The sequence below is a fragment of the Triturus cristatus genome, chromosome 7 (assembly GCF_964204655.1).
Source record: "Triturus cristatus chromosome 7, aTriCri1.1, whole genome shotgun sequence".
Taxonomy (NCBI): Eukaryota; Metazoa; Chordata; class Amphibia; order Caudata; family Salamandridae; genus Triturus; species Triturus cristatus.
In genome coordinates this window covers 92,538,676-92,827,033 of record NC_140590.1, presented here as the reverse complement: position 1 = coordinate 92,827,033, position 288,358 = coordinate 92,538,676, and the positions used below count along the sequence as shown (strand labels likewise).

At 42.9% G+C, this 288,358-nt stretch overlaps 1 protein-coding gene across 1 annotated transcript; it reads right to left on the bottom strand.

Moving 5' to 3' along the window:
• Positions 1-64,733: 64,733 nt before the first annotated feature.
• LOC146808901 (uncharacterized) lies at positions 64,734-175,731 on the bottom strand. The gene is made up of 5 exons (XM_085615712.1): positions 175,563-175,731; positions 149,111-149,230; positions 146,830-146,982; positions 124,678-124,827; positions 64,734-67,656 (listed from the first exon to the last, which is right to left on the bottom strand). Exons 1-5 carry the CDS (start codon positions 175,729-175,731, stop codon positions 67,520-67,522), a joined length of 729 nt encoding a protein of 242 aa, XP_085471838.1. The 3' UTR covers positions 64,734-67,519.
• Between the last annotated feature and the right edge of the window lie 112,627 nt (positions 175,732-288,358).

The window sequence follows — 288,358 nt, the reverse complement described above, 5'->3', positions numbered from 1 at the left end:
AGAGACCAAGACTCTCCGGGGCATGAAATAAGGGCGGCCTGAACGCCAGGGGTCACCAGACCTTATTATAGGTGTCGTATTACAGGTGGCAGCAAAATACAGCCCTGAAATGATTCCCACCCTGAGTGGTAATAGGCCATTAACAACAGATTAGCTAGCTAGGGATCCATGTGATCCCTGGCATTGGTATATTATCAAGGGGGTTCTGAACATTCCGAAGCTTTCTGGCATTGCGCTTTAGATGGATTCCCGTTGCTTTCCACGGAGAGGTTGCTGATGACTTTGAAGTTACAACTAGTCTGTGTCATTATGTTTAATATATGCTGGTGTGCTGTGTCTTTTATCTGCTACTGTGTACATCGTGCTACGTATTACCAAGCACCTATACCTTGGCACGTTTGATACAGAAACTTTCTTTCTCCTTCTCTTGTTTTTTATCTCCCCTAGGTACTCCTTTGTTTTGGGGGTATCTATAGTCTAGATATTTACCACACTGTAGGGAACACAGTTTTGTGGATTGCCCAGATATACCTCTCACTCATATGGGTTAGCATCCTCACTTCGGAACTCCATTTTTACGTGCACTAAATCTACAATCTCAACTGTTAGGTCCTGAAGAAACGCCACTGATCACTAAGACATACTAGGCGTGAAACATGTCGACCTTGTAATAGTTACTCGGGCACATTAAGCCTTATAGTAACTCACTAACCTTTGTTTGTTTTAGTCTACCAGGGGTATCACGCTATTAAAAAAAAATTCTGTGGATACTCCTAGGCAGTTTGAAATTTGAGTATCTTGCACTGCACGCACTTCACCACTTCCACGCCCGGATCCACCCCACATACCCGCACTCATCTGACGGCTTTTCTCTAAAAAGATCTCCTCAAACGTGACCCTTCAGGGGACCCGTAGGGCATTGCAGCGCCGGCCCGAAGAGGAGCACAGGCCCGATGATGAAGCATGACATCCCTTGGGGTGTGTGAGGGCTACTAAGAGACAAGACTTGGCCCTCCCCTTTAGGATCAGATCCTTGATACTGGGGATGTACCTTTGGCTTTCTCTATTTCCTCTCCCTCTCACTATCTATGCTACTCTCAGTCTTTTCTTTTGATGAGTGGGTGACACTTTGCACACCTATCTCGGAACAGTGACCCTTGTGATTTGACGTTCACTTGAGGAGCACGGACACTGGACCTTAACAGGCTCCTGGTCACCCCTCTTTCTTTTTGACTTAGTTGGTGTTTTTGTTCAGGAGGTGACTGTGGTGCGTTCAGGGTGGGGTTAGTTGGTTGGGTTGGTGTATGTGCAGTGACAGGTGAAGTGGCAGTGGGTGCAGGTGGAAGGTCATACTGTCGAGAATGGGCCAGCGTAATGGCAGTGTTTGTTGTGGCATCCAGGGTCAATAGTGTAGTGCTTGGCGATGGTGTATCTGCGTGAGGTGGGAGAGCCATGAGTCATAGCGCTAGGCGTGGTCCAGGCATGGACTGATGCAGACAGGCTTGCCTTTAGCGTGCCAGCAGTGCAGTCACGCTGCGGCCTGCATTAAGTAGGTCCTGGGTGGACAGGGCTTCTGTTGGCGGGAAGAACGTTAGTTGGGGAAACCCAGTCAGGAGAGCCCCCGTGGGAGAACCTGGGCATCAGCGGTGTCACTGGATCAGTGTGGAACAAGCAGGAACTGTAGACCAGAGGCAAATGGCAAGCCAGATATAAGGTGCCTACTAATTGGTTTCACACAGCGGCCTGCATTAAGTAGGTCCTGGGTTGGACAGGACTTCTGTTGGCGGGAAGAACAGAGAGTGGGAAAACACAGTTAGGAAAACCACAGTGGGAAAACCCGGGCATCTGTGGTGTCACTGGATCAGTCAGGAACATGCAGGAACTTGAGGCCACAGTCAAGTGGCAAGCTAGATATAAGGTGCCTACTAATTGGTTTCACACACCGGCCTGCATTAAGTAGGTCCTGGGTTGGACAGGGCTTCTGTTGGTGGGAAGAACGTTAGTTGGGGAAACCCAGTCAGGAGAGCCCATGTGGGAAAACCCGGGCATCTGTGGTGTCACTGGATCAGGCAGGAACATGCAGGAACTTGAGGCCACAGTCAAGTGGCAAGCTAGGTTTCCAGGTGCCTAAAACGGATGTTCCTAAGTCATCACATGAAGAACAGTTCTAAATTGATGAATCAGTGCCCAAAGTGTCTCAGCTGGAGAGCCGGGTTTACCCTTGAAGAGCAGAACCCAGGCAGAGGAACACAGGTGAAAATAAGAGTCAAAGCAAACCCTACCTCAAGGGGAAGGAAAGCCAATTAATGATCTGGCCTGAATATGGCTTTTATATTCTGCTGGATCTCAAAACCCTGTGGTAGATCCTCGAATTCAGCAGTATATCCTGGAATCCTGACAAACTGTTGTAGATCTTCAAATACTGTTGTAGTGTATCACTCAAGGCATACCTTCACAGCTATTGGGGTGCCTGCATGAGGATAATATTGGCTGTGCTGGTGGGGTTCACAACTGACCAGCACATATTGACAGCCATGGTTTTGGCATTCGTGGCTCCTGTCATGCCCGGGAGGTTGACATTTTGCATGGCAATGCCATGAGCGATGAAAGGAATGGGCACTCAATAATGACTATACCAGAGGTGAATAGGAGTGGACATGAGCCACACTGAAAATAGATGCACTACTAGGAATAGCAATTCTTCACAATAGCATATCACTGTTGGAGGGTTGATTAATAAACCATAGCTTCAAGATGGGACCTGTGGCTAGATGCATCAATAAGTGTTAATCATAAATTGCATGCATTAATGCCTTTAGAGCAGGGGATGAGATGATAACATTGCCAATGCAGAGAAGGTGAATGTCTCATCCTTTGACAGAAGAGAGAGAAAATAACTCTGTGAGCAATAGCGGGATTTCATGTTTTTATTTTTAACTCCTCGAGCCTCAAGTGCAGATCTTCACTGCAGCATGAGATTTGTTTTGTATTACTGTGATGTACAGCACTCCTTATGTACAGTTTCACCGTTTGTGAATGTGAAGCAGCCATCGCTTTTAAGATGCAGCTGCTTTCATTATGATTGGTTCTTTCGGGCTTATCTGAGGCCATTGAACATCCCTCATAATGCAGGATGTTTTCTCTGAGAGAGATCCACCTACTAGCCACCAGGGCTGGCTTAAAGTGGAAAGCAGCCTCCAGACATGTCCAAACTCTCTCCCAACACTCACAACCACCAATCTTGGATCACTAGTTTTTCTGGTCTATTGAGAATGGTGAATTAGGGATATAAAAGGGTTTTTATCTTAGAGCCATATGTACAATCACATTTTTCAATATACACAGAATGGGTAAATCCTTTTGATACATCTGGCCCTGAGTCATTTAAAACAAGCATTTGCAATGCAATAGGTCTCGCATTTTCGCGAGTTTGAGCTATTGGCATTGTAAATGACAATGCCTTTTATTTATGTTTTGGTTTTTAAAACATAAATAAAAGGCATTGTCTATTACAATGCCAATAGCTTAAACTCGCGTGAATGCAAGACCTATTGCATTGCAAATGCTTGTTCTCTATGACATGGGTTAAGTGTTGACCGCATAGGTTCTAAAAGTAAATGAACAAAGAAAAGGTGTAATAAAGACACCAAAACCACTCTACTTGTCAAAGTGTTTTTTTTTAATGCATTAATCTAAAACGCACGCCCAAACAAATTTTCTGTTCCACCTGATCATATGTAGAAGCACTCTTACCAATGGTGTCTGTACATATGTTTATCATTTGCAGACGGCGCTTGCTATAATGACATCATTTAGAATTAGTCATTCATTACATCTTGCTGGCGTGCTTTACTGACGTTGATGATGATTAGTTCCCCCTTGCAAACCAACACAGGGATTATCACGATTTCTAATCTCTCTTCGTCCTGATTATGTCGACCCTTATATAACTAATTTTATGGGGTTGAAATGTCGACAAGATACATGATTCAGTGTTGTTCAACAGCAATTGTGTCCATATCAGTCACAAATTTTGTAGATATGTTTTTTGTATAGCACTTGCACACTTCAAATTCACCTATTTCACTTTCACTGTGAAGTGGTATATTTGGGAGCACCATATTACCATAAAGTGTATGGAAAGAAAACTTTAACTTTATTGTTTTTAAACTAACTGCATACATTTGATTTGATTATTGATTAAACCAATCTATTGATGGTTATGTATGGTGGCCAATGACGTTGAGGCTCACACTTCCTCCTAAGGGACCATTGATGTATTTATACACTGATCAATACAACAATTGCATCTCAAAATGAATGACGGGTCACAAACTAATCTCTGTAGAACAGTTTGTGACCTGTGCTAAGTGCATCAAGCCCACTGTTTTTGTCTAGGCAGGGGACAGTCGATTGGTTGCTTCCATATGTATATTCGAGATGGTATGACAGAATACAGACACCAAAAATATCATGCTATAAACATATCATAGCCAGAATATCGATTACCAAAATATCATGAAGGTAAGAAGATACAGGTAAGTATAGATTTCCTGGTTTTAATTTCACATCAAAGTACCTTGAAGGTATATGTATATTGTCTAGGTATCGATGTGGAGCTAAGTAACTCTATATTTACAATGTAAACTTACTTTCTCAATGTTTTTGTAGTTTATATTCAACCCTAATATTTTTATAGCCCGATATTTGGGACTCAATATTCTGGTAATATACCTTAGATGAAGGATGTCACACTCAGTTGGCCAGTCCGTTCACCACCCACTTCCCAAGGCACAGAAGATTTGAATGTTACTTCATGTCACATTATTTTGATTTGAAATGCCTGGAGCCAGAAGGAGCAGAACAGGCCTCTTTGACAATGTACAGACCGAAAGTACATGGCACTTCCTTCCTTGTAGAAGCCGTTTGTAGTTCATGCTTGGCCTGTGGCTTGCTAGAAGGCGCACAGCTATTGGCACTAGTTAATTCCTTCTGTATCAAGAGCCAGGGTACACTTACCGGACTGAAATGTAAGCAGTGGATGCATAAGTGCCCCCTGAGTTGGTAAGCATTTGCATGTGTGTTTATCACCGCAGCCTGTTCTCTATTGCTACTCTGCAAAAGGATATGTTTTTGCCTTTTATGGGAGAATATCATTTAGTTTTTTCCCAGGTTTGGAAATAATTTGTGAATACCAGCAAGCAAGGATGTTTGTGAGTGCTCCTATATGTTCATGGCATTCCCACCTTAGAAAGTCTACATGAGCACCTCTTTTAAGACTCAGACCACTCAAAATCTGCGTGTAAATCTTTTATAGGTGTAAATCCATGTGTTGTGAATAGCAAAATAAAAATTGTAAAAAAACAATGTTTAAAAAAAAGGCTACATGTGGTAGTAAGATGAAATCACTAGTGCAAACACCTTTGAGGAAACGCTCGATGAGGGAAATGTTTTGGAGTTAAATGTACTATTCACTGTAGGTGCCATAGGGTAACAGACTCTGCCCAAAAGCTAATGTTTCGTATTTCAAAGCAGTATTACCTGGCAAGTAATTACAGCACAAACTCGGCATTTGGAACTTCTCTGAAATGTGCAATCCTTTGTCACAAAGAAATGTGTTGAGTTATTTTATTTAGAAACCTGTCGTTGCTCATGCCTACCCGGTATGATGGCAGACGATCGGTTTTTTGGTCTGTTGTGCTGTTTCAGAGCCGTGGAGTAGTCACCCTGCAGTATATCGTGCTGAGTTAAAAGCTGCCACGACAAAACGCGTTAACACAAATACAGAACTCGATGCAAAAAACAAGCGGCCGCAAAAGTGAAAGTAATCGCGGAAAAAGCACGGCGCGCGCCCGCGCACATGCACTGTGGCTCTAGGCTGGCCTGGTAGCACTTTTTGGAACCCTCTCAATAAGTCTCGCCAGACCAGCGCAAGCGCTGGGTCAGGCGAGACCTAATTATCGAATGTGAATGTGATAGTCCCTCAAAAATCACTGGAGTGCACATAACAAAACACAATGGTAATACTAGGCAGGCACAGGGTGGAATGCAGGTATCAAAAGGGGTATTTAGAGGGTTATGAGGGTCAGGGGTGCCAGTAAGACGAAGGAATATATTCTAAACATTCATCATACCCTTCAAATGCATTGAAGTATTGAGGTCTTTTTTGTTTAAAAAGAGCTTGAGAACATATGTTAGTATGTGTGTAACATAGCTAAAGGAGGCGGAAAGTCGGATGTAGTGCTCTCTCTGCATCCTGCATGTCATAGATTAGAGTGGCAGTGAGATATTTGATGTGTTTTGATATGTTAAACTGCAGCATGTCATGTAAACTGAGACCTGCAGGCCATGGGCTCCCACCCCAATGAATTTAAAAGTAGGCTAAGTGTCCACTACTGTAATATGTTTGTAATGTGTTATTTACAAGCTTCAGAGCCAATAAGCTTCTTTGAAGGGTTCATGCACCTAATGGGCAAAGAAGGAGAGTGAGCTAGAGAATGTGATAAAGAGATTTCTGTGTGTGTGCATTTGTAATAAAGGGTATTTCAGGGAACATTTTAAACGATTGGGAATAGGAGGTGCAGTAGAAGGAACCATATTGTATGTGAAAGGGCCGTTTCTGGTCGTTTTGGAACTTTTTTAGAGCCACACTCCAATGGATCTTTTTAGCAGCATAGAAGTGTAAAGGGAACAAAAAGTTAAAGCCCAGTCAAATTAGAAACACTGATTCCAGATAAATAATAAACAAAGGGCAATTTAGGAAAGTTAGTTTGGTTTATTATAAAGTCAACAATAACTGAACATATTCACACCTTAAAACTAGGTAATAAAAATATAAAGGAAACAGCATAAAGGCGAAATGTGCACATAGTTAGTGCAACATAAGTAGAACTATTAATTCAAGAAGAAGGATACAGACATTCAAGAAGCAAGAGTCAAAATTTCCATGCATGGAGGGCTGATGTACAAAGAGCATTTAAATCTATCCCTGCGCTACTATGAAGGAAGTGGCCCTTGGGTACCAACGTCGTTACTTACAACCACCTGCTATGCCTTTCCAAGTAATGAAGAGTCGGCCAGACAGTAGAGAATACAAACAAGCTTTTATTAGCAATACTCTAGCAATACTCTACCGAGGCGTACATACTATCAGTGTCTCATGGTTGCCGTGCTGAGGCTCGCCGTCTCCTAACATGGGAGCAAAGTTACACACAATGATAGGAATGCAAGGGCATGTCCTATTCATTAGTAAGCAGAATCCAACCTTGAGCAGGGAAGTAAATTATAGCTGAATACAGTGTTCTGCTGAGGCAAGCAATATGAATAATGAGGTCTAGTTCAGACACAGCCTAATGGGGATAACGAAATACAAAATGGAGTCACACTTGTTAACTGAGGCTTGCGCTTTACAAGGATAACTCAGTGGGTTTCATAACGTGAATGCAAATGGAACATCATTTAGCCGCACACAGCTAACCTACTATGGGACCGAATTAGTATATAATAAGAATGGGGTTTTTCAAATGTAACAACCACTATAGTGAAATCCCTATGTTAATAAGTAACCATTTCAAATTACAGAGGAAAGGTGTTGGTTATGAAGTCTTCCTATTGCAAGAGGAAAAGCTTGCTCCGAGATGCTCCCTCTCCAAAGGCAAGGAAGATGTGGGCACTATCTCTAATTCCAACAACCAGTTATCCACAGGTAAAATTCCCATTGTGCACCTGTCGCACTTTCTCCGCAATGGGTACAGTCATGAGTGACTTTTCCAAGGTGTTCTCCATGTACATCCTTTGCAACAATTTGTCCTTGGTTCTCATGCCTTCTCTGGTACACATAAGATTCAAAACATTAATCCTAAAGGGAGAATTTGTCAGAGGTTTGCATTTCAGGCCTACAGCTACGGCTAACATAAGAACACATCATTTAATCATTATGAATTACATACTTATTCTTGTATTTTCATTACGAATTACATAATTATTCTTGTATTTTGATTAACACATTTACCTAATTATGGAAAATATTATTATTACTAAAACACATCTAATGCATGAGAAGTGTCAAACTTCACAACATGTTTTCTTCGTGTTTTCATTTTCTGCTAGTTACATTTATTTCCTACATAAAACCTTCATGTAACTTGTCAGTAAACCAAATATGTTAGCTAGATAAGTTCGCACAGCTCTAACACGCACAGTTACACAAGACACAATTATATGCGGGTGCCCACTACTCATGATTATGAAGCACCCCTACAAATGAGTAAAATGCAATTATGAAATTTCCACTCTATCAGTTACCCTTTCGATGATGTTGAGTCCCCATAATAATCTCCAAAATCCCCTGTAGAGTAGGTTGACCTAAACAGATGCAGTAACGAGTCTTCTTTGCCTGAACTCCTCCCATAGTAACTTTCCTGTAGTCTCTCCATCCTTCTTTCTCTTTCTCTTAAGGTGTTCTCCAACTGCCTCGCTCTATGCCATTTGTATGCCCTCATCATTCCAACTAAAACAATGACACAGATTATTATAATTAGTATTAGTTTCAGGATAAATCCAAAGATTCCACTTCCCAGATTTGTAAAACACATCCAAACTGCACCAAACTCTCTTTCAATCTTATCCCAAATCATGTATCTCCTGATGTTTTTAATATATCCCTTCAGATCTTTACTTTTGTCAGGGATATAGGTACACCACTGTTGGACCTTCAGAATCCAATAGACTCGCCCTTCTTTGTGAGAAATGCAAGTTTACTCTGCGTCACCATCACCCCTATCAAGACCATCTCCCCATTAATGAGTAGCAAAGACTTATCTGTGTTAACAGACAACCTATCCACTATAGTAGGCAAACTTCTAAGCTTGTCATCATTAAGCACTACTCCCAAACAACTTATTATTGCTCTGAAGATGTCCCCCACAACCTCTACAGGACTCAATCCACGTTTTTCCCTGCATCCTCAGCTTTGTGCCAGACTCTACAAGTCATCCATATGGTATATTTTCAGAAGCAGAGCTGTCAAATAACTAAGCCTGGGCGGAGTTTGCGGAGTTACGCTACACAGAACTCCACGAAGTGCAAAAACAACTCTGCGGCACTACATGGAGCTCTGTAAGCGGCAGTGTGGGTTAGAAAAAATGCTGTTCATGATAATTTTCAGTGACGTCTGTTTTTCCGCACTGTGAAATGTTTGCAAACGGCACCATGCACAGCGCAAGCGGGCACTGCTTCCTTTCTGACGCTTGAGTAGATTTTCTACCCGAGCGGCATCTTGTTCAATGCGAACAGACGGTTTCTCAATGCGAGCGGTCGCAAGCATACGCGGCCACACGCATTGAGAAATCCAGCTTTCCGGGTTGAGAAATCTTGCCTGGCAGTTGATTTCCCACGCTCGCGCTCACCAACTTGACGTTGAAAAGTGCAAATGAGGAAAAATCTCGCCGGAGATGGATATTCCTCGCTCGCAGTCGCCAACTTGATGTTGTAACATGGAGTGCTGAAAACTCAACAAACTCCTCGAGTGGAGCGAAGTTCACCGCCCAGACTTACGAATAACACTTACCATACCATTTGCTCGGTAAACATACATACGCATTCTTTCCACATACCAAATATGCGCCAGTTACCATGTGGACTGACTCCTGCAAAAACGTCTTCCATGGGCCATTGACCAAAAATATATGTCCTACAAAATAAAGAATTGTAATTAATCGCAGCCTGTCGTATGCAGAGCTTACCTCACTGTTGCCAATCAAGATCTATTTTACCAGAACTCCCTTTAGCCTTATGAGCTAATTCCTCCTTAATCCAATTGGAATCCTTATCCATGTTATCAACATTGTTAACTAATCCCTTATGTCTATCTTCTGCCTGGTCTGCACATTTATTTTGTCTATATCTTATTATGATATAATTGCCGCAAAATAACTTTCCATTCTTTCTATTCTCCTTTGGGTATCGTACTTATTCAGATGTTTATATACAGGTATTTCTGACAGTACCACATCATAATTGGGGAAGTAGTACTCATATTGACCCTTTCCATAGAACATACTAAGAAGTAAACTACAACTAATGCCATGAGTCAAAGGCAAGTGACGTCCGTGGTGTCTACATACTTTTTGCAAAATCATCATGTGCCCTGGGCACCCCCAACTTTTTTTGCTGACTGGTACTGGTGGTAACTGACTCTGACTGACCCTGGGTTCTGCCTAACCAGGCCCAGGGCCAGTGCTATGCTGAAAGAGAGACTTCGGACACATTGAAAACACGTACATATACTAGGGTACACTACAATTATTGGAATGACCTCCCCTATAAGGCCCTAGTACATAAAAGGACAGGGGGAATAAAACTTCCTTTAGGACCCTAGCATATAATTGGGCATGGCAGTTTAAAGGCCAGCAGCTTTTCTGTACTTGCTTGTGTGCACTGCTGAAGCCTGAAGTCAGTTTAAAAGCAGCCCTGTGTTGCAGGACTGGTTTTAAAATGCAAATTATGCTCAAATCTGACTTTGGTGTTTGGGGCACTTAAAAATTGATAAACTACAATATTTGGGCATATTAGGTAACCCCAGGGTCTGCCCTATGTGCCCCTGGGCTGGGGGCCGGATATTTATAAGAAGGACCCTTCTAAAATGAGTTTTACATGCCCTGGGTTAAGTGAAAATGTACTTTCGTGTAGGCCAGGGTGGTAAATTCTGTTCCGCTCGCAAAATTTGCGGAACTTGGGTAGTTTTGCGTTCCGCAGAAAGGGTGGAATTTCTCAAAATTCTTCGTTTCGCATAGAGCGGAATTTTTTGCTTGTTTGCGTTCTCAAAATGCGTGTTCATGAGGTATTTCCCCCTCGAGCACGCAAACAGCGTTCCTGAACAGGAAAAAATCATCGCGAACAAGCAATTCCGCGTGTTCATTGATTTTCTGCGTGCTCGCGGAGATTTCGTACTGTTTCGCGGAGCTTTGCATAGCGCGACTATGCAAATTCCGCCCACCGAGCAGAACCCCTAAAGTCTCCACTAGGTGTTCCAGGGGTGGGGGGGTCCTGTAAATATAGACAGGGTCCTTGTAAAACATGTTTTATAGGCCTTGGTGTTGAAAAATGCCCCAACTTATTTTTCCAATTGCAAACCCCCTGCCACCTAGGTTAACCTGGCATTAAGTAAAAATAATTAAGTAAAAAATTAAGTAAAAAATCATGAAGGCTTATAATAAAACTCAAAGAGTACAATACAGAAATAATATAATACAGATGTTGCAAGAATCTCATTGAATTACTTAGAAGTACTTTGCGATAAATGCATAAACATAAAATATTGAGCAAAATTAGATAAAAACAAAGGGGCTTATTTACAAGAAACTGATGCATCTGTATAGATGTGTCAGTTTCCCTTTGCCTGCATGCAAAACCCTTGCGCCAACATGGATGCGCTGTATTTATACTATGGCGCACCATGGCATAAGTATTGACACATAAGTCAGAATTTTTGACACATATGTCAATGCATAAGTCATCCATTGCTGGAGTTGTGTCGCAAGTATGATACAATTTCAGCAATGCATGGGCAGACCTCTTCCTAATACACTATAACACTCCTTAAGTCTGCTCCAAGCAGGCGTAGGGTTATGACGCAGTGGCGTCCTAGATGTGGCGCTGTAAAATTTTGTAGATTTCACTGCGTCACTTCAATGAGGTTTTCCCATCTGGGATCGCCCACCCTGCATACATTACACCTGAAGCAGGTGTAATGTGGCTCTGGGATTTACAAAGTGACGCCTCTCCCTAGATGCGTCACACTGTAAATGGCTGCAACGTGGCACATTGTTTACGCCGCCGCTGCATCACAAAGTGACGCAACAACGGCTCAAAAGTGTCACAAAGAGCTTGTAAATCTGCCCCTAAGTTTCAACAAAATCAGTAAGAAATCAGATGCATCCCAATACTCAGAAAGGGTCTCAAACACAGTTCTACTGGCTCATTCCAAAATTCAAGGGTTTATATACAGTTTTCTTGCATACATTTATTAAGTCTGTAAGTACATGGGTTGATCATTGCACTAATAAATAATAATATCTAATTCTAAATTGTCACACAGACCTATCACACAGACCTATATGTTTAGCATCATCCAACTACATGAATATTGGTTTTCCTGTTATGCCCTAACGTCATCCAGAGGCATGAGAACAAACTAGTTACATAAATAACAGAAAACCATACTGAATGAATGTACAAGCAAGTGCACAGGCCGAAAGGCCTTGAATTTTATTACAAAAGGCTTCCTTCAGATCGCCTCTATAGAATACTTTCATACAGAAATAAACAATTTTCATCTTGCTGCATGCAGTGTGAGGGAGAAATATAAACACACAATAAACATCATGATATGGGACAAGATGGCATTAAGCCAGAAAAATAACATTGCAGCAACTTTGTTTCAATCATGTGTGACTCATGAAGTAAAGGGACTAACATTGATGCATATTTTTGTTCAAATGCACAAAAGCTCCAATACTTACATTACAGCATTCATCAGTTTTGGTTTGTTGTGCCTTCATTCTTTCAACATCTCAAGTTGAGCATAGACCTGCTCTTTGGCTGCCTTAAACTCTTCAAAAGCTTTGACTTCACTAGAAATATTGGTAATGTTACTGACATGCATGAATAAGCTTACTGTTATCAGGGATGTAGGTGTAGCACTCTCGCACCTTCAAAACCTTGCAAACCCTACCCTCTCTCATGAGAAGAATGTGTCTTGCAAGTCAGTTCTTCATACTCATGGATCCCATTGCAACAAATTCTATATTTATCTGGGTTAATGCACAAGCAGTATTACAAGCAAGATGATCTACAAGTGTAGCTAATCTTTTAATTTGGCCACACAAATAGACAGAATCATAGCATCGAACATATTTAAAAATGTATTCAAATCCTTGTTTCACTCTCTTCAAACAAACAAAATCACTCATCTCGTTCATGGTAAACATGAGGGAATACCAAAGCCAGATATCAGCTCCCTACCCAATGACAGGGTAGGTTACAATAAGCAGTATTACCACACACATAATAAATTCCCCTTAAATATTTTCTCCTCATCATTCCGAGCCTCACTTTTAACAACATTACTTCATGCACACTCACTTTCTCCAAATAAATTCCATTGATCTAGTTCTTTGTGAATTTTTTCACACTATACATTATTCACCCTTTCTTTTGTTTTCAATTGTCTACCTTGGATGCAAATTTGGAGTGTTAAATTCCTCTTCAGCCTTAATTTGTTTTTTATTGTCACTAGCATTGCTCCAATCTCTCAAACGGTTCACTCTCCTCTCATTATATTCCACTCAAACTAAACATAAGCCATTTTTAGTCTTATAATATTTCAAATGATTTTGTGCATTATTAAAATATTTAGAAAAAGACATATCATTCCCAGGATCGTCAGTTACAGAAAGTTCTATCAGAGAAATTATGAAATCCAAAAGATATGCTTGACAAAAACTCGTACTTATGAAGTATTCTAACTAAATAGGAAAAATTACAGGACAGACTAAGTCAATGGCAATTGAAAGTAAGTTGCACCTTCACCTGCAAAGGAAGGAAAACATTTAAAAACAAAAAACCCTCTGTGCCCATAATCTCAAAATATATGTATTTAATAAATTTGCAAAAATATTATATTTACAACTGTTTACTAATCTGTGACTACATTTTAGTCTTTAAAAAAGAAGGGGGACTGATAGGGCTTGTTAACGGGGTCCAGCACACATGCCCAGTCAATATGTTACATGAAGAGTGTGCTGTTCCCCAAAGAAAAAGTGGACAACGTGTTCTAGAGGCTGGAGGAGGGGATCCTCCTTTTTGGAACTAGAGTCCTCACACACCCAGCAAGCTAGGTGTCATGCTTCATCATATGGACTTGCTCCTCGTCGGGTCGGCGCTGCTAAACCCGAAGGGTACCCTTAAAGGGGCTCTTTGGCAGACATCTTTTATTCCTTGCCGTATGATGCTGTGGATGTGAGGTCCCTAGAAGACAGTGTAGATGTGGAGTGGGTGAATGACGTTAAAAAAGGTTGGATGATCCAAATAAACTTGTTATTAGGGCGGTTATCCACCTTATAAAAAGAAAAGTGGAGTGCCTGCTCTCTGGCTTAATGGTCCAGTGGAGCGGAGCTCAACTCTAACAATATGGTCGACATGTTTCATGCATTGCGGTCAATATTGATCCAATGCATTTCATCAGGAGTGCAAAACTTTCTACATGTGGTGGTGGGTGGAAAGGTTCCTACCTACCACTCTTCATGGATGCGAGTACGTTGTCCCGCCAATCCTAGTTGTAACCTAAAGGGGGGTGACATGGAAGCAGTGTACAGTTACAAGATACATATATCTAGCAGATAGATCATATCATCCCAACAGCCTTATAACAGTTGTTCATCTAGTGAGTGCGCACGGGTTGTGAAATACATCCCTTATCTAAAAATACTTAGAGTTATTCAAAAAGGGGTGACTGGGTTAAAACAACAGCTAAAAGAGAGACCGGTAATGCAATTAAGAACAATCCCTAGATAGAGAGTCAGTAGTCCACAGTACAACTCACCTATCTGGAGGGTAAAACTCACTCCATTCGGTCATATCAGCTCCAGACACCAAAGTGGTGGTGTCCTGCAGAGTTGGAGATAAACTAAAAGTAACCCTCATTAACCATTCCAACAGTGTTGTGGAACCAGGCCCGGATGTGAATCCCAACCTGGGGGAAGTAGGAGACCCAACCGAACACCCCTCCCCTCTAGCTCAGAAGTCGTGAGGGCCAGTTGGCTTCCTGTGAAGCAAAAACGGTCTGTGGTGATGCTGGATGAACTACCTCCCACCCAGAGGACGGGGTAGCCCGTCCTGGTCTCCCTCCGTCCGTAAGTGCGCAAAAAGGAGTCAACCCATAACCCTGGCCACACAAGTATCTGTGCCCAGGGCCTGGGTGGTACCAAGGTAACCTAATCACCAACAGAATAGGAACCCACTCGGTCCGTAAGCCAGTGCCGTCAGTTACACGGCCGCTAGAGCTGCCAAGTCACTCACCTGTCCTAGGAGGACGTGTGCCGGTAAACTACCCAACGCCGATCCGAAAGACGGAAAATGTAAGGACTTCCACCCGGGTAGCGTTTATGTAACTTCCTCGTTTCCCACGGCACGTAGCGTACCTGGGCTGGCATCTCGTCACGCCACATCACGTGGTACAAGGAGCGTCTCAGTAGTCTGACCTGAGACGGCACCGGGAACAAGGAGGCCATCTTAGAGCGTAGGGACTAAACGCTTATTGCGGTGAATATTGCCAATAGCCAAATACTGCCCATGTACTGACTGCTCAATATGTAAGTATATTTTAAGGCAGCCAAAATGCACATGTCAGGACTCGGGAACAGGGGACTTGTACGCAAACAAAACCCAACCTCAATATGTAAGTATAGTTAGGGCAGCCCAAATGCTCTTGTGCACCTTGTCAGGACTACGGAGCAGGGGGTTATTAACACAATAAAAATATAGATATAACCCAACCTCACGTGTAGTACCCATTCGGCGCATGCATCCAGAAGCTTGTATGGTGCAGCGTGCTTATGAGTCTCGGAGGCGGGACCCATAAATTAGGGGGTATGTCAGGTAAGTGTATCTACAGACGTCTACTAGTAGTGGTCCACAACAAGGCAGCGGGGACGGGACAGGTGATCGGCCGCTAGAAGGCCGGGTCGGGGGAGGCTACGTCCCAGTCAGAGCGGCCCAGGTATGTCACTATTGAGACCAAGTGTGTTGGTAGACAGGTGGTGCACCCATCTCTGTTTGATCTGAAAAGGGCATGTTGTGTAATTCTGGGGTGTGCCTCAAGGACCACCCATTTGAGGGACTCCGCAGAGTGGTTAAGGTCTTTGCAGTGTGTGCACATTTTGGTAGTTACTCTCATACACCTCACATTGCTCTTATGCTCAGTGATGCGTACCTTAACAGGACTCATTGTTATCCCTACATATTTTCTGTTGCAAGCATATGTGATCAGGTATATACACTTAAGTGTATTGCAGTTGGTGTGCCGCTTGAGCCTTCAGTTAAACGTGTCAGTCAGCGTGATCTCTCTGACACAGCTAGTTTGTTTACATACTGAGCACATACCACAAGGGTGGAGACCGATCACAGGTGGTAGGTCCCAAAAGGTCCTCTGGACCCCCGAGTCCTTGATCTTTGGCCTAGTGTGCACTAAGATGTCTTTCAGGTTTTGTGTATGCTTGAAAGCAAACCTAGGTTTAGAGAGGTTCAGATCCCCTGTGTTCACTATTCCGCAGTGTTTGTTAATGACCCTCTTGATTAGTGTGGAGTGTAATGTGAAGGAAGTGACACATGTTAAGACTTCAGCCTGTTCTTTGGTAGTGGCGTGGAGTAGAGATTCACGTTGGTTATTCTTGCCCTCTTATAAGAGTTCCTGACCTGGCGTGCCGGGTATCCTCTCTCCCTAAGGCTTTGTTGTAGGTTTTGGGCCTCTGTTTTGAAGTCAGTCAAGATGCTACAGATCCTCCTAATACGGAGGAACTGTCCAAATGGTAGATTGTTCCTGAGGGACATTGGAGGGTGTCTATTATAAAGAAGGAGACTATTCCTATCTGTAGCTTTCCTATACAGTGTCGTGCTCAATCCTTCATTGGTAAGTCTTATCCTTAAATCTAGAAAGGGAATATTCGTGTCTGAGATGGTATGCGAGAATATGAGGAACGCATTTTGTGTGTTGGCCCATTGGCAATACGCCTCACAAGTTACGAAGTCACCCCTCCACAAAATGAGGATATCATCTATGAACCTCTTCCATAATGTCAAGTTCGCTCTGTAGGGGTTGTTCGGGTTCATGATGACTTCATCCTCAAATGTTGCCATGTAAAGACAGGCTACACTAGGGTTGAAAGAGCTCACCATGGAAGTACCCTGGGTCTGATGGAATAGTTGTTGCTCATATTCAAAGACATTTTCGGTGAGTGCTAGGGTAGCACACCCCATAATGAAGGAGACCGGGGTAGGTGAATCCCATTCTTCCTTCAATAGACTGACCTCCACGGCTTCCAGTGTTGCTTGTTGTAGAATGTTAGTGTATAATGCCTCCACGTCCAATGTCAATAGGAGATTAACTCCTCTGGCTCCCAGTGTTGTCAATGATGCGAAGAACGTCAGTGGTGTCCTGCATGAAGGAGGGTATCTTCCTCACCAAGGGCTGGAGGAAGTGGTCGCAGAACCTAGATAGTGGTTCCAACAATGACCCTATCCCAGACACTATCGGTCTCCCTGGGACCGGTGTAGTGTTTTTATGGATTTTGGGGAGGGTATAAAAGTACGATGTCTTGGGATTTTTGGTTATGAGGAAGTCAGCCTCCTTTTTTGTGATCCAGCCATTATTCTCAGACTCGAAGACCATGGCTGCTATTTCTGAGGCGAGTCTGGGTGTAGGGTCTATTGAGAGAGTTGTGTAATGTCTGGTATTCCCAAGCTGGCGTCTACACTCTCTATCGTAGTCTACAGTAGACTGGATTACAGTTGCCCCACCCTTGTCGGCCTGTTTGATGGTGATGCTGGTGTCTTTGGCCAATGTCATGGCTACATTTTAGTTTCATGGCTTTTAATTTGTTCTTTATTGTAGTTATTTCAGATTGTGAAGAAGAGACATATCTGACTGGAGAAAGTAGACACAACATCAGATCAATTAAAACTATTCATATCACTAACAGTGAAACTATACTAAACATTTTACAGCATCCTCTGTATGCCATCATCTACTGAGGAAAATAATAAATTAAAAGAGATAAAAATGTCAAGGGTCAAAAGTCATACTTAAGGACTTCAGGATCTTTCTCATTATTTTATTTTCAAGTTCAATACTTGTATTCAGCTCATGTAGATCCTTGTAAAGTTCAAGCTTTAGTATTTCAAAACCCATGAGGATTTAGCACACATCACGGTTGTCTTACTTCTTCTGGTTCATCTTCAAAGACGAATAGTCATTGAGCTGTTAGATTATTGATGAGCAAATCAGTCTTGAACCTGCTCTAATAGGATTGGTCCATTTTGTACTTCCAGGCCTGGTCCTCCCTGAACCGAGACACAAGCAACCCAACATTGGTTTCTTCCCAATTAGGGCTCCTTAGATTGGGTATATCTTGGGTATATCTTGGTTGCAGTGGCAGAGCATGCTCGGAACCCACTTTTGGGCATACCCGTCTAGTTAAGGCATCAACCTGAAGTAGACAAAAATATTATGGACGGAATGCTTTTAATCTAAGCTATGAGTAATTACTCAGGGACCACACCCCAGTCCATATTTTGTTTTGCACACCATGCCACATCAGTTAGCAATTAGTCATATGCATATCAGTCTCATTCTGCTTAAATAGGAACAATCTAGCCAAAACTGACAGGCCAGGTCCACACGTAACCAGAACACAAGAAACCAAGTATAGTTTCACCCTTATAAGGGCTAATCAGTTGGTTCCAGTGGTACAGTGTGCTTGGGACCCACGTTACAACATATCTGTCCAAACTATGGTGTTGCCCTAAAATATACAAAACAAATATTTGATGGAATGCTTGAACTAATCTCAGTCACTACTGTATTGCTTTGCTCTCCCAAATAATAGAAAATACCGCACTCCCACACGGAGGCACAAACACAGAGAAGCAATAAAAACACCTGGAAAGAGATTTCACTCTCATAAAATGAGGCACGTCAGAAGACAGTTTTCAGAATAAGGCATGGGGTTTTATTTGTGCAATACTTTCTAACAAAAAGGCTTTCCCATATGTCAAATGAACAACATTCAAATATATGTATATTGCCAGTAGGTAGTTATAGTTATAGTTAGGACCTTGTTTCTATTCAAAAAGCGTTTATTCTTTCACCAATTTCTTTGGGGCCGTTTAATGAATCTTCACAAATTTTCTTTAAACTAATGGTTCACTCAGGCCTGCTCCTGTCTTGAAAGTTTCAGGGTGATTAGTCGAGCGGGGGTCGACAAAAAAGGGGGTCCCAAAACATGTTTTCTCCATGTTCATTTCCATAGGAACTTTAGACAAAGCTACAGCCTGAAATGCTGAACGGAATTACACCAAATTTGGCAAAAGGATAGCTCATGGTTCAGAAAGCCACTTTTTTAAAAATTGTTGGAAACTGTTTAGTAGTTCCTGAAAAAATCAAAAAATAAAAATATCGATATCTGGTGGCCGAGGAGGATTTGCGAACCCTCCTGAGCATGAGCTTCATTTTGATTGGCTGTCAACACTCCAAACCAGGAAGTGTTAACAGCCATCTTGTGACTCGGTAAAATCAAGGCACAAAAAAACTGTAAAAAAAGGATAAAAAATAATTCAATTCAAACAACTTTATTCGGTTTTTGCATTTTAAAACCATAAAAGTTACCAATACATAGAAATCCATTAAAATTTGCACAATTCATCACATAATAATCCTAATACAAGTGAAAATCTATAAAATGCAGAGTTAAATGCACAATCCATTCAGCCCTTTAATCCAAACAAGACCTAGCCTTTACAGCAGATTTCAGGAAGCTGAGGATGAAAAAAATACATTCTTCATGCAACATTTGTAAATAAATAAGTGCTGGGCAAACCTGCTTAAAATGTGACCTCTTTAAAATAGAGATAATAAAAGATTTCCGGGGAATTTCATCAAATTTACAGAATATCAAAAAATGTAGCAAATCCTGTGGAGACTCATGATCGGAGCCACAGGGTGCTAACAACTGTCCTCCACGGCTCCAACAAAAGATGAAAAAAGCCCAGTCGAAACCTAGTCATTAAAAAACGTTTGTATCTACTAAAATACCCTAATGAATATGGCTCGGTCAATCATGTTGTTTTCAGCATTATACATTTCCACACACTAGGCTTCCTCAAATCCAACTCTTCCCTCTCTAGCCCCCGTAGGGTGGTAAAGGACACTCTTATCCACTGTAAATCCTTTTTGGTTATTGACTCGGATTGGTGTACAATTCCCCTCTTCCTAGACGTTCAAAACTACTCTTAACGTATCTGAGCCAAGGTATGCGGTAAGCGAGGTCCAGAGTCATACACTCTTTCAGTAATAGTCGATTCAAAGATAATCCTTCACTCAGCCAGATTTTCAACCAAAATGTTAAAGGGTGGAGGGACAGCATATCACTCAGGTAGGGCACCCCCATTTCCTCATGTGCCACCATGTTAGATGTACCACACCCAACAAGCGCTTCAGGAATGCGTTCTCGGCCACTTGTAGGATGTCTATGGTAACATGCCACCAATATTTCACTGCCATAGGAGACCGTTGTGACACACTTAGCCTGGTAAATTTTTAAAAGGACTGCGATCGGTCTCCTACCCAGTTTGGCGGAAAAGTTAAAAATGGCAGCATTCACCTGCACCTGGTCTCCCCTCTTTCTTTATTTGAGGGGCCCCCATTTTATCTGGTCATCCAATAACACCCCGATACGAGAAGGTGCGGGGAACTTTGGCGGATCCGACCTTGAATTGAAAGGATTTTTTCCATACGGGGGGCCACCTGCAGAACATAAGATTTGGAATCATTAATCTAGAGATCTTGGTTCACCATAAAGTTGGAAAAGGAGTCAAGCAACGTTTGTAGCCCCCTCATGGTCCTGGATAAAAACCAAGAAAAGGAGGCAGGGTAGAAACACCCTGACCACCTAGGCCTGCTCAGGGGGTCCCACAAAGACCCCCAGGGCCATAAAAAGCATTTTTTTAAAATATTTTTGGCCAAATTTGCACTGGGTGCACAAATCCAGCTAAAAAAAACCCAATGAACAGGCTCCCGCACTTCGTATCTTTGAGCCCCGGGTGGGCAGATCCTGGGGGCAATGAGGAAATTTTATGTGGGGGTCTGCAGGGGCCCCCACTGCCACTTGGACTGCCACCTAACCAGGGCTTTCTCATTGAAATACTTGGGGGGCTCCTTCCTCCATGAAGCCCCAGGGGCTGCCAGCTCCCCAGGGCTTCTAATTGAATAGGGCCTTGCAGGTCCCCAAGCCCCAGCGATCACCACCGTCTCAGGGCTTCAAAATATTACCAGTGGTGATGAGGATCCTGCCCCTCCCCACACTGCAACGGGGACCACCACCTCCCTTGGGCAGTAAGTATTGAAAAAAGGGGGTCCATTGTGGACCCCGGGGACTACCACCTCCCAGGGGTAGTTTCACGTTAGGAGGGAAGCAGCGCCGCCCCCCTCCTGGAGCCCTCTATGGCCCTAGGACCACCACCCCCAGTGCTGGCTCTGGCAATGTCCTGGGGTGCCCACTCCCAGGACATTGCAGTTTGCAATGGCAGGGCAGGAGCATGACTCCCGCCCTGTCATTGCAAACTCCTGCTTTGCCTCGTGGATTGGCGAGCAGGAAACCTGTTCTCGCTTCCTCAAAGCAAAGCAGATTGCTTTTGGAGAAGGGGAGCTTCATGTCAGCAGCTCCCCTTGACCAAAAGCAATGCCAGCTCCTGCAAAGGTGGGGAGCCGGCTGGAACCGCGGGGGCATTGGGGCTCCCACCACGGTCCCCAGCGTAGAGGGCTGGCCACGACGGGGGATGGGGTCCCCAGGGCCAGAAGTGGCCCAGGGCAGGGGGGCCATACGGCTCTCCTCCTGGTAAATTGAAAAAAAAATATTTAAAAAACAAGGCCAGGTCCTGGGGGATAGGGTCCCCGGGACCAGAAGTGGCCCAGGGAAGGGGCACCCCTCCCATATATATAAATTTTTTAAAAATGAGGCCAGGCCCCTGGTGATGGGGTCCCGGGGGCCAAAAGAGTCCAAGGGAAGGGGGCCATGAGGCCCCCCTCCCTGTATAAATGTAAAACCAAAAAAAATAATACAGAAGGCCATGCCCCGGGGCCAATATCGGCCTCAGGAGGGAGACCGCGCAGCCCCTTTCCCATTTTTCAATTTGAAAAAAAAGTCTCAGGCCCTGGGGTATGGGATCCCCAGGGCCCACCAAATATTAAGAGAAGGGGGGCCGCACAGCCCCCCTTCTAACAATCATTACAATAAAAATAAGAAGCTGGCATCTCACCAGAGGCCCCAAACCCTCCCTGCACCACTGCACCCTTCAATTCTAAGGGTCCTTAGGGGCCAACTAGACAACCAGGTACCTCCAGTAATCACCACACAGTGAGATTGCTGAGAGGAGGTCCGAGGCCACTCCCCTTTTTACACCACTCTGCAAACACGCCTCTTGGCACACTGCTGGTGCGGCGATGAGGTCCTCTTGTGTCCTGAGGACCTCATGACTAAAGTGGACTTCATCACCCAAGCAGCAGGGCATCAGGAGGTGTGTATGCAGAGTAATAGGTAGGCTAGTTGGCCACTAAGGACCCCCACAAGCGAAGGGGACTTAATCCCTCAACCAAGAGCGAGCCGTGAGGCGCGTTTGCAGACAGGTGGACAAAGGGGGCGTGACCTGCTATGAGAACTTAGCAATCCTTTTGTGTGGGACTTACTGGATGTCCTTGGGGGCCAACTACCCCTCCTGTTACCTCCAGTAAGTCCCACACAGTGGGATTGCTAAGATGTCTTTGGAGGCCATGCCTCCCTTTCTCCACCACTCTGCAAACGCACCTCTTGGCACACTACGGGTTGGGGGATGAAGTCCACTTTACTCCTGAGGGACTTTGGGGGCCAAGAAACCCTCCTGGTACCTCCTGTAAGTCCTATGCAGCGGATTTCCTGAGCACTGGTGGGAGGCCCAGCACCCTTTCTCCACCACTCTGCAAACATTTGCAATGTAATAGGTTAGTCAGAGCTCTTGGCATTGTAAATGTAAAGGTATTTTTCTAATGTTTTTTGGAGTAGAGTGGATGCATGTTGTGTGTAGTGGAATTATGTGGTATGTTTTGCAGTGAAATAATGTGGCTAGAACGTTTGTGGTATTTAGTGTATAGGAATTATGTAGCTTGGCATTATGTTTTATGGAGAGTAATTATGTGGTATGGTAGTCTGTGTGTTGGAGTGGTAACCTTATGGTTAAGTCTTCCTTATTTCCATAGAAGCTAAACTATGAACTCAATGAAACAAAAAAAGAAGAAATTACTGAGGAGCACTTCTGGACCTAGTCAGAGGTATGAGTGGGGTCAGTAGAATTATGCGACTGTTTGGCTGCACTGACTTTAGCACAATTATACATTTTCCGCATTAGCCACATAATCCATCATCTGCTGTCTAATATGCAGATTTGAACAAAAAAACGCCTTGTTTACAGATCAAACAGCTCAAATGTTACCAAAAATGCAGCGAAAAGTGTTACAGCGTGGTGGAAGGTCCTTTTTAAACTTAGAATGTTTACCTGTTACTTATTGCTAAATGTGGGTGTTAAATTGGTACTAATGGAGTGGAAGCCACTCTTGCTTCTTTCTGCGCCTCTTTCTGCATTTCTGTTGCTTCTTTTTCTTCACCTTTCTCTCTTTTTCCGTACTTCTCTTGCCTCTTCAGCACATCTCTTCTACTTTCTGCACCTCTTTTCCCTCTTTCTGCACCTCTGTTGCCTCTTTCTTTACCTCACTTGCTTCTTTGTGCACCCCTCTTGCCTCTTTCTGTGCCTCTCTTGTCTCTTTCTGCACCCCTGTACCCTCTTTCTGCTCCCCTCTAATGGAGTGGAAGCCTCTCTTGCTTCTTTCTGTGCCTCTTCAGCACATCTTTTCTACTTTCTGCATCTCTTTTGCCTCTTTCTGCACCTCTGTTGCCTCTTTTTTTACCTCACTTGCTTCTTTGTGAACCCCTTTTGCCTCATTCTGCACCACTCTTGCCTTTTTCTGCACCTCTGTTCCTTCTTTCTGCACATATTTTGTTTCTTTCTGCAACTCTCTTGCTTCTTTCTGTATTCCTCTTGCCTCTTTCTCCTTCCCACGTCCCCCTTTCTGCATCTCTGTAGCTTCTTTCTGCGCTTCTCTTGCTTCTTTCTGCATTTCTCTTACACATTTCTGCACCCCATGTTCCTCTGTGTAAACCTCTCTTGCACATTTCTGCATCCCTCTTGCCTCTTTCTGCACCTCTGTTGGTTCTTTATGTACCTCCCTTGCCTCTGTCTGCACCCAAGGTCCCTCTTTCTGCTCCTCTTTTGCATGTTTCTGTAATTCTCTTGCCTCTTTCTGCACTTTTCTTACCTTTAACTGCACCTCTGTTTTGTCCTTCTGCACTTGTCTTGCCTCTTTCTGCACCCCTCTTGCCTCTTTCTTCACCCTTCCTCCCTCTTTGTGCACCTCTCTTGCCTCTTTCTGCAACTCTCTTGCCTCTTTCTTCAGTTCTCTTGCCTCCTTCTGCACCTCTGTTGCTTCTTTCTGAACTCCTCTTGCCTCTTTCTGCACCCTTCTGGTCTGTTTCTGCACCTGTGTTGGTTCTTTCTGCACTGCTCTTGCTTTTTTCTGTATCTCTCATGCAAATTTTGGCACCCCTCTTGCCTCTTGGGGCACCCCTCTTGCCTCCTTCAGCATCTCTGGGGGTTCTTTCTGCACCCCTCTTACCTGTTTCTGCACCCCTCTTCCTCTTTCTGTACTTCTCTTACCTCTTTCTACAGTTCTCTTGCCCCTTTCTGCATCTCTGTTGCTTCTTTCTGAACTTCTATTGCTTCTTTCTACACTTCTCTTGCTTCTTTTTGCACACCTCCTGCCTTTTTGTGTACCCCTTTTCCCTCTTTCAGCACCTTTCCTGCCTCTTTCTGCACCTCTGTTCCTTCTTTCTGCACAAATTATTGGTCTTTCTGCATACATTATTGGTCTTGTCCAACACCCAAAAGGAACACAGCAAGATAGCTGCTTTCCTCTTCCTAAATAACTCCAACAGGGTATATCCAGTCATGGTGTGAGGTGTGTACCTATAATTCTTGACCCTATTCGAAATTTCAGTCATCCAACATGTCTGAATGGCTAACGCTCCCTGAATGGTTCCCTTCAGGACATGGTTGAACCTTTTAACCATTCCATTTGCTTTTGGATGAAAAAGTGCCGTCCTCCTATGTGTGATGCCACTCCCACTCAGTACTTTTCCATCTCCTTAGAGACAAATTGCACTCCATTATTGGAGGCAATATTTATTGGCAGGCCTTCCCGCTCAAAGATATTTTCCAGAACGTTTATCACGTCTTTTGTTTCAATAGAGTTTGTTATACCTATTTTGGCCACCTAGAATACATTTCCAGTAGGACAATAACATAATTATCCACACTTAAAATTCTAATGGGACCCAAAATATCAATGGCCACCTCTTCCCAGGTTTTTTGGGGCAACCGCCTTAAATTTATAGGTTGCACCCTGGATTTCAACATGTTGTCATACTTACAACACTCTACATACTCTCTGACACTTTACTCAATATAGATATCCATGCCTGGCCACCAGTATGCTTGTCTTAACATTTATTTTGCCTTCAAAAACTCTGCATGCCCATCATGAGCGAACTCAATCAAACGTTCTCTCAGACTGCTGGGTGGTACCAATACCGTACCACAAAGTAGTAACCCATCATGAACTGCAAGTTCAGACCCAATTTTCACAAAATGTTTTATTTGTTCATCACCTTTGACACATGTACACCAAACAAACGTCACTCCCTAGATCAGCTTTAACGTAGCATCACTTGCCACCTTGTGAAGCCATTCATCCTCTTTGATCACACCATCATTGATAAGACATATTACAATCTCATCTTCATCTGAATAGTCACAATCCTCCAAAGCTCATTAATTCGCCTAACGTTTGTCCACTAAGCTTACACAACAATTGGCCAAATTATTTCCCGGCACATATTCCACATGAAAGTCGAATTCTTGGAGAGCAACCAGCCATTTCCTTACCCTAGAGCTGATATTATCCAACCCTTTCTTTTCCAGAATTTCCTTGAGGGGCGTGTGATCAGTTTCAACTAAAAGCTTTCCTCCCCGCACAAACTTCGTCAACTTCCTGATAGCCCAGAATACAGCCAATGCCTCCTTTTCCACCACAGAATAATTACGTTTGGCTCCCTTAAGACACCTTGATATGAACAGGATGGTTTTCTTCAACCCTTCCTGCGTTTGTAAGAGCACAGCACCTAACCCTGTTGAACTTGCATCAGACATTATGATGGTATCCCGATCGGGTTCAAAGCTTTTCAAAGAGACTGCATGTTATAAGTGATATTTCAACATCTCAAACTCCTTCCCACATTCCTTACTCCAGTTGAAATTGGCACCTTTTTTTAACAACTGCCTCAAATTATAGTTTTTTTCCGCAAATTTAGGTATACATTAGCAGTAAAACTTGGATATATCCAGTAATTTCATGACCCTATTCTTATTTTACAGTGTAGGTATCCTGGTAATGGTATCAAAAATCTCTTTCTAGGTTCAATGCTAAAAGCTATGATTGTATGCCCCAAATAACCAATCAATGTCAGATTGAACTTACATTTCTTTGCCTTTACAAGAAGGCCAAATTCACTCAATGTCGCAGGACTTGCCTTACACATTCATTGTGTTCTTCTAAGTTCTCACCAAACACTAAAATGTGATCTTGGTAAATCCTCACACCATCCATACTTCCAAACATATTCTTCATCATCATCTGAACAACTGCCACGGCTGATATGAGTCCAAAGAACATCCTCAAAACTTGAAGGTCCCATAAGGGGTAATAATTATGTCAGGTCTTATGAATCTGGACCTAACCTAATGATAGGTAGGCCTGGGCGTAGTTCGCGAAGTAGCACTTCGCGAAGCTACGCAAAGTGAAGTTCGCACTACGCGAGCCACGCGTAGCACTTCGCGAACTGCGTAGTACCTTGTTCGCACTGTGCCAGATGTCGTTCTCAAATCCATACAAAGCCTGGCTTCACCATTGTCTTATGTGCCATGACCAACAGAGACCACCATTCCGTGGCCTCCACTTCTTTAATTATGCCACCAGATTTCAACTTCTCCATTTCCTCCAACATTTATTCCTACACCCTGATCGGAACCCCTCTGACTTTCTCAACCACCAGAACTGCATTATCCTTTAATATGATTTTATGTGCATACCCTTCCAGATATCCCAACCGTCCACTAAAAACTTCAGGAAACTCCAATTCATAATAAATAGCATGAGAAATGACTTGGCAAGAGAGTTTGCTATCACTGCCATAATTTTGACTGAAAAGACAAACCGCTGAAGTCTCATTGTGATCTAGAAATACACTAAGGTCGTTCTGATGCTTCCAACAGATTAAGGAGTCCCCTCTCTCAGGGACATACAATTTCCCACACACACACCTGTCCTTGCACTGTTTTTATGTTTAAATTATTTTATTGTTGCTGTAAAGACATGTCATTATGCAGTTTCTGACTCGGCGTCAACATTCCACCTCGTTAGTCTTAGGGCAACATTTTCGAATAACCAAAATCAAGCTAATACAAAGAAAACTAGACCCACCCACTATACCCAACTCCCACCTCCCTCTCCCTCCCCCCAGGAGCCTGCTTAACCTAGAATCGAAACCCACTAAGTATCTTCCTCGTCTTCCTCTGTGCTGTAGGTATCTGTTTTATGGGGGGCTCCGGTCAATCTTAGTACTCTAATGTATCGGGGGCATGTGAGTTCGGTGAATTCCTGTGAAAGAAGAGCAAGGAATGAACTCCAGATGTCCAGGCATGTGTCATCGTCTGAGCTTGCTACTGAGGAAAGGCAACTAGTAGGCCCCAGATCCTATGTAGCCAATTTAGCCAATTCTGTATCTTATTCGTGCCCCAAAATGCCAAAATAGCTTGATGCACTGCGTGAAGAGCTAACGTAATTTGTCTGCCTCGTCATGACCTAAGTGGGTATAGGAGTGAGTTTAGGAGTCCCAGAACAATGTATGAGGGGGATCTGGGTAACTGGGTAGAGAAATGCGTGTCGATTTCTGTAGGGATGCCCTCCCAAAATTGTGACAGCTTCGGACCGTCCCATAATATATGTGTAAGTGTGCCGTCCTCTGTGAGGCATTTCCAACATTTACCCTCTTATGCAGGTCTATTTGGTGCAAGCAGCTGGAGTTAAGTACCAGTAAGAGACTATTTTCTAACCCCGGTCAGAGCTAGCATAGTGAGACTACGCGGAGGTCCAAGTAGTTGGGGGAAATCTCCATGGAACTACGTTACGTTCCACCACCCGCCTCCACCACCCTATAATAAAAAACAGTTAAAGATGAATTCAAAATCTCTAAAGATGTACATCACGTAGGAGAGAGATGGCAAGGAGGAGGAGGGCAGCCCAGGGACACCGCAGGACAGGTAAATGTGTTTTTATTTAATTTAAATAGATTGTAACTGTATTTCACGGGGGAGGCCTGGCTAACTCCGCTGCGGAGTCAGAGTTTTGCCCTATACTCCGCATTCCCAGCGGAGCGCAGAGTGAGCAAATCTCCGCACACTCCACTGGTGGAGCGGAATATATGCCCAGGGTTAATATTTTCACTGCTTTTTTTGTGCTTGTGGAATTAGGGGTTGAACGTCTAGCCCTGTAATAGATGCCTCTCCATTCCTTCCAGGTGAACTCTCTACCAAGCTTCCTCTCCTATTGCAGTTGAGCCACCAATTTAATCCGCGTCTCTGGGCCTATTAACATTTTGCACGGATCCGATACCAGTCGTCTATCGGACATTCTGCTAAGAATCGACTTCTCATATGCAGTGAGGTGGCGCTGTTCGGCTTCTCTGTTTTCCTGACTTAAAACCCAGTGTTTGACTTGAGTGTATCAAAATCTTTCCTCTCCTGGTAGTATGCCTTCTGTTCTCAGAGAGCTAAACAGGATGGGCCATCTACATCGAACAAGCGGACTATTGATCTTCACCCCTCTCTCCTCCAGGCCTCGAATTGCCTTTGTTTCATTCCATGTGTAAAAGATGGATTACCCACTATATGAAGCAGGGGAGATTGATGTGATATGAGCCCTCTCTTTACCCCCACCGAGTCCCAGACCCTGAGAGTGGGAGCTGTAATGGGTAACAAATAAAGTCTAGGCACACAACGAGGTAGGTTTGTTTAAGAAGGGGAATTTCCACAGTGGGGAACCCGCTGGAGCCCAGTCCATAAATAACCATGTTTTCTCTGACTAGACTAGATATCTCAGCTGCGCTGCCTGAAAATAAGTGAATATAGATGGGATTCCCAGGCCTCCCTCTCCGGGGTCTCAGATACTAAGCTCCCTCCACATTCAATGTTTTTTATTTGCCCACGTGAAGGAGTGAAACGCTCGCTGTAGCTCCTGTAGCGCACCAGGTGGCGGCCAGAGTGGCAAGGTTAAGAATATATATAATATGTTTGGTAAGACGGTCATTTTCAAGGCTACGATTCGTCCCAACCATAAATGCGCGTACGGATGCCAACTGGCCAGATCAGCCTTTATACAGCTCACTAGAGCTTTAGAATTTGTCTTTATGGTTTTTTGTATAGTTGGAGCTAAACAAATCCCCAAATATGTCATATTCGGCTGCCATGTAATTGAAAGTGTTTGGGATAGATGAGTTTGTGTCTCTGGAGTAATTGATAAGCTCAGTGCGTGTGATTTTGAGATTTTTATACAAAAGTCGGACACCATACCAAACTGCTCGATTTCTGTTAAAAAAATAGAAGGGTCACCTTTGGGTTAACTAAAGAAGCAATAACGTAATCTGCTTATAGAGTGACACAATGGTCCTCCCCCCCAAAGCACACTCCTCTCACCTACGGGTTTTCTCGTACTCGCTGGGCAAATGGTTCCATAGACATTGCAAAAAGCTATAGGGAGATAGGACACCCCTGTCGTGTTCCTTTTTGAATTGGGAAGTTGCTAGATATCCTTCCCTTCACCCTAACCGAAGCTGTGGAAAGCTCATAGCCGCTTAGCACCCACGCGCAGAATCTATCCGCTAGCCCGACATATCCAAGCACTGCTTTTAGGTACGGCCAGTGCACTCTGTCAAAAGCCTTCTCGGCACCAATCGCTAGTAACATCAATTGCTGCTTCGTGCATGGAGCTTTATCGATCAGCTGGAGGAAGCATTTGGTATTGTCTGAACATTGCCTATTGGGGACAAAGCCCGACTGGTCTGCTGCAATTAGTCATGGCATAAGTGGGACTAAACGGCCACTAGTATCCTGGTGAGTATCTTAGCATCAACTTACAGGAGAGAAATGGGTCTATAGGAACCACAAGATGTTTTATCCTTGCCTGGCTTTGGTATAGCGGTGATGGAGGCCTGAAGCATTGAAGGTGGGAGTGTGGTCGCGCTTACTACTGTAATAAAGACTTTGGTCAAAAAAGGGACCAGGACTGTGCAATACTTCTTATAAAATAAGGCTGAGAACCCATCCAGGCCTGGGGACCTGTTGAGTTTCAGCTTCGATATTGCAGTTATTACCTCCTCAACATGTATAGGAAGATCTAGTGTAGTTGTTTGCTCAGCTGTTAATTTGTTTGTGGTAACAGTTTCCAAGAAGGAGTCCATCAATTGGGGAGGAATGTCTTGGGCTGTGTATAAATCCCTATGGAAGCTCCCAAATCTGTGTGTGATTTCCTCATCTTTAGTTATTTTCCCCTGCCTCAGTGCTTAGCTCTTCAACTGTGTTAGCTTGCGGTTGTCCCCTCAGTCTGGAAGCCAGCAGCCTCCCGCATTTGTTACCCCTAGGCAATGAGTGTGCCTGAGCCGCAAAAGCGAGTATTCTGCATAGTCTAAATCCAATCCTGCCAATTGCTTTCTTGCTACTTCTAATTATCTCCAGACCCGAGGCGCTGCCATGCGATGGTGGATGCACTCTAATTCCCGTACTCTGGTCTGCAGTTCATCGCGTTTCTCCCTCCTAACCTTATTATCCGCAGCCAAAATGGCTATCAGAACCCCTTTAATAACTGCCTTCAGGGCATCCCATGCCTTAGAAGGGGTCATCTCAGGGTGGTCATTAAACTCTAAGGCCCACATGCATCAAAACAAAAACTGGTCGCAAACGGGCAGATCCTCAGAATCTGCCCCTTTGCAACCGGTATTTTTGCATTTGGGATGCATCATCCCAAATGCAAAACTCACAATTTAAGTAATCTCTAAATTGCTATTACTTAAACTGCCATTGCATTTAAGGAATCGCAAATTGAGTAAAAAACTAGCGATTTCGTTAATAGGGGAAGCAAATTACCATTACCATAAAGTTGAACTGGTAATTTGCTAAATTTAACGTTTAGTGTTACAACCTGTAAGCTTAGTGGTTCTGTCATTATATGTACGTGTGTTGCAAAACATTTCAGGCCCTATCTGCTGGGCCTCCCCATTTTACTCCCCCCAATTCGGTAAGTATGGTCAGCCTACCATGGAGACATTGAAGTGTTTTAAGTTTTAACTTGCAGGCACCCAAAACTAAACCCATTACAAACCAAAGTCTCTGGGTTGGAAACAGCATCCAAATCACCTTCCCTTTCCAGCAGGAAAGCTAATGACTTGGAGGTGGTGTGGTACCTCTTGATATCCTCCCCTCCACCCCAGGCCTCCCCCGCCCGATTACCCTGTTTTCTATGTCGCCTAATGCTGGGTAGGTACTGCTTGCATCTTCAGTCAACTTGTCGAGGAGTGCCTTCTGTTCTGTTGCCATCGTTGCCGGGTCCGGGCCTGAACCACTGCTGCCCCCAATTACCTTCTCCCAACGCTCTCCGTTGTCGTGCCTCCGGGGATCAAGACGGGGCCCCGGTTGGGGACTGTCCTGCAGAGCGATTCAAAGAAAATCAGCTGCTTCAGTAAGGGAGCAAAGCTGCTGGAGTTAGCCTTGCCATTTAAAGATTAGACAGAAAGGATGGCCCCAGGAATAGAGCACCTTCTGGTCTCGCAAGAAGATAGTGATTGTCTGGAGCTCCCTCCGCTTCAGGAGTATTGAGGCTGCTAGGTCTTGGTACAAGTGAATAGTGTGCCCTTTAAATTGAATTTCAGTTTGCTCACGACCTTTTTCAGGATTGTTTCTTTAAGTTGAAAATTGTGTACACACTTGAGTATGTCCTAGGCTTGTGTTTTCTCTGAGTTCCAGCTCCCCACTCCATGAGTTCTGTTCAGTCTGATAGATGTTGCTAGGGCGCCCATCCAAAACATGAGTGAACAGTTTAATCACATATGACTCTATATCCTCTCCCTTTGCATTCCTAGGGGCTCCCCCGATTCCGATGTTATTCCTTCGGGAACAATTTTCTAAATCTTCCACGTGAGCTTGGAGGTCCAATTGTTGCTCTGAAAGTCTAATTACTTCTTGCTGTAATTGTTGGCTCTCCTCATCCCGCGAAGTGCCCTCTTCTTCTAGGTCATCTACTCTCTGGCCAATGTTGGTAACTTCCTTGCGGACTAGTTGTAGCTCACTGGTTTGATCCCGTCTAACTGATTTTAGATCTCCCCCGAGTCCCAAGAATAAGGCTTCTAGGTATGGTCGGGTGACAGGACCCTCCGAGTCCTCATGTGTTGGGAAGGTGGCTCTACTGTGCTCTCCTTTCATCTCACTTTCCTGTGGGCCTCCTGATTTGGCTAATAAGTCTTTTATGGAGCCTCCCTTTTTCCCTCTCCCAGTTGCCATCTTGCCCCCCTTCTGGGCTCTGCCTCGTGTCTTCCGGGTGGGCTAAGGTGAAATAATTTTGTACGGGAATCTCTACTGTTCCCCCCCGCTTCCCTTCACCCCGTTTAGTTCAGCTCCCCACACAGATCCTCATAGTGAAGCGTGGAAGATGGCTCTTCGGTTAAATAGTTGGTTTGGACCTCCCGTCAAGCTTCCCGCTTTAGGCCCCGTTGCTCATGCGTGGTCACCCTGTGAAGCAAACCGGCTCCAGCCGGGTCTCCAGCATCCGTCCACGTTTGCCGTCGGGGTCTTTGCTATGCATAATCGAACCCTCGGCTACCCCCGGTCCTGTCTACGATGCCAGCATTCCTGCCTGATAATGGCAGGTGTGGGCCTCTCCTGCTGCCTCAAGGCTCCAGCGCCAAATCAGTACGCTTACTGCAATCCAGGGCTTGAGACTGTGTTCCCCACTCCACAACTCAATCCTTACCAGCACCTCGGATGTTTCGCTTCACCCCGAGCGCAGTCATCCAATGGAGCGCTCCGTTGCTATCCCTGATCGGGGTCTGCCCCTCCCAGGATCAGGGCCTTCCATTACGCCCCGTCCCTAGTTTCATTTTGCGTGCATATGCTGGCAAAAGGCACATCGCTAGCCGCGATTTTTATGTCACTCGGTTGTGCTCCCCTTCCTGATCATCAGGCTTTATTGTGGTCAGGCTAAAGACCGGGTGGGAGGAAGATCTGGGCCCAGCGGGACGGAGCAGAGGAGAAAGGCGACTCACTGCATCGCCATCTTGGCCACACCCCCCCTTGCAATTTTTTTAAATACTTTTTATTTTTATGTAGCACATATTGCTGGGAGGTGCCTGGCTCCCTCAGTATAGCTTTTTCATTTGTTTTCCTTGTAGCACCTTGGTGTATCAACTCGGTGCCGGAGTTGCCTGGCTCCACTCTCTATACTTTACCTGCTGCATCACACTACCTGCCTCTGATTTCACCTGACAAGGAGTGCATGGCGTGGTGAGTCATCTCACTTCATGCCATGCTGCTTTGGATTGGCCTGTTCTGGCCACGACATCGGAGGCGATCTATTTCTCGATGCCTTCAGTGCGGACGCTCCGATTCGACTCCTCCGGTAGGAGCGCTATTTTGTTTATGTGCTCCCACTTCCCCCTGAGTGCGTTATCACTCAGGAAGAAGTGTTGTGGGTTTTTACTGCACTGTTTACTATACTTTTTATGTCCTTGTAGCACATAGGGCCAGATGTATCAAAGGGTTTTACCCATTCTGTGCCTATGGGAAAATGTGTTCATACATATGGCCCATATTGCTGGGAGGTGCCTGGCTCCCTCAGTTTAGATTTTGTATTTGTTTTCCTTGTAGCACCTTGGTGTATCACCTCGGTGCCACATCACGCTCTCCTCCTCTGCCTCTGATTTCACCTGACACCGAGTGCAGGAAACGGTGAGTCGTCTCGCTCCACACACCGGATTCCATTCCTCCGGTAGGAGTGCTGTTTTGTTTATGTGCTCCAGCTCTCCCCTGTTGAGTTATCACTCGGGAAGAAGTCCTGTGTTTTTTTTTTTTACAACAAATTTTATTGGGTTATGCAACGAGTAGATGGGCGAAAGCCCGACAATAACCTGCAGGAGGGACAGAAAGACGTTTATACAAATAACCACATTTCTGCCATTAATCGACACCTGCCAAACATGGCGAAACAAGAAAAACAAGAAAAACAATATGCAGACAGTTCTCGATCTCCAAACTAATACATAAGATCTTCTGAAATCAATATACATATACAGATGGAGCAATATAGCCTGGTCAGGTTGACGTATAGAGTAATGAATAGTCAAGTTCCAGGGGGCACCATTCAGGGGTCTGCATCTGGCAGGGGAAGTTCGATCCCTCAATATGTCGCCCATCAGGTCCAGATTTTCTAATGCTTTGCATAGCATCCCCGGGCAAGAAAAACAGCTATCTTGGCCCCCATGCACATATGCGAGCACCTCAGCCTTCCATTTACCCAAAGTCGGGGGAGATGTTGCTTTCCATATCTGTGCTATGTCCTTGTTGGCAATAGTTAGAGCCAGGAACAGTAAGTACTGCTTGTACCTATTCCTCTCAATGTTGTCAGTGCTGTGTAGGAGGAAGAGTCATGGGTCGAGTGGGAGCTCCCAACACAATACCTCGTTCAGGCCGGCCCAAATCCTGCGCCCAAAGGGATTGCAATGCTGTGCAGCTCCATACTGTGTAGGAAAGTACCCTCCTCCTGGTCACACCTCAGACATGTGGGCGACTGGATAACTCCCATTCACCACAGGCGAGTTCGGCTATAATATGCCTATTGTAGGTATTTGAAATGTATTAGATGGTATCACGTGGATACTGCCGAGCCCCTCAGGCTAGCGATAGCTTCAGGTCTGGGATGACGGCCTGCCACGCAAGTCGTGTCTTGTCTTGTCAAGAGTAGTTGGTGTGTGGGTCGTTAAGGTCTGATATATTTGCCTAATCTTGTGAAAGCCAAGGTCACCCATCAGCTGACGGCCCTCCAGGGGGTGGACTTCCGGGAGTGCCTCTAGTGTAAAGAGCCAGGGGGTGAGTGCATGTCAAAGTTGAAGAAATTTGTAGAGTTGTGTTCTATGGAGGTCGAAATCGGCCTGTAGTTGTTGAAAGGTTTTTAAGGTGGTGTCCCGCATCACATCCCCAAGGGACGAAATCCCCATGAGGTCCCACCCCTGGAACCAGTTCAGAGCGGTCACTGGGCGAAGGTACGTACCCTACCAGAGGGGGGGTTTCTGGGTGAGCTTCCCATTCCAACCCATCTGTCGGACCCTAGCCCTCTACAACTGTATCACCACTCTACCAGCAGGCGGCACATACTCCAGGTGTGTGGCACTGTAAAAAAAGATGAAGGAGAGGAACCCGCTCCATCACTGCGTGTTCTATCGCATATGCAGGATCTGTGGGGGAGTTATACCACCATTCATTCACCACGAGGATGTGAGATGGTACATAATATGAATAAATGTCCGTAGCTGCAATCCCCCCACATTATGTAGATTGCGCACAGGTGCGGAGAGCAACACTAACTGCACCGCCATTCCAGAGAAATGTGTTTAGTATGGGGTCGACTTGCGCAAACCAGCAGCGTGGAATAGGGTACGGAAAGTTTTGGAGGTGGTACCTGTTCCAAGGCAGTGACACCATCTTAAAAATGGCTGAGCACCCGTACAAGGATAGAGGAAGGGAAGACCATTGAGACTTTATAGCAGTGGGGTGATATTATGTGTCCAGGAGAATTTGAGGCACGGGGACACAAAAATGCAGAGATATTTGAATCCACCTGTTGCACAGGAGAGTTACAAGGCCCATGTCTCGCGACCCTGGTGACCGCACACCGAAAATAATATGGATTTGATGGGATTCGTGTGTAAGCCTGTAGTTCCACCAAACACTCTGAGGATTTCTAGTATGTGGGGCCCGGAGTACCAAGGATCCATGATAAAAAAGAGAACGCCATCCGCGTATTACACGATGCGGTCTGATCTTGACTGTGACCAGTCAAAACCCCGGAGCACCGGGTCACCTGGTCTCTTCTGACCCACACCGCTAAGGGCTCGATTGCAAGGGCAAATAATATTGGGGAGAGGGGCTAGCCCTGTTGAGTACCCCTCTGGATAGGGAAGGGTGGGAGCGATGCCCTGCGATGCGCACAGACACCATCAGGTCAGTGTATAACAGTCGTACATATGCCAAGAAGCGCGGCCCAAAGTTGATCGTCTCGAGTAATTGGAAAAGATACAACCAACTCAGCAAGTCAAACGCTTTGTCAATATTAGCAAGGAGCATGGCGGCCAGCCGACCTAGCACTGGGGCCGCCTCTATAGCATTATGTACTCTACGAATATTGTGGCGAGTGGCCCTTTATGGCATGAAACCCGACTGGTCGGGGTGAATCAGATCCGTGACACACTCCCGTAGGCGATCGGCAAGTTAATAAGGGAGATGGGGCGGTAGGAGGAGGGGTCCTCTGGAGGGCGGCCGGGCTTGGAAAATAACACACTTTCTGCGGGTCGCCAATCCCGCGGCAGAATGGCAAGTTCTGTGGCCTCTTGGATGTCCGCCAACAAATGGGGCCCCAGGAGGCATATGTTCGGCTGTAAGAATTCCATAGGGAATCCATTATGGCCAGGGGCACACCCGAGGTGAAGCGCGTTGAGGGCACCGGTCAATTCGTCCACTGTAATTGGGGCCTCCAATTGTTCCCGGAGAGGATCAGGGAGCCGCTGTGGCGAAATGTCAGTGAGGAAATCTGCTATGAGGTTGGCCGAAATCGCCTCACATCTCGCATAGAGAGCGGTGAAGTGTCTCGCAAATCACCACGCAACACCCTCCAGTGACATGTGTAAGGACCCGACAGCGCGCAAATAGTGGGTACGACTGCCGGGAAGTATCTGCTTGGCACAGCCTATGAAGCATTCTGCTGGACTTGTCGCCCCATTGATAAACCCGGTGTTGCGACGCCTCCCAGATCTCTTTGGCCTCACCCATGGGATATTGCCGCAGTTCCTGTTGCACCTGCATCAGGTTATGCCGTATAGTAGGGCTAGGGTCCAAGTTAAGCTGCAAAGCAAGGGTCATCTGGAGTGCTGTGTGTTTTTAGTGCACTGTTTTTAAATACTTTTTATTTCCCTGTAGCACATATTGCTGGGAGGTGCCTGGCTCCCTCAGTATAGCTTTTGTATTTGTTTTCCTTGTAGCACCTTGGTGCTAGAGTTGCCTGGCTCCACTCTCCATACTTTACCTGCAACATCATGCTCTCTGCCTCTAATTTCACCTGACACCTAGTGCAGGGCACAGCGAGTTGTCTTGCTAGATGCCCCGCTGCCTGGGATTGGCTTGTTCTGGCCACGTCCCCGGAGGTGGTCTATTTATTGTTGCCTGCGGTGCAGATTTGCCGCTAGTGCACTGAAGGCATGCCAAAGGAAAGCCTGTCCGTGCCCGTCCAGCCGAGGCCAGGATTAGAACCCCTGCCCATTTTACTAATGATCAGCCTCTTAGTTATTTGGCTGAACGACTAAAGGAGCTACCGCCGTCGACCCTGGAATCCTGCCGCCACACCCTGTCTGTTGAAACAGACCAGCTGCTATGTACCTACTGCCCATTCAATCAGACTCTGATGAAGGAATCTTCTGTAAAAAAGAACAAACTTAAGTTCCTCCTCAACAACTGTAGTTCTCTTAGCAAACATAAATATGAAATCTATGAATGCCTTGTCGACAAACAACCTGACGCCTTGTTTCTCACTGAAACTTGGCTGGATGAGTCCTCAGCCCCTGAGATCTTAGAAGCTCTGCCCCAAGATTATGGAATTCTAAGGCATGACTACCCTATTAAGTGTGGTGGAGGGATAGCTATCATTTACAGACTCTCTCTAAAATTCACCATTAATGTTGCTAAAAATGATAACTGTGAAGCTATCCTCTTCACCATTGCTTATCTAGACGATTATGCGCTAACCGGTTTCCGGATCTTTCAGCCCCCTAGCCCAGGGGCCAATTTCATTTCGATCCTCGTTGAGACTGTGGTTCAACTAGCATTATGCCACAACAACCTGATTTTAGGTGATCTCAATTTACACATCGACTCAGATACAAATATTGAAGTGCAGTCTTTATGTCGGAAATTAACCTCCTTGCAGTTAAAACTCAAAACCAATCTCTTCACACATCAGTTGGGTCATATATTACACCCTATCTTCTCCAACTGTCTGAGATCGTAGTAAAATCCCTGATTGTGGTTCCTTGGTCAGACCACCATTTGGTGGCTTTTTTCACCCCCTTGTTCATACTGTCGGAAGGCCGTTTTTGCAGGAAATGGTCTAGTTTTAATGCGGAGAGTTTCACTCAAATACTCCAGCAGAATCATCTCCAATTAGGCAGTTGAAAAGGGGTTCTTAGGAGTAATGGATACACTCACTCCTTGGACAACCAACACTTTTCAGAGGCGGACCAACTAGGCGCCTTTGTTCAACAAAAACCAGTTGATAGCCAAAAAACCCTGTAAGCGCCTGGAGTGCCAATAGAGAAAGGATTATTCTGAAATTAATCAAAGTGGCCATAAGAATGAGCTAAAATTGTATCATGCTCTTATTGGAAAAACCTATGCAGCTTAGTACACTGACAGAATAGAGCAAGCTGAAAACTCCTCCAAATAACTTTCCTCTATCTTTAAATCCCTATCCTCACTGGAGCGTGCTGTGGCCCTCTCTCCAAGCTCTCTGGAGTCCTGCAACAACATTGCTGACTTCTTTGCTACAAAAGTGGCAACAATTTATGACTCCTTTCCACGTGATGCTCGCAATGGCACTTGCTCCAACCTTTACACTAATACCCCGTTTGAGGGTAGTACCCTCTCGGAGTTCAAATCTACAGTTTTGGAGGACCTCAAAGGTCTGGTCTTGAGCATCAAATTGGCCTCCCTAGTGGACCCTGCCTCGCCTAAAGTTCTAAGAAAAGCTCTTGATGCTATCCTGCCCTATGTACAACAACTTCTCGATCTCTACATCCGCTGTGGCAAAGTCCCATTGAAATGGAAACAGGCTATTGTTCTTCCATTAAAGAAAAAAACCTTCTGCCAATCTGGGTCGGTTAGAAAATCTTCGCCCCATTTCACTCTTGCGTTATTTTTCCAAAATTGCATAGAAAGTGGTGAATTCTCAACTGGTCGCCCACATCAATTGAAACAACATATTTCACCCCTCACAATCAGGTTTTTGAGCTGCTCTTTCGACGGTGTCAGTGTTGCTTTTCGGAACTGAGACCTTGCGTAAGTGCACAGATGATGGTCAGATTGCTGCTCTGGTCCTATTGGACTTCAGCACAGCCTTTAATACTGCCTCCCACAATGTGCTCCTTCAGAGATTAAGGACCTGTGGGATCGAGAGCTCAGTCTCAAGATGGTTGACCTCCTTTCTTCATGATCCCAATTTCCAAGTTGTGCAGCTCCCGCATATTTACAAAAATATCCTACTTTCACAAGGAGTCCCACAGGGCTCAATATTGGGCCCAACTCTCTTTAACTTTTATGTTGGAGCCTTGGCGAGGATTGTTTCTTATGCGGATGACATGCAACTAACTGTCACCTTATCTCAAAACTCGGAGAAAGCAGCTAACCAGTTTTACTCCTGTTTGAGAGAACTTGCCACCTGGAAGACTAATAACTGCCTTAAATTGAACAGCAGGAAAAATTAGGTGCTCATCCGGTCCTCAGCATGGTGGCACCAGGTCCTGGCCCAACCCTGATCCCCAAGGAGGAAACAAAAAATCTTGGCGTCTGGACCCCAAACTCTCCCTCGAGACACATATTAAGAAGGTTGCTGGAAAATGCTTTGGAACCCTAAAAGACACACTTCTTTTATTGGTGAGAAAAACCCTGGTTCATGCCTCTGTGACATGTCAGCTGGACTATAGAAATATTCTCTATTTAGGAGTAGCACAAAAGTTGCTCAAAAAGTTGCAACGCATCCAAAATGCGGCTGCATGTCTGGTTCTCAATTTGCCCAGAAGAGGCTCTTCTGTTAGAGCTTTCAACACTCTCCACTGGTTGCCAGTACAAAAGAGTATACTCTATAAAGCCATGTGCTATTGTCATCATAGTTTTCAGGGAAAATGTCCCAGTTATCTCCAACATATACTAAATCCTCATTACCTTGCCCGGAATTTGAGATCAACAGGAGCTCATTTGGTTCAGATCCCTAAAGTTCAAAGAGCCAGAATGGGGGCATGCACTTTTGGCTAACTGGCAGCCAGAAATTGGAACTCCTTACCTTTCTCCATATTAGCCGAGTCCTTCGAAAATTCCTTATGGTATACTCTGTCCTGTCTAGGTTTCTCTTCATTTGGCTCCCTTCACGAGAATGGTTCCCAGCGTGGGGACACACCGTTGAGTGTAACAAGGCGCTCTATAAGTGTTGTTCTTCTTCTTATTATTATTATTATTATTATTAAATTGATGCAGCCTTCAAAATACCTAGCTAAATGTATTGGTTCTCCTCCATATTCCTTGGGCTGAATATCAGGCTTTTGCAACACAACTTTATTGGTTAAGCTTTCCAGATACACCTCATTAGGAATTAATGTGATCTTGGCTCCCAAATCAAATAGCATGCTCTTCCTTCAATAAGAAAAGATTCAATGGGACCATTTTCTCCAAGATCAGAAACCTGTATAATAATCATCTCCTCTGCATCATCTAGCACACCACACATGACTTCACAAAAGTTCTGCTTCACATCACCACTTCTACAACACTTGGATACATGACCTTTACTACCACACTTCTTACATTTGGCTTTCCAACCTATGCATTTTTCCAATCCAAAAAGCTTTATTCGACAAATAAATGTCATAAAAGCGAGGTACATCTAATAAAACCCATTTTTGTTACAAAAAGTTTCAGTGCAAATAGTTTAAAAATACAATAAAAAGATTAATAAACACACATCAATCTTACACTTGATAAAAATCTTATTAAACATCTAGAATAAAGCATTAGATAAAAAATTGGATTGTCCTAATTGAAATTACAATAGGTAATTAAACATACACAATGATTAAACAGAATAAGCTGCAGACATAGATGCCAAACATCTATTAATCAATTGGTTAAACGAGATTTTGATCTTATAGCCCACATCCAGCTTGGATACTTGTCTACAGCTGCTGCAATACATGGGAGAGTATCATTTCGCAATATCCTCATTGCAGTGCTACATGTTCTGGTAGACATCAATCTGCATAATGGAGCCAGCCACGCTTTGCGCGGAGCTGTGTATGCTGGGCACACAAAGAGAACATGAGCATAAGACTCTTCACACTTATCACAAAAGGGACATTTACTATTGCCCTCACTTGCCCAGTTAGCCATGAAGGTTCTCAAAGGCAAAGTCCCCACTCTAAACTGAAAGTACAACTTCCGATCATAAGGTTTGGATATAATATCCCAGTACATCTCCAATTTGGGTCGGGGTTTCACTATTAAGAACAACCCTGATTGCGTTGAGCTATCACATTTATTGTAGGTATTGTAATGGAGCATATTCCAGTATCTTTCTTTTACAATTTCTTTAGATGGAATTGGATTGTTCAAGGGGTTTTTCCATAAAGCTTTCTTGCCCATATTGATCAATAATGCTCTAATTTCACAAAGCCAGCGAATCTTATGAAAAGTGTCTGCCTTAATTATATCCCTAAGGCCTTCAGCATATGGTAGCAGTTCTGGTGTGCTCCACATTCTGCGCCAATACAAAATAGGGCGCAACCTGGCAAGATCAACCAGCGCTTTACGGCCAAGGTCTATCAACAAAGGCAGTGTCAGAGTGCTTTGTGGAAGAGCAGTTATATTCCGAAGAAAACGATTTTCAGCTACAGTGAGGTGTGGCATGTTCTCTAGACCCCAGAGTTCTGCCGCGTATAATACCGAGCTCACAACCTTCATTTTATATATTTCTAAAACTGGGGTAATTGGCTTGGTCAGAAAAACATTAAAGTATTTTTGTAAAATACCTGACAGCTGTCGGAGCTTTAGTGTAGCGGCATTAATTTGGCAGCTCCATCGCATATCTTTCTGCAGCAGCACACCCAAATAAGTAAATGCATTTACTTGCTCCAATAAACGATTTTCTTAAAGTATTCCTCCTTTAAAGGTTCTATGTGGTTTGAACGCCATGAACTTGGTTTTAGAATCGTTTATTTCCAAACTCCGAGTGGTGCAGAAGTTTTCAAAAAGATTTAATGCTTTCTGCAAACCACTTGGGGTCTTTTAAATTATCAACGTATTGTTGGCGAACATCAAAATGGGTATTTTGATACCTGCAAGGGTAGGGGCGTCAGTGGGGACAGATGATAGATGTTTGGCGACGACATTTATTAAAAGCGAGAATCATGTAGGAGCCGACACACAACCCTGTCGCGCACCCTTTGTGACAGGGAAGGGAGCGATAACATTTCCCTGCTTTCCCCAGCGTATTTGGGCAAAGTTTTCTTTGTGGAATCGAGATTTAAGGGATAACAGTCCAAGCGGCATCCTTTGTTCCTGAAGCACAGCCCAGAGTTTGCTCCGAGAGACCAGGTCAAAGGCTGACTTCAGGTCGACAAAGGCAGCATACATGCTGCCCTTTCCTAAGACCACAGTCCGCCAGTATATTAATCTAAACCTAAATACCTGGTCTATTGTGCTGACATGCTCTTGGGAGCCGGATTGCAAGGGCGTGAGGATGTCCTGATCCTTAATCCATTCCTGTTCTTTGCCTAACACCAGAAGTGCAATTACTTTCTGTATGGAGTCAATTAGGCTTATAGGCCTGTAGTTTCCTTGAAGGGTTTTGTCTCCTTTGTTATACACTGGAATGATCTCTGCCCCCTTCCAGGAATCTGGTAGAGGCGCTCCACGAGCAATGGCATTAGCAAGCAACAATACGTATTTATTCCATTTTGTCTTATCATGAAGAAAGATGTCGGCCGGAACGCCATCCAGCCCTGGCGCTTTACCCTTCAGTACTGCCTGAAAGACTACGTTGACATCAGTAGCAATAAAAGCGTCATTAGTAAAATAGGTGTGGGGTAGCACTGGAGAGCTCTCCTCTGCAGGGTCAACAGCGTATTGGCATTCAAAATGGCTCACACATTTTTGTCTTGTGCTACATAATTTTGTGGCTCTGCTCGAGGGCCCTCCCTGCCCCATGTCACCAGTGTCCAGAACCTTCGGGTGTTGTTGTTAGCACTTGCTATTCTTAGATAGCTTCCACCTTTTCTTATCCCATTCCTTTTTTGCTTTGGCTTGGACCTTCCTATACTTTACCCTAGCTATCCGGACACTACAAGGCTCTCTAGATGTAAATGCGTCCGCGACATCACTTCTGGCTTCTTTACACTCGCTGTTATACCAATGGCATAAATTTGATCAGGTGTATTTTTAGCCCTACTCTCTTTAATGAAGAGAGGTTGTAATTTAGAGAAGATTGTATTATGGGATGCAGTTACTTCCACAAGAGGAGCTTGGCAGGATTGCAGGAACTCTAGGTCAAAAATTGCACCCTTAATTTTAGTTGCAGTAGCGTCCAAAATATGTGGTTTCTCCAAAATAACTTCCCACTTAAGTCGCCTCTTATCATTGGTAGACAGCAAGTTGCGGGTGATTAGCTGTATATCACGGGAGCTGGTTGCCTGTGGGGTCAACAATTTAAAAACAGAGCACATTGAGTTAGGGTCACACTCCAGGCAATCACACACCTCCACATCTATGAGTGTGTGCCAAATCTTTAAACTGATTAGCATGTAATCGATGCAACTCATATATCGTCCATTATTAAAGGTATTGGCCCCATGCCTATCAGAGGGGGTTCTTCCGTTTGCCACCCTTAGACCTCTTCCTAAGCAGATAGATTTAATTTGAATCGCAACGTGAGTCCATCTTTTAATCTGAGTCAGCGCAAGATTGGGGATTCCCCATTGTTAGTCCTCCTCCATTGTCAGCTCATGATCATCATGCCCAAGTGGTTTAAAAGTTGAATTAAAGTCACCGCCACTATCACCTGGGTGTCTTTAGACAGATGGTCAAGGAGTTCGTCAAGAATAGTTATGGCTTTTGATCTCTTTCCCCCACTATGCATTTTTAGTAACTGGCTACATGACCGTATTCACTGCACCTGGAACGTGCCTGGAATTTTTTTTATCAGCCTTGTTCCCAGAAGTCCCCTTACATCATGAAGAAGTGCCTGAGCCCTTCTTTCTCTTCACCTCTTTAAAAGTCTGTACAACCTGCACCGACTCATCTTTGACAACTCCAGCATCACTGTTCTTTAGTTCATCAACACATTCTCAAGAATGTGTTATAACCATTGCAAAAGTAGCTTAATGCAACTCTTCACATCGCAGTCTATCACAGGAAAATAACTCCGTGTTAACGTGGTATTCTCAACATGGAGGCACCATGCGATAGTCACACGATAACGCATCAAATGAATGTGTTAAAAACAACGCAAAACCGCAAAAATGCGAAAGACCAACGCGGAAAAAGCGGCGATGACACCAATCGCGATACAAAAATGAGCAACAACCAGCCACAGGCAAGAAATTCCCATGCGCCATGTGGGAAAATGCACTATAAAAGCAACAAGAAAAACACACCAAAACCAAATCAAACTGCGTAGCACCATAGCTGCACCTGGACCGAGTGCAGAGGACTACCCGAACCCCACAAGCTCCACGGAGGACCAGCCAGGAACCCCGTGTTCGGGGAAGGGCAAGGAGAAGAGGCAGAGGAAGACGGGGTTCAGTCTTCAGGAAGACAGGATCATCGTCACAGAGGTGATGGAACACAACCAACAACTGTTTGTCACCTCCACTGCGTCATTGGCAACACAAACGGAAATATGGCAGTCCATCGTCAACAACGTGAATGCAGTCGGAGTATCGAGGAGGTCAATGGAGGAGGTCAAGAGGCGCTGGCATGAAGTGCACAGCCAAACCAAGGAGATACTCGCTGCCAACAGGAAGGCAGCAAAGGCGACTGGAGGTGGGAGTCTGGCGCCACAGGAGGCGCTGTATGAGCTGGAGGAAATGGTGGCTACAGTCATCAGTGTGGAGACGGTGCAAGGAGTTGGGGGTCTGGATACAGCTCGATATGACCTGACCCAACAGCAACAGGGTGAGTAGCGACCAGGGGGGATGGAGGGAGACTGGCACAACGGCACACATGCACAATCATGTGCAGCACACTGCACACCCAAAATGAGTGTGGAACATGTCCCTGATACCCTTGGCACACTGCAGCACACATAGAAACACCAAGTAGGCCCCCATACACAATGTGCACAAATGGGCCCCCCTCCATATCACCAATGCCACAACCCACCCATGCACATGTGCTGAATCCAGAAAAGCAGCGGCTCTGTGAGCCACACTGACAATGCAAGTGGCACTGCATGACAGATAGCATGGCTGCAGTCACAATACATGACAAGGTGCACAAGACGACATTGAGGTGGCTGAGTGTGGACCACATCCATAAAGGAGCAGGTCACACTCTGACACATCCATGTGCACCTACTTTTGCAGGGATTCTGCTTATGCGCAGAACTATGCGCAGGAACCCGGGCCCTCAGTGAATTGCGGTGTACCAATAACTCACCTCAGAACCCAGAACCCCCTATCCGGCCAGCATCAGTGTCCCATTCGTTATCCGAGGTTTAGCTTGGCGGTCCCAATGTATAGACAACCCAGAACAAGCGACTTAGTATATTTCTCAGGAATGGTGGGAATCAGAAACACCTTTTCGTAATTATTCTCGTACCAGTCCACAACAGAATAAACAGACACGGGAAAAGTTTAAAGAGTTTATTTTATAAACTTCGTGTCCTAATATGCAGCAGTTTGGCTAACATTAGCAGACAAATGATTAAAATCAAAACCATCAGCATAGTTACAATACCATAGAAAATGAAAGGAGCAATCATACTAAAATGACAGTGGCTCTAGGCCACCTTCCTTTCTCTAACACACTAATAGTATTATTAGACTAATAAAAGGTCTCTAGGCTTGAATGGGGAACCCCATACCGTATAGATCAGCTCAGAGAGTTCACATCACAGGATCAGCTATGCTCTGCTCCTAGGAACGCTCTTCTTCCGAATGTGTTGAAAACATGTAACACTGCAATATTAAAAGCATTCGACTTTCAGGTATTTGCAGCTGCGTGCGTGTTATGGCTAAACTAGTGGGCCGATCAACCTGAACTCAACAACATGCACCGTCTAGCGATCCAGACTGTTTCTGTTACACTGTGTACAGACCAAGGTCGCTATTCACTGTTCAAGATGTTAACAACAGACAGTTCTCATGTGAAGCAAAGTCGAGTAAGCATTTCTCAATTCTAATAACATGTGACTACAGTGCCGTGTGCAAAAGCAGCAAAAGCGGCAAGATGGCTTTCTAACATTTTAACGCGGTTATGCTAACTTAGCGTTGTACATAAGTAGATAACGATCATCACTACACCCCCCCATGATCGGACCACTAACCACTAGGGGCGCACTAGCAAGAACGCAGAGTTCAAGTTCGATAGAACGGAACCAAGGGCATGAACTAGAAGTCCACATAAGGGGAGTGAAAAAGTTCGAAAGAAAAAATCAATGGAAAAAGTTAAAACTTAAAAAAAAAAAAAATCGATGAAGGACTGAGGACCGAAAGGAAGTTCAAAAGTCAATCCATCAAAGTGTATGCACAATACGTTGCTACTGCTTCCAAGAGAAAATCATTGGAACGTTCCGCAAAGGTATCTGCCATCCAGTTCAGGACGGGGAAAGAACAGACATGTTCTTCAACCAGTGCTTAATTTGTAAAATATTAAGTCCAGGTGCTCAAATTTGTGTAAGAGGCCACTCCCACTTTCCCCGGCTCCACCCACTTCTCCACTGGCCCCACCCTCTTACTCTATCGGTTCCACCCACATCCTCAACTGGCACTGCTGAAAGGCAGATGTAATAACCAATCTGAATTTCAGCAAGGGAGCCTTCCTCAAATAAGGTTTTGATAGGAGGTTCCTTTAACCCATGGCCACTTTTGAAAATGATGAAAACAAAAGTGCATTTAAAGTACAATTTTGGAACAAATTGGCTAAAGTGACAATGACATCACTAAAGTGATAGGATTGTAAAAAATCCAAGCATCACACAAAGAGCAAGCATAGCAAATGAGCTTTGCAAATTCTAGCGGAGGTGGTGAGGGTGTGTAAGCAGTGGGGCATTTTGGAAACCACTGTTGCAAAAATATTACTAAAACATGCTGTGGCAGTGCTCTGTCAATTATTTATTTTCCATTCAAATTGCCAAAAAGTCCCACTGACATTGAGTTTTACTGATAAAACGATGTGCCATCCATACAATAATGAATGGAAATTGGACTTTAGAAAATATTTACAATTTGCACATCACCAAGTGAGGTGTCTTGATTAATGTTGCTCCTCTTAAAATCATTGTTTTCATCACACTTCAGAATTAAAAAATAATGTGCTTCACTTCTCGAAATGCTGATATACTTTTGAAATGTTTATGCAGTTCCTTTACAGATAGTTTGTTTTACAAAAGCCACTAACTTTACAATCACAAAAATAAAAGTAAACACTACTATCCATTTAAAAAGAATAAACAGCACTTTGACATAGCCTGCCATTTGACCTGTCTTTGAACGCACAGCAAATGTAACAAGATAAAAAGAGAACAACGTAAAGGCATTATATTGTCCATTCCCCTATTTGAACTCTACCCCGATTATTTTGGAGTTGCTGCAGCCTCCACACCCCTATTTCCAGTACCTATGGTCCAGGCCAGAAAGCATTGAAATGGCACACACTAAGTTCAGACAATGCAAACTTAGCAGGTTATACTCACCACCACCAGTATGCTCTGTCTGTGCCGCCCTCTACCCTCCGGGCCCGACGACACTGGAGAAAGTGCCACACAGTCTTGGTCCAAAACTAGAGGTCACTCTGCCTCAGATCAGAAGCGCCCAGGGAGCCCTGTGCACGTGTGCATGGCAAGGGGTAGCCAGCAAGGGATTATATATCGGAAGGGGGGGGCTCTAGCATATTGCAGAGATGAACTACTGGGGTCTCCAGATACGCATTTCCATATTATTTAAAGCTTATGCTCTGTGCGAGCATAAGCATGATACAATATGCAAATTCTTTCCATGGTGTCGGTGAGGGCAGAGGCCACGTGGACAAGGCAGAGCAACCATACTAGAGCAATTCAATTTGTAGCGCTTTCTCGCTACCCAATCGAATAACGCCCCATATGGATGGGGTGATGTTTATTTTAAAAAGGAAAAAAAGCAATGCAGGTTCATCACGTGTGAAGCGTCTGCACGCTGAGCCTGCACTCTACAATGTGCTTGCTGCTGGTGCCGGTCGGGAAGGAGAAAGGGAGGCTGGCAGCATCATATGCTTAGTGCAGACTACAGAGTACAGCCTGTCACAGTGGCCTTCTGATTTTGTCACTGTGGGCCGACTTTGCTAAAAAAAGTAACAAAGCCAGTTCCCTGTTTCAGAAATGGCCCCCGACCTTCCAGCCTCCTGGGGGTCTGCCCGGTACCCTGCATTCAAGTGTGATTGCTTGTCAGTCACAAGTTACAATGCCAGCAGCCTCACTAGACGTGCTCACTGCTGCAAGGCCTCTCAGGCGCATTCCCTCAGCTCTACTGGCTCCTTCCCACTGAACTCTGCATCCAGACATGGCACACTTTAAACAAATAACCTTCTTTATCAACAGTTTAACCAGGGGGCTGCTGGCTGAATATTCAGCCAGCAGGGGCCCCCTGCTGGCTGAATATTCACAGGGGCTGCACCACGACCCCTCACTTCTGCACTCAAAACATTTTTTAAGGCAGCAAAACAACCATTCAGTCACTTCAGAAAATTGCTGATCTTAAAGCTTGGGACACAACATCATAACGAGAATCTCTAGAGTCTGCTGGTTAGGCGTCATATAAATGTATGGATTAGTACGGAGGGAAACCAACATATTAATTCATACAGATTTAACTCTCGGTAGCAATTTACCTGCCTCCCACCCAATCACAAATTGGTCTCACTCTGATTCAATTTGAAGAGAAGCACATACAGAATTAAGTGAACTGTTTTGGAGGGGCACACAGTAGGAAAGAGTTGTCACTGTCGGAAGATGAAAACGTCATACAAATGTGTTGTTGTAAAAAGCATGCACATTAATCAACTCAGCTATCCACACTATATTAACATAACGTAAAGTTTAATGGCAATACTTGGTTTAGGGAACATCAGAAGCCAAAACAAGCATGCAGTAAAAAAATATTCCTAACTATAGCCCGGAAGTGAGGATCAGTTAGTGGGTCATCTCTAGGGCACGATATAACTAGTTGTCTCCAACGAAATCTCCCGTATTTCAGCTTAGCTGTTGCTATGAATGACGGGGCATTATTCCCAGGAGGAGCGACGTGGGTACAAATTATTTTCACTTCACCTGGCTGACATAAAACTCTAATGGCTGGCAAGCTCAAGTAAAAGCAGAATTACTTACTGCTTTTATTATTCTGATTCCGAGGCCTGGAGCCTGCTGCTGCACTGCACAACACGCTGCTGCCCTCTTCAACTGAACTGCCTGACTGACTGAATATATCCGGTGCGTCGTGCGTGTGTGCATCATGACAAAGAGGGAAGCGTTGAATTTTTAAAATGTTACGCTGCCGCACACAGGACCAAATCCTGCCCAGTCAGTGGCCCACCCAGCGCAACACTGACTGAATGCATGGATTTATTTTAGTTTGTGATACATCGACTGGCCCTTCACCGGAGGCTGCAATGAAGTGCCGATATTGTGTGACACACATATTATGTGAGCTGACCCTCAGGTATGTCTAGACCCGGCCCTGATAAAGAAGTGCGGGTGCTAAGCACCGGAAAGCACCGGCACAAATTAAGCACTGTCTTCAACCACCGGAGCCTCCAGCACCTGGCGAGGACAACCGGGGTGCACCTCAAGATAACTGTTCGTTAAGAAGTCAATCGCTGCAGCTCAAAAGTCCCAATCACCAAGAACTCCATGCGCTGCAGCATAGGCCATAATCCCGACACCGGAACAGTCTGACTCGTGGGTCACTAAGGGGCTCATAAGCTGATCATAATCCGGATCAGGAGACGCCGGGTTTGACAGACACAAATCCAGAGCCCATTGGAACGGACAATCTAGGCAATGAAACACAGGCTGCACACAAGTAAAGTAGGCAAACCGGAAGGACAATCCATAGGCTACGCTCAGAGTCGCCAGTGGCAAGGCGCCATAGTATTCAATCATCTGGTTACGAAGATGGTGCAGCCGGGACATGTTGTTGTGCCACGCAAGTTGTGCATCCATAGCGCAAGACACAGATCAACAATAGTATTCCAGCTACGAGGGCAAGAACTAAAGGTAGACCTCCGAAGACACTGGAAAAAATAGAATGAAAAAAGGCCGGGATCACTCCAAAAATAGTTTGAAAAGAGGTCACGAGGCCGGAGCCCGCGATTTAAAAAAAATGAGCCATGCCACTTGTAGAAGAGGCATTAAAGATAGTCTGTATCAAGGTCCCAAAATCAAGTGGGAGATCAGTATTCAAAAGCGCTTGCACCTCAGTGCGCGTGTTAGCTACGTGAAGGACAAATGTTTCCCGGGATGAAGTCAGAGCGACTTCTTTTTGAGACAAAAGAGCCCTTATTCTGCTCATCATATTGAACTCTGCTTTCAAGGTTGGAATCGAAGGCCATATGGAGACATCCAGCCTGCCATGCGGGGGTGGGAAAAGGACGTTATTACAGCAAACTACCCTCTGTGATACAGTCACGATGTAGGGAATTCCCACTAACATCCCACAGCAAGCCTCATTATTTAACAGCAAATAACTACCGTTAGCAAGCAGCGTAAAAGATGGAGTAATAACTGGCACTGGAATCCCTTTCAGGACGCAAGCTAAATTAGGGGCTTGGACATTAGATGCACCATGTAATTGAATGTGCCTACACACAACAGAGTGATCCGGTGCGGAAGTGCACTCTTCACCTTTCAAGTAAACCTCCTTGCCATCCCTCACACATCTATATGTGAAAGGGAGCGACCAGACTTCATGTAAGAAGGCAGTACCCAACTGTTCGTACCTGCCTAAAGCATAATGTTTCATGCACAAACTAAACTTAAACAAGGGAAACGGTAAAGTGATCAACCCATGTACTAGCCACACGGCAGAATTCAATTCAGCAAAAGAGAAAGACAAAGGTTCTAATTTTTCAATGTGTAGTAACGAATATGTAGCATCTTTCATGGACATGAATTGCTGTTTCGCAGTCAAATTAAAGGGAAGGAATAAAGATGAAGTATTCATGTAATCCCAAGGGACTTTCCCTGCCTTCAACATTTGCAATGTCCATGCAAACTGCATAATAGATTGCAATTGGTTTTGACCATGATACAATACAGATAAATCATCCTGCACAATGTCTACCACAGATGAAACAATATTATCTAACGTATAGGGCCCGATTCACAGAACAAACTTAAGACAAAATCCTAAACTTAGTACCATTTTGGTATTCACAGAATGCACTTACTACTTCTGGTATTCACAGAATGAACTTACTACTTTTGCGATTCACAAAATAAACTTACTACTTTTGCTATTCACAGAATGGATTTACGACTCCTAACTTTACGTCCGCACTCGGGCCGGAAATTCCGGCCCGGAGGCGGAGCTTCCGGCCCGGAGGCAGAGCTTCCGGCCTGGAGGCGGGGCTTCCGGGCCGGAGGCGGGGCTTCCGGGCCGGAGGTGGGGCTTCCGGGCCGGAGGCGGAGCTTCCGGCCCGGAGGTGGGGGATTCCGGCCAGTGGCCTAGAAGACAGTGTGTTAATGCTATTATCTATAACAGCCAATACTTTTTCCATATTGGCTTGATCAATAGCACGTAATCTGGAAGCAGCTTCAATTTGTGACAACTTCCAGACTTCGTTATAAACAGCATACACCCATTGCTTGGGTCTGCCGACTGCAGGACCCTTACCAAAATCATTCAAATCTATTTTGTCATTTAATCGCGCTAAATGGAGTTTAACAGACGCTAAAGTGGAATGTTGCAGCCAAGACCGGCATAACTTTCCTACTGAGTAGGTAGTTACAGTGTGAGAGGATTCCGAACTCGTTTGCCACACCAACCACCCCTTCGGATTCAATGTAGAAATATTGAAGGACGTGTTGGAAGCCTGTGTCAGCAACATTTCAAGGGATAGATCCGTATGATTACCCTAATTGGGATAAGCACCCAGATCCGGCATGGAGGGAGAATTTAATTTTTTAGACGTAGCCAATCCAAAACAGGTTGTCTGAAAAATCGAGGAATTTAAAAATAACATGGGATTCGGGATAAGACAGGCACGATGCAATGCCTCTGTCCCCTGTACTTGCCATCGTTTGGAGCCCCAAACCGATTTAAGATCGACTGTAGCTTTCCACAGATCATACCCGCCAATTGCCAACTCGTCCATAAAGGACTTGGAATACAATAATTTGGTGTGTGTCAGTCTAACTTTAGAAGCAGCCTCAGGCGCAACCTTGAAATAAAAGGACGCTGGATGGGCTACACTAAAATCAGAAAAATAAGTGAACTTTTCCACTAACGTGGTAGAGCTGCCCATCCTAGGGGCGGGGCAGTGTTCCCATTGTGTAAAATTTACAAAATTTCTAAACATATTTTCCTTGTGTAGGAAATGTGTGCCATAATGTTGATAACAAAATTGTTCATCATAATTAGCAGTATCTAAATACAAATCCTCAGCATCAAACGCAGCATAATATTTCCAATCAGAAAATAGTGCTTCTATGGCTTGAACATCCCAATCATCTGAGTGAATGTTCTGTTTAACAACATCACCCATAGAAACACAAAATACATTCGGCACATTAATCACTTCAGTGGGGCCGCCATGAATTTGAAATTTAACAGCATCCCAAGCGATCCCATCACGTACAGGCCAGGCAGTAATGTTCACAAAAGTCTGGTCCCTCTTCATTATGTGTGATGAGGAGTGGGGGGCCAAAGTTCCATTAATTAGTCGAATCGTTGAACGTTCATTCAGGTAGTGTCCATTGATAAGTCTAAAAAACACCACCACAAAGCCAATGGACATAAACAAAAAAACACATATGAGCCCCAGCCAAAGGGGGTTATTAAAAAATGTATCTTGAACCAAGCCACAAAAATTGAAACCTTGGACGGGGCAATGGAAGTCACTGAACGAGAATCAAAAGAGTCTTGAGAGAGGGCAACTGTGGGGGATTGCAAAACAGGCAAGGTAACATCCGCAGGATAAGCATACTCAACTTCTTCAAGCACGCCACTAGGTGTTTGCGGCAACAAGGGACCAGTAACGGCATGCATCTCGATGGCAACATCAGGCACTATGTCAGAAGCTCGGGCCACAACAGAATTTCTCAGCATCGAAGGGCATGAAACTGCCGGAGTCATACTAAGAAGAATCGGCCACTCGTTGTAGTTTGATATTGTCAATCGAAATGTACCTGTTATCCTTTCGACCAGGAAGAGGAGGTAAAATGACTGTTCTAGTACCCTGCACTCCAAGCACTGGAACCGGTGCACTATAAGAGGGGCCGAACTCCTTCTTGTTCTCCACCTTCTTACGGACCAGATCACCAACTCGGGGTAGCCAGCTGACTACCGGAATCTGAACTTCTGTTTCAGATGATGAGGGTACGTGTTCCTTCGCTAGACTGTTTCTGGCTTCTTGAAGAGTCTGCAATACAGCACAGTGTTCATCTACGTCAAAGGGTGCGGATGACGCCGCCATGTCTAGACCATCAAGGTCTGGAACAAACATTCGAACACCAAAGAGCATCATGTATGGGGTCTGCCCACCCAGAGACCTTCTAGGGAGATTATTAAGTGCATGTTGCACGTCATACAAGTGGGCAAGCCAGTTCCGGCCAGCACCCAAAACTCTGGCTGTCAAAGATTGCTTTAAGTCACGGTTCATTCGCTCCACTACACTATTGCCCTCAGGCCGGTATGGAGACGAAAATTTGACTTGGACCCCCAAATTTCTCATGGCCTCTTTGTACGCCTTAGAGGCGAACGCCGGGCTCTGATCAGAATGAAAGATACCACACGCAAAACTTCCAACAAAGACACGCAAATCCTTTATGACAGTGCGAGAATCAGCACTCCTTTGTGGCCATACCCACAGAAAACGTGTGCACGAATCCACTGCAACCAAGATGTATTTGAAAGCAGTATCAGAGGTAAAAGGACCGAAGTGATCTAAATAAACACAACCCAATGGTTTACTAGATATGTACAACTGAGTTTGTGGTGGGCGCGCCGCAGAAGAAGGTTTAATCTGCTGGCAAATGTCACAATTAAGAACATAAGCCCTGGCCTGTTTGTACAAACCGCACCACCAGTAACGTTGTTGTAACAAAGATACAGTAGCCGCAACGCCGGCATGCGCGGACGCCATGCCCTCGTGGGCTGCTAATATCAAAGAAGGTCTGCAGTCCGCGTTGGGAATCAATCTGTCACCAACGTCATTAATCCTCACTAATGGGACTTTATCAGGACTTAAGCGATAATGGTAACGAGCAGGGAAACCCTTCGGTGGCTTCGTGCCCTGCTCTGTAGCAGCAATAGCTGCCAAGATGTCATCATCGATTCTACTTTTGGATCTTGTAACTGCTGCTACTAAGTATGTTTCCACTGCTGTTTTCGCTGCCTAGTCAGCTAAGCTGTTGCCGACAGAATGGACACCAACGCGTTGGTGACCAAGAGTGTGAATTACATTCACGAGGGGCAGACGGTCTTTAAGATCTGCCACTCGAACCCAAAGCAGTTTATGCTTAACAGTGCTACCTTTGGAATCACGGTATTCATTCTGAGACCAAAAATGTAGATTGTCGTTGTAAGATTGAACATAATAAAAGGATTCACTCACTATAAGTGTAGTGACTCGGGGATCAGCAAACTCCAGTGCAAGCACCAGAGCACGAAGCTCCGCCAACTGAGCGGTACAATCACCCAATGACTGCGTGTGCACGACATCGGACAGGAATTCACCATTTACGAAAGTACCAACTACAATTGCGCAAGCCGCTGAATAGGCGTGCTTTGATCCAGTTGCGGGTTGCGCAGACCCGTCAGTGTATATGACACAATGGTAATCCTCGAGCGGGCGCAAGGACAGAGGAGCCGGATGAACGAATTCATACTGCAAAAACTCCTGAGTCTGAAGTGCCGCGTCAAATATAAAAATGACATCCGGCGAGGTCAAGGAAGTGGCCCATTGTATCCACCTTGGATGCAAAGCTTTAGAATTTGGTACACTCGCTTTCGTCACTGCCTCTAGAGCAGGATAGGGTGTAACCACCAACATGCGTTTCCCTTGCGACAGCGCTCGTTCTTTCAGGATCGCCATCTGCACTGCTGTCAGAACTTTCTCGACAGCGGAAAAGCGCAGTTCAGCTGAAGTGTACAAGTGAGATTTGTAAGCAATGGGGACGGTATCGCCCTCATTGAACGTCAAGTATGTCAAACCCACTGCACCGGGCAATATTCTTATGACCAGGTTAGTGTGGTTAACACGTGTCAGTAAGTAATTAGAAGCAAGAAGATCAGCTTGCAATAGCTGCAATATAGCTGAATGCTCAGGCAGCCAACAGGATTTGAAAAAAGTAGGTTGTACCAAGGCGTAAAGCGGCTTGATACGCTGGGCATAATCCGGGATATAAGTTTGACCGAAATTCAGAAAACCCAGCAGAGATTGTAATTTCTTCAGTGAAGTAGGAGCATGGAGGCATGCGCATTTTTCTAGAAAGTGCGGAGCCAATCCTCGACCTTCATTGTTGAGTTCGTACCCCAAGAACAACACTGTATACTCTGCTATGTGCGACTTCGCAAAATTGAATTTGTAACCGAAGTCTGCAAACAAAACAATAATGCGATCAACGGGCCTAAGATGCGGGTCTAACTCGTCATCCGTCAGATACATGTCATCCACGTACGAGTATGCATCCGGGTCTATACCCTCTAAGAGGGAGACCACTCGAGCTGCAAAGACTCCCGGGCTGTTCTTGTAGCCCATTGGTAATCTTTTGAATTGTTTTTGTTTGCCACCAGAGGTGAAAGCCGTCCACTCACTACTAAGAGAGGACAGGTTATGGCTGTAAAAGCCATTGGAAATGTTAAGTGTGGTTTTAAACCTTTTTCTCACGAGACTATCGACGAGTGCCGAACTGTGGGTGTTCTGTACTGCACAGGCCCGGCAATGAGAGTTAAGGTGCCGGTAATCCAAAACTAGGCGGTACGACCCGTCAGGCTTCGTCACAGTAAACAAGGGATTATTCATAGGTGACACACACGTTTCGATTACTCCCTGATATTCCAATTGTACAAGGATAGACGCTACGTGAGATCTAGCTCCACGACGCATGGGGTATTGGGGTTGTGGCTGGGGCGTAGTCCGCAACGGAATCTCATGGCCGGGGGAAAATTTATCCCAGCCCAAATGAGTCCGATATAACGCAGGCGCTTGCACCTGAGCCCATTCCCCAGCATACTTATCAGCTAGGACCTTAGGCACCGTGTGCGCAAAGGACGGGAGGATCACTTCCTCCCCTCTAGGAGCAGCCAAAACGAAAGCCGGGGGCCAATCTGCCTCTGCCAACAGAATATCATAGGTAGTGGTCAGATTATCCCCAAAAAAACCTTGAATTGTACGTTGTATGTCACCTTCAATGTGAAGGACTATATTATATAGTCTATCAGGGGGAGACACACGAGTGTCAGCAGTTTCAATATTCACGAATATATCAGTTGCTGTCGCCACCAGATATGGACGCAGTGCTTGTCGCACTACTGTAACTTCCGCCACGCTGTCCAGCAGCGTTAGCGCCCATGTTAGGTTCTGAAGCTGCGTCCGTACCATCTGAGGCATACCTCGCTGTCAGAGCAGCAACTTTCTTCTTCTGAAATGGGGGTCTTTGACGTGCAGAGTCTTCTTGCTTGCCTTTGCCGTCAGCCTGTCGGGATTGCTCACGTGCTTGCGGTGCACCCCGACTTTTCCCAGCGCCGCCGCCACCGGATTGTGATGCCGATGTTTCCTGTGAAGAACGAGGAGAGCGTTGTTCAGAAACCTGAAATCTATCAGGTGACTTAATAGTAGCATGATCGCGCAAATCATAAGTGCGTTCACTACTTGACTGAACGGGAGAGGCAGGACGGGACCCCTGTTTCTGTTGCTGTTTTTCCTGTTTTTTCACCCTCCAACTTTGTTTAGGAAAGTTAGGGCGCTCATCCTTACCAGACGAATTTGCCTTTGTCTGCTGAGAATCAGGATTTTTCACAGTTGGCTTAACACCTAAAGCGCTACAACCAACCTGTTTATAGGCCATCGCGATAATTTTTGCGAATTCCCTCGGCTTGTCGTCTTCGTCCACTGCGTCTAATTTATTAAGCACCTGGAACTGCATAGCATCCCCTTTGAGGTTGCCCAATATCATGGTAGCAACCACATCAAAGACACCGACAAGCCACATACGCAATTCAATAGCAGCCTCCGCACCATGATTCTCCTGAACATGTTTTATAACGGAGGGCAGTACCGACAGAGACGGAGTGCCATAGCACTTCGAGTATGTCGCTGCAAAGACCTTACCCCAGTTTTCACAATCTGCCATATCTGGGACTAAGTCTTTAGGCAAAGCAATGGTAAGGATACTGTGCTTCTCCACAGGAGATGTGCGCGGATAAAACGCTTCTATTTGATAAAATTTCTCAGCAAGCCAATAAGGGAAATCATCCCTATTCTGGGGTCGCTTGCCTACCACCGAATTGACCATAACAGGACTAATAACCACCGCGTGGTGGTCCGTCGGTTGTCCTGCAACAGCAGTAGCGACCACCTGCACGTTGCGTGACACGTACTGCACTAGAGCCCTATGTACTGTAATAAGGGCAGTGTGCAGAACGCGCAACTCAGCCACCGTTACCTGCAGGTAGCGGGGATAAGGCGTAAATCCGGCTAATACCGGCCACGTGGCCCCTGGGATTGACAAAGGGCCCATTCTCGCCGGTATAACCGCATGGGGAAGGGTGCCATTAAACCAATTGTTATGCTGCCAGGCAGAAATAGGAATTTCTTGAGTCCTATATGGCGTATAGTTGGCTGGAAGTACCATGGGAGTGTAATTATGGTAAGTATCATCCTCCTCACTTATGGCCGGCAAAGTAACCGAAGAATAGAACAATTCAAACGGGAACAACGCATCGGCAATTACTACAAAAATCACAGCCATACCATCGTCTGACACCCCATAGTTCGCCAGATGACGTTTCAGAGGTGCTCGGCTATGAGCCGCAATTTTGACCGCCATTAGCACTGCAACAGTAAATCTACAATATATCAGAAGCGCTAGGGTTCAGTTGAAATAACCTTTTTAATGATCAAGCTTGAAGAAACCTATTTAGTCGAAACACAGGTAGGTTAAACCGTCACTCCCGTTATCCGGAAACCAGAGTGAGGGTGATGTGGACTAATACAAGCACTACTAAGGCATCCCAAATCAATAGACCAAACGTTAGGTGCGCCATGTTGCAGGGATTCTGCTTATGCGCAGAACTATGCGCAGGAACCTGGGCCTTCAGTGAATTGCGGTGTACCAAAAACTCACCTCAGAACCCAGAACCCCCTATCCGGCCAGCATCAGTGTCCCATTCGTTATCCGAGGTTTAGCTCGGCGGTCCCAATGTATAGACAACCCAGAACAAGCGACTTAGTATATTTCTCAGGAATGGTGGGAATCAGAAACACCTTTTCGTAATTATTCTCGTACCAGTCCACAACAGAATAAACAGACACGGGAAAAGTTTAAAGAGTTTATTTTATAAACCTCATGTCCTAATATGCAGCAGTGTGGCTAACATTAGCAGACAAACGATTAAAATCAAAACCATCAGCATAGTTACAATACCATAGAAAATGAAAGGAGCAATCATACTAAAAAGACAGTGGCTCTAGGCCACCTTCCTTTCTCTAACACAATAATAGTATTATTAGACTAATAAAAGGTCTCTATATTTGAATGGGGAACCCCATACCGTATAGATCAGCTCAGAGAGTTCACATCACAGGATCAGCTATGCTCTGCTCCTAGGAACGCTCTTCTTCCGAATGTGTTGAAAACATGTAACACTGCAATATTAAAAGCATTCGACTTTCAGGTATTTGCAGCTGCGTGCGTGTTATGGCTAAACTAGTGGGCCGATCAACCTGAACTCAACAACATGCACCGTCTAGCGATCCAGACTGTTTCTGTTACACTGTGTACAGACCAAGGTCGCTATTCACTGTTCAAGATGTTAACAACAGACAGTTCTCCTGTGAAGCAAAGTCGAGTAAGCATTTCTCAATTCTAATAACATGTGACTACAGTGTCGTGTGCAAAAGCAGCAAAAGCGGCAAGATGGCTTTCTAACATTTTAACGCGGTTATGCTAACTTAGCGTTGTACATAGGTAGATAACGATCATCACTACACAACATTCCATGACGTCAAAAACACATCTGCAGACAAACAATGCACAAGAGTACAAAATATGTCCAAGAGCGCAAATGACCCAAGTCGTACACATCACAGCACCCGAAAAGCACACAAGTCAAAGGCACACCGACTCAAAGGGATAAGGGGCTACCAAATCAGAGCTGCAGGGGCGACTGACCAACAATACAGCAGACACACATAGCAAACACAGTACATCAACATTCACGATAATGTCATACAAAATGCAACCTTTACACCACAGGACAGAGGACACAACTGGTGCCACCCGTGCGTAGAAACTGGCCAATTACATCTGGCATTGCATGACACTGTGAGATGATAATGTACGAGTATAACCTCACATCCGTCATGTAGTAGAAATGTCCACTGTCTCCCATCAAATAGCCAGCTTCACCAAAACAGCCACAATGTACATTGTCATGCAGCCTGAATGTAAACATCTCCAATGTGTGAACATACATGGAACACACTGTTAACCTGCATCTCCCTGTTACATTGCAGAGGGACAATCAACACCTCCTGCAGAGCAGACCACAAGTCTCTACAGTGATGATGAAGAGGACACCCTGCACATTTGCCAAGACACCCTCCAACGGCTTGTGGACAGCCTCCGCACCCCACCCCCAGGAGCAGGGCAGCCCAACTGCATCGCGGTGACCCCACACCCTGCACAGACCACGCCGCAGGAAGCACACACCACTACGGCTGGCTCACAGGACACCCACGACCAACACATGGAATTCCAACGCCGTGTGATAGGGTGCCAGGAGGAGATGGCTGAGCAGCTGTGGGTGGGGTTCGACCTCGTGGCAGCCAAATTCGAAGCCATACGTGGGTGTTTGAGTCCCATCAGGGACCACTCACAGTCCCTAACAGACACCCACTGTCGCACCATGCTCACCAACAATCCTTGGCTGACCTCGCTGGGGCCATTACCCGGATACAAGAATTGTCTAGTCAGACAGGCTCCAGCGATGACAGCACAGAGTGTGCACAGATGTGGAGGACAAAGGAGACCATGGAGCCGATGCAGGCTGGAAGTAGGGCTGCCATGGCTGAACACTAGCGAGATGAATCTAGGATCTTCCATGCCTTGCAGATCCTCATCTTGCCATTGCTGCCACAGAGCCTGTCCCAGATAACTGCTGCTGGAACTTCGACATACTCATCTCCGCCCCCTGATGTGTCATTAGCACACAGAGATGCAGCCCTATCACCTTTGCAACCTGATGTGTCAGTGCCCTACAGTGATGCAGCCATAACATCACCACACACACCTCACACACCAGACACAGAAGACGTCTCAGAGGAGTAAGATGTAGAGGGTAATGACTGTGTGAGGAAGAAGGCAGTAGCATCCATACCCTCCACATGGCCTGTCCCTGCCTGGTTCAGCCCTATGCATCATTCCCTGGAACCACACCTCCCACTGTCCCCCGGAACACTCTGTGACATTCACCTGGACCCTGACATGGCCTGCCATATTTGCCCTTGTACTAATTACACAGCAATCCGGCTGCGGATGTAACTCTTCCTCTTCAGATTAACCTTGTATTCCCCCAAGGACTCTGGTTGTCCCACCACTGGGCAACCACGTTATTTGGGCTTGAACTGGCCATGTACCGCTCCAGCTCCGACACTCCCCAGAATGTGAATAAAACATTCCAAATCACACAGATGTGTCATATCTATGTTCATTCACGTATACAAGTATGGATGAATGTAGGCACATTGATTGCACAAAAAGGTGCACCCTGGTAAATGTCATCAATGCGCATGTTTGACCCTGACCCACATGGCCAATTAGCTGAATGTGAAGGTGTGAACTAGCTGTGACATCATTGCATATGAACAACAATCTCGCATCCCCCATCATAGCCCCACGTCCATGTATTATATAGGGCTGTGTGTAGAAATGTCAGAATCGGTAGCACGCCTGAAGTAGTGTCCCCCATCGCATGTGGTTACAGAACATCTCTTCCCATGACCTACTCACACACATCAGTGTGAACACAGCCTTTTTTAATGGATCACATTGATCCACATGGCAAGAAGCTGTATACCATACTCACATTGCTGAAGACACATAAGAGCTCAGGTCTACCAGCACCTATCCCAAACACAATGTCTGGCTCACAGAGGTGGAGCTGCCAATAGGGATTCACCACCAATGTACATGTGGCAGTCTGTCCCTCTCTGTGTACGGACAATGCTCATTGAGGCACACAATTTGTCACACTAATTAACACTCATCACAGTTGTACACTGGTGAAGTTGTGTTGACTTTATCAGCATGTACGTGTCAGTACGGGCAAGGAATGGGCCACAACAGGCAGACAAATGCTTAAGACACTTACAGGCAGGATGGGAATGTGTCAAGGTGCAAGAAATGGGGAGGCAAAAATGAGCACATATCCTTACATTTGGCAATGGTCTCAGCCCACCTTGCCTTGCTGAATGAGACATGTGATGTTTGGTGTCTGCTCATAGCCGAGTATGAGGGGACACGACTCACAGCTCATGGGATCTGCATGGAGCTGTACCACTGGACTGCGCCGACTGTGTGCTATGCTGACAGTGAGAAGGTGAAAGGGACAAACAAGGTCACATGTCGTGCTACCTTGCCATGTGTGTAGTCTCCCTCCAGCAGTATGTCAGATTTAGGAACTTTGCCAAACAACGCTGTGCAGCTCTGCCCATGGGGCTGCATCACCTTGCACAGGTGTGTGACAACACACGTAGGTGCACGCATATGCATTCTGAGTCCGGGCGAACGCAGACATGTCCACTGTTGTTCTGGCTTATGGGACCATTCCTCCACAATGCAACAAGGTGTTGGGACCTGTGCTCTGGGTGTCTATCGGTTGTGGCTGCAGAAAGGTAGTTACTCGTCCATGAATGCGAGCGCAGCTTCATAGACAATCAGTTCCAGAAGTACATCGTTCTTGATTTCAAGGAACACGGGGGAGAGCCAATCCATTAACTGGTCTGGACAGAAGTGCTCCTTCCACGCAGTTTCACCAATCCGCAACACAGCCCAATAGGGGAGCGGCCCAGTGTAGTCACTGCACATGATGACTTGTGCAATCTCCCATCCACTACTGCCAGCACATGCGCCACAGATCAGGGCATCCCATGCACGGGTATCCCGGTTGCACTACTGTTCGTGGGCCAACAGGGGGCGCATACACAAGTCATAATCCAGTTCAGCTACCGTTGTGTTGGATAGGCAGACCTCCATGGGCCACTCGAATGTGCATGATCGACAGTGGAACCAGGGCTGGATGCATGTGACGTACACAAGCCGGAAACTCAGATGGTAACTGATTCGCAAAACTGCCATTGCAGCATTTGTGCATGGTACAGTTCCAAGTGACAGGGGTTGTGCATGTGCCTGGGATTGCCTGGCATTGCGTTTGTTGGTCTCGTACCACAGGCACTCCTCAGACTGGTGGCAGTTCTGTGAACAATATATCACAGCTTGGAGCAATGAGTCGTATGTGTGTTCAACGTTTGGACGTATGGGTTCTTTTTACCAATGTGTTGGGGGCATGCCATGCAGGTGTACCTTGAGCAGGGACAAGCGTGTGTGGGGTGTGGACACGTTGGTCTTTCATTAGCACAGTTTGTGGTGTGGGAGTCGTCAGAGTCTGGTATGGTATCTCACTCAGGGGGTGCCGGGCGCATTGAAGACCAAGGTCGGAGGTTTGGATGTCCTTCCGCCTTGTGTATTGAGACAAAGGAGCTTTCATGCCTAATTTTAGTCTGACTACTGCTTTCGTTTCTAAATGTTATGTGGCCTTCGCACAGAAATTGTTGCCAGGCCTTAAATTTAGGGTGCACCAATTGCGAAACACACGCAACATGTATGAGCAAAGGACCTAATTGTCTCTCTGTCTCTCTTTCTCTCTCTCTCTGTCCTTTGAGGAGTGCCTGACACACCTTCTTATCTTGGATATTGTCTTACAGGCTGTCACTTACAGATTGTCCAGGGATGACCCACCATGACTCTTCCAAATAGTTGTTTGGCGAGAAATTTGATTGTGATATTTTATTTGGACTTTCAATGGTGAATGATTGATTCTGCTTTTTCTGTACTCACATGACTGTTAATTGTTGTGATTCTACGGCATCAGGCGAAGGATTTTGTTAATAATTTTGTGACGTTGATGTGCAATCTCGTGGTCCAAGGGAGGTGGGGGGTGCCCAGGGTAGGGCCCCAGGGTGTGGGGGGTTTTCTGGAGGTGGGTGGCGGTGGGTGTTGTGGCACTCTTGGGGCTCCAAGCTGCATGATTGTTGGCTCCATGGCATCTGTTGTACTTCAGGTGTGGCTCTGGGCTAGGCTACCTTTTCTTGTGCAGGTTGTAGTCCGACTTTTCACCAGGTCAGAGCAGGTGTTAACTTCCTGCTGCTAACGCGCCTTATCGCATGTTTTGTGTTCTTATCTCAGATCCGGCTGGCCGTTGAGAATGTTGTGGTGTGGTGTTGTCGCTGCTTTTTGCTCGGGAATGCCTACTCTGCATCTCATTAGCGATAGTTGCCGGGGTCATCCCTGGCAATGTTTTTTCCGGCTGTTATCGCAGGTAAACTGGTGGTATCGGCTGTTTCAACCAGCTTGTGAATGGGGCGATGAATTTATCATGACTTTGGCTGAGATAAAGTGCCGATAACTCGGCGATAGATCCTTGAGAATATGCCCCGGGGAGTAGACCTGATGTGAGGTAGTCAGCAGTTTCCTGGGCTAATAAACCAGATATATTATTGCTTATGCTTAATGCTGATAAGCATTTATTGGTTTTTTTGTTGTTGTTAATATTTTTGGTGCTGTGTTTAGGAGCCTGGATTTTTCATGGTGTAAAGAGCTCACACCTCACTCACTCAGGCCTTTCGTGATTACATTCTCTGTACAGTCAGCATGGAGCCAAGAGTTACATCAACATTTGCTTGCGATCTCCGTCATTCCACTTAAGAGACACAGACTCAGATGGTTTTACAATGAGCTTTATTCATCTACACAGCTCCAGCACAGGCAATGCAATCAGGCTTTCATTGACCTGCATAGCACAGCTCTCAAGAAAGATTTAAAGGATTTGAGACTCCCAGCATATTGGTCATGATTAAATGCTGTAGTCAACATGCCTAAGTAATTCAACATGACAATGGAAGCATGGAAGACCGAGGGTCATGGGTTGCACATGGCAGATTGAGTTCTAGATGATGTGGAAGAAGAGGACAGAACATCTAAGTCAGTCACAAAATAGTGTCATAATAAATGCCTTATGGAAGCATCTAGGTGGTTGGCATTGCCTCCAGAATGGAACCTATGCTTGATCATTGTGAATTAGGGGACTTTTTACAATGTTATGTTTATGCTTATGCGAGGTGGCACTAACTGTGCCCCAGCCCTAACAGATATTTGGAGGAACCAAAATGGAATACATCCCTTCATTACAGTAGTTGCTGACTTTCTCTGTGTGGGTATATAGGACGCAAGGAGTCTGTGGTGGAGGAGCAGGTGCAGTCCATACATACTTCCATGACTCTTCTCTCATTAGACAGCATGTTGAAGGATGCAGATACAAGTAAAAACAAGAACTGTCTGTCTCAAACACGAACATCTCTCCCTACCCATCACCACCCAATAAGTGTATGTTGCTGACTCAACAAAATTCTTCTTTCAAGACCATAATGTTTGACACTGTGTACACTACAACATCTTCTTTCAGGTTACTGTGTCAATTCAGCATTGGTTTGTGACTGAAAGACTCCACTTATGAAAACATGTTTCTAACAGTTAAGTAAATGAGTCAATGTTAAAGTTGTAAACCAAACCTCAGTTTGAGCATTCTTCGATATACCCAGTAGCTGATAGTAGTTGAACGGCCATGGATAGCCTACTGCAGAGAGTCCACAGACGATGTCGGATAGCATGATGGTGATTCCAAATGGCCCAGTAGAGATGTCATATGGCCCATTGAAGTGCCTTTTGTTATCCTGATATTGTTAGATGGCTGACTGGAAATTCCAAACAGCCTTTAAAGGGTATCTAAAGGCCTATAGGAGATGTACCGACAATTTGCAGCTTAACATATTTCATACCCAATACATCGGTAGGAACGACTGTTTTCAACCCTAACCTACAGGAGCTGTTAGATGGCACCCCAGAGGTCTCAGGTGGTTTACTGGAGATATCAGATGAGATGCCTTGCTGGAGATGCCTGATGCCTATTGAGCAAGTTGGCTGTATCAGCTGCTGGCCAGACAGATGAGATGGGAGAGCCAGACATACCGAAGATATCAAATGGCCTACTGGAAATGATACATGTTTCACGGAACATGTGCAATCGTCCACTAGTAATTCTAGATAGTTCTGCCACGTGTTCATATGTGCAAACTGAGAGATCAGATGGCCTTGGGATGAAATCAGACCACATGATATGTCAGTGGCTCTAGTGTTCTAGCTGGTGGCATCAGGTGATGCCTCAAGCCGACCTTATAAAAGTGAGTATGTGAGATGCTTGCAGAGGAATAGCTGCCCACCATGTAGTCAAGTTGTTTGGTTAGTGTGATAAGAGAGATCAAATTCCTTAAAGACTGTATTCTCCTTGACTCTGGACATAGAGTACACAATTGAATTTGCTCAGTCTGCTCAATCTGCAGATGCTAGCTGCACTATGGATCTGGCTGGTACAGTATGTTGATCACTCTGATGATAGTATCAAGGAACTCTACTCTGAGCCATTGTTCCATTCAGAACCCAGCTCAAAACTAGTTGCTTGCAAAACAAAGGCGGAGCCCTTGCTGCCGGTGGATGCCATGGGCCTCCACCATTTATAGAGCCTTTTTGATACCCTGTACGATAAAACTGGGCAAATGAGCAAGACACTGCAAGGAATGCAAAGCTGCAATAATATGCCCACTCTCTGTGAGGCATATGGGCAGTGTGTACTCTGAGCATCTTTAAGGTACCACCTCCATGGTGGATAAATGAAGCCTATGGGGCAGCAAGATATTTATTGATGTCTCACTTTATGCGTGATTAAGCCAGCCATTTGGCAAGTCAGTAGAATATATATGAGCAGAGACACCAGGCAGCTGGAATTTGAGTTTCTGTATGGAATATCAGCACATATATTCACCTATTATGAATACATCCTCACAGAACAGCGACTAATGGTGCTGACAAAACTTTATCAAGTGGAATTCTAAACAATGTCTTGAGATGTAGCCCCTATTCTGAGCAGGTACTAATTGTGTGTGAGGTGACAAGTTCGGAAGGTGTCAAAGGAGAAAGTTACATGCATTACTTGGTTGTCTCCTGCCATTGTAGACAGGGTGTGGGGGCCAATGACCCAGGCCTTGCTGCACAGCAACCCTCTCTCAATGTGATTTTACTGCTGTATTTCCAGCCTGGTAAAATCCGGTGCAGTTGTCCCGCGCCATGAAACAGGTGTGGGACATCAGTGCCCCTATGATGAGCAGAGCGTAATTGGTGCCTCCAGGCATAGAGCAGGACTGTACCATCCCCTTGGTGGGTGTGCTTTCCACTTGTTGTGGATAGAGGCATAAAACAACATGTAACTTGCTATGGTGCGGAAGCAGATTGGAAGCTATGCAGACCTCTTAAGTAAGAGATGTGTTACCTCTAGTCCATTCCATAAAACTCAATTTTAATAATCGAAGATGCGGGTTCAGCGTGCTTGGTTCCTATTAGCTACAGCACTCCAGCAGGTGGCTCAGGTGGCTCAGTGCTGGGGTGGGGTGAGTCTGCTCAGTGGGCTTCAGAGCCTGGCTTGGAATCACAGTGAGATGCAGATGTGTCTACGACTGTTCCAGGAAGGAGATGCAAGATAGAACAAAAACCGGGAGTGGAACATCCTGCAGAGGAATAGGACACCATTTCAGATCCTGCAAACAAGAACAGAAATACATTTACTCACACTTGAGTGTAAAACAACACTTTATTTACTGCGTAACCTACAGTTCTTGCAATGTGACTCTGGAATGGCTCATTTCATCAGAACCGCAGCATCAACATTGGGTTAATACTGGTAGTAGAGAACAATGGAGACTGTAAATAGAAAAGGTGCAGGCAGATCTCCACAGCTGGCACTGAAATGGACAAATATTCAGTTACAAAATATGGGCCAGATCTAGAGCTTGGATAGAAGAAATACAGACTCCAGGGGCCTCACACAGAATGCACCCACCATGCTGGCCAAGGAATATTTACCACCTGTCCAGTTTGAGTGCCTGCCAGTGCCAGAGTGACCGATGCGAAGGTAGGAAAGTTCGACAAGTACGAATTAGCATACTTCTTTTTTCAAATCATTTGCAATAGGCTATCCCCATCTGGGCACCCAGAATCAGGAACGTCATCCCTAGCATCGGCCAGGAGCACCCGGACTCTTCTTCAGTTTAGGGAAGAGCTAAAGACACCCCTCTTTACAGAACACCACTAAGCAAACACAGTAGTCAGTCAGTCGGTCAGAAAATATGGGTATTGGGGCCATGGTCAGCGAAATGATTGCAAAACATCTTAGAACCGTTATGACATTTTATTTCATGACATAAAGCATAAAGTTCTGCAGGAACTAACATTATTGCAAGTAAAATGCAGTAAGAAGCTCATATAGGGCCCGATTCACAGAACGAACTTAAGACAAAATCCTAAACTTACTACCATTTTGGTATTCACAGAAGGCACTTACTCATTTTGGTATTCACACAAGGCACTTACTCATTTCGGTATTCACAGAAGTTAGGAGTCCTAACTTTAGGACTCCTAAATGCCTTCTGCGAATACCGAAAGCCTTAAAATTAGGATTGTTCTCAATTTAGAAGTAGTAAAGTTAGGACTCCTAACTTTAGGACTCCTAAATGCCTTCTGTGAATACCGAAAGCCTTAAAATTAGGATTTTTCTCAGTTTAGTAGTAGTAAAGTTAGGAGTCCTAACTTTAGGACTCCTAAACTGAGAAAAATTCTAATTTTAAGACTTTCGGTATTCACAGAAGACATTTAGGAGTCCTAAAGTTAGGACTCCTAACTTCTGTGAATACCGAATTGAGTAAGTGTCTTCTGTGAATACCAAAATGAGTAAGTGCCTTCTGTGAATACGAAAATGGTAGTAAGTTTAGGATTTTGTCATAAGTTAGTTCTGTGAATCGGGCCCATTATATTTGATCTGATAAATAAAAAACTAGATTCGGAAAATCCTTATGGAACATTTTAGATCTATATTTACAAAAGATTAAACCTCCATAGGGATTTATACAAATATTTATGTACCTTCCAATATGGAATCTCCCAAATCTTTGTCTCCCTCCTCCACTCCCGTGTACCCAATTGCTCTTCTCTCCCCACCTCCATCTTTTTCTCTTCTGTGTAATAGCCTCTTTTCCTGTCTTTTCTTTTTTCTTTCTTATATACTGCTCTTACTTCAAAGCCCTTTCTTTGTACTTGATTAATTCTTTTTGGAATCTATTATGCATCCATGAAATAATTCTACTAATTGTGTCACAATTTATTCTATAATAAAATCTTTATATTTTTAGGTTTAGAATGATACTTACCCCCTTTTTTTTGGCACCATATATTTATTGCATATTTGAGAAGAATGTACATTGCTTTCTATCCACTGTGTTATATATCATTAAAAACAAATTAAATATTCTGTCTTGTTGCCAACTGTTAGAAAAAGATCAATGTGATAACGTTGTTTCTCCACAAGTTTAAAGGGAGGGGTCTTGAACTGGGGCCAAATACACTGTTAATTGGATTTAAAGCAATATTTAAATGACAGATATCACTAATTATCCATTCAATCTCATCCATCACATTTTTTCAACAATGGTGCAATAGAATAACATATGTTTCAGTTTTGCTGCTTTTCTGGGGAGTCAAAAAGACCCAGTGTATAAAGTCTTTCAAGGAGCCTCTAGCATTTATATTTGCCCAATGTTTACATTGATGTCCGAGGGGAGAAATCTTGTATTCAGGACAGGGTTTCCAGATATGGTTCCATTCCATTTTGGTTGGTAGTATTATGGTTAACGTATTAAAATATTTTTCCTGTTTTCTGACAAAGTCATTACTTATTCTGCAGTTTTTAGCTGCCAGGTTGGACAAGGTGTCCCCACCGCTCCTACTACTGTAAATGCAGTGAGTGTGGGCCAGAGAGAAGGATGCAAAGTGTAGTTGACGGGTGGGTTGGTGGAAGCTCACCCAGTGGTTGAGGTATGCTGGTCCTGTGTTGTGTAGGGCCCTGTAGGATGGGTGAGCATTTTGAACTGGCACCATTTGCTGACTGAGAAACTGTGAAGAGATTTGAAGTGTGGGGTGTGGGTCCATCTTGGGAGGTCAAGGATGACCTTGGCTGCTGCTTTCTGAATGGTCTGTAGTCTGTTCAGTAGTTGTGAGGTGTTGCTATGGGGAGGGCGTTGTTGTAGTCCAGGTAATGGAAACATTTGAGATCTGTATAGTGTTTTGATTGCTGATAGCTGTATAATTTCTCTTTATAAATCTCAGCATTTGGAAGTTTGTGTTTAAATTGTAACGCAACAAAGGAGGAAGGATTGTTGTCAGCCTTTTACAAATCCTTTAGTGTATTAATCCCATTTGTAGCCTAGTCTTCCCACATTAACATTTTCACATATATTTTTTATTTACATTTAGCGTTTAGTGACGTTAAATTTAAACCTCTGACTTTGAGTTGAAATCTACACTCAAGGATTGTGGTTGGATGGGTTGAAGAAGCCTCATCATGTACAAAGACCAAGGACACTGAGATAGGAGTAGTCTGTAGGTATAGGGGCTATCAAAATAAACCATCAAGTACCAGCACAGTCTGACACAGAGTACAATGGTTCTGACGCTTTGCCTGCAGAAACTATGATGAACAAAGCTCCTACCCAGCCACAGTTGATTTGCTACTTGAATCTACATTTGTACGGCTAGTGGACAACAAAAGTGGTCCTTAACACATGTGTTCCTGGGTGTCATAACCATACCTCAATACTCCTGTTGGTCCATGGGCCATGCCGGTGGAAACATGTGCACCCAATGCCCACCACTGTTGAATGTAGACCCAATGGTGGAGACATAAAATGCAATTCCTACATAAACCTGTACCTACTGTGTGTTAGATGCTTTGAGCAATATTACTGGATTTATTTCGGGTACGTTTTGATTGGCTGGAGTAAGGCACCTTAATAATCTCCACCAACCAGGGTGTTGGAAATGTGGAAACAGCTGTTTTCACTGTGAAGTAGTGTAAATGTCCCCACTTGCTTCCACTTTCATAGTGGGTGTTATTGACATTAATGCCCCAAAATAAATTTTCCTTGAATAAACAGTAGACAAGAGGCATTTGGCAAAACAATAACAGTTGGTTTAATTAAACTCTTCGGCTGTTGTTAGCATAACATGGAACACAGTGCTGCTGAAAAAAGTTCCTACCAAGTTCAATTAAGATTGGAGTGATATTGTTTGTATTTGCAGTAATGCAGCTACGTATATGAACAAGTTGTATAATGGCCTGTCAAAATCGATACCTGAGCTGAAGTGCTTCCCTGTAAGAGATCCTTGTCTCTTGCTAGATTGTATGCTGAAAGCATCTTTCAATTTTCAGAGTTAATAAAGAATGCTATTGACTTAGTAGTTCATTCTGGTGCAGTAAAAATGTATTTGGTCCTCATATACCCTGTGCACACACTACCTATACACATGCACTATCAGTACAGAAAGCAAGCAATAATTAAAATGAAATTAAAATTCCATAAACACCGGAAAAACACTGTTTATGTTGTTTTTAATGGCGCAAAAATGTGTAACCACTGATAACCACTGTTTTTTAAGGTATTGAAAAAACTGAAAAAACCCCACCAGAATTTACCAAAAATAGAAACTGAAAACAGGAAAGCCTAATTATACTTTATGGGTTTGTGGCAGAAGAAAAAACGATCAACTCCGAGCGGCTCCGGGCGTTTGTCAACTACATTACCCGACACGCTCCGCTTTCCGCTACTAAGTTCCTCCTAATGCTGCAACTCTCATATCACGTGTTGGTGGTCGGATACGCAATTGGTTCATGTGACTCTTCGAGGCTTCAAGGGTCGCGTTCACACGGTTCCGGCTACCACTCGGCACATCCAGGAAGGAGGTCCGGGGTAGCGACGGACAGGTAGGCGAACCATGAAGCACCCTGTATTTGCGTAGCCCCTTATCTGCATTTGTTGTATGGACATGCATGTTGTCCAATTTTGCGCAGAGAGCGCTTAGATTTGATTTTTGGACTCGCTGTTTGTCTGTTTGTAGTATTCGGGTTAACCGAGTGACCTAGTGTTAAGCTATGTTGTTTACTCCACCGGTCCAGCAGCATAAGGACATTTGGAGTATAGGTTATCGACTCAGGCTACACGTTGAATCGTGGCGCCGTTTCAATACTCTAGCTCCAGTCTAGAGGTTTTGAGGTCCTAATCGGGCATGATTGCAGGGTTGGGGCGGGTAAATATTTGGACCCGCAACAATTCTTTTTATTTACTGTTTTCTGTGGTGATTCAATACTAGCCAAAGTGTCCATTTTTGCTAGGTACCGATACCCGTGTTTCTCTCATATGTACCTCAGGGAGGAACCGGGCATTCTACTTTTTAGTCACTGCATGGCCCAACAGTTAGACCTTTTGCTAGGGGCCTTGATAAGCTCTGATTCACAGTCAGTTTACTAGTAGCTTCGCAATGTTTGAGTTCGTACAGCTAACCCCTGTTAACGCCGACATCAGTGAGCAGATTATACCTTGCCGTATCTGTTCCTTTTGTCTCTTAGAGCGCTGCCTCATGCCCTGAGTTGTGACCAGGAGTGTGGGACGTTCCCCGATCTCTTGACGGATAAGGAGGTATTTTGATTCCCTTCTAGACAGACGTTTACTTTTGGAACGTGTGCAATAGATCTACCTTCATTTGCTATTTGATCCAGCTCTCAACATTTTGTATGTTTGTCCCAGGTCAAAGTTGATTTTATCCAAATAGAAATAATTTTGTCTTTCTCAACAGGTGACCTGAATACTTCCTGATGGTGCCTTATATCAATTGATAAGCAGGTACCATTGTTCGTTGTATCGTTCCTTTTATGTCCCTGTGCACACTTTATCACTTTGCAGTAGTGTTTTATTATGGTCCTGAAGAAAGCCACGGTCATCTCTTCGAGACGCTAGTTGGCTGAAACATGTAGACCTACACCTAGAGTACGTGTTCCTTATTGTTTGGTGTACACGTTTTACTCTACCATTTCTGCGTCTTTTACTGTTGCTATCACTGGATATTGAATAAAGTATTTTTCCAGTGCTAATCAATTTTAATATCACGTTTTCACACACTGCACCTTACTTCACTACACTATAGGCAGCTTCCTCCTATTTTGGGAGTGATTCCCTCCAAGTTTATTAGCTAAAACATCCTTGAGCTCCTCCTTTTTATAGTAACTTAAGGAGTAGTAGCTCTTTAACCGCACCAGGTGCGGTTAAGGGAGGTCCCAGATGATGAAGCATGCCACTTCGGTGGGTGATGGGACTTGGTCCTTTTTGAAAGGATCCCCTGATCTAGGTTTGTAAGCTGGCATCTCCTTCCTAAAGGTCAGCAAATTAGAAGTGCTACGTAGAGCCAATGGCAAAGCATTCCAAAGCTGCGATGCCTTCAGCTTGAAGGAGCGAAATCAATTTACCTTGAAAAAACAAGAGGTCTTTGGCAAAACAGGAACAGTTGGTTCAATGTAACTCTTCGGCAAGGAGAACCGTTACAGATTTGGCGGTCTTAGGTCTGTCTCAAAGTCGAATCGATCTGAGAGCCATTATATACCTTTCTTGGAGCATCATAAAAGAAATTGGAGTTCTTTTTTAGGGAAAGGAATGCCGGTCTAGTCTTGGAGTCATAAATTAGCTCATGAACACTGCTGCCCTGTGTGTTTTAGCTTCATGTGGAATCTAACTTTATGGTGTTTTGAGAACGCATACACCCCTCCGGCCATGTGAGTTTTATTGGGGGCAATCTCCCATGACCATTGTAGTCTCACTGCACCTATATGTAGGATCGATCTGAGTTTACTGTTTGCGTGTTTGTCTGCAGGCTATGTGTCAACCCACCTGTGATCTATCAGTCAGTACTCTCAGGCCCAGGTCACTGGGCCTGCCTTACCATATATTTCTGAATCGGGGTTGATGGAGAAGTCTTATGGGGTCAATTCGACAGCAGTTATACAATTTCATTTCTATATACACACGTATCGTTGTGTACATCAACATCAACTTTTTCATTTATTAACATTATTTATAAATGCTATTCATTTATACCCTGCAGCCGATTTGGTATATACGTGTGAGAATTAAAATTAACTAATGTCATGTAGTCTACCCTGAGTGAAAACCAAAAAATTGTATGTAGTGAGGTTTTATGGTTCTTGATGCAAGCCTGGAAGAATGAAACTGTTGACATAGAACATCCCTGGGATGAATAACTTTATAAAAAGTCACCCGAGGGTTTCATTCTTTAGAGGACAGAATGTCAGGAGTGTGACACCTCAAGAGAGCCACTTGGATACATCAGAGTTTTGAAAACTTTCTAGAAAATCGAAAAATGTGTTTTACCCATCCTCATATTCTACTTTTTCTTGGGGGTAGCAATATGAATTCATGTAGGGGTTCCATATACAATTTCAAAAGCCTGAAACTTTCTGAAGAGGAAAACTCTAGGATTGCTTGGCTGGATGTAGGACATCTGTTTGTTCAATGTGTATGTACCACAGGTGATAGATGCATCTTTCTTCCCTAAACTTATTGATTTGGTGCCCCACTGCTTGACACTCCTGCAATATGGCAAATTAACTTTAATTGTGATGATGGGGATCTGAGATATGTCTTGTCTTAGCTGGGCAAGGAGGATAGTCTCATGATGCAACTCACCCACATAGGGCCTGATTCGCAATGGTAAACTTACATTTGTGTATACATTTACTATTTTTTCGGTATTCTCAAACTAAGATTTAATAATAACTTTACCACTGTAAAGGCTCCGCCGTCATGGCAGAGAACTCTACACATAGAAAGATAGGACAGGCATACTAGTAACTATAGAAGCAACTATAACTCATGCCCTAGTCATGGACTGCTTATGAACTCGGATAGTTGATCACTGATGACATTTTCCATGGCATCACTGATGACATCTGAAATGACACCATTAATGAGACGGATGCATGGTGAGGTGTGAGTTATAGTTACTTCAGTTAACTATAATTGGAGAATGATTCTCAAAAACGCTCTCTGACTAAAAAAGTGGATTTTAATCAAGACTGAAAGTGGTTTAAGAAAGTGTCTTCAGTTTCCCTTTGTCAAATCAAATCTATTTGCTGTATTATATCTGCTTCTTCTTTCTTGCTTACAGAGCATTTTAGTGATATAAGAAATTTGTCTTAGACATACAAGAACGTATTTGAGGTATTTTTATTGTGTTTTAATTAATCTTTTCAAACAAAGAAAATTTCTTTATAGCTGGATTTCGGGTATCAGATCAGATACCAGCGCTATATGTTAGATGTATGTACTCATTTTCGTTGTGTCATTTTCAAGGTTTAGGCTAGCAGTCACCATGCAGAATTGTACTCCTCCACCATCCTTCTTGCCTTTTTCTGGTTAACCTACCCTTAAATGGTATGAATGGAAGAAAGATTTTTGCAATTATGTGGTCCTAATTTAACTGCAGAAAAAAGTCTACGCTAATACATTGCTTAAAATCAGAAGGACAAGAGGTTTTTGATAATCTGCTGGATCACACAGATGAGGAGGATGAAAGTGCCTCTAAGAGCATGAATGAGTTTGGAAGGTGTACTTAGAAACTGTAGGAAACAACGTGGACAAACCCACAAATAAGTGTTACCAATTATGTTGAATCAGTATGATGTCATAGAGTACAGACATCCATTGGATTTGTAAGAAGACCCCTCACCCACCAACCAAGCTGGTGGCATGCTTCATCATTGGGGTCCCAGCTGGGCTGCCAAATGCAACCCAGCTGTGCTACATCGCCTGATTACAGCGCATCGGGTTTTGTGATTTTGTGAGATGGGTGCTTAGAGAGTGGTGAGGCTTAAGTCTCTAAGAAATACCCAGATGAAACTTTAATTAAAGGGTCTTAGGACATGGTTAAAAATGAAGCCGGGATTTAGTGAAGATAAAAATTTTACTTCAATATCCCTTAGGGGTAGGTCAACATGTTTCAGCCTTTTACGTTAGTCGTAAGGTTTTCTTCAGGAACACGGTGTTAAAAAATGGTGAGGTGGCTACAAAAGTGGAGGTAACCATGTGAGTGATATATCAGCACACACGCTAAGGTGTGCTGTGTATGTAGAGGAAGCACCGTACTTACGGACCCACTTAATGGTTGAAATCTGTAATAGAAAACACACAAAATAAAGGACATATAGACATATAAAACAAATGCATCGAACACGTGACTGTCCTTACTTGCATGCTGCGACCGTTGCTGTGCTCTGATGCATCTGGTGAGTAAAAACCTGTTGTGATAATTACCCTAAAAAGGGTGTTGCATGCAATTGCATGGCTATACCTTTGTAGAGAACGTCATGCATGGGAAAGAATATAGCATGCATAAATGATGGCCATACGAATACCATGCGTTGTCACAAGTATGCGCAAGACAATGCGTTGTCACAAGTAGATCTATCACAGTGAGCGCAGGAAAATTAATGCACCTATGCCGGCTAAGCAGGCATGATGTTGCTGGCTGATTAATGCGCGGGACATGTCGAGTCCATGGCGGAAAGTGTGAACATATTGATGCGCATATGCCTGCAAGAAAATACGCATAATGATGCTAAAAAGAACATGGATGATTAGGTCCAGGGACCACCCATGTAGGGAGGAAGAAAATGGAAAAGAATCTTACTTCAACCAGATTTAAATGGATCAGGAGGATCCTTTAAGTGGGAGCCTCCTGTAGTCAAACACCGCGGGTGATAGAGATGAAGCAAGTAGATATAAAAAAATCGGGCAGGGTGACAGGTGTCGGCCTTGCAGCGATGTCGCTAGGAAGTTTGACATGGAAACTACTTCAAGGATGGTCTCCCAACATTCAAACCTGTTCCGTGCTTAGCAGGAACCCCCCCGGTAAAAGTGCCAGTGTTTGCCCAGCACAGATAGCAGTTCTTGCACGGGGCGTGGCTACGACAGGTGATGTATGCCACGTGAACAGTGGAAATAAACTAGAGTGCTGACCCTGTTAACGTAGGAGACCACCGCACAGAAGGAGGGGCGCTTAATTTCCTGGTCACATGTGAAATGTGACCAGGGTGGAAAAACTTGTATTTTGGTGATACCAATAAAGTTTTGAGAGTTTGAACACTAAAGTAATGTAATGTACAGACACATGGGGGCAACAACCATAAGGCCATGAATTAATGGCAGTGGGAGGAGGCGTCGCCAAAATGTCTTATTGGTGATGCCAAAAGAGGAATGGCTAAAATAGATGCATTATCGGAGGTGAATCAACCGGGTTGATGCAGTATATTGACATGTTTATAAGTGGGCAAACTGTGTGAATCAGCCCTGCTGGTGCATGTTGGTCAAGGCACGTGAAATTATTAAACTGAGGAAAGTCTACAGGGGTAAATGTAGAAAATGTTGAAGGCATACATCTGTGTGTGAATGTGCGTGTGTCAATAAACCACACCCCACTGGTGTGTGTTAATCACGGAGTGGCTAACACATACGTTGAAAGACGTTCATGAGTGTATATACATGTGGATAGATGTGGCATCCAAAGCCTTATTGTGTCAGGCAAAAGGTCTATGTGCCATCAAACAGGACTATGATGATGGAACCTAAATGCATCACTGCTCCAATCATGGAATAGTCGCATTGTTAGTGCATGTATATAGTTGAGATGCCCACTGTTCGGATGTTGTTACAAATGTATAAAGTACTAAGAATGCAGAAGTCCCAAGTGGTGTCACTTAAACTCTTTGGACTGAGTTCCATACCAAGGGATAGAGAGCCCCTTGTCATGGCAGAAGCAATCCACTTGTTCTGTGAAAGCTTACCTCATTGTTACTCCACACACTCACCCAGAGCAGGAGAGGTGCCAATTTGATGGTGTCTAAAATATATTCTAAAGTCAATTAAGAGTGCAAAATGAAATTATCACTAGATGGCGAGAGATTTATCAACCGCTTACATATATTGTTTTCTTCTGTCTGTATGGCATTAGCATTATGGTGTCCCCATACTACTGCTACGTTTGTTGCTCTAGGGAGAGATAGTGGAAATACCATCCTTCTTGGCTATATTAAAATGGGACCCTGCCGCTCTTACAAGTGTCAGACGTACTGTGTTTACTTGTGGCTGCCAGGAATTACGTGAGTCAAACACCATGCCCAAATAGCAAAAGTTCTGTACTGCACTGTGGTGTTGTTCATTCAGTTTTAAGGCTGTCAGGACTTTTCTACCGTGGCAACACGCCATTGTATGGGATTTCCTAAAATAAGTTTTCATGCCAATGCCTGCTTATGAATAGCACAAAAGAATCTAGTAAGATACGCAGTGCACCGGATGTTCTAGCCAACAAAAGTGCGTCCTGGCATATAATAATGCCCAGACAGGATAGGTGAAATTTTTCTGTATGTCCCCACTTGAACTTGATAGATGAGAATTCAGATCAATAATATACAGAATAAAAAGCAGGGGTGCCATCTTGGACCGCTGGTGTACCTTACTAGCTAGTGGAAAGAGAGTTCCCCTGACTGCCCATATCATACCCTAACACCTAGTTGCTCATGGAGACTGGGTAAAACGTTGACTAAAGAAGCTTCTACCCCTAATTTGATTCACATCAACCAAAATTTACTCCCATTTACACAATCAAAAGCAGTTGACAAGTCCATAAAGGACATGTACAGTGGACAGCACTTAGGAATAGTGTATGTAGGTATAAATTCGAACACTGCTCCACTGTACCTAGCCCCGGATAAGAACCATACTGGCACGCGGATAGGATTTTATTGTAGGTGGCCCATGACTGCAGTTGAATGAAGATAACACTTCCCAGAACTTTCACAGAGCTGTCAACCAGGGAGATCAATCTATACCATTTAGGCAACCCTCTATTACCCATCTTGAAGACGTAGAGAGGGATCAGGACTCTGGAATATTACTACACAGAAAATGATTGAATACATTTGTGAGTAGGGGTCTCATAGATCCAAATTACATTAAAAAGATCCATGGGGATCGCATCTGGGCCCAGCACCTACCACCTGCACTTGATCAAATTGCATCCTCTAATTCCTTTACAGTAAACTTAGAGGGGGTGTGGAGTAGGTAAGATGCTGTTCCAATATACATTCACACTCTATCTTTCTCTAATTGGTATACATGGGTAAAATGATTAACCCATTTCTGGCCTGAGATATTGCAGATTAAAAGTTGATTAGGGGGAGCATCTCGCTACTGAAGCTTATTAACTATGTTCCGAAATACCTTGCTACAATTTGGGCAGCGGCTGATTCAATTGTTTCCCAATCTTTTCAATACAAAGAAAACTTCCTCTGCTTGATGGTCAATTTATAATTAATCACTTTGACATCCCTGGGAATACCAGCCAGCTTCTTTCTCAGGTGACAATTAGCAGTGGGTACAACTATTGTGGGTGCTCTAAAATAGATTTGAGGGGTTTCGAGAAATAATTCTTAAAGGCGTCATATAGTTGTTGGTATCAAGAGAATAACACCTCCCCTGATCCAATGCCCAGGCACAAACCAAAAAGAGTCAAGTTCTTTTTGAGAAGACAGCTCAGCACTGCAGTATGATCTTTTAGGTGCCACACTACCCGTATGCCATCTTTGGGATGCTTGTTGATACCATTATAGATTAGCAGTGTTTGTCCTTACCAAGTGGGTAGTCACCTTCAACTAATAAGGCATTATGATTGCTCAATTGGTTTGTTATCGCGGCACCATTCAGGCACCACTGCAGGAAATATTTGAAAGCAAATATATAAACAATAGTTCACGCTTAATGCCTCCTCCATATGTTGGCTTATTTGGACAGGAACCCTGAAAATATTTAACTATATACACAAGATCCAGTCGGGCACTAGAGTCCCTTAGCTTCAACCCCTGGCATTCCATAAGGCAGTATCACAACCGGAGCTCAGAGAATCAAGCTCTGAAATCCCCACATATTAAGATTTATGGTTGTGATGTTTTGCCCTTCAACAGAGTTTTCGGGCCTATATTAAATGTAAATAACTCATCAAATAAATGACAATGAGAGTTGGAAAAACCATTGTTGTAAAAATTAACCAAATGAGCTAAAACAATTAAGAATATGCAGAGCCTGGTATGCTGTACTGGCAGTATTTACAACATAGACTTTAATTCTGAGGTTAAGTTTAAACCAGATAGAGAGACCCCCCTTGTCTCTTCCATTGGATGAGGCAGGATGGGAGTAACACAGAAATCCCTTACACAAAACGTGTGATACTGTCCAAGACTCTTGAAAATCATATTTATCAAAGAAAGACAGCAACTCAGGATTAATGTTGCTGAGCCCAGCTATGCTCCAACTTATTATTGTAGAATAATTACTGCCAGTCCCCCACCTGACATTGTGTCCCCTGTCTTAAGCTTCTCCCTGGTCGGCACCTTCAACAAGCAAAGTAACACTGGATCAAGGTAGGTGGGTACAAATAGCCATATGAGCCTTGGTTGAAGGAGCACAAAAATGGAGCTGTGACAAGTGACCATACATCCCCTGCACATAAAATTCAGATCCTGGGGACCAATAAACTGTCAATCCTGACCATTAAGGTCCATTAGGTGTGCAAAACTTTGTAACATCTAATATTATAACTGCCATGAGCTCATGGCACCTGAGGCAGGGCTGGGTGTCATTGAAGATGAGGGGGCCTATAGAAAAGGCCAAGAGGGGAATGCTATCATTTCCATTCCTAGCATACGGCTGATAATACTGGGGCAGAATTTTGCTTGCAATCACTGGATACCTTGTTCACAATGATACAGTCCCCTTGAAAAGATTTAACGGAGGTGCCAATCCAAGCCACACGATGTACCAACAAAATATCTTTATAGTCCTGTACCTTGAAGTTAGAATGATTGACCAGCCAATGGCACACCTTGTTCTGGAGCTGATTGGTTGACTCCTGATTATAGTATGAAATGAGGGGACACCAACCAGAACAACAACATATGGATGGCTGGCAGGGAGAAAATGTATCATGGGTAACTGAGTAGACTGAGGTACAGGATGGGTCTCTCACACGGTAGAGCAAGGTATAGCGAGGGCATAGAGGAACTAGTTGGGCCTGTTGCATGGGCTGGGGCATCTGGAAAAGCATCAGACCGGAAAGTGTGCCCGGACAGCTGAGGGGTAGTAGGTCTGGTGGATGTGTAAGTGCTAGTTATATAAGAGGCTGTGGAATGTAGAGGACAGCGTGTTCATAACAGCCATCTGTTGTTGCCACAAATTATTTTTCAGCTGCTATCTCCAAATTGTCCAGCTTCTCCCTCAGATGGCTCAAACACTCTTTGAGTGGCAACGTAAATGTTTGTATAACAGAGGCCCAGACAGAATCCTCAGTGACCCGCCCATAAGATTTCAATTTGGATCTACCACGCCAGATGGTGTTGATGGTGTTAACAAATTGTATCCAGTCCTCTGGGTCTTTCGCATGCGCTTGGTGGGTGACAGTGGTGTGGGCGACATAGAAACATAAAACTCCTTGCTGGGCTTGGGGACGATAGTACATGAAGAGGTCACCATCTGATCCAATTAAAAAATTGAGCTATCCAGATTAGGTGGTTCAAATACCAGCTCCGCAATATCAATTATGTCCAGTGTGGAAAGAGGAGATATTCCAGCACATCCTAAGGTTTGAGGCCTCTCGGCTAAGTCAAAGTCAATTTCCTTTGACACAACACTGATGGCTCCAGCCAGAAATAAATCTATTGTGGTTGGATTACCCCCTGGTATGGACTTATTATGTGTTTTCATTTTGCCAATAATGTCAGGTATCGCATACTAATGCCAGCAGAGTAAATCTCATATAGTAGGCCATGGAATATTCTCACAGACTTTGCCAAAGGACAGGATGGTGCGAGCAAAACAGGGGGGGGGGTCTATAAAACCACATTTAAATTGAAGGCAGTGGCAGAACACAAATCCCCAAAAACGGGCCCCAGCCATGGACAGACGGGCCCGCCCTTGTTCCAAGCTTTACCCGGGCACGGCTCGGGCACACCTTTGCATGTCCCGCACTGCTGAAGTCCCTGGATGCTTTAGTAGTGTCAGCTGTCAGGGCCCTCCTGTGACTAGCAGGATGGATGTTGGGTTACTGAGCCCCACCCCAGCAGGCCCATCTCAAAGATTTCAGGCAGCGCACCATTGTGGGCCTCTGGCAGTCCTTAATTAGTCTCTTGTGTTGTGGGAGTCCCTTTAGTAGCATCAATTGTTATGCCCCTCCTGTGACTGGCTGGGTGAATAGTGTGGGACTGAGTCCCATCGCAGACGGGCCTCAGTAAAGTTTGCAGGCAGAGCAGCATTGTGGACCTCTGACAGCCGTAGTAATTTTGGTAGCTAAACAGTTTGAGCATTCACTAGCAAGCGTAGCTGAGTTACGCAAAGAGAAGACACAAAATGTGAGTGTGAATGCAATATGAACCAAACTTAATGAGCCATGTCCCATAGACAAAATTTGAAGGTCAAAGGTGTTTGCTATTGTTGCGGTATTCAAGGTCATTTGGTTAATGGAAGAGAATGCCTTTCTTTTACCAAACATTTGGAAGAAGGAGGCATATGTCCAAATGTTGCAGAGGAACAAAATGAGTTGCTATCGGTAATGCAATCACAACAGATTTGGATGAGTCTGTACCATAAATGAGAATTGATGTTAATAGTATAGTTGATAAATATTTCCCTTATCCAATAGGAATTGGAAGCATCAATGGTATACATGTGAACATGATGATGGATCGGGGGCAAAGCAGACTGCAATAGCAGATACAATTGTTAATATTGAAAAAGACGATGACAATTTGAATAACGATGCATTCATGTTTATAATTAAATAATTCACCTTTAATGAATTCTCCGTCAAACCCAACTCAGAAATATGTGGTCAGGCAGACCCTGAGACCTAGGACTGAGGTTACTGATTGAGTGGCATGCAGCTGACAGAGAAACACGTAAACAGGAATCCCATGTGAATCCCACAGATAAACGACACTACAATGGTCCAGAGAGATTTGCGTTAATTAAGTACATATGGCCAAAGGGGTACGCGTGTTCCCAAAATACCATAAAGTGAGACGCCACATGAAGTTTGGAAAGCATAGCCAATCATGACACAGCACACACAGTACATGCAGTGATCACATGCCCCCATGCCTGGCATCTAGACACATTACCCACTGGGCGCATTATGTCCACGTAAGGTCGAGTCCCACCTGTAATCCTCATCCAAAGCTTTATTTATGCCTCAAAAGACAGCGGTTCACACTCCTCACCAAAATAGGATCACCGGAACTATTTTATGATACTCAACAAACTATTTAAAATTAATCCTAGACCGATTGTACATTGAGACAGTCCTTAGACACCATTTCTGTTTCCTGACCAAAGCGTTTTTATTAAATAATCAGTTCCTGTTTTGCCAAAAGCCTCTTGTGTTTTTCAAGGTAATTCATATTCGAGCAGCAAAATGCATGATGAGATTTTGATGAGCTATTGTGTCTCTCAAGCAACCATATGTAAGACCATACAGTTATGGTATAATCCTATTGAGGTGAGAGGCTATTTTGATGATCATTGCAATTGAATGTCATAGATTGGAAGGCATATGTCTCTGTGGTGGGGGACACTGTGCTGAGCTGCCCATGCCAGAAGTTGCTTGACATCAGTTTGAATCCCAATGCAAATCCACAAGTACAGGATACTTGTGTGAGTGATCTAGCAAGCAACATTGTGTGTTCTTTTCTCAAACTATTTTCTGAAAAATTGGTTGTCTACAAGGATACACTCATTGTATTAAAGAAAAAGAAACCATAACCAGTAAAGTAGGGAGTATCTCCATTAGTACCAGAGAAGCTCTGAAAAGAGAAATTGAGAAACTCAAACCTGAAGGAATCATTGAGCAAGTAGAATCTATCAAATTAAAAAAAACAGTTATAGGAAAAAGATTTCCTTTACCTCATACTACTAATATGGTTAGTATGTTGATTGGTGTGAAATATTTTACCATGTTAGATTTAACCTCAGCATACAATAAGGTCAGACTTTGTGAGTAATCTAAAGACTTGAAAGCATATGTAATACCTTTTAGAACCATTTGTTTTAATTGCATGCCATTTGGGTTATGTTTTGCTGTACAGTTTCCCAAAGGAGTATGACTTATTGACTGGAGGTCCTAGAGAGACCCGTCCTGGGGCCAAAAGCATTTTTTTAAAATGTTACTGCACATTCCAAAGGGAGTGAGGCCATGCGGTTGTTCTCAGAGATATTTATGGCTCTTGGGACCCCATCCCATGGTGCAGGCAGGGAAACCTGTATTTGGGAAACCTGTATTTGCTCTTGCTTGGCTCCCGCTGCACAACAGCAAACACTTAGTCCACTCCCAGGTGGAGTGAGCATAAAACATGGTCCTGCCTGCTGGCTTGGACGTATCATCTGTTTCCCTGCATGCAGTGAAGCAGGTTTGGAAACAGGTGAAAAAATTGCTCCCACATACAGGCAGCACATTTTCTGCTGCTCCTTGCATGCGGGAGCAATGACGGCTCCCGCTGGAGCTGGGAAACTTGCTGGGACTGCAGAGGTATTGGGGTCCCTCCGTGGCCCTTATCAAAGACACACTGAAGGCCTTCGGTGGGGCCAGGACATCCACTATTGACTGACCTGGCCTTGGGCGGATGGGGTCCCTGGATCCAAAATCAGCCCAAGGAGAAGGGCTGCGGGCCGCCTTCCCTTTCAGGAAAAGCATGGACCTAGTGAATGGGGTCCCTGGTGCACAAACTGGCCCCTCCCCTATTTTTATTGGCCAGGCCCTGAAAGATGGGGTCCCCCGGCCCATATTAGCCCAGGGAGGGACCCGCATGCCCCCTCCCCATTTAAAAAGGTAAAGGGCCCCAGTGCATAGGGACAAATGTCCTCTTTTTTACAGCTGAGTCACAGGTAATGGGGTCCTCGGGGCCAAAATTAGCCCAGAGAGCTGAGCTGTATGCTCTCTCCCATTTATAATATGGCAGTGCCCTGGGGATGGAGTACCTCGGGCCAAACTCGACCCAGGAAGGGACGTTGCGTACCACCTCCTTACTAAATTAATATGTATGGGAACCAGGAGATGGGGTTTATGGTGCCGAAACCGGACCGGTAATGAAGCTACATACCCCTCTCCTGGGTTGTCTGCATGTGGGGGGTTACAGTGCCGCAGGTTACAGGTACGCTATAGTTAGGTTAAGATTTTACATGCAGATAACCATACAAATTATGCATTTATAGTTATACTTATCAAAATAAACTATAACTTGTGCCATAAAGTAACTTTGTGCCACACAATATAGTTTTTTATATATATCTATATATATATTCACTGAAAAAACCATAGGTTTCACACATGTTATAGTTAGCTGGACATTTTACTCATAAAAAACCAATGAAATTCCCCTGATATAATTAGTGCAGGCAACTATAACTCACGCGACCGCAATCCTCTGCTGATGCTAATACTGTATTTAGACACTTATTTGCCCATGTCTTCTTCCATTAAATTTTAGCTATACATATATTACAAATATTTTTTTTTCATAAAGACACATATGTCATCAGCAGAGGATTGCGGTCGCGTGAGTTATAGTTGCCTGCACTAACTATAACGGGGGAATTTCATTGGTTTTTTATGAGTAAAATGTCCAGCTAACTATAACATGTGTGAAACCTATGGTTTTTTCAGTGAATTTGCAAGGTTTTTTAAATGCTAATTCCTAACTATAACGTGTGTGAAACCTATGGTTTTTTCAGTGAATTTGTACGTTTTTTTAAATGCTAAGTTACTTTACACCGTTCGTGGCGTGTGCGCCCACTTAACGCAGTTTGTTCCGTGCGCGCACGGTGCGCTTCGCGCACCGCGCGCCCACTTTACGCAGTTAGTGCCGTGTACGCACGGTGGGCACGTGGTGCGCTATGCGCACCGTGTGCCCACGTTACGCTGGATGGGCCATGTACGCACGATGCGCTTCGCACACCGTTCGCACACGGAGGACATATTATGCGCTTCGTTGTGAAAGGTAGTCTGTTAAATGTTCCATTGAAATATATGCCATGAACAAAAGGTGCACTGCGGGCACCTTTTGCACACGGGGGGGGGGAAATGTGAATAATTTTTTTTTTTATTAATTTTAACCAAGGCTAGGTGGTTAGGAGCTGTCTAGCCTGCCCCTTTACATGTTATCAAACTTTGTTTTTCCTCCCCCCCTCAGAGTGCGAGAGAGAAAATGGCGGCCGCCACTTCCTGGTTTCGACCGATTCGAATGTTTACTAAGATCTAACAGCCAATCAGAATCGCGCTCGCGCACGGCACCGTACACGTACGGTAAGCTTACCATAAGCGCACGGTAAGCGCACGGAGCGCTGTCACAGATATATATATTGATTTAAATGCTATTTTCTCAGGAACTACTGAACAGATTTACACCAGACCTACAAAAGGCACTTCCTTGACCTGTAGACTACCTCTCTGCCAAATTTCATGTAACTCTGTTCAGCCGTTCGGGCTGTAGCTGTGTCTAAAGGTCCTATGGAAAAATGCATGGGGAAAACGCGTTTTGGGACCCCCCTTTTTTCTCAGCCCCCGCTTGACGAATCCCCCCGAGACTTTCAGGGTAGGAGCGGAGCGTAGCGCCCCATTAGTTTTGAAAATTTCGCGAGGATTCGTCGACCGGCGCCAAAGTTATTCCAAATAGAATGTTGCGGATTTCCTATGGAAACAGGGTCCTAACTATAACTACCTACTGGCGACCGCAAGTAGGTAATATATGTATATATATGTTTATATATTTTTTTTTCTAGAACAACGTTGCTAAGACGCCGCCACCAGCCTCACAGTGCCGGTGCCGTTGATGGAAGCAACAACCATCAATACATAAAGCCAAGTGTCATCCAACCTGTGAAATGATCAGACGGCACACCAAGTGTCTTTGCACTAAAATTTATGTGCAAAAGGAACGACGCATTTTAGCAATAAGCCTTTGTCAAGTATATGTATAGTCACTGAAAAAAACATAGTTTCAGCGACGTTATAGTTAGGAAATAGCATTTAAAAATCCTTAGAAATTCATTGGAAAAAAAAAAGTTTCAGTGACCTTACAGTTAGTTGGGCATTTCACTTGCATAAAGCCAGAGAAATTTGGCTCTTATAGTTGGTAGAGCTAATTATATCTCGCCCCCCCGCAATGCACTGCTGATGATGTCACATATTACATCACTCATGACATGGTCAGTGACATCACTGATGACATCATCCATGTGATCATCTGATGCACCTCCTCACACCCTAATAAAATCATTCATACACCCACTCTAAAATACAGACTACCAATATCAAAACCATAGACAGACCAAAAGCAGTTAGTACATATTCGCTCTGTGATTCATACATCTACACACACATCTACTCAGTAACCTATACAGTCACACATACACGGAGTCATTCATCAATACAGCCACTGATATATCCACTCATACACCCATATAGACACTCACACACTGCCACTCACCCAAAGAGCTACTAAAAAACCTAGTCAGTCATCATATTGGATAAGGGAAATATTTATCACCTATACAGTTATACACACTACGTCACTTATTAATACAGATACGTACTGTCTTCAACAATTACTGACATAAGCTCACACTTATCTATGCAGCCACTGTCACAATCAATCACTATCACATATACTACAACACCTACAAGTACTGCCTTTTACATACGTAGTTACTAACACATATACGACCAACATATCCATTCACTCACCAACCCAGCTATATGTACAATCACTCACCCATACACTCCCTAACACATGCACACATAAGCGCATACACCCAGTGAATCACCCACTCACACATCCATGCCGGGAGTCAAACACCCCCCACCAACACAGACACTCAGGCACCCATTTAGGTTCTCAGACAACCAATCATTCTTCAATATACATTGGCATATATAGATATAACATTTTTGAACTTTTTAGAAACACTCAGTCACTGGATGATGGCATCAGTGATGTCATCATTGATGTCATTTGAGATGTCATCAGCGATGTCACTGAGCATGTTATGAGTGATCTAATATGTGATGTCATCAGTAGTGCATTGCAGGGGCGCGAGTTATAGATTGCTCTACTAACTATAACAGCCGACTTTCTCTGGTTTTATACAAGCAAAATGCCCAACTAACTATAAAGTCCCTGAAACCTATGTTTTTTTCAGTTAATATATATATATATATATTTATATTTATATGTGTGTATATATATATGTATGTGTATGTAAATATATATATATTCACTGAAAATAACATAGGTTTCGGGGACATTATAGTTAGAAATTAGCATTTAAAAAACCTTAGAAATCAATGAAAAAAAAACACAGTTTTCAGGGATGTTATAGTTAGTTGGACATTTCACTCATACACAACCAGAGAAATTTGGCTGTTATAGTTAGTTGAGTTAATTATAACTCGCGCCCCCGCAATGCACTGCTGATGACATGGCATATTACATCACTCACGACCTGGGCAGTGACATCACTGATGACATCTCAAATGACATCACTGATGACATCATCCAATGGCCATGTGTTTCTGTAAACTTTAAATATGTTTTATTTATATCTATATATCTATATATGTATATATCTATATATATATGTATATATATATATATATATATATATATATATATATATATATATATATATATATATATATATATATATATATTCAGTGAAAAAACCATAGCTCACGCGACCGCAATCCTCTGCTGATGCTAATACTATATTTAGACAATTATTTGCCCATGTCTTCTTCCATTAAATTTTAGCTATACATATATTACAAATATTTTTTTTTCATAAAGACACATATGTCATCAGCAGAGGATTGCGGTCGCGTGAGTTATAGTTGCCTGCACTAACTATAACGGGGGAATTTCATTGGTTTTTTATCAGTAAAATGTCCAGCTAACTATAACATGTGTGAAACCTATGGTTTTTTCACTGAATTTGCAAGGTTTTTTAAATGCTAATTCCTAACTATAACGTGTGTGAAACCTATGGTTTTTTCAGTGAATTTGTACGTTTTTTTAAATGCTAAGTTACTTTACGCCATTCGTGGCGTGCGCGCCCACTGAACGCAGCTCGCCCACTTTACGTAGTTAGTGCCGTGGATGGGCCATGTACGAACGATGCGCTTCGCGCACCGTGCGCACATGGAGGACATATTATGCGCTTCGTTGTGAAAGGTAAGCATTTAAATTTTCCACATACAAGATATGCCATGCACAAATGATGCCCTTCGGGCACCGTTTGCCCACGGGGTGGGGATAGTGTGGATAATTTTTTTTTTAAATTTTTTTTACCGTACGCGTACGGTAAGCGTAATCGGCGATTTTTCATTAAAAAAAAATGAATTTTTGGCCTTGGGGGTTCTTTGGGGACACATTCATCAAGGCTAGGTGGTTAGGAGCTGTCTAAACAGTTCCTTTATATGTTTTTTGCATTTGTTTTTCCTCCCCCCCTCAGAGTGCGAGAGAGAAAATGGCGGCCGCTGCTTCCTGGTTTCGAACGATTCGAATGTTTACTAAGATCTAACAGCCAATCAGAAACGTGCTCGCGCACGGCACCGTACGCGTACGGTAAGCTTACCGTAAGCGCACGGTAAGCGCACCGTAAGCTGGGTCAGATATATATATTGATTTAAATGCTATTTTCTCAGGAACTACTGAACAGATTTACACCAGACCTACAAAAGGCACTTCCTTGACCTGAGGACTACCTCTCTGCCAAATTTCAAGTAACTCTGTTCAGCCGTTCGGGCTGTAGCTGTGTCTAAAGGTCCTATGGAAAAATGCATGGGAAAAACGCATTTTGGGACCCCCCTTTTATCTCAGCCCCCGCTTGACGAATCCCCCCGAGACTTTCAGGGTAGGAGCGGAGCGGAGCGCCCCACCTATTTTGAAAATTTCGCGAGGATTCGTCGACCGGCGCCAAAGTTATTCCAAATAGAATGTTGCGGATTTCCTATGGAAACAGGGTCCTAACTATAACTATCTACTGGCGACCGCCAGTAGATAATATATATATATATAAATCCAAGGTGTATTGAAGAATGAGTGAGTGTATTACTATCTGAATCACTGTTTCAGTAGGTGTGTGACTGACTGTATAAGTGAGTGATTAAACACGTCTTTCTAATACATGGGTGACTGACTAACCTGTATGACTGTCTGTATCAGTGTGTGAGATGGTGTGTAAGTGGTTGCTTAGTTTGGTGAGTAGCTATATATGAGTCTCTATATCAGTTTTTGGTTGGTTGTCTAAGTACCTAAATGGGGGCCTGTGTGGGTGAGTGGGGGTGTGTGACTCTCTGCATGGATGTATGAGTGGGTGATTCACTGGGTGTAAGGGTTCAAAGAGTGTGTATGTGAGGGGCTGTATGGGTGGGTGAGTGTGTGCACGGGTGTGTTGGTGACTGAATGGATGTCTCAGTGGTACATATGTGAGTAACTACATATGTGAAAGGCAGTAAATGTGAGTGTTAGAGTATATAAATCACTATATGTGAGAGTGAGTGATGGTGAGAGTGGCCTTATGGATGAGTGTGTGCTTGTGTCAGTGATTATATAAAAGAGTAAATATGTGTTAGTATCTGTATAAATACGTGAGGTGGTTTGTGTATAACTGTGTAGGTGAGAAAATAGGAGTGTGATTGATTCTTTGCATGACTGACTAGTTGTGTAAGTAACTCTATGGGTGAGTGGCGGTGTAAGAGTTTTATGGGTGTATCAGTGCATATGATAGTGGCAGAATTAAACACTGACTGTATGTATGAATGACTGTATGGCTGAGGGAGTGGATGTGTCTGTAGACATAGGAATCAGTGAGAGGGTATGTAGTAACTGGTATTGGTGTGTCTATGAATTCGATAATTGCAAGCAAAACAACTTAGGATCAATGATTATAGTAGAGTGGACCTAAAGAGCAAACAAAGAAATGCGTAAATGTACTGATAGGTAAAAAAATATAATTTTCTTTATTTTATAACGTTTTGTATTTTATATATAAAGATTACATATCATATTCACATATCTTCATGTATCCAAAACAAATCAAGAAGAGAAATAATAACCCACATGATTAGCAAATGTTTAAACACATGATTTCATAAACTTTGTCAAAAAGCCACACATGGGCAATAATTCTAAACATGAAGAGCATTTAGATTCTAACTTCCATCTCTGTTCAATTTATAGAAAGCAATATATTTGTGTAGGCATGGCTCTGCAAGTGTTGAATCCTATGCGTGTTTCGGCTTGAAGCCTTCATCAGGACGCCATATATATGTGTTTCAATTAACCTACACAGAATACATGTAAACAAAAATGAATATCAATGTTGCAAGTAGGTCCTATTTGAAGAAATATTCCCCTAAACTAGGAGAGGTTTAGCTAAATAGCTAATTATTATATATAGCAATTCATACAGAATTTGAAAGAACATTAGTCCATCATTTACATAGATACTAAAAAGAATGATGTAGTTTACACATCTTTACTACTAAATACCTTATAAACCTCAACCCATGTGTGATTCCATAGAAAAAGTAAAGAATAGAAAATAGGTAGTTTATCGACATAACTCTGGATTGACAGATGCCATAAAACATGTGAGGTGTACCTTTTGGAACAAGTTCAGAGCTTGGAACTTCTGAATGCGGAAGATGTTAGCAGAGTAGTGGTGTATCAAGGATACTACTTAAATAATAAGAAAATAGAGAATACAATTGGGCAAACTAGTAAAAATTTGGGAGAAGTCCTGGATATTATCCATGGAATAGCCTATATATTACCTTGGATAAATATCGGAATCAGAAAAAAGATATATCGATTGAATATATCAGTGGATGTGGTGTCATCCCCAATAGTGTGGTCTGATCTAGGTAGATGTGATCCCTGTAGAAACAGAACGATGTATTAATACACTAAAAATGCCGAAGGAAGCACTTTATTGATTGCACAAAAGTACCGATGCAATGATCCAATACTAGAATATAAAGATCATATGCCTTAGATTCATGTTGCAATAAAGGTAAAGAAGCATGTATAGCCAACCCTAAAACTTACTTGTTGCAACAAGATGTAAGCCGTCACGAGGAGGAGAACCGAGTGGAGGAGAGCCGAGAATTCGTCTGGATATCGTATCACCTTGTTTGGACCAGCGATGAAAACTCAAAAACGCGGTTCTATTTATGCTGCGTGATGAAAACAGATATCGTGCCTAATGTGCCGGAAGCAATCTGTGTAATCCAGAAGTAAAGATGCTTCTTTCTGCACCTCTGTTCCTTCTTTCAAATCTTTTTTGTTTCTTTCGACACGTCTCTTGCTTCTTTCTGTACTTCTCTCGCCTCTTTCTGTACTCATATGGGAATTGCAAACTGTCAAGTTTAAAGGTCTGTGTGCTCTTGTGACTAAGGTATATGTCTACTTGTATATGTATTCTCACATGTTGTATGCATCTGAAGATGGTAGCTTAAAAAGTGGGTAGCTTCTTCAATAGGTGGTTAAATGTTCTCTGTTCTGCTCTGGCATTCAGGTGCACAGGCAGACATGTCCCTGTATTATGAGCAGAAAGAAATACATACAACTTTTTGTACACATATTTACATATTTTTATTTGAAACACAGGTATTCAAGTATTTCAGTTTTTTTAAATGCTAATTATTTACTATAACGTGCCTTGAAACCTATGGTTTTTTCAGTGAATTTCTATGGTATTTTAAATGCTAATTTCTAACTATAACGTGCCTGAAACCTATGGTTTTTCCAGTGAATTTCAAACGTTTTTTAAATGAAAAATTGTAAGTTTAATGTGCCTCAATGCTAGGTTTTTTAAAATTTTATATATATATATATATATATATATATATATATATATATATATATATATATATATATATATATATTCATATATATATATATTAAAAAAAATTGTGAATAATTTTTAGTAAGGAAAAATATATGCTTTATTTTTTTAAAAAAATATTATGCAGAAGTTGCGCACACTTCGTGCACCCTACAAGATGGCTGCATGCATTCCGGTAGCCATTTTGAAAAGTTTTCCTTAAAGTGTTTGTCTAAATATATTAATAAAAGTATTTTTAAAGTATTATTTTCAATATAATTTCGACCAAAAAGTATTCGATTATTATTGGATTTGGAGGTTAGGAGGGATGGCCATTTTGCTCGATCTGTTTTGCAAGATTTTTTTGTCTAGTCAGGTGGACACCCTACTCCGGGTGAGGTACGTCTTGAGGATTCTATTCAAAAGGTGAGGAATCAACAGGCAGACGTATCCATCAGAAGAGCAAGTTACTTACCTCCGGTAACGCTTTTTCTGGTGGATACAGTATCTGCCTGTGGATTCCTCCCTGTTGTCCACCTGTTTCTACCAAAAAGATGCTTTTACTGTTTGGCATGAATGTTTTTAATATGTCTTAATCATGCTTATGTTTTAATAGTGAGAAATGCTTGATCTGTTGCTATTTCCTTATGCCTTTCTTGGTTATGCATTTGTGTATATACATTATCTACTGGCGGTCGCTAGTAGATAGTTATAGTTAGGACTGTGTTTCCATAGGAAATCTGAAAATTCTATTTTGAACAGCTTTTGTGCCGGTTAACGAATCCTTGCGAAATTTTCAAAACGAATGGGGCGCTCCGCTCAGCTCCTACCCTGAAAGTCTCGGGGGGATTCGTCAAGTGGGGACCGAGAAAAAAGGGGGGTCCCAAAACGCATTTTCCCCATGCATTTTCCCATAGGACCTTTAGTCGAAGGTACAGCCCGAACGGCTGAACAGAATTACTTGAAATTTGGCAAAGAGGTAGTCCTCAGGTCAGGGATGTGCCTTTTGCATATATGGAGTCAATCTGTTCAGTAGTTCCTGAGAAAATTGCAGTTAAAGTACATAAATATCTATAGCCGCGCACCGTGCGCGAGCGTAATTCTGATTGGTGGATTCATGACAGTCAACATTCGAATCGGTCGAAATCAGGAAGAGTCGGCCGCCATTTTGTGTGTTGTGTGTGTGACAGGGAAAAAGAAAGGTGGAGAACGTGAAAAGGGGGCAGGGTAGAGAGTTCCTGACCCCCTAGCCTTTCTTAGGGGGTCCCTGAAGGACCCCGAAGGGTGAAAAAAACATTATTTTTTTTTCAAAAAATCACGGGGTGCGCGCACGGTGCGCACACCCCCAGCCGCCATTTTGAGTTTTAGAGGCAGAAGAGAGCTAAAAACACAAGTGGAGAACGTGGAAAGGGGGCAGGGTAGAGAGTCCCTGACCCCCTAGGCCTTCTCAGGGGGACCATGAAAGACCCCTTAGGTCTAAAAAAAAAAAGAAAAAAAAAATATATCGCGGGGTGCGCGCACGGTGCGCGTACTGTGCGCGCACAGCGGCAAAAAAACCATAAAAAAATAGAATTAAAAATCAAGTTTAAGTGTTTAGATGTTGGTTGGCTCTAAAAAGAGCCGTTGTGTTCATTGAGTGTTTTTTTGTACCTGCAAGGAAGTAACGATGCAGAGTCTAAAGTTCAAGAGGAATACTCTGTTGCCTTCATCTGTGAAATGAACACTGTCTCCTCTATAAATGCCTTGCATGTTGTAACGCAAGTTGTTGTGGTATATAGAACCCATACCATAGTCTCTGAGGAAAGCAGAAACAGACTTATTGACGTGCTTTCTTCCTTTCTCAATCTGCGGACAATATTGGTTGGACCAGTTCCACTTTTGCCTTAGGCATATATTAGAATATACAAAGGTAGTTTGTGGAAAAAGTGACATCAATTGCACAAAGGTGTCCATAAAAAGCATTTCCAGACCTACCCCAGTTAAAGTGCCTATGTCATTTCCACCACAGTGCACAATTATAAGGTCAGGCTGTGGGAGATGTAGAAAGGATTTCACCAAAGGCATTAATTGGTGCTACTTTAACCCTCTCTGACCAATCCATTTAATGTCTACATTTGGCAAAGCAAGGTCTTTCAAAATACCTCTTTTTTCTGCATACTTTTCACTCCAGAAGACATAGCTATGACCTACAATCCACCCCGTGAACATCTTTCAAGGAGATCTGGATGCACTCAGAAGGTGTCTTTCAGTAGAATGGCAATATGAAAAGAAAGAGAGTTGTAAAATGGAGGCTTACATACTTTTTTTAAATGAAAAGAACTCATTGGCTGTTTCAGACCATTCAACACTAAAAACTAGGCTGTATGTTTAAATTATTAAAAGCATGTTTTGTATTGGTTCAGAAAAATGTGTTCCCACAGAACATTACTTTGGATTTGCTGTTAGGTTTGAAAAGTCAAGCACCCTTGCTCTTTGGATTAGAAACATTGTGTGCTGAACTTCTGACCTCTCTGCTCACACCAGTGTTCCATGGCCTGTTGCTATGGTAGCAGGCAGAAGTCATGTTGGGGGTAGGGATCATTTAGAAAGGGTTGAAATTTGCAACCAATAGAAATGTGTGTTTCCATTTGAAAAAATGTGGGAAGCACTGTGATTTGAAGTTAACATGTATATAAGTGAAAAAAGGGAGGGAAACATTGCCATTTACTGGTTCTGCTGACAGGTGTACAGTTCAGAGATTCTGGCTCTGATAATCTGCTGTGTGAGTGCCACATTTCTTTCTCAACTAACTACTTTTAAAGGTGAGTTATGAATTTGAGAGGGGATGTATGTGGTGCATTTTGATGTAAAAAATATAAATGTGATTCTTCTTTTAAAGTTGTGTTTTACATTTTATGTTTTGTAAGATATTTAACTGCCTTGAACTTGTAAGATATTATGGAGTATGTCTTCACCATAAGTTAAGGTGTACTGATATCACCCAGGAATACTGTTTTATGCCTAGAATCACACCATGAGTCTGTGTGCACAAAGGAATTGTTGTCAGAGATTTAATTTGTGTTGGTCTGGTTCTGTTAGACTTGCATTCGTAGGAAAGGGGCAGCTGGTTTTCTTGAAGTGTGATGGCTAGCATTCAGCACAAATCAATATCACACAAATGAGAGGCAAATGCTAACACATTTGAAATCAACAGGGTAGATTTTCCTTCCACTCCTGCAATGGGTGAGGTAGTTCCTTCATGTTACAAACTCCAATTAAAACTTACCCCACATGTACTCTTGCATACATCTGTGCAGTCTTCATGCAGTTGTGCGAGTGTCCATGCAGATCTCTCTTGCACCTGACAATACACAGTCTCCAGAAGCACGCTCTTAGCCCACAGGCAGCTGCTTCTCCTGCACTCCCATGCTAAGTATTCAGCACTGTGTGGTATTTTAGATAGTAGTGTGTAACGCTACCACATTCAACATCACCAAGGCTCATTTCCTTTGCTCTAGTCTAATCACTCACCCAGGTTCTACATGCTCATGCTCTCAAGTAGCTGTTAGGACATGTGCTCTTTTCTGCCTCTCTAAACTATAAGGAAAATGTGTCAGGCTGTTACAGTAATTATCACTTGCAAAACCACAGTGGTAAATGTGCTTTGAAATTGCCAATCAAAAATTGTTTTCTGCCTAGAATCACACCATGAGTCTGTGTGCACACAGGAATTGTTGTCAGAGATTTAATTCATGTTGGTCTGGTTCTGTAAGACTTGCATTCGTAGGAAAGGGGAAGCTTGTTTTCTTGAACTGTGATGGCTAGCATTCAGTACAAATCAATATCTCACAAATGAGAGGCAAATGCTAACACATTTGAAAACAACAGGGTAGATTTTCCTTATACTCCTGCAATGGGTGAGGTAGATCCTACATGTTCAAAACTCCAATAGTCTAATCACTCACCCAGGTTACACATGCTCATGCTCTCAAGTAGCTGTTACATACATCTGTGCAGTCTTCATGCAATTGTGCAAGCGTCCATGCAGATCTCTCTTGCACCTGACAATACACAGTCTCCAGAAACACACTCTTAGCACACTTATTGGCAATTTCAAAGTACATTTACTACTGTGATAGAGCAAGTGATAATTACTGTAACAGCCTGACACATTTTCCTTGAGACTATGAGCATGTGTAACCTGGGTGAGTGATTAGACTACAGCAAAGGAAATGAGCCTTAGTGATATTGATTGTGTTAGCATTACTCACTGCTATCTGAAATACCACACATTGCTGAATAGTAAGCATGAGAGTGCAGGAGAAGCAGCTGGCTGTGTGCTAAGAGCATACTTCTGGAGACTGTGTATTGTCCAAATGACAAAATGTACTATCATCTCTAATGAAAGACCAAATATTACTTGTATTTGTTGCCGGAGAAGCCATTATAAAACTCAAACAAGGAATGCTGATCTCTATAAAAAAAGTGAAAAAGAAAATAAAAATAGTGAAAAAGAAAATAATTCTAAGTGGAAGGATTTTGCTACATATTTGTTTCTGGAAAATTGTTTTGATTTGGGTGAAGATCAGCGTATTTGTAAATACTGTTATAACAAGTTAGAAGAAAATAAAATGCCAGCTAGAGCTGTACATAATAATTTAGAATTGGTTGATATTCCTGCAGACAGAACTTAGTGATTTAAATACGTATGAGTCTATACTCATTCAATGTGTCCATCCGTTTCAGACTATAGTTCGTATGGAGCCCAAAACAGGTAAATCACCTCCTTCAGATTTACAAAGAGGTTTAAAAGGAAGAGTTGTCTATTTGCCATTAGATTTGAAAAAAAATATTGAAACAATTGATGCAGATAGGTTGGAAACTGAACCATTAGTTATTCTGGTTAATGGTGTACCCACAAAGAATAAGAAAATTTGGCAGGAGCTGGTAGATGTACGAAAAGTACAAAGAGCACATTTATATTTGAAAAGAAATAATAAATAGTATGAATCAATTTATATGGATGAAGATGAAGAAGTTTTAGTAGCAGACACAGGAATACCAACTGGGCAAATTGAAAAAGTGGATAAGTCAAAAGAAGAAGAAATTTATGAACATTTCAGCATACATCCTCTTCATTCTAAAGAAGTTATGGGAAACACTATTGATCTATTTCAGATGAAAAAAGCAAAAGGAACTCCCATGAGTGTATGGGAGGAGAGCTTGGAAGCTTGTTGTTTTCCCCAGCTGTTTCCTTCAGGAAAAGGTGGACGATATGATGAACGTCCAGTACAGATTCCTCCTTCTGAGTATCGGACTACAAGATTATATGCAGAAGATCCAAGATTTCGTCAAAGTATTCCTTATTTGTTCCATCTTTTATTTGAAAGTGACTTATCTTATGCAGTAAATCACATTTTGAAAACTGGAGTACATCTACATAATGTGTCAGCAAAGGATTTTCTGAACAAAGTGCAACAGCGAGATGATCATTTGGAATCTCAATTGATTAATCTGATGGCTTGTCAGCGTGGGACTAATGAATATTGGTACCGACGCCATGGAGAATTGAAATGTATGTTACGAAATTTAGGAACTCCTACATGGTTCCTTACCCTAAGCTGTGCTGAGTACGCTTGGGGTGATTTACTGGATTTTCTTCGAGAGGCAAATTCAAATATTGAAAACATCCAATACAAGACAGCAGGAGAATTGTGCTCATTGGATCCGGTTAATGTTTGCAGATATTTCAATCATAGATTTGAGGCTATGATGTCCTTCATCTGCAATAAAAAAAATCCACCTCTTGGAGAAGTTGTGGATTTCTTTTGGAGAAAAGAGTACCAAGCAAGAGGTGCTCCTCATATTCATATGCTGTTGTGGATCAAGGATGCCCCAAAATTTGGAACAGATTCTGATGATGCAGTTTTATCTTTCATTGAAGGATATGCAACATGTGCTATACCTAAAAGCACAGAAGAAAAAAACTTAAAAGAGCAAGTTTTACGTTTCCAAAGTCATCGGTGTGGAAAATACTGTCGACGAAAGTACAAGAGTAAAAATAAATTCTACACAAAATGTCGATTTGGATTTCCACGACCTGTTCTTTCAAAAGGAAGAGTAAACAGTTTTATGTCAGCTGTGCGACATACTATATTACAAGAAAATCGCCTGAAAATACCTACAACCTAAGAAGAAAAGAAGAGTCAAAATATATAAATGACTACAACCCAGTCATTTTATCCATGTGGAATGCTAACATGGATATTCAGTATGTAGCTGACAATTCTATTGCTGTTGCTCGGTATGTCACATCTTACATCACTAAATCTGAGAAAACGGAATTGAAAGAAATGTGGGAAGAGATTTCTCACAAGAAGACTGTCAGTATAAAGCTATACAGTTTCAGTTTAAAGATGTTATTGCATCGAGAAATTGGGTCATACGAATGCTCAGATAGGTTATCATCTGCAAGTCTGTACTCCAAATCCAGAAGAATAATTTGGGTAAGTTTAGGCCTTGCAGGAATGCGAAATCGGGTATTGAAATCTATTCGAGAAATTGAATATTTAGCAGAGTACGAACCAGAAAGTACAGACATTTTAAGAACAAACATGTTGGACACAAATTACCCAAAGAGAAGTCATCATCTTGAGAACATGTGTCTCTATGAAGTGCTGCAGAACTACATTTTTAAACGGAATACCACAGAAGACATCAACAATGGAAAATATAAAGTCATTGGTGAGGAAGGATGTTTGGTAAAACAAACAAAAGGAAGTTTGATTAATCACAGAAAGCTGAGTTGCGACACTACTGACAAGAAGGAATTTTACCACTTAGCACTTTTACAGTTGTTTAAACCATGGCGTTCAGAGGATGAATTATTTGGACATTTTCAAAGCTATGAAGATTCCTTTAATGCATGCAAATATACCATAGAATGCAGAACTTTCACAACTTATGTACAAATGTTAAATGAAGAAATTGAACAAGAAGCAACAATTGCAGCTGAAGTAGCTAGAGACAGTTCTCAAGACAGTCAAAGTTCTGGGAGGCTCAGTCAAGATCCTCTAGGACAACCAATCGTAGAAAATGAAGCTGCAATAGCCATGACTGAAGTGGAAACAGCTATGAATCAAGCTCAGGAAGATTTAATAAACTTACCAAATTTGGAACAACAACTGAATGATGAACAACAACAAATTTATGAGGAAGTCACAAAACAAATTGATCATGGATTACTACATGAAAATAAAGAGTGCTCATGCACATCATTTGAACCAATCAGAATGTATGTGAGTGGACAAGCTGGAACTGGAAACATTTTCTTAATTAAAGAAATTAGAAGCTACCTACAGAAAAAAACTGATTCAACTTTGTCTTGTGTTGTTACTGCTCCAACTGGGTTAGCAGCATATAACATAAAAGGAATTACCCTCCATCGTTTGTTAATGTTACCAGTAGAGCATGAGAACAAAATTCAATACCACAAGCTAACAGGAGAAGCATGTTTTGAAGTTTCAAGAGTATTGAAAAAAATGAAAGTTCTCATTATTGATGAGGTAAGCATGGTATCAAACTTAATGCTTGCCTTTGTGCATTTAAGAATGCAGCAAATTCTAAAGACAAACTATGACGTGCTATTTGGAGGAAAACATGTTATAGTTTTTGGGGATCTACTGCAGTTCACTCCAGTTAAAGGACAACCAGTATTTCATACTCTTACACATGAAGACACGAAAAAGTCATTAGGAAGTATAGGTAATGTGAATATTTGGACATACTTTGAGTACAAATAACTCATTACCAATATGCGGCAAGCAAATGATGATGATTATGCAAGTATTCTCAAAGATATCAGAATTGGACTACTCACAGAACATGGCAGAAAAGCTTTACAGAGTCGATTGCTATTTAATTTGTTTCCAACAGAACAAATAGTTCCAAAGAAAATATACAAGAAAATTGCTGGAAAAAATACTGTAATCTGCTTAATGCCAACACTACATGAATGCTCTATATTCAATCAAGAACTTCTGAAATTGGAAAATGAAGTGATTATAAAACTGGAAGCCGTGGATAAAATACAGCATGAAGGAATAACTATTATATTGACAAGCAAATTGACAACTAAATTGGATTCTCTAGAGAAAAACATATCAAAAACAGCTGGTTTGGAAAAGAATCTTTATGTATGTATGAACTGTCGAGTAATTTTAAGACGTAATTTGGATGTAGAAAAAGGTTTAGTGAATGGAGCTATGGGTAAAGTTGTGGGTTTTGTTAATTACCAGAAAAAAGATGGAATTGATTTTTTAAAAATAAAATTTGATCAGATTGAAGAGGTTAAAGACATTAGTCGTTGTTCAGTTCGTTTCTTGCTTGTGAAAGACTTATATGTACGTAGGAAGCAGTTTCCATTTTCTCTAGCATATGCTGTAACTATTCACAAATCTCAAGGATTAACTGTAGATAGTGCTTTTGTAAACATTGGATCTAGTGTTTAAAGAAGGTATGGCATATGTTGCTTTGTCACGCGTGAAAAAAATATCTGGTTTATTCATGATAGACTTTGATGAGTCAAAAGTTAGTGCTGATGCAAACTGTGTAAAGAAATATAATAGATTAAGAAGAAGCTATGCTCCTCATTTAGGTCAGTATCCTGTGTTTGAAAAACGTGTTGTTTGTCGGAAAAGGAGAATTGAGAATATCTGTAATGAGGATGTACAGAAGAGTAAACAAATAGAGACTGATTTGATTGCAAGCAAAAAGAAAAAGGACAATGCTGAAGAGGTTGTTGGTTGTCATTTTGAAAATAGCTCTGGTGTCAACTGCTACGCTAATGTAGTGCTGAATGTTGTATTTTATCTTGAAAGTTTGAAAGAGCAGATAATACTAAATCATGAAAAAAGATTCTGTTCTCTGCTGAGTTTCCTTTATGAGAAGCTGAGTAATGATAAAACTAAAAAAGAAAGTGCTTCTGATGTTAGAAATCTTTTAGATGTATGTTCTGGATGTACACAGTTTACTCAAAATGTCCAGCAAGATGCACAGGAATTCTTAATGTATATGCTTATGGTACTGGAAGATGAAGGGGTAGAAATAGAAAATATGTTTGGTCTCTCTTATAAATGGGAACATAGTTGTGAAAACTGTTTGAACACATGCAGCTCTAATGTTGATTCCGAAGGGTTCATATATTTAACATTACCAGAGAGTAAATCAGTGACTTTTAGTAAATTAGTTAAAGATTCAAATCACAACATGGAATGTTCTCAATGTAAATCAGAAATGTTATCAACGTTATTTTTAAAGAAATATGGACAGTATGTAATTTTAATGATGCAACGTTGTAGAGCTGATGGAACAAAATTGGACACTTTAATAAAGAAGTTTACAGGAAATCAATTATCAATATCAGGAAAAACTTTTGTTGCAGTTGCAATAATTTTCCATGATGGACCTTCTATAACTTCTGGTCATTACACAGTTTATCTAAAATGTGAAAAGTCTGGACACTGTGTAATGATTCACACTTGATTTTCAAGCAACGTTTGCCTGCAGAATTACCAAATTCCTACTTAATTTTTCTAAAACCAAAATTTTAGATACAAATTGCAGCATCTGAAGAAACCATTATTTCGATTTTATAGAATTACCATTGGATATTTCACCAAAAAAGAATCTAAAAATTACCATTTGGCCTCATGGAAAGGTAACTGTTTCTATTGTGGACTTCTTTGACAGATATTATTTTGGTGTATGAGCTTAAGCAACAAGATTTACAGACGTTATTTATTGCAAATAGTTATTGTTCTTAGATGATATTTTTAATATATATGTTACATTTCGTTCAAGGTATGTTTTACTGAGGAGAGATTCAGGGCTTTTTTTAAACAATCTTTCAGATTGTTAATTTTTTTGCCCGCTGTTAAGTGATCAATGCAATTGATTTCACAATTTGCAGTGAAATTCAATATATTCTGAAAACAGCAAAAAAAGGGCAAAAAATGACTGTATTCTAAAATGTATTGTTAAATATTACTACTTTTTTTCTTTTTTTTAGATCGAGAAAGAAAATTTAGGAAATGTAATCCTTTTTTCTAGCAATTAAAAAAAAACATTTAATTATAATTAAGTTATTTTGTTGGTCAGGTAAGTTTGAAATATCTGTATTTCTCACCCCTTCACTTTCATGCTCCCTTTTCTTCACTTCTCCTCACTCTGCTTTTCTCATTCCCCTTCTCTCTCTCTTCTTCCTTTACTGCTCTTTCGTAACTCCCTCACTCCTTCTATACTACTCCCCTAGGTTTACTGCCTCCATCACTACTTTTTCAACCATGTATCTCTCCCTGTCTCCATGTGTCTCAGTCATTGTAACTCTCTGTCTCTGTTTCTGTCTCTCTCCCTTTGTCTGTCTTACCCTTAATTGGCTTAACATCTTTGGGGAAGAATAACAAGGCCCCTGCGCCACTACTACGTCACTTTTCATAACGTACTGGTGGCGCAGGGAGCTCCTCCATATTTACAAGGAGAGGAAAAGCCACCCTGCGTGACTTTTTCTCTCCACATAAATACAGCCTCTTCAAACGCAGCACTGTGCGTTGAAGGGGCGTTCCATGGGTGTTGTTGTGGGTGTTCCCACGCAGCACACAAAGAACTAGACACAAGAACAATCTCCGCACCATGCAGGCATCCTTGAACCATGGTGCAAGGGAGCCTGCGCCGGCGCATGGCTGCAGTTTGTACGCCTGCGCAGGGGAAGCATAGAGATTGACAATAAAATCGTATAATAAATAGAATTAAAAATAAAGTTTAAGTGTTTGGATGTTGGTTGGCTCTAAAAAGAGCCATTGTGTTAATTGAGTGTTTTTTGGTACCTATAAGTAAGTATCGATGAAGAGTCTAAAGATCAAGAGGAAGACTCTGTTCCCTTCATCTGTGAAATGTACACCGTCTACTCTATAAATGCCTAGCCAATCCCCTCACTATTTCTTCTTATTTTGTGGGACAAGGAGCAGAACAGGTATCAATTTTAGTTGTAAATGGCAGAAGAGCACTCTACTTCAGGGAGTGAGGAGGACATCTGGATGCACTCAGAAGCATTGGTTCATAGTAGTTTCTCTTCCAGAATCTTCATACACCATAGCCACTCCTCTCACTATTTCTTCTTATTACCTGGGACAAGGAGCTGAGCAGCAATCAATTTTAATTGAAAATGGTAGAACAGCAGTGCATTTCAGGGAGTGAGGAGGAGACCTGGATGCACTCTGAAGGTGTCTTTCAGTAGAATGACAAAATGAAAAGAAAGGTAGTTGTAAAATGGAGGCTTATATACTTTTAAAAAAAATGAACTCATTGGCTGTTTCAGACCATTTTATAATGAAAACTAGGCTGTATGTTTAAATGTTTAAAAGCATGTTTTGTATTGGTCCAAAAAAATGTGTTCCCACAGAACATTACTTTGGATTTGCTGTTAGGTTTGAAAAGTTAAGCAATCTTGCTCTTTGGATTAGAAACATTATCTGCTGAACTTCTCACACCAGTGTTCCATGATCTAATGCTAAGCTAGCAGGCAGAAGTCATGTTGGGGGTAGAAATCATTTGGAAAGGGTTGAAATATGCAAAAAAAAGAAATGTGTGTTTCCATTTAAAAGAAAGATGGAGAACGTGAAAAGGGGGAGGGGAACCTAGATTTTGTCAGGGGGTCCCTGAAGGACCATGAAGGGTGAAAAAAACATTAAAAAAATAGAATTAAAAAACAAATGTAAGTGTTTAGATGTTAGGTGGCTCTAAAAAGAGCTGTTGCGTTAATTGAGGGACAGAGGAAAAAAAAGACATTGCAAAAATTATAGGGTGTCACACGTGTGCTGCTGTATCTTCCTCTCTATTAGCGGAATGCTGGTGTCCGCATAAGAGATAAGAGCATTACACGAATTTCACCGTATATGCACCCTCTCAAACAGAAGGTGTATATCCAGAGGAACCAAAGAAGGTGAAGCTGCCGCCGCAGATGGAGTGCTCTGCTGAGCTGCCGATGATGTGCTCGGCTGAGCTGCTGCGGATGTGCTCGGCTGAGTTGCTGGAGGGTTTTCTCTAGCAGCTCGAGCATAAGCCACAGGATGTACATCTCTAACGTGCCTGATCATAGTGAAGATACTAAAAGAGTATTTCTTTTTAGGATCTCCTCTTGATAAGACACGATCACAAAGAGTACAGGTGACTTTGGGAGCATTCACTTTCTTCTGCCCCAGTGGAAATGTAAAACATTGCCATATAAAAGAGTCTTTCTGTTTCCTCTGTCTCTGTCTCACAAGGGTCTCCTGCTCACTCCCACAAGATGACTGCTGCTCTGCCATTCTGAAGTACTGAAGTACTAGAAAAGCTGCTCAGCTCCTTCACCCAGGGAATCAGAAGTAATAATGAGGGGAGTGGGTGTGGTGTTGGAAGTTTCTGGAACTGAAACTACTATAAACCAATGAAAAGTGTTGTTTCTTAATCACATGTCCTAAAACTACTATAAACCAATGAAAAGTGTTGTTTCTTGATCACATGACTTGCCGTGCGCGCACCGAGCGTGTACGGTGCGCGTACGGAGCACGCGCGCATGTGCGTACGGAGCACGCACGTACAGAGCATGCGCGCATGCGTGAAAGGAGCACGAGCGCATGCGCGTATGGAGCACGCGCATACGCATCACGCACGAAGTACGCATGCGCACGTGGAGCAGGTACGCATGCGCACATGGAGCACGTACGCATGCAAACACCGTGCGCGCACCGTACGCGTACCGTACGCGTACCGTACGCGTACGGTGCGCACACGGTCAAAAACCATTAAAAAAATGTTTAATGGTTTTTAGAAGATATTAGCTATGCTGTTCAACTATATCCAAAATAAAAAAAAAAAGCTGAGCCATTCCATATTGCAGGATACAGTAAATCTATAATTATATACATAGGTAGCTTATTGTAAAATAAATAATAAAAAAATATAATAAAACATTCATAAATTAGCATTTAAAAAACCTTACAAATTCACTGAAAAAACCATAGGTTTCACACACGTTATCGTTAGGAATTAGCATTTAAAAAACCTTGCAAATTCACTGAAAAAACCATAGGTTTCACACACGTTATAGTTAGGAATTAGCATTTAAAAAACCTTCCAAATTCACTGAAAAACCATAGGTTTCACACACGTTCTAGTTAGGAATTAGCATTTAAAAAACCTTGCAAATTCACTGAAAAAACCATAGGTTTCACACACGTTATAATTAGCTGGACATTTCATTCGAAAAAAACCATTGAAATTCCCCCGTTATAGTTAGTTCAGCTAACTATAACTCGCGCGCCCGCAATCCACTGCTGATGACGTCACATATTACATCACTCATGACATGGTCAGTGACATCACTGATGACATCACTGATGACATCTCAAATGACATCACTGATGACATTACTGATGACATCATCCAGTGACTGTGTGTTTCTGTAAAATTTAAATATGTTTTATATATTTATAGTGAAAGGCCTGTGGAAGAATGAGTGGCTGTACAAGTGTGTGAATGGATGATTTTCTACGTGCGTAATTGACTGGAAATATATGACTGTGAATATATATATATATATATATATATATATATATATATATATATATATATATATATATATTATCTACTGGCGGTTGCCAGTAGATAGTTATAGTTAGGACCCTGTTTCCATAGGAAATCCGCAACATTCTATTTGGAATAACTTTGGCGCCGGTCGACGAACCCTCGCGAAATTTTCAAAACTAATGGGGCGCTTTGCTCCGCTCCTACCCTGAAAGTCTCGGGGTGATTCGTCAAGCGGGGGCTGAGAAAAAAGGGGGGTCCCAAAACGCGTTTTCCCCATGCATTTTTCCATAGGACCTTTAGACACAGCTACAGCCCGAACGGCTGAACAGAATTACTTGTATTTGGCAGAGAGGTAGTCCGCAGGTCAAGGAAGTGCCTTTTGTAGGTCTGGTGTAAATCTGTTCAGTAGTTTCTGAGAAAATAGCATTTAAATCAATATATATATCTGTAAGCGCGCTCCGTGCGCTTACGGTAAGCTTACCGTACGCGTACGGTGACGCGCGCGAGCGCGATTCTGATTGGTTGTTAGATCAAAGTAAACATTCGAATCGGTCGAAACCAGGAAGTATCGGCCGCCATTTTCTGTCTCTCGCACTGAAAAACAAAGGTTGATAACATGAAAAGGGGGCAACGAAGAGAGTTGCAGACCCCCTAGCGTTCGTCAGGGGGTTCACAAAGGACCAAAAAGTATGAAAAATAAATGTAATAATTTTTTAAAAAAATCGGGGATTGCGCGTACGGTAAGCTTACCGTACGCGTACGGTAAAAAAAATAAAAAAATAAATAAAAATTAACAATCACATTTAATATATAAATCTAAGAACCCCCAAGGGAGAAAAAAACAATTGATATTTTGTAAAAAATGGCGTGGCGTGCACGGTACGAAATGCGCAAGGTGGGCGCTCGGTGTGCGAAGCGCACCGAGTGGCCACAGCGCGCGCACGGTGCGTGAAGCGCACCGTGCGCGCAAAAATTAACAATAAATAGATAACTTAGCATTTAAAAAAACGTACAAATTCACTGAAAAAACCATAGGTTTCACACACGTTATAGTTAGGAATTAGCATTTAAAAAACCTTGCAAATTCACTTAAAAAACCATAGGTTTCACACAAGTTATAGTTAGCTATACATTTCACTCGTAAAAAACCAATGAAATTCCACGTTATAGTTAGATCAGGTAACTATAACTTGCGCGACCGCAATCCACAATGTGTCATTTGAGATGTCATCATTGATGTGATGAGTGATGTCACTGACCATGTCATGAGTAATGTAATATGTGACGTCATCAGCAGTTTATTGTGGGCGCGCAAGTTATAGTTACCTGATCTAACTATAACGTGGAATTTCATTGGTTTTTTACGAGTGAAATGTACAGCTAACTATAACTTGTGTGAAACCTATGGTTTTTTAAGTGAATTTGCAAGGTTTTTTAAATGCTAATTCCTAACTATAACGTGTGTGAAACCTATGGTTTTTTCAGTGAATATATATATATATATATATATATATATATATATATATATATATATATATATATATATATATGCTTGTAATGGTATTCCTACGCGAGCAGCACTCGAAAAACGACGTAGGTTACCAGCCTCAATCCAGGGTATGGGCAAAGTTCTCCAGGCGGGTTAATTAAAAGCAGCCCTTCGTGTCGCCTGATGCGTTTCACTACAAAGCTTCTTCGGAGGATTCAGTGAAAGGTACGTGGAGTTGTGTCCTGCATCTCCCATCAAATAGCCCACTATACCACGCCCCTGCATGGGGATTACCAATGATTTACTCTAGGCATTGTGGGAGATGTAGGAGCGACGAGGGATTTAGGACAATAACCCAGAGTGGGGGTAGAGCGGGGGTCCAATGAGGACTTTATCTTAGCAGAAAGAGTGCACCAATGATGACTAAAGGTGAAATAAAAACACTACATTTCCCAAAATGCCTAGAGTAAATAATTCGGAATCCCCATGCAGGGGTGTGGTATAGTGGGCTATTTGATGGGAGATGCAGGAAACCGCTGCACGTACCTTTCACTGAATCGTCCGAAGAAGCTTTGTAGCGAAATGCGTCAGGCAATGTGAAGGGCTGCTTTTAATTAACCCGCCTGGAGGACTTTGCCCATACCCTGGATTGAGGCTGGTAACCTCCGTCGTTTTTCGAGTGCTGCTCGTGAAGGAATACCATTACAAGCATATATATATATATATTATCTACTGGCGGTCGCCAGTAGATAGTTATAGTTAGGACCGTGTTTCCATAGGAAATCCGCAACATTCTATTTTGAATAACTTTGGCGCCGGTTGACGAATCCTCGCGAATTTCTCAAAATAGGTGGGGCGCTCCGCTCTGCTCCTACCCTGAAAGTCTCGGGGGGATTCGTCAAGCGGGGGCTGAGAAAAAAGGGGGGTCCCAAAACGCGTTTCTGTAACGCCCTGAACGTCTCAGGATCGTTTAACAGACACGATAATGAGAACGCAACCACTTGTGAAGGTTTAGTTATTTTAATGAAGGCAAAAATAATACAAGGAATAAACAAAGGTTATAGTCACTGGAATCCTCCAGGCTAAGTACGTTACCAGCCCACAGCACGGATGGTCCTAACCGTCCTCTGCATATACGCCGATCCCGGCGTATGCCAACAGAGGGCAGAAATGAAATGGCCGACAATGCCAATCGGTAGGCTGTGAGGGGCACGAAGAGTGTTGGGGAGAATCGAGGAGTCAGGGAAACACCCAGCCGGGGTCTCTACCTGAAGGGAGCAGCCGCTCAACCTCTTCCTCAGACTGCACCGGGACGCGGAGTCACCTCCTGGTGATGCGTCACCGATACCCCAATCACAAGCAAAGAAGACTGAACCGAGAGCAGCCGCTCGATCGATCCCGTGGACTTCCGAGTCTGTAACGCGGCAAACACCTCCTGGTGTGCGTTACAGCTGGCAGTCCCTGTATCTCTGGTCGGGCTGGGAGTTACGACTCCAACCAGCAAAAGCGCCACTGCGCTTTGACTCAGCCGAGTCAAAAGGCGAAGCTCAATGGTTATCCGGTAGAGCTTCCGGGTCCTTCACAGGTGACGATGGGGCAAGACACGGCCCAGGGAGTAACGACTCGACCTACCTCCGTTCTTGCCTTACTGGAGCACCACTCCGGAACACTGCTCTTCACTAAGCAGGTACGTCGGTGTAAACACAATATCCGACAGCGTTGTACCTCCCGGTTCCTCCCTTTATAGGGCGTGTTTTCCTTGAGTTATGTAACAGCTCTCCTGTTTACATAAGGGCGTGTTTTCCTTGAGTTATGTAACAGCTCTCCTGTTTACATAAGGGCGTGTTTTCCTTGAGTTATGTAACAGCTCTCCTGTTTACATAAGGGCGTGTTTTCCTTGAGTTATGTAACAGCTCTCCTGTTTACATAAGGGCGTGTTTTCCTTGAGTTACGTAACAGCTCTCCTGTTTACATAACCTCTCAACCGCTAAGCATCCTGGGAGATGTAGTCCGTTTTCGCTGGTTACCGTTTTCCTCCCCTCGCATGACAGGGATTCTTGACAGTACATCCTCCCTCTCAGCGGCTCCCCACGGGTCCAGCGCTGGCAGGAAAACGCCGATGGAACAAGGAGACCAAGCGCGGAGCATGAACCCCTTCAGCCGGTTCCCATGACTGCTCCTCCGGGCCATAGCCTTTCCACGCAACCAGGTACCACAGCTTCCCCCTGCGCCATTTGGACGCCCGTATGCCCGACACTTCATACTCCACCTCCGACTCCACGCATACCGGCCTAGGTGTCCCAGACGGCTTGGAGGGTGCTGGTTTGAGCAATGATACATGAAAGACAGGGTGTATCCGCAATGACTGGGGCAAGCACACCTTCACGTTCACGGGACCCATACACTTGGTAATTCGATAGGGGCCCATGTACTTGGGATGGAACACACTGTTCTTTCGAAACCTCATGTTTCTTGTGGATATCCAGACGTAGTCTCCAGTGCGGTACAGTGGCCCGGGCCTTCTCTTCCTGTCTGCCGCAGCCTTGTATCTTCTCTTGGCCTCTATTAGGACAGCCCTTGAGCGCATCAACGTGTCTTTTATGTGTGCCACCCTGTCCGCTGTGGCGGGAATCCTGTCCTCTCTGAACGGATGTAGAAATGGCAAGAACCTGGGATGTTGGCCATAGTTGCTATAGAACGGAGATGACTGTGTGGAGCTGTGAGTGGCGTTGTTATAGGCTATCTCTGCAACCCATAGCAAGTCGACCCATTCTTCCCTGCCCTGGTCCACAAAACATCGCAGATACTGTTTGAGCGTTTGGTTCAGGCGCTCGGTTTGGCCGTCCGTTTGAGGGTGGTAGCTGGTGGACAGGGCGATCTTAACATGCAGCGCAGTGCACCAAGTCTTCCAGAATTGCGCAGTAAACTGCGACCCCCGGTCCGACACGATCACCCCAGGTAATCCATGCAGTCGTACCACATTCTTTAGGAGTAGTGACGCCAATTCCCCGGCCGTAGGGACTCTCTTGCAGGGGATGAAGTGCCCCATTTTCGTCAAGTAATCCACCACCACCAGTATTGCCGTCATCCCCTGGTCTACCGGTAGGCCCACCACGAAGTCCAGTGATATGCTATCCCATGGTCTATCCGGGGTCGGAAGTGGATGTAAGAGCCCTTGGGTTCGGCCATGGTCGGCCTTCATGGTAGCACACGTAGGACACTCCTGTCCCCACCTCCTGACATCCACTCTCATGGTTGGCCACCAGAAATGCCGTCCCATGCTAGCCACCGTTTTTTCAAAGCCCAAATGACCTGCGCATGGAGAGTCATGGCACCAGATGAATGCTTGTTTCCTTAGCCTAGGCGTGGGTATCAATAGGCACCTGCCCTTCAGGGGTATCCCGTCCTTCAGCTGCCATTCTCTGTGACTGAGGAGCCACCTCCGCCATGCGAATGACCTGATCCCTCTCTTTATTCCCCTCAGGAAAGTATCCGGTTGGATAACCCCCAATACCATCCTCGGGGAAATGATGGAATGCTCGGTCGCAGGCAATGGTTCCTTAACTGCAGATTGACGGGACAGGGCGTCCGCCTTCCGGTTTTCCGTCCCCGGCCGATATGTGATGCGGAAGTTGAACCCCGCAAAGAAGATCATCCACCGCAGCTGTCTGGGAGAAAGGTGTCTTGTGGCCGTCATGAACTGTAGGTTCCGATGGTCCGTGTACACCGATACCACATGTCTTGCCCCCATCAACCAATGCCTCCATTCGGTGAAGGCGTCCTTGATTGCGAGAAGCTCCTTCTCCGCAATATGGTAGTTGCGTTCGGCGTCGTTGAGTTTGCGGGACATGTACGCAACGGGATGAAGCACCCCTGTGTCGTGGTTGCGTTGGGACAAGATAGCCCCCAGCGCCACATCCGATGCGTCCGCTTCCACCACGTAGGGGAGATCCGGATCGGGGTGAGCCAACACCGGCGCCTTACCAAAGGCGCTTTTCAGGGCCTCAAAGGCTTTGTTCGCTTCAGGGGACCAGACAAACTCCTTGGACTTCCTCAGTAGCTGTGTGATTGGGGCCACCAATCCTGAAAATCCATCTATAAACCGCCTGTAAAAGTTGGCGAAGCCAATGAAACTTTGGACGTCCTTCACGCTTTGGGGCACCGGCCATTCTTTCACCGCCTTGATCTTTCGTTCTGCCATCTCCTGTCCCTCTGGACTCAGCATCACTCCGAGGAATTCCACGGATGTGACGTGGAAGTCACACTTGCTGAGTTTACAAAACAGCATGTTTTCCCTCAGCTTTTGGAGCACAGCTTTGACGTGGTGTACGTGCTCCTCCACACTGGACGAATAGATGAGGATGTCGTCGATATATACGACCACGTAGATATCCAACTCCTCTCTGAATACCTCATTCAAAAAGTACTGAAAGGCTGCCGGGGCGTTGCAGAGACCGAACGGCATGACGAGGTACTCAAAAAGGCCGAACCTGGTCTTAAAGGCGGTCTTCCACTCGTCTCCGTCCCTCATGCGCACCAGATGGTATGCCCCTTTCAAATCCAACTTGGTGTAGATACGAGCTTTCTTGACCTGTTCCAGAAGTACACTGATGAGAGGCAAGGGGTACCGATTCTTTATGGTTATCGCATTCAATGCCCTAAAGTCCACACAGGCTCTCAGCTCCCCATTAGCCTTCGGGATGAAGAAGAGTGGCGAGGCGGCCGGAGACTTGGACGGGCGGATGAATCCTAGCTTGAGGAGTTTATCCAGGTACCCCCGGAGATGCACGTTTTCAGGCTCCGTCAGGGCATACAGCCTGCCGCTGGGAACGCTGGCCCCTGGCACCAGGTCGATCTGGCAGTCAAACTGTCTATGTGGTGGTAGCACTTCCGCCTTCACCTCATCAAATACATCCTCAAAACTGTGATAAGCCTGGGGGAGAGCCACATCTTTTTCTGCCGCTGTAGCCACCGTCTGACTCCCGCTCTCATCTGCGTCAAGGGATTCCGTTCTTATTCCACAATGCAGGATGCAATACGGTGACGTCAGTTCGATGCGATGTGTTGGCCAATCCACAGAGGGGTTGTGTTTCTGTAGCCACGGCAATCCCAATATGACGCCATATTGGGGCGCTCGGATGATGTTAAAATCGATTTGTTCCAAATGGTTCCTCCCACATCTCATCGGAAGGACCCCCGTGTGCTGCCCGATGGGCCCCGTCACCAATCGCCTTCCGTCTACAGCATAGACGTCTTCGGGTACAGCTTTGGGAAGAAGCACTAGCCCTAGCCTGCATGCCTCGTTGTGGTCCATAAACATGCCAGTGGCCCCTGAATCCACCTTGGCCACAACGGGTATCCACTGGTCATGCACTCCCACGTGCACCGTGAGAAACAGGTGTCGTTGTCCCTTAGTGACCGAGTTGGAAAGTGAAGGGATGGATGAGTGACTCCGAGATGCCCCTTCTTTGGTCTGGGAGTCCTCTAGTTTTCCGCCGGTACGTCCACCACGGCTGTTACCGACCGGTTGGCCCGATAACGTGACGTCTTCGGTTTGGCAGGGCATTCACGTACGTAGTGGCCTTTTTTGCCACAATATAGGCACAATCCTTGTTTACGGCGTGACTCTTTCTCCGTGGCTGTGAGGCTCGCTCGTATTGCGCCGATGTCCATGGGTTCTCCCTTAGATGCGGTGGCAGTTTCAGGACTTCCCACTGTCACATAGGATGGAAGGGATTTTCCTTTTCTCCCATGATCCCCCTTTCTTTCACTTAGCCTATGTTCCAGCAGTAATACCAGGTTGATAAGGCCCTCACATGTCTTGGGTTGTGGGTCAATATGAGCCACGGCGTCCTTGAGCTCATCGCACAGCCCGTGATGGAAGAGCGCCGTCTGTTTAGCAACAGGCCACTTGGTTTCCGCAACAAGCCTTCGGAACGCGTTGAGATACTGCACCAGGTCGTTGGATCCCTGTCTCAACTCAAGCATTTCACGGTCCGCCGTGTACGAGTCAGCCCTTCTGTCGAAGACCTTCAGGAATTCCTCGCGAAAAGCACCCCAATCACATAAGATGGGGTCGTCCCTGCTCACCAGAGGTACGGCCCATTGTGCCGCGTTTCCAGCCAAATAGGATATAAGGAAAGCCACACGAGCCTGACTCGTGGGGAACGCCCTTGGTTTGCACGATAAATGTAGCGCCACTTGTGTGAGGAATACCTGCACTGTGTTAGGATCCCCACTGTACCTCTCTGGTGTTGCCAAGGGGACAGCTACCGGCATTTCCACTACTACCGCAGGGGTCTGGTTCGTGAGGGAGGTGCTGGGCGTGAGCGGGTCCAATTGGATAGCATCCAGTCTGGCTTTTACATCGGCTGTTTCTTGCCTGGAGGCAGCCAATTCAATTTGCACGGTCGCTAAAGCAGCCAGCACATCATCAAGTGTTGCCATGTCTGTTATCGACCGGGAGACAGTTAGTGTTATTAAGGTCGGATATTTTGTAACGCCCTGAACGTCTCAGGATCGTTTAACAGACACGATAATGAGAACGCAACCACTTGTGAAGGTTTAGTTATTTCAATGAAGGCAAAAATAATACAAGGAATAAACAAAGGTTATAGTCACTGGAATCCTCCAGGCTAAGTACGTTACCAGCCCACAGCACGGATGGTCCTAACCGTCCTCTGCATATACGCCGATCCCGGCGTATGCCAACAGAGGGCAGAAATGAAATGGCCGACAATGCCAATCGGTAGGCTGTGAGGGGCACGAAGAGTGTTGGGGAGAATCGAGGAGTCAGGGAAACACCCAGCCGGGGTCTCTACCTGAAGGGAGCAGCCGCTCAACCTCTTCCTCAGACTGCACCGGGACGCGGAGTCACCTCCTGGTGATGCGTCACCGATACCCCAATCACAAGCAAAGAAGACTGAACCGAGAGCAGCCGCTCGATCGATCCCGTGGACTTCCGAGTCTGTAACGCGGCAAACACCTCCTGGTGTGCGTTACAGCTGGCAGTCCCTGTATCTCTGGTCGGGCTGGGAGTTACGACTCCAACCAGCAAAAGCGCCACTGCGCTTTGACTCAGCCGAGTCAAAAGGCGAAGCTCAATGGTTATCCGGTAGAGCTTCCGGGTCCTTCACAGGTGACGATGGGGCAAGACACGGCCCAGGGAGTAACGACTCGACCTACCTCCGTTCTTGCCTTACTGGAGCACCACTCCGGAACACTGCTCTTCACTAAGCAGGTACGTCGGTGTAAACACAATATCCGACAGCATTGTACCTCCCGGTTCCTCCCTTTATAGGGCGTGTTTTCCTTGAGTTATGTAACAGCTCTCCTGTTTACATAAGGGCGTGTTTTCCTTGAGTTATGTAACAGCTCTCCTGTTTACATAAGGGCGTGTTTTCCTTGAGTTATGTAACAGCTCTCCTGTTTACATAAGGGCGTGTTTTCCTTGAGTTACGTAACAGCTCTCCTGTTTACATAACCTCTCAACCGCTAAGCATCCTGGGAGATGTAGTCCGTTTTCGCTGGTTACCGTTTTCCTCCCCTCGCATGACAGGGATTCTTGACAGTTTCCCCATGCAATTTTCCATAGGGACCTTTAGTCCAAGGTACAGCCCGAACGGCTGAACAGAATTACTTGAAATTTGGCAGAGAGGTAGTCCTCAGCTCAGGGATGTGCCTTTTGCATATATGGAGTCAATCTGTTCAGTAGTTCCTGAATAAATTGCAGTTAAAAGCACATACATATCTATAGCCGCGCACCGTGCGCGCACCGTGCGAGCACCCTAACGTGCGCGAGCGTAATTCTGATTGGTGGTGGTTACATGTTAGTCAACGTTCGAATCGGTCGAAATCAGGAAGTGTCGGCCGCCATTTTGTTTGTTTTCAGTGCGAGAGTGAAAAAGGAAGGTGGCGAACGTGAAAAGGGGGCAGGGTAAAGAGTTCCTGACCCCCTAGCCTTTGTCAGGGGGTCCCTGAAGGACCCCGAAGGCAGAAAAAAACATTTTAATTTTTTTTTTTTAAATCGCGGGGGTGCACGCACCGTGCACGCACGGTGAAAAACCAAAAAAGAAAAACAAATATGTAGTTTATAAATATATAAAAAAAATAATAATACATACATAACTTAGCATTTAAAAAACCATACAAATTCACTTAAAAAACCATAGGTTTCACACATGTAATAGTTAGGTGGATTTCTCTCGTAAAAAACCAATGAAATTCCCCCGTTATAGTTAGTTCAGATAACTATAACTCGCGTGGCCGCCACACTATCACAAGGATGATGTCATCAGTGATGTCATGAGTGATGCCACTGACCATGTCATGAGTGATGTAACATGTGACGCCATCAGCAGTGGATTGCGGTCGCGCGAGTTATAGTTATCTGAACTAACTATAACGGGGGAATTTCATTGTTTTTTTACGAGAGAAATATCCACCTAACTATAACATGTGTGAAACCTATGGTTTTTTAAGTGAATATATATATATATCTATATTTAGTATACTATGTACACATGTGAAAATGTTTTGCTCCACCTGTTTACCTCGGTGGCACGAAAAGAAATGGGTGAAACTGATGTCAGCACGCTGACGAGGTCCTCTTATGGCTCCTGTGACGAAATACGGTGTTGCGAGCGGAGCCGTGCTATTATGACATTGTCATCGACGTGGGAGAGGTAGGAAAGAATTTCCTCGGAATGCTGGCGCAGGGGATATGCACCTAAGCGTTCAGGCTAGGCCTTTGGGAGCAACTGTTTATGTTCCCACTCCAGAAACCGAAACCAGTGATCCGAGGGCAGAGGCCCTGCAGAAGGCACACAAGGTGGGGAGCCCAGTCGAGTGCACCGGCGGGGCAGCGAAGTGACAAGCACCACTACCCACAGAAAAGGTAACGAGGACATTGAATAACACAGGATCTTCTCTTTGTATCTGGCAGGAACAACAAAGTTAAAATACCCTAGTTCCAAAATGTAGAATTACTGCTACAACAGTCTTCAAGAGGACCTGCGATGGATGCCGCTTCTGCCTTCCGTACACTGGAGGCGGCACATGGGTCACGCGGTACGGTCATACTGTGGTGGGACGCACACTCGTTGACCTCTCATGGCACTGCTCCACACTTCAGGGATAACGCTTTCCATTAGCTGTGTTTTCTGATGACGTGTCGCGCCAGCCCCGTCCAACAGCAGAACCCCTTTAGATCCAAACAGACTCTTCCACTCTCTCACCGGAAGTGAAACCAGGCCACGCGGACACTTTCACAATACAACAGCCAGGAATAAACTTTTCGGTAAAAAAAACACATTCCTATCTCCCAATTTATCAAAAAACCGACTCACTGAAAAACAGGGTCGGTAAACAGCAGTTGCAACAAATGTTTTATTTCGCGATACCATTACAATGCAAGCATTGCCACGCATGCGTTGTACATCGCATAGTCATTCTACGCATTTTTTTAGAATGCATGGTCATTTACCACGCATATCTTTACAACGAATTTGTTGAAAATGTATGTATGGTAAATGACCATGAGTTCTAAAAAAATGTAGACGATCCACGTCGTTGTAAGGAAACAGAGGCTGTTCCGTTTCCTCGCAACGACATGGACCGCCCCTCAGAGATGACATGAAGCAGGAACCATGAGGAGAGAGGAACGACGAGGAGTGAGGGGTAAGGGGGATTGGGCATGGGGTGGTGGTTACTTTTTTAGGGTTTAGGGTAGTGCAGTGGTGTTTGAGTAGTGTAGGGGGTCGTGCTGAGAGTAGTGTTTTAGGGTTTAGGGTAGTGCAGTGGTGTTTGTGTAGTATAGGGGTCGTGCTGTGGGTAGTGTTTTAGGGTTTAGGGTAGTGTAGTGGTGTTTGTGTAGTGTAGGGGGTCGTGCTGGTGGTAGTGTTTTAGGGTTTAGGGTAGTGCAGTGATGTTTGTGTAGTATAGGGGGTCGTGCTTGGGGTAAATTTAGGGTTTAGGGTTGTGCTGTGGTGTTTGTGTAGTGTAGCGGGTTGTGCTGGGGTAGTGTTTTCGGGTTTACAGTAGTGCAGTGGTGTTGGTGTAGTATAGGGGTCATGCTGGGTGTAGTGTTTTACGGTTTAGGGTAGTGCAGTGGTGTTTGGGTACTGTAGGAATCGTGCTGGGGTGGTGTTTTAGGGTTTAGGGCAGTGCAGTGATGTTTGGGTAATGTAGGGGGTCGTGCTGGGGGTGGTGTTTCAGGGTTTAGGGCAGTGCAGTGGTGTTCGGGCAGTATAGAAGGTTGTCCTGGGGGTAGTGTTTCAGAGGTTAGGGCAGTGCAGTGCTGGTCAGGCAGTGTAGGGGGTGATGCAGGGGGTGGTGTTTTGGGGTGTAGGGCAGTGTATTGTTTTCCACCAGTGTAGGGGTTCATGCAAGGGGTGGTGTTTCGGGGTTTAGGGCAGTGCAGTGGTGGTCGAGCAGTGTAGGGGGTCGTGGAGGAGGTGGTGTTTCAGGGTTTAGGGCAGTGGTGTTCGGGCAGTGTATGGGGTCTTGCTGGAGGTGATGTTTCAGGGGTTAGGGCAGTGCAGTAATGTTCGGGCAGTGAAGGGGGTCTTGCTTAGGGTAGTGTTTCAGGGCAGTGCAGTGGTGTTCGGGCAGTGTAGGGGGTCATGTTGGGGGTGGTGTTTCAGGGTTTAGGGCAGTGCAGTGGTGTTTGGGCAGTGTAGGGGGTCGTGCTGGGGGTGGTGTTTCAGGGTTTATGGCAGTGCAGTGGTGTTTGGGCAGTGTAGGGGTTCGTGCTGTGGGTAGTGTTTCAAATTTTAAGGCAGTGCAATGGTGTTCGTGCAGTGTAGAGGCTTGTGCTGGGGTAGTGTTTTAGGGTTTAGGGCAGTGCAGTTGTGTTTGTGTAGTGGTCAGCGCATGCACTGTGTTGCTAGGCGTGACCTAAAAGCATTGCACCAAGATGGCTGCCAACACTTCCTGGATTGAAGTGCTGGCAGCCAATTAGAGCCAAGCTCGTGCTTCTGTAGTTAGGTCCCGCCCAGATATATAACGATTTTTTTTTCTTTAATATCTCAAAAACTACTGAATGGATATACACTATTTAAAAAAAAGGTCGCTTTATGAAGCAAGCACTTCCTTTTTGCCAAATTTGGTGTAATTCCGTTCAGCAGTTTCAGCTGTAACCGTGTCTAAAGTTTCCTATGGGAAATTGATTTTTTGACCTCTATTTTTTTAATTTCTCAGGGACTACTGAATGGATTTACATCATTTTAAAAAAATGTCTCTTTCTGAACCAAGGGCTACCGTTTTGCCAAATTTGGTGTAATTCCACTCAGCAGTTCGGGCTGTAGTTGTTTCTATAGTTTCCTATGGGAAATGACATGGAGAAAAAGCGTTTTGGGACCCCCTTTTTTCTCAGCCCCCAGCTTGGCAAATCACCCCAAAACTTTTAGGATAGGAGCTGACCGGAGAGGGACCAACGTTTTGAAAATTTCGCGAAGATTTGTCAACCGGCGCGAAAGTTATTGGGAGAAGAAAAAACGCTTTTTGAATAGAAACCTGCCTAGTAGGTAATATATATATATATATATATATATATATATATATATATATATACATACACACTCCTTCTCATTCTCCCAGTCTTCTTGAGCGTGAAGAAAGAGCACGGACCACTGAATTTCATCGTACTGCAATATTTATTTTCGCTCCCAAAAGACTGCAGCAGCAATGATGCGTTTCGTCCCTCACAGGGGACTTGATCGCATGATATATATATACATATATATATGCAAATCGGATCCCTTTTCGACGTAGGTGCTCTGTTCCAGCGCGGTACGAGTCTATTCGGCAGGATCCAGCCGATAATTATGTGCCAGATTCTTAGTCTCTCCGTTCCTCAGGCTAAGATATATATATCTTAGCCTGAGGAATGGAGAGACTAAGAATCTGGCACATATATATATTAGTATATATATTGTAGTGACAAAGGCGGCTTGCCGTCGAAACGCGTCGTGGCCTTCTTGTGAAAATAAAACACTTCTTGCTTTATCCTCACGGAGTCTACGTCTGTCATCATTTCCCTTGGCAGAGTTGGTTGCATACATATATATATATATATATCTATATATATATATATATATATATTATCTACTGGCGGTCGCCAGTAGATAGTTATAGTTAGGACCGTGTTTCCATAGGAAATCCGCAACATTCTATTTGGAATAACTTTGGCGCCGGTCGACGAATCCTCGCGAAATTTTCAAAACTAATGGGGCGCTACGCTACGCTCCTACCCTGAAAGTCTCGGGGGGATTCATCAAGCGGGGTCTGAGAAAAAAGGGGGGTCCCAAAACGCGTTTTCCCCATGCATTTTTCCATAGGACCTTTAGACACAGCTACAGCCCGAACGGCTGAACAGAATTACTTGAAATTTGGCAGAGAGGTAGTCGTCAGGTCAAGGATGTGCCTTTTGTAGGTCTGGTGTAAATCTGTTCAGTAGGTCCTGAGAAAATAGCATTTAAATAAATATATATATATCTGTAATCGCGCTCCGTGCGCTTACCGTAAGCTTACCGTGCGCGAGCTCAATTCTGATTGGTGGTTACATGACTGTAAACATTCGAATCGGTCGAAATCAGGAAGTGTCGGCCGCCATTTTCTGTCTCTCGCACTGAGAAACAAAGGTGGGGAACGTGAAACGGGGGCAACGAAGAGAGTTGCAGACCCCCTTGTGTTTGTCAGGGAGTCCAAGAAGGACCCAAAAGTACGAAAAATAAATTTAATAATTTTTAAAAAAAATCGCGGGGTACGCGTACGGTAAGCTTACCGTACGCGCACGGCAAAAAAAATAAAAAAATAAAATAAAGAAGTAACAATCACATTTATTAAATAAATTAAAGGACCCACAAGGGAGAAAAAAACAAATGTTACTGCGTAAAAAAAGGCGAGGTGCGCACGGCATGGACTGCGCAACGTGGGCGCTCGGTGCGCGAAGCGCACCGAGCGCCCACTGCGCACGCACGGTGCGCGAATTTTTTTCACTATGCGCACACCCTGCGCGCATAGTGAAAAACCAGAAAAAAAAATAAAAAATAAATACATAACTTAGCATTTAAAAAACCGTACAAATTCACTGAAAAAACCATAGGTTTCACACACGTTATAGTTAGGAATTATCATTTACAAAACCTTGCAAATTCACTTAAAAAACCATAGGTTTCACACATGTTATAGTTAGCTGTACATTTCACTCGTAAAAAAACAATGAAATTCCACGTTATAGTTAGATCAGGTAACTATAACTTGCGCGACCGCAATCCACAATGTGTAATTTCAGATGTCATCATTGATGTCATGAGTGATGTCACTGACCATGTCATGAGTGATGTACTATGTGACGTCATCAGCAGTTTATTGTGGGCGCGCAAGTTATAGTTACCTGATCTAACTATAACGTGGAATTTCATTGGTTTTTTACGAGTGAAATGTACAGCTAACTATAACATGTGTGAAACCTATGGTTTTTTAAGTGAATTTGCAAGGTTTTGTAAATGATAATTCCTAACTATAACGTGTGTGAAACCTATGGTTTTTTCAGTGAATATATATATATATATATATATATATATATATATATGTATATATAGATATATATATATTACCTACTGGCGGTCGCCAGTAGGTAGTTATAGTTAGGACCACGTTTCCATAGGAAATCCGCAACATTCTATTTTGAATAACTTTGGCGCCGGTCCACGAATCCTCGCGAAGTTTTCAAAATAGGTGGGGCGCTACGCTCCGCTCCTACCCTGAAAGTCTCGGGGGGATTCGTCAAGCGGGGGCTGAGATAAAAGGGGGGTCCCAAAACGCGTTTTTCCCATGCATTTTTCCATAGGACATTTAGACAGGGCTACAGCCCGAACGGCTGAACAGAATTACTAGAAATTTGTCAGAGAGGTAGTCCTCAGGTCAAGGAAGTGCCTTTTGTAGGTTTGGTGTAATCTGTTCAGTAGATTCTGTGAAAATAGCCTTTAAATCAATATATATATCTGAGCCAGCTTACGGTGCGCTTACGGTACGCTTACCGTACGCGTACGGTGGCGTGCGCGAGCGCGATTCTGATTGGCTCTTAGATCTTAGTAAACATTTCGAATCGGCCGAAACCAGGAAGCGGCGGCCGCCATTTTCTCTCTCGCACTGAGAGTGATGTTTAAAATATAAAGCACAAAAACATGTAAAGGGGCTGTTTAGACAGCTCCCACACACATAGCAATGTTGAGGGAGTCCCCAAAGATCCCCCAAGGCCAAAAACGGAATTTTAATTTTTTCGCTAATTTCGCCGATTACGCTTACCGTACGCGTACGGTAAAAAATTATAAAAAAACAAAAATTATCCACACTCTCCCCACCCTGTGTGCAATTGGTGCCCGAAGGGCACCAATTGTGCATGGCTTATTAAAGAAGAGTTAAACGAAAATATGAAAAAAAAAAATAATAAAAAAAAAAATTATCCACACTCTCTCCACCCCGTGTGCAAATGGTGCCCGAAGGGCACCATTTGTGCATGGCTTATAACATATACGAAAAATTAAAATATTACCTTTCAAAACGAAGTGCATCATATGTCCTCCATGTGCGCACGGTGCGGGAAGCGCATCGTGCGTACATGGCCCATCTAGCGTAACGTGGGCACGCGGTGCGCGTAGCACACCGCGTGCCCACCGTGCGTGCACGGCACTAACTGCGTAAAGTGGGCGCGCGGTGCGCGAAGCGCACCGCGTGCTCACTGTGCGCGCACGGTGCGCGAAGCGCACCGTGCGTGCACGGAACAAACTGCGTTAAGTGGGCTTGCACGCCACGAATGGCGTAAAGTAACTTAGCATTTAAAAAACCGTACAAATTCACTGAAAAAACCATAGGTTTCACACACGTTATAGTTAGGAATTAGCATTTAAAAAACCTTGCAAATTCACTGAAAAAACCATAGGTTTCACACATGTTATAGTTAGCGGAAATTTTACTGATAAAAAACCAATGAAATTCCCCCGTTATAGTTAGTGCAGGCAACTATAACTCACGCGACCGCAATCTTCTGCTGATGACATATGTGTCTTTATGAAAAAAAAATATTTGTAATATATGTATAGCTAAAAATGTATGGAAGAAGACATGGGCAAATAAGTGTCTAAATACAGTATTAGCATCAGCAGAGGATTGCGGTCACGTGAGTTATAGTTGCCTGCACTAACTATAACGGGGGAATTTCATTGGTTTTTTATCAGTAAAATTTCCGCTAACTATAACATGTGTGAAACCTATGGTTTTTTCAGTGAATTTGCAAGGTTTTTTAAATGCTAATTCCTAACTATAACGTGTGTGAAACCTATGGTTTTTTCAGTGAATATATATATATATCCACTTATACATACATATATAGACACAGATGGGGTGAGTGGGGCTGTGTGTCCCCCTTCACCCTAAAAAAGATGTCGTACCCTGGGTGATGAAGTCACTGGATCCAAATTGGCCCAGGAAATGAGTTCCCATGCCCCCTTCCCCTAAAAATATGTTGGGCCCTGGGGGATGGGGTACCTCGGGCTAAATTGGTCAGGGGTATAGGTCATGTGCACCGGCCTCTCCCAGAAAGAAGTGCAGTGTCCCTCCGGTGCCATTGCTTGTAATTTTTTTTATCTTACAGTGGATTTGTGGACCCTCTATAAATTTGTGGCAAACTATTTTAAAAAGTGTTGTTGGCCAAAGGCCTAGGGTTCTGGGTATCTGTTCCCTGCCTAATTACGTTTTTTACTTTACTTTTGTAAGACTCTGAGTCCCGAGTCCTACAATGGCTACCATTTTCTTGTTGATGTGGTTGCAGCCAACCAGATCTCAGCAGGAGATCTGTCGGATCTGCAGAGACTCGGCATCCCTTGATAGTTTTTAAACACAAAGGGCTAAATAAAATACTGAAAGGATTTACACCAAACCACAGAAAGCACTCTTTCCAGGCTAGCTTTCTGCTAAATTTGGTGCAAATACTATCAGCAGTTTAGGCTGTAGCTGTGTCTAAATTTGTAATGGAAAAATGAATGGTAAAAACGAGTTTTGGGACCCTTTTGTTCTTTGACCCCGTTGTGAAAACTAGTCAAAAAATATCTTTTTTTGGGTACGTTTCATGGAGATTCATCAAATGGCACCAAAGTTATTAGCAACACAAAGAAATGCATGTCTTATGGAAACACGTCCCTAACTTGAAGTACCCAGTGACGACCGCCATATACACCCACTACCCATTCATATACTTACATTAACTAAATTTACCATGGATGGTAAAGACATGCATGGTAAAGATTTGTGCTGTAAATCAACCATAAAGCACATTCCTTTACCACTCAACTCCAAACCAAGCCAATTGCTTTAATGCTTCAGAGATTTTGCTGTCCAAGGGGTCCATAAACCTGAATTATTCAATTATCTTACTAAGCAGAAAATTTGGCACCAGTCCAGGCATAAAATGGATATACTAACACTATGCCTATTTCAGAGCATTTGAAAAGACATTCCAATAGCAAGGATCCAAACCTTTCACCGCCGAGCAGCTGCTTCTGGCAGCCAAACATGGACGAGGCACTCACCTGGCCGTTTGGCTTTCCCACGAAAATCGAAGCACTCTGTCTCCTGCCCCACACATTCGATTGTTTTATCAGTTTTACATCCCTCGACGGTGTCTTGTGCAAAGCAGTCTGGGCATCTGTGTCCATTGGAGGTCACATCTCTAGGAGGAACTAAAAAAAGAGCAGAAGTAAAGAATAAGACTCCTACACTTTCTAAGATAAGTAACAAAAGTCACTCAAAGCACCCACATCGTAAATCATACAAAATGGAAAAATGTGAGTCTGTATTGATGCTAACATTTCCTATTTCAATTGCTTAAAGATCAAGGTCAAATCATACTTTATTTGGCTGTATTAACAACCATCAAAGTGCATATTAATATACATGAAAACAGGAAAATAATAAAAGCAGTTAAAAATATTATACAAAGTAGCAGCAGAATGGTATTAAAAATAATCTCATAAAACACTCTACATTCAATATCTCTTCCTGGGGCCATATTACAATAAGTGCCCCGAGGGCACAACAGGCATTTACGACCAATTTGTGCACCCCCAGGGTACTTTGGTATTACAGAAAGGGGCTCAGACACTTGTGCGTCCCCTTCAGAATTAATGATAGCGCTGGCTCACTTAAAGCACCAGCGCTACCTTCAGGGGGGCATTCCCTCATTTGCATAGGGGCATCTCCAATGCAAATAAGGGGAATCCTTTGCCTCTGCATCCGTGCCATATTACAAACATGGGTGCAGAGGCAAAGAAGCTCTCAGGGGCGCACTCACAGTGCGGCCGCTAAGACCAGCCCTCTGGAGGGGGGAAACCCCCCCAGGGTGCCACCTGCACTGTGAACTCACGGAGTGGCTGCAAGAAGCTGCTCCGTGTTTTCACATGAATGCACTGCCCCTAGGGGTGCACGAGTTTGCAGCTGCACTGGGGGCAGCACATTCACCATTATAAGGCACACTATCATTGTTTGCACTCAGTGCACCTTTTAATGTGAGCACCCAGTTCAAACGATGAAAATGCATAATACGGCCCGGGTCCATAAACAACATTAGTATAATTTAGCACTGCATAACACAACTCCGGGGTTCCTAGTTGCTGTACTAAGGAGGAAGCCACCTTGTGCAATCTGATATTAAAACTACGCAACAAGGGAATAAGAAAACGTTTTCTGTGAATTATGTAGAGTTTACAGAATAGAATAAAGTACAAAGTGCCCTGTTTGGATCTGCCATCCCAGGGCCATTTGGGGAGAGGAAAAAACAATGCTCCTTGTTTGGGAAAATTAAATGAACTAAAAAATGAACAATATTAAAGCGTAACCTTGTGAGAAGAAACCTGAGCCATTCATTTGGGATAATTTGGAGGTATGCCTCCAGTGCAGAGTTCACACCAGAGGTCTGCCTCCAGTGCAGAGTTCACACCAGAGGTCTGCCTCCAGTGCAGAGTTCACACCAGAGGTCTGCCTCCAGTGCAGAGTTCACACCAGAGGTCTGCCTCCAGTGCATAGTTCACACTAGAGGTCTGCCTCCAGTGCAGAGCTCACACCAGAGGTCTGCCTCCAGTGCAGAGTTCACACCAGAGGTCTGCCTCCAGCGCAGAGCTCACACTAGAGGTCTGCCTCCAGCGCAGAGCTCACACTAGAGGTCTGCCTCTAGTGCAGAGTTCACACCAGAGGTCTGCCTCCAGTGCAGAGTTCACACCAGAGGTCTTCCTCCAGTGCAGAGTTCACACCAGAGGTCTGCCTCCAGTGCAGAGTTCACACTAGAGGTCTGCCTCCAGTGCAGAGCTCACACCAGAGGTATGCCTCCAGTGCAGAGTTCACACCAGAGGTCTGCCTCCAGTGCAGAGTTCACACCAGAGGTCTGCCTCCAGTGCAGAGTTCACACCAGAGGTCTGCCTCCAGTGCAGAGTTCACACCAGAGGTCTGCCTTCAGTGCAGAGTTCACACTAGAGGTCCAGTGCAGAGTTCACACTAGAGGTCTGCCTCCAGTGCAGAGTTCATACTAGAGGTCTGCCACCAGTGCAGAGTTCACACTGGAGGTCTGCCTCCAGTGCAGAGTTCACACCAGAGGTCTGCCTCCAGTGCAGAGTTCACACTAGAGGTCTGCCTCCAGTGCAGAGTTCACACTAGAGGTCTGCCTCCAGTGCAGAGTTCACACCAGAGGTCTGCCTCCAGTGCAGAGTTCACATTAAAAGTCCACTAAGATAAACCCGGATAGCTTGTTTGTAATTCATGCTTTAAAATGCTTTTTAAAATACAGACATTTAAACAGATCTGGGACTAAGTGTAGAGAACTCTGGGGATTTGAGTATAGTTCTTGTAAGTGGAGGTTTCCCTAATATTTGTCAATCAGGGACATTCTGGGGCATTTTCTAAGGCAAGACATCTAATAAAATTGCTTTAGTGAAATGGGCTTCAGGTTTCTTCCAGGCGCTCTCAACCATAATAGTAAAGGTTGCAAGTTAATGTAAACTTCAACAAAACCCAAACCCACCTCAGCATGGTACCAGGTGGCAGGTGAGGATTGTGGAAGAGACAAGCTTTCTTTTAAAACTATTGTTCATCGTTCGGTCATTTTGCTTAACTGGTTCATGACCAAGCCTCTCAGCAAACTGAATACCTGCACCAACAGATCTTTGGAATTTGAGTGTTCTGATTTTTAAAAGACATTTCCAATTCAAAGATACATTCAGCAGGATTCACAAGTATGTAAAATTAAGAACTTTGGCTACCTCTTTACTTAATATTGTATTCATATCAAATGATTTAGGGCCAGATGTACAACCCTTTTTAGCAGTCGCAACTGGGAAATTGGCCGGTTTGTGATCGCTAGAAAGGGTTGTGGTATGTACAAACTCTACTTTGTGAGTCAGTAATCTATTACCGACTCAGAAAATAGGGTTTGCGAGTCACTATTAGGAAGGGGCATGCCAAGGGTGCCCTTCCTCTTTATGAGTGTATGTGAAAATATTTTTAAGAGCAGCTAGTGGTCCCACACACCACTGCCTACCCTTAAAAAATAAAAAATGAACAAAAGAAAACTTTTCATTTTTTTCTTTTAAATGCATCCTCTTTTTCTTTAGGGAAAATTGGGCTGCATTTGAAAAAACAGAGTCGCTTTATTTAAAAAAGCAAACAGAGACATGGTGGTCTGCTGTGTCTGTGAGATGAGAAATTCCTAAGAGGTCGCAAATTGCGTCCCACCAATAGTAATCAGGTGGGACTTTAGCGACCCCATTAGGAATCACAAACAGTGTTTTACATTCCATTCTGCCAGTATCTGTAACACTTTTGTAAAAAAATCTTCCTGGCCATTAATATACAGTAAAAACAGAAAAGGTGCTAAAACACAGACTCATTTATTTTAGGGGTTAAATTGCCCTCTTTGCTATGTAGGATCTTAGCAGATGTCTGCTAGTGTAGCCGACATAATAAGTCAATAATGGCCTTATCGCACCCCATGCCCTCCATGGTATTCCATAACTTGGGCCGTTGCACTGAATCAAAGGCACAAGTGAGATCATGAAGGCTCAGTGCATAGTTTCTCTCTTAAGTCTGACATATTTTTGTACGATTAGGTCAAGGTTGAAGCTCTGATACACCATCCCAACTCCTGGTTTGAACCCTAGCTGTACATCTGATAAAATGTCATTATCGTGCGCCCATTCTTCAAGTTTCGAAAATACCACTCAACCCAAGATTTTAATGAGATAGGGCGGTAGCAACTAGACTGGTATTTATAGAATTCCAGATTATTTTTTAATATGGGGACAACAACTGCCTCCTGTCATGATGGAAGCAAGGGGCCTACTATAGTGGCCTTTAAAACCTTTGTTACAATAGGGGCCCAGAACAAAAGATCATCTTTAAATAAATCCACCAGGATCCCATCCGGGCCCGGTTCTTTCCCTGAAAGACTACTTCAATGGGCAATTTCACATTATTGTAATCGTTTGATTGGCTCAAAAGAATGACTACTTCATAATCATAGGTAGGTAATTAATTCACTGTTCCGAAGTCCTTGAATCTGGAAGCCTGGGTCAATAATTTTAGAAAAATGTCCAACCCACTCAGCGACTGGGATGACAGTATCCATCTGTGCTCTGTCACCGCAGTGCCCAAATCCTCCCATGCTCTGGCCTTTATGTTGATATTTCTAGCTGTGATAGATCCCTTATAGGCCTTCTTGGCTGAGCTCACTCTTGTCATATCCCGGGGGCGCTCCCTTTGTGGTAATTAAAGTTTTTTGTGGGCAGAGTAATAGACGTGATTGAACCAGAATTAACAACACTGGATTGTTCATTCATGGTAGGTTTTTGTGAAATATAAACACCAAGAGACATAAATGCTTCAATGCGTCACAGATGGCTCTAGAGTTCTCCAGCTGGGCTACAATTGATTACCGCCTGGTTGTTCTCCATAAGATCCACCAGAAATTCAGCCTCATCCACTTGGTTCCATTCAATTCTAAGCTCCCTAATCTTTTGTGAATTCAGTGACTAAATGGGGCCTGAGTGACTGTTATGATGAGTTCATTTTGCAAATATAATGTAAGTTCATTTTGCTTAACTGGTTAATGACCAAGCCTCTCAGCAAACTGAATAACTGCACCAACAGATCTTTGGAATTTGAGTGTTCTGATTTTTAAAAGACATTTCCAATTCAAAGCTACATTCAGTAGGATTCACGAGTATGTAAAATTAAGAACTTTGGCTACCTCTTTACTCAATATTCTATTCATAATAAATGATTTAGGGCCAGATGTACAACCCTTTTTAGCAGTCGCAACTGGGAAATTGGCCGGTTTGTGATCGCTAGAAAGGGTTGTGGTATGTACAAACTCTACTTTGTGAGTCAGTAATCTATTACCGACTCAGAAAATAGGGTTTGCGAGTCACTATTAGGAAGGGGCATGCCAAGGGTGCCCTTCCTCTTTATGAGTGTATGTGAAAATATTTTTTAAGAGCAGCTAGTGGTCCCACACACCACTGACTACCCTTAAAAAATAAAACTTTTCAGTTTTTTCTTTTAAATGCATCCTTTTTTGCTTTAGGGAAAATGGGCTGCATTTGAAAAAACAGAGTTGCTTTATTTAAAAAAGCAAACAGGGTCATGGTGGTCTGCTGTGCCTCAGCAGGCCACCATCCCTGTGAGATGAGAAATTCCTAAGAGGCCGCAAATTGCGTCCCACCTCATTAATAGTAATGAGGTGGGCCTTTAGCGACCCCCTTAGGAATCGCAAACATTGTTTTACATTCCATTTTGCCAGTTGCAAATTGTAAGTCGCAAAAATGTCGCACTTTCCATCTCACAAAATGGAATAGTCACACATCTGGCCCTTAGTGAGGTTTGCCTTCAGACCCAGATCAGACATAAAAGTGTTAAAAGCATCCAAACGAATCTACAGACCGTTGGCAGTCAGTGTCATCTGCATACAAGAGGACTGGGACTATGTGGGAGCCGATGTTAGCAATATATGTAACACTTTTGTAAAAAAAACTTCCTGGCCATTAATATACAGTAAAAACAGAAAAGGTGCCTAAAATACAGACTCATTTATTTTAGGGGTTAAATTGCCCTCTTTGCTATGTAGGATCTTAGCAGATGTCTGCTAGTGTAGCCGGCATAATAAGCCAACAATGGCCTTATCGCACCCCATGCCCTCCATGGTATTCCATAACTTGGGCCGTTGCACTGAATCGAAGGCACAAGTGAGATCATGAAGGCTCGGTGCATAGTTTCTCTCTTAAGTCTGACATATTTTTGTATGATGAGGTCAAGGTTGAAGCTCTGATCCACTATACCAACTCCTGGTTTGAACCCTAGCTGTACATCTGACAAAATTTCATTATCGTGCGCCCATTCTTCAAGTTTCGAAAATACCACTCAACCCAAGATTTTAATGAGATAGGGCGGTAGCAACTAGGCTGGCATTTGTAAAATTCCAGATTATTTTTAATATGGGGACAACTGCCTCCTGTCATGATGGAAGCAAGGGGCCTACTATAGTGGCCTTTAAAACATTTCGTACAATAGGGGCCCAGAATGAAAAATCATCTTTAAATAAATCCACCAGAATCCCATCCGGGCCCGATGCTTTCCCTGAAAGACTCCTTCAATGGGCAATTTCACATTATTGTAATCGATGGATTGGCTCAAAAGAATGGCTACTTCATAATCATAAGTAGGTAATTAATTCACTGTTCCGAAGTCCTTGAATCTGGAAGCCTGGACCAAAAATTTTAGAAAAATGTCCAACCCACTCAGCGACTGGAATGACAGTATCCATCTGTGCTCTGTCACCGCCGTGTCCAAATCCTCCCATGCTCTGGCCTTTATGTTGATATTTCTAGCTGTGATAGATCCCTTATAGGCCTTCTTGGCTGAGCTCACTTTTGTCATATCCCGGGGGCGCTCCCTTTGTGGAAATTAAAGTTTTTTGTGGGCAGAGTAATAGACCTGATTGAACCAGAGTTAACAACACTGGGTTGTTCATTCATAGTAGGTTTTTGTGAAATATAAACACCAAGAGACATAAATGCTTCAATGCATCACAGATGGCTATAGAGTTCTCCAGCTGGGCTACTCCTGGTTGTTCTCCATAAAATCCACCAGAAATTCAGCCTCATCCATTTGGTTCCATTCAATTCTAAGCCCCCTAATCTTTGTGAATTCAGTGACTGAATGGGGCCTTAGTGACTATGATGATGAGTTCATTTTGCAAATATAATGTAAGAGGATTATGATCACTGTTACGACTTGGAGCCACGTCGTGATTTAGAGAAAGAGGATTAAATTAGATTAGAACAAAACATGATTGATCACAGTACCTGAACCTATACTGTGAAAAGTTAGAGGAGATTTGTAAGTAGAGGTCCTAAAACCCTGTGCAAAGACTAGAATGTTAGACAAAGTTATTCTGATCCTGGCATCCCATTAGGGTGTGTGACTAATGTGAGTAAACCGTGAATCTGGATCATCATGCAGCCCACAGACTACGGTGGTTTCTGCATTACATGTTCTAATATTAAATCCCCTATCCACAAAATCACAGCTTTATTTTGACTTTCGACAAATGGCCTTCTAACTCATCAGCCTCTTAAGTCGCTTCAGTATCAATGATATTATGATGAAAAAGTAGCAGCAAGATGTCAAAAGATTTATAAAGCTGAAATATCAATATTTGAAAATATGGCATAAAAACAAGTTTTTAACAAGCAATTCAGGGAGTTTAAGATAACCAAATGTAGTGAGACCTTCCGTAGTGCTGCCAGCAAGAGACAAAATTGCAGGGCGACAAATTTTAGAATACCCATTAAGGTATCTTGGTGCACCTTCCCATGTGTCCTGACAACAGATCATACTGGTTGAAAATTGCAGCCAGTCTTAGTTGTTCAGTTTGGCCTGTAAACCAGCCTTATTCCAAATGATGATGATCGGTCTCTATTAGGTACGAGTTGGGTAGATAAAGGCTGAACAACCCCTGAGGCCTTGCAGAGAATCTCAAATTTGTTATCAAAATCTTTCAACTTAGTCAAAATAGTAGAACAGGAATTGTTAAACAATGCTTCAAATTTGTCCAATTTTCCAATAATATTTTTAATTATTTTCAAAGTCAAGCAGGTCCGGTGGTGTCTTCCTGCCTGTAGGATTGGTAGGCGTTTTTCCCTCGAACACTTAAAAGGGATGACAACCACTTACTCATTTTGATAGATTTGCCATACAATCAGATTTTCTAAGGTTGCATGTGTCTTGCACATTTCTAGAATGACGATTCTCCAATTAATATGCAGAGAGAATCTTGATTTCATTAAAGACAGTGGAGGCTAACATTTTGCAATAACTTTTATTGCTGCCCAAACATGCAGCCTTTTAAACAATACTAATACATCATTAACAAATAGAATGTTCATGTGGACACTATAAATATCATGTGTAGAATCTCATCCTCATCTTTTAGCTGTAATATCACAAGAGGTAAACCGTTTTGATGACTTCTGTTGATTTTCATGCATTATTATCTAAAATGTAAAAGACAGATTCTCACAGTAAATGAAAATCTCATAGGAATTAATAACAAGGCAAAGAAACATTAGTCATGACTACAAAATACACTTCTAAATTTTTCTAAATACATAGAAATCTTACTCCCGAACTTTTTCATCTCCTCGGGTGAGGAGATGAAAGGGATAATGTTAGCTTCTGTTGTCTTTAATTAAATCAAGATTCTCTCTGCATATTAATTGGAGGATTGTGATTTCATTACAAGACCGGAGACTACCATTATGAATGTTTAAAGCCAACTAAGGCTAGATTACTAACATGCTCTGCTGGTCTTCATTAAAACTTTGCAAAGGTGTTTGCATTTGACCAGTCGGCTGTTTACTAGCCATAGCTCCTCTTGAAGAGTGTGCCCTGAACTTGGATAGGTCTATACACGCTTCCTTCATAATCATCCAAATCAATTTTGCTAATGTAGCTGTAGAAACTGGTTTAAGAGGTTTCACATATCATAAGAGTAGTTGGTCAAAACCATCAGATCCGAGATCTGCTATTTTACTTTCATACATCTTACCACACACAATTTTTCACACTCGTAGAAAGGATAAAATACGGAGTCTTTGTTCTCTTCCAAATGTCGAAGTTTATGCCTTCTGCTGAATGGAATCTGTTAGATAATTCTAGAGTGTGAATGTCTGAAACTCTTCTGAAGGAGATTAAGCATAATAGGGTAGCAAGTTTAATAGAAATTTGTTTGAGAGAGAGAAAAAAGTTTAAAGATCAGATTGACATCCCAGAGGGGTCCGTACCGTGCTTTAGGGGGCCTTTTCAATCTTATCCCTTTCATCGCCCTTTTAATTAAAAGCAATACTAGCAATGGCCAGATTGTTAACCAGAGCATGCCCTGAAGGGATTGCAGATCTATACCAATTTATTGTTCTGTAGGATAGGCCACAATCAAAGAGACATGCTAAATAGTTGGCTAATTGCAAAAAAGGGCTTCCACTGGATCTACATTCCTTCCCATTTACCAACTACACCATTTATTCCAGATATCCCTATATCTTTTCCTAGTTCCTGTTGTCCATGATTCCTTCAGTAAGCTTTTAGCTTCTCTCAGAAGGCCTGAATATCTCTCTGATCCACTGAAATCTTCCAGACAAGAGGTTCATCTTCCCTTTTAGAACAGAAGGGTGTTCCTCTCCCTCTGGGCTTTAAAGAAGACCCAAGGATGTCGAGATTGGACGTGGGATATCTATCGTAAGTGCCATTACCCCGGGAAACCACACTTGTGATTTCCAAAAGGGGGTTACTAAAATGATACAGCAGGATTCTTTTCTCACCTACCACTTCACTCTCTGAATCATGGAGATGAGGGGAAAACCATAGATTTTGTTCTTCCCCCAGAACTGAAGGAAGGCATCCACAGACGCTGCGTTTGGGTCTGGTCTTCAACTGAAATATGTCTGAACTTGGGACGTTAATCTGCTGACAAATAGATCTACCTGGATCGGGCCCCAGAGATTCTTTATCAGGGAGGATACATCTGGGTGTAGTTTCCAGCAGTGCTTAATTTGAGACGGTGCTTTCCGGAGCTTAGCACCAACATTTCTTTATCAGGGCCGGGTCTAGACATACCTGAGCGCCAGCTCACATAGTGGCAACGTGTGTCACACAATATCGGCACTTCATTGCAGCCTCCGGTGAAGAGCCGGTCGATGTATCACAAACTAAAATAAATCCATGCGTTCAGTCAGTGTTGCGCTGGGTGGGCCACTGACTGGGCAGGATTTGGTCCTGTGTGCGGCAGCGTAACATTTTAAAAATTAAACGCTTCCCTCTTTGTCATGACGCACACACGCACGACGCACCGGAACTATTCAGTCAGTCAGGCAGTTCAGTTGAAGAGGGCAGCAGCGTGTTGTGCAGTGCAGCAGCAGGCTGCAGGCCTCGGAATCAGATTAATAAAAGCAGTAAGTAATTCTGCTTTTTCTTGAGCTTGCCAGCCATTAGAGTTTTATGTCAGCCAGGTGAAGTGAAAATAATTTGTACCCACGTCGCTCCTCCTGGGAATAATGCCCCGTCATTCATAACAGCAGCTAAACTCAAATACGGGAGATTTCGTTGGAGACATCCAGTTTTGTCGTGCTCAAGAGATGACCCTCTAACTGATCCTCACTTCCGGGCTATACTTAGTAATATGTTTTTACTGCATGCTTGTTTTGGCTTCTGATGTTCCCTAAACCAAGTATTGCCATTAAACATTACGTTATGTTAATATAGTGTGGATAGCTGAGTTCATTAATGTGCATGCTTTTTATAACAACACATTTGTATGACGTTTTCATCTTCCGACAGTGACAACTCTTTCCTACTGTGTGCCCCTCCAAAACAGTTCACTTAATTCTGTATGTGCTTCTCTTTAAATTGAATCAGAGTGAGACCAATTCGTGATTGGGTGGGAGGTAGGTAAATTGCTACCGAGAGTTAAATCTGTATGAATTAATATGTTGGTTTCCCTCCCTACTAATCCATACATTTATATGACGCCTAACCAGCAGACTCTAGAGATTCTCGTTTTATGATGTTGTGTCCCAAGCTTTAAGATCAGCAGTTTACACATGTTCTGAAGTGCCTGAATGGTTGTTTTGCTGCCTTAAAAAACGTTTTGAGTGCAGAAGTGAGGGGTCGTGTTGCAGCCCTTGTGAATATTCAGCCAGCAGGGGGCCCCTGCGGGGCTGGTTTAAACTGTTGATAAAGAAGGTTATTTGTTTAAAGTGTGCCATGTCTGGGTGCAGAGTTCAGTGGGAAGGAGCCAGTAGAGCCGAGGGAATGCGCCTGAGAGTCCTTGCAGCAGTGAGCACGTCTAGTGAGGCTACTGGTATTGTAACTTGTGACTGACAAGCAATCACACTTGAATGCAGGGTACCGGGCAGACCCCCAGGAGGCTGGAAGGTCGGGCCATTTCTGAAACAGGGGGCTGGCTTTGTTATTGGAGGCCTATATTTTTTTTAGCAAAGTCGGCCCACGGTGACAAAATCAGAAGGCCACTGTGACAGGCTGTACTCTGTAGTCTGCACTAAGCACATGATGCTGCCAGCCTCCCTTTCTCCTTCCCGACCGGCACCAGCAGCAAGCACATTGTAGAGTGCAGGCTCAGCGTGCACACGCTTTACAAGTGATGACCCTGCATTGCTTTTTTTCCTTTTTAAAGTAAACATCACCCCATCCATATGGGGCGTTATTCAATTGGGTAGCGAGAAAGCGCTACAAATTGAATTGCTCTAGTATGGTTGCTCTGCCTTGTCCACGTGGCCTCTGCCCTCACCGACACCATGGAAAGAATTTGCATATTATATCATGCTTATGCTCGCACAGAGCATAAGCTTTAAATAATATGGAAATGCGTATCTGGAGACCCCAGTAGTTCATCTCTGCAATATGCTAGAGCCCACCCCCCCTTTCGATATATAATCCCTTGCTGGCTACCCCTTGCCATGCACACGTGCACAGGGCTCCCTGGGCGCTTCTGTTCTGAGGCAGAGTGACCTCTAGTTTTGGACCAAGACTGTGTGGCACTTTCTCCAGCGTCGTCGGGCCAGGAGGGAAGAGGGCGGCACAGACAGAGCATACTGGTGGTGGTGAGTATAACCTGCTAAGTTTGCATTGTCTGAACTTAGTGTGTGCCATTTCAATACTTTCTGGCCTGGACCATAGGTACTGGAAATAGGGGTGTGGAGGCTGCAGCAACTCCAAAATAATCGGTGTAGATTTCAAATAGGGGAATGGACAATATAATGCCTTTACGTTGTTCTCTTTTCATCTTGTTACATTTGCTGTGCGTTCAAAGACAGGTCAAATGGCAGGCTATGTCATCTGACAAAGTGCTGTTTATTCTTTTTAAATGGATAGTAGTGTTTACTTTTATTTTTGTGATTGTAAAGTTAGTGGCTTTTGTAAAACAAACTATCTGTAAAGGAACTGCATAAACATTTCAAAAGTATATCAGCATTTCGAGAAGTGAAGCACATTATTTTTTAATTCTGAAGTGTGATGAAAACAATGATTTTAAGAGGAGCAACATTAATCAAGACACCTCACTTGGTGATGTGCAAATTGTAAATATTTTCTAAAGTCCAATTTCCATTCATTATTGTATGGATGGCACATCGTTTTATCAGTAAAACTCAATGTCAGTGGGACTTTTTGGCAATTTGAATGGAAAATAAATAATTGACAGAGCACTGCCACAGCATGTTTTAGTAATATTTTTGCAACAGTGGTTTCCAAAATGCCCCACTGCTTACACACCCTCACCACCTCCGCTGGAATTTGCAAAGCTCATTTGCTATGCTTGTTCCTACCACTTTAGTGATGTCATTGTCACTTTAGCCAATTTGTTCCAAAATTGTACTTTAAATGCACTTTTGTTTTCATCATTTTCAAAAGTGGCCATGGGTTAGAGGAACCTCCTATCAAAACCTTATTTGAGGAAGGCTCCCTTGCTGAAATTCAGATTGGTTATTACATCTGCCTTTCAGCAGTGCCAGTTGAGGATGTGGGTGGAGCCGATAGAGTAAGAGGGTGGGGCCAGTGGAGAAGTGGGTGGAGCCGGGGAAAGTGGGAGTGACCTCTTACACAAATTTGAGCACCTGGACTTAATATTTTACAAATTAAGCACTGGTTTCCAGTCACTGTAATCCTGGAGAAACATTGAATTTCAATCTTCCCTTATATTTTGTACCACCGGTATAAATTCTGCTCTGAGAGTAATCTTTTGATTCCAGCAAAAATACCAAATCTGTCTTGCTATATCTGATAAGATTTTGAATTTGGTAACTCCCAACCTGTCGTGAGGGTTTGGGGGTGCCAGCGGACATTGCTAAGTTAGCATTAGTTTGCATCACCGCCAACTTGCCGCTTATGCACACAACACTACATGCCTTGGTTTCCGTAAACTCTTTTGCTCGTGCTGCTTCACATGGGAACTGTCTGCCTTTCACTATTTCTGTTGTGCTCTGAGTTCTCGGCTGTACTTCGTGTTCAAGGCCAGATAACAACTCCACTGGTTAATCGGCTTTGGTCCATCCCACACACATATAGACATAAGATGGAACACAGCTGCGCTTCTCACTTTCTGGGTGCTTTTAATATTGCACGGGATGCCAGTTAACAACACTTGGAGAAAACCTTTCCAGAGGAAGAGCTGCACTTGTCCACAGATGTAAATCGTATCATGTAAGACTTGAGGTAGGGGATTCCGCTGTCCAAGCCCAGAGGTCTTCCACTGTTATAATAAACATAGCTTGAAGCACGGGGAGGGTGGTAAAGCGCTAGAAGAATTAATCCACTGTCCTTATAATTTGCTTTTCCTGTTGGTATTATATGGAATTTTAACCATGCTGATTATATTGTTTTTATGCATTTCTTTGCTAGTGTTAGCTAGTGTACTGCATTACAGAGCATGTTTGTTGAAATAAACATTTTAAACTATACAGTGTCTCTGGTTACTCACATTGTGAACAGGTATGAGTATCTAAGCGAAAGAGTGTCTTGTTCCCATGGATTCTGAGAGGCCCTGAGTCGCATGTTCTAGGATATCCAATCATTGTTAGATCCGCTGTAGTACGGAGAACGAATGGGATACTATAACTAGCCAAATAGGGGTTCTGGGCACTGAGGCGTGTTTTTGGTACACCACAATACACAGAAGTCCTGGTTTCCTGTGCATAGTTCTGTATATATGCAGAATCCCTGCAACAAACCGATTTATATAAGAGACTGCTGAGAAGCTGTCTAAACAGATCAACGTATTTGAATTCTTCAACCAGTCTTTGAAACTCATAAGGGCATTGAATCCAGCCAACATTTCCAGATAATTTATGTGGGATGATTGCTCTCTTAATGACCATCTTCCCTCTGTTTTTAATTTGCCTAACCAGACTCCCTAGCCTCGGGTGCTTGCATTCGATTCAAGAGCAAAGTACGGTACGATCCCAAAGATGGCTTTGCCATTACATGCTTCAAGTTTTTTCAGCCACCATAATAAGTCCTCCCGGGTATCCTTCGAGTATTCGGAATATTGGATCCCCATACCATAGACCTTCTCTTAACCTCCACGCTTTCAATCTCTGTAGACCTCTGTAGTATAGGGGGCCTGGGCAAACTGCTTGAATAGAGGATGAAAGAAGACCCAGAACTCTCACCAAGTCCCTTAGTAATATGTAGTCTTTTGTATAAAACTTCTTTTATTTCTTTCTTTATTCTTGTTACTTTTTTGTGCTATAGAACTAGATGAGATACTATGGAATTTAACTGAAAGCCAAGGAATTATATGTTATGTGTTACAACTATGACAACGTTTTCTGAGTTTATTACAAAATCCAAACTTTGAAGAACGTTTATTGCCCAAGTTAGATGCTTCTGTACTTCCCACCTGCTCTGATACATAATGAGATTGTCTTCTAGGTATATAATTAGATGGAATCCTCTTTCTCTGAGGTAGCTCACGATAGGTTGCAGCACCTTGGTAAAGCACCATGGGGCATAAGACAGTCCTAAGGGAAGGCAGATGAACTGATAGAGTGTCCCTTTCCAAACAAAGCGGAGATACTTCAGGCTGTCCTCATCCATGGGTATCATAAAGTAGGCATCTTTGAGGTCCAACTTTACCTGCCAGTCATTGGGCTGTAAGATGTTCCTCATGAGATGCATACCTTACATCTTGAAATGTCTGTTTTTTAAGAAATTGTTTAATTCTTTTAGGCTTATAACTGGTCTCCATCCCTTGTCCTTCTTTTTCACCCCAAAAATTGTACTTATGAATCCCTTTTCTAGATTTTCTAAGTTTGATACTGTCTTTAAAAACCCTGTGTCTAGCATTTGTGATACTTCTAAGTCTATCAACGTCATTTGTTCTCCATCCACCTTAATTTCTCTGGGACAGTTGGTTTGAAAAGGGTGATCCCAGAAATCTATCTTGAAACCCACTATTGTTTATAGAACCCAAGGATATTGTGTTATTTTTTCCCAGTTGTGGATACAAAGTTTTAGTCTCCCCCTTCCTTTATGGGGGGGGGGGTAAATACTCCTGGTCACCTTGGTATCCTTGATTAGAAGATCTTGTTCTTCCCATGCTGATCTTGATCCTTGCCCTCTTTGGGGATAAGAATGTGAGCTCTGGCGATACCCTCTGTTGTAGTTGGAGGGTCCTCCATGATCTTGTGAGTAAAAGTGGGCCCTATACGTTCCGCAGCTGACAGCCGGTCCCCTCCTGTCAGCCTGTGCAAAATGTCAGCATGCTCCAAAGCCTCTACGCATGTTGGTTTGAGCTTTGCTAAAAGCTGTGAAGGTTGAAATAATAAATTAATCTCGGCGCACCACTACGGACGGGTTTTTGAGTGACCTGGGGGAGGCGAGCGACTAAACTCTGTCTCATCCTGAGTGAGTGCCGACGAGGCCCGATTTCCTAAGTAAGGGGTTGGGGGTAGGAACTTGCACTAGAAGTTCTTCTCAGCTCAAGGACGCATATACACCTAAGTTTAGGTATTACAGGTATACAGGGCCCTTTTTTCCCTGATCCCTGTTTCTTTATTCTTCATATCACTTTTTTATCAGTACTGACGAAGCGCCCATGGATCCCTTATGGACCTACAAGAAGCGCAAAATATCTTGACCAATTTGTTTTTTTTTTTAATACACACTCGCACGGATTCTGGCGGCTGAGGGTAGATACTCATCGGCCTCTATACTTGTTCCTAAGAGGAGCTCCAGCATCCACATTTATTATAACCATACCATTCGGACCCCCGAAAAAATATTGGTTTCAGGCACCGACTAGTAATTTTAATTCACTCACATACTTACCCCCCCTAGGCCCACACACCCACATGCGCAAGTGCTGCTTCTCCTTAAAAGATCTCCGATAAAGAGCCCTCTCTCAGGGCCCGTGGGGGACAGCAGTGCCACCCCCACGAGGAGCAACGCCCGATGATGAAGCATGACACTCGCAAGGGTGTGTGAGGGCGCTATATCCAAAAGGAGGGATTCCCCCATCACTCTTTATAACCAAACCTCATTGAGATTGACCAGGCTCATATTTTTCTCTCTCTCCACCATAATTTGGTTGTTACTCTTTAGCGACCTTAGGAACAGCTACCCCCCAGTGTTTATAAGGTGGAATCATACTCATACATCACCCATGTCCTCCCTAGAGGATAGATCCGCTAGTTTTGGGTTCATTCTAGGGGTGGGCGGAATTTGCGTAACCGCGTTACGCAAATCTCCGCGAAACGGTAAAAAATCTCCGCGAACACGCAGAAATTCCGCGAACACGCGGAATTGCTTGTTCGCGATACTTTTTTCCTGTTCGCGATCGCTGTTTGCGTGCTCGGGGTGAAATATCTCGCGAACACGCATATTGAGAACGCGAACAAGCAAAAAATTTCGCGAAGTCGCGGAACGCAGATTTTTGGGCAATTTCGCGTTCTCCGCGGAACGCGAAATTACCCAAATTCCGCAAATTCCGCGAGCGGAACGGAATTTACCGCCCAGGCCTAGTTCATTCTCAATAAGATAGCTTTTCATATTTCGGTAATCAAATTAGTGTTGGCATTACCCAATAGGCATATGGCATGTCGGGACAAGCCTCTTAAGAGGTCGATATTCACAGGTGCATTATTTAATCTGGCTTCTTCTGCCATATCTAAAATGCGGCTAAGAGGACCAAGTATATCCAGGAGTTTGTCCTGGCACTGTTTTAGACATTTTTCAATGCCCTTTCTGGAGTCCTTCCTAAACTTTTATAAGAAGGTAATTAATTTGGGATCGAGGTTAGGAGTATTGCAAACCTTGTCCCCGGTGGAGGGTCTGGGGCATTCATTTCTCAGTAAATTCCTAGGTTCTTTGTCCAGACCTTTTCTTGCTCACCGTCTCAAATACTGTGTTACGTGGGCGCCTAATGGTGGTAGGATTAAACATTTTTCCCCCGAATATCTGATGAGGTTGAGGGTGACTGTAGATCGTGCTCTAGTATTACAAATGTATTGTATGTGTCTTCTGGATTGAAAACAAATTTGTCCATTTGCATCTCATCATAATAAAATGTTCTCCGAAGAGGAGTTAAGTACATCTTCAGCATCTCTTGTGCCACAAGGGTCTCTTCTTTCTATCATGATGCTACAGTCAAACTTTCTATTCCAAGGGGTCTTAGATTTTCCTCCTGGATAGGGTGGCGTCAACCACCTTCTTAACCGAGGATCTAAATTCCTCCTCTAGAAACCTCTTAATATTTTCCCCCATAAGTTCTTGTGGTTGAGGGTTATTGGTTTCCATATCAAAATAATGGGGTGTTGAGCTCTTATCCTTAAGGCTCCTACTTGAGAATAAAAGTTGCTTAATCTAATCACGTTTAAAGTTGAGGCTTGCAAATTCCTGAATTTATCAAGGCTTGTTTGTACAAACTACGAAATTATATGCGTTGTAAACACCAGAGGGAGCTAAAGCCGCACTTAAAATGCGCTCCGGTTGAAATTTGAGAACAGCGCTGCCATTTCAGATCAAGCAAAGGGCTATTGCCAAGGCTACGCGCTCTCTAGTGTAGGAGACGGAATCAACACAAATGAAGGACATTCCATTTCCTTTGTTGACTCCTTTGATCGTAGGATGCGTAGCGTGTCACAAAACTGACGCTTTAACTTGCTACTTCATTACCGGGATATGGGTGAGTTTAATGAAACTATCTAAAGGTATGCAGTTCCTCTTATTGTGGTGCCTAGGAGAAGACTGAATCAAGAAACCAAGCCACCCTTGTTCGTAGTTACAAACTCGGTGGTATTTGGTGCGAGAAAGAGAGTTGGGGAATTCCTCCTTTCGGAACTAGGGTCCTCACACACCCAGCGAGCTAGGTGTCATGCTTCATCATATGGACCTGCTCCTCGTTGGGTCGGCGCTGCAGTACCCAACGGGCACCCGTAAAGGGGCTCTTTAGCAGAGATCTTTTGTTCCTCGCCATATGATGCAGTGGGTGTGCGGCCTGTAATGTGTAGATATAGTGAAAGGGTGATTTAAAAGAAGTAGGATAGTCCAAATAAGTATTTTAATCTTGTTGGCTATCCACCTCAATAAAACAAACAGAGTGGCAGCTTATCTGACACTAAGGTTCAGTTTAAGCAATGCTCATCTCTAAAGGTCAACATGTTTCATGCCTATTGGTCAGTTTGATCCGTGGCAATTTTTCAGGACCTACTCAGTGAATCTATCTACACCGCATGGTGGGGTTAAATACTACTTACCATGTATTCACACTACAGGTCAAGTTTTCTGTAGTGTCGTGCAGTGACCTCTCTATAGTGAAAGTGTCACCGCAGTCCATGTATGGCGGAGTATGTAGACACCTGGAACATGGTGTCCCTTACGTTGGAGAAATATGCAGAATCACCTACCCCTCCTCGTCGACGAGGCATGAAACATGTTGACCTTTAGAGATGAGCATAGCTTAAACTGAACCTTAGTGTCAGTCCCTTCGCGATCTCTGGTGAGTCACTGTGAAGGCAATTTTAACTTTAATTGGACCTCCCTGATTGCTCCAGATGTGCCCTGACTCTCCATTGCTTGGAGAGTCCCTAGGACCTGGCTGGTCTGCATTGAAGCATCTTTCCCCTTCCTGCGTGGGTTGCTGTTGTCAAGGCTTGTTGTGTTCAATCCGGGCACTGATGCTGCAGCACTCGACATCCTTCGTGGGACAGCTCGAATCCAGCTCCTGGTCATCGTCGAAGCCTCCTGGTCCTCGTGGCTGAAGAGTCAAGCTTCCACTCTTCGCACCTGAAGCACCCAGCATCGGTGGGCATTTGTCTATTGTGCCCCTGGTCAATGACTAGTGACCCAGACTCTGTCCCCTCTGCTTTCAGGTTCTTCACATCTTTGATCCAGGCTTGGATCTCTTTGGACACTTCTCCTCTTCCCGGCAGCAGCACTTTTCAGGATCTTGCCATTGAAATCGACGAAGATGCCCGACACCATTTTACACCTATGCACCCGGCTTCCCTGGGTGAGGTAATACAAGTACTCCGGTGCTCCCGTGGGTGTTGGCCCAAGAACCATCTAAGTCCAAAAGGGTTGTTCCTAGTCCACCTTCTAAGTGTCCTTAACCTTTAAAATGTCAACCACGACGTTCCCTATAGAAGCTAACGGGGCTCGCGGCTGTGTTCTCACACTGCACACGTCCCTCGTGGGTCCCCTGTGTCACTACCTTGGGTGGTTCCTTGAGGACCCAGCAATTCTACAGGCTCTAGGCCTTGTGTCTAGTCAAGTTGTGGTTCTTATACCACAACTTATACCACTTTCTCATTTATATGGTTTGGTTCGCCCCTAGGGCCTATCGTATATTGTGGAAATTTACTGTGATATTTTAATTGTAACATATGTGCTTTGACGTCCAGCAGGGTGTGTTTAGTAAGAAATACATATATTTTATATATTTACCTGGTGTAGTTCTCCTTTCATTTGGTCATTCAAGAGATGATAGACTGGTAAAACAAGCTGCTTTACATTCCTCCAAGACTTAGCCTGAAGGCTGCTCTCCATAGCTACCACTACGATAGCTTTCAAATAAGGTTGTCTGTAACCTATCATCAATAAGGGGATGTTTGGACTGGTGCAAGGTGCCCACTATAACTAGTGGACAGCATATACCAGGCCAACTTCTCAAACAATCTAACCACTTTCGCCCTTAATATGGTTGCAGATTTTCTACAGCCAAGGGTTTAAGGTACTCTCTTTCCAGGATGTGAAGGGGAGCTGATCACCCATGGATGATATTGATTTTCAGTAAAAGAGCTTTCTCCAGGAGAAGAAATGTTTGCACCAGTGAGAAAAATAGTGTTTGCACAGGAAGCTCCATTCCCCTGCTCAATGGTATGTAGAACTGTACACTGGAGAGCAGGAGCTTCTGGGACCTGCCACATGACATGCCCAGTGCTACGCCTTGGAAACTGCACCTAGCGCAGTTTTCAAGGTACACAACTGGAAATGCCTGTGAATAGGAAAACATGTAAAAGGGCACTTTGTATAACCTGTTGGTGTGCAGGTGTGTGTGCGTGTGTGTGTGGCTCACCAAAGAGCAACACAAAGGCAAAGATTAAAATCTGTAAATATTTTGAAGGTGGAAGAGAGGGGAACTGTTTGGTTGTATTTAATAAAAGAAATCTAAGGTATGTTTCGGGAAGAAGAGCCCAAATAGTTTGAAAAACTCTCATGCGGCCATTCCAAGAAGCCTCCTCATTGAATTGGGCCCCTATCAGCAGTTGCCATCCCCATCGAACCTATGAGATCCACAGGTGTGCCACTAACCTCTTTACTTCAATCTGGGGATTAAGGCAGCTGAAATCTCAGTTTGAACCTTAGGGGAAATGAGGAATTCCGAGGGGAATTGAACAGGAATTACTGACTTCCCAGTAATCCCCCAATTTTAGTAGATGCTCAGGAGTCCACCTTGTAATTGGCCAGATTTTCCGTCCTTTGAGAGATACCAGTAATCCCAGTCTCGGTCACTCTGGAAGCAAGGAAAATCTGGGCCATTTGCTGGGCCACTCCTAATGAGAGCCTAAGTCCATTTAATGTTTTTTTATTTTATTTGTTAGAGTTTTATATAGCGCAAACTACACCCGAGACATCGGGGGGCAGATTTACAAGCCCCTTGCGACACTTTTACGCCGCCGTTGCGTCACTTTTGTGACGCAGCGGTGGCGTAAACAATGCACCACTATGCGACATATTTACAACGTGACGCATCTAGTGAGATGCGTCACGTTGTAAAGCCCTGCGTTACATTATACCTGTGTCAGGTATAATGTATCAAGGGTGGGCGTGCCGTCGCAAGGAAGCCCTGTAAAAGTGACGCAGTGAAATCTACAAGTTTTCACTGAGTCACTTTTACGTCCCTGCTGCGTCATATTCTTACTCCTACTTGAAGCAGGTGTAAGGAGTGACGCAGCATATTAGGTATAGGGCACTCCTTAGCAGTGCTGGAGTTGTGTCATGCTTGCGACACAACTCCAGCACGGCATCACCCTTACGCCAACAGATGCGTCATGCATCTGTCTATCCTTGCGCCACGGTACACCGCATTGTAAATGCGGCGCATCCATGTTGGCGCAAGGGGGTTTTTGAGTCACGCAAAATAACTGTTGCATCCCTGCTAATATGCAGGGATGCGCCAGTTATTGTAAATCTGCCCCCGGGTGTCACATTGCTTTACAGTTTTGATACGGATGAACACATTCATTTTAGTAAGGCACAGGGAGATTAAGTGATTTGCCCAGAGTCGCAGGATGTTGAGTGTTGTTGCCGAGACTCGAACCCGGTTCCCCAGGTCTGAGTTCCACCACTGCAGCCCTAAGGATACATCCCTCTCCTTTTATTTCCTTCAGTTTAACAATATCTATAAGAGATAGTTATTAACATAACATTTTATTTTGAACAGCCTGCTTTGAATACATGATTTGAGATTTTTGTTTGACCAGTACATGCTTATCTCAAGACTACTGATATGATTTACTAAGTTACTGAGTTTTTCAGGCAGTTTTGTATTTGCAAATCAGTTACCACCTCAGCTCCTGGATCAATTACAGATGAATGATGTTCCCCTGTAATTAGCAATACCTTTTCTATTCAAATATAAATGGGGAATTCCCTTTTAATGCTGCCTTTCATGAGCTGGAAAGATTTCTTACATTTTAAAAAGCGTGTGATTCTGAGAATTGCAGGGTCTGTCACCTAACACAGCTACAGATCAGTTAAATAGAGTTGCTGATGATGTCAATCACATAGAGGGGCAGGACATTGATACACAGTGGTTAAATGATGTGAGTAGAGGATACTTCTTTCGACCCTTGGTGACTGGGGAGATGCACAGTTCTATTGGCTGACACCAATTAATAGGCCCTGCATGCCTTCCAGTGGTCCTCTTGGCTGCTCAGGCCTGGGTACTTGAACAGAAAGGCAGATTCCTGCAATAATTCCCACAGGGATAGTTCTCAGAAATCCCTTGAAACACTAGCAATGGAAAAGAAATGTTCTCTTGTAAGTTGAGGTTTCCAGGTTGGCATGCAACCTTAACCCTTCACCAGTGTATCACGAGCTCCCCATACACCTTGAAAATGACGTACCTTCCAATTCATCCATGTCTTGGCCACACTCTGCCACAAAACTCAAGGAAAATTGGGAATTCCTCATTGTGTGCTCAGAAATTTCACAGACACCTGGAGGCATTTCCTGAGGATAGTGACAAGCCATGAAAGCCGTGAGTTGGATATCATCACCTGTTGGGAAGAAAGTTTGGTGAGAGCACAGCAGCAACTGTGGATGCAAAAAAAAAGTGTATATTCATTAACTGATAATGTGTTGCTGCATAGGACATCTGCGGCTAACACCAATAAATAACAAATGCTACTTTCACCCAATTCAATGGTACTCAATTCACACACTGTTTCCAAAGGATGGCAGACTGAGACAGCAAGGAAAACAGATTTCAAACCCCTGCCCCTCAAATATCACATAATGTTTTTCAAACTACAGCCATGCTGCATCTAAGAGATTCAGAGCCTCATTTACAAGCTTTTGGCGTAGGGCAGAGCCACAAGCCTTCTTGCAGAGCCGCCCTGTGTCAAAATATAAGGGTAGAAATGCGTCGTCTCTATGAGATGGGGGAGCTTATTTACAACCCCCTGTGATAAAAAGTGATGCACCGTCCTTATATATAAGCCCCATGGAGCATTCCTGTCCTCTTCCCCTGTGCTGGTGCACAATGGGCTGCCATGCGCCAATGCAGGCACTCTTGCACCATGGTGCAAGGGTGTCTTCATTGTGGGATTTATTGTTTTTGTGCAGAAAAAACAATCAATTAAATGCAATTACCTTCTTATATGTGTGCTACTGAATGCAGCACACACCGAAATAGAAAAAACAAGAGGAGAAATAGTAACTTCTTCTTGTTGGGCTTCCCCTACACCTCCCCTATAGAGGCGTAGGCTTTTGATGAATTCCCAGGTTTACAGAATTATGTCAATCTGGAAATGTGTTATTGGCTGTTACGTGAAGTCCGTGGCACGCCTCCCCATTGCAGTGTGAGGTAATGCAGCACTTGCACTGATTTGCATCACACAGTTTCTAGAAGGTCATGAGACACCACGTAAGGTGGCTTTACCTGGCCTTGTGGAAATGGCACTGCACTTTTTGCCACCTGAACCTCAATAAAAGCGATGATCCTGCAGCCCACTCTGGCTTGTAAATGTTATGTTATGTTATGTTATTTTAATTTATTGAGCGCACAGCTACTCGGAAGTGTCCCGGCGCTAACAACAGATAAGGCGGCCAAACTACAGATATCCATCAAAATAGTAATGTCTTCAGGGATTTACGAAACAAGTGCGGGTCACAAATAGCCCTCAAAGACAAGGGAAGAGAGTTCCAAGCGATGCAGGCTCTGCGGGCAAATGAATTGCCCCCCATGCGAACACGCCGAAATTTAGGGGTCTCCATGAGCAACAACGAAGATGACCTCAGCTGTCTCCTAGGGATATAAAAGGAGAATCTGTCCTGCAGATACTTGGGGCCCAGACCATAAAGGGCCTGTTGAACAATGGAAAGCATTTTGAATTTAAGGTGAGATTCCACGGGGAGCCAATGGAGTGTCCGAAGTTGAGCCCGAGCACTTTGCCAGGGGGACAGACCGCCCAGGAGTCTGGCTGCCGAATTTTGGACCACCTGCAGTTTCGTTACAAGGTAGCCCGGGCAGCCTACCAGGAGGGCATTGGCGTAATCGAGGCGGGAAAGAAGCAGAGCACGCACCACCGTCTCTCTGTCCCTAACTGGGAGCAAGGGAAGAAACTTCTTAAGACTCCTCAGAAGCCCAAAGCAAGTGCCAGCAAGTTTTTTTATGTGTGAGGCAAAGTTCAGGTTTTCGTCGAACCAGACGCCAATGTGGCTCTCTGGGTCATATCACTGCCATAAAAAGAGATAACTTATTTACTCTGCGGGCCCTCTAGCGGCCATGGAGGAACATTCTGATAGGCACCAGTAAACTTAGCACCTACAGTGGTTTGAAAAGAGTACATGCGGCGATGAACATGGACCAAGCTGAGAGATGGGAAACATAACTCACATGCCTTGGGCTAGCTGCCAGCTGCTGGGATGTAATTCCAGACTCTGGCGCACAAGTTAAATCCCAATGCAAACCAACAGTGGCAGAAGCTGTGGCCATTCAGTTTAGCAACTGGTATAGTATTGGGAAAATTCCTTAAACCCTTTGAGGTTCACTCTCCCAGATCCCTTCGTGCGATGATGCTTTTGAGGCTGCTCCTAGGCATCAATGTGTTCATATATGGATGTGTCCCTTGTTGCATCCAATAAATTAAGATTGCTATTCAACATATGATTCAGGACACTCACCAATTGTGTTGTTCTCGAATCCCTGGATACACTTGTCGCCACTCTTATTGCACTTTTTTAAGGAGCCTTTACAGCTGGTTGAACCATAATCTTTGCAGTTCTTACAACTCAAAAAGTGTCCTAGAAAGGAATGAAAGATGTTATTTGTAAGGTTCTGACAACAGACGTGTTCTTCAACTTTTCTATCTGGAGCAGAGCCTCAATACAGTGTCCTTCACCGCAAATGGCTTATGTGAAACAAAGAATGCAAACACATTTAATGCAAAATTACAAACCCCATAATTGAAATCTCGAGCAATGCATAGCGCTCCCTACACACATTTCAATATGCACTGAGCAGAAAGAGGAGATATGACCCAAAGACCAGAGCTCCTAACTTAGGAATTTGGGAACCAGATTGGAGTCGCAGCGACAGTTCAGCATGCAGTGATTGTGGCAATATCCCCCAAAACTTAACTTTTTCTTGTAATCTGTTGCTCTTGTCAAGTGCTATAATGGCCCTGGGACAACATTGCACAGTAAAATTAAAGTGGCTATTTACAAGGCATCTTGCCAAATAGTACACTGCCATTTAACTAGCAGATGACAAAATAGTACATCATCTCTGTTGTTTAGCTGGCCACAGGGTAAATAGTAGAGATGTTGTACAATTTGACTGGCGGCCTGATAAATAGCATGTATGTGTTCTTTATTTAGCCATGAAGGAAAAAGAGACTCCAAGCAATGGTAGGGTGGTGGCCATTTTATAATGGTGATACTACATTTATGAATTATTTGAAGGAGGTGCAAATACAAATGTACAGTAGTTTTTATAATGGTACATTTGTGGAATAAGTCAGGCTGATTTGTAGATGAAAAAACAGTAAAATCGATTTTGAATAAAAACATTTATGTGATCTTAACATTCAACTAAGATAGGCATCAAATGGGATATGGCACACATATTTTGCTCTGCTGTCTAGAGGTATTTGGCTGTCTACAAATAATAATTATGGTTTTAATTCCTGTTACAGAAATAGGGTTGGGCAATCTTTGGGCTTATTCCGAAACCCTTATGCTAGCTTTAGGTTTCTTTCTGAGGGAGATTGCGCTTGCTTAGTATTACAACCCCGGCAACACAGCAGCGGTGGACAAGCAGTAGCAAACTGTGAATGCGGACCGATAGGCTGTATCTGGGCTCCAGAAGGATGGACACGTACAGCAGGCAATTGGTGCTTAGGGAAACAGTGCCTTGGGACACTTGCAAGAGGTAAACTGACATAGACACAGGGGCTTCAGTGGAATGGGGAAATGAATGCAGGAGACAAATAAGTAATGCATCTGGGTAATAGACAGGAAAAGTTCTTCTGCCTGCTGTCTATGAATAAACAGACTTCTTCATAATATTCATCCAGAGAATGGCATAGATGATTATTGGTCCCCATGTCATGAGTGGCCCTTTAGCCACACTGACATTTTATTCACCTACAAAATGTACCTTTAGTAGTTGTGATTTACTGCTTTGAGGGGCAAGGCCCTGTTTCTGCTAAACATTAATTTCCGTCCTTGGCAGCTCTGTCTCAGCCAAAGGAATCTGGAAACCAAAAAAATATTAATTAAATCTAATTGATAGGCTTAGATGCTGTACCCTACTAAATTAACCCCTTCGCTGCGGCGGAAATTCCGCCGCAGCGCTGTGGGGTGCGGGGAGGCAGCGCGGTGGCGCGGTGCTCATGACGGAGCCACTCCGTCATGAGCCACGGTTGGGCTGTGCTCATGACGGAGTGGTTCCATCATGACTCCGCCCACGGCGCTAATCACCCGCACAGGCAGGGAATTAGCGCCGCGTGGGCGGCGCGACCGCCAACGGCCGCAGCATGACGGAACCACTCCGTCATGAGCACACGGCAACCGTGGCTCATGACGGCGTCGTTCCGTCATGAGCACGGAACGAGTTAATAGTGGCAGAGGATGATGACAAGTAGGAGAATAAGGGCCATGATGTGGACCACCTGGATCGATAGGATGGCCACAGCCACAAGAACTAGGAAAAGAAGAACCATGCCCAAGGAGATCTCATTTACGAGCACCAGGGTTTTCAGTGCCATAGGGTACCAGGAACATATGAATAACAAGGTACAGGACAAGGAAAAAATGGACTAGGGCTACTGAGACCAGGGTGAGAAGAAGCAGGAGGATGGGGAACAGGGGATTGTCTCCCACTTTACAAAAGCATAAAGTAACAGCAGTCCCTTGACCATAATGACAAAGAGAGCTCAGAAGGAGTGAGTGCAAACTGGATGGATGAGGGCAACCAGGGCCAGAGTAGCATACCCAGGTAGACAAACCAAAAAGGACCAGTACAGGAGACCAATGGAAAAACGGACCAGTGACAGAGGGGCCATAAAGATCAGATCAAGGAGGCCAAGGGGCTAGAACAGAATAGACAAGGTCTGAGAAAACACAATTAGCAATGACCAGTGCTAGAAAGACCTGGAGGCCCTAGATTAGAATGACCAGGTGGAATATAAGGGACCAGGAAGTCTAGGCCCATTATAAAAGGATATGAGGGTACATGGGGGTCAGACTGTGAATTCTAAATGAGGGTGACAAAGACTATCTTGATCAGAGTGACCCACAACCTGGGAACTAGGAGGATCAGTGCCAGAAGGGATGAGGAAGACCTGACCAAGGAGGACAATTACAATAGGAACATGATTGAGGGAACTAAAACAGTAATACATGCACCGGAAGAACCAGGAGTATAAGGATTAGAAACAGGCAAATCAGAGGACCCAATAAACCAGGAGAGCCGGACCATGAGGACTGATGGCTGAGAACTATGGTTAGAGTGGGGTGAAAGGGTCCATGACTGGTAGCCTGTGAAACAGGAGACCCAGAATCCAAAGGATTAGGTGCAGGAGTAAATGCGAACGATGACCAGGCAGACCAGGAAATACAGGGGCATGAAGTTGTACGACATTAACAGGAGGTCAAGGAACATCTTAACTAAGAAAAGCTAGAATTATCTGTGGTGGGCAAGGACAAGTTATTGCAAAACCACAAGGGTAAGTAGCAGAGGAAAAGGGCCAGGACGATCGGACCAGGGAACCAAGATAAGTGGGATAGGGACTCAGAAAATCAAGTAGACCAATACCAAGGGCAACCGGAAGACAAGTGCATGGAGTACCAGGTGAACTAAAAGGATTACGACTGGAAGGACTCAAAACATTAATCAGTGGGTCATGAAGATCAGAACTTAGGGAACCATGGCTCGGATTACCAAGTGGGCCAGAGCAATCATTACAGGTAGCAGGAACAAGGTGAAGAGGATCAGATACAAGTAGGCCAGCCAGAATCTGGAAGAGCAAGGAGACTAGACAGTGGTGATTAAATAAGGTAAGTACCCCCATGCAAACGTTTTAAGGTCTGGTACAAAGAGGGTAACACACCACTGAAATGTGATGCAGGCTCCCACTAGACCTGTATAAGTTCACAAAAGGCTACATAGAGCTCACAAGGCTGGCCACATGAGAAACACTACTAAATTCAAACATGTAATCATTATACCAGGATCATTTACTTATTTCTTTTTTTTAATGCTCATTGTTGAACTTAATTTTCCCTTATACATTTTACCTGTTTCAATTGTATTATAAACTATACATAATATAAACACAATCAATTTTAATACATAGCACAGTGCATAATATTATTCAGCACACAATACAAAAACAATAACCAATTTTTGTCAATTCTTGTTAAAAAAAACACATGGAATGTTCTAATAAAGGCCTTTAGAATAAAATATGAAAAAAAGACAAATCTATTTACAAAAGACAACTTTTCAAAAGAACATAATTCACTAGTATGCTGATTTCATGCCCCCAAGCACACATACCCACTTTCTCCTTTCACACAAAAATATTAATTCACTCACTTTAACAATCGCTGGCAAAGACAACGGGAAAGTGACTTCTATTTCAGCCATTGTGGTGTTGTGGGTTGAGAACTTACAAAATCCTGTTTACGTAAGTTTCAGTGGAATTAATATTTTAAATCTGCCTTTTTCCAGACCACCTTTGTTAACAACTCAATACAGGTGGAACAAACAAAAGGGGTATCTCATAAATCCAGGAAACTGGGATTTCCTTCTGTATAAGTGGGACACACCCCATGGGCCTGGGAATTATGGGACATACAAAATTGTTTTTTCTTTCCTGTTAACTTTATTTTTATTATTGTTAATAAATTAATGTGTCCAGTATGATCGTATGTTCCTTTAGGGGGGACATGATTCTGCTTGTATGGAAGTCTAAAGATCCCTTTGTCATTCTGTCACAGATTTCTTATGTTGTGGTACTCTGGCTTGCATCAAATGTGTTTGGCGGACAGCTCCTAATGAATGGAAGAGAGTGCCTCTAGTAAGAAAAGCTCAACAAAGAGGGGAAAATGGCTGAAATATTGGGTGCCTAAGGAAGCCACTTACGCTGACACCCACCAATCTAAAGAGCAATTAACTCTCCATGAATTGAGTTGCTGCTCTATCTCCAATAGCATTGGGTCTGTACAAGTAATACTGAGTATATAGTGCTCAAACAGGAAGGAAATTGTGCATCCAAACCACTCTCCATCAAGCCAACCTCTTAATTGCTTGTTGAGTCTCGTACTGCTCTGATCCCTCAACCCTTGTAGAAGCAGTCAGACTCATCAAGACTCTAAAAGAAGAGATAAGAGACCTGGTGCAAATTATCAGATGCGTGGAGGGTATCCTAGCTAAAATATCTGGTGGGTGCTCAAGTAATTTTTGACAATCTTTGGATAGCAACGGTTTAACACTCCGATATGACCTGGAGAATCAAAGAAACCTGAAGTTGATCCTGATGAGTATTCTTGGGTCCCAGCTGAAGGAATCATGATAGGAAGCAAAAACTATGATGATTGGTGTTACCTGTACATTAACAACACTGGCACACCTCCGCTCGATGCAGAGTGCATTTAAGGCTCTTTGTACAGCTATTAATGAGGTTATAGCCTCCTCTTCTCCTCCATTTCTACTGAAGCCATTAAGCATGTCTTCTATTTGTCATTTGTCCAATTGCTCTATGCCACCCAAATCAGCTTCTCATACCAATTTCCTGAGTGTTTCACAAACACAAGCAGGTCAAACTGTATATGTCAAAGGTTATCAAACTACTGACTGGTTCTACCGAGGGAAGAGTCTCATTGTAAAACAAAGTTTTGCATTGGATTAGAAATTCCAGACATTGGCATTCCATTGTTTATTCAGATATTGTGCATGTGAAACGGCATACTACACACAAGGACACATGGTATTCGATAGAGATGAAACTAGAAGCTACTGAAATGATAGAGGGTTTGATTTTGTTAGATCATCACACATTCTACCCGAGGGGTCCATAATTCGCATTAAGCTGAGGTTCCCAGATGATGGTAAGTGTGGGTTTTGGGCACATCACATATGAGTGTAGTGTATTTACAGCTCTATATTTTAAAATACTTTCATATGCTTTTATGGTTCGGTGAACCAAAATAAAGTTCCTGATTGATTAACTAGTACACAGGAGCACCAGATTCAGTTCCCAGGTGACCAGAAGAAGTTGAATCAGGGCCAGGAAGAGGATCAGGAGGATCAAACCAACTAAGAAAATAAACACTTGTAACAGGACCAGGAGGTGTGTCAACGCCATATGGTACAGAAGGACCTAGCCGAGAAAGAAGAATGGGAGCAGGAGAACACATATGTGATTCTGTGCCAAATGTATTAGGATATGATTTTTGTAAACCTTTTTTTTATTAATGCTTCTTATGCTGTCTGCCCCGGTGACCTCCTACTTGTATTAGCCAAAGAAAATAACTGGTAAGTTGTTGCTGAAAAATCAGAGTATAAAAAGGGAATAAAAGTCCAGAACTGTTACACTCCGACTTATGAGTTATAGAAGATTCTTTCTAATGCTGACTCAGTAGTCTGAGGGTGGATCTGATCAACTGAAGCTTAGCAGAGGGGTATATAGCTTGGGTGGGTGAAAAGGAATGTGGTATGTGAAGAATGGCAGAACGAGTTTAAGATACTCAGATGGCTGTAATCAGCAAACATAGTAATGGCTAACAAAGGGTGCCAATGGCTATGGCAATCAGCAGAGGCTCATAAGTCTCAGATAAGCAGAAGAGAGTGTGAGAGAGACCCAAAATAGATGACATCAAATAGTCTAAAGAAATATTCTGAGTAACAAAGGGCTCTGATTGCCATCTGTGATAGCACTGGGAGCCAAGGTGAGCAATTATAGCTTCAGCACCAAGCAAGTGTCTGTGAAACTCTAAGGTGTACTGTGTTTAAGAAATGGAGTGAGTTGGTGGGTCAAGTCCCCTGTAAGCTGCATGAAAATTGACTGTGCTGCATAACAAGAATTGCAAACTGCTGGGCCTGTCAGGAACGAGCCTGAAGAGAAGTGGTGTCCTGCAAGTCTGTAGCCAAGCTTTCATCAAGTTTCAAGCCACTTTTCCCCTCCTCTCACCCTCCGGCCGCTAAAGTAACCATAGATTTAATTTGCCGCAGCCAAGGCTTGGGGATCGCCAGTCAGGTGATGGACCCCTTGAACGACATCTCCAGCTGGAGAGCAGCTCACAGTGACAGCGAATGACATCATCAACGACCCAGCAGCTGTGTTCCTTTGGTGTGACCTGCCCCTGATGATTGACAGCTGCCAGTTACCTCTGCACCCGGAGCCGCCGAGCAAGGTAGAACTAATCTGGCTGTTGAACCCAGGTCCTAGGATCCAAAAGGCCTCTACTCTGTGTCGGTGAAATGGAACTCCATCTGCAAGTGTGGTTCTGTCAAGTGCTGCACGTTTTACAGCTACGGTGGATCCTATTCAGTTCCAAGAACAGCAAAGTCACCTCTGTTCCCAAACTCCCTGGACACGGTAACAAAGTAACGACTGTCAAGTCTTGGTCTAGGAGCCTGCAGACCCATAAGCACAAGAGAGGTAATTTGAACTCATCCTGCAAGTGACCGAGTGTCACCTGTATTTCCCCCATTAATTTCAGTGGGGCCAGTTTGATCTAGAAGTGCATCTATTTTTGAACACTTTAAAAATTATTCTGTAAAATGCTTAAAACATGTTCCTCCAGGAATACCTGAATTCTCTTTGCCACACTAATAGGACTGAGCTAAGGATTATTATTGCTGAATACAAGGATCATCCACTGTGTATTGTGAGAATATTACATGGTAAGGCCTCTCAGTCATACCACATAATATTTAACCTTGCAATAAGTATCAGTTAAAGTTCTCATACAGAAGGTGCTAACTGTTGGAACTCCGCCTATTACACATTGCAAAGTTTGCTTAATCATTACAAACTAATCTGTGACTATGTCAATGACTATGTCCTTCAAAGAGGTGGGGATGCTACTTGGAAAAGCATGATCAAAGAAGTAGACAAATGGAGCCTAGTCAAATGCCTGACACGAATGCTACTTCCTTTTGATGTTTTTTACATGGGAAGTCAGCAAGGAGAACAGTATGATGGGGCAAGCTATCTCATTGTTGCATCTGCTACAGGATTAGATAAAAAAGTTGTCTCAAAGTTTGCAGGTGTAAACGGTGACGTGCATGTCTTGGTTGAGAGCCTAAATCTACACTTGGCTGTTAAATCAAGGCCGCAAAGAAACATTGAGCCTTTCAAACAAAACATGTGTGGTTTGGTTTCTGGAATCTACTGTTGTCCCTCTTGAAGTGAGCAATAAGCTGTTACCACATACACACTTTGAACACACAGTTTTAGTATATGGTCTCTTCAGGGCATTTAAGTGTCCTCTCTTTGTGCTGCAGCAGAGTCCAAGGTTCTATTTTAAGTTACAGCATCTTCTATGTGCCTCTTCTCATATTCAAAGTCAGAACCGAGGTTTTGGTGTCATGGGAGCCCCTTAAATCCTACTTTATGGGTGTTAAGGGCATGAGAGACAGTGGCCAATGGGCCACTGGTCCCTGTGGCTAACCCACCCCTGTAGTGACAACATCCTGTAGGTGTACATCCCTATTCTACCCAGAATCCTCAAATCTAGGGACTTCCAACATGGTAGAACCCTTCCTTGGCTGCAACCACCTCCTAGCCCACCCTAAAGTTGTGGCTAGCCTTTTGGAGGTGTTTGCCTCTGGCATAACTAATTTGTACCTGTTAAGCTGGACAGGTTGAGAAGGGCTTTGTCCTTGAGTGGGGGACAAGTACTCTTGCATATCAAGGATAGTGAAGCTTTTGAGGCACACCGCCTTCATAGCTGTGAACACTAGCCTTCCTGGAAGGGAGGAGGTGTGATTCCTTCCTGCCCAGGCCTCTGTCTCTGTCCTGGACAAGTGCTATCACATCCCACCAAGAGGGATGCAAAATAGCTCTGGGAAGCCCACCAAGGCACTGGAGCGTTATATCCTGGGTAACATACATGCAGGGTGGCATCCCTCTGCATGCCAGCTCACTCTTGACACGAGAATCATGTTGAGGATGAAAAAGCATGGTGTTTGACTCCAAACATGACACAATTTAGTTGTTCCATAATGTAGCTGGCTATTTCGAGTTTCCTCGGAAGCCAGCCCATTTTACTCTATGGACCATTGGTCACTTACAGTAAAACCTTGCTCTACAGTGTTACTGTAGGGATATGTATGTGTAAACATATATATCCACGCCTTTAACATAATGCACTTAAGTGAATTACTTATGTTAGCGCAGTGGTGTGGCTTTGCAGCACCTGGTGTGTGCAGAGCCACTCTCTAACAGGCAGGCTGCTCGGCAGAGCTGCAATGGCAGATCTGCAAGCATACTTTTACTTGGGACACACAGGTTGGCACAATATAGTCTGCAGCCATGCTGACCCCTTTAGCACCCTTGCCCTGAGTACCCCAGTACCATCTACAAGGGACCTATAAGGTGGCAAAGTACCTTGCCAATTGCGTGTGCCAGTTACCATCACTTTCAGGGGAAAAGGCATGAACGCTGGGGTCTGTTTAGCAGGTCTTAATGCACCATCTGAGTCAAAAAACAGCATCTAGCTGTCTAAAATGGGATACAAATTGTGAAGGGAGGGAGAATCAGCAAAGAAGTACAGTTTCTAACAGTGGTCTATTAGCATACTGAAAGATCCTCAGCTGTTACCGGGCTTTAAACGAATGGCTGAAATGAGTGCAGATTCTTCTGCTGGTAGTCAGTATGTTGCGTACTATGTCTTCTTTTTTTTTTTAAAGTATTGCCTAATCAGGTTGATGCAATGCGCCAAACACAGGCCACTGCAATAGCCACCATCTACCATGGCCTTAACTATATTACTTTCATTGTATGTGGTCACAAATCAAATTTCAAGACCTCTGGTTCACAGCCATTCAAACACCTTGCTGTTAAATTCTTCCAAGATGTTTGCAGCTGTGGGATTTCTCCGTGGCGAACATGGCTACTGTTGTGAGCTACTGAATGACCTGAAACGTTTCTTCAGTGCTGAGTCCTGTAGATAGCTGTTGCCTAACCCCTGCGAGAGATCCAGTGTGCAGTGATATACATGTAATTAACTGGTCCACATGACTGTCATAGTGCGGCTAGCACTCTGCTGTGAAGCTTATCCAAACAATTGCAGCTCATCGTGATGGAGTGCTGGAACAGCAACTCTGGCAAAATAGTTTCAGATGGGAACCTTTCAATTCACAAGGATGGCCATCAGAAATACTAAAAAATCCCACTCCTTCCACAAAACAGCAAGCATTTGCACCACAATAGGTCTCACATTTGTGAAACTTTGAGCTATTGGCATTGTAAATTATAATGTCTTTTATTTATATGATTAAAAAACCTCCAAGTGATGCGTAAACACAACTTGAAGGTTTTGGAAACACATAAATAAAAGGCATTGCCATTTACAATGCCAACAGCTCAAACTCTCGAGTCCTTGTGGCACCTGCGCTTTAGCTCTCAACATCGTAAGCTAAAGCGTGTGTGTAGTGACAGCTTCAAAACTAAAGAAATAGTTAAAATCTTTATTTTCTGTTTCTTTACTTATGATAGCAATCGCGGCACCTGCATTTTAGGCTTAAGATGTTGAAAGCTAAATCACAGGTACAGTGATTTAACAAAGGTAAATAACCATTGTCCTAAATCGGTTCTGTGAGTGTGCCGCTTGCACTGAATGAATGAATTTTTATTTATATTGCACAGTTACTTAAAACCATTTACGATATGACTTACATACAATTTAAAACAGGGTTAGAACAACCATTGTTTAAAAAACATTCCTAAAAAATGAGTTTACATACAGCATTATCAAAACATGATAAAAGGATGGGTTATATACATTAGTAAAACGGTGAGAGATTGCCTGTGCAACATTTTTGCTAATTTTATACGAGTTCTATGGTTTGGTAGTTAAAATAACATCTTCACCAGCAGGTTACTGGAGACTAAATAGTTTATCGGCCCTTCGTCCCAATTTTCAATTGCCAAACTCAACATTTCCACTGCTTTCTCCATGTAGGATTGCCACGGGTTGATTGACCCTCCATAGATTGGCTTCAGCATGCTTTGTAAGCTTCCGGCTGGGGCTGTCAATACTTGATAGTAATATTTTGTGTGCATTCCCAAGCATTCTTTACTTTGTTGATTCAGTCCGAATTCCAAACGAATTAGGCTGTTGCGAGTGTATTTGGGCAGTTTGAAAATGCGTTTATAGGCCAGGCATTGTGCTTTGTCCAACATTGCCTTCATTTTGCCTGGAAATGCCTGCTGTGCATAACCTGCAGTTGCCCTAATTTTGGTTTTGTATTACTTTTATGATAGGGGTTGTTGTTGGACTATGCATTAACTCATTTAGTTTGCAAAGGGCATAAGTTGTTGACTGTGCCCTGGCCGTCATTTTGTGCTGATGAAGTGTTGCTTTACCTGTTTCACTTAGCCAGCACCCGAGGTAGTTGTAGGATTTTGCAGTAGCGATGATTTATTTGCCCACATGCCATTTCAGTAAAGCTTTTTTGAAAAAATTACAGAAAATTACTACTTTCGTTTTTGGAGCATTTATGATGGAGTGGTGAAATTCTTACAAGATGTTCCAGCTGACGCCCCCGCCCTGGCGGGTGAAAAAGATCCCATCCTTCTTTTTGCGGACGACACCCTCTTGATTTCGAAGACACCAAAAGGCCTACAGAAGCTCTTAGACAGGTTTCATTTGTTCTGTTCATTGAGAGGTTTAGCTATTAACACATCAAAAACCAAGCTCCTCTCCTTCAAATCACATAAATCACCCAGCGTATCTATTATGTCTGACGGAACGCCCCTAGAATATGTCAAATTATTTGACTATCTAGGAATTAGAGTTTCTGACACCTTAAGCTGGAGACCCCATATTACCAAGATGCTACTAAATTTTAAACGAGCTACGGGAGTGATTGCCAAAGAACATCGATCCTCTAGGAGTAAGCCAATCTCTCCCGCATTAGAGATCTATCAGGCCAAAGCAGTTGGTACGGCCCTATATGGTGCCGAACTATGGGGTTTTGACAATCTTGAAGACATCACCTTGTCCGAGAACAAATTTATGAGAGATTTACTCTCAATGCCTAGGGGAACCCCTCTGAAACCGCTTTTCAGTGATCTGGGTAGGCGTTCGATCAAAGATATTGCTAGGTTGCGTCCTTTGTTATTCTGGGCTCGTCTTTGGCGCACTCCGGAGCTAGAAAAATATTCTGAGGGCCTGAGAGAAATTATGAACACTCCAGGCTCCCATAAAATAAGCTGGCTCCGTAACATCAAAAAATCCTTAAAGCAACTAGATCTAAACGATGCCTGGGAACATGGTGTCCCCGTGAGTAAGGTGAACCTTAAAAGAGCATATTGGGCCAGGATCGATAATGAGGACCTTAGCAACCCCAATGTTGGCAGGCTGACTGAATCTTTCTACATTCACAAGCAGTCCATTTGCTTTGAGCCTTATCTCGAGTTTGTACAAAAACCAAGGGATAGATCTTTGTATCTCCAGTTCAGACTAGAGATTCTTCCAACCCGAGAGTTCACTAGTAAATGGAAGCCTCCCCACCAGACACCCGATACTTGTCTGATTTGTGTGGAGAAGGTTGAAAGCATTGCCCACATTTTGTTTGAATGCCCAGCGTACAGTAATCCAAGAAGGAAATGGCTAGGCCCTGCCTGTCGCCTCCTGGGCACTACAAACTACCGTGTTGCTCTACGCATTCTACAATCTGATACAAGATTGATGCTAGTTTGTGCAGTGGCCAAATTTTTGGGCTGGTCTTGGATCATTAGAAGTAAATTCACTAGCCCCAGTAGATGATTTCTGTCTATAGCACTTTCATCCCCTTTTTTAACTTTTTTAATCGATTTTAACACCTTTTAATGAATTTATATAACTAGTCATTAAGCTACCAAGTTGGAGAGTATTCTCACAAACATTGTGACTTCTTGTAAATATTGCTCCCTTGATGAATTGTTTGCTTGTTTTTATATGTCTGTATGTACATGCTTTTATGATAATTCTTTTATCGAAATAAAGCTTTTTGACTTGACTTGACTTGATAAGCTCATTTCTTTCGTTATAATTATTGAGGGCGTCTAGGCCCCTTTGTAGCCCGATTTTTGTGTGGTCCATAACCACCAAGTCATCTACGTATTGTAATATTTGCAGTTTGTTGGTTCCAATTTTCGGAGTTACCAGACTGGCATTATGAAGCTTCTTCCCCAGGTCAGCGGTGTATAGGTTAAACAATGTGGGGGCAAGTACACATCCCTGTTTTAGTCTGCGATTTGTCAAAAACTTCTTCGTTGTGGTGTTGTCTGCTAACTTCACTTTGATCCATGTATTACTGTATTATGAAATAATGGCATTGAGGAGACCTACTGGGATATGCCAGCTACGCAATTTGTCCCAAAGCTTATGTCGGGGCACCGCATCAAAGGCAGCTGAATAGTCAACGAAGCATGCAAAGACTGTTTTATTATTTTTGCCGTTTGCTTGCTGGCTTAGATACGACATGTGTCAAGTAAACTAAGAAAAGGGGTTGGACCTGCACACCGTGGTTAACAGTTAGTTAATGTGATTAAACAAATGTGTTCAGATCATAAGAATTTTTAGTGTGCTATCACATGTGTAGGAGTCTGAGCCCTGGCTCCTAGGCTGAATAGACTAAGTGGAAAAGGGTCGGGGTTGTCCCAAACAATGTGATGCACAACCATGGACCATAGGTCTTCACTCAAAATTCATTCACTAATTTTTCAATTATCATAGGATACTCATAAAGTAACAGTAGACATTAAACAGAAAATCACTTGTATTTTTTGTTCAAGAAATTCGATGATTCCAAACAGAAATGTAAACAATTCATGTTGCAGTGTTACAATATAAACAGCGCTCACAATAATGTACAAGCTAAACAAGTTGAAAATATGTTATCAAATTATTTAAACAAAATCCCAATGCATTTCGCGTTTTAACAACCCTTCTTCGGGGGATGATGATATCCAAGAGGATTTAGCTTTAGTGGAAATCCTTCACAGGAAACTACAACAAAAAAGGCATACATCGGTATTAACTATAGAATATGTACACAGTGTGAATTTTTAGGATTTGCACTCTATGCGTGTAAAAACTATGGTGCTATGGGTGGCTACTATTGGTGCCCAGCGAGTAAAAGTGCGCACTGAAACGAAGAGTCCACTTCAGTGCTCATGAAAAGTGCCACATGTCCAGCAACAGAAGTAAAGACAAATGAAAAGGGGGTGTACAGAGTATCCAGACATAGTACCCAAAATCGAATTTAACGGTGAACCTGTGCCAAGGACAACAAGCTTTATTCTACCCATGATTCATACGTCAACGCTTACCAAACTGTATAATGGGGTGTATCCCAACTGAGCGATACTCTGTAACAAACATAATGATAAACTCATGAAGGTGTTAAGAGAACTGTAACTGTGATTTCAAGCAAACTAAAATGTATCACAGTGATTTAAATACGCTCTCTCGGGCTTACCAGAACGATACGGTCATCGAAGTCCAAAAACTTCAACCAAATGGCTTTAGACCGGCAGTCAACACCACGCTAGAAAGCAGAGATGAAAACGGTGTAAACTAACCTGTGATTTCAAGCAAACCAAAATATATCGCAGTAATTTGAGTTCTCTTCCTCTGGCTTACCAGAATGCTACGGTCGTCAAAGTCCAAAAACTTCAAACTGATGGCTTTTGACTGACGGTCAACACCGCGCTAGAAAGCAGAAATGAAAACGGTGTAAACTAACAATGAGGGTCCTATATTCACTTGTCATTATAAAAGATTATCAAGGATTACTGCAATAGCATGGGTTTCCATATCTCACCTATAGGAAAATTAACAGAAGGCTCCTCTACCAGCCTCCGTGTCAAGGACAAACAAAACGCGCATTGCAATGTAAACACAGCTGTAAGTTAAGGCGTCAAAGCGTGTTGACGTCACCCGGTAGACCAATGGGTGAATGATTGGAAATGTCAGGAGAACCAACAGGATTTAATTCGTTGTTTTTTTTAGAGAGAAACTATCTAGCCATGATCACGCGACCCGAGAACAACAGAGTCTGAATTAGATGTTTTTTTTATTTTGAGGAACGAAACTTAATGACCTTGGTCACGCGAACAGAAACCACAACCGATACACACATAAACAATGTAAATGAACGCCAAAATGATATGCGCCCTAAATCAGAATAAAGAGGCAATGCACGCTAGTTCTATCAAGGTAACGGCGGGTAATATCACTATGTTCTAAAACACAAGAAGGGTGCACTGTTTGAATTTAGGTGTCTTACGGATTAATGTGAAAACAATATACCAAAAGGAGCTAGGAAACACGCGGTGAGTGCAAATCCTGTACAATAAAAACTATGCAATTAATCTAGAGTGTCTTAATACATCATTATATTGTATCAGAAAGTACCACTTCTAATTACATAAAGCATATTAATTCGTAATGCTCATTTAGGCCCCCGGGAATGATAGTTCCTAGATATTTTATCCAAAAGGTTTCCTTGCGAGCTAAGGTAATGTGTGGGTCTGCACCTGGTAAAATCTGTACTTGTTCCAGAATGGTGTACCTCAGTTGTGGTATGGTGTGTGTGCTCTGAATCCAATGCGCTGCTAAGCATGATTTTAAGTTCTTATTGCGTATGTTACTCTTATGTTCTATGATGCGAGTTTTAATATTTCTAGATGTTCTCCCTACGTATACAAATCCACATGGACATTTTATGGCGTAGACGACATTCTCCGTGTTGCAATCCGATGTGTGCCGTAGTGTGAGCTTTTTACCTGTGTGTGGATGTACAAAAGTATCCCCTAGAATGACATTACCACATTGTCCACAATTGTGGCATTTCCTCATGCCCTTATGAATGGTTTTACTTGCGCTGGGTTTGATCTTAAGTAATTCTCTCATATTTTTCGACCTGTTATGTGCGAATAGAGGTGCATCAGGAAAGAGATCTTTAAAATCCACTTCTTGCGCTATGATCTCCCAATGTTTTCTGATGATGTATTTTATACTTGCTGATTGTGTGGAGTGTTTCAGTACGAATACTTCACGTGGCTTGGATTCTTTCTTCACTTGAAGTAAAAGATCCTCGCGTTTTTTCTGGTTGACTATCGTGTTCGCATTCTCCAGTATTTCTTCAGGGTAGCCTCGTTCTTGGTATCGAAGTTTTTGCTCATCGATCAAGGTAGTGCACAGAGAGGCATCAGAAGTAATGCGTTTAATCCTAATAAATTGTGACACAGGTAAATGTTTTTTTAAAGAGGGTGGATGTACACTGGTATAGTGTAGTGCATTGTTTACGTCCGTTAGTTTTCTGTATACGGCTGTTGTTAGGTGCTTTTGCTTTTTCTGAATTTCAATGTCTAAAAAATGTATGGTGTCTGGTTGTATGTCATGTGTGAATTGGATTCTAGGATTTCGAGAATTCTTCAATGCACTTCTCTAAGGTACTTTTAGAACCTTTCCAAATGACTAGTATGTCATCGATATAGCGTAAAAGGAGAATGGTGTTACCCTTCCACGTTCGGTGCTCTAGGATATGCTGCTGTTCGAAATGAGCCATAAATGTATTGGCATACGATGGTGCCCCCGGAAAGCCCATTGAAGTGCCTGTTTTTTGCAAGTAGAAAGTATCCTTCCAACAAAAGTAACTATGGTAAAGTGAGAAATGGAGTAATTCCAAGAGAAAGGTGCTTGTCTCTTGTGCCATGTTTGATTGGAGTAGCCTCCACTCCACAGCCTCAAGTCCTTCATTGTGAGCAATGGATGAATATAAAGAGACTACGTCTATAGTACATAGAAAAACATCTTCGGTAATCAGATGGCGTATGGTCTCCAGTTTCACAAGGCAGTCTGTTGTGTCCTTAACATACGTGACCCAAGATTGTACCAATGGTTGTAAGTGGAAATCAAGGAATTGTCCAATTGGCTCGTGAATGGATCCGCATCCTGCTACTATGGGTCTGAAAGGTGGCAACGTTGCGTGTTTATGTATTTTAGGCAACATGTATATGTGTGGTGTTTTCGGAGTTTCCACATACAGAAATTTGCTTGTGTTCACAGTAATGATGCCTTTATCTGTACCTGCTTTCAGAATCTTTGCCAATAGTCCCAGAAGTTCACCAATAGGATCCGTCTCTAGTGGAATGTACGTGTCCATATCCATCACATGGTGATCAACACTCCTCTCATAGAATTCAGTATCTAGAACGACCAGGGCTCCCCCTTTGTCTGCTTGTTGAAATGTTATTGTTGGATCTCGTTGCAATTCGTGTAGTACACGTGACTCGTTCTTAGACAGGTTTCTGTGTTTAGGTTTGTTGTATGTGATGTGTTCCAAATCCTTTTTGACCAGAAGTTCAAAACAGTCTAGGGACTTGTGAGAAATGGGTGACATAAATTTGCTTTTAGGACGAAACTGTTCCATGGGTTTCTCGCTTGCTGAAGATGGCATGTTGACAGAAAAAAAACATTTAAGTCTTAATTTTCGCATGAACTTGAAAAGAGATATTTCAGTTTCAAGGGGATTAGAACTCTAAGTGGGGACAAATGTAGTCCCCTTGTTTAATACTTTGGTTTCTTCCAAGGTCAGTATCCTTTTAGATATATTCCTCACTAAGGAATGGGTTTCTTTGGATGTCTCTGCGGTCTGCCCGTCTCTCCTACTTTTTTTGACTTGTCGCCTCCTGGTGCGTGGTCTGGTGTTACGATGTTGGTATCTGGGGGGAGGTTTGAAGAATGTCCCTCCGCCAAAAAAGAAGCGGGTTGAGATGTAGCTGAAGTTGCCTGAGTGGTGGTTTTACTGCTGGTGGGTACTGTAGTAGTTGGAACGGGAGGACGTTGTAAAGACATATCCTGGTCTTGGACCACACTTTCCTCTGATGAAGTGGTGCCAGATTTTCTAAAGAAGCGGTTTTGTGCGTAATTTTCTGCCCAAGAGTACATTTCGTATAATTTATAGTCAATTGTGTCCCGTTTAAATTTCCCTATCTTCCGTTCGTGAACTTCTCTTGCGTGGATGTCTAATCTGCCATTGATATCTTCCAAAACCTTGTCCCAATCCTCTTGTTCCATACGCTCTGATATGTCAGTCTTTAATTTGTTGATGTCCTGAGCTAGTTCCGTGAGTAAAACTGATAATTATTCTATGATTAAAAGGATGAGGTCCAAAGAGCACTTGTTAAGTATGGCGTACCATCTTGCCATAACACTTTTATTGCATTTGAAAAGCATAGGTTTCAAGGCAATGCGTTGTCCGCGTGGAATCCGTTTAACTTTGTGGTATTCAATGAGGGTAGTGGCGTGGAGGCGTTGATTAATTTCCCTCCTCATAGTGTATTCTAACTGAGTAAGTAAGTGAGTTGTGTTTCCTGTGGTGGTTCCAAATGTACGTACTTCTTTAATTAAGGAGTTAGTTAATGTGATTAAACAAATGTGTTCAGATCATAAGAATTTTTTGTGTGCTATCACATGTGTAGGAGTCTGAGCCCTGGCTCCTAGGCTGAATAGACTAAGTGGAAAAGGGTCGGGGTTGTCCCAACCAATGTGATGCACAACCATGGACCATAGGTCTTCACTCAAAATTCATTCACAAATTTTTCAATTATCATAGGATACTCATAAAGTAACAGTAGACATTAAACAGAAAATCGCTTGTATTTTTTGTCCAAGAAATTCGATGATTCCAAACAGAAATGTAAACAATTCATGTTGCAGTGTTACAATATAAACAGCGCTCACAATAATGTACAAGCTAAACAAGTTGAAAATATGTTATCAAATTATTTAAACAAAATCCCAATGCATTTCGGGTTTTAACAACCCTTCTTCAGGGGATGATGATATCCAAGAGGATTTAGCTTTAGTGGAAATCCTTCACAGGAAACTACAACAAAAAAGTCATACATCAGTATTAACTATAGAATATGTACACAGTGTGAATTTTTAGGATTTGCACTCTATGCGTGTAAAAACTATGGTGCTATGGGTGGCTATTATTGGTGCCCAGCGAGTAAAAGTGCGCAGTGAAACGAAGAGTCCACTCCAGTGCTCATGAAAAGTGCCACATGTCCAGCAACAGAAGTAAAGACAAATGAAAAGGGGGTGTACAGAGTATCCAGACATAGTACCCAAAATCGAATTTAACGGTGAACCTGTGCCAAGGACAACAAGCTTTATTCTACCCATGATTCATACGTCAACGCTTACCCAACTGTATAATGGGGTGTATCCCAACTGAGCGATACTCTGTAACAAACATAATGATAAACTCATGAAGGTGTTAAGAGAACTGTAACTGTGATTTCAAGCAAACTAAAATGTATCACAGTGAATTAAATATGCTCTCTCAGGCTTACCAGAACGCTACGGTCATCGAAGTCCAAAAACTTCAACCAAATGGCTTTAGACTGACAGTCAACACCGTGCTAGAAAGCAGAGATGAAAACGGTGTAAACTAACCTGTGATTTCAAGCAAACCAAAATATATCGTAGTAATTTGAGTACGCTCCCTCTGGCTTACCAGAACGCTACGGTCGTCAAAGTCCAAAAACTTCAAACTGATGGCTTTTGACTGGCGGTCAACACCGCGCTAGAAAGCAGAAATGAAAACGGTGTAAAGTAACCGTCAGTCAAAAGCCATCAGTTTGAAGTTTTTGGACTATGTCTGGATACTCTGTACACCCCCTTTTCATTTGTCTTTACTTCTGTTGCTGGACATGTGGCACTTTTCATGAGCACTGGAGTGGACTCTTCGTTTCACTGCGCACTTTTACTCGCTGGGCACCAATAGTAGCCACCACAAGCCAATTGGACAATTCCTTGATTTCCACTTACAACCATTGGTACAATCTTGGGTTACGTATGTTAAGGACACAACAGACTGCCTTGTGAAACTGGAGACCATACGCCATCTGATTACCGAAGATGTTTTACTATGTACTATAGACGTAGTCTCTTTATATACATCCATTGCTCACAATGAAGGACTTGAGGCTGTGGAGTGGAGGCTACTCCAATCAAACATGGCACAAGAGACAAGCACCTTTCTCTTGGAATTACTCCATTTCTCACTTTACCATAGTTACTTTCGTTGGAAGGATACTTTCTACTTGCAAAAAAAAGGCACTTCAATAGGCTTTCCGGGGGCACCATCGTATGCCAATACATTTATGGCTCATTTCGTACAGCAGCATATCCTAGAGCACTGAACGTGGAAGGATAACACCATTCTCCTTTTACGCTATATCGATGACATACTAGTCATTTGGAAAGGTTCTAAAAGTACCTTAGAGAAGTGCATTGAAGAACTCAATTCTCGAAATCCTAGAATCCAATTCACACATGACATACAACCAGACACCATACATTTTTTAGACATTGAAATTCAGAAAAAGCAGAAGCACCTAACAACAGCCGTATACAGAAAACCAACGGACGTAAACAATGCACTACACTATACCAGTGTACATCCACCCTCTTTAAAAAAACATTTACCTGTGTCACAATTTATTAGGATTAAACGCATTACTTCTGATGCCACTCTGTGCACTACCTGGATCGATGAGCAAAAACTTCGATACCAAGAACGAGGCTACCCTGAAGAAATACTGGAGAATGCGAACACGATAGTCAACCAGAAAAAACGTGAGGATCTTTTACTTCAAGTGAAGAAAGAATCCAAGCCACGTGAAGTATTCGTACTGAAACACTCCACACAATCAGCAAGTATAAAAAACATCATCAGAAAACGTTGGGAGATCATAGCGCAAGAAGTGGATTTTAAAGATCTCTTTCCTGATCCACCTCTATTCGCACATAACAGGTCGAAAAATATGAGAGAATTACTTAAGATCAAACCCAGCGCAAGTAAAACCATTCATAAGGGCATGTGGAAATGCCACAATTGTGGACAATGTGGTGATGTCATTCTAGGGGATACTTTTGTACATCAACACACAGGTAAAAAGCTCACACTACGGCACACATCGGATTGCAACACAGAGAATGTCGTCTACGCCATAAAATGTCCATGTGGACTTGTATACATAGGGAGAACGTCTAGAAAAATTAAAACTCGCATCATAGAACATAAGAGTACCATACGCAATAAGAACTTAAAATCATGCTTAGCAGCACATTGGATTCAGAGCACACACACCATACCACAACTGAGGTACACCATTCTGGAACAAGTACAGATTTTACCAGGTACAGACCCACACATTACCTTAGCTCGCAAGGAAACCTTTTGGATAAAATATCTAGGAACTATCATTCCCGGGGGCCTAAATGACCATTACAAATTAATATGCTTTTTGTAATTAGAAGTGGTACTTTCTGATACAATATAATGATGTATTAAGACACTCTAGATTAATTGCATAGTTTATATTGTACAGGATTTGCACTCGCCACATGTTTCCTAGCTCCTTTTGGTATATTGTTTTCACATTAATCCGTAAGACACCTAAATTCAAACAGTGCACCCTTCTTGTGTTTTATAACATAGTGATATTACCCGCCATTACCTTGATAGAACTAGCGTGCATTGCCTCTTTATTCTGATTTAGCGCGCATATCATTTTGGCATTCATTTACATTGTTTATGTGTGTATCGGTTGTGGTTTCTGTTCGCATGACCAAGGTCATTAAGTTTCGTTCCTCAAAATAAAAAAAACATCTAATTCAGACTCTGTTGTTCTCGGGTCGCATGATCAAGGCTAGATAGTTTCTCTCTAAAAAAAACAACTAATTAAATCCTGTTGGTTCTCGTGACATTTCCAATCATTCACCCATTGGTCTACCGAGTGACGTCAACACGCTTTGACGCCTTAACTTACAGCTGTGTTTACGTTACAATACGCGTTTCGTTTGTCCTCGACACGGCGGCTGGTAGAGGAGCCTTCTGTTAATTTTCCTATAGGTGAGATATGGAAACCCATACTATTGCAGTAATCCTTGATAATCTTTTATAATGACAAGTGAATATAGGACCCTCATTGTTAGTTTACACCGTTTTCATTTCTGCTTTCTAGCGCGGTGTTGACCGTCAGTCAAAAGCCATCAGTTTGAAGATTTTGGACTTTGACGACCGTAGCGTTCTGGTAAGCCAGAGGGAGCGTACTCAAATTACTGCGATATATTTTGGTTTGCTTGAAATCACAGGTTAGTTTACACCGTTTTCATCTCTGCTTTCTAGAGCGGTGTTGACTGTCAGTCTAAAGCCATTTGGTTGAAGTTTTTGGACTTCGATGACCGTAGCGTTCTGGTAAGCCCGAGAGAGCGTATTTAAATCACTGTGATACATTTTAGTTTGCTTGAAATGACAGTTACAGTTCTCTTAACCCCTTCTGTGCCACGCCCTTTCCCCCTCCTGTGCCGGGCGTTTTATTAGTGGGTGGGGTTCATGACGAGATAGTCTCGTCACGGGCACAGCGCGACCGTGCTCCATGACGAGACTACCTCGTCATGGGCACTGAAGAGGTTAACACCTTCATGAGTTTATCATTATGTTTGTTACAGAGTATCGCTCAGTTGGGATACACCCCATTATACAGTTGGGTAAGCGTTGACGTATGAATCATGGGTAGAATAAAGCTTGTTGTCCTTGGCACAGGTTCACCGTTAAATTCGATTTTGGGTACTATGTCTGGATACTCTGTACACCCCCTTTTCATTTGCCTTTACTTCTGTTGCTGGACATGTGGCACTTTTCATGAGCACTGGAGTGGACTCTTCGTTTCACTGCGCACTTTTACTCGCTGGGCACCAATAGTAGCCACCCATAGCTCCATAGTTTTTACACGCATAGAGTGCAAATCCTAAAAATTCACACTGTGTACATATTCTATAGTTAATACTGATGTATGAGTTTTTTGTTGCAGTTTCCTGTGAAGGATTTCCACTAAAGCTAAATCCTCTTAGATATCATCATCCCCTGAAGAAGGGTTGTTAAAACCCGAAATGCATTGGGATTTTGTTTAAATAATTTGATAACATATTTTCAACTTGTTTAGCTGGTACATTATTGTGAGCGCTGTTTATATTGTAACACTGCGACATGAATTGTTTACATTTCTGTTTGGAATCATCGAATTTCTTGAACAAAAAATACAAGCGATTTTCTGCTTAATGTCTACTGTTACTTTATGAGTATCCTATGATAATTGAAAAATTAGTGAATGAATTTTGAGTGAAGACCTATGGTTCATGGTTGTGCATCACAATGGTTGGGACAACCCCGACCCTTTTCCACTTAGATACGACATGGCCACGATGTTATCAGTTGTGGAGCAGCCTTTACAAAATCCAGTCTGATGGGGGGGAGGATTTTGTTCTCTTTAATCCATCTATTTAATTCATTCAGTAAGGTGCTGACGTAGGCTTTTCCTTCAATGTCCAAGAGGGCGATTAATCTATAGTTTTTTGGGTCTGTGTTGTCTCCTCTCTTGAAAATTGGGTGTAAAAAGACCATTCGATGAAAAGTTTTGATAACATTTTTCCCCAATATACTGGATCTTCTCTAAAGATAGCTCCTGGAAGCCCATTGGGCCCGGGTACCCCGTCTTTTTTTATCTTTTTTATTACTTGTTTGACTGCGGTACAATCTTGTTCTTTGCCCAAAAATTCCACTGGGGCCTCCTCGTCGATATTTGCGCTGGACGAGGGACAAATTACAGAGCTTTCAGGGTCTATGGAGCCTGCTTTTTCAATATAGATTATCGCGACATGTCTCAGCCATGCATCTGCGTATACAGAGTTACGCCTGTCTACTTTACCTTTCTCTAGGCTGGCTATGAATTGCCAAAGCTGTACAGGTTTATAACTAGGATTGAGGCACTATCATCTCTGTACCTTTCTCCCTCTATTACGAGCGCCTGTAACATGTCTGACTCGATTTGTACCCTTTTTACTGTTATCTGTTTTAGATGTTTTACGTAAATTGAGGTTCCCTCTGAAGGTCTACCAAACCGATTATGTTTGGTTGCTAGTTTATGAAAACCGGCATAGCCTTCAAGGTGTACATAATCTGTGGCTCAAGTCACTTGTAGGCATACGATGTCTCCTTCCTGCAATATTTATATCGTGTTTAAGTGCTTTACGTATTCCTACCACATTCTAAGAGATGATTTTGAGATTGGAAAGTGATTTATGATTAATGTAGGGTGTACTGGACGTTTCTGATATTATCAGTTTTGCGGTGGGTGGCCCTTGTTGATTCCCTAAAGTGTCTAATATGAAAACTTGGTCATCAGGAATAAAGAGTGCCACCTTGTAACTCTCGGCTTATCCTACTGAATTGATTGTTCCTTAGAATTTTCAGTAGCACTGTGATTTTTTGTGTTCTGTGCCTTTTGTGTGCAAAACATTTTGTATTTACTTGCTTTGTGAAAGTGAAGCTTGCAGTGCAAATGCATGCGATGTATCTGTTTTGTGTTTGAGTCTTCCATGTGCTGCAGATTTCTTCTTTATACCTATTCTGTATGTTATTGAAGCTTGAACTACAACGTATTCCCTTAGAACAACCATCTGCAACCTGTACCTGTTCAACATGTTTGAAGTTTGGGTTGTGACTACTGTTCCTGTGCCTGTTGTGTGAGAAACATGCTATTGTACCAGATTTGTGTTAGGGAAACGTGCAATTGCATACTTCCTGTGTTTGATGGAAGTGTGTCATTTTGCTATCAGCTCTATACCGAGTATGCAATGACTGATAAAATGCCTCAGAGAGAACAGAATCGTACAGGCTGTTGACAGAGCATATAGCAGGAGAGAGGAGGAGGGTTATATGAAGTTACAGGGTGGGAGTGAGGATACAGACTGTTGAGCTGCACAGCGTAACACATATTACACACCCGTAGAGATAGCACAGAGTGGAATAGATGGAAGACACAGGCACATATCACACCAATCAGTGTATATCAACAATCACATGGAACTAATTAACATCTTTTGCTACTAGTACACTTCAGCACAATGTTCATCCGTGAGGAGACCATATGCTCTAGTACCACATACCATCTCGTAATATATCAGCTTATTACAAAAAACAAGACCCAAATGAAGGATCACACAAGGGCCATATTTCCAATTTCTCCGTAAAACCTCTAAAAAAATTGAAAATGCCCCCTAACTTCTATCACTCCTCTGTCCCATCAGCAAACATCTTACACCTTTCAGGTGAATGATGGATTGATTCTTAAAGACTTCTTAGGCCACTTTACCAGCAATTGTATCAACTATGAAATATATACATTTAATTCTTCACAGGAATAGAGCTTATAGTGCAAAAGTGATTTAAAATATTAATGGTAATAAAGATACACTTTGAAGTAGACTTTTTAATTAAACCACAAACTGTGTTTTTGTGGAAGATAAACAAGAAGTTTCAGTTAATAACAATAATTAGAATAATTAGATTAATGGTAATGCATTTAGAAAAGTATATTTGAAAGAAATTTTTGTTGGATGTCACCAAACAAATCTAGAAGGTGGTAGGTGAAAAAGTCGTATTCAGAGAGAGAAAGTAAAGGTGAAATTGTATGCAGTACAAGGAAATCTTGCAAACCCTGTTTTTTGTTCTCGGCTTCAAAGATTTTGCAAGGCTTCTTGGATTAGCCAATGCTTTGCAGAGAATAATCTTGCATTGAACGCATGGTTAAAAAAATTATATGCATATTGAACATTCATGTTTGCACTTGTTGCGGCAATATATGGTGTGTGTATACAGGGTAAGATTTACAAATTGTCATACAAAGTTGTTGTGCTGTGTTGCGTGAAAGGGAAAGAGAAGAACACCACCATGGCTTCTAAGATTCTGTGCTGCATTCCACTCTCACTCCATTGGCACACTTAAGCTGTCATGCCTTGACTCAATCACCCTTGAACCACAGTGTATTTGTGTGTGTGTATTGGCTTTAGAACCCGTGAGCAGTTAAAAGGGAACCAAAAGTAGAACAAAAGCACACAGGGCACTACTTTGTGGCATTCAGTCAGTTTCGAATGCAAATCATGATTTGCTTTGAAAAGTAAATATCACCACAAAACTTTGTGCAAGGTATTAGAAAACTCTGGGCCATTCATTAAAGGGTTTTGGACACCTATTATCTATTTTCCCAGCTGTGAGAAGTGATTATTCATTGTAGTCATGTTTGAGAAGTAATTTTAGTTAAACATGAAACGCCTTAATTAGGAGTTTAAAACAAGAATCATGAATGAAGCATTAAAATGAAGCGTTGTGCTTTATAATTAGAGACCTGAATCAGAAGTTCATGAAAGAAGCGTTAAAACTAAGCTCCTTTTCTGCGCTCGTGAGCAGCCATCTTGGTTGTTCATGTCCTGTGTGATTTGAAAGAAAAGGCTACAAGTGCAGTATTCATTGGAACACAGAAATCAACTAACCAACACAAACATGTTATCATTTGTTTCAACATGTTGTAAGTTACTTAGGGCCTGATTGTGAGTTTGGTATTGCAGGAGCAGGACAGCACACCACCGCTTCGATCCCCACCCCCAAACTCGACTGCTGGCTACCCACTCTTTCCTCGTAGTCTGGTGGGTGGTCCTTTGGTGTTCCCGCAGCTGTGCCTTTCAAAAAGGCTCCACAACGGGAACACCAGAGCAAGTTCCTGCATGGCATGGACTGGTGTGGCATTTCCCGATGGTCACCGCACCTCCAACACCGGTTTGGCAGTCTGATGGACCGCCAAACTCGTAATCAGGCCCTTAGACTTCATCACATTTTAAATGTACTTGTTTTTTGTTACACACTGCAATGTTTTCTGCAAGTGTAGTACAGTGAAGAGGGTGGAATAAGCATACAATAAACCATGCACCTAACAGGGCAATTGCAAGATATACTGAACTAATGGATTATAAAGGTTTGATGATCAAATCTCACCCTCATGTAAGACCACCGCAAGGAAAACGAAGACCTGCAGAAATGATGTCATAATGCTGTAGGAAGGCACCAGATGATGACACGGGTCTTGGCTGGATCCTGTCTCCTTATTTTCTGCAAACCAGACCTCTGAGGATGCTGTATTTATCCACCAGAGAGGAGGAAACATCCGCCCTACACTCCCCCTACTCGGTATTCAGCAGGATGTAGCAACTGCTGTCAGAGCAGGCCCTGGCTCAGGGCACACCCTGGGAGAAAATACATTTGCTCTCCTCTCTGCTTCTATTGACATGCCTCCGATCACAAACTGCTTGATCCTCCCACAGCTCTTGTGAATAGCCCAGAGTTTATCTCCTTCAGGCTAGTGCCAAGTTGTCAGTTGTGGTGGGGAGGGGGTATTGCTGTATGGCGATAGGGGATGAAAAGTAGATGGGAAGGACTGAAAGGGTGTTAAATACAGTGTTTGCAACACGTAAACCAAGCATTGGAAATGCATTAGGTCTCACATTTGATTGAGTTAGAGCTATTGGCATTGCAAATGACAATGTCTTTTACCCATGTGTTATAGAGTGTATCTATGTGGTGTGTAGTGGAATTATGTTGGTTGGATTGAAATTGTTAGTTGTGGAACTGTGTTACGTGGAATCGTGTAGTGTAGAGTGGATTTGTGTAGTGGAATTATGTGGCATGGTGTGCAGTGGAATTATGTGGATAGCAATTATATGGTAATGAGTGTACTGAATTATGTGGAGTGGGATTGTGTATTATGCGTTTAATTGTGTGGAATGGTATGTTGTGTTGTGGAGTGATATGTTATGGAGTTTAATTATGTGCTGTGCTGTTGTATTTTGGGGCATGGTGTGGAATTCTGTGGTGTGGTTTGGATGTATGTGGTGTGTTGTGTAATTGTGCTGTTGACTTGAATTATTTGGTTTGGTGTGGAGATGTGTGGAGTTGAAGTGTGTGGTGAGAAAATTAGTAGTTATCTTTGTCTTTTTGGTGATGAAAAAAACTAAATAGGTAAGAGCTAAGCGCCAGATCTGTGCCTTTGGCTGTCACAAAAAGACAAGCCATCAAATGGTAAGTAATGGGCGGGTTTGGCTCCAAACACTTTACTGTATGCAATACCCCTGGCAGCAACAGCACACGCGCACGCTGTTAGGCAAGACATAATAAAGGGGCACACAGGCACAAAATGATATATAGAGGGAAAATGCTGAGACTAACTTTGTTTGCAGTGATGGGATGCTGGCTTTAGCTTCACCTTGATTGGATAGAAGGAATCAACAAAGTGAAATCTTTGGAGCCAGCTGCAATATTGAGGGGGCACTATTACCAATCTCCCCAGTTCACTACAAACTGCCCAGAATATAACCTGAAAGCACACACCACTGTGGTGATTGCTCAATGTCTACTGCTTTGGACACTTCACCAAGACACTGTGGAGATGAGCCACCGTAGCTCGTACCTCACTGCAGCTTGCCCAATCCTTATCCTTGGACTGACCCAACACACCACAAATAGTGTGTAGTCACATTACCAGAAACCACACTTTCCCCAAATATTCTATGATAGAAGGTACAGCAGTATACTATACCGTCCTAGTTATTTGGAGTGAATTATTAAAGTGCCCCACAAAAGAGAAGTCCATAAAAAGTATTGCATACAACAAAATTTCTACAGATCTTCTATCTTACATGGACAGAACAGAAAGCTCAAAGAGTGGGAATATCAGAACTGGAACAGAGCTGAAGACTGCAAGGAAGCCAAGAGAACCAGAAAAACCATAGAACAGGAGCAAAACTGGAGAGTGACAACCTGCACAAAAACTACTTGCTGCCAGAAATCGAACAGTAGCCACAGTAACAATGGACCTATGCCAGAACTGGAACAGAACCAGGAAAGCTCGGGACCATTACCGAATACTGGTAGGACTGTCACAGATGCAAAGAGTGGCAGGTATCCAAACACTACCCAGTAGTACCAGAAGAGTGATGGGGTAAAAATTGATCTAACAGTACCTGAACCACGACTGGAATAGAACTGCAGACTAACAAAGCTAAAACATAAACAAGATTAATATAATAAGGCAGCAGTGCCAGAGCTAAAGCAGAAATGGGACTGCTTAAATAACTTGGCAGGCCAAATGCTCATTGCAAGTATGTCCATGCACCTGCGGCTGCAAATGCTGGTAGCATGGATGAACGTTTCATTATTCTAGTGGGCGGTAAAATAAAAACTGAGTGACCATCCAGTTAATGACGTCACAACACCATTCAAAACCCCAGCTGACATCATCAAACAAAGCGACATTTTAGAATGCTTATGGTTGGTAACTGTTATCAATTTAAGACTGGATAAAGAGATCTGGTTTCTCCCTACACTGGATGGCCCTTGTAACACCCACTATTCAAGTGCCTAGAGATTTCTCCATTCGATACATGGGCCATATAAAAGAAAAGCATTTTTAGAAGTAACACAAAAGAGTCTGCTTTGCTTGTGTTCCCTTTATATTCTGGTAGTGGCTCGACTCTTCATACCTTGACACAGAACAGTTGGCATGGGTCTGTGCCCATTCCTGTCCTTAACACCGCACAGCATTTCCTGAATAATAACCATGCCATGCTCTACAGCTTCTGTGTTACGCACATTTCCATTTTCAATCTACACAATGAAGTTGAAGTTGAAGTTGAAAGGTTTTATAAAGCGCTCTACTACCAAGCGGATTCTTGGCGCTAAACAGAGACTATCCCAAAGAACGCAGGGAAGAAACTACAATGAATAGGCCATGGAGAAAAGGTGGGTTTTAAGAGCTTTGCGGAAGTCCATATAGATGGAAATGGATCTGATGGCAAGAGGAAGTGCGTTCCAGAAGAGGGGAGCGAGAGTAGAGAATCTCGACCCACCAAGTTTTTTCCTTCGGTAGCGAGGGACGCAGAGAAGGAACTGGGTAGAGGAGCGAAGGTTTCTGCCAGGGACGTAAGCCCTGATCTTTGATCTGATGAAGTTGGGTGCCGTGCCGGCCAGTGACATAAAGATCAGGCATCCCATCTTGAATAAGGATCGTTCCAGGATGGGGAGCCAGTGAAGGGTCTTTAGGAGGGGGATAATATGATGGAGTTTCGGAAGCCTGTAGATAAGGCGAGCTGCCTGGTTTTGGATGAGCTGCAAATGGCAGCGTTCGTACGCGGGAATACCGGCTTACAGGACGTTGCCATAGTCCAGGCGGGATAGAATCATGGCCAAGATGATGAGTTTGAGGGCCTCCACAGAGAAGTAGCGGGAGATTTTACGAATGATTCTAAGGGACAGAAAGCAGGATGAGACCACCGAGCTGATCTGGGTGCGCATAGAAAGGTCTTTGCAGATTTTAATACCCAAGGTTTTCACAGACACAGAGGGAAGAGGAGGAGAACCGAGGATAGGGGGCCAAAAGGCGGGGGTCCAGGGGTTAGAAGGACCACCGATAAGAACTAACTCCGTCTTGTCGGGATTTAATTTAAGTTGGTTGAGGTTCATCCAATTATAGATGAATGTCAGAGTGGATCGGAACTTGAGAATAGAATCAGGAGAAGGGGAGAGGTTGAAAATGAGCTGAAGGTCATCGGCATAATTAAACACCGTGACCTCCATTTCCTGCAAAGCGGCAATCAGAGGATGTATATAAAGATTGAAAAGGAGAGGGGAGAGGGACGAGCCCTGGGGCACCCCGCAAGAGACGGAAAAGCCCTCCAGTCTAACGGCTTGGGTACGATCCGTCAGGAAGGAGGTGAGCCAGGCGAGAGCCGGACCCCGAACGCCGGCGCCCCCGACACGGTCTAGAAGAGTAGAGTGGTCGACCGTGTCGAAGGCGGCGGACAGGTCGAGGAGGACCAGGGCCTGTGGAGAATTGAGGTCAGCGCTCCTCCTGAGCTCATCCAGCACGGAGAGAACAACTCCGTGGAGTGAGCAGGGCGAAAGCCAGCCTGGTTGGCGGCGAGGAGGTGGTTGTCTTCGATAAAGGTGGAGAGGCAGGAAGTGATGTAGCTCTCCAGGATCTTGCTCAGGAATGGGAGTAAAGAAATAGGTCTAAAGTTCGAAAGAAGGGTAGGGTCAGCGCCCACCTTTTTAAGGATGGGAATGACTGTGGCGACTTTAAAGAAGTCGGGAACAATTCCCTGAGAAATAGAAGAATTAAGCAGGGTAAGGGGGGATCCGGGCAGCTGGAAAATATCTCCCTCAGAATATGGACAGGACAGAGGTCAGAGGGAGAGCCTGTCTTGACTTTCCTCAACAGGGTGAGGAAGGCCTCCTTGGAGATCAGAGGGAAATGGTCAAGGGAGGGGAGGGTAGGCGGTGGTAGAGGAACAGAGAAAGAAGGGGGAGGCCGCGGAATGGGGCGCTTGATCTTGGCAATCTTCTCAATGAAGTAGTCATTGAGGCCATTGCAGAGGGATTGAGATGGAGTAGGCTTAGGGGCAACTGTATCAGAGGCTGCGAGCTCGTGTACGATCGTAAAGATCTCTTTGGGTTTATTGGCCGCTTGATGAATTTTTTGGGAAAAATAATCTGACTTGGCTGAAAGTATGGCTCTTTTATAATCCCGGAGAAGGGCCGAGTAGTGAGCCTTCAAATCCGGACAATACTTGTGTCTCCAGCGGCGTTTGGCCTGCCTAAGCACAAGTTTCTGGATTTTAAGATCATTGGTGAACCATCTATTGGTGTTGTGGGAGCGACAAGTTCTAACCCGTTTGAGGGGGGCAACTTGGTCACAAGTAGCGAGCAGCCAGCTATGGATGGTGGTCACCTGAGAGTTGGGGGAGGTGTCCACTAAGACGGGGGAGGAAGACGCTAGAGAGCGGCAGAGAGCGGGCAAGTCCACACGGTTCCAGTTTCGGGTGCAGATGTTTCTGGGGAGGGAGGGGTTGGTGGCCACCCGCAAGTCAAGAAGGAAAGAAATCAAAGAATGATCTGACCAAACACAGGGAAGCACCGAGGGGGTGGAAATTGACTGATTGGCGAAACAGTCTTGGTCCAGGGTGTGACCGTGTGTGTGGGTGGGGACGGAGATGTGGGATGTGAAGTTCATACAGTGAAGGGTATTATTAAAATCTTTGGACATGGGGTCCTCACGGGGATCACCCGGCCAGAAATTAAAATCTCCTAATAGTAGTACCGCGGAGTTATTGACAACAAGAGTGGCCAACAATTCCTGTATGGCAGGAATAAAGTGGGGCATTGCTTGGGGAGGCCGATAGAGAAGCACACAGGTAAGAGGGGTCGCAAGATTGGTGGAGCGAACAACCAAGCAGTCAACTGCTGCAATGGGGGGGTGAGGGAGAGGTTGAAACTGGAGGTTGGAGCGGGCTATCATCGCCACTCCACCGCCGGTCTTCCCCTCCGGGCGGTCGGCACGAAGGACATAGTACGGGATAGGGAGGGCTGCCAACACATCTGGCAGAGAGTCAGGAGTGAAACAGGTTTCGGTCAGGAACAGAACATCGGGCTCAGTGGTATCCAGGAGATCAAAGAGCTCCACTTGATGTTTGAGCACGGAGAGGGTATTGAGGAGGTAGGCGGTGGCTGTAGGGGGAGGACTTACACGGGGTTGAGGCGGCGGATTCAAATGTGCAGAAGGCAACGCCGATGTTTGCGGTCTAAGCAGATGGGTCGGCAAGTTGGTGTGGTCTACCTGAAAGATCCCAAGAATATTAAGGCGAGCCACCAAGGAATTGCTAATAGACCAATCGGCACAGAAAGCAAGCAATTGTACAGAAGAGTATGTAAGAAAACTGGCCGGGAGAGGGATATCCTCTTATGCTGATGAAAAGAGGGCGTGGCCTAGCGTCACCCAGGGCTTCCCCCGCGATGGCGGCAATCCTCCCCGTAACCCGCTGCAGCGCCTAATCGGCTGTGCAGGTAAGAGCGGAGAGGGGAAATGAGAAATGAGGGGGGTAAGTGCCCAAAAGCTAAGAACAAAATGCCAATAATAAAAATAAAAAGGTAGCGTTGCTCCCGGCTTTCCGCCTCAGGAGTTAGTCAATGTCTTGTTGTGCGCGCTGCTAGGGCGCAGTTAAATAGGGGCAGGAGTGGGCGTGGCCTAGCGTCAGCAACGTAACCCAGGGCTTCCCCCGCGATGGCGGCAATCCTCCCCGTAATCCGCTGCAGCGCCTATCGGCTGTGCAGGTAAGAGCGGAGAGGGGAAATGAGAAATGAGGGGGGTAAGTGCCCAAAAGCTAAGAACAAAATGGCAATAATCAAAATAAAAAGGTAGCGTTGCTCCCGGCTTTCCGCCTCAGGAGTTAGTCAATGTCTTGTTGCGCTGGTCAAAAGTGGGAGAGCACTAGAATCCGGTTACATTAGATAAGCAGGAGAGATGGCAACGAAGTGCTGTGTAACCTACTGCACACCTCTCAGTCCCTGAGGCCCCAGGGATCCCTAGGGTTGGAGTGGGCTCAACGGACCGCAGGGGTAGCAGAAGGGTGAGACGAGTACTGAGACTGAAAAGGGATTTTAAAGGTTAGCTGAGTGTGTGTGGGAGTGACGGGCTGCAGTGCCAGTGAAGGCGGGGCAGCGGTTAGAGGGGCTCTGAGGCTATATAGGGGGCAGAGAGAGTAGATACTGGTACTATTGAAGTCTACTGAAGTCATAAAAGCCCCAAGGCGGTAGCAGATTCGGTTAGAAGAGCCTCAAGGCTGGTTTGGACACATGGCACCACTGTAGCCCATTTGAGAGGAGGCACAGACCGGGTGGGAGGCTCAGAGGCTGAAATACGAGGCAGACTCTGACTAGAGCTATGAAAGTGACTATCCCATTACAAGACAGCAACAGACTCGGCCCAGGCGCGGGTGGCATCGGGTCAGCACTCGGCAGGAAGCGCCTGCCCCATGCTCTGCTCTAGAAGCGTTGTCACTGCTTACCCTTCTCGCTGCTTATCCTACAGCCCAGCGACAAGGGTTCTCCCCGCCTCAAACATTAAACGAAGCCGCATGCCTCTGCTGGCAGCCCCAGCATGTGCAGACTCCAATGTCTCCTCCGATGCGTCCCTCCTCTGTGGACATGGCTCAAAGTAATCATGTGCTGCGGTGCAGAATGTGATCTTGGGTCAAAGCAATCAAGCGAGATTGTGCAGAAAATATGAGAGGCCTCCCGAATCTGCCGCCATGCTTAACAAGGGGGAGTGGGAGGGGTGACGCGGACTGATTGTGTAACAAAAAGCGCAGTTGCCGGAGAAGCAGAAATGAAAATCAAATCAAAGATCAAGGTGATCGAAAAGTTAAATTGTGATTAACGCAGCCAAATATGCACACAGAAGTTAACAAGGGAAAGCCTGTGCATCCCAACAGACGCTCGGAAGAAGATCAAAAAGAACAATCGAAGCCAGCGGCTGGTCAGAAAGCAGCTAATATAAAAGACCGAACACCAACTTAAATAGGCAAAAGTGCAAGAAGACCAATAATAGGTTAACGCTCCATAGGTGAAACAAAACACCAAAAAGAGGGACAACAAACCCATGCTATCCACTTACACACAAGCTTTTCTTAATGACACAGAAACAAACCAATCAGCAAGGATAGACGGGATGAAAGCCCAAAGAGTAGATAAAGCATGTTGCAAGAAGATAGCGCATGCGCCGCCTATGCAACACCTAAAAATTATTAGAACAACTTTAAATCACTGGAGCCAAGGTAAAGGCCTTGCTGTTTTTAGAAAAGTGCCCTTTTTTGCATGGTTGCCCCTACTTATTGGCTGATATTGATGCTCTTTGACTAAGTGTGACCTGGGTTCCTGCAGACCAGGTACACAGTGCCTATGTTCTTTCCCTAAAACCGCAATGTTGCACACCCTATTAACAACTCTCTGGTCACATTTAAGTCCCTAGTAAAATGTACCATGGGTACCAAGGGCCATAAGACAAGGGAAGGCCTCTAAGGGTTGCAGCGCCTATTGTGCCACCATTAGAGGCCCTGTACCCTGAAATACACACACTGCCATTCCAGGCTGCGTGTTTTGGTGCAGAACAAAGTAAAGAGTTGACTTGGCACACATCCCTGTTTGCCATGTCTACAACCCACTGCCTATGGCATAGGTCAGCCACCCCTCTAGCTGGGTGCACTATGCCACTGATGAGGGTACAGGTGCCTGTACCCCTACATTTTCTCAGTCCATTCTTACACATTGTAATTGCAGTAACACTTTAAAGAGTATATGGGCTGGGAGTTTGTCTTTACAAACTTCACAGAAACATAATGGCTTTATTGAAAACTGGCAAGTTTGATATCAAGTGTGGGATTTAATGAAAAATGCTCTCAGAAAAACGACCTGACTCTAGTGTCCTGGCCGACTGGCTGCTCGCCAGCTGCCATCCCCAGACATGTTTCTGGATCCCTGGGTCAAGAGCCTCTGGCTCTAGGGTTCCTGAAACAAAGCACGTCCTGGGTAGAGGTGCCAAGCGTTTTCCCTTAGGATAAGTAGGGTCCACGAAGAGGAAGCCTCAAAGGCTTGCCACCTTTGTGAGCTGACCCAGCCATTTACGGCTCTCATTAACTGCCCCCCACCAGTTCTGACCCCCACTTTGGGTGGGAGAATCAGTGGAAAAACCAAGATAGGAAGAGAGATGTGCCCACCTTTGCCAACTCCACCCCTCAGGTGGAGGAGGCAATGTGAATCACAACTCTCAGTCTCCGCCATCTTGAGGATGGGGAGACCAGCCAACCAGAGTGAGGCTTATGCCCCTCTCCCACTGGAAAGTGGTATAATAGGGGGTGTGCCCACCCCAAGGAAGGGCCCCTTTGGTCCCAACCTGTACCTACATGAAACACCCCTAATTTAGTTTTAGGGCCAACCCCAAACCTTGCCTCCTCAGACAAGAAGAAATAATGAGAAGAAGGACCAAGGAGTTGCGCTCCAGCCAAATCGGCGAGTCTGCACCACTCTGCACCCAATGCCCACGGCCCAAGTTCGAGTGGCATAACACCACGAGGAGGTCTCCCTAGTGATCCCTGACCTACCTCAAGTCTCCCAATAAAGCCTGCAGCCCCTTTTTGGCGGATCCCCCCTGACGGCGACTGGGACTGGTAAGGAAAACCCGATGCCAAAAGACACCCCTGAACCCAATGCCCAATGGCCTTTGTGGCCCACCCAATTGTGCCCAGCATTCCTCAACATCCCAACTTACCTCTCCAACCAGTGGTCACCTCCAGAAGATCTCCGTGCCCGAGCCAGCAGTGTTTGTTCTGACATGAGCTTCCCCATTGAAACCAAAAGGGCTCCCAACATCAATCCAGCACCCTGCATCCGGCCACACCAGTGCCACTGTGGGTGCACTTTGTGTGCTATCTTGGATCCCCCTTTTTCTTGAGCTACATCCCAGGAGCTTTTCTCCCACATCTAATTGGTGTGCCAGTGAGCAGCCACCAACTGTGAGCCCGCCTATCCCCATTGGGCCTCAGCACTCTGCACTCTGCCGCCCTAATGCTGCTGAGGGTGTTCTTTGAGTGCATACTTGACCTTGGGGGAACCCTGGTTCTAACCCCAGAAACCCAATTCCCACAACCAAGTACTTACCAGTAAACCGATAACTTCATTTACTCCCATAGCTTTGCATTGACTGCTTTTCTGTGAACAAAGTTCTAAGTGTGAAGTTGGAAATTGTATGAAAACCCAAAAAACTGTGTTCACAAAAACTGATGTACTTACCTTTTACCTAGGAAAGGACCCAGTGTGAATATCTAGGCATATCACACAGTAGAAAAAGTAATCTGAAAAGTAAATGCAAAGTAACTGAAAAATTATTTAAACTGTTTCTGACCATTTGACCTACCTGTAACTATATTCAACTGCATTCAACTGTATTATATGATTATTTTATTTACCTGCACCAAGTCTGACTTGGTTCTAAAAAATAAAATCTAACAACAAAATATTTTTATACAAAACAATTGGTCAGAGTTCAGTCTTTCACTGTGTGAAATCAGTTATTGCCTGAGTGTGTACAATAAATGCCTAACAATACCTTCTGATAAAGCCTTACTGCTCGCCCACACTACCACAAATAGAGAGTAAGGTATTATCTACTTTTACCTTTGAAGATCCACTGGACACTGTGCACACCATACCGTACTTTAGTATACACAGAGCCAGCATCCTACACTGTGTGCAGTACTTTAATGCAGAGCTCAGTGAGCCCCTCTGACATCTCGCATCCTCATATTTGCCAAGTTTTCACATTGCTTAGGTGTGACTAGGTCAAGGCAAATAGTAACAACGGACAGCATCTGGGAAGCATGGAAAACACTATAAGACCCTTCTGCCTCCTGCAGCCATGCTACTGCAGGTTCACCCTCATAGCCTTGCCTGAACAGGCTGGGCAGCAGAATAAATCCTCATGCTACAGTTCAATTGAGCCCTAGCTGGCATAGCAAGCTAAGACAAAGGATTCTCATGAAGCTGGGTCCGGGGTGCTTGCTGTTTAGAGATGAGAGGCCTCTGTATCCACATTGTCCAAGGAGGCCAGGCCTGATCTAAGTTTACCGATTTTTGTTTTTTCCCCCATGACTCTCAGAAAGGGTGCGTGTTTTGGAAATTGAGCATGAAAGTAATGCTTCTCCTCTTATACCACATTTATATCACCAGTACACCCACCAACCTAAGAAGTGACAAATTAATATTATGCGAGCCCTCACCCAGGGGCCATAGTCCCCAGAAAACAAAGGGGGCCCCTCCACTTCTTATAGGGTCCCTCTGGGAAAAGAGTCATGACACGCCACTACAGTTGAAAAAAGCAATCTATTATAAATGAATAAAATGCACCTCTTTGGACTTATCACTTCACTCACAAGTACAAAACTCTACACATCAAACTAATACATTGTCAACATTACACTAATCCTTCTATAATGAACATATTTAACCAGGGTCAGACTTGGGCAGAAAATAGGCCGGGCATTAGACTAACAGTGGCCCACAATAGCGAGTAAGATAGCTGAAAAATCAGGCTAGTCTTGATCTTGTAAAGGCACGCTCTGTGGGTATTTTGCAGGGTAGGGGAAACTGCATTCTTTTGTGGTTGCTGCTACCTAAGTTAATGGTAATATCAGAGAAATCAACAAGAAAAACAGCATACCTGGCCATAAAACAGGTAGGCATATTGTTACAAAAACAGCTCACACACTTATCTGTGAGACCAGCTAATTGGGCACTGCTTGATTTCCCTATAGGCCAATCCAATCCTGACTCTAACCACCCTACTTGCATCTGGGATCCATACACTGAGCCAAATCCCTCTAGTCCCCCATCCGTTTTTCATTCTAAGAAACTTAAGTTTGCATGCTGGAGTATTACCCTCTTGAACTTCTACTGAACTTTTGGAATTGTCCACTTCAAGACTTACAGGTCTTCTGGAAAACCTGTCTCCTCACAGAATCAAGGTCCCTTCTTAAATTCTTGTTTACACACTTTCCTGCATAAAAACAATCAATGGAGGCATTGTTTTCCTCTTTCTATGTATGCTGCTTTCTACAGTACACATAGAAAGAGTAAAAAACATGGAGAAATAAAGTTATTTCTCCACGTTACACCACCCCTGGGGAGGCTCACAGTTGTGACACATTCCTAGATTGAATCTATGGTGTAAATCTGGGAATGTGTCAAAATCCATTGATGTTGTGTGGAAACACCAACCACAAAGTCCATGGCAAGCCTCCCTGATGCAGTGTGGGACAAAGCAGCAGCTCGCTCTGCATTGCCTTACTCCATTTTTACGAGGCCAACAAAAGGAAGGTAGGGTGACTTTTCGTGGCCTCATAGAAATGATTGGGAGGCCTGTGCCAACAGAGTATCATTAAAAGTGAAGCTCTGGCAGCGCAGGGTTCTTGTGAATAAGACCCTTATTTTCCAACATACATTAGATAGTTTGAAGATATTCTAGACATAAGGTACCATTATCCTAACCCTACTTGTATGACATTTATTTTAAATGACTTTCATATGCTATATTGATTTCCAAAACAAGAAACTCCTATACTAAACCTAGGCCGCAACCTACTGATGTATTTGTAATGCATTTTCTATGTAATTATTTACAATTAATTGAATGTTCTTGAAAGCTAAAGTAATCTCGACCCTAAACTACAACAATGGTAATTCTTTTATAATTGATATATGTTATCATATGAGAAAATAGCATGGCCCAGAGGTAATGGTATTAACATTTATTTTGCTATATGACTCTTTTTAAAATAAAAATTCAGGAGGATTTACAATTTAGCAGAGGGAGAGCACTATAGTAAATCAGCAGTGCACCTGCCATGCCAAACGTTGCCCCCCCATATATGGTGAAGTGATGGGTCTCCACAAAGGGAGTATTAGCTAGTTCTACTCTCTGAGACCACTCACCTGATGGCATATTGCAACAGGGCTATCAGGTCACAGTGATGGTCATCTTGCCCTATCGAGGACAGGGCAGTCGTCAGTAGGTTTCTCCACAGGGCATGGAGATCCCATGCATTGAATTCTCTCATTGGCCTCAAAGTACAGGAAGAAAGCTCGCTGTGCAACAGGGTCAAGTATGTCTTTTTTGTGTTTCAAGAATACATTTTTGGAGTGTATTCTTGAAAAATAAAAACGGGTGCATCAAACATGGGGGCTGTTTAGCAAAGCTTCACTTTCTTCATTGTATCTACCACAGCGGCCACTCTACAGCAATGAAATCTCCACCTGCCTGGCAAGGATTAGTAAATATGGCAGGTGGTTTTCCAGAGATTTGATAGGCCAGCCACAAAACTCTAAATGAGCTTCTCTGTCTTCACGATCAATGCCACAATATATATAAGCAACTTTCTCCATTTAGGACCTATGGCATTCCATGACAGAAAGGATGTCCTTAATTCTACACTTGACATCTCGCTTCTCATTTCTACTGCCTATCTTATAGTCCTAGCAAGGACCATTCTCTCCACCCATCTGACTTCTCTAATTCTGCCATGGGCTAGGGGTCCACCCTATCCCAGGTATGTGTCAGTCAGAAACAATTGCTCACATGTATCCTGCTCCTTTGCTTTCACGCTCTCATCCTCAGGGCCCGAACTGTCCCACTCATCGATTAGTTCATACCTTCATTCTAGCTGCATGTCATAAGCCCCTGCAAAGGATCACCCTTGCAACCCAATTTCAGATTATCCTTCCCTTTAACTAGAGACCAGCATTCTAATACACTTGTCCAGTGCTCACACCCTACTTTGTGCACCTTGCATGGCTTTATTTCACAATTATAATGCCACTCACCAGTCACTGATGTTCAGAGGCCTATATTCTGCCTTGAAATGTATACAATTTACCCACATACACATATTTTGTCAATATTTTATTACATTTCATGATCAACTTTGGACATGAAAAGATACTTCCTATGTTTTGTCTCCAGTCAAACAGTGTATATTCTCACAAGTTTCAAAGTCAAAGTCAAAGTCAAATAATGCTTTATTCGAGTTAGCACTCATAAAAGCAGAGCATACACCAATTAAAAAACAATTAAACTATACAGTCGGAATAAAGCAACAATTTACAGTGTCTCAAGTAATAAAATTAATTACAATAATTTCACCTATTACAAGGTCGGCAGGTAAGATAAAAATTTATACAAGAATAAAATGTACTTGGTTAAAAAACACAAATAACTAAAAGCCATAACTCTAAACGTGCAAAGAAATTATCCAGGCAGAGATTAGTCAGTTGACTAGCAGTCTCTGCCTGATCGACCAGGCCCATCCGATGTACTTAGCAGTGGCAATTGAAATCCAAGGCAGAGTACTCGAACATATAATTCGCAGGGCAACAGTACTACAATTAGTCCCCAGGTTCCTACACATTGGAGATAACCATACACGTCTAGGCACACAATAGGCCTTACAAGAAAATAGAAAATGGCCAAGAGTTTCTTTCCCCAAACCACAGGCTGGGCAGATATCACACACCCCACCTCCCCATTTCCGTACAAGACTTCTTAGGGGGAGAGCACCGGCTCTCAACTGGAAGAGAAGTTTTCTATCACCTGGTTTGGTTATAATATCCCAGTAGGGTTCCAGGGCAGGATACAATTTCGCCTCAAGGAATCCCACTGTCATGGACCCTGTGCTAAAGCTACTCATACTCCTAATGGCAACGTAGCCCAATAGATATTTTTCAAGACACTCTTGGTAGGAAATATAGCTCCTGCTGGATCTAGCCAAAGCGAGCTCAAACCTAATTCAAGCAATGTTACCTTCAGCGATTTGAGCCACCCTATTTTATGGAATGAATCCGCTTTGATAACGTCTTCAAAACCATCAGCATAATGGGAAAGCTCGGGAGTCGTCCAGAGCCTTCTCCAGTATAAAATTGGGCGTAGTCTAGCTAGATCGGAAACTTGTTTCCTACCTAGATTGTACCTTAAAGGCAACAGCGGAGTACTTTTTGGGGTGCCTGTGATTGCCCGGAAGAACTTGTTTTCCGAAGCTTGTAGGGTATTCAACTTCTCGAACCCCCACAGCTCCGCCCCGTAAAGAGCTGACCCGAGCGCCTTCGCTTCGTAAACCTGCAAGGCAGGCTTAACGGGTTTCGCCAAAGATTTTCTGTGTTCCGAGCTAATAGCACCTGATAATTGCTTATGCCTCAAGGTAGCAATATCTATATGCTGGCACCACCTACTATTGTCAGCAATGAGAATACCCAGATACGTAAAGGAGTTCACCACCTCAAGAGAACGACCACTCATGATAATCTTTGATTTAAAACTAGGATGGGGATTAAAAATCATGAGTTTTGTTTTGGTCACGTTGACCTCAAGACCGTGTTCCCCACAGAATTGATCAAAGATGGACAGAGCACGCTGCAGACCACTTGGGGTCTTGGATAGAATGAGCGTGTCGTCCGCAAACATTAGAATGGGAATTTTTGTACCAGAAAGCGAGGGAGCGTCCACCTGCGCAGATAGCATACGGGCGACCACACCATTAATATACAAAGTAAACAAGGTTGGTGCCATTGAGCACCCTTGTCGAACACCTCGTTCAACAGGGAAATCCGCTGTGAGCATCCCCTGACCACCCCACTGGATTTTAGCAAAAGTTAACTCATGAAGCCGCATTATCAGTGACAGTAGCACCTCTGGCACCCCCAAATCCTTAAGAACCGACCACAGCTTTGACCGTGGCACCAGGTCGAAGGCAGCCCGTAAATCGACGAGAGCCGCATAAAAGCTGCCCCCCCCCAACACCACAGTCCTCCATTGCAGTAGTTGAAACCGGAATACCTGGTCCACCGTACTTGTAGCCCTACGAAAACCTGCTTGGAAGGGTGACAGAGCATTATTATCATCAACCCAGTCAAGAAGCCTGTTTACTATCACCCGCCCTACTATCTTTTGCACGGTATCAATGAGGCTTATCGGCCTATAGTTACCAGGCTTTGATCGATCACCCTTTTTATACACTGGGATGATTATAGCACCCCTCCAAGATTTCGGAACCTCTGCTCCTTTCACAATAGTATTAATAAGTAGGTAGATGTATTTACACCACCGTTCCTTATCACTTATAAAAATATCAGCAGGTACGCCATCTAGCCCTGGGGCGCGCCCACTATTTACTGAGCTTAGTGCAATCATAATCTCTTTATAACTAAAGAGATTATCTTGAGAAGTCGGTAGACAAATACTATCTACTCTTGCATTCTGACATGTCTCAGCATACTGGGTGCTAAAGAATTTTACCCAATCATCCTGTGGAACATTGTTATTAGGGGGGTCCACCACTCCCTCACCTCCCCACTTGACAATGGTCCAAAACGATCTAGAGTCTTTTCTATCACTAGCACGTTTTAGTTCAGTCCAGTAGTGCTCGTCCCAGGCTTTCTTAGCCTTCACTATACAAGCTTTATAATCCTTCCTGGCTAGCCGGATAGACGCGGGCTCCCTCCTCTTGATGGCACGGCCTAAAGCAAGTCGTGCATTTCTACAGTTAGCATTGTACCATTTTGCACCTTTGCGGGCTCTCACCCCGTAACGCTTGGCAGGCTTCAAAAACTGATCTTTAATCATGCTAAAGAGAGTGTCATGAATTTTGACCACACAACCCAGTCCAGCTACAAAAGGATTAGCAGATTCCATAGCTAATATCGCTTTATCTGTTTCAAAATTGATTTTATCAATGGCCTGTTGATCAGTTGCTACCCTGTCCCACCTTAGCCTCCGCATATCATTTGCCGGAACAACCAAGGGTGGTACAAGAGTATTAGGGCCTATGAAACCATTGGCAGCTAGCCACCATTCATGCTCCACGCATAAGGGGTTGTGGTCACTCTCACTTCTCCAAACAACCTCTATGTCGCAGACCCTAGGCCATAAGGTCATACTACAGAATACATAGTCTATTCTGCTTTTGTACCGCCCATAGTCAAATGTCATAGCCCCTTGTTTATCGGATTTTGTTCTACCATTCAAGGCTCTTAAACCCTTTCCAAAACACAAGGCGTTCAGACCGACCACATCCTCAGTCCAGCATATAACTTGGGCCAACTCTAACCTAGGGATGCCCCAATGAGAATCCTCTTCGTCCCCAAGGGAGTCTTCACAAGCGACTAGCGGTTCAAAAGTCCGATTAAAATCACCTGCAATGACAATATTATTGTCTTGCGAATGCATGTCAAGAAGGGTACCCAAGGCAATTAATACCTCTGATCTGCCTCCTTTGTTACCTCTGGCGTAGATATTATAAATATCAAGTTTTCCTATAGTGCCAGTGGACATTTTAATTAACTGGATATCACTATGACTAGTTTCCATAGCTTTAATTGATAAATTGAGGGACTGCCGAACCCAAATAGTGAGACCCCCCATTGGTCTCCCCTTTGGGCCCTTTAGAGCGGGCACAGAAAAATTCAAGTATCCCAACACAAATACGGGTTCACATGCCCAAGTCTCCTGAAATACACAAACATCAAAGGAGTTAACAAAGCTGAACCAATAACCAGAGTCAAGTTTAGAACGCAGCCCAGCAAGGTTCCAAGAGATTCATTTTCCCACCTCAGCCGCAGAACCAGCCAAGGCGTTCGGAACAGGGTTAAGATAAATGGCCTTACCCACTTCTGAAACTGCAACAATTGTTCGGCCTCCAAACCCAGCGGCAAGAATGTCACCCTCACCTTTCGGGTCAGTCTCAGAAGTACAACGTTCAATAGATGCAACAGTATACAATTGAGGCTCAGCCGACACCCTACCTGGCAATGTCTCCTTGCCACGTACATTGCTCTTCTTGGTGAGGGTATTTGAACTATTTGGGCCAGTTGGTTCACAAGGTACTGCACTCTTGCCCCCAACAAGTCAGTCGCAATCGTTCAGGTTAGATAGAGCTGAGAACCTATTTTCTATGTTGAATCCCCACTCATTAATTTGGGTAGCCCTTCCCCGTTTGTTTTGTACCAAATTCCATTTTGTCCTCAAAATGCTCGGATTAAGGCCACTTCCCCTCCTTTGATAGAAGAAGTCAAGTGTGAGTGGAATGATATCGGTTGATCTACGCTGAGGGGGGAGTAAATTTGGTAATATATTAGTCAGTACTGCCGAGTCAGTAAAATTCAACACAACACAGTCCCCCCTAAATCTTTTTGGACCACTTCCTATCCAATCCACCCTTCTTGACTAGTTCATCCACTAACTGGTGCTTACCCCAGGGAGTTATTACCATGTTATTAGTTAACCAGTGCAGTGCTTTGGTCAGCAGGGAAGATGTGGATTCCACCTGGCCAGACATCAGTGGTGGAACATTAGCTAAAACCAAAACTAAGGGGGAGGCCTCAACAATAAGTTCCACCGAGCCTTTCAATGAATTCAGGGCAGTAGGACTTACTGGGGGAACCTCACCCCCAGATTCGTCTTCTCCTGCATTTATCTCGGGAGCAGTAGGACACTTGGGCAATGAATTCCCTCCCACACCTCCATCAGGCCTCGTAATTTTCCTTTCGGTCTCGACTCTCTGTACTACCTCAGCTGGCATTTTTTCTACCTCAACTAAAGTTTTGTTCAGTAGCCCCCCTAATCTGGTAACTTCATCCGTTAGCTTATCTATTTTAGCTACCAGAGGCTTGACGATACCCTTAATCTTTGAGTCAATCATGCACATAAACTTTTTGAGCTGTTCATTTGTTAGGGACACACGCGCATCATCAATCAATCCACTTTCGTCCACTACATCAATATTACTATGTGGGGAGGCGGGCCTTTTCCTGCCCGAACGTAATCCGCCCCGTTTAGGCTGGACCTTTCTGCCTCCTCTAGTAGTTCGAGGGACAGGTACTGGGGACGGGGCTTTTTCCTCTAATATTTCTAACTCAACCTCCTCTTCACTACCGACAACATAATTCATAGAGGTGTTCTGAGCAAAAATTTGGTCGTCTGCTTGATCGCATGCTGCTTCGATGATACCAATGTTATCAAGATCTGGAGGTTCGGCCCGTATAGATTCAGGCGGAGCAGACTTAGAGAATGAACCCAAACCTAATGAGGACCTCCTCTCACTATTTATTTTAGCAACAACCTGAACTAAATAAGTGTCCATGGTATTCGATACCGAGACTGCCCTTTGCTTAGACATTGTATGCCCCAATACAGTGTAATCCTACTTAAAGCTTAAAAAACAACACTTACATAGAGGTCAAAATAAGCGACCAAACCAGATCACAGAGCAAGACCAGTAAGATAAAATACAGTAACCCGACAAAGGTTGGGGCGGTGCCTCACCAAATACGAGCAGAGTGCACGACCCAGTCCAGTCTCTACCAGTCGCGGACTGTCGCAGACTGTCCCGTCCTTGTCCAGGGCTTCTCCCGGGACGCTCCCGCGCACTCCCGCGCAGCGGTGAACGAGGTCACTTATGAAGGTGTGGAGGCGGTTAGGGGGCGTGGCAAGCAGGGAGAGCGTCCAGGTGCAGATCGTTCACACAGGGACTCCTGGGAGATGGAGTCCCTGTTCTGTTGCTCGCAGCCCTGCCGCACTTAACACAGCCCACAGCGTGATAGCCTCACTCCAGGCACAGGTGATGACACGGCGATGCGGGACCCGCGTAGTGTGTCCGGCGGGCTTCTGTCGAAGTCAGATAAATGCAGCAGAATGCAACAAGCAGGAACCAGGGCGAGGTAGCTTTCAACAAGATCAGTTTCAACAGTTAGTGGGAAGGTCCCTGAAGACACTATGCCAAATTACTAAGTAATCTGCCCATGGAACCTGGGTCATCTACTCGGCTAAGGTGTGTCTCACCCCAGTTAGCCAAAGAAGAGTTTGGGCTGCAAATCAAGATGCAGGCTCCTTGCTAAAATAATAAGGATATGCTTTCTGTTCATATTTCTAATCATTTCTAACAATAGCATGTGCCAATGATTTACATATTATTACTCGAATTACCAGTAATGTTATCTGCACTCTGCAATAAAGATATGTCAATTCATCTTTGCTATAGTCTTTGAGTTCTCAGGGCTCACATATATAAATTATCTTGCAAGAGTTTCAGGGAAGTCTGGGGCAGCCTTAAGAGGGTCATTCAAACCCTATCTGTTTTTTAGCACTACAGTCTGTCTAAGGGGGTACATCTTCCTTCTTTGACTCACATAATTTGGCTTTCAAGTCCTATCTATCTCAAAACATAATGTCCAACAGATGTTGACATCTATGCCGTGTCTCCTCTCTCCTTTGGCCGCCATCTAACATCTGTCTGTCTTGGATGATGCTTGTGGAAGAAACTCCCATAGTTTCTTTCTTCGTCTTCACCCACTGAAGCAGCTCAGCCTCTTAACTCTACAGTCCGGTAAGGTGCATCCTTGGTAGTTCAGCACCTGCTTCCCAGATATAAAGAATGAATCAGTGCACTAGGTAAGAATTAATGTAGTAGAAGGACAAATAGAGGCGTTTCTAAACTTCAGAATGCATGTAGACTAATTTCAGTCCATTCTTCTTTGTAGCTCCCTTCTGTAATCAAGCCACATGGTTTTGACCCCTAAGCAATAAAACATGCAATAGTCTTTCTCAATTCCTTTTCTTTGGAAGTCATTTTATGTACTGGTAGTTTCATTACTGCATGTCAATGTTTACCTATTTCACTCATTAGAGCTATCTCCTGTGGCGTTTTACAGGCATTTTAACTGAAAACATTGTCCGTGATGTAGCAGAAACCGCAATTTATTTGTGGGGGTGCATTATAATCACACATGTAGAGCTCACCCCCATACATTACTTTGTCGGATTAACATGAAGTGTTCGAATTTTGAAATGTATTAACATGAACGTGATGTGTTTAGGCCATTTAAAAGTAACATGCAGAATTAACGTAGAACGTGAATGTAACTAGCAGAAAACATTAACATGAAAGGATTGTGCTGTGGTATTGACACCTATCCATGTATTAAAAGTGTTTATTAATTGTGTAATTTTACATGTAGATACATTTATTAATTTGATATGCCTTATTGCCTCGCAATTTCCTAAAGCTGACATGCCATTTCCTTATGCTAGCCTAATCTTGCAGGCCTGAAATGCTCTCGCTTTATAATTAATAGTTGATTTTCATGTGTGCTATGGAATTTGTTCTTTCTCACATTTTGTGTTGCAGGTGAAAGAAGTTGTCTTGTTATCTAGAATAATGTCTTTGTTTTATAAGTCAGGCAAGGAGAGAAGAGGATACATCATAAACTTCAGTCGATAAAGGAAGGCTGTTGTTTTTCACACTGGAGAAGGCTTGGGAACCAAGGTTAACTTGTTGCAACCAGAGAATGCCATTATAACATGGAAAACTAAATTTAAGATTGTACCCAGAGCAGATGGTGTGTCCCACAAAGACACTTCGGAAGGAAATCTGAAATATTGGGATGTTGAAGTAGGGAAAGTGCCCACTTCTTCTGCCTTGGGAGAGAGAGCATCTTAAAACGAGCTCTGTCTTATTAGCTTATGCTCTTTGACCCATCTATGGTGGAGAGGCTTCTTAGGAAGACTCTACATGCTGACAACTTTTTATTTCCTGTCTCTGAAGATGCTTAGTTGAGATGTCATTTTAGCATTAGTGTAGGGATAGATTAATGCTCTATATTCATTAACACTCAATACAAGGAAACTTGGACTCATGCTTTCTGAGCCGCTGTATTCTGCTTCTTGAATTATTTATATTGTTAATGCTGCATCGTTCAAACTGGATGTGCAGATATGGCATTATGCTGATGTATTTCTACACTCTCATCTTGAGGTGTCTTTATGTCCACTTATTTTTAGCTTCATGATAAATTAACAAACCTTACGTAGTTGTTTGTGGTTAATATGTGTCCAGAGAAATTCCTGTTGAATTGATTGGCAATAATATTTACTTTCTCCCCTCTACTCTTACATGCTGCTAAAAAGAACCATTGGATTGTGACTGTAGAAAAGGTTCAGAACTTATGGGTCCTGCCCTTTCAGTTTGTAGCAGGGTAGGATGGTTAGCACATGAAGCGAGGGGAGAATCCAGAAATCAATCTAGAAAAGTAAATCCTAGAACCCCAAAGTTCCAAAATAGAACCAATTGACGAGAACGGAGAGTGACAGAATTCAGCAGAGACTGACGGAGTCTGATGTGTAGCGAGATCCGCTGTGAGCGTAGGAGTGAGTATTAATAGGATGTATGTTGTGTGTTAGATTACGGGAATTAATTGATTGTGTTCTCTCTGATGCATTTGGTGTGAGAGTCGAGTGAATGTGGTTTCCAGGTTGGACGTGATCCAAGGATTGCAATTTGAGTTTCAGGCCCCAAAGTGGCTTAAGATCCTGAGATATATTAAATGGTGTGGCAGGCACCAAGATTGATTGTGATTGTCTGACCAAAGAATTGAGGAGTTGTTGTGAGATGTCATCGACAGTTCCGCCTAAAAACAGATAACTTTGTGTGAATGGCACATATGTGAATCGTTTAGTAAACCTTCTGTGCAGAAGTGAGCTAAACTGATTTGGGTGATCAGCGCAGATCAAGAATCACTGTGTGAATGTTCTTGAGTCATTGAATTCCATCAATCTTTTAGATGGCAGACAATTTGGGAGTTTAAGATGATTGTATGAGTGAATGCGTACAGAGAAATTGTAAAGGAGGATGAGCTGCTGCGAGGAGTGAAGGTGATGTCAGATTAAGTCTGTTGGTGTAACTCTGAGCTGGGATTTGTTGGTAGTCATCGGGAAGTTGTGGTTAGAAAATATTGTTCCGTCGTCAATTTCAAACAACTTGCAATTGAATCATGCAATGTTTCACGGTGTTGCGGGATCTTTTCAGGGGTGAATAAGGGGTTGTTATTCGAGTGGTCAAAGAGGCACCACCCGAGGATACGGTGCCAAAGGTTGGGCTCCACACTATAATTTGGCTTGAAATTGGTATAAAATCACTGAAAAGTAGGGTGAATTGTCATTCCCAAGTTTTTGGGTACTTCAAAATTGGCATGGAGGCACCGAAAAAGAGGGTGAATTGGCATTCCCATATTTTGGTTCATTTCGATTGGAGGAGTAAGATAGATAATTTTATTGTACAATTATTTAAAATCATTGCAATCGAACTAGGTTAAAAGCGATGTAAAAAACTTTCCAATGTTAAAATGGACTGTAACAGTATGACATTCTGTTAATCTATAAAAAAAGAATATTTAAAAAAAATAATATTTGAACATCACTCTGTCAGCTGCAGAAACATCAAGGGTAAAAAAATTAGCACAGCATTGAGCGTTATTGCCCAGCATGGCTTTTACAGTTGTCAGAAATCTCATGAAACGTGTCACCAGCTGTGCTGAGTCGCCTTTCATGCTCTCGACCAGGGGTGCCTGACATGTCCTTATGTTTAGAGTGCGCCAGCTGGGATGGAGCCAATAAATTCTCAAGGGCGTAGTTTCTCACAGATGCACAAAATGTGATTTAGCGATTCCTCTTCCCCCCCACATGCTCGGCACTGAGAGACTACTGTTTCTTTGTACCGTTGGCCATGGTTGTATGCCATTAGTGGCATCAAGCCGAACCATAGCCTCATTGTGAGAACTGGGGGTCTGTAGTTGGCAGAGGTAGGTACCTTTGACCAAATAGGGACCCATGCTTCTAAGTCAGGGAAAGGGGATTACACTACTGGATAACTCCTGCTCACCCCCTTTGTAGCTTGGCACGAGCAGACAGGCTTATCTCAGAGGCAGTGTGTTAAGCATTTGTGAACACATACAGTAATACAGTGAAAACACTACAGATGGACACCACACAGGTTTTATAAAAATAAGTATGCTTTATATAGATTTAACACAAGACCACAAACGACAAAAATCCACAATACTGTACTCAAAATTGACTTAAAGATGGCAGAGTTAACTTAGTTCAAGTTGATTGTAAATGCGACACAGTTCTCACAAAAGTACCTGGATGCGTAACGAAAAATAAACAAAAGGCTCGCAACATTGGAGATGCGTCGGTTCCTTGCTTCGGGGGAGACAATGCGTCGCGCCTCATTGCTTGCGCAGAGTAGGGGATGCGTCTTGATCCTTACCGGAGAGGAGGTGATGAGTAGATTCTCGTGCTGCAGCCCGGTTGCAATGTGGAAAGATGGCGCCTCGATGCGATGCGACAATCCTGTGTGATGCGATAAGATGGCACCCTTGATGCGACGATGTTGAGATGATGCGGGCACGCCCTGGCAGCCTTGCGGCGACTCTGTTCTTTGGAGCCGCGACAGGCCCTGCGACACGCTTCTCCGGTGATGCGACGGCAACCCTCACGGTTGCGACACGCTCCTCCGGTGATGCAACAGCAGACAGCTGCGATGATGATACGCTTCTGGGAGATGCAGCGGCGGCATGCTTCTCCGAAGATGCGACGACTACAGCTGCGGTGGTGACACACTTCTTCTTCTTGTGTCGCGCTTCCGGCTCCCAGCGACACGCAGATAGAATTCCCATCATGGAAATTCAGAGGGGAGTTGGTGGTGAAGTCTTTTGTCCATGAGACTTCAGCAGGAGGCAAGCACAAGTTCAAGCCCTTGGAGTAATATTCTGCAAGATGATGAAAGTCCTTTGAAAGTTCCTTCTCCTCTCCTTGGCACTGAAGACACCACTGTAGGCCAACCCAGGTACAAAGCACACTGGCAGGGGGGCAGTACAACTCCTACAGCTTCCTTTGGTTCTTCTCCTTGGCAGAGGTTCGTCTTCTTGTTCCAGAAGTGATCTAAAGTCTTGGGGTCTGGGTCCCCATATTTATACTACTTTTCTCTTTGTTCTCTGAAGGCAGAGAGGCCTTTGTCTAGTCCAAACCAGTTCTGGTCAGTCCTGGAGCACTTTGTTGACAAGACTCCTTCTTTCCTTTCACAGAGCAGGTCAGGGACATCAGAGGCACCACAGGAGGTGGAGCCCGCATTGTGGAGGGAAGGCACAGCCCTATTCAGCTCACAGGTGCAGCTCCTCCCACCCATCTACATGCAGATCTCTCTATTCAGCCCTGTGCTGGTTAACCCTCTCTCCTGGAATCCCCCAGCCCCTGTCACTCACAGAACCAGACACACAATACACAACCTAGCAGAGGCAGGCTTGGACAGTTAAGCAAGAAAATACCTACTTTCTTAAAGTGGTATTTTCAAACACAGAATGTTAAAACCAACTTCACTAAAAGATGTATTTTATCATTCTGAGTTCAGGCATACTAAACTCGAATTTCTACCATGTTCCCTGAGTCAGTTAGGATTATAAGATGTAATAATCAAACTGCCCATTCTGGCCTATGAGGAACAGGATGCCTTGCAATAGTGAAAAATGAAAATGGCTGTCTTTCACTATTAGGACATGCCACACACACCAGAGCATGTCTACCTTATACTTACAATGCACCCTGCCCATGGGCCTACCATAGGGGTGTCTGATATGAAGAAAAGGGAAGGTTTAGGGACTGACAAGTGGGTATACTTGGTTAGTCAGCATGGCAGTACCAGACTGCACATAGGCTCTGCAATGGCAGACCTGAGACACACTTTACAAGCTGCTTCTGTGGGTGGCACAACCAGTGCTGCAAGCCCACCAGCAGCATTTGACTTACAAGCCCTGGGCACACACGGTTCACTGTACTATGGTCTGACAAGTAAATCAAATAACCCAATCATGGAGTCACTAATTAATACATCAATTTACACAAGAGAGCATATGCACTTTAGCACTGATCAGCAGTTGTAAAGTGCCCAGAGTCATAAAACCAACAAAAACAGGTCAGACAAAATAGAGGAGGAAGGCAAAAAGTTCAGGGATGACCCTGCAAAAAGGGCCAAGTCCAACACAACCCCCTTCTAGTCAAAACGCAGGGTAGACCAATCACTATCCTGATGGGCTTCCCTGCTTTGGGCGATAGAACCTGGACCTGGCCCGCAACACCAGGTGCATATTCCAGTTCTACGCCAATCTGAACCTATTTCAATTCCTCTGTCTATACTCTCAGGGTCCACGAAGCTAACCCATGTGGAACTCTTCTCCTCACCTGTGGACACCACCTCTGCAGCACCTAACCTTAACTTGCTCACAGGTGTGTCCCAACAGACAGACAGCAAGACACAGTGGCTACTGACTGTAGTCAGCGATGAGACCCAGGCCTCAGGCCTCTCAAACTTCTGTGGCGTCAGAGAGCGGGGGGCAGTAGCCCCATGTGCTTGGCACCCTTTGTCCATTCTCCCTCCTGTCAGGTCAGGTATGACATCCTGGCACTGACTCACCAGCCCCGAGCCTATACCCGGCGGCTAGACAGGAGACTGGGGTGGGCTTTCCCACACCCGTTCTTCCTTCTTGGGACTCTGTACGCCCCCACCTGGAGCGGCACCCCCTTCCAGAATTGTCACGGTGCCTGTAGCTGGTGTCCTGCACAATTCGCCCACCAGTTCAGGGGTTCTAGCCTGCAACTGGGCTTCCAGGTCAGGGGGGACACCCTGAACATGGCCCTCAAACCTAGGGTCTAGACCCTGAGGCTGCACCTGGGTCAGAGGCGAGGACTCCCTCCCTCAGCAGCCCCTTGCAGAGCACTGCACCCCCCCAACTGAAGTGGTACCCCTAGAAGCTACATCGGTCAGGACACTGATTACAGTTGCCCCTTACTCCAGGTCAGACAACACCTGAGCCTGGCTCCCCAACCCAGGGACCAACCCTTGTGGTTGAACACTTGCCCGTAGCACCAGGACTTCCTGGGAAGTACATATACCCTCCCCCAAGGGTGACAAATAACTAATGGGTCGTGCGACAGTCTGCCTGGTGCAGAGCTCATGATCTCCTGTCCATCTGACAGTGCGTGAAGATGCCCCAGGAAGAAGTAATGTCACCATGGTCACTCCTTGGTAACTCAGCCCTTCCGGCTGGTCCCTGACCCACTGGTTCTTCCACTGGGGACTCTTTCCCCCTCTCACCCCTCAATCTGGACTTCTGAACCCTCCACATAGGAGTGGTACTGCCATACACCAGAACGGATGGAGGCCTGCCTACAGACACTCCCATTTCACCAGACACTAGGGGATCCCCCTCAACGGGTGGCCCATCCGGACAGACTAGGCTCCCCACCTGGTGTTCCCTTAAAGAACCATCCAGGCTTTGATACTGAGGTTGGGCACTACCGGGACATAACCCATTCTCACTCCTTCCCCTTAAAGACAGGACTTGAGGCCCTACACCCCTCTCACTACTACAGGACCTAGCTGGGCTACTCTGAGCCACTTCCACCACGCTGGGTTGGAAGATACCTGAGCCACTCCTCTTAGGATCACTCCCCAATGCCTCTTCAGACCCTCTGGACTCCACCAAAAGGTCTGCCTCCAATGTGAGCTCCCTGGGGTCAGAGAACTCACTCTCCAATAGGTGTTGGCATAGCTCTGGAAAACAGGGACTTACAATATGCTCTCCCACAATTGGATTACACAGCCCCCTACAAGGGTTAATCAAACTATCCTTCACCTAACCATCCAGTGCCTTGCACACGTACTCCACACCACTCTCCTGAGATTGGCAAGACAGTATCTGACTGTCTCTGTCATTCAACCCACACTCTTCTGGGCGGTCTCCACATTCACACACCAGTACTTCAACCATGGGGGAACCCTTCTCCCTGGTCCTCTCATCTAGAGTCAGTGGAGTGTCCCTCCCAACACTAGGACCATGACCCCTTGTGCCAGTGCCCCACTCTACTTCCTGGACACTGCGCACCACTGGAGCTATCTCAGATCCTTCAACCTTCTGGTGTATGTTAACCCCCTCCGAGTCAGGTGCCACATCTCTGGGCGTGTGTACTACTCTCTCAGAACTAGGACATTCAATTTTGCTGCCACCATCAGAGCAGGATTCCACCTCCAACTCAGCAAAGCTCACTTTCCGAGCTACGCACATTTCTTGTTGCTGGGCTGAGGCACTCATGGCCTCAAGCCTCTTGAGCTCCAACTTAAGCTCTCTCATTCTCAACTCATGTTCCATTCTCATTCTCTCCAAGGACAACCTGTTATTCTCTGTTTCCCTCTGACGCTCCCTCTTAAGCTAAACCATCTCCAGCTTGCGCATCCTATTTCACTCCCTGTCTTCCAGCTCTTTGGGAGACAGGTCCTTGGAAGAGAAACTACTGCCAGGTGGAGACGGTACCCCTTTCCTAGCTGGAAACACCAGCCTATCCAGCTGCCCATCCGCATCCTCAGCTGGCTCCACCACCAGCCCAGAGGCATTTATTGCTTCCACCCAGGCCCTCAGAGCCTTTTGGTATTCATCCTTCTTTGAAATACCTTGGGAAGCAACTTTCAATTTTCTGCAGAAGGCTTTCAGCTGTTTGGCATTATAGGTATCCAACCTTCCTTACTCAAAATCTAGATCCATAGATGCAACGGATGCTGGTCTACTCATGGCAGTTAGATTTGGCAGTTCTCAGGAAAAAATAACAGTCCAAGGAAAAAAAATAATTCTACCAAAAAAAAGTATGTGGTTGCGTTTGGTCTGCACTCACTAGTAGTGTACACCAATCACTGTATATGAGTCACAAATGCAGGTTCAAATCCTCACCACTGACCACCAATGTTAGAACTGGGGGTCTCTAGTTGGCAGAGGTAGGTACCTTTGACCAAATAGGGACCCATGCTTCTAAGTCAGGGAAAGGGGATTACACTACTGGATAACCCCTGCTCACCCCCTTGGTAGCTTGGCACGAGCAGACAGGCTTATCTCAGAGGCAGTGTGTTAAGCATTTGGGAACACATACAGTAATACAGTGAAAACACTACAGATGGACACCACACAGGTTTAATAAAAATAAGTATGCTTTATATAGACTTAACACAAGACCACAAACGACAAAAATCCACAACACTGTACTCAAAATTGACTTAAACATGGTAGAGTTAACTTAGTTCAAGTTGATGGTAAATGCGACACAATTCTCACAAAAGTACCTGGATGTGTAACGCAAAATAAACAAAAGGCTTGAAACATTGGAGATGCGTCGGTTCCTTGCTTCGGGGGAGACGATGCGTCACGCCTCATTGCTTGCGCAGAGTAGGGGATGCGTCTTGATCCTTACCGGAGAGCTGATGCGTAGATTCTCGTGCTGCAGCCCGGTTGCGAAGCAGAAAGATGGCGCCTCGATGCGATGCGACAATCCGGTGCGATGCGATAAGATGGCACCCTTGATGCGACGATGTTGAGATGATGTGGGCACGCCCTGGTAGCCTTGCGGTGACTCTGTACTTTGGAGCCGCGACAGGCCCTGTGACTTGCTTCTCCGGTGATGCAACGGCGACCCTCACGGTTGCGACACGCTCCTCCAGTGATGCAACAGCAGACAGCTGCGATGAAGACACACTTCTGGGAGATGCAGCGGCGGCCCGCTTCTCCGGCGATGCGACGAATACAGCTTTGGTGGCGACACGCTTCTTCTTCTTGTGTCGCGCTTCCAGCTCCCAGCGACAAGCAGATAGAATTCCCAGCATGGAAATTCAGAGGGGAGCTGGTGGTGAAGTCTTTTGTCCCTGAGACTTCAGCAGGAGGCAAGCACAAGTTCAAGCCCTTGGAGTAATATTCTGCAAGATGATAAAAGTCCTTTGAATGTTCCTTCTCCTCTCCTTCACACTGAAGACACCACTGTAGGCCAACCCAGCAACACAGCACACTAGCAGGGCGGCAGTACAACTCCTACAGCTTCCTTTGGTTCTTCTCCTAGGCAGAGGTTTGTCTTGTTCCAGAAGTGATCTAAAGTTGGGGTCTTGGTCCCCATATTTATACTACTTTTCTCTTTATTCTCTGAAAGCAGAGAGGCCTTTGCCTAGTCCAAACCAGTTATGGTGAGTCCTGGAGCACTTTGTTGACAAGACTCCTTCATTCCTTTCATAGAGCAGGCCAGGGACATCAGATGCACCACAGGAGGTGGAACCAGCATTGTGGAGGGAAGGCACAGCCCTATTAAGGTCCCAGGTGCAGCTCCTCCCACCCATCTACATGCAGATCTCTCTATTCAGCCCTGTGCTGACTCACCCTCTCTCCTGAAATCCCCCAGCCCCTGTCACTCACAGAACAAGACACACAATACACAACCTAGCAGAGGCAGGCTTGGACAGTTAAGCAAGAAAATACCTACTTTCTAAAAGTGGTATTTTCAAACACAGAATTTTAAAACCAACTTAACTAAAAGATGTATTTTATCATTCTGAGTTCAGGCATACTAAACTCGAATTTCTACCATGTTCCCTGAGTCAGCTAGGATTATAAGATGTAATAATCAAACTGCCCATTCTGGCCTATGAGGAACAGGTGGCCTTGCAATCGTGAGAAATGAAAATGGCTGTAATTCACTATTAGGACATGCCACACACACCAGAGCATGTCTACTTACAATGCACCCTGCCCTTGGGCCTACCATAGGGGTGTCTGATATGAAGAAAAGGGAAGGTTTAGGGACTGGCAAGTGGGTGCACTTGGTCAGTCAGCATGGCAGTACCAGACTGCACATAGGCTCTGCAATTGCAGACCTGAGACACACTTTACAAGCTGCTCCTGTCGGTGGCACAACCAGTGCTGCAAGACCACCAGCAGCATTTGACTTACAAGCCCTGGGCACACACGGTGCACTGTACTAGGGTCTGACAAGTAAATGAAATAACCCAATCATGGAGTCATGATTTAATACATCAATTTACACAAGAGAGCATATGCACTTTAGCACTGATCAGCAGTTGTAAAGTGCCCAGAGTAATAAAACCAACAAAAATAGGTCAGACAAAATACAGTAGGAAGGCAAAAAGTTAAGGGATGACCCTGCAAAAAGCGCCAGGCCCAAAACTCATTTGTTGACATTTCGTTATTGGCTTTAAGGGGGAAGACAAGTAATGCGGTGGGCCCCTACTGCTGTATAATTCTGATGCCCAACGTACGTGCATTAATTTTTTCACCGTTGCTGCATCACAGTCCGCCGACATTATTTTTTCATGTTTTGTTAAAGGTTTTGCTGCTGCTGGTATAGGTATGGGGTGGCCAATGTTTCAACAGAGTGCGTTAAAAAGTCATTCCAGGTTGATCCAGGGTCATGTATCATTAGCCAGATGTGTTTCTTTAACAAATTGTCCCATGCTTGTTTGGCTTTTAGGCAGTATGCTATGAACCTGGCTTTTAGTATCTACTTTTGGGTAGTCAGGTTAAATGCCTTGTGAATTTGAGTATGGAAGGTGGAGGCAGGTAAGAAAAATACTTTATGAAAGCAGGCTGACTGAGCTCTTTTCAGCCAAAGCGACATCTTGGGCCCGATTCACAGAACTAACTTAAGACAAAATCCTAAACTTACTACCATTTTGATATTCACAGAAGACACTTACTCATTTTGGTATTCACAGAAGGCACTTACTCATTTCGGTATTCACAGAAGTTAGGAGTCCCAACTTTAGGACTCCTAAATGCCTTCTGTGAATGCCGAAAGTCTTAAAGTTAGGATTTTTCTCAGTTTAGGAGTAGTAACTCCTAACTTTACTACTTAGGGCATTTTCTCTAAACCCTTCATGTTTGAAGAGAGCCTCAAGATGTTTCCTCTGTTGAGAATGTCCCACTTCCCTTGGGGCTTACAACCGAATCATCCGGGTCCTCTGTAGCATTTGGAATTGGACTCCTCCAGATGTTCGCTTCTTCCAGGGAGCGAGTTTTCTGTACTTCCTGCTTGGATTCGTCACTCGGGGGTAGTGGGTCATCACTGTTTATTCTACAGCCATTTATTTCCCTATCATCTATGTTTGAGGGCATCAAGACTTTTTGGTTTACTTGGGTTAAGGTTTCTTTTGTGACTGGTTTTGGCTTATAGTTGGTGCCTGTTATATGGCTCAATATAGATTTTCGTTGATGAGTGCTATTTGTATTGGATTGCCCACTTCAGTCACTGGTTGCCAGTGGCACTGGCTTACTGGGTCACCTTTTGGGCCACTTTTCTAATTTGGATGATTTTTCCTCAGAAACGCTGATATGAAGGCGATCAGCTGTGTTAAGTTCAAGGAGTTCTTTGCTCTTATGCCTCTCATGTCCAAATGGTAGACCTAGTGAGTGTTCTTCAGTGATTTGCTGTGACTCTTGTTCTTTTGTGTCCAGTTTTACGACCAAGTATCCTGTGGTTCACTTAGGAACATGGCCACTTGTTGGGTCACTTGCCATTCTGCCCTGATCCCCTATCCCTAGTGCTCTATTATTTAAATTTGAATTTGGGGTTATCTGCGGGCCCCGTGTTTTCCTTAAGGTCACTCTGAAGCCAGTGCAATAATGATCCCTCTTCATTGCACTTGCCCTTGGTTGATTGCACGAGCAGACAGGCTTATCTCAGAGGCAGTGTGTTAAGCATTTGGGAACACATACAGTAATACAGTGAAAACACTACAGATGGACACCACACAGGTTTTATAAAAATAAGTATGCTTTATATAGACTTAACACAAGACCACAAACGACAAAAATCCACAACACTGTACTCAAAATTGACTTAAACATGGTAGAGTTAACTTAGTTCAAGTTGATGGTAAATGCGACACAATTCTCACAAAAGTACCTGGATGTGTAACGCAAAATAAACAAAAGGCTTGAAACATTGGAGATGCGTCGGTTCCTTGCTTCGGGGGAGACGATGCGTCACGCCTCATTGCTTGCGCAGAGTAGGGGATGCGTCTTGATCCTTACCGGAGAGCTGATGCGTAGATTCTCCTGCTGCAGCCCGGTTGCGAAGCAGAAAGATGGCGCCTCGATGCGATGCGACAATCCGGTGCGATGCGATAAGATGGCACCCTTGATGCGACGATGTTGAGATGATGTGGGCACGCCCTGGTAGCCTTGCGGTGACTCTGTACTTTGGAGCCGCGACAGGCCCTGTGACTTGCTTCTCCGGTGATGCAACGGCGACCCTCACGGTTGCGACACGCTCCTCCAGTGATGCAACAGCAGACAGCTGCGATGAAGACACACTTCTGGGAGATGCAGCGGCGGCCCGCTTCTCCGGCGATGCGACGAATACAGCTTTGGTGGCGACACGCTTCTTCTTCTTGTGTCGCGCTTCCAGCTCCCAGCGACAAGCAGATAGAATTCCCAGCATGGAAATTCAGAGGGGAGCTGGTGGTGAAGTCTTTTGTCCCTGAGACTTCAGCAGGAGGCAAGCACAAGTTCAAGCCCTTGGAGTAATATTCTGCAAGATGATAAAAGTCCTTTGAATGTTCCTTCTCCTCTCCTTCACACTGAAGACACCACTGTAGGCCAACCCAGCAACACAGCACACTGGCAGGGGGGCAGTACAACTCCTACAGCTTCCTTTGGTTCTTCTCCTAGGCAGAGGTTTGTCTTGTTCCAGAAGTGATCTAAAGTTGGGGTCTTGGTCCCCATATTTATACTACTTTTCTCTTTATTCTCTGAAAGCAGAGAGGCCTTTGCCTAGTCCAAACCAGTTATGGTGAGTCCTGGAGCACTTTGTTGACAAGACTCCTTCATTCCTTTCATAGAGCAGGCCAGGGACATCAGATGCACCACAGGAGGTGGAACCAGCATTGTGGAGGGAAGGCACAGCCCTATTAAGGTCCCAGGTGCAGCTCCTCCCACCCATCTACATGCAGATCTCTCTATTCAGCCCTGTGCTGACTCACCCTCTCTCCTGAAATCCCCCAGCCCCTGTCACTCACAGAACAAGACACACAATACACAACCTAGCAGAGGCAGGCTTGGACAGTTAAGCAAGAAAATACCTACTTTCTAAAAGTGGTATTTTCAAACACAGAATTTTAAAACCAACTTAACTAAAAGATGTATTTTATCATTCTGAGTTCAGGCATACTAAACTCGAATTTCTACCATGTTCCCTGAGTCAGCTAGGATTATAAGATGTAATAATCAAACTGCCCATTCTGGCCTATGAGGAACAGGTGGCCTTGCAATCGTGAGAAATGAAAATGGCTGTAATTCACTATTAGGACATGCCACACACACCAGAGCATGTCTACTTACAATGCACCCTGCCCTTGGGCCTACCATAGGGGTGTCTGATATGAAGAAAAGGGAAGGTTTAGGGACTGGCAAGTGGGTGCACTTGGTCAGTCAGCATGGCAGTACCAGACTGCACATAGGCTCTGCAATTGCAGACCTGAGACACACTTTACAAGCTGCTCCTGTCGGTGGCACAACCAGTGCTGCAAGACCACCAGCAGCATTTGACTTACAAGCCCTGGGCACACACGGTGCACTGTACTAGGGTCTGACAAGTAAATGAAATAACCCAATCATGGAGTCATGATTTAATACATCAATTTACACAAGAGAGCATATGCACTTTAGCACTGATCAGCAGTTGTAAAGTGCCCAGAGTAATAAAACCAACAAAAATAGGTCAGACAAAATACAGTAGGAAGGCAAAAAGTTAAGGGATGACCCTGCAAAAAGCGCCAGGCCCAAAACTCATTTGTTGACATTTCGTTATTGGCTTTAAGGGGGAAGACAAGTAATGCGGTGGGCCCCTACTGCTGTATAATTCTGATGCCCAACGTACGTGCATTAATTTTTTCACCGTTGCTGCATCACAGTCCGCCGACATTATTTTTTCATGTTTTGTTAAAGGTTTTGCTGCTGCTGGTATAGGTATGGGGTGGCCAATGTTTCAACAGAGTGCGTTAAAAAGTCATTCCAGGTTGATCCAGGGTCATGTATCATTAGCCAGATGTGTTTCTTTAACAAATTGTCCCATGCTTGTTTGGCTTTTAGGCAGTATGCTATGAACCTGGCTTTTAGTATCTACTTTTGGGTAGTCAGGTTAAATGCCTTGTGAATTTGAGTATGGAAGGTGGAGGCAGGTAAGAAAAATACTTTATGAAAGCAGGCTGACTGAGCTCTTTTCAGCCAAAGCGACATCTTGGGCCCGATTCACAGAACTAACTTAAGACAAAATCCTAAACTTACTACCATTTTGATATTCACAGAAGACACTTACTCATTTTGGTATTCACAGAAGGCACTTACTCATTTCGGTATTCACAGAAGTTAGGAGTCCCAACTTTAGGACTCCTAAATGCCTTCTGTGAATGCCGAAAGTCTTAAAGTTAGGATTTTTCTCAGTTTAGGAGTAGTAACTCCTAACTTTACTACTTAGGGCATTTTCTCTAAACCCTTCATGTTTGAAGAGAGCCTCAAGATGTTTCCTCTGTTGAGAATGTCCCACTTCCCTTGGGGCTTACAACCGAATCATCCGGGTCCTCTGTAGCATTTGGAATTGGACTCCTCCAGATGTTCGCTTCTTCCAGGGAGCGAGTTTTCTGTACTTCCTGCTTGGATTCGTCACTCGGGGGTAGTGGGTCATCACTGTTTATTCTACAGCCATTTATTTCCCTATCATCTATGTTTGAGGGCATCAAGACTTTTTGGTTTACTTGGGTTAAGGTTTCTTTTGTGACTGGTTTTGGCTTATAGTTGGTGCCTGTTATATGGCTCAATATAGATTTTCGTTGATGAGTGCTATTTGTATTGGATTGCCCACTTCAGTCACTGGTTGCCAGTGGCACTGGCTTACTGGGTCACCTTTTGGGCCACTTTTCTAATTTGGATGATTTTTCCTCAGAAACGCTGATATGAAGGCGATCAGCTGTGTTAAGTTCAAGGAGTTCTTTGCTCTTATGCCTCTCATGTCCAAATGGTAGACCTAGTGAGTGTTCTTCAGTGATTTGCTGTGACTCTTGTTCTTTTGTGTCCAGTTTTACGACCAAGTATCCTGTGGTTCACTTAGGAACATGTCCACTTGTTGGGTCACTTGCCATTCTGCCCTGATCCCCTATCCCTAGTGCTCTATTATTTAAATTTGAATTTGGGGTTATCTGCGGGCCCCGTGTTTTCCTTAAGGTCACTCTGAAGCCAGTGCAATAATGATCCCTCTTCATTGCACTTGCCCTTGGTTGATTGCACGAGCAGACAGGCTTATCTCAGAGGCAGTGTGTTAAGCATTTGGGAACACATACAGTAATACAGTGAAAACACTACAGATGGACACCACACAGGTTTTATAAAAATAAGTATGCTTTATATAGACTTAACACAAGACCACAAACGACAAAAATCCACAACACTGTACTCAAAATTGACTTAAACATGGTAGAGTTAACTTAGTTCAAGTTGATGGTAAATGCGACACAATTCTCACAAAAGTACCTGGATGTGTAACGCAAAATAAACAAAAGGCTTGAAACATTGGAGATGCGTCGGTTCCTTGCTTCGGGGGAGACGATGCGTCACGCCTCATTGCTTGCGCAGAGTAGGGGATGCGTCTTGATCCTTACCGGAGAGCTGATGCGTAGATTCTCCTGCTGCAGCCCGGTTGCGAAGCAGAAAGATGGCGCCTCGATGCGATGCGACAATCCGGTGCGATGCGATAAGATGGCACCCTTGATGCGACGATGTTGAGATGATGTGGGCACGCCCTGGTAGCCTTGCGGTGACTCTGTACTTTGGAGCCGCGACAGGCCCTGTGACTTGCTTCTCCGGTGATGCAACGGCGACCCTCACGGTTGCGACACGCTCCTCCAGTGATGCAACAGCAGACAGCTGCGATGAAGACACACTTCTGGGAGATGCAGCGGCGGCCCGCTTCTCCGGCGATGCGACGAATACAGCTTTGGTGGCGACACGCTTCTTCTTCTTGTGTCGCGCTTCCAGCTCCCAGCGACAAGCAGATAGAATTCCCAGCATGGAAATTCAGAGGGGAGCTGGTGGTGAAGTCTTTTGTCCCTGAGACTTCAGCAGGAGGCAAGCACAAGTTCAAGCCCTTGGAGTAATATTCTGCAAGATGATAAAAGTCCTTTGAATGTTCCTTCTCCTCTCCTTCACACTGAAGACACCACTGTAGGCCAACCCAGCAACACAGCACACTGGCAGGGGGGCAGTACAACTCCTACAGCTTCCTTTGGTTCTTCTCCTAGGCAGAGGTTTGTCTTGTTCCAGAAGTGATCTAAAGTTGGGGTCTTGGTCCCCATATTTATACTACTTTTCTCTTTATTCTCTGAAAGCAGAGAGGCCTTTGCCTAGTCCAAACCAGTTATGGTGAGTCCTGGAGCACTTTGTTGACAAGACTCCTTCATTCCTTTCATAGAGCAGGCCAGGGACATCAGATGCACCACAGGAGGTGGAACCAGCATTGTGGAGGGAAGGCACAGCCCTATTAAGGTCCCAGGTGCAGCTCCTCCCACCCATCTACATGCAGATCTCTCTATTCAGCCCTGTGCTGACTCACCCTCTCTCCTGAAATCCCCCAGCCCCTGTCACTCACAGAACAAGACACACAATACACAACCTAGCAGAGGCAGGCTTGGACAGTTAAGCAAGAAAATACCTACTTTCTAAAAGTGGTATTTTCAAACACAGAATTTTAAAACCAACTTAACTAAAAGATGTATTTTATCATTCTGAGTTCAGGCATACTAAACTCGAATTTCTACCATGTTCCCTGAGTCAGCTAGGATTATAAGATGTAATAATCAAACTGCCCATTCTGGCCTATGAGGAACAGGTGGCCTTGCAATCGTGAGAAATGAAAATGGCTGTAATTCACTATTAGGACATGCCACACACACCAGAGCATGTCTACTTACAATGCACCCTGCCCTTGGGCCTACCATAGGGGTGTCTGATATGAAGAAAAGGGAAGGTTTAGGGACTGGCAAGTGGGTGCACTTGGTCAGTCAGCATGGCAGTACCAGACTGCACATAGGCTCTGCAATTGCAGACCTGAGACACACTTTACAAGCTGCTCCTGTCGGTGGCACAACCAGTGCTGCAAGACCACCAGCAGCATTTGACTTACAAGCCCTGGGCACACACGGTGCACTGTACTAGGGTCTGACAAGTAAATGAAATAACCCAATCATGGAGTCATGATTTAATACATCAATTTACACAAGAGAGCATATGCACTTTAGCACTGATCAGCAGTTGTAAAGTGCCCAGAGTAATAAAACCAACAAAAATAGGTCAGACAAAATACAGTAGGAAGGCAAAAAGTTAAGGGATGACCCTGCAAAAAGCGCCAGGCCCAAAACTCATTTGTTGACATTTCGTTATTGGCTTTAAGGGGGAAGACAAGTAATGCGGTGGGCCCCTACTGCTGTATAATTCTGATGCCCAACGTACGTGCATTAATTTTTTCACCGTTGCTGCATCACAGTCCGCCGACATTATTTTTTCATGTTTTGTTAAAGGTTTTGCTGCTGCTGGTATAGGTATGGGGTGGCCAATGTTTCAACAGAGTGCGTTAAAAAGTCATTCCAGGTTGATCCAGGGTCATGTATCATTAGCCAGATGTGTTTCTTTAACAAATTGTCCCATGCTTGTTTGGCTTTTAGGCAGTATGCTATGAACCTGGCTTTTGGTATCTACTTTTGGGTAGTCAGGTTAAATGCCTTGTGAATTTGAGTATGGAAGGTGGAGGCAGGTAAGAAAAATACTTTATGAAAGCAGGCTGACTGAGCTCTTTTCAGCCAAAGCGACATCTTGGGCCCGATTCACAGAACTAACTTAAGACAAAATCCTAAACTTACTACCATTTTGATATTCACAGAAGACACTTACTCATTTTGGTATTCACAGAAGGCACTTACTCATTTCGGTATTCACAGAAGTTAGGAGTCCCAACTTTAGGACTCCTAAATGCCTTCTGTGAATGCCGAAAGTCTTAAAGTTAGGATTTTTCTCAGTTTAGGAGTAGTAACTCCTAACTTTACTACTTAGGGCATTTTCTCTAAACCCTTCATGTTTGAAGAGAGCCTCAAGATGTTTCCTCTGTTGAGAATGTCCCACTTCCCTTGGGGCTTACAACCGAATCATCCGGGTCCTCTGTAGCATTTGGAATTGGACTCCTCCAGATGTTCGCTTCTTCCAGGGAGCGAGTTTTCTGTACTTCCTGCTTGGATTCGTCACTCGGGGGTAGTGGGTCATCACTGTTTATTCTACAGCCATTTATTTCCCTATCATCTATGTTTGAGGGCATCAAGACTTTTTGGTTTACTTGGGTTAAGGTTTCTTTTGTGACTGGTTTTGGCTTATAGTTGGTGCCTGTTATATGGCTCAATATAGATTTTCGTTGATGAGTGCTATTTGTATTGGATTGCCCACTTCAGTCACTGGTTGCCAGTGGCACTGGCTTACTGGGTCACCTTTTGGGCCACTTTTCTAATTTGGATGATTTTTCCTCAGAAACGCTGATATGAAGGCGATCAGCTGTGTTAAGTTCAAGGAGTTCTTTGCTCTTATGCCTCTCATGTCCAAATGGTAGACCTAGTGAGTGTTCTTCAGTGATTTGCTGTGACTCTTGTTCTTTTGTGTCCAGTTTTACGACCAAGTATCCTGTGGTTCACTTAGGAACATGTCCACTTGTTGGGTCACTTGCCATTCTGCCCTGATCCCCTATCCCTAGTGCTCTATTATTTAAATTTGAATTTGGGGTTATCTGCGGGCCCCGTGTTTTCCTTAAGGTCACTCTGAAGCCAGTGCAATAATGATCCCTCTTCATTGCACTTGCCCTTGGTTGATTTATTTAATTTTCTTAATAAATGCTGAAATTCCATATGGTTTTTATTTGGACAAGTTTCTGAACTTGATATTTGGCGGAGATCGATTCCACTTTCGAGTTTTATATAATTTTTTGCTGCCGCTATGTTTTGTTCTACTGTCTGTATAATATTGCTCTCCTCATTCTGAGAACTGAGAGGAGTAATGTTTGCTCTGTGACCTTTGCCTAGACCAACACAGTTTGAGGAGTTAGACACAAGAAGGGGTGCAGCACATGCTAAGAAGAGGGAGATATACCAAGGGAAGAGGAAAGCTTTGAGGCTGCACAATCCGACACACAGCTCGAGAGATAGAGAGTGAATACTATTGAGGGAGAAAGGTTGTACCCAATGCTGGTAGGAGAGGGAGATTCTCTGAACAGGAATAGAAGGGAAAATGGAAACGTGAAAGTGATACTGACGACAGCTTGTTGGATGGGTTGCTATCTGAGTGTCCACCACCATATAATACGCAATCAGAGGAGAGGAGATGAGATTTGGCGAATTCAGGTAATGTGGAAAGAGTATCAGCACCTGAAACAGATACTAGAACAGGAGTTGTGGGAACGATATCCACAGGAGTAGGGGGACAGGAGTGTCCACCTCAGGAGGTATGGAACAGAACGGAGTCAATGCTGCTTCACGGTTACCTTCACTATTGGTCCTGTTGTTCCTGTGGATGACCCGAGCTCAGTGGGAAACCTTAGTCAGCAACAGTCTGTTCAGGGGGAAGGAATTGGATTGGGAAAGTCAGGAAATACGAGTGGTATTGGTCCATCTCTAGCACCTAGGGAGTCTAGTACCCCTTTACCAGTTACTGTTGATCCTTTGGGAGTACGCAATGGTTCTTTTACTACACAGTGTATACCTATGGCAAGCACTAGTTGAGACCTGAGGATGTGGGAAACACCAATGAGAGGACCGATGTGTGCAGTCTCGTAGCAAGTGCAAGTTAGGGAGCCACTGGAAATCAACATGCCTTAGATGTTGCAGACTTAGAGACCTGGTTGAGAGATTATAATAAGAGCAAGGAAGGTCAGCGTACAACATCAAGTCAAGGAACCATCAAGGCTACACAAAGGTGAAACTAATGGATGCGGTGAGGTTGAAGGCTGAGGTAGATGAGATCATCAGTGGGAACTTACCTTTGAAAAGAATAGAGACCTATGGGCCGGATTACCTTTTTGTTTGTAGTGAAGGATGTCACCCACAAAGCAGACGAGCACATGAGAAAACTAGCTCAGAGGTATAAAGTAGACCTGTCTCAAACAAAAAATGTTACTAGTAAATCATAAGCTTAACTACAGTGACCAGGAGCTAGAGGAAATGAGAGTGACAGGATGGAAAATACATATCCGAGAGTTAGTTATAAGAATACAGGCTTGGAGTATGCTGGAGTTGGAGGAAAGATGAAGAGTACGAGAAGGGTGACAGGAGTAACACCACCTCCAGGAGGGGGAATGTGGGGAGTTGAGGCATATCCGTTACGGGAGATGCTTAGTGGAGGGTATGTGCATGTTCCATGGAGTAGATGTGACCTTGCTGCATTCACAAATGACTTCCTCAGGTTGAGGGAGAAACCTGCTGAATGGTCCAAAAAAGTCAATCATTTTGTTAATGTCTCAAAGGTGTTGTGGATTTACTTAAAGACTTTGTTCAAAATTGTGTTTCTTAGTGATCTGTGATCTGCATGTAAAATTGCCATTAAGTGGACTGCTGCTGAGCCAGAGAGGGATCCTGTAACCCATGGTCCTTCGTCTTTGGTTATGAAAAGGTACAATCAGGTGATCACATGGATGCAGTCCATTATAGCCCCTCATGACATCGATTGGGCTAAGATAGATTGAGCGACCCATGAGCCTAAAGAGTGAGTGCATATTTATTACAAAAGCCCATTGAAGCCTTTAAGCAGTACAGTGAGTTGAACACACTCGACCCTAAAGAAATGGGCCAATTCTACTCCACATTTGTGACAAGACTGAGGCCAAAAATCAGCCTCATGTTCCAGCAACCTATGATCTGCTGGCAAAATAAGTCAGTGGACACAATTCTGTGGTATGCCAGGTATTGCAGTGATGAGGTGAATTCCAAACATAGGAGGATAAATGAAAAGTTAATGTTGGTTCAAATTTAAAATGCACAGAAGGGAGAGCAGGTACAGGCAACCAGAGGAAAAGTAGTTCACAATGAAGGGAATATCCCAGGAAGGGTTCAGGTTACATTAGTTGCAGGCCTGGCGGGCCAGGGATGAGGAAGAGGTGTCCCCATAGATCTTAAAACAGGGATAGACGTTGCTAAGCTGAAAAAGACAACTGCCAGCCAGTTTTGTCACTAGATCGGGCATTGTAAGCGCGAGTGCCGCTGAAATACTGTGAATCAAGTTCAGGAGGGAGAACTTGTGCAGGTGATGGATGTGGTAAATCAGTTACTGACAGTGACAAGGCCAAGATCCCTTAATGCGGGGGGAATCAGAACCAGTTAGTGAAAGTTTCACAACCTCTGAAATCTCACAGGAAAAACAAACATATCGTTAGATGCCCTTCACATAAACACTGGATGAATTTGATCAGGACCCATCCTCATGAGGGAGGAGGAAGACTGTACACTTGGAATAGTCTTGGAGATAGACCAGAGTGGACCATATATAGAAGCTGGCATTGATGGTCATCCCATTACATACTTGATTGATACTGGTGCTACCTGTTCTACTGTGAAATCTGCAGTAGTCCCAAACCTACCCTCATCGAGAAAATCGATCCAAGTTGTATGAGTCGCTAATAAAAGAATGACCGACCCTCTGACGGAGGATGTACCAGTGAAAATCGGAACCTTTCAGGATCATCAACAGTTCGTGGTATGTGATTCGAGTACAGTCTGTTTGTTAGGGCGTGATCTCTTATCTAAATGTAATTGTACCATCTATTGTATGCCAAAGGGAGCTGAATTGACAGTGGAACACATACCGCTGGATTCGAGAGACACCATTGGTATGGGAGAGGTGTGGCACAGTTGGCCAGGGCGGCTGATTCAGGAGCATGGGCCTCACGGTATGATCGCAGGCAGCAGCTCAGCCCAGCACCATGTGACTCTGGGCAATAGCTTGCTTAATCCTCTGACTGCCCCAAGTGCCTTGAGACCCTTAGGGGTGATTAGTTTGCGCTTTACAAATACCGGGTTATTATTATTATTATTATTATTACTTCACAAGAGAGGAAATCGGACTGATTTGAGGAGTTGAACCAGTCCGCATACAGATCAAGCCTCTTGCTTAATTTCCAAGAACACCTCAGTACAACCTGACCCAGGAAACAGTGGCAGGATTGCACCTGTGATTGCGTCCATCATTGCTCAGGGCGTTCTGAAGGAGATCATAGGAAGTCAGTGCAATTTGCCCATCATGGGATTGCAGAAACCAATCAGAAAGTATTGCATAGTCTAGGACCTTGAAAAGGTAAATAACATTGTGATTCCATGTTGTCCTGTGGTATCGAATCCATCTGTTTTTCTATTCCATATTCCTTGTGAAGCTGTATGATTCAAAGCGATTGACCTGTGTCAGGAATTTTTCTCCATTCCATTGCAAGAGAAAAGCCAATTTTTCTTTGATTTCCGTATGGAAATTCGTGTCTTAGCATAGTGTTGAATCCCTTAAGGGTATACTGAAAGTCCAACCATCTTCAATCAGTTTGTGGAAATATGGATTTTCCCGATCAGTTATGTCCCCTATCTTGGACCCCAACGGTTCTATGTGCATGTCACAAGTACATGTATGTTTCCCTCCAGTTCCAGTTATGAAGACGCAAATATATGTGCGTCCACCGTCAACATGCCCTCTGTCAGGTCCGCCATGACTAGGCCGGATATTCCATTCCTAAATATGAAAGGCCACCGGCTTTATATGGTTCACTTATGCCATTTTACAGTCCAGGCAAGTAGGCCCAGATTCTGTCATCAAACTCCTCTTGCTTTCTGCCTCTGAAAACTCCAGTTCGAGCCTGCATCTGTGACCATGAACTTTGTCTCATTCTCTGCACGGCTCACGAAGCCTGACATCAGCCTATTCTCTGCCAAGAACTGTATTTCGCCTTCGAGTTATCTGCTTCCCCCTCAGCCGATGCATTCCTGTCTAGTAGTTTAAGTAAACATCCTTCCAGCTACCGAGCAAAAGGCTCGACTTCTCTGTCCTCATGCAAGTAATTCATAGCCCTGTTACCATGGAATATTCCTACCCCCTCGCTTTCAGTGTAGACACTTAGACGCTTGTACACGCACGCACAGTCAGTATAGAATAGATTCTGTCCGAGAGTCCTTCCTTTGTGGATAACATAGTTCTTTAAACATAGGATGTTAGATATGATTTGGGATTAGGTTGACTTGACCCCCCAGACTTTTTGTCTCCACATGTAGAGCTAAATGTCAAGTCCCCTTCACCCCCTAGTTGCACGTCAATCACACGTCATACTGCTGCGCGCGCATCTATGCCAAGTATTATCTTATAGATCCACCTATAGGTGACATCATAACCAATTATGTTCCTTTTTACTCCTTATTACACCCATTTTTTGGTTACGCAGACAAATCGTCATTTTCCTTATCAATTGTTACGCCTATTGCATTCGCTTCATTGTAATGTATGTACTATAAAGGTTACTTCATGTCAATAAAGTATGTACTTCACTTCCTGAACCTCCGTGGTGATGGAACTTGGAGCAACCGATTATAATCGATCATTGGAATAAAGCCCATTCCGAACCTCTAATACCACGGATTCTGCCTCTCATTTTACTGAGCTATTTAATTATGTTTCTGTATCAAATTAAGTCCAGGTAAAGGAAAATTATTTACCACATGAATGGCGCCCGAACAGGGACACTTTCTCATCTCACGCGCCGGCGGTGAGTTGCAGGCCCGGTCTCCTGCCACAGCTGGACGGACAATAACGCGTACCAGCAGGATTTCCTGTATCTCCCTCCAGTCAAGCGGGGGCGACTGAGACTGCGATCAACACCCAGACGAGGCGGTGAGAAGTGCGAAGTATCCCGACCAGAGCCTAGCTGAGAGAGCAAGATCCGAGGTATACAGAGACCCACCAGTTCGAAGTCAAGCCCAGTGTCCGACGAGTCGAGTCGAGTCCAGTCCGGTTCAAGTTCAAGTTACCGAGGCCTTCCGTTTCCGAAGCTACCCGGTGAGTACCATTGCTGGGGAGGCATTTCTGACGTGCACATAGGTTGTGCCGGTCAAGACGGGTTTGGGTACACAAATCCGGTCTGCACTGTTTTAGCAGTGTATCTGTACTGTTTAGCAGTATATCAAGTATTCCGAAGTATCTAGTTATTGTCAAGAATTAAGCTTGGTGATTAGTTATGCAGACGATCATCATTGTTGGTTATTTTAAAGGTTAAAAATGTTTTAATGTTTAATGTTTAATGTGTTAAACGTCCTGCATATTGTGGTATGAATGGTTGTTCATTATTGTGCTTTTGTATTAAGTGTGTTCAAGATTAAGTATCGGATCAGTTGTCAATATGCCGCTCTTTTCGAAATTAAGACAGATCACTACTAGAAAAGGGGTTCTCGAAGAAGCCGTCCCTATTCCTCCTAGGGACACTCCAGGGCACTTCATGTATCACAAACATGGCTTAGACGCTATATTATTTCTTGATTTATGGGTAGACTACACCAAGGGATTACCAGAAAGTCAGAGGTGGCCCGCAGCGGGAACCTGGGATGCAGAGTGCATCATGAAAGTCGAGGAAGAGTTATGGAAAAGGAAAGTCAGACAGTCACAGAAAGACGCCGTTGAGTTATGGCGTAAAGAATCTCATAGACGCACAGAAAAAGCACGTAGACAGGAAGAAAAGAATAAAGAAAGTTCAAATAAAGTTCGAGAAAATCTATTAATTGAGGAAGGTATCCGAGTGAAATCAGAACAAGTAGACAGACAAAGAAACGCCCTTGTGAATGGTATGTATCCCCTTCTGGCCGAAGGATTACCTAAGGCTACTCCAGAAATACCGAAAGACTTGCCACCCCCATTGTTCCCAATAAAGGTACATCCTAAGGGGCATCCTAGAACAGCAGAAGATGTTTTTCTTTCCTCATATTTAGATGACGCAGCTCCCGAATATGCTAATTCCGCCCCGCATAGACCGCATACCAGGGAGGTCCAACGCCAAGAGCCAGCACCCGTATCCCTACAGCAACAAATCGAGTCACAAGTTCTGGCAAGCACATCTGTTTCTGCATCCGCTCCTACAGCTACTTCTATAGCTGTGTCCACACCTGTAGTTGCTGTGTCACGTTCGACGAATCCTTTCACACCCGACACCCCAGATGGGGCCACGGGAGGTGCTACCAATATCTTTTCTACGCCACCCAGAATAAATAAACTTACTTTTCAAGAGTCAGCACATTCACGTACACCCAAACTCATAAGTGCCCGTACGCTGAAGGAACTTCTTGTAGATTGCAGATATGACCCTGTGCCCGGTAAAGAGGACGAAATGACCCTGGCATCATTGCGTATCAGACGAGCCGCAGTGTATTTAGGAAAGTTACCAGGAATGACTGCGCATCTAGATAATATATATCATTTTGTCCAAACAGGGCGAGATCCAGAATGTATTAACAGAGCTATGGAATACCAGAAAGTAGAGATACAGGGGGAACTGTTACGTTTCCTCATAAACTGTGTGATCAGAAATCAAGACCGACCGGGGGTAGACCCGGAAGCAATGCAAATTCTTACAAGATGGAGCCAGAATATATCAGAAGGGAGACATGATAAACAAAATTGTATAATAGCCATGTGCCGAAAGATCCGTAAAGAAATAGAACGCCTGCACGAAGAGAGATTAGAGGTAGACGAGTTCGAACAAAGCGAGGAAGAAGGGTCAGGACTGCCCACAGGACAGTCAGACACCATAGCCTATGTAGGTAGAGGAAGATCTTGTAATAATAATAGACGTCTTACTGACTCAATACGTCCGATATGTCCAGATAATAACAGGAATTTCCAAATACCTATAATTAATATAAGGTCTAACGAGCATTCGTTCCAAACCGCCGACAAACTACTCCGAGAACGAAGGGGTTATCATTTTCTCGATTCTATGGATGAACAAGATTTAGCCAGGGCAGCTGTCCATTGGGTGGACAGTCCCGGAAAATATAGTGATGATACAGTAGTACGCACATTTTTGAATCTTACCCCAGATGAACAGAGGTTAGCTGGGATTTATATGATTCAACAACTCATTATACTATATCGAAGTCAGCATTCGGACCCTGGTCCCTTACCTGACATACTGACTGAATTGCTTATGAATAAATGGAGAGGTGCAGGTACTAAATTAATTAAAGAAATTCTAGAATCAAGAAAGCAGTATATTCTTTTTGTATGCGCAGAGCATGTCTCATTGCCCGTCAAGGAAAGAACCACGTATCACATGGATAGACAGAATCCCTTACGAGAAGTGCACCCAATAAAAGGCGAGGACAACGAGTTCAAGCGCGTATTTGTATATACGCCCATATCGAAAATAGAATTGTTACAAATGAAGAAGGTGGTACCCAGTCATGACAAAGATCCAGCGGGTTTTCACCGAGAAATTAAAGACATGTTACTCATGGGAGAGTATACCTATCCCGACATTATGACAATATTAAAGGTATTGATGCCTGCTGGTATTTATGAGAAACTCAAGGAAAAAGAGTGGGAGGTAGGAGACCAAAAGATAGAATGGTCAGTGTTAGAAGCGGAAGAAAAGGCCCGAACTGCAGGAGCAGGACTTGGGGATAAAACTAAAGCACTGCCAGGTTTATTAGTACAGGTACTGCCACGTTTATTAACTACGAAAAAGGAGGATTGGGGTACAATTTCAGCCTGTAAACAGAAGCAAGATGAAGACACTAGTGATTACTATGCCCGATTTGAAAAATGTTTTGGTATAAATAGTGGCATAAAAGCAAGTAGCGAATCATACCCACATCTGTTTGTAACAAAATTAGTAGAAAATGCCCTGCCACCAGTAAAGAATAGAGTATTAAAATTCGAGAGTACCTGGCAAGGTAACACTCCATTACAAATGTTACAAATGTTACAGTACCATCATAATAGAATTAGAGAGGAACAAGAACATGAACACAGACGCATGAAAGACACGAAAATGAAAATGTTAGTTTCCCAGACAGTTCCAGCTGAAGGACATAAAAAGGGTATGACACATTCCGATTCAGCAGGACCTGTAAAAGGGACATGCAATTATTGTAAAAAGCCAGGTCATTATGTACACGATTGTCCAGTTTTAAAACATAATATCGCCATAGGTAAAACACAAGAAAGACCACGGCCATTTAGACAAGAGCAGAATGAACAAGGAGCTCTGCAACATGCCCAGGCCATGCCAGCCGCACAACAGCCAATACAGTTTGTGCCAGCTGCACCACCGTTGCCTGTTGCTGCCACACAGACAACAACACGACAAATGTATCAGACCGCACAGTATGAATATCCTGAGTATCAGCGTTACGCATGAACTAGCCTAGAGAGGGAAGTTGATTTACCCCTTATCGAGGTTCCTGTAGATCAAGAAGGACCTTATGTACATAGTGAATTAATAGGCCAAGATAGGAAATATTTACTCGATACAGGGGCAAGTCGAACAACTATAAAACATAGTGAAGTTCCAGGGGCACCCCTCTCAGGCTCACAGAATATTTCCCTTGGTTTTTCAGGAAAACCTATTGTTAATGAAGTGTCACAACCTCTGCCACTTACGATAGGACCTCTGACCCGAACTACAGATTTATTGCTTACTAAATCATGTCCAGAAAACTTGCTAGGAATAAAAACATTGAAAGCTCTAGGAGCCATAATATGTTGTTCTCCGGAAGGAGTAAGGTTGTTTTTACGTGATTTTAAAGGTCACTATGTGTCTAGAGATATGGATCCCCGACTGCAGACTTTACCTACACGTCTATGGGCACAAGGCCCTACTGATGTTGGTTGCATGGATATTACACCATATAGAGTCACATTAAAGGCAGGAGTGGTGCTACCACGAATGCGACAATACAAGTTACCACCAGATGCTGTAGTGGCTTTACTACAAATCATTGACGAGCTTATTGCCCAAGGAGTAGTTGTAGAAACAGACTCCAATGTATGTAATTCACCGATAATTCCGATTCTTAAACGAACAGATCCTAAGGCCCCGCCAGTATATCGATTGGTTATTGATCTGCGCGAGTTAAACAAATGCATTGTACCACAATTCCCTGTGGTCCCAGATATCTCGTCATTACTGACAGCTATTGATTCCGAAGCAACATTCTTTACTGTAATTGATCTCAAGAATGCCTTTTTCAGCGTCCCAATAGATCCGGAAAGCCAATATTTGTTCGGATTTAGTTTAAATGGACGAAGCTTTAAATTCTCACGCGCACCTCAAGGATTTACAGAAAGCCCCAGCATCTATAGCCAAGCACTGAAACGAGAACTCGATAGTATCCACATGCCAGTTAACACTGCTCTGCTTCAATACGTCGATGATCTGCTGATCACCGCGAGAAGCGAACCGGAATGAGAAAAAGCATCACTGACAGTTTTACAATTTCTAGCCGAAAAGGGACACAAGGTGTCCCCTTCTAAGCTGCAATTCTGTGTCCAGCGAGTTGTTTATCTTGGACACTCGCTGTCCAAGGAGGGAAGGCAGCTTACACCCGACCGCATTCAGTTAATAGCTAACATGCCAATACCCAAGACACAAAAGGAGGTACGGGCTTTCATAGGCCTCACTTCATATTGTAGGCAGTGGATCCCTCAGTATGCATTTCTAGCAAAACCACTCATTCAGTTGACAACACAGGAGGCAGCCACATCGACTGTTCTCCCTTGGACTCAAGAACATACACAAGCTTTTGAAAGCCTAAAGAAAACTTTATGTCAAGCACCTGTTTTAGCAACACCATGTTACAGAAAACAGTTTACACTTTTTGTTACAGAACGCGAAGGTACTGCCTTGTCAGTACTCACACAGGAACAAGCAGGAGCACACAAACCATGTGCTTATTTTTCTAGTACATTAGATCCAGTAGCTCAGGCTTTGCCTGCATGCCTGAAATCAGTAGCAGCGACAGCTTTAGCAATCAGACAAAGCGATGCCATAGTGTTAGGACATCCATTGACAGTTCAAGTACCACATGCAGTAGAGGTCCTTGTAAATAGAACGCAAACACAACACTTGACTATAGCGCGACTTACAGGGTATGAACTTACATTGTTTCAGCCACATATAGAAATCAGACGCTGTAACACATTGAATCCTGCCACACTTTTGCCAGTAACCGGAACAGACCCACTAGCTCATGACTGTATTGAAGTTATTACTATAACGACAAAACCCAGACAAGACTTGACAGATGTCCCATTGTCAGATCCAGACCTGACGTTGTATGTAGATGGTTCATGTATGAGAACAAGTACAGGAGAGTTAGTGGCTGCTTACGCAGTCACCACAGATACTGAAGTCATTGAAACTAATCGTATAAATACTTTGTCAGCTCAAGCCGCAGAGCTCATCGCTCTGACACAAGCCTGTGTTCAAGCCACAAATAAAAAAGTCAACATATACACTGATTCACGTTATGCATTCGGAGTTGTACATGACTTCGGCGTGCTGTGGCGAGAGAGAGGTTATTTAACTTCCCACGGTGCCCACATTCAGCACGGACCCCTCATTCATGCCTTATTAGATGCAATACATCTACCCACTGCAATATCAATTATGAAATGTAAGGCTCATACGAAGGTTACTGATATCATTTCCCAAGGCAATGATCTAGCCGACAGAACAGCTAAACAGACTGCTCAAACTCAAACCCTCGACATGACAAAGACAATAGTCCCGACACCGACACATTGTATGACAGTTAAAGATCCTACCCTTGACGTAATTGACATACAGACACATGCTACACCAGACGAAATAAAGAAATGGACTGAATTAGGAGGGATCCAAACGGACCAGGGATGGATGATGAAGGAAAAGTCTGTATGGTTCCTTCCTGATTCAATGGTCCAAGTTATAATTAACACTATACATAGTCCAGCGCATCTAGGAGAAAAGGCTATGCTAGACAGCATTCAACACATTTGGTTCAATAAACATTTACGAGCAGCAGCCAAACAAAAGGTCCGTACCTGTATGATCTGTTGCCAGTTCAACCCAGGAAAAAGCGTTCCCGTAGAACAGGGTGGATTTCATCCTCCTGACCACCCTTTTGAAGTCCTCCAGATGGATTATATCCAGATGGAACGATGTCGAGGATTCAAATATGTTCTCGTAGTTGTCTGCGCTCTGTCCCGTTGGACGGAGGCATACCCGGTTTCAGATTACACTGCCCCGACTACTGCCAAACAGTTGGTTCGAGAATTCTTCCCACGATACGGTTTACCACGTGTTGTCTACTCAGATAACGGCCAGCCGTTCTCATCCGAATTAATGAAACATGTTTCACTTCTGCTAGGATATCAGTGGAAATTCCACTGTGTTCGACACCCCGAGGCAGCAGGTCTCGTAAAAAGACATAATCAGATACTGAAAATCAGACTGTACAAAATATGCAGAGAGAAAGGTGTCGACTGGATGGTAGCATTACCAGTTGCACTCTTTTACATGAGAATGGTAGCACACTCTCGAACAGGGCTATCCCCGTATGAAGTGATCTTCGGCAGACCACCAAATATGTGGGGGACGCCCATACCACGCAAAATAACTGATATTGACTGTAATATGCTGACAGATTACTTGGCTTCCTTGATGTCTGCACTACAATCTTGTCGTTCACAGGTTGCTGCAGCATTTCCCGACAACACTGAGGTGAAACCCCATGACGTAGTTCCGGGTGATTTCGTGTTTGTGAAAAATTTCGACCGAAAGACTCAGCTGGAGCCCAGGTGGAAGACACCCAAGTTGGTTCTACTGACCACAAGAACAGCCGTGAAGATCGAGGGCCGCAAGGGCTGGATTCATTCAAGTCATATCAAGAAATTTCATGGACAATCCTCGGATATAGACATTGTGCCCTGCACTCCCTCACAGACTGATTCAAAACTTCCTCTGGTTGAAAAGACTGAAACTGAACTCTATAAAGTTAAATTGAGGCCTAGAACGTCAGACGATTTGATTGTTTAAGTCCTCTCCTAGGTGAAGCGGTTGAATCTGTCTCTGACATGTATCCTCTAGACCTGAATCATGGACAGTCGCGAAAAATGATGAAACGACAGGCGTATTGTAAATCACTGCGTAGCCATTGCATAGTGACATTAATAATCTTGTTTTTCTTGAGTCTTTTAATAATTACTGCAAGCATATTGTTGCACATATATTACCCTATTTCTAGACATGTTTATAATGTTACTGCTGAACATTCTTTTAGTGACTTACCTCCGCATGAATTGTCTTATAGACTTGCGCTGCGCAATAACACTTTCATTAGTATGTTACATCATTCCCATCAGACTAGTAATGCCACTAATTGTTGGGTGTGTGGCCGACTCCCTCCCTATCAGAATTATGAAGGAGTCCTGCCTTTCTTTCCACATCCGTTTACACATAATGGATCCTGTGGAGCATGGTTTAGTTTAATCAATTCCATAGACTCAGACACAGCAGTTTACCAAGATCATTGGGTATGGGGAAATCTGAACCTAGTTTTACTCAAGGTCTGCTACCCTGACAAGGAGGGTCGCCCCAAGAGAACAGGAACTGATCTAGAAAATGAAGTATATGGATTAGGTAATTTTACACCTAATCTCATGATTCTAAATGTCATATCCGAAGTTGAACTAGTCTTGCCCACCATGTCAGTATTCCCAGCGAAGGGTGAATTATGTGTAAGAAAGGTCGGTTCCATACATATGGGCCATAGTAAATGCACTACTATAGTAGAATTCAGTGATCGAGGCAAATCTTCATTTAGAGCTTATCGCCACTCCTACTTTATATGTGGTCAGACTGCATATATGCGTCTACCTCTAGACTGGGATGGTACCTGCTACATTGCATTCCTTTTGCCACCTGTTTTCCTAGCTCCTCCTGATTATTACAGAAATATTCATTTAGTACACAACAGAGAGCGGAGAGATCTCCCAATTGTCGATTACACTGAAACAGCATGGGAAAAATACACAGATTTCAATAAAGGCATCTTTCCTTATATAGGTACTGTTACTAATAGTAAACTGATACGTAGATTAACTAGAACCCTTGAAGCAGTAGTGAATGAGACTATTTCCGCCTTAGGGAATTTAACGGAAGAGCAGTCTGCTATGCGGATTGTTGTGCTTCAAAATCGTCTTGTTCTTGACGTCATCCTGGCTGATAGGGGCGGAGCTTGTAGGGTCATCGGATCAAGCTGCTGCGTATTCATACCAGAAAATTCGCCATCTGTATATAAAGCCATCACTCGCCTTCATAAGATTGTAAACCAGATACACCAGAACCCAGGCACTTGGACTTGGTCCAGTTGGTTTTGGAGTGTGATATCGGCCTGGGGATGGAGAGTTTTATCCTTCCTAGGTATTGGCCTTCTCATACTATTCAGTTGCTGTCTATGTCTGCAATGTGGACCAGCGATTTGTGGTCTGTGTACCACATCGTGTATTCCACCACCAAGATTTCGTTCGTCCCGGAAGAAGAAAGAAGAACAAATGATGTTATATTAACAGATCAATGGATTGATGAAGATGGATATCTCTTAACGGGCAAGTAGGGGACAAGGAGGGAATGTGGAAATATGGATTTTCCCGATCAGTTATGTCCCCTATCTTGGACCCCAACGGTTCTATGTGCATGTCACAAGTACATGTATGTTTCCCTCCAGTTCCAGTTATGAAGACGCAAATATATGTGCGTCCACCGTCAACATGCCCTCTGTCAGGTCCGCCATGACTAGGCCGGATATTCCATTCCTAAATATGAAAGGCCACCGGCTTTATATGGTTCACTTATGCCATTTTACAGTCCAGGCAAGTAGGCCCAGATTCTGTCATCAAACTCCTCTTGCTTTCTGCCTCTGAAAACTCCAGTTCGAGCCTGCATCTGTGACCATGAACTTTGTCTCATTCTCTGCACGGCTCACGAAGCCTGACATCAGCCTATTCTCTGCCAAGAACTGTATTTCGCCTTCGAGTTATCTGCTTCCCCCTCAGCCGATGCATTCCTGTCTAGTAGTTTAAGTAAACATCCTTCCAGCTACCGAGCAAAAGGCTCGACTTCTCTGTCCTCATGCAAGTAATTCATAGCCCTGTTACCATGGAATATTCCTACCCCCTCGCTTTCAGTGTAGACACTTAGACGCTTGTACACGCACGCACAGTCAGTATAGAATAGATTCTGTCCGAGAGTCCTTCCTTTGTGGATAACATAGTTCTTTAAACATAGGATGTTAGATATGATTTGGGATTAGGTTGACTTGACCCCCCAGACTTTTTGTCTCCACATGTAGAGCTAAATGTCAAGTCCCCTTCACCCCCTAGTTGCACGTCAATCACACGTCATACTGCTGCGCGCGCATCTATGCCAAGTATTATCTTATAGATCCACCTATAGGTGACATCATAACCAATTATGTTCCTTTTTACTCCTTATTACACCCATTTTTTGGTTACGCAGACAAATCGTCATTTTCCTTATCAATTGTTACGCCTATTGCATTCGCTTCATTGTAATGTATGTACTATAAAGGTTACTTCATGTCAATAAAGTATGTACTTCACTTCCTGAACCTCCGTGGTGATGGAACTTGGAGCAACCGATTATAATCGATCATTGGAATAAAGCCCATTCCGAACCTCTAATACCACGGATTCTGCCTCTCATTTTACTGAGCTATTTAATTATGTTTCTGTATCAAGTTAAGTCCAGGTAAAGGAAAATTATTTACCACAAGTTCTTGAAGAGGAACTTTGAGAGCTTGATTCTGCCCCAAAACTCAGTGCTACTTCAGTACATTGATGACCTCCTCATTGCATCTGAAATCCAGGAGGCCTGTAGGGATGATGCTATCACCTTACAGAACAATATGACTGACAATGGGGAATAAGGTGTCTCCGAGCAAACTGCAGTACTGTCTGACTGAAGTTCAGTATTTGGATCACCAAATTGAGAGAGGCAAGAGGAAGTTGTCTCCAGAACAAGTAGAGATGATCATGAAAATGAATCCGCCTACTACCCAGAAAGAGGCCAGGATGTTTTTGGGAATGCTTAGTGGATTCAGAATTTCTCCTTGATGGCAAAACCTTTGCAGAAACTGACCAACAAGGATGTGAGTGATCTGGTACCTTGGGATAACAACTGCTTACTTGCCTTTTTAGAGCTGAGAGAGTGCCTCTCTCATGCTCCAGCTTTAAGAATGCCTCATTACAACAAAGCGTTTTTGCTGTTCGGCCATGAAAGGGAGGGTTATGCTCTTTCTGTACTCACCCAGAAACATGAGGGTACACGTAGACCTGTGGCCTATTTCTCAGCTACATTAGAACTTGTAGCTTCAGCATTGCCCAGATGTCTCAGGTTTGTTGCTGCAACAGGTGTATGTATCGAACAACGTGAAAGCATTGTGAAGGGGAGTCTGCTTATTGTATATGTACTGTACTGTACTTGAGGATGAGAACCAAAACACAGCATTTGATAAACAACAGGCTGACAAGATATTGTGAGAAAGTGGCTCTATATATAGTGGGGCAGATTTATGTTGCACTTGCGCCACTTTTGAGCCGCCGTTGCGTCACTTTTGTGACGCAGCAGCGGCGCAAATCCTGCGTCATGGTGCGGGGTATTTACAACATGACGCATCTGGGAGATGCGTCACGTTGTAAAGCCCTGCGCCACATGTAGGCGTTCCAGGGCAGGTGGGGGCGTTCCGGCGCAGGAACGCCTCCTAAAAGTGGCTGAGTGAAATCTACAAGATTTCACTCAGTCACTTTTAGGCCCATGCTGCGTCAAAACCCTGCGCCTGCTTGAAGCAGGCGTAAGGATTGACGCAGCATTGTACAGATAGGGACCCCCAGAACATTGCTGGAGCTGCGTCTCGCTTGCGACGCAACTCCAGCAATGCGCCACGGTGCGCCACATTATAAATGCGGCGTATCCATGGTGGCGCAGCTGTGGCGCATAATAACTGGCGCATCCCTGCTGATATGCAGGGATGCGCCAGTTATCATAAATCTGCCCCACTGTTCCCAAATAGGTACAGTGTGTATAGAGTCCATAGTCCCCAGAGGTTTGGCAGAGGCTAAAGTTAGATATAACCTTACTCTCTAAAGTGGTAGCTTGGTCGAGCAGTAAGGCAGTATCAGAGGACAGGGTAAAGCATTTGTTGTACACACTCAGTCAGCAAATGGTCTCACACACTCAAGAACTGCACTCTAGGCCAATGGTTTGTATAAAAATATAGAGTTGTTTTATTTTAGAACCAACAATAGGTATTAAAATATAATTTCTCAGAATGAGATGCTTTAGTTAAATACTTTGCAATATGCAATTGACTTTTGTAGGTAGTAGTTACAGTTTGTTGCAATAGGCAACACAATTTCAAACACAATAATACATTGAGCTCAATGGGAATTGTAAGTTATATGCAATTGATTACTTTCAGGATTACTTTTCTAACTCAAGGACTGGATCCTAGATTCAGTCCTGGGACAGTTCTTGGAAACAGGTGAGTAAATACGTTTTAGTTACTGTTGTGATTTTTAAACAATATTTTTCTATTTTAAAAGTTGACACTTAGAAACTTTTTCTGATCAAATTACCAATGTTATCCTATGGAAGGAAATTCATTTAGCAGGTAAGGAGGGTTATGGTTACTTTTTCCAGTTCAGTGTTGTATCCTGGTTCCAGCACTAGTGTACCACCTGTAAGCAGTTGAGAAACTGTGTTTAAGTTATACCGGTGATTTTTAAGGAATATTTATAAGTTTGTAAAATGACACTTAGAAGAAATTTCACAGAAAAACAGTCAATGGTTTCCTACGGAAGACAATTCAAGTTACGGGTAAAGTATGTTCTCGTTACTTTTGTAATCCAGTGCTGGGCTCCTAGTTTCAGTACTGGGACATCTATCTAAAAAAGGTAAGTAATTACGTTTTCATAGTTGGTACGATTTTTAAAGAATATTTGTAGTTTGCAAAAATCGAAATTTCACAGAAAAACAGTCAATGCTTTCCTATGGAAGAAAATTCAAGTTACTGGAAGTACGGTTAAAATTACTTTTCAGGGTCAGTACTGAGCTACAAGATGCAGCACTGAGGTCTCTCCTTATAACAGGTGAGTAAATCAGAATTCGTTGTTTGGCTGATTTTGGTTGAATATTTTAAAGTTCCAAAACCCCAGAATTTCCAAGTGAAACCAGTCAATGTTAGCCTATGGAAGGAAAGTGAGTTATCGGCTTTTAGGTAAGTACTCGACTGGCAGAGTTAAGGTTCTGGGCATAGACTCAGGGGTCTCTCAGGGTCAGGTAGGTACAGTTGGTACACCCTCAGCGGCACAGGGGCAGCCACGTGCAGAGGTAGTTAGGCCCAATGTTATCCAATGAGATGCAGGGGGCCTTTGGTTGGTGGCTGCTGGCGAGCAGGCCACGCGGCTGTGGGAGCTGGGCTCCTGGTCACTTGCTCAGGGCAAATGGGGAAGTAGATTAGGACATAGGTTGCACTGCCAGGGGCACTCAGGCGGCTGGGGCAGGGTGCTTTTGAGCCGTCGGGCGCTCAATGTTATTCAATAGAGATCTTGGGAAGTGAACAATGGCTGCAGGCTCGGGGACGGAGGATCTTCAGGAGCGACCAACACTTCGAGGGGTAAGTTGGGATCTTGGAGGATAGGTAGGCACCCAGGAGTTGGGTACAGGGGGCCGTGGGGCGGCGGGTGCAGGGGTGTCTTTTGACGTCGGAAAGGTTTACCCCCTGCTGGTCACGGTTGGAGGGGTCCCTGGTTCTGAGGCTGCAGGCGCCGTCTGGGTCGTCGAGGAGGGTCCTTGGGCACTGGATTCCAGGTCAGAATTGCCAGAGGGACGTCCTCAGGTTCTTTGTCCACTCAGGTACAGGCCGGGCTCAGCTGGTACAGAGTGTACTGGTTTCGCGGTTCCTGGCTGGCACCAGGGAAATTGCTGTTTGAGCAGAACCACTGCTCGTGGGAGTCCCCGTCTTAGTAGAGTCTCCCGGTGGTCAGGTCCACCGGGTTTTTGAGGTTGCTGACCACTGAAGGCGCCGGAGTTCCACAGGAGCAGGTTCAAGGATCAACAGGCCGGTAGGGCTGGGGCCAAGTCAGTTGGTGTCGTCCTCTTGTTAGCAGCTGCGCTGCGGGTCTTCTGGTTTCTTGATCTTCTTGCTTGTTTTCGAATCGGGATCTGAGGAAGGAAGGTTCAGGGGGCCCCTAAATACTAAATTTAGGGGCCTTACAGGTAGGGTGAGGGCAGGGACCAATGGGTCCCTGTCCTGGGGTGAGTACACCCCCTATCCTGCTCCTCTCCGGTGGGAGGGGGTCAGGAGCCTAGCTGTGATTGGGCAGGGCTCCCCATCCTCAAGATGACCGGAGCCCGGAGTTGTGCTTTTCCTCTCCTCTCCCACCTGAGGGGTGGAGTTGGCACAGGCTAGCACACCCCCTTTCCTCACGTAGGGTTTCCCGCCAGTCTTCCCACCAGAGTGGGGGTCAGAACCAGTGGGGGCCAGTTGCTGAGTACAGCAAGTGGCCTGGAGAAGCTCACAAAGGCGGCATGCCTTTGAAGCTTCCCCCTGCCCATCCTGGGGGAGGAGACCTAGCACCTCGCCCAGGATGTGCATTGTTGCAGGCCCAGGAGAGCGGGGGATCTTCACCCAGGGGTCGGGCAACATGTCTGCTGTGTGGCAGCCTAGGCAGCCTCTCAGACAAGACGTGAATTGTAGGGTAGGTTTCAGGGGGCATCTCTAAGATGCCCTCTGTAGTGCTTTTTACATTAAATCCCACACTGGCATCAGTGTGGGCTTAATGTGCTGAGAAGTTTGATATCAAACTTGTCAGTCTTCAGTGTAGCCATTATGGTTCTGTGGAGTTCGTAATGACAACCTCCCAGCACCATATACTCTTAATGGCATCACTACACTTACAGTCACCAGGAATGGCCCTGGGTACTGTAGGGGCACAGGGCTCATGCACCTGTGTCCTCACCACTGGCATAGGGCACCCAGCTAGAGGGGTGACTGATGTATGTCAGGGCAGTGGGTTTGTGGGCATGGCACGCAGGGATGTGTGCCATGTCGACTCTGTGTTTAGTTCTGTACCAGGACACTCAGCCTGCAAGGGCAGTGTGTGTGTGTCAGGGTACAGGGCCCCTAAGGGTGGCACAATAAGTGCTGCAGCCCTTAGGGGTCTTCTCTGGTCACAATGCCCTGGGTACCTAGGGTACCATTTACCAGGGGCTGACATGTGGCCAGAGATGCCAATTGGGTTTAGGCTTTAGTACAGTTTTTAGGGAAGGAACACAGGCCCTGGGTACCTGATTGGCAGGGACCCAGGGCACACCAAGGAAAAGTGCATCAGGTATCAGGCAAAAAGTGGGGGGGTTACTGCAACAGAAACCCACTTCCTCACAGATATGAACCGGAGTTGCTTGCAGCAGAGAAAGTCAATCTGAATCTCTGTTCTGTGTTTATTCTTGCTACCTTTTTACCTGTTCCAAATGCTGATGATGAGGAAGATTGTGAAAACCATGACTGTCTACACATCACTAACCTTTGCACCAAGCTAAGACCTGACATTGTCAATGAGCCATTGTCTGATCCCGATCAAGTTTTTTTTGTTGATGGTTCATGTCTAAGAGACTATGATGGTAATCTGAGAGCAGCGTTCGCTGTCTGTACTGTCTCTGGGGTTGTGAAAGCTGCTTGTTTTCAAGGAGTACACTCCGCACAAGTAGCTGAAATCCTTGCCCTGACCCGTGATTGTCTTGTTTGCTGAGCAGATCCGAGTCACCATCTATACCAATAGCCAGTACAGTTTCGGTGTAGTTCATGACTTCAGACAGCTATGGATGCATAGAGGATTCCAAATGTCATCGGGCTCTCCCATTAGGTACGGGGAATATGTGAGACAGCTGTTGGAAGCATTGAAGTTACCAAAGGAAGATGTGAGTTTTAAATACGCTGCCCACGGGAAGGTAGATGACTTTGTCACAACGACAAACTGCTATGCGGATGAAGTTGCTCGCTTTTGTGCTACACATGCATGCATTTTATTGGGAAATATGTTGGCGTGAGTGCAGAGAAGACTGAACTCAGCATGATACTAGCTTTTGCAGACACCTGGGGTGAAGTTAGGTATTTGCAACTGGACGCCTCAGATCAGGAGCAAGATGGTTGGATCAGACTGGATTCTGAGAAAGAGAAAGTGGCATATGGGTTCTAACTGATGATGGGCAGTGTTACCTGATTGTCTGCTGAACCAGTGGTGCAGCTCAAATAGGAAGGATGCAATGGTAAAATTGTTCCGGCAGACTTGTTTCAATCAAAGGTTTTGTGTGCCTACGGAAGCAGTGTGTCATCGGTGTGTCAGGTGTCAACAGATGAATGCTGGAAAGATAGAAAGTTGTTGCTCTGAGTCACATTGGCCAATCAGGGGGTCCCTTCAATCAGATCCAATTGGAATTTGTTGAGGTGCCTGCCCGTAATGGATTGAGATATATCTTGGTTGTTGTATGCATCTTTTCTCGGTGGGTGGAAGCTTATCCAACTATAAGATGTGACAGTCTCACAGTAACAAAGTTATTGCTGAGGGAGCGTATACCTCCTTTCGGATTTCCAACTACATTGGAGTCAAATACAGGAATTCACTTCCACAGCGAGATCATGAAGCTGGTGTGTACTGCCTAGTGTGGGTCAAAGACTGCATTGTAGTTACAGGCCAGAGGCATCAGGCATTGTGGAGCAAATTATTGGTACTTTAAACGAGCAGCTGGCAAAAGCATGTGCTTCAACATCTTTAAAATGGCCCAATGTGTTGCCCTTGGTTCTATTGAGCTTGGGCAGCATTCCTGTGAAAAGAACTGGGTTGTCACCACATGAAATCCTGATGCATTTACCTGCAGTATCAGTGACTGCTTTGATAAACTTCACAGATGAATTGACCCTTGACCACATTAAAGTATTGGCTGATTTGTTTCATTTTGTGTTTCATCAGGTTGAAGCAGCAACTGCACCATTTTTTAAAACACCTCTGGCATGACTTGAGCCCAGGGGATTGGGTGCTTGTCCGAAAGCATGTAAAGAAGAACTGTCTTGGCTCTCTGTGGTGTGGACCATATCAGGTGATATTGATAACGAAAACTGCTGTGAAGTGTGGAGAAGTGCCTAACTGGATCCGGACTTCCCATATCCGAAGAGTCACAGGTCCCTCCAATGAAACAGCTCCTCTCCCAGAAGTAATTCCAGCCATGACCGAGAGGTCACAGTGAGAGGACAAGAAAAACTGTGGAAGTTCCTGACAAGGCTGGATACCCACCAGCCCAAGCTGAGGGGGGTCAAGCTACACAAGGCCTAGGTATAGACTCTGAAGGAGATGGTCACATGGCATTGAGCGGTATAGAATCTGACTCAGCAGCAGAGACTAATGTGGAAATCGGTTGTGTACAGTCAAGAAAGAACGATGGAGCAGATGAAACGTTGCCTGTGAGACAGAAAAGAAGGAGACTTGCATCTGAAAGAGAACTTTCACCAATAAGTAAATAATCTGAGTCCGATCTGAGTGAGTCTGAGCAAGCCCCAGGAATTGTTAGGAGAACAAGAGTGCTGTGTCAGAGTTATTCCTATACCAGGTGGATTTATCTGGTTACCAATGCCGGAGAGAGCGAGTTCTCAATGCTATTCATCAAAATCTTGATGAGAGTTCCTGGAATAGAGGCAAATGCAATCCTGTCCTTGACTGTGCCTTATCCACCAAGGTTGAGTAGTTTTCCAACTCTGATTCTTGAAGACATCAAATTCCCAAGCGTTGGAATTCCACCATCTCCTCAGGAGATTGCAGCATTCAGGGCAGAACTGTTGAAGCAAGTCATTGAGGAAATTGGCTCCAATCTCATAAGGGATGTAAATTGAACATTTGAACTGTAAAAACCTTGCTTGAAGGAAGATAACCTAGGTTCAAGTGGAATAAAAATAAAAATAGGACTTTTCATTTAGGAGGAGAAAGAGGGTTAAGGAAGTCTTCCATGCTGTGAACATACTGTTCCGAAGACTGCCACTGAATTTTTTAAGATCCAAAAGGAAGTTGCTAAAAGTCTTTGTTAACAATGAATAAGAGGTGGAGAAAAGCGACTGCGTGTTGATCCTCTCACAGCTACCATCCAAGCCACTTTGAAAAATGGAGTCTAGAAATTCGAATCGTAGGCACAAATGTATCACGGGGACACCCATTGTATGGGTAACCATAGTGATAGCTGTAGTCATTACTGAGTCCATTTCAGTGCACATAAAGTTAAGGAACAGGGAGGGAGGGTACATGAAACATCCACACCTACCACTGCTTCCTCAAAAGAGGGTGCATTAGGATCTGTTAAAGGCTTAATCAAGCAAACTATTTGCTTTCAGCATGTAGATTTGTCTAAAGATGATTACACACTGAATGCTTATGCTAAGGTGTTGTACGAATATGTGAATACTATGGATGTGAGAGATTGTTATGTGCACATGCCATTGCCTGCTTCTGTTGAGGAAGGCATTAGGTATCATCACCTACTTCTGACATATGGTATTAGTTGTAGTTTGCTTCTTAGCATGTTTTATTGAAATGGTCATTGCTATTTCTCGATATTTCTGCAATACTATTTCTAAAGCTGGAGTTAAACCTAAGTTATAATTAATGGATGCCATAGAAAAACCCATATCCCCTAGCAACAAAGATCAGCTTAAATCCTTCCTGGGGCTACCAGAGCACTATTGTACATTTGAACATATTGTGCTGGCATTGCGGAACCATTATGCGCCCTTTTAAAGAAGGATGTGTTGTACTCATAGGACAAAAACTGCCAGGTAGCATTCCAACAGATAAAATCTGCTGTAGCCATGTCTCCATCCCTAGGTAAGTTTGACCCCCAACAACCCCACAAAACTGACCATAAATGCTAGCAGTAAGGGACTGGGAGCCGTATTGATCCAGATAGACAACATCACTTAACAAGTTGTAGCTTTTGCCTCCTTTGCCCTCAAGGGGGCAGAGAAACACTACTCTGTGGTAGAGAAGGAGCTTCTGGCTTGCTATTGGGTGATATTGCATTTCAAATTTTTCCTTTGGGAAATTCCCTTCCTAATCAAAACTGACCGCAGGCTTCTAGAGTGCACTTTCACTTTGAAGGGATCATAAAGAACTACACTTGCATTCTCTGCTGGGTGATAGGATAAGAGGGTCACAACTTCAAACTCCAATATGTATGTTGTCCACAGAATGTGTTTGCCAACTACCTGTCACAGGCATCATTAGACATTACTACAACAGAAGAAGAATTCCTAGAGAAGGAAGTTAATCACATATTAGGAAGTTAGGTAGGAGTTAAGAATCATGAATTCCGTTGTGTGTCATGGAGACAAAATCATTCCACCTGAGGGCATGAGACAAAGGATTGTCAATCGGAGGGTCATTTATGGTGGAGTCTTACTCAGAGTTAAGTATGTTCTGAATATTGGTGGCCAGGCATGGATGCTGTGGTGGAAGAATATGTGAAATATTGTGTGAGTTGCATTGACAGTCATAAGGCAATTAAATGAAGAAAGCCTCCCTTGTATCCCGGGAGCGTACTGGATAGACCCTGGATCAAGGTGGCTTTGGATATTATTGGTTCACTCAATCTCAAATCTCTGCAAGAAAATGCAATATTGCCCTGAGTACATCAAGCGTGAGAAATTTCTTTGGAGACACCTTTTACAGTGTGTATACACCAGAGGTAATAATCACAGACATTGGTGTACTATTTACTTTGGACCAAATTAAGAAGTTTCTGGAAGAGTGGGCGATGCAACATCTCAAGCCCACTGTTTATTACCCACATGCTAATGGACTAGTGGCAAGAAATACACTATGGTAAATGAGTGTTTGCAACAAAAAGAGATGTTGGGTGTTCCTGCCAACAAGTTTTTGCAAGTAGCTCTTTGGATTAATCGCACTACGCCAACAGTGTCTCCTTTAGCATCTCTCAAAGGAAGAGTTCCAAGTACTAAAATAACAGCCTTATGGGTAAACAGTGCAAGATCAGCAGTAATGAAGAGGTCTGATATTGCAGAGAGGAAATCTGCACACAAATCTAATTTCAGGAAAGATATGACATGACAAAGGCAGTGAAGGAACCATGCTTCCACAAAGGGCACTGGGTCTGAATTGAATTACAGAGAGGAAAGAGAATTAAAGATAGTAGGTTCTCTTCACCTGTCAGGATTGAATGGGCAGGAATGTGATGACATTTGAAAATGGCCAAGTGTGGGGAATGAATAAAATTGTCAAGTGTGATCTCTACTACCACTCACTGAGAGATCTTACTCCAAACGTGGTGAAAGAGGATGAACGTGTTGGGCATCCTGTGAGATGACATGTAACCCCTGGGTGGCACAAAGATTATGTAATGGTTTTAATACACAGTTTGCAGTTTGCACACTTTTGGGATGGTTGTACGTAATGGTGTTGACAGACACATTTTAATACTATTTTTCGATAACATTTGGATGTTATTTTCTCCTTATTATTTCCCTCATTTTTTCTCTGCTATTAACTTTTCATTGTTAAGCCAGTAGGTGCATTGTAATCTGATTTAATCCTTAGGCTTCACTAATTCTTCCCATCGTCTCCCTCCCCCCTCTTTTCCTGTTGTTAGTTTCAGCCTCTACCTCAGCTGTCACTAATGAACTCTCTAACCTGACTGGATCTGTGCTGGTGAATGAAATTGCTACATATTGTATTCTGTGGAGTTCTCTACTTAAAGATTTCGACTACAACAAAAGGCTCATTGTTTTTCATGGCGTAGGAGCGTCTTATGAGCCTCTGTCTCCTCACTCCACCCCATATGACAGATTGCGCCCTCTATTGGGTCATTAATGTGCTCCAAGATCTCATCAGTTCAATCAGTGACGTTGAGTTTGCCTTCTAATGCTAGCATGTTGCCTGGACTGTGAAACTGCTCTGAATGTGCACTGCTGGTTGCCCTGTAACCAACTGCATTGTATTCTTTAAACTACATTTAACAGGATGCTAAGACACAGCTTTAGAGTTGACTGAACCTCCATCTTCCGTCACAGCAGTCCATTTGGGTTTGGCAGTTTGGCAGATTGACACCATTTAATTCATCGGTTTTGTCCTCCTCTCTGTCAATGTAGTAATGAAGCAAACTCCACCTGCCAGCTTTAGACTTCCGTTTGCATCAACATAATTATGGTGTAGCCACCTCCACACCTGAGATGAACTATGAAAAAGGCAGACTTGTTTAAGATAAAAATGTATAATTCATGAAGCATGTTGATGTTCTTGCAAGGCATTGGAGTGTACCTCGTAAGGTGAAAGAAGATCAGGAGCAAGCCAATGAACCTCAAAATTAAAGGTAGGTTTCCCCTCCTTTCTTTTCATCCTGTGAAAATCTGCATTTTATTGTGTCAGTGACCTTACCTTCATGACAACCTCAATGTATTACAGATCGGATACACCAACCAGGTTTCATGATCTTCCTAAGGGGATTCTTTCACACGCTGTTTAAGCTGTTTATATTAATATGTTTTCTTTTTTAATTATGTTTTGCAACCCATAGCAGGTCATTGCGATTACCTTCAATAATATATCATGCTCATCGTTGTTTTATATATTTAGTTAAATATAAGCCTGGGCAAAGCACTACGCTACGCTTGCGTAGTTTGCGAAGTTTGCGCTACTTCGCACTACGCGAATTGCACGTAGCACAGTGCAAACACGCGTAGCGTAGCGTTGCGTAGTGCAGCGGTCATTTTTTGCTTGCTCGCGGTCCTCAACGTCAAGTTGGTGACCGCGAGCAAGCAAAATGTCATCCCGGTGATCAGCAACATCAAGTTGGCGATCGCGAGCGTGGAAAATAAACCTCCCGGCGAGATTCTCAACGCGGGGAGGTCAGGTTTCTCATTGCGAGTGGTCGCGTATGCCCGCGACTGCTCGCGATGAGAAACTATCAGTCCGCGTTGAGAAAGCTGCCGCTCGAGTAAAAATCTACTCGAGCGGCAGAAAAGTACAGCTCGCACTGTGCAAGGTGCCGTTTTCAATGATTGCACAGTGCCAGATGCTTGTCCGCACTATGCAATCATTGAAAACGGCATCTTGCACAGTGCGAACAGGGTACTACACAGTTCGTGAAGTGCTATGCATAGCTCGCATAGTGCGAAGTGCACTTTGCGTAGCTACGCGTAGCGCTACTTCGTGAACTACGCCCAGGGTTAGTTAAATAGCAATGAGGAAAATATTGTGTCTGTGCTTTGTGTTTAATAACAATATATAATGTGAATACATTTTTCACTTACCTATGGTGTGTCTTAATTTCTGGGGAAGAGCGGATTTATAAAAATCCAAACAATATTTTTAATTGTCTTTTTAAATACATAGGTTTGGGATTGGTGAGACATTTAAAATTGTATGTTCTGTCACATCAATGCATAATCATTCTGTACATCTGTGTGGGCTTCACTAATTAACAAATAATTGTTTTAAAGCCCATTGATATTTAGTTAGTGTGACAAATATGACTTACCCATTACTGAATGACTCTTACTATTGAACATGTAATATGTTTACATTCCCTACAATACACTGATAAAACATGCCTTTTCTTCACTGTGTCAATCTTAACACTTAATGCATTTTGGATTCAAATGAAGGGCTTTATGAATTTTCTTCTGCTAATCTTAATTGTAAGAATTGCCTCTTTGCGCATGATCAACCCCATTGTAGGCCCGGTGGGTAAAATCGACTCCGCTCGCAGAGTTTGCGGAATTCGGGCTCGCTAAGCTCCGCGGAGAAGATGGAGTTCCTGAATACTGCCTTACTGGGAACAAAGCAGATATTATTTCTGCTCAGGCACTCGAGATTTGTTTTGGTGCTCAGAAGCGAGCACTACGATAATCTCAGTCCGTTAGTGTGTGCAGGCGATACTTTAAACTCACTCACGAGCTTCCAGCTGCGTAGGAGCCAATGTAGTACCGATTTCAAATGCACCGCTCATGTAGCTTTTGTGCTTAATGAGCAGCCAGGAGGCTTTTCGGGTGGCCTCTCTTCTCCAGCGGATGTTGGAATTTCTGCAGGGACCCCCTTTTTTTTTTTCAACTGGAGAGAAGTGCCCCAGAGACTCCAACTTCATGTTCCAATCCAGCATGCTCCTCTCAGTGCTTTGCCCATCTTCTGGTCACTTTTCATTTGGACTTGGAGCTGGAAGGATCAATCTCCTTGTCTGCTGCATGTATACCATTGAATTAAGGAATTTGTATTTGAAATTTCACAAGTAAGTTGACAAAACTCTAGTATACGTGTGTTGTTTGTTTGCTAGAGTGCATGGTATTTGTGTGTACTCTGATTCAATTTTTCAAAGTTATTGTGGTGAGTGGCCTGCATTGTTTCAGTAAGGGCCTAACTACATTTTTGCATTTAAGTGTTCTTATTTTCTAAATCAACAGTGTTCCACATTTCAGTATATTTTCTCCATGTTTGTTAAATTTTAATATTTATTTATTTTACTATGTTCAGGCAAGGGCTAGTCATGGGTGCATGAAACAACTGTTTCTGTGGTATATGTTGTTTTAAAACATTATTTAGGGCTGGGGTGGCATTGGATTGAATAACAATTGTGGTGTTTTTTTTGTTTTTCAGTTTCTTTTGTGTGCAAAAAGTGTATATGTGGGGTAACATTTGATTTCTTGGGAGGGTGTGTATTGCTGCATTTGTAGCTCACTTAATTTGAGTTGTTTGGCATTTCTGAATTAATGGTAGTGTTTTCTTCAGTGTTACCATGCCTTATTTGCCTGTCCAGTGTGTGTTTGCCATAGGCTACCATTTGTTTTTCTTTGTTCTCCATGCCATACGGCCAGGGGCCATTTTGTGGAGTCTATGTCCATAGCCCTGAATGTGTTTTCTCTGTTCCACATGCCTCCTTGTTCAATGTTGTTGTTTAACCTTGTGGCACTGGCTGGCAGCCATTTTGTAATTCCACATTTTTGTACTTTTTTTCTTTATTTTTTTTTAAAAAATGTTTACATTTTTTATTTTCATGTTTTTCTAATTTACATTTTTACTTTTTTTACGTATCAATTATATTTTATTTTTATTTTCATTATTATTATTATTTTCATTTGGCATTGGTCTATCCATTCATAAATCCCTACTACTAGTTATAGTACTACTACTCTGCCTAGCAGATTGCATGCCCATGTAAGGTATTCTAAGCATTGTTGTTGAGATGAGAAGGCTTTCTTTTACTTTCCCATGCGCAATCACAAAAACGAGAGACAGTCCATGGTCACGTTGGACACCCACAAGTTGTTTCTTCTTCTTATCTAGGCCTAGTGTTATTAGCAAAAAGAACCATTGATGGACAGAATGCAGAAAAATGTCATATATTCACCCCAGTACAGAGATCTGGGCCTAAATACATCATTTTTTTGCTCACCATGCCATTCCAGTTTGGACCCAGCCATATGCAAATCAGAATTGACCCTGTACCCAATGGGAACAGTCCAGCCCGAACTACCAGGCCAGGTCCACCCCGGACTGGAAACAAGTATCCTAGGACCAGATTCAAGCTATCCTGGCTGAAGAGGGGTTAAATCGCGAAAACGGTCCTAGGATGCTTGTTTCTGGTCCAGGGAGGACCTTGCTTGGCAGTCCAGGCTGGACTGTTCCCATGAGGCACAGGGACTGATTTGCATGTGGCCAGGTCTAAACTGGGGTGGCAGGGTGAGTAAAAGAATGATGACTGGGGGTGAATGTTTTGATTTGTTCTGCATTCCGTCCATCAATTGTGTGTCTTTTAGTATTATTAGCAGCAGTGGATGGTGAACTAATTATTGTTCACCATGCCTGGAAGGAAGTATTAGGAGGAGGAGGATGGCCCCATTGCTTTTGCCAACCAAGAAGACCTTATATCCGCCCAGTTGGTTACTCTTTTTTCTTTTCAAAAACTCAGATTCACCAATAGCTCTTGCCACTCAGTAAAGTACTGTACAGGTTGTCTTCTTGAGAAGCTTTTCAAAAAATTGCCACCAACACAGTTCCCTAACTGGATATTTTTGATAGAACATACTGTCTGTATCTGAATTATAATAAAGTGTGTGATGTACGGATTTTCAATTTTGCTACAGAAAAAAATAAACAGGGAGGAGGCATATATAGCATATATATCTATATTGGGGAGAGGAGTTGGCCTAATTGCTAGGGGGGTCGGCCTCGAGTCTGGGGAACCGGGTTTGAGTCTCGGCAATGACGCTGAACATACTGTGAATCTGGGCAAATCACTTAATCTCCCCATGCCTAACAAAAAGGAATGTGTCCTCATGTAACGCAACTGGTGCTATGTAAAGCGCTCTGATACCCGAAACCGGGTCAGGTTTGCGCTATATAAAACTCTGTTAAAATAGCATCTAAAAAGGTGTGTAATGTTTTCTCTGGCTGCACTGACCACCAGTGCCGTGGCCAGTGGGCACGGCGGCGCCATCCTCAAAGCAAGTGAGGCAGCTACAGTGGGTGAGCCAGTGGCAGTGGTGGGCGGGGTAATTCATATTGCTTGCTTAGTCACAATTTATACACTTGCTGAAAGGGTTTACACTGTACTGTTGAGACTTGCGAACTGTTGAAGACACCCCTCTTCACTTAGCATATGGAGCGGGATTTAAGTAACTAATGGCCTCTTCTATCTTCAACTCAGCAGAGAAAGTTTCATGAAGAGTCCGACCTTGATGGGTTGATGGAAAAGGGAAAGAAAGATGGAAGGAGGAAGGATGGGTGAAATGTATTATGACTGGCAGAGAAGTATGCATGGGTGAAAGGATGCATATAGGTGGCTTATAGGATGCATGGGTGGGTGAAGGATGGATGAAAGGTAAAAGGATGCCTGCCTTGAAAGTGTATGACTGAAAGGAATCCTCTGGGCTTTGATGGGTCAAAGCAAGGACACGTGGGTGGTTAAATAACAAATGTATGTTGCTGAAAGGTTTGTTGAGAATGAGAACCATGTTTAAATGGATGGATGATATTCATAGGTGAAGACTGAATGAAGAGAATGTAAGATTTAAACGATGACTGAGCAGCAAAGCCAAGGGTAAAGAATATAAATACTTGAAGAACAATGCAATGATAAATAAAAAAAATCCATGGGAAGAAGAGTAAGCAAGGAATGTTGTTTCTCATTCAAAGGTTTGAAGTTGTGTTTCAGACTACTCCCTTTCTCACAGTAGTTTTCAAGCATAGCATATAGTCATCAATCGCCTCCCTCTGAGTCCCAACCTATGGCATTTCACAAGTGACAGCCATGGGTCATGTACCTAATGTGACGTTTATAATTCATAGATTAGTAGCTATTTATCTGCCTTGTTGTAGTCAGGGGAAACAGAGGTATTTAACAGAGCATGGCCATGATAGGAAAAGGCAGTAGCAAATTAACACAACACAGGTTTGTCTGTCTGGGGTGCAAGCTGAGCTGGCATGCCAACGTTAATTTAGTTAAACAAGAAAGAGAAGAAGAGCACTTGTATACTCCATAGTGCTTCATGCCTAAAACTCTAATCACATCAAAATCGAATGAGCCAAAGAATCGAAGATACCAACAAATGCTATGCACTGCTAGTGCTACTGTGTCACTATATAATTTTATCTGTTACTGTTTTGCTAAGAGTATTGGTTTCAGTGTGTCTTTTTTATTTCTTGATGTACCTGCTCCTGCCAACCCATCATCCTCACAACCCAATAGGCAAGAGGTAGCAGACATAACCCGGCAAAGGAGGCTGGAGGCCATCAGGGCTGAATATCAGTGGCTGTTAGTCCTGGAGGAGGCGGCAGCAGCAGTTGCACCCTCCAGTGCCCTAGGCTCCAGCCAGGCCCCAGTGCCTCTGGTAGTGGTCAAGCAGCTGCCTACTGCCATTCAATCACTGCTGCTCCCCCTATATATTTCTATAGAGTCTTTCAACACTGTATGCTCCAGAGGATAGCGCGCCTGGAAGCCAGGATAGAGGATCGTTTTGACCGTTTGGAGAGGAAGTTCTTTGGCCGCCACTAGGCCTCTCTTGCCCCTTTTTTAATCTTTTGTTTGGTGGGTGGGATTTGCTGGGGAGAGTATGGGAATATGGGAGTTGGGGCAATCTTGGGGATTTTGGATTATTTATTTATGGACATTTATGGACAATTACGTTTTTGGACTTTCTTTCTTCTAAGCTTACTTTGGACATTGGTTGGGGCTGGGGAGAGGGGTGGGCCAGCTGTTGTGGGTGTTCTAGTTTATGTTTGTTTGGGAAATACATTTTTTATAGTTGTACATATGATTTAAATCTTTTTGGGGGTGGTAATCTTTTACCTCGCAGTGCTTCCTCTGCCTCAGGCCCGCAGCCAGTTTTAAAAATCTGCTGATAGATGTGGGACTGGCCAGAGGAAAGACTCAGCTATCTCGTTCCACACTGGAGCCAATGTGCAGGTTTCACGTACACACGGGCATGTTTAATTTTCCCTTGATTACCACGCACACAGGGCCTGCACGGACACTGTGCCTTGGAGCTTTAGGAGAGGTAAGCACTTGAGAGAGCACACCGCTCCAAACACACTTACCGATGATTGTGTTTTCCAATTTGCTTCTTGACGAATTTTCTTTTAATTTTTTATTCAGGTCCTGTAAAGATTTGTTTGTTTATATACAGCCACCTTGGAATTGATTGCCTGCATCCTATGCAGCCTCCTCTAGCATTCAATTAAATCCCTGACATATACTGGAACCATTGGGGGAGTGCAAGCACTCTCCAGTGCTAATCTTGATGTAGCTCTAATTATAGAGCCCATTTAGAACTGTAATTGCTCCTTTATTTTACAGCTGTCATTAGTAGACATATGCTACTTATATAGCTGAATTCTTATGAGATGGCCCACATGATGAGGTAGGTTTCCTCGCATGGTTGGTTGTAACTCACATTTTCTGGTCGTAAATCACATGTGTGTGATCTGTGATAGCCATTTTAAGCCACTTACACTCTTCTTTAAATCATTGATTGAGACATGAAAGGCTTTATAAACCATATTTTTGTTCCAGAGGGAAGGTTATATCATGAGGGAACACCTTTCCCAACACGCTGAGCAGTTGCACCGCTTTGAGGTCAGTACTGTTCTGTATTAATGATGGTGCAAATGTTTTTCATAGGACCCTCTTTAGCACTAAATAAGTGTATTTTGTTTAGGTTGCCTTATTCAAACCACCCACTCTACCATCCTGATGAAGACCTGCATTCCAGGGCTTAATTTACCTCATGTAATCCAAGCCTAGATTGACTATATATATATATATATATATATATATATATATATATATATATATATATATATATATATATATATATATATATATATATATATATATATTATCTACTGGCGGTCGCCAGTAGATAGTTATAGTTAGGACCCTCTTACCATAGGAAATCCGCAACATTCTATTTTGAATAACTTTGGCGCCGGTCGACGAATCCTCACGAAATTTTCAAAATAGGTGGGGCGTTGAGCTCCGCTCCTACTCTGAAAGTCTCGGGGGGATTCGTCAAGCGGGGGCTGAGATAAAAGGGGGGTCCCAAAACGCGTTTTTCCCATGCATTTTTCCATAGGACCTTTAGACAGAGCTACAGCCCGAACGGCTGAACAGAATTTAAAGAAATTTGGCAGAGAGGTAGTCCTCAGGTCAAGGAAGTGCCTTTTGTAGGTTTGGTGTAAATCTGTTCAGTAGATTCTGAGAAAATAGCCTTTAAATCAATATATATATCTGAGCCAGCTTACGGTGCGCTTACGGTGCGCTTACCGTACGCGTACGGTGACGTGCGCGAGCGCGATTCTGATTGGCTCTTAGATCTTAGTAAACATTCGAATCGGTCAAAACCAGAAAGCGGCGGCCGCCATTTTGTGTGTTTCACTCAGGAAAAAAAGGGTGATAACTTGAAAAGGGGGCAAGGAATAGAGTTACAGACCCCATAACATTTAAAAGGGGGTCAAAGAAGGACAGAAAAGTAAAAAAAAAACATTTATTAATTTTAAAAAAAATCGCGGGGTACACGTACGGTAAGCTCAACGTACGCGTACGGTAAAAAAAAAAAAAAAAAAAGAAATGAAATGCAGACTTAAGTGTTTAGATATTAGGGGGCTCTAAAAAGAGCCGTTGTGTTTATGAAGTGATTTTTTATTGGTACCTACAAGTAAGTACCGATGCAGAGTCTAAGGTTCAAGAGGAAGACTCTGTTCCCTTCATCATTGAAGTGCACACCATCTCCTCTATAAATGTCTTGCATGTCGTAACGCAAGTTGTTGTGGTAAATGGAACCCATACCATAGTCTCGGAGGAAAGCAGAAACAGATTTGTTGACGTGCTTTCTTGCTTTGTCAATCTGTGGACAGAAATGATTGGACCAGTTCCATTTTTGCCTTTGGCATATGTTAGAAAACACAAAGGCAGTTTTAGGGAAAAGTGAAAACAGTTGTGCAAAGGTCTCCTTCATAAGCATTTCCAGACCTACCCCAGTGCACTAGGTCATTGCCACCACAGTGCACTATTATGAGGTCAGGGTGTTGGATTTGCATGAAGGATTTCACCAATGGCATCAATTGGTGCCACTTTAACCCTCTCTGACCAATCCATTTAATGTCTACATTTGGCAAAGCAAGGTCTCTCACCATACCTGTTTTCTCTGCATACTTTTCACTCCAGAAGACATAGCTGTGCCCTACAGTCCACACTGTGAACATCTTCAAAGGAGAACTGGATGCACTCAGGAGGTGTAATTCAGTAGAATGGTAAAAAGAAATGAAAGACAGTTTGGAAATGGAGGCATACATATTTTTTTTTTTTTAAACTGATTGGCTGTTTCATACCATTCTAGAATAAAAACTAGGCTGTATGTGTAAATTTATAGAAGCATGTTTTGTATTGGTACAGAAAAATGTGTTACCAAAGAACAGTACTATGGATTTGCTGTTAGGTTTGAAAAGTCAAGCACTCCTGCTCTTTGGAAATGAAACATTGTTTGGTGAACTTCTGACCTAACTCTGCACAGCAGTGTTTCAAGAGCTGTTGCTATGGTAGCAGGCAGAAGTCAAGTTGGGGGAAGGGTACTAGGCAGAAGTCAAGTTGGGGGAAGGGTACTTTTGGAAAAGGGTTGGTTTTCAACCAATAGAAATGTGTGATTACATTTGAAAAAAAGGGGGAAGCACTGAGATTTGAAACTTACATGTATATGTGTGGAAAAAGAGAGGGAAAGTTTGCCATTATCTGGTTCTGCTGAGAGCCGAGAGGTGTACAGAACAGAGATCCTGGCTCTGATAATCTGCTGTTTGAGTGCCACATTTCTTTCACAACTAAGTAATTTTAAAGGTGAGTTTAGAGTTTGAGAGGGGATGTATATGGTAAATTAAGAAATTAATAATAGAATTGGAATTCGTTTTGTTGAAGTTGTGTTTATCATTTTCTGTTTTGGGAGAAATGTAAATGTGAGGAACATGTAAAATAATATGGACTATGTTTTCACGATAAATTAAGGTGTACTGGTATAAATAAGGAATACTTTAAGGGTTTGAGGTTGCACTCAGTAATGCAAATACATTCAGCATCAGTAAGGCTGGTTGCCCTTGCTGGAGTGTAGTCAGTCACCCAGGCTACACATGTTGTTGGTCTCAGAAAGCTGTTTGGTATTGCTCTGGTGATTTTACATTTGCATTAGATGGAAAGGGGGAGGTATTTTTTTCTGCAGAAGCAGACTCTTAGCACACAGCCAGCTGCATATCCTGTGGAATCATGCATAGTATTCACAACCGAGTGGGGTTTGAGGTTTCAGTCAGTAATGCAAATACATTCAGCATCACTAAGGCTGGTTGCCCTTGCTGGAGTGTAGTCAGTCACCCAGGTTACACATGTTGCTGGTCTGAAAATGTTGTTTGGACATGTGCTTTTTTAAGAATCTGAAAAGTGGATTCATAATGTGTCAGACTGTAAAAGTACTTATCACTTGCCAAAAAAAAGAGTAGTAAGTGTGCTTTGAAATTGGCCAAGAAATTTCGTTTTTTGACTAATATGAAAACATGACTCTGTGTGCAAATAGGAATTACAGGCAGAGATTTATTGCGTATTGCTCTGGTGATTTTACATTTGCATTAGTAGGAAAGGGGGTGTTATTTTTTTATGCAGAAGCAGACTCTTAGCACACAACCAGCTGCTTATCCTATGGAATCATGCACAGTATTCACAACCGAGTGGGGTTTGAGGTTGCAGTCAGTAATGCAAATACATTCAGCATCACTAAGGCTGGTTGCCCTTGCTGGAGTGTAGTCAGTTACCCAGGTTACACATGTTGCTGGTCTGAAAATGTTGTTTGGACATGTGCTTTTTTAAGAATCTGAAAAGTGGATTTAAAATGTGTCAGACTGTAAAAGTATTTATCACTTGCCAAAAAAAAGAGTAGTAAGTGTGGTTTCAAATTGGCAAAGAAATTACGTTTTCAGACTAATATGAAAACATGACTCTGTGTGCAAAGAGGAATTACAGGCAGAGATTTATTGCGTTATGGTCTGGTAATTTTACAGTTGCATTAGTAGGAAAGGGGGAGCTATTTTTTTATGCAGAAGCAGACTTTTAGCACACACCCAGCTGCTTATCCTGTGGAATTATGCACAGTATTCATAACTGAGTGAGGTTTGAGGTTGCACTTAATAATGCAAATAAAAACATGTAAAATAATATGGACTATGTTTTCACCATAAATTAAGGTGTAGTGGTATAAATGAGGAATACTTTTAGGGTTTGAGGTTGCAGTCAGTAATGCAAATACATTGAGCATCAGTAAGGCTGGTTGCCCTTGCTGGAGTGTAGTCAGTCACCCAGGTTACACATGTTGCTGGTCTCAGAAATCTGTTTGGTATTGCTCTGGTGATTTTACATTTGCATTAGATGGAAAGGGGGAGCTATTTTTTTATGCAGAAGCAGACTCTTAGCATACACCCAGCTGCTTATCCTGTAGAATCATGCACAGTATTCACAACCGAGTGGGGTTTGATGTTGCACTTAGTAATGCAAATACATTTAGCATCACTAAGGCTGGTTGCCCTTGCTGGAGTGTAGTCAGTCACCCAGGTTACACATGGTGCTGGTCTCAAAAAGCAGTTTGGACATGTGCTTTTATCAGAATCTGAAAAGTGGATTCAAAATGTGTCAGACTGTAAAAGTACTTATTACTTGCCAAAAAAGTAGTAGAATGTGTGCTTTCCAATTGGCAAAGAAATTTCGTTTTTTGCCTAATTTCAAAGCATGACTCTGTGTGCACACAGGAATTGTTTTTAGATATTTAATTTGTGAATGTGTTATTGTGATTTTCACTTCTAGGAAAGGGGTACTTAGTATTTTAAGATTTGAAAAGATCATAAAAAATGTAGTAATATATTTAAATATAAAAAAGTAATTTTTTTTAATTTTTTTTTAGGTATTGCTGAAGAGCAGTGAACAAAATTTAAGATGCCTACAAAATCCAGAGTAACGAAAAACCACAAAAAAAAACTATATTTGAAGACAACTGGAGGACCTAAGTTAGTTGGAGATGCTCATGTTGGGAAAAAGAGAAAGTCTTCTGGTAAGCAGACAAAAGATTTTTTAAAGAACATCTTCAAAAAAAGGAAAAATGTACAAAATGTCTGTACTGGAAAGAATGTTTTCAATAGAAAATAACAGAAAAAAATTGAGAATTTAGTTAATGCAAATATACCTTCTGCAATAACAAAGATTAACTTAAACAGAAAAACAGCGTTTAAAGAAATACGTAGAAAAATGTTTCAGAGAAGAGTTATGTCCAATTTGATAAAGGATGTGAAGAAATATAAGAAAAAGGCAAAATATTACAAGAGAAAAAAAGAAATTGAAGCCATTGCAGCAAAGGCATTAGAATTAAAAAGGAAACTATTCATTTTAATTTTGAATAGGATGCGTACATTAGATAAAATGGTTAATGTACTGAAATCACAAAGCAAAAGGAAAAGAGTAGTGAAAAGAACAAACTTTTGTAAAGTGTTTTTAGGAAAATGGATGCATAGTTCAAGTAGTGAACCTTTTTTTAATGAAGAGAGTTATTTTCAAAGTAATAGTTTGCTGCATGCAGTTGACACCGAAGGTCGTGCTTATGAAGTGAAAAATGGTTGCATAATGGAGAAGGAGATAATGGTTCCAAGAGATGAGGTACAAGTGATGGCGGATGAGGCTATGGGGAGACGTCCTAAAGCCCCAGTGTACACTTGGAATTGTAGTAGTATTTGCACTGTGCGTCAGGAATCTATTGATAAATTTCGTGAGTTTCTAAGAGAATATAGTAAAAAAAGTGTAAAACAGAAGATTAAGGTGCTTCAAAGTCTAGATCCATGCAGAGTGAGAGAGAATACTGGTTTGCAGGGTCATTCTCTGGCTTGTCTATCTAGAAAAGTGTGTAATAGTGTTTTCCATCATTTTAGGATGCTGGCTGTTCATCATACTGAAATGAGAAAGTTTGTGAGACGGTTGTATTTTGCTAAAAGTCCAGCAATAAAGTTAGATGAATTGAATAGGGCTCTGTTCCGTGCATCGGTATCAGATGTAGAGAAGGTTGTTGATGAAATTCAGTTTTGTTACTTTGGTCCTGAACAAGACAGTGCAGAAAAGGACACAGTAAATGAGGAAGAAGTGGAAGAGAATGTAGAACCCTCTGTAAGTAAAACATTTAATGATCACATAACAAAATTTGCAATAATCTCTAATGAAAGACCAAATATAACTTGTATTTGTTGCCGCAGAACTCATTATAGAAAACAAACCAGGAATGTTGATCTCTACAGAAAGAGTGAAAATGAAGATAATTATAAGTGGAAGGATTTTGCCACATATATATTTCTTGAAAATTGTTTTGAATTGGGTGAAGATCAGCGTATTTGTAAATACTGTTACAACAAGTTAGAGGAAAATAGAATGCCGACCAGAGCTGTACATAATAATTTAGAATTGGATGCTATTCCTGCCGAACTTTCTGAATTAAATACATATGAGTCTATACTTATTCAATGTGTTCATCCGTTCCAGACCATAGTACGTATGGAGCCCAAAACTGGTAAATTACCTCCTTCAGATTTACTGAGAGGTTTAAAAGGTAGAGTGGTGTATTTGCCCTTGGATTTGAAAAAAAATATGGAAACTATTGATGCAGATACTTTGGAAACTGAACCATTAGTTATTCTGGTTAATGGTGTACCTACAAAGAATAAGAAGATTTGGCAGGAGCTGGTAGATGTACGGAAAGTACAAAGAGCAAATTTGTATTTGAAAAGGAATAACAAATGGTATGAATCAATTTATATAGAAGAAGAAGAAGAAGAAGATTTACAAGAAGACACAGAAACACCAACTGGACAAATTGAAAAAGTGGACAAGTCAAAGGAAGAAGAAATTTATGAACATTTTAGCATACATCCTCTACATTCAAAAGAAGTTTTGGGAGACAATATTGATCTGTTTCAGATGAAGAAAGCAAAAGGAACTCCCGTGAGTGTATGGGAGGAGAGCTTTGAAGCTCGATGTTTTCCCCAGCTGTTTCCTAAAGGAAAAGGAGGACGATACGATGAACGTCCAGAACAGATTCCAGCTTCTGAGTATCGGACTACAAGACTATATGCAGAAGATCCCAGATTTCGACAAAGTATTCCTTATTTGTTCCATCTTTTATTTGAAAGCGACTTGTCTGCACTATCTTATGCAGTAAATCACATTTTAAAAAGTGGAGTACATTTACAAAATGTGTCTGCTAAGGATTTTATGGAGAAAGTGCAGCACCGAGATGATCATTTGGAAACACAACTGATCAATCTGATGGCTTGTCAGCGTGGGACAAATGAATATTGGTACCGACGCCATGGTGAATTAAAATGCATGTTACGGAATTTAGGAACACCAACATGGTTCCTTACCCTAAGCTGTGCTGAGTACGCTTGGGATGATTTACTGGATTTTCTACGAGAGGCAAATTCAAACATTAAAAACATTGAATACAAGACAGCAGGAGAACTGTGCTCATTGGATCCGGTTAATGTTTGCAGGTATTTCAATCATAGATTTGAGGCTATGATGTCCTTCATCTGCAATAAAAAAAATCCACCCCTTGGAGAAGTAGTGGATTTCTTTTGGAGAAAAGAGTACCAGGCAAGAGGTGCTCCTCATATTCATATGCTGTTGTGGATCAAGGATGCCCCAAAGTTTGGAACAGATACTGATGAAGCAGTGTTATCTTACATTGAAGAATATGCAACATGTGCTATACCAAAAAGCACAGAAGAGAAAAAGTTAAAGGAGCAAGTTTTACGTTTCCAAAGTCATCGGTGTGGAAAATACTGTCGACGGAAATACAAGAGCAAAGATAAATACTACACTAAATGTCGATTTGGATTTCCTAGACCTGTTCTTTCAAATGGAAGAGTAAACAGTTTTATGTCCTCTGTGAGACATACTATCACAAGAAAATCACCTAAGAATACCTACAACCTTAAAAGAAAAAAAGAATCAAAAAATATAAATGACTACAACCCAGTCATTTTATCCATGTGGAATGCTAACATGTATATACAGTATGTAGCTGACAATTCCATTGCTGTTGCTCGATATGTAACGTCTTACATTACTAAATCTGAAAAAACTGAATTGAAAGAAATGTGGGAAGAGATTTCTCACGAGAAGACTGTCAGTAAGAAGCTGTACAGTTTCAGTTTAAAGATGTTATCGCATCGAGAAATTGGATCCTACGAATGTTCAGATAGGTTATCTTCTGCAAGTCTCTACTCGAAATCAAGAAGAATAATTTGGGCAAGTTTAGGCCTTGCAGCAATGAGAAATCGAGTACTGAAATCTGTTGGAGAAATTGAATATTTGGCCGAGAATGACCCAGAAAGTACAGATATTTTGAAATTAAACATGTTGGACACATATTATCCAAAAAGAAGTCATCATCTGGAGAACATGTGTCTCTATGAAGTGCTGCAGAACTACATTTATTCACGGAAAGCCGCAGAAGACATCAACAATGGAAAATATAAAGTCATTGGTGAGGAAGGATGTTTGGTGAAGCAAACAAAAGGAAGTTTGATAAATCACAGGAAGCTGAGTTGCGACACTACTGACAAAAAGGAATTTTACTACTTGGCTCTTTTACAGCTGTTTAAACCATGGCGTACAGAGGATGAACTACTGGGAGAATTTCAAAGCTATGAAGAATCTTTTAATGCTTGCAAAGACAGCATACAATGCAGTACATTCTCAACTTATCTGCAAATGTTAAATGAAGAAATTGAACAGGAAACTACAATTGCAGCTGAAGTAGCTAGAGACAGTTCTCAAGACAGCCAAAGTTCAGGAACACTCAGTCAAGATCCCCTAGGACAACCAATCGTTGAAAATGAAGCATCAATAGCCATGAATGAAGTGGAAACGGCTATGACTCAAGCTCAAGAAGAATTTATAGACTTACAAAATTTGGAAAGACAACTGAATGAAGAGCAGCAACAAATTTATGAAGAGATCAGAAGCAAAATTGATCACGGATTTCTACATGAAAAAAAAGAGTGCTCATGCACATCATTTCATCCAATCAGGATGTATGTAAGCGGACAAGCTGGAACTGGAAAAAGTTTCTTAATAAAAGTCATCAGAAGCTACCTACAGCAAAAAACGGATTCTACTTTGTCTTGTGTGGTTACTGCTCCAACTGGGTTAGCAGCATATAACATAAAAGGAATCACCTTACATCGTTTGCTAATGTTACCAGTGGAGCATGAGAACAAAATACAATACAACAAGCTAACTGGAGAAGCATGCTTGGAAGTTTCAAGAGTATTGAAGAAGATGCAAGTTCTCTTTATTGATGAGGTGAGCATGGTATCAAACTTAATGCTTGCCTTTGTGCATTTAAGAATGCAGCAAATTCTAAGGACAGACTATGACGTGTTATTTGGTGGAAAACATGTCATAGTTTTGGGGGATCTTCTACAACTTACTCCAGTTAAAGGACAACCAGTGTTTAATACTGTGACACATGAAGACACAAAGAAGTCATTGGGAAGCATCGGTATTGCAAATATTTGGTCCTTCTTTGAGTACAAGGAACTTACTACTAATATGAGGCAAGCAAACGATGAAGAATAAGGAAGTATTCTGAAAGATATCAGAATTGGACTACTCACAGAAGTTGGCAAAAAAGCATTACAGAGTCGGCTGCTACATAATTTATTTCCAAAGGAAGAAATAGTTGCAGAGAAGATATACAAGAACATTGCAGAAAAGAAAAGTGTCATCTGCTTAATGCCAACTCTACGTGAATGCTCAATATTCAATGAGGAGCTTTTAAAATTGGAAAAGGAAGATATCAGGAAATTGGAAGCAGTGGACAAAATTGAGGATGGAAGAATTACTATCACATTAACAGGCACACTGAAAAATAAATTGGATTCACTAGAGAAGAACATTTCCAAAACAGCTGGATTAGAAAAAAATCTATATGTTTGCATGAACTGTAGAGTATTTTTAAGGAGAAATTTGGATGTTGAAAAAGGTTTAGTTAATGGAGCTATGGGAAGAGTTGTGGGTTTTATTAATTATCAGAAAAAAGATGGAATTGAATGTTTAAAAATAAAATTTGATCAGATAGAAGAAGTTAAAGACATTTGTCGTTGTTCAGTTCGTTACATGCTTGTGAAAGACTTATATGTACGTAGGAAGCAGTTTCCGTTTTCTCTAGCATATGCTGTAACTATTCACAAGTCTCAAGGATTGACTGTAGATTGTGCTTTTGTGAACATTGGTTCAACTGTGTTCAAAGAAGGTATGGCTTATGTAGCTTTGTCACGAGTGAAAACATTATCTGGTTTATTCATGATAGACTTTGATGACTCAAAAGTTAGTGCTGATACAAATTGTGTAAAGGAGTATAATAGATTAAGAAGAACCTATGCTCCTCATTTAGGTCAGTATCCTGTGTTGGAGAAACGTGTAGTTTCTCGTAAAAGGAGAAATGAGAATATCTTTAATGAAGATGTAGAGAGGAGGAAAAAAAAGAGGAGTGATGTAATTGCAAGCAAAAAGAAAAAGGAAAATGTTCAAGAGGTTGTAGGTTGTCATTTTGAAAATAGCTCTGGTGTCAACTGCTACGCTAATGTAGTGCTGAATGTTGCATTTTATCTGGAAAGTGTGCAAGAGCAGATAATAGTAAATCAGAGAAAAAGATTCTGTTCTGAGTTGAGTCTCCTTTTTCAAAAGCTGAGTAATGATAAAACTCAAATAGAAAGTGCTACTGAAATTAGAAAACTTTTAGATGTATGTTCAGGACGAACACAGTTTTCTCAAAATGTACAGCAAGACGCACAGGAATTCTTGATGTTTTTTCTTCAGGTACTGGAAGAAGAAGGGGTTCCCATTGAAAATATGTTTGGTGTCTCTTATAAATGGGAACATAGTTGTGAAAACTGTTACAATATATGTGGCTCTAATGTTGATTCTGAAAGGTTTATTTATTTAACATTGCCAGAAAGTAAAACAGTCACTTTTGCTAAATTAGTTAAAGATGCTAATCATAGCATGGAATGCGGTGAGTGTCAATCTGAAATGTTTTCAACGTTAATTTTAAAGGAATACGGACAGTATGTAATTTTAATGATGCAACGATATAAAGCTGATGGTTCAAAATTGGATACTTTAATAAAGAAGTTTACAGGACAGCAATTATCAATTTCAGGAAAAACTTTTGTAACAGTTGCAATAATTTTCCATGAAGGACCTACTGTTACTTCTGGACATTACACAGTTTATCTTAAATGTGAAAAAGGCTGGACACTGTGTAATGATTCAAAATTGATTTTCAAGCAACGTTTGCCTTTTGATTTAGCAAATTCCTATCTAATCTTCCTGAAACCAAAATTTTAGAGAGACTTGGCAAGATCTGTACAAAACAATTTTACCATGTTTTTGGATTAGCATTGGAATTTTCAAAAAAAAAGATTTTTCAAATTATCATTTGGCCTAAGGGAAAGGTAACCAATTGTAATGTGGACTTTTTTAATTTTTAATGAAACTTTCGAAAACCAAAAATTTAGAGAAAATCGGTAACATCTGCACAATTTAAATTTTGGAATGTTATTGGATTACCATTGGAAATTTATTCAAAAAAGATTTTTAAAATTACTATTTGGCCATGATGAAAGGTAAACAATTGTATTGTGGACTTATTTAATTATTAATTAATCTTTCGGAAACCAAAATGTTACAGAGAATCGGTGAGATCTGTACAATTTAAATTTTGGAATTTTATTGGAATAACATCGGAAATTTAATCAAAAAAGAATTTTAAAATTACTATTTGGCCTAGAGGAAATGGAACCAGATGTATTGTGGAGTTATTTGAGATATATTTTTGTGATTATACTTCTGAAACAAAAATGTCAGACGGTATTTTAAAGAAATAAGTATTGATATTAGATGATATTTTTTTAGAATATTATGGATTTCTATAATGTTATGTTTAAGTGAGAAGAGATTCTGGGCTTTTTTAAAACAATCTTTGAGATTGTTATTTTTTTTTTGCCCGCTGTTAAATGATGAATGCAATTGCTTTCACAATTTATAGTGAAATGCAATATATTCTGAAAACAGCAAAAAAAAGGCAAAAATTTTTTGGGGGAAAATATGTAAATATGTGTACTGTATTATAAAATGTTTTATTAAATATTAATACTTTTTTCTTTTTTTTCAGATTGAGATAGAAAATTTTAGAAAACTTGAACCATTTTTAAAACAATAAAAATTAAATTTTAATTAATAAATAATTTTTTGAGTGGGTATGGTAAGTCAAAAATGTCATGGTCCCTTTTTTCCACTTCTCCACAATCACATTTTCAGTTTATCATTGTAGTCTCTCAAGGACCTTGTAATGTGATAATTGATTTTTAGTGTTTTTTTAAAAAAAAAAAAAAAATTACGCGTACCGTACGCGTACGGTAAAAAAAAAAAAAAAAAAAGTTTTAAAAAATATATAAAAAAAAGTTAAAAGGTAAGGTTGGCTCTTAAAAGAGCCGTTGTGTTCATGCAGGGACAGAGGAAAGAAAGAATGGGAATATTAGTCGGTACGACAAATGTGCTGATCTATTAAATTGTTCACTAGGGCAACACTGGTCTCCCTATGACAAATTAGATCATGACAAGTGGCGCACTGAATTAAAACCCTCGCAAACCGATGGTTGGTTTCCAGAGGACGAGAAAAAGGAGATGCTCCCCCCACAGATGAAGGGCTCAGCTGACCTACCGAAGATGGACTCGGCCCTGCAGATGATGGACCAGGCTGAGCTGCTGTGGATGTGCTTGGTTGACTTACTGAAGGGTTACCTTCAGTATGTCGAGCATGTGTCCTACCATGTACATCTTGAAGGTGTCTCAACATGGTGTGATTCCCGAAGGAATACTTCTTGTTGGGATTCCCTCTTGAAAGTACACGGCCACAAAGCTTACAAGTCACTAAGGGTGCATTTACCTTTTTCTTGCCCTCTGGAAAAGAAAAATACTCCCATATGAAAGAGCTCTTTTGTTTCCTCCTTCTCTGCCTCAAGGTAGTGCTGCTAGCCTCACTCTCAGAAGAGTTCTGCTGTTCTGCCATCGTATCACAAAGACAACTCAGCTCCTTCTCCTAAGGGATCACAAGCAGAAATGAGGGGAATGGGTGTGGTGTAGGAGAGTTCTAGAACTGAAAGTAGTTTCAACCAATCAAAAGTTGTGTTTCTTGATCACATGACCCACCGTGCGCGTACGTTACGCTTACGGAGCGCTTACGGCAAAAGTACGCATGCGCGTAAAAAGGACACGCGCACGCACGCATGCGCAAAACAGGCACGCCCCTTCACTTCCGCGTAACATGCGCGTGCAGCGTACGCGTTACGCGCTGCGTGCGCGTGACGTACGTCTACGCAAATTGCGTAAATGAACGCAAACAGCGTAGAAATCTAACGTTATAAAAGCAAGATGTGCGCTTACCGTACGCGCACGTTAAAAAAATAAGAAAAAAAAAAAAAGGGGAAAAAAACCCCACTATGTTATACTAATAAATCTTACCTGTTTAGTTTAAAAAAATGGAAAAAATTAAAAATATATTGTAGAATTTTTAAAATTTAACCATAGTCTTTAAAAAAGGATAGAAAATTAAAATAAAAATATGTTAAAAAAATTGAAGAAAAAAAAAAAAAAAAAAAAAGAATTAGCATTTAAAAAACCTTGCAAATTCACTGAAAAAACCATGGGTTTCACACACGTTATAGTTAGGAATTAGCATTTAAAAAACCTTAGAAATTCAATGAAAAAACCAAAGGTTTCACACATGTTATAGTTAGCTGGACATTTCACTCGTAAAAAACCAATGAAATTCCCCCGTTATAGTTAGTTCAGCTAACTATAACTCGCGCGCCCGCAATGCACTACTGATGACGTCACATATTACATCACTCATGACATGGTCACTGACATCACTCATGACATCACTGATGACATCTCAAATGACATCACTGATGACATCACTGATGACATCATCCAGTGAATGTGTGTTTTTCTGAAAATTAAAAAAGTTTAATATCAAGGTCAATGGAAGAATAAATGGGTATATAAGTGTCTAAATGGATGCTTTGTTATTGAAAAATGTATTGTGTAACTGACTGATTAAGTGTATCATAGTGAATACATGGCTTACTGAGTGATGTTTAAATATGAAAATATCTGTATCAGTCTCTCACTTTGTGTATAAGTGGCTGCATGGGTTGGTGATTAGCTTCATGGGTGTCTATATAGGTTATTAGTTGTTTTTTTGAGTATCAGTCTGAGTGTCTGTATGGTTCGGTGGGGGGTATTACGTAGTGCATAGGTGCATGAATGAGTGATTCACTCTTTGTATGTGTTGAAGACAGCATGTGTGCAGGACTGTATGGGTGGATGAGTGTGTGTATGGGTGTGTTAGTGAGTGAATGACTGTCTCAATAGTGTCTTTATGAGTAACTACATATCTATTAAACTAGTATATGTGACTATTGGTGTATATAAGTGAGTATATGTGAGAGTGAGAGATTAAAAGAGTTCCTGTATGAATAAGTATGTGTTTCTATAAGTGATTGTTTTAAAGACTAAGGTGCCGATTACAATCCGGTAAAAACCGGGTACGAACCGTCGGTCGGAGCGTTTTCCCCGTCCGACTCGTACCCGGTCGTAAAACTTTACAAACATGGAATTACGATTCGCACGGAAACACCATTTCCGTACGAATCGTAAAAAACACCGACCGACGAAAATATACATACGAATGTGATCGGGGAATGCTGCGACGTGACGTCGGTACGCTTTCAGGCAGCATTTCACGACCCAGGAATTACGATTCGAACCGACAGCAGTCCGGACGGCAATATTTTCACGGCACCCAAAAAGTGCCGGAAAAGCGAAGTACGGCGCGAATCGACCAGAGTAGGTGGCCCGGTACGCACCGTACCCCCCCAGCCCCCGTACGTACGCGCCGACCCCCCCAGCCCCCGTACGTACGCGCCGAATCCCCCTGTATGTACACCCGTGTACGTGTCGAACCCCCGTGTACGTTCGAGTCGAACCCCCCGTGTACGTTCGAGTCGAACCCCCCCGTGTACGTTCGAGTCGAACCCCCCGTGTACGTTCGAGTCGAACCCCCCGTGTACGTTCGAGTCGAACCCCCCGTGTACGTTCCAGTTGTACCCCCACCCGTGTATGTACGGTGCGTACCCCCTGTGTACGTTCGAGTCGAACCCCCCGTGTACGTTCGAGTCGAACCCCCCCCATGTACGTTTGAGTCGAACCCCCCCGTGTACGTTTGAGTCATACCCCCACCCGTGTATGTACGGTGCGTACCCCCACTACGCGCTGGGGGTACGCACCGTACATACACGGGTGGGGGTACGACTCGAACGTACACGGGGGGTTCGACTCGAACGTACACGGGGGGGTTCGACTCGAACGTACACGGGGGGTTCGACTCGAACGTACACGGGGGGGTTCGACTCGAACGTACACGGGGGGGTTCGACTCGACTCGAACGTACACGGGGGGTTCGACTCGAACGTACACGGGGGGGTTCGACTCGAACGTACACGGGGGGGTTCGACTCGAACGTACACGGGGGGGTTCGACTCAAACGTACACGGGGGGTTCGATTCGAACGTACACGGGGGGGTTCGACTCAAACGTACACGGGGGTTCAACTCGAACGTACACGGGGGGTTCGACTCGAACGTACACGGGGGGGTTCAACTCGAACGTACACGGGGGGGTTCGACACGTACACGGGTGTACATACAGGGGGGTTCGGCGCGTACGTACGGGGGCTGGGGGGGTCGGCGCATACGTACGGGGGCTGGGGGGGGTCGGCGCGTACATACAGGGGCTGGGGGGGGTCGGCGCGTACGTACGGGGGCTGGGGGGGGGTCGGCACGTACGTACGGGGGCTGGGGGGGGTCGGCGCGTATGCGGGCACGTCTCCATGGTTGCTATGGGAGTTCGGTGCAGACGGTGTTTTTTCCGTCCGGTTGTAACCTCGGACGCACGGGATGGATCGTGATTCCTCGGTCGGACTTCACCTTTCACATTTGTACGGTAAATCGTACGAGGACGTGTCGGACACATTTTCCGACCCGAGGACGTGTGGGGAATGATTCCCAATGCGGTTCGTATGGACTTTTTACCATGCGAATCGTGATTGCCAGTTCGTACGGCACTTGTACGATTCGTACGGTAAAAAGACCGGATACGAGTCGCACGGGGAAATTTTTTACCGGATCGTAATCGGCACCTGAGTATGTGTAAGTTTCTGTAGAAGTAAGTGTGGTGGTGTGTGTATAACTGTATATGCAAGTAAATGTATGTTTGATTCTTTATTAGCATCAGTGACTATGTGTGTGAGTAACTCTATGGATGAGTGGCATTGTGTAACAGGGTGTATAGGTGTATGAGTACATATGATGAGTGATTACATGTATGAGTGACTGTATAGGACTGTTGGTGAATGAGTGGATGTGTATGTGGATCTTAGAATTACTGAAGAGGTTGTTGTAACTGGTATTGGTATGTCCATTGTTTTGAAATTTTTAGTCTCTATTTTTGAATGTGTGTATCAAAGGTTATATTAGGGGAAGAGGAGGTCTGCCACTCTGTCACAAGGATGATGTCATCAGTGATGTCATCAGTGATGTCATTTGAGATGTCATCAGTGATGTCATGAGTGATGTCAGTGACCATGTCATGAGTGATGTAATATGTGACATCATCAGTAGTGCATTGCGGGCGCGCGAGTTATAGTTAGCTGAACTAACTATAACGGGGGGATTTCATTGGTTTTTTATGAGTGAAATGTCCAGCTAACTATAACATGTGTGAAACCTTTGGTTTTTTCATTGAATATATATATATATATATATATGTATATATATATTCACTGAAAAAACCATAGGTTTCACACATGTTATAGTTAGCTGGACATTTTATTGATAAAAAACCAATGAAATTCCCCCGTTATAGTTAGTGCAGGCAACTATAACTCACGCGACCGCAATCCTCTGCTGATGCTAATACTGTATTTAGACACTTATTTGCCCATGTCTTCTTCCATTAAATTTTAGCTATACATATATTACAAATATTTTTTTTTCATAAAGACACATATGTCATCAGCAGAAGATTGCGGTCGCGTGAGTTATAGTTGCCTGCACTAACTATAACGGGGGAATTTCATTGGTTTTTTATCAATAAAATGTCCAGCTAACTATAACATGTGTGAAACCTATGGTTTTTTCAGTGAATTTGCAAGGTTTTTTAAATGCTAATTCCTAACTATAACATGTGTGAAACCTATGGTTTTTTCAGTGAATTTGTACGGTTTTTTAAATGCTAAGTTACTTTACGCCATTCGTGGCGTGCGCGCCCAGTTAACGCAGTTTGTTCCGTGCGCGCACGGTGCGCTTCGCGCACCGTGCGCGCACAGTGAGCACGCGGTGCGCGAACACAGTGAGCACGCGGTGCGCTTCGCGCACCGCGCGCCCACTTTACGCAGTTAGTGCCGTGCACGCACGGTGGTCACGCGGTGCGCTGCGCGCACCGCGTGCCCACGTTATGCGGGATGGGCCATGTACGCACGATGCGCGTCGCGCACCGTGCGCACATGGGGGACATAATATGCGCATCTTTGTGAAATGTAATCTTTGTTTATTTTTTATCTGTAATAATCCATGCACAAATGGTGCCCTTCGGGCACCATTTGCACACGGGGTGGGGAGGGTGTGGATAATTTTTTTTTTTTTTAATTTTTACCGTACGCGTACGGTAAGCGTAATCGGCGATTTTCCGAAAAAAAAAATTTTTTTTTTTTGGGCTTGGGGGTTGTTTGGGGACCCCTATATCAATGCTGGGTGGTTAGGATCTCAAGAAACTGCCTCTTTAGACATTTTTTGGCATCGTTTTTGCTGCCCAACTCAGAGAGCGAGAGAGAAAATGGCGGTCGCCGCTTCCTGGTTTCGACCGATTCGAATGTTTACTAAGATCTAACAGCCAATCAAAATCGCGCTGGCGCACGCCACCGTACGCGTACGGTAAGCGCACCGTAAGCGCACCGTAAGCTGGCTCAGATATATATATTGATTTAAAGGCTATTTTCTCAGAATCTACTGAACAGATTTACACCAAACCTACTTCCTTGACCTGAGGACTACCTCTCTGCCAAATTTCAAGTAATTCTGTTCAGCCGTTCGGGCTGTAGCTGTGTCTAAAGGTCCTATGGAAAAATGCATGGGAAAAACGCGTTTTGGGACCCCCCTTTTATCTCAGCCCCCGCTTGACGAATCCCCCCGAGACTTTTAGGGTAGGAGCGGAGCGTAGCGCCCCACCTATTTTGAAAAATTCGCGAAGATTCGTCAACCGGCGCCAAAGTTATTCAAAATAGAATGTTGCGGATTTCCTATGGAAACGTGGTCCTAACTATAACTACCTACTGGCGACCGCCAGTAGGTAATATATATATACATATATATATATTCAGTGAAAAAACCCATAGGTTTCACACATGTTATAGTTAGCTGGACATTTTACTCGTAAAAAACCATTGAAATTGCCACGTTATAGTTAGTTCAGCTAACTATAACTCGCGCGCCCGCAATGCACTGCTGATGACGTCACATATTACATCACTCATGACATGGTCAGTGACATCACTCATGACATCACTGATGACATCTCAAATGACATCACTGATGACATCATCCTTGTGATAGAGTGGTAGACCTCCTCTCACCCTAATATAACCTTTGATACACACATACAAAAATAGAGACTAAAATTTACAAAAGAATGGACATACCAATAACAGTTACAACAACCTCTTCAGTAATTCTAAGATCCACATACACATCCATTCATTCACCAACAGTTCAATACAGTCACTCATACATGTACTCACTTATCATATGTACTCATACACCTATACATCCTGTTACACAATGCCACTTATCCATAGAGCTACTCACACACATAGTCACCCATGCTAATAAAGAATAAAACATACATTTAATTGCATATACAGTTATTCACACACCACCACACTTACTTCTACGGAAACTTACACATACTTAGTCTTTTAAACAATCACTTATAGAAACACATACTTATTCATACAGGAACTCTTCCAATGTCTCACTCTCACATATACTCACTTATTTACACCAATAGTCACATATACTAGTTTAAAACATATGTAGTTACTCATAAAGACACTATTGAGACAGTCATTCACTCACTAACACACCCATACACACACTCATCCACCCATACAGTCCTGCACACATGCTGTCTTCAACATATACAAAGAGTGAGCCACTCATTCATGCACCTATGCACTACGTAATACCCGCCACCGAACCATGAAGACACTCAGACTGATACTCAAAAAACCAACTAATAACCCATATAGACACCCATGTAGCTACTCACCAACCCATGCAGCCACATATACACAAAGTGAGAGACTGATACAGATATTTCCATATTTAAACATTACTCACTAAGCCATGTATTCACTATGATACACTTAATCAGTCAGCTACACAATCAATTTTTCAAAAACAAATCATCCATTTAGACACTTATATACCCATTTATTCTTCCATCGACCTTGACATATACATAAATAAAACATATTTAATTTTCAGAAAAACACACATTCACTGGATGATGTCATCAGTGATGTCATTTGAGATGTCATCAGTGATGTCATGAGTGATGTCACTGACCATGTCATGAGTGATGTAATATGTGACGTCATCAGCAGTGCATTGCGGGCGCGCGAGTTATAGTTAGCTGAACTAACTATAACGTGGCAATTTCAATGGTTTTTTACGAGTAAAATGTCCAACTAACTATAACATGTGTGAAACCTATGGTTTTTTTCACTGAATTTCTAAGGTTTTTTAAATCCTAATTCCTAACTATAACGTGTGTGAAACCTATGGTTTTTTCACTGAATTTCTAAGGTTTTTTAAATGCTAAGTCCTAACTATAACGTGTGTGAAACCCATGGTTTTTTCAGTGAATTTGCAAGGTTTTTTAAATGCTAATTTTTTTTTTTCTTCTATTTTTTCTAACATATTTTTATTTTAATTTTCTTACCTTTTATAAAGACTATGATTACATTTTTAAAATTCTTTAATATGTTTTTTTTAATATATTTTTTAAAATAAACATGTAAAATTTATTTGCAGTACTTTTTTTCTATTTTTTTTATTATTTTTTTAGTACGCGTACCGTAAGCTCACGGTAAGCGTACGGTTTACGCTACGTCCGTAATTCATTCACGCTGTTTGCGTATAGTTACGCAATTTGCGTAGCCGCGCGTACTCCGCGTGGGACGCGTACGCGTGTGCGCTACACGCGCACGTTACGCGGAAGTGTCGGGTAGTGTCTGTTATGCGCATGCGCGCAAGCGCGTGTCTTTTTTACGCGCATGTGCACTTTTGCCGTAAGCGTACCGTAAGCGTACCGTAAGCGTACGGTAGGTCATGTGATCATGAAACACAACTTTTGATTGGTTGAAACTACTTTCAGTTCTAGAACTCTCCTACACCACACCCATTCCCCTCATTTCTGCTTGTGATCCCTTAGGAGAAGGAGCTGGTTTGTCTTTGGGATACGATGGCAGAACAGCAGAGCTCTTCTGAGAGTGAGGCTAGCACTAGCAGCACTGTCTTGAGGCAGAGATCGAGGAAACAAAAGCCCTCTTATGTATGGGATTATTTTACTTTTCCTGAAGGCCAGCAAAAGGTGAATGCACCCTTAGTAACTTGCAGGCTGTGTCAGCGTGTACTTTCTAGAGGTAATCCTGACAGGGAGTATTCCTTTGGGAATCACACCATGAAGAGACACCTCAAGGATGTACACAAAAGGACACATGGTCATCTTTTTGGAGGTAACTCTTCAGAAAGACAAGCAAGTACATCCACAGCAGCTCAGCCTGGACCATCATCTGCAGAGCTGACTCCTTCTTCTGCAGGTCAGGTGAGCCCTTCATCTGTGGGGGGAGCATCTCCTTTTTCTGGTCCTCTGGAAATTAACCCTCGGTTTGCGAGGGTTGAAGTACGGTGCGCCCATTGTCACGATCTAATTACTTATAGGGAGACCAGTGTTTCCCTAGTGAACAGTAAAATAGATCAGCACACTTGTCGTACCGTCTAATATTCCCAATCTTTCTTTCCTCTGTCCCTGCATGAACACAACGGCTCTTTTAAGAGCCAACCTTAACTTTCATCTATTTTTTATATATTTTTTAAAAAACTTTTTTTTTTTTTTTTTACCGTACGCGTACGGTGCGCGTACTTTTTTTTTTTTTTTTTTTTAAAAACACTAAAAATCAATTATCACATTACAAGGTCCTTGAGAGACTACAATTATTATTATTGACTTACCATACTCACTCAAAAAAATATTTATTCATTTGTTTTTTTAAAAAATAGCTTTAAAAATGGTTCTAGTTTTCGAAAATTTTCTATATGAATCTGAAAAAAAAGAAAAAAGTATTAATATTTTTAAAACATTTTATAATACAGTACACATATTTACATTTTTTTCCAAAAAATATTTTTGCCTTATTTTTGCTGTTTTCAGAATATATTGCATTTCACTATAAATTGTGAAAGCAATTGCATTCATCATTTTACAGCGGGCAAAAAAAAATAACAATCACAAAGATTGTAATAAAAAAGCCCAGAATCTCTTTTTACTTAAACTTAACATTATAGAAATGCATAATATTCTAAAAAAATATCATCTAATACCAATAGTTATTTCTTTAAAATACCGTCTGATATGTTTGTTTCAGAAGTATAATCACAATATTATATCTCAAATAACTCCACAATACATCTGATTCCATTTCCTTTAGGCCAAATAGTAATTTTAAAATTTTTTTGGGAATAAATTTCCAACAGTAATCAAATAAAATTCTAAAGTTTAATTTGTCCAGATCTCACCGATTCTCTGTTACATTTTGGTTCACGAAAATTTTTGGAATAATTTATTAAGTCCACAATAGAGTTGGTTACTTTTCCGCATGGCCAAATAGTAATTTTTTAAATCATTTTTGAAAAAAGTTCCAATGGCAGTCCAATAACATTCCAAAATTTAAATTGTGCAGATGTTACCGATTATCTCTAAATTATTGGTTTTTCAAAGTTTCATTAAAAATTAAAAAAGTCCACATTACAATTGGTTATCTTTCCATTAGGCCAAATGATAATTTAAAAAATCTTTTTTCTACAAAATTGCAATGGTAATCCAGTAAAATGGTAAAATTATTTTGTCCAGATCTTGCCAAATCTGTCTAAAATTTAGGTTTCAGGAAGATTAGATAGGAATTTGCTAAATCAAAAGGCAAACGTTGTTTGAAAATCAATTGGGAATCATTACACAGTGTCCAACCTTTTTCACATTTAAGATAAACTGTGTAATGTCCAGAAGTAACAGTAGGTCCATCATGGAAAATTATTGCAACAGTTACAAAAGTTTTTCCTGAAATTGATAATTGCTGTCCTGTAAACTTCTTTATTAAAGTATCCAATTTTGAACCATCAGCTCTACATCGTTGCATCATTAAAATTACATACTGTCCGTATTCCTTTAAAATTAATGTTGAAAACATGTCAGATTTACACTCACCACATTTCAGGCTATGATTAGCATCTTTAACTAATTTTGCAAAAGTAACTGTTTTACTTTCTGGCAATGTCAAATAAATAAACCTTTCATTATCAACATTAGAACCACATATATTATAACAATTATCACAACTATGTTCCCATTTATAAGAGAGACCAAAAAAAATGTCAATGGGAACTCCTTCTTCTTCCACTACCTGAAGAAAATACATCAAAAATTCCTGTACGTCTTGCTGTACATTTTGAGAAAACTGTGTTCGTCCTGAACATACATCTAAAAGTTTTCTAATTTCAGTAGCACTTTCTATTTGAGTTTTATCTTTACTCAGCTTTTGAAAAAGGAGACTCAGCTCTGAACAGAATCTTTTTCCCTGATTTACTATTATCTGCTCTTGCAAACTTTCCAGATAAAATGCAACATTCAGCACTACATTTGCGTAGCAGTTGACACCAGAGCTATTTTCAAAATGACATCCTACAACCTGTTCTTCATTTTCCTTTTTCTTTTTGCTTGCAATTACATCACTCCTCTTTTTTTTCCTCTTCTCTACATCTTCATTACAGATATTGTCATTTTTTCTTTTACGAGAAACTACACGTTTCTCTAACACAGGATACTGACCTAAATGAGGAGCATAGCTTCTTCTTAATCTATTATACTCCTTTACACAGTTTGTATCAGCACTAACTTTTGAGTAATCAAACTCTATCATGAATAAACCTGATAATGTTTTCACTCGTGACAAAGCAACATATGCCATACCTTCTTTGAACACAGTTGAACCAATGTTCACAAATGCACAATCTACAGTCAATCCTTGAGACTTGTGAATAGTTACAGCATATGCTAGAGAAAACGGAAACTGCTTCCTACGTACATATAAGTCTTTCACAAGCATGAAACGAACTGTACAACGACAAATATCTTTAACTTCTTCTATCTGATCAAATTTTATTTTTAAACATTCAATTCCTTCTTTTTTCTGATAATTAATAAAACCCACAACTCTTCCCATAGCTCCATTAACTAAACCTTTTTCAACATCCAAATTTCTTCTTAAAAATACTCTACAGTTCATGCAAACATATAGATTTTTTTCTAATCCAGCTGTTTTGGAGATGTTCTTCTCTAGTGAGTCCAATTTATTTTTCATTTTGCCTGTTACTGTGACAGTAATTCTTCCATCCTCAATTTTGTCCACTGCTTCCAATTTCCTGATCTCTTCCTTTTCCAATTTCAAAAGCTCCTCATTGAATATTGAGCATTCACGTAGAGTTGGCATTAAGCAGATGACACTTTTGTTTTCTGCAATGTTCTTGTATATCTTCTCTGCAACTATTTCTTCCTTTGGAAATAAATTATGTAGCAGCCGACTCTGTAATGCTTTTTTGCCAACTTCTGTGAGTAGTCCAATTCTGATATCCTTCAGAATACTTCCATATTCTTCATCACTTGCTTGCCTCATATTAGTAGTAAGTTCCTTGTACTCAAAGAAGGACCAAATATTTGTATTTCCGATGCTTCCCAATGACTTCTTTGTGTCTTCATGTGTGACAGTATTAAATACTGGTTGTCCTTTAACTGGAGTAAGTTGCAAAAGATCTCCAAAAACTATGACGTGTTTTCCACCAAATAACATGTCATAATCTGTCTTCAAAATTTGCTGCATTCTTAAATGCACAAAGGCAAGCATTAAGTTTGATACCATGCTCACCTCATCAATAATGAGAACTTGCATCTTCTTCAATACTCTTGAAACTTCCAAGGATGCTTCTCCAGTTAGCTTGTTGAATTGTATTTTGTTCTCATGCTCCACTGGTAACATTAGCAAACGATGTAAAGTGATTCCTTTTATGTTATATGCTGCTAACCCAGTTGGAGCAGTAACCACACAAGACAAAGTAGAATCCGTTTTTTGCTTTAGGTAGCTTCTGATGACTTTTATTAGGAAACTTTTTCCAGTTCCAGCTTGTCCGCTTACATACATCCTGATTGGATGAAATGATGTGCATGAGCACTCTTTTTTTTCATGTAGAAATCCGTGATCAATTTTGTTTTTGATCTCTTCATAAATTTGTTGCTGCTCTTGATTCAGTTGTCTTTCCAAATTTTCTAAGTCTATAAATTCTTCTTGAGCTTGATTCATAGCCGTTTCCACTTCATTCATGGCTATTGATGCTTCATTTTCAACGATTGGTTGTCCTAGGGGATCTTGACTGAGTGTTCCTGAACTTTGGCTGTCCTGAGAACTGTCTCTAGCTATTTCTGCTGCAATTGTAGTTTCCTGTTCAATTTCTTCATTTAACATTTGCAGATAAGTTGAGAATGTACTGCATTGTATGCTGTCTTTGCAAGCATTAAAAGAATCTTCATAGCTTTGAAATTCTCCCAGTAGTTCATCCTCTGTACGCCATGGTTTAAACAACTGTAAAAGAGCCAAGTAGTAAAATTCCTTCTTGTCAGTAGTGTCACAACTCAGCTTCCGGTGATTTATCAAACTTCCTTTTGTTTGCTTCACCAAACATCCTTCTTCACCAACGACTTTATATTTTCCATTGTTGATGTCTTCTGCAGCTTTCCGTGAATAAATGTAGTTCTGCAACACTTCATAGAGACACATGTTCTCCAGATGATGACTTCTCTTGGGATAATAAGTGTCCAACATGTTTGATTTCAAAATATCTGTACTTTCTGGGTCATTCTCGGCCAAATATTCAATTTCTCCTACAGATTTCAGTACCCGATTTCTCATTGCTGCAAGGCCTAAACTTGCCCAAATTATTCTTCTTGACTTCGAGTAGACACTTGCAGAAGATAACCTATCTGAACATTCGTAGGATCCAATTTCTCGATGCGATAACATCTTCAAACTGAAACTGTACAGCTTCTTACTGACAGTCTTCTCGTGAGAAATCTCTTCCCACATTTCCTTCAATTCTGTTTTTTCTGATTTCGTAATGTAAGACGTTACATATCGAGCAACAGCAATGGAATTGTCAGCAACATACTGTATATCCATGTTAGCGTTCCACATGGATAAAATGACTGGGTTGTAGTCATTTATATTTTTTGATTCTTCTTTTCTTTTAAGGTTGTAGGTATTCTTAGGTGATTTTCTTGTGATAGTATGTCTCACAGCTGACATAAAACTGTTTACTCTTCCATTTGAAAGAACAGGTCTAGGAAATCCAAATCGACATTTAGTGTAGTATTTTTCTTTGCTCTTGTATTTCCGTCGACAGTATTTTCCACACCGATGACTTTGGAAACGTAAAACTTGCTCCTTTAACTTGTTCTCTTCTGTGCTTTTTGGTATAGCACATGTTGCATATTCTTCAATGTAAGATAACACTGCTTCATCAGTATCTGTTCCAAACTTTGGGGCATCCTTGATCCACAACAGCATATGAATATGAGGAGCACCTCTTGCCTGGTACTCTTTTCTCCAAAAGAAATCCACTACTTCTCCAAGAGGTGGATTTTTTTTATTGCAGATGAAGGACATCATAGCCTCAAATCTATGATTGAAATATCTGCAAACATTAACCGGATCCAATGAGCACAGTTCTCCTGCTGTCTTGTATTCGATGTTTTTAATGTTTGAATTGGCCTCTCGTAGAAAATCCAGTAAATCATCCCAAGCGTACTCGGCACAGCTTAGGGTAAGGAACCATGTTGGTGTTCCTAAATTCCGTAACATGCATTTTAGTTCACCATGGCGTTGGTACCAATATTCATTTGTCCCACGCTGACAAGCCATCAGATTGATCAGTTGTGTTTCCAAATGATCATCTCGGTGCTGCACTTTCTCCATAAAATCCTTAGCAGACACATTTTGTAAATGTACTCCACTTTTTAAAATGTGATTTACTGCATAAGACAGTGCAGACAAGTCGCTTTCAAATAAAAGATGGAACAAATAAGGAATACTTTGTCGAAATCTGGGATCTTCAGCATATAGTCTTGTAGTCCGATACTCAGAAGCTGGAATCTGTTCTGGACGTTCATCGTATCGTCCTCCTTTTCCTTTAGGAAACAGCTGGGGAAAACATCGAGCTTCCAAGCTCTCCTCCCATACACTCACGGGTGTTCCTTTTGCTTTCTTCATCTGAAAGAGATCAATATTGTCTCCCATAACTTCTTTTGAATGAAGAGGATGTATGCTAAAATGTTCATAAATTTCTTCTTCCTTTGACTTGTCCACTTTTTCAATTTGTCCAGTTGGTGTTTCTGTGTCTTCTTGTAAATCTTCTTCTTCTTCTTCTTCTTCTATATAAATTGATTCATACCATTTGTTATTCCTTTTCAAATACAAATTTGCTTTTTGTACTTTCCGTACATCTACCAGCTCCTGCCAAATCTTCTTATTCTTTGTAGGTACACCATTAACCAGAATAATTAATGGTTCAGTTTCCAAAGTATCCGCATCAATAGTTTCCATATTTTTTTTCAAATCCAAGGGCAAATACACCACTCTACCTTTTAAACCTCTCAGTAAATCTGAAGGAGGTAATTTACCAGTTTTGGGCTCCATACGTACTATGGTCTGGAACGGATGAACACATTGAATGAGTATAGACTCATATGTATTTAATTCAGAAAGTTCAGCAGGAATAGCATCCAATTCTAAATTATTATGTACAGCTCTGGTCGGCATTCTATTTTCCTCTAACTTGTTGTAACAGTATTTACAAATACGCTGATCTTCACCCAATTCAAAACAATTTTCTAGAAATATATATGTGGCAAAATCCTTCCACTTATAATTATCTTCATTTTCACTCTTTCTGTAGAGATCAACATTCCTAGTTTGTTTTCTATAATGAGTTCTGCGGCAACAAATACAAGTAAAATTTGGTCTTTCATTAGAGACGATTGCAAATTTTGTTATGTGATCATTAAATGTGTTACTTACAGAGGGTTCTACATTCTCTTCCACTTCTTCCTCATTTACTGTGTCCTTCTCTGCACTTTTTTGTTCAGGACCAAAGTAACAAAACTGAATTTCATCAACAACCTTCTCTACATCTGATACCGTTCCTCGGAACAGAGCCCTATTCAATTCATTTAACTTTATTGCTGGACTTTTGGCAAAATACAACCGTCTCACAAACTTTCTCATTTCAGTATGATGAACAGCCAGCATCCTAAAATGATGGAAAACACTATTGCACACTTTTCTAGATAGACAAGCCAGAGAATGACCCTGCAAACCAGTATTCTCTCTCACTCTGCATGGATCCAGACTTTGAAGCACCTTAATCTTCTGTTTTATACTTTTTTTACTATATTCTCTTAGAAACTCTCGAAATTTGTCAATAGATTCCTGACGCACAGTGCAAATACTACTACAATTCCAAGTGTACACTGGGGCTTTAGGACGTCTCCCCATTGCCTCATCTGCCATCACTTGTACCTCATCTCTTGGAACCATTATCTCCTTCTCCATTATGCAACCATTTTTTACTTCGTATGAACGACCTCTGGTGTCAACTGCATGCAGCAAACTATTACTTTGAAAATAGCTCTCTTCATTAAAAAAAGGTTCACTACTTGAACTATGCATCCACTTTCCTAAAAACACTTTACAAAAGTTTGTTCTGTTCACTACTCTTTTCCTTTTGCTATGTGATTTCAGTACATTAACCATTTTGTCTAATGTACGCATCCTATTCAAAATTAATATGAATAGTTTCCTTTTTAATTCTAATGCCTTTGCTGCAATGGCTTCAATTTCTTTTTTTCTCTTATAAAACTTTGCCTTTTGCTTATATTTCTTCACATCCTTTATCAAATTGGACATAACTCTTTTCTGAAACATTTTTCTACGTATCTCTTTAAACGCTGTTTTTCTGTTTAAGTTTAACTTTTTAGTTGCAGAAGGTATATTTGCATTAACTAAATTCTCAATTTTTTCTTGTCCTTTTTGTTTGAAATCATTCTTTCCTGTACAGACATTTTGTACATTTTTCCTTTTTTTGAATATATTCCTTAGAAAATCTTTTTTTTGCTTACCAGAAGATTTTTTCTTCCTCCCAACATCAGCATCTTCTACTAACTTTGATCCTCTAGTTGTCTTCAAATATAGTTTTTTTTTTTAGTGTTTTTTGAACTCTGGATTTTGTAGGCATCTTAAATTTTGTTCACTGCTCTTCAGCAATACCTGAAAAAAACTAAAAAAAAAATTCCTTTATTTTATTTAAATATATTACTACATTTCTTTTCACAATACTCACAAAACGAAATTTCTTTGCCAATTTGAATGCACACTTACTGCTCTTTTTTTTGGGCAAGTGAAAATCACTTTTACAAACTGACACATTATGAAACCACTTTTCAGATTTTTTAAAAAGCCCATGTCCAGACTGCTACACTCCAGCAAGGGCAACCAGCCTTAGTGATGCTGAATGTTTTTGCATTACAGACTGAAACCTGAAAACCCCACTCGCTTGTAAATACTGTGCATGATTATACATGGCAAGCAGATGGGTGTGTGCTAAGAGTCTGCTTCTTCCCCCCAAAAATCGCTCCCCCTTTCCATCTAATGCAACAGTGAAATCACCAGAGCAAAACGCAATACATCTCTGCCTATAATTCCTCTTTGCACACAGAGTCATGTTTTCCCATTAGGCACAAAACGAAATTTCTTTGCCAATTTGATAGCACACTTACTGCTCTTTTTTTTTGGCAAGTGAAAATCACTTTTACAGACTGACACATTATGAAACCACTTTTTTGATTTTCTTAAATGCACATGTCCAAACTTCTTTTTCAGACTACCACCATGTGTAACCTGGGTGGCTGCCTACACTCCAGCAAGGGCAACCAGCCTTAGTGATGCTGAATGTATTTGCATTACAGACTGAAACCTGAAAACCCCACTCGCTTGTAAATACTGTGCATGATTATACATGGCAAGCACATGGGTGTGTGCTAAGAGTCTGCTTCTTCCCCCAAAAAATCGCTCCCCCTTTTTCCTACTAATGCAACTGTGAAATCACCAGAAAAAAACGCAATAAATCTCTGCCTATAATTCCTCTTTGCACACAGAGTCATGTTTTCACATTAGTCACAAAACGAAATTTCTTTGCCAATTTGAAAGCACACTTACTGCTCTTTTTTTTGGGCAAGTGAAAATCACTTTTACAGACTGACACATTATGAAACCACTTTTTTGATTTTCTTAAATGCACATGTCCAAACTTCTTTTTCAGACCACCACCATGTGTAACCTGGGTGGCTGCCTACACTCCAGCAAGGGCAACCAGCCTTAGTGATGCTGAATGTATTTGCATTACAGGCTGAAACCTAAAAACCCCACTGGCTTGTAAATACTGTGCATGATTATACATGGCAAGCAGATGGGTGTGTGCTAAGAGTCTGCTTCTTCCCCCAAAAAATCGCTCCCCCTTTTTCCTACTAATGCAACTGTGAAATCACCAGAAAAAAATGCAATAAATCTCTGCCTATAATTCCTCTTTGCACACAGAGTCATGTTTTCACATTAGTCACAAAACGAAATTTCTTTGCCAATTTGAAAGCACACTTACTGCTCTTTTTTTTTTGGCAAGTGAAAATCACTTTTACAGACTGACACATTATGAAACCACTTTTTTGATTTTCTTAAATGCACATGTCAAACTGCTTTTTCAGACCACCACCATGTGTAACCTGGGTGGCTGCCTACATTCCAGCAAGGGCAACCAGCCTTAGTGATGCTGAATGTATTTGCATTACTGAGTCCAACCTCAAACCCTTAAACTATTCTTTTTTTTTCCAGTACACCTTAATTTATTGTGAAAACATAGTCCATATTATTTTACATGTTCCTCACATTTAAATTTCTCCCAAAACAGAAAATGATAAACGCAACTTCAACAAAAAGAATTTCCATTTCTATTATTCATTTCTTAAGTTACCACATACATCCCCTCTCAAACGCATAACTCACCTTTAAAATTAGTTAGTTGTGAAAGAAATGTGGCACTCAAACAGCAGATTATCAGAGCCAGGATCTCTGTTGTGTTCACCTCTCTCCTCTCAGCAGAACCAGATAATGGCAAACTTTCCCTCTATTTTTCCACACATATACATGTAAGTTTCAAATCTCAGTGCTTCCCCCTTTTTTTCAAATGTAATCACACATTTCTATTGGTTGAAAACCAACCCTTTTCCAAAGGTACCCTGCCCCCAACTTGACTTCTGCCTAGTACCCTTCCCCCAACTTGACTTCTGCCTGCTACCATAGCAACAGCTCATGGAACACTGCTGTGTGGAGTTAGGTCAGAAGTTCGCCACACAATGTTTCAATTCCACAGAGCAAGAGTGCTTGACTTTTCAAACCTAACAGCAAATCCATAGTACTGTTCTTTGGTAACACATTTTTCTGTACCAATACAAAACATGCTTCTATTAATTTACACATACAGCCTAGTTTTTATTCTAGAATGGTATGAAACAGCCAATCAGTTCTTTTTGTTTTGAAAAAAATATGTATGCCTCCATTTCCAAACTGTCTTTCTTTTCATATTGCCATTCTACTGAAAGACACCTCCTGAGTGCATCCAGTTCTCCTTTGAAGATGTTCACAGTGTGGATTGTAGGGCACAGCTATGTCTTCTGGAGTGAAAAGTTTGCAGAGAAAACAGATATGGTGAGAGACCTTGCTTTGCCAAATGTAGACATTAAATGGATTGGTCAGAGAGGGTTAAAGTGGCACCAGTTGATGCCATTGGTGAAATCCTTCATGCAAATCCAACACCCTGACCTCATAATAGTGCACTGTGGTGGCAATGACCTAGGCACTTTGACTGGGGTAGGTCTGGAAATGCTTATGAAGGACACCTTTGCACAACTGTTTTCACTTTTCCCTAAAACTGCCTTTGTGTTTTCCAACATATGCCAAAGGCAAAAATGGAACTGGTCCAATAATTTCTGTCCGCAGATTGACAAAGCAAGAAAGCACGTCAACAAATCTGTTTCTGCTTTCCTCCGTGACTATGGTATGGGTGCCATTTACCACAACAACTTGCGTTATGACATGCAAGACATTTATAGAGGAGATGGTGTGCACTTCAATGATGAAGGGAACAGAGTCTTCCTTTTGAACCTTAGACTCTGCATCGGTACTTACTTGTAAGTACCACTTAAAAAAATGACTTCATAAACACAACAGCTCTTTTTAGAGCTCCCTAATATCTAAACTCTTAATTCTGCATTTCATTTATTTATTTATTTATTTTTTTTACCGTACGCTTACCGTACGCGTACCCCGTGATTTTTTAAAAAATCAATAAATGTTTTTTTTGTACTTTACAGTCCTTCTTTGACCCCCTCACAAATGTAAGGAGATCTGTTACTCTCCTCTTTGCCCCCTTTTCTTGTTTTCACTCTTTTTTTCAGAGTGAAATACACAAAATGGCGGCCGCCGCTTCCTGGTTTTGGCCGATTCGAATGTTTACTAAGATCTAAGAGCCAATCAGAATCGCGCTCGCGCACGCCACCGTACGCTTACCGTAAGCGTACGGTAAGCGTACCGTAAGCGGGCTCAGATATATATATTGATTTAAAGGCTATTTTCTCAGAATCTACTGAACAGATTTACACCAAACCTACAAAAGGCACTTCCTTGACCTAGGGACTACCTCTCTGCCAAATTTCGAGTAATTCTGTTCAGCCGTTCAGGCTGTAGCTCGTTCTAAAGGTCCTATGGAAAAATGCATGGGGAAAACGCGTTTTGGGACCCCCCTTTTATCTCAGCCCCCGCTTGACGAATCCCCCCGAGACTTTCAGGGTAGGAGCGGAGCGTAGCGCCCCACCTATTTTGAGAAATTCGCGAGGATTCGTCAACCGGCGCCAAAGTTATTCAAAATAGAATGTTGCGGATTTCCTATGGAAAAGGGGTCCTAACTATAACTACCTATTGGCGACCGCCAGTAGGTAATATATATATATTCAATGAAAAAACCAAAGGTTTCACACATGTTATAGTTAGCTGGACATTTCACTCGTAAAAAACCAATGAAATTCCCCCGTTATAGTTAGTTCAGCTAACTATAACTCGCGCGCCCGCAATGCACTACTGATGACGTCACATATTACATCACTCATGACATGGTCAGTGACATCACTCATGACATCACTGATGACATCTCAAATGACATCACTGATGACATCATCCAGTGAATGTGTCTTTTTCTGAAAATTACATATGTTTTATACATGTATATCTCAAGGTCGATGGAAGAATCAATGGGTATATAAGTGTCTAAGTGGATGATTTGTTTTTGAAAAATTGATTGTATTACTGACTGATTAAGTGTATCTTATTGAATATATGGCTTACTGAGTAATGTTTAAATATGTAAATATCTGTATCAGTCTCTCACTTTGTGTATAAGTGGCTGCATGGGTTGGTGAGTAGCTACATGAGTGTCTATAGAGGTTATTAGTTGGTTTTTTGAGTATCACTATGAGTGTCTGAGTGTCTGTATGGTTCGGTGGGGGGTATTATGTAGTGCATAGGTGCATGAATGAGTGACTCACTCTTTGTATGTGTTGAAGACAGCATGTGTGCAGGACTGTATGGGTGGATGACTGTATGCATGGATGTGTTAGTGAGTGAATGACTGTCTCAATAGTGTCTTTATGAGTAACTACATATGTTTTAAACTAGTATATGTGACTATTGGTGTATATAAGTGAGTATATGTGAGAGTGAGAGATTGAAAGGGTTCCTGTATGAATAAGTATGTGTTTCTATAAGTGATTGTTAAAAAGACTAAGTATGTGTAAGTTTCTGTTAAAGTAAGTGTGCTGGTGTGTGTATAACTGTATATGCAAGTAAATGGATGTTTGTTTCTTTATTAGCATGAGTGACTATGTGTGTGAGTAACTCTATGGATGAGTGGAATTGTGTTACAGGATGTTTAGGTGTATGAGTACATATGATGTGTGAGTACATGTATGAGTGACTGTATAGGATTGTTGGTGGATGAGTGGATGTGTATGTGGATCTTAGAATTACTGAATAGGTTGTTGTAACTGTTATTGGTATGTCCATTGTTTTGAAAATTTTAGTGTCTATTTTTGAATGTTTGTATCAAAGGTTATATTAGGGTGAGAGGAGGTCTACCACTCTGTCACAAGGATGATGTCATCAGTGATGTCATTTGAGATGTCATCAGTGATGTCATGAGTGATGTCACTGACCATGTCATGAGTGATGTAATATGTGACGTCATCAGTAGTGCATTGCGGGCGCGCGAGTTATAGTTAGCTGAACTCACTATAACGGGGGAATTTCATTGGTTTTTTACGAGTGAAATGTCCAGCTAACTATAACATGTGTGAAACCTTTGGTTTTTTCATTGAATTTCTAAGGTTTTTTAAATGCTAATTCCTAACTATAACGTGTGTGAAACCCATGGTTTTTTCAGTGAATTTGCAAGGTTTTTTAAATGCTAATTCCTAACTATAACGTGTGTGAAACCCATGGTTTTTTCAGTGAATTTGCAAGGTTTTTTAAATGCTAATTTTAATTTTCTATCCTTTTTTAAAGACTATGGTTAAATTTTTAAAATTCTATAATATGTTTTTTTAAATATATTTTATAAAATAAACATGTAAAATTTATTAGCAATACATTTTTTATTTTTTTTTTATTTTTTTTTTAGTACGCGTACCGTAAGCTTACGGTAAGCGTACGGTTTACGCAACGTCCGTAATTTTTCTATGCTGTTTGCGTATAGTTACGCAATTTGCGTAGTCGCGCGTACTCCGCGTGGGACGCGTACGCGTGTCCGCTACACGCGCACGTTACGCGGAAGTGTCGGGGAGTGACTGTTAAGTGCATGCGCGCAAGCGCGTGTCTTTTTTACGCGCATGCGTACTTTTGCCGTAAGCGTACCGTAAGCGCACCGTAAGCGTACGTTAGGTCATGTGATCATGAAACACAACTTTTGATTGGTTGAAACTACTTTCAGTTCTAGAACTCTCCTACACCACACCCATTCCCCTCATTTCTGCTTGTGATCCCTTGGGAGAAGGAGCTGGGTTGTCTTTGTGATACGATGGCAGAACAGCAGAGCTCTTCTGAGAGTGAGGCTAGCAGCACTACCTTGAGGCAGAGAGCGAGGAAACAAAAGACCTCTTACGTATGGGATTATTTTACTTTTCCAGAAGGCCAGCAAAAGGTAAATGCACCCTTAGTGACTTGCAAGCTGTGTAAGCGTGTACTTTCAAGAGGTAATCCTGACAGGAAGTATTCCTTTGGGAATCACACCATGATGAGACACCTTAAGGATGTACACAGAAGGACACATGCTCGACTTACTGAAGGTAACCCTTCAGTAAATCAACCAAGCACATCCACAGCAGCTCAGCCTGGACCATCATCTGCAGAGCCGAGTCCTTCTTCTGCAGGTCAGGTGAGCCCTTCATCTGTGGGGGGAGCATCTCCTTTTTCTGGTCCTCTGGAAATTAACCCTCGGTTTGCGAGGGTTGAAGTACGGTGCGCCCATTGTCACGATCTAATTACTTATAGGGAGACCAGTGTTTCCCTAGTGAACAGTAAAATAGATCAGCACACTTGTCGTACCGTCTAATATTCCCAATCTTTCTTTCCTCTGTCCCTGCATGAACACAACGGCTCTTACCTTTCATCTATTTTTTATATATGTTTTTAAAAACTTTTTTTTTTTTTTTTTTTTACCGTACGCGTACGGTGCGCGTAATTTTTTTTTTTTTTTTTAAAAACACTAAAAATCAATTATCACATTACAAGGTCCTTGAGAGACTACAATTAAAAACTGCAAATGTGATTGTAGAGAAGTGGAAAAAAGGGACCATGATATTATTGACTTACCATAGCCACTCAAAAAAAGATTTATTCATTTTATTTATTTTTTATTGCTTTTTAAATGGTTATAGTTTTAAAAAATGTTCTATCTCAATCTGAAAAAAAAGAAAAAAGTATTAATATTTAATAAAACATTTAATAATACAGTACACATATTTACATATTTTTCAAAAAATATTTTTGCCTTTTTTTTGCTGTTTTCAGAAAATATTACATTTCACTATAAATTGTGAAAGCAATTGCATTCATCATTTAACAGCAGGCAAAAAAAAATTAACAATCTCAAAGATTGTTTTTAAAAAAGCCCAGAATCTCTTTTTTCATAAACATAACTTTAAAGAAATGCATAATATTCTAAAAAAATATCATCTAATATCTATACTAATTTCTTTAAAATACCGTCTGACATTTTTGTTTCAGAAGTATAATCACAATAATATATGTTAAATAACTCCACAATACATCTGGTTCCATTTCCTTTAGGCCAAATAGTAATTTTAAAATTCTTTTTTTGTTTGATTTCCAATGGTAATCCAATAAAAAACAAAAGTTTAAATTGTACAGATGTCACCGATTCTCTGTAACATTTTGGTTTCCGAAAGATTAATTAATAATTAAATAAGTCCACAATAGAATTGTTTACTTTTCCGCATGGCCAAATAGTAATTTTAAAAATCTTTTTTGAAAAAATTTCCAATGGTAATCCAATAACATTCCAAAATTGAAATTGTGCAGATGTTACCGATTTTTTCTAAATTTTTGGTTTTTCAAAATTTCCTTAAAAAATGGAAAAATTCCACATTACAATTGGTTACCTTTCCATTAGGCCAAATGATAATTTGTTAAATCATTTTATTTGTAAATTTCAAATGGTAATCCAATAAAATGGTAAAATTGTTTTGTCCAGATGTTGCCAAATCTCTCTAAAATTTAGGTTTCAGGAAGATTAGATAGGAATTTGCTAAATCAAAAGGCAAACGTTGCTTAAAAATCAATTGGGAATCATTACACCGTGTCCAGCCTTTTTCACATTTAAGATAAACTGTGTAATGACCAGAAGTTACAGTAGGTCCATCATGGAAAATTATTGCAACTGTTACAAAAGTTTTTCCTGAAATTGATAATTGCTGTCCTGTAAACTTCTTTATTAAAGTATCCAATTTTGAACCATCAGCTCTACATCGTTGCATCATTAAAATTACATACTGTCTGTATTCCTTTAAAATTAATGTTGAAAACATGTCAGATTTACACTCACTGCATTGCATACTATGATTAGCATCTTTAACTAATTTAGCAAAAGTGACTGTTTTACTCTCTGGCAATGTTAAATAAATAAACCTTTCAGAATCAACATTAGAGCCACATATATTATAACAGTTTTCACAACTATGTTCCCATTTATAAGAGAGACCAAAAATATTTTGTATTTGTACCCCTTCCTCTTCCAGTACCTGAAGAAAATATATCAAGAATTCCTGTGCATCTTGCTGTACATTTTGAGAAAACTGTGTTCGTCCTGAACATACATCTAAAAGTTTTCTAATTTCAGTAGCACTTTCTATTTGAGTTTTATCATTACTCAGCTTTTCAAAAAGGAGACTCAGCACAGTACAGAATCTTTTTCCCTGATTTACTATTATCTGCTCTTGCAAACTTTCCAGATAAAATGCAACATTCAGCACTACATTAGCGTAGCAGTTGACACCAGAGCTATTTTCAAAATGACATCCTACAACCTGTTCTTCATTTTCCTTATTCTTTTTGCTTGCAATTACATCACTCCTCTTTTTTTTCCTCCTCTCTACATCTTCATTACAGATATTCTCATTTCTCCTTTTAGGAGAAACTACACGTTTCTCCAACACAGGATACTGACCTAAATGAGGAGCATAGCTTCTTCTTAATCTATTATACTCCTTTACACAGTTTGTATCAGCACTAACTTTTGAATCATCAAAGTCTATCATGAATAAACCTGATAATGTTTTCACTCGTGACAAAGCAACATATGCCATACCTTCTTTGAACACAGTTGAACCAATGTTCACAAATGCACAATCTACAGTCAATCCTTGAGACTTGTGAATAGTTACAGCATATTCTAGAGAAAACGGAAACTGCTTCCTACAAACATATAAGTCTTTCACAAGCATGAAACGAACTGTACAACGACAAATATCTTTAACTTCTTCTATCTGATCAAATTTTATTTTTAAACATTCAATTCCATCTTTTTTCTGATAATTAATAAAACCCACAACTCTTCCCATAGCTCCATTAACTAAACCTTTTTCAACATCCAAATTTCTCCTTAAAATACTCTACAGTTCATGCAAACCTATAGATTTTTTTCTAATCCAGCTGTTTTGGAAATCTTCTTCTCTAGTGAATCCAATATATTTTTCAGTGTGCCTGTTAATGTGACAGTAATTCTTCCATCCTCAATTTTGTCCACTGCTTCCAATTTCCTGATATCTTCCTTTTCCAATGTCAAAAGCTCCTCATTGAATATTGAGCACTCACGTAGAGTTGGCATTAAGCAGATGACACTTTTGTTTTCTGCAATGTTCTTGTATATCTTCTCTGCAACTATTTCTTCCTTTGGAAATAAATTATGTAGCAGCCGAGTCTGTAATGCTTTTTTGCCAGCTTCTGTGAGTAGTCCAATCCTGATATCTTTCAGAATACTTCCATATTCTTCATCGTTTGCTTGCCTCATATTAGTTGTAAGTTCCTTGTACTCAAAGAAGGACCAAATATTTGCATTACCGATGCTTCCCAATGACTTCTTCGTGTCATCATGTGTCACAGTATTAAACACTGGTTGTCCTTTAACTGGAGTAAGTTGCAAAAGATCTCCAAAAACTATGACGTGTTTTCCTCCAAATAACACGTCATAGTCTGACTTCAGAATTTGCTGCATTCTTAAATGCACAAAGGCAAGCATTAAGTTCGATACCATGCTCACCTCATCAATAATGAGAACTTGCATCTTCTTCAATACTCTTGAAACTTCCAAGCATGCTTCTCCAGTTAGCTTGTTGTATTGTATTTTGTTCTCATGCTCCACTGGTAACATTAGCAAACGATGTAAAGTGATTCCTTTTATGTTATATGCTGCTAACCCAGTTGGAGCAGTAACCACACAAGACAAAGTAGAATCCGTTTTTTGCTGTAGGTAGCTTCTGATGACTTTTATAAGGAAACTTTTTCCAGTTCCAGCTTGTCCGCTTACATACATCCTGATTGGATGAAATGATGTGCATGAGCACTCTTTTTTTTCATGTAGAAATCCGTGATCAATTTTGTTTCTGATCTCTTCATAAATTTGTTGCTGCTCTTGATTCAGTTGTCTTTCCAAATTTTGTAAGTCTATAAATTCTTCTTGAGCTTGATTCATAGCTGTTTCCACTTCATTCATGGCTATTGATGCTTCATTTTCAACGATTGGTTGTCCTAGGGGATCTTGACTGAGTGTTCCTGAACTTTGGCTGTCCTGAGAACTGTCTCTAGCTATTTCTGCTGCAATTGTAGTTTCCTGTTCAATTTCTTCATTTAACACTTGCAGATAAGTTGTGAATGTACTGCATTGTATGCTGTCTTTGCAAGCATTAAATGAATCTTCATAGCTTTGAAATTCTCCCAGTAGTTCATCCTCTGTACGCCATGGTTTAAACAGCTGTAAAAGAGCCAAGTAGTAAAATTCCTTTTTGTCAGTAGTGTCGCAACTCAGCTTCCGGTGATTTATCAAACTTCCTTTTGTTTGCTTCACCAAACATCCTTCCTCACCAATGACTTTATATTTTCCATTGTTGATGTCTTCTGCGGCTTTCCGTGAATAAATGTAGTTCTGCAGCACTTCATAGAGACACATGTTCTCCAGATGATGACTTCTCTTTGGGTAATATGTATCCAACATGTTTGATTTCAAAATATCTGTACTTTCTGGGTCATTCTCGGCCAAATATTCAATTTCTCCAACAGATTTCAGTACCCGATTTCTCATTGCTGCAAGGCCTAAACTTGCCCAAATTATTCTTCTTGATTTCGAGTAGAGACTTGCAGAAGATAACCTATCTGAACATTCGTAGGATCCAATTTCTCGATGCGATAACATCTTCAAACTGAAACTGTACAGCTTCTTACTGACAGTTTTTTCGTGAGAAATCTCTTCCCACATTTCCTTCAATTCTGTTTTTTCTGATTTCGTAATGTAAGACGTTACATATCGAGCAACAGCAATGGAATTGTCAGCTACATACTGTATATCCATGTTAGCGTTCCACATGGATAAAATGACTGGGTTGTAGTCATTTATATTTTTTGATTCTTCTTTTCTTTTAAGGTTGTAGGTATTCTTAGGTGATTTTCTTGTGATAGTATGTCTCACAGCTGACATAAAACTGTTAACTCTTCCTTTTGAAAGAACAGGTCTAGGAAATCCAAATCGACATTTAGTGTAGTATTTATCTTTGCTCTTGTATTTCCGTCGACAGTATTTTCCACACCGATGACTTTGGAAACGTAAAACTTGCTCCTTTAACTTTTTCTCTTCTGTGCTTTTTGGTATAGCACATGTTGCATATTCTTCAATGTAAGATAACACTGCTTCATCAGTATCTGTTCCAAACTTTGGGGCATCCTTGATCCACAACAGCATATGAATATGAGGAGCACCTCTTGCCTGGTACTCTTTTCTCCAAAAGAAATCCACTACTTCTCCTAGAGGTGGATTTTTTTTATTGCAGATGAAGGACATCATAGCCTCAAATCTATGATTGAAATATCTGCAAACATTAACCGGATCCAATGAGCACAGTTCTCCTGCTGTTTTGTATTCGATGTTTTTAATGTTTGAATTTGCCTCTCGTAGAAAATCCAGTAAATCATCCCAAGCGTACTCGGCACAGCTTAGGGTAAGGAACCATGTTGGTGTTCCTAAATTCCGTAACATGCATTTTAATTCACCATGGCGTCGGTACCAATATTCATTTGTCCCACGCTGACAAGCCATCAGATTGATCAGTTGTGTTTCCAAATGATCATCTCGGTGCTGCACTTTCTCCATAAAATCCTTAGCAGACACATTTTGCAAACGTACTCCACTTTTTAAAATGTGATTTACTGCATAAGACAGTGCAGACAAGTCGCTTTCAAATAAAAGATGGAACAAATAAGGAATACTTTGTCGAAATCTGGGATCTTCAGCATATAGTCTTGTAGTCCGATACTCAGAAGCTGGAATCTGTTCCGGACGTTCATCGTATCGTCCTCCTTTTCCTTTAGGAAACAGCTGGGGAAAACATCGAGCTTCCAAGCTCTCCTCCCATACACTCACGGGAGTTCCTTTTGCTTTCTTCATCTGAAATAGATCAATATTGTCTCCCATAACTTCTTTTGAATGAAGAGGATGTATGCTAAAATGTTCATAAATTTCTTCTTCCTTTGACTTGTCCACTTTTTCAATTTGTCCAGTTGGTGTTTCTGTGTATTCTTGTAAACCTTCTTCTTCTTCTTCTTCTATATAAATCGATTCATACCATTTGTTATTCCTTTTCAAATACAAATTTGCTCTTTGTACTTTCCGAACATCTACCAGCTCCTGCCAAATCTTCTTATTCTTTGAAGGTACACCACTAACCAGAATAATTAATGGTTCAGTTTCCAAAGTATCCGCATCAATAGTTTCCATATTTTTTTTCAAATCCAAGGGCAAATACTCCACTCTACCTTTTAAACCTCTCAGTAAATCTGAAGGAGGTAATTTACCAGTTTTGGGCTCCATACGTACTATGCTCTGGAACGGATGGACACATTGAATGAGTATAGACTCATATGTATTTAATTCAGAAAGTTCAGCAGGAATAGCATCCAATTCTAAATTATTATGTACAGCTCTGGTCGGCATTCTATTTTCCTCTAACTTGTTGTAACAGTATTTACAAATACGCTGAACTTCACCCAATTCAAAACAATTTTCAAGAAATATATAGGTGGCAAAATCCTTCCACTTATAATTATCTTCATTTTCACTCTTTCTGTAGAGATCAACATACCTGTTTTGTTTTCTATAATGAGTTCTGCGGCAACAAATGCAAGTTATATTTGGTCTTTCATTAGAGATTATTGCAAATTTTGTTATGTGATCATTAAATGTCTTACTTACAGAGGGTTCTACATTTTCTTCCACTTCTTCCTCATTTACTGTGTCCTTCTCTGCACTGTTTTGTTCAGGACCAAAGTAACAAAACTGAATTTCATCAACAACCTTCTCTACATCTGATACCGTTCCACGGAACACAACCCTATTCAATTCATCTAACTTTATTGCTGGACTTTTAGCAAAATACAACCGTCTCA

Coding starts and splice junctions, on each gene's coding strand:
- LOC146808901 (XM_085615712.1), bottom strand. CDS start 175,731: ATGTTTCCTCCTCTCTGGTGGATAAATACAGCATCCTCAGAGGTCTGG. Junction 149,231..175,562: donor TGCGGTGGTCTTACATGAGG/GTGAGATTTGAT, acceptor ATTCCTTTCTAG/GACACTTTTTGAGTTGTAAG. Junction 146,983..149,110: donor ATTCGAGAACAACACAATTG/GTGAGTGTCCTG, acceptor TCTTCCCAACAG/GTGATGATATCCAACTCACG.